Source organism: Chionomys nivalis, chromosome 6 (genome assembly GCF_950005125.1).
Source record: "Chionomys nivalis chromosome 6, mChiNiv1.1, whole genome shotgun sequence".
Taxonomy (NCBI): domain Eukaryota; kingdom Metazoa; phylum Chordata; class Mammalia; order Rodentia; family Cricetidae; genus Chionomys; species Chionomys nivalis.
In genome coordinates, this window is record NC_080091.1 from 90773555 (window position 1) to 91061912 (window position 288358).

At 43.4% G+C, this 288358-nt stretch overlaps 2 protein-coding genes across 5 annotated transcripts; one reads left to right on the forward strand and one right to left on the reverse strand.

Moving 5' to 3' along the window:
* Positions 1-9977: 9977 nt before the first annotated feature.
* On the reverse strand, positions 9978-204928 carry Ptpn13 (protein tyrosine phosphatase non-receptor type 13). 4 transcript variants are annotated; one of them, XM_057771407.1, is made up of 48 exons: positions 204812-204928; positions 164299-164418; positions 145386-145564; positions 140865-140930; positions 137671-137856; positions 134911-134998; positions 121722-122285; positions 103550-103645; positions 102605-102695; positions 95535-95754; positions 93613-93687; positions 93320-93494; positions 92228-92381; positions 90388-90526; positions 89497-89649; positions 86821-87003; positions 84364-84526; positions 79268-79682; positions 79035-79129; positions 77011-77067; positions 70876-70965; positions 70335-70442; positions 70038-70169; positions 66822-67267; positions 65774-65905; positions 63766-63859; positions 62023-62108; positions 61169-61331; positions 58389-58603; positions 58167-58265; positions 55092-55441; positions 53658-53844; positions 50305-50463; positions 48302-48473; positions 48010-48220; positions 43695-43765; positions 40686-40747; positions 37310-37388; positions 36537-36674; positions 35789-35877; positions 29700-29746; positions 26544-26647; positions 23114-23262; positions 20646-20736; positions 17837-18174; positions 16359-16574; positions 13946-14008; positions 9978-10608 (listed from the first exon to the last, which is right to left on the reverse strand). In XM_057771407.1, the coding sequence occupies exons 2-48, from the start codon at positions 164411-164413 to the stop codon at positions 10516-10518; spliced, it is 7398 nt and encodes a 2465-aa protein (XP_057627390.1). In that variant the 5' UTR covers positions 164414-164418; positions 204812-204928; the 3' UTR covers positions 9978-10515. The 4 variants fall into 4 exon arrangements, with proteins under 4 accessions (XP_057627390.1, XP_057627389.1, XP_057627393.1 ...); XM_057771406.1 differs by having other exon boundaries at positions 65759-65905; XM_057771410.1 differs by lacking the exons at positions 77011-77067; positions 79035-79129; positions 79268-79682.
* Positions 204929-222251: 17323 nt separating this feature from the next.
* LOC130876304 (sperm-associated antigen 7-like) lies at positions 222252-223067 on the forward strand. The gene has a single exon (XM_057772842.1). The coding sequence runs from the start codon at positions 222252-222254 to the stop codon at positions 222918-222920; it is 669 nt and encodes a 222-aa protein (XP_057628825.1). The 3' UTR covers positions 222921-223067.
* The last annotated feature ends 65291 nt before the right edge of the window (positions 223068-288358 follow it).

Below are 288358 nucleotides of genomic sequence, written 5' to 3' on the forward strand. Positions count from 1 at the left end.
GGCCCCGTTCAGTTGTTTATCTGCTCTCTGCAGCGGGCATTTGCTCACACAGTAGGTGGTGCCTGGCCACAAGGAAAGTCCATACCTCCCTGCCCTGACATTATTGAAAATATTTTCCTATACGCTTTTCTATTGCCTCTGTGGGTGTAATATTTGCCTATTCCTTATTCTCGGTGCAGGGTGTTAAAATTCTGTTTTAAAATCTGTCCTTATTTATTCTTGTTTTGTGCATGTATGTGAGGGGCGACACATGGCCTGGCATGTCACGTGGAGGTCAGAGGACAGCTTCAGGCATTGGTCCTTATCTTCTGCCTGGTAGGAGATGAGGGTCGTGCTGGTCATTACGTGCCCGACTAGCTGTCTGGTGTGCTTCTGGGGACTCTGTCTCTACCCATCTCACCCAGAAGCCTGAGATTATAGAAGCACTCACTCCCGCATCTAGTTGTATGTGGGTTCTGCACACACATTCAAGCTACCAAGGAAAGTGCTTTACCCACTGAGCCATCGGTCCAGCCCAAGAATTTTTTTTTTTTTTTTTTTAACAGAACTTGCCTCAAGTTTATTTGTAAAAACAGCATAAGGTCCTGAACATCTGCAAATACTGTGTAGGTGTTCACACCAGTCCATCTGTTTTCACATTGGCAGACTGAGACCTTTTTTATGGGGCCTTCACAGGGGCCTGAGCACCTTTGGGAGCCTGAGCTGCAGCTGAGGCCTCTGCCTTGGCTTGAACCTTGGGCTTTGTTTTTTGGAGCCTACGACCCCTGGCCATGTAGCTTCTAATCCGCTTCCCAAGCTTGGGGTGAGCAATTAAAGCCAGGCGGGTGAGTTTGCGGGTGGGGCCCTTTGGCACCTTGGGCTTCACCACCTGGGGCTTCACCAGGGCCTTGATGGCCTCCGCAGGTGCACTCATGGCCTTTGCATTATTTGCCTGCATCTTCTTCAGGCCTTTCTTGTTGTGCTTCTTGGCAAAGCGCATGTTCCTCAGGAACTTGGGGTCAACCCCCTTGAGAGATTCATATCTTTGTGACCGGGGTTTCTTGATGCCATTTCTGTGCCATTTCCGGGACTGATTATGTGTGGTGTGGTTCTTGGACTTGGCCATGGCTGGACTGTAATCGGCGGCTCCCGAAGCGCCTGCGACCGGAAGAGAAAGAGCCAGCCCAAGAATTTTATTTAAATATTTGTTTTTAGATTTTATTTATCTTACAAGTATGAGTGTTTTGCCTTGTATGAATGTATGTGCCCCATATGTATGCCTGTGCTTGCAGAGGGCAGAAGAGGGAGTGGAATTCTCTGGAACTGAAGCTGTGGACCATTGTCAACCGCCAGATGAGTGCTGGGAACCAAACCCAGGTCCCTTGCAAGAGCAGCAAGTCAAACGCTCCTAACCACTGAGCCATCTCAACAGTCTTGATTCTGGAAGAGCAACAAATGCTTCTAACCACTGGGCCATACCGCTCCACAATATTATATTGTAAGGGTCTGAGAAATGGTGAGGAAGACCCCAAACATGAAGAGTATGCAAAAACAAGCAGGCAGCAGTTATATCAGTGCAGTTTTGATAGGCTAAGGTTTTGGTTTCTTTGGATGGTTTCTCTACTTGATAAATGTTTAAAGGAAAGCTAGTTTATACCACTTGGCCCCATAGGACAAGCCAATCAGAGTGGAAAGGATTCTTTCCCTTGGGAGTTGATAGTCTAGAGTTGATAGACAGACCACTGAGGGGGACATGAGAGGGAGAGCTGTGAGCTAAGATCCAAAAGGAGCATCACTGAGAGGTTTGGAAGAAGGATGAGAAAGATGTTTCTGGATGTTTCTCTATGTGAGTGCCGATGGAAAAAGTAGAACTCAACACTCTGCTCTGAGTTAGCAATAGGGCCAGAATTAGCCCCTTAGGACATCCTCAGGAAGGGGACACAGTGAAAGGCTGTTTTGTTAAGGACAGAAACACCAGTCACTGCTGACTCTGAGCCACTGCAGTCTGCTTGCGGGGACGGTCACGGTTCCTAGAACAGAGGGCAAAGCCTGGTGGACTGCTCAGCTTTGTTTGACTTTCCAACTTGAAATAAGAGTCATCTGGGAATAGGAAAGATCAGCTGAGAAAATGACTCCCTTAGAATGGCTTGTAGGCAAGTCTGTGTGTGGGAGGGCGTTTTCTTGATTTAGTGATCAATATGGAAGGGCCTAGCTGACTCTGGGGGCCGTGCCAGAGTTGTATTGAAGCAAACTGCGTAGACAACAGGGAGCAGGTAGTAAGCAGTGTTCCTCCATGGTCTCTGCTTTACTTCCTACCCTGGCTTTCCTCAGTGATGGAGTGTGACCTGGGTACATGTAAGCCAAATCAGCCCTTTCCCCAAGTTGCTTTTGGTCTTTTTCACAGCAATAGAAAACAAATGACCCTTCAAAAGTGTGACTAAGCCGGGTGGTGGTGGCTCACACCTTTAATCTCAGCATTTGTGAGGCAGAGGCAGGAGAATCTCTGTGAGTTCAAGGCCAGTCTTGTCTACAAAGTGTGTTTCAGGACAGCCACAGAAAAACTCTGTCTCAAAACAAACAACAAACAAAAAAACCAAAAACCAAAAGAAAAAAGAAAGCTTAACTAAATACATTGCATTATAGTTGATGCAATGAATTAAAAGCTGGCCCTCACACGACTCTCTTCAGAAGTGGGGCCGGTGGGCTAACGCTGCACAGTGTGGATGCGGCACTGCATGGATGCGGCACTGCATGGTCCAGGCAGCGGGTGGGAAGAACATGGCTTTCCCAGCAGTGGTGGTTTCCCATGCAGATGCAGGATACCATGAGCCAGGACTTCCAGACCATGAAAGTGGCTATGGTAATTATGAAGCTGCTGGTATTCCCGAGCTGTAGAGACAATCCTAGAGAGGCCTATGAGAGCCTGTTGGAGATTCTCATTTCCCCATACATGCTTGACCTCTATCAGTGAGGTCATTCTCTTTGACCAACCAAGCAGGCAGCTTCCAAAGGGACATAGATGGAGCAGCAAGGGAGGAAGGGGACATGTGTCTAGTCAGTTAAATCAGCCAAATTCACCCCCATGGCCCATGGGTGACATATCACAGATCACCTGTAGAGTGCAGTTTTCCTGTCCTGACTGCTTGTTCTCCATCTTGGAAGCTGCTTCTAAATGACCACACAGAGACTAAATATTATTTATTAATGCTTGGTCAATAGCTCAGGCTTATTACTAGCTAGTTCTGACACTTAAATTAACCCATATTTATATTTATGCTTTGCCATGTGACTCATTTTCTGCACATCCTGCTTCCTCAGTGACTATCTGGCATCTCCTCTGACCCTGCTCTTCTTCCCATCATTCTCCTAGTTTGGTTGTCCTGTCTGGCTACTGGCCAGCTTTTTATTGAATCAATCCAATGGAAAAATCTTCACAGTGTACAAAAGGATTATTGCATAGCAATCACCTTCACATCTGAGCTTGTTTTCTTAAGGGAAGAAAACAGATGTCCCATATGGGCCAGCACAGTCAGGTGCTTTTTCATTGCCTGGATTCAAATACAAGCTGAAACTGGTACATTAAAACTTAATTGGTCTTCAAATTTTCTGCAGGTTAACAAGTAGTTTGTCAAATATATCTCAATCATAAGAAGGTACCTTAAAGCTGGTCAGTGGTAGCTCATGCATTTAATCCCAGCACTTGGGAGGCAGAGGCAGGCGGATCTCTGAATTTGAGGCCAGCCTAGTCTACAAAGTGAGTTTCAGGATAGCCATGGTCACACAGAGAAACCATTTCTCAAAAAACAAGATCTTGTTGGCTGAGGTTTCTGTCCTGTTCAGTCCCACAGCCATTTAGTCCCAAAGAAATATTCAGAGGTTTACGCTAATTATAAACGGACTGGCCTATTAGCTCAGGCTTCTTATTAACTAATTTTTACATCTTTAATTAGCCCATAATTTCTGTGTTAGCCATGGGCTTGGTATCTTTTATCAGCCAGGCATTCTCATCTTGATTCCTTTGTGTCTGGGTGATGACTACTGACTGAGTCTTCCTTTTCCCAGAATTCTCCTGTTCTCATTGCCTCACCTCCACTTCCTGCCTGGTCACCCCACCTATACTTCCTGCCTGGCTACTAGCCAATCAGTGTTTTATTAAAACAATACAAGACCATTGTCCTATAGCAATTCCCCCTACCCTTTTCTTCAAAGCAAGAACTCTTAATTTAATGTGCTTTGTTTAGCTTTTTTTCCCAGACCATTATCTATAACAACTTGTAACCAACACTCTAAACAAAGATAAATATCCATAATCCATTTTTTTTTGGAATGTGGGCATAGTTTTCCTGGCTACTTCCTGCTGATTGGGGCACTGATAATTTTATGGGGACCTACAACAAGATCTATACAGAATTTGCAACAGAGAAATCTCAAAACAAACAAATCTAAGTAGAATTCTTAAGAGAGAAATATAAAATGTTCACCATCCTTAGCCATCAGGGAAATACAATCAAAACAACTCTGAGATTCCATCTTATACCTGCTAGAATCGTTAAGATCAAAAACACAAGTGACAGCCCACGCTGCAGTGGATGTGAAGCAAAGGGAACACTCCTACATTGCTGCTGGGAATGCAAACTTGTAGCCACTTTGGAAATCAATATGGTGGTTTCTTATAAATTTGAGAATCGATCTACCATAAGACCCAGCTATGCCACTCCTAGGTATATACCTAAAGGACATTCCACCGTAGCGCTAGGACACTTGTTCAATGAGTTCATAGCAGCTTTATTTGTAATAGCCAGAACCTGGAAACTGTTATGGAATAATATTTAGTGCACTGTGAAGATGTGTCTTTGCCAAGGCACCTTCTTATTGGTTTAATAAGAGCGGATTGGCCAGTAGCTGGTCAGAAAGAGACTGGGCAGGAGAGCCAGAGTAGGACTCTGAGAAGGAAAAGGGCAAAGTCTGAGGAGTCTGAGGAGACGCCATGAGATGCAGAGTGAGCAGGATGGGAAATACAGACATGAGGTAAGCGAGGCTTGGGACAGCACAGATGAATAAAAATGGGTTAATTTAAGTTATAAGAGGTAGCTAATATCAAGTCTAAGCTATGTTTGAGCATTTATAATTAATAAGAAGTCTCCATGTGCTTATTTGGGAGCTGGCCAAACTCTGCCTACAGGAAACAACTTAGAATCTGTAGGAAGACAGGCCTACCTTGACTTGAGCAGCTAGGCCGTTGATTCCAGTGATTCCATACACATCTAGAGGTCTTTAGTTTAGATGAAAGGCAGTTTTTCCCAATGGTCAGCTCTTGGCAGTCGAAGTGAACTGCAGAAGGACGTTGTTCTGTGCCCGTCTGTCTTCTGTCTTCTTTGGAGGAAATAAGAGTCTGCTGCTAGGAGCCAACCTGTCTCTTTTGTTATGAAAAGTTTTTTAATAATTAAATATTTAAATATCACATTCCCCAGATCTCTGAGCAGCTGAGGGCTGTTTATTAGGTATAGCTGCAGTATGGAATCTGCCTGGAAGGCTAGGTCTGAGCTTGACCACACTGGCTCTCAACAGGTAAGATTTACGCTTGTAAAAAGGCAGAAAGAAGAAAAAACTGCTTGTAATATAAGGTTAATGACAGAATTGACAATGGTAGAGAACAGTTTAATATTAAATATTAGGCATTTTTGTAAGAGACTTAAAAGTACATATCAGTTTAAAATATGAGACTTATGATTTTGTAATGTGAAATGATATGTAATGAACAATTATTATACACAGAAAGAGTGAACAGAAATTGGGCAATGTGGATGCCTTTGATGGGCCCATATGTAACGCGAGGAGTTTAGTGAAAACCGGGTGAAAAGGTAGGCTCAAACTGGGAGAGCTTGGTCACCTGACCTGGCTCTCAGTCAAGATAGTGACAGCCACGTGTTGTCTTAATGAGAGGGACCCAAAGGCATGGTCTGCTCTGTTGGTGAGCCACCATGCGCCATAACACAAGCCGCGCGGGGTGGGGTGGGGGGTGGGGTGGGGGGTGGAATCGAAAAACTGCACCATGCTATGGCTGGAATTGAAAAAGCCGTCTTAGCGCCTATGGTGGTAGTGTGCCATTAGGCGGCCATTTACAGTTTTACTCTAAGGTATATCACGGCCATTTTTTGAACAGAGACGGATAAGTGTGGAGGTCTGTAAAGCGTGAGGCCGGAGTGATAGGTCTGGACGGCTTGGCTCCCATTGTCAAGGCCGTGAAAACACCCGCAAAAAAACGTGGCACCTCAAGCCTACAACGAGAACGGCTCCCCGTTCAGGCGAGATGCATATGGCGGAGAACACTCAAGACTTGTGAACAGGCGTCCGCGTTTCACGAGTGGAGTGCTAATGGCCTGGCTGAATCACCTCAAGCCTACAATGAGGACAGCTCCCCGTTCAGGCGAGATGCAGCAAGGGCCATGCTGCACCGTAGCAGCGGTCATGAAGAAGGAAGGAAGAAAAGGATGGAAAAGAGAGAAAGCTGAGGGGCTGGCTAAGGCCAAGCCGTCCGAGGCATGGGCTTAACCAAGGAGACAAACCGGGATTGAATGCCAGCGAAGGGAACCACCAAGGCCCTGAAGGCCCGCGGTTGGAGGCCCCCGCCCCTCCCACCTAGAAACCACGAAGGGTTAAAAGAGTCGGTTAGGCTGGCCGACAGGGGACACTCACGATTAGAAGCCGGTGTTGTTCATCCAGGCAGATGGAACGCGTGGGTTGTTGTAGAGGTCTTTGGTCCTGATCGTGCCCCGGGAGGGAGGTTGGAGCCCCGGGTGGCACCTGAAGTGGGAGCTTCGGCCCTGGGTGGAAATCTGGGGCGGGCGAATCTCTCGAGTCCTCGGCATCAATGTTGTTCTAAAATCCCCATGTTCCTATTCTCCGGGCAGTTCCCCAAGCAGCTAGCGGCAGGGAGTGGTGGCAAGGCCCTGGTGGGCTCGCAGAGCAGCGGCCAGCCCTGGCGGATTCCCAGCGGGCGCCCATCCCGGGCGGTGGGGTGGTCCTGCCATGCGGCCCGGAGAGCCAGCCCGTGGTGGGTCCAGGAGAACCAAGCGGGTGGGTGTGGACAGGCAGCGGGTAAAAGACACATAGACACAGAAAATAGGCATAAAGCTAAACATTTATTAAAGGAGAGAGGGAGAGAGAGAGAAAAAGAGAGAGAAAGAAGGAGACAGAGATAGACAAAGATATGTGTGCACACGCCAGAGGCGACAGTAAGAGGGAAGCCAAGATGGCGACGGAAGGTCAGAGGTTGCCAGGAGTGGGCGTGGCTTGTCCCTTAAAAGCACAAGCGACCAAAGAATAACAATGGCCACGCTATTTCTACTCCTCCCACCGGAGTGCATGTCTTTTGTTTTTCTCCATGAGTTCCATCCTCTTTAGCATTTATCTTTAAACATAATCTAGTCCAGTTTAGTAGAAACTTTCATTATCACGGGGCCTCCTCTCTATAGCAGAGTTCTCTCAGGGAGCAGGCTGCCTCGCATGCAAGCTCTCCTCTGTCCTGTTCTTACTGACGGACCACGTGGCAGTGACGTGGACAAATGGCCCACACATGACTGGGTGCCTTTATCTACTACACACGTTGCCATCAGTACTCTTCTGTTTCTGAGGACGACCTGGAGAGCTACCTGTGGCCACAGTGCAGCCATCATCCTGGGTTCTTAGAAGAGGGAATACAGAGAGGGGCAGGGAGACAGAGACTGCTGGGCTGGTGGCCTCCCAGAACTGTTAGTAAAGGAGAATCATTGTTTGAGCCACTGTATGCTCTGACTGATGTACCCAGCACACAGCATATACAGGTCTGTCTTTAGTCACGGATTTGACATCTGGGATCCCCAACACATCTGCTAGCACTGTGGTCTTCTTTACTCAGCACTTCCACCACAGTGGCTCTGTCATTTCATGGGGTGGAACTGAGACCCAGATGAGGGCAGACACAGTTATAACCAGTCTTCCACTCAGACACCAGAAGCCTCAACCACTTTCCAGTTTCCCTTTCTCAGCTACAGTCTTTCCAAAAACTCTCCTCCAGTGCTGTCCTCACCCAGGTATGCTGGCTTCAGACAGCAGCCAATGACCCCCAGCTATGCTGGCTTCAGACGGCAGCCAGTGACCCCCAGCTGGGCTGTCTCCTAGCCCCGTGGCCTGGCACCCTGTGATAACAATAGAACTCCCTTTCCTCTCTCCTTCCCCCAACCACAATGACAGTGTTGGTTATAATTTAACCTGTGAACACGCTTCTGATTAGGGCGGGAAAGTTGAGGTGGAGAGGGAGGGGCCTGCCAATGTGGAGGCAGGATGCATATGCAAACCTGTTACCCGGGAGGAAGTCAGAGGTGCCACCATGGGCCCTATGAGCCTCCTCAACTTTGGTGGGCATCGCAGCAACTGCTGTACTTAGCAAAGGTCAGAAGGCTCAGAAGTGGAGCATGCTGGGAGAAGTGGGGAGATCTGCATGCTAGAATGGGGAAGACAGCCGGGATTTGGTGAGATAATCCAGATGGCACTCAGAGAAGCCCTGGGCAACTTCTTGGAGCATGAGCCCAGTCCTCCCTGCTAGGCAAAACCAAGCGCGAGCCCCCCAGGGAGCCCCGCCCCCGGGAGCTGTGGGTGAGCATTGGTGAGTGTTATTTTCAGGTGTGTGACTTTTGTCTATGCTGCAGTTGTTCAACTCTGCGAAGCTGTGTTACTGTGCCTGTCTAAAACACCTGATGGTTCTAATTAAGAGACGAATGGCCAATAGTGAGGCAGGAGCAAGGATAGGTGGGGCTGGCAGGCAGAGAGGATATAAACAGAAGGAGAGCTGAGGAAGAGGAAGAACAAAAGAGAACAAGGGGAGGAAGACATTTGGGGCCAGCCACCCAGCTATACAGCAAGCCAGGAAGAAGGAAGTAAAGAAAGGTCTGCAGAAATAGAGAGAGATAAAAGTCCAGAGGTAAAATGTAGCTGGGTTAATTTATGTTAAGAAAAACTGGCAAAGCCTACAAGTCACAATCCCAGAGAACCAAGACAACAATGAAGACCCTAAGAGACATACATGGATCTAATCTACATGGGAAGCAGGAAAAGACAAGAACTCCTGAGTAAATTGGGAGCATGGGGATCATGAGAGGATAGAAGGGTGATATGGGACTCCCCTCTGCATGCTGTGAATATCACTGGTTAATAAAGAACTGTCTAGGGCCTGCACAGGGCAGAACAGAGGTAGGCGCGGGCATGGGAGGTAGAACTAAACTGAATGCTGGGAGGAAGAAGCGTCAGGAGAAGCCAGGTAGCCCTGCTGGAACTTTACGGCAGGCCACAGCCTCATGGTGATACACAGATTAATAGAGATGGGTTAGTTTAGGATATGAGTTAGCCAGAAATACGCTTAAGCTATTGGCCAAACAGTATTGCAGATAATATGGTTTCTGTGTGATTATTTAGGTTCTGGACAGCTGGGAACAAACGTGGCCCTCCGGCAATAGAAGGGGAGGGGAGAGGAGAAGGGAAGAGGAGTGGAGAAAAATATACAGCCCAATAAAAATAATTTTTTAAAAAGCTGTTAAGAAACAAGCCAAGCTAAGGCCAGGAATTCATAATGAAGAATAAGCCTCCATGTGAAATTTATTTGGGATAAATCTAGGGTGGGGGGCCCCTCAAAAACATAAAGAGTCACAGAACAGGGAGCTGATTGCTCCTCTCACTACACCTTGGTCAGCTGTGTATTCTGAACATTACTGCAGTGTAGACTTTATAGCTTCCGTCTTAGCACTCAGAGAGGCAGAGAGGCTGGGAGTGTGTGTGGCATGGTGTCACTCAAAGGCAGGGAAAAGCAAGCAAAATCATGGTCCTTATGCCAGCAGGGCTTTTGACATGCCTCATGCCTGGTATGACCGGACCCACGGGGAAAAGGCTGAGTTAGGGTGCAGATGTCCCCAGATCCCAGAATATTGTTAAGAACACGGAAGATGCCTGAATTGGTTGTTCAAGTTTAAGGTGTGATTTTATTTACAAAGTGAAAGGACACATTAGGAACAGATGACACAGGGAAAATGGGTATCCGAGAACCGCATCTTCATGAAAAGTATATAAATATATTACAGGACACTATATATAGTAAACATTAGAAACCGATACAGTAAACATTGCTAGTTTCTTCTCTATGCCAATATTACTGTCATTAAAAGTTTAAATACTGGCTTCAAGTATCCTCTATAAAATAAATCTACTTTATTAAAATACTGGAAAATTTTCCTATAAACAAGATTTGATACATTAAAAATAAACTCATTGTCTTTGTAACAAAGTCCACTATCATCAAATGCTGCCTCCAGCCGGAAGACCTGCCGTGTTAAATGAGTTTTGATAACCATCAGAGGTTAAAGTGGCTGTAAAACACCACATCCTGGCGGGTTTCTGGCAGGAGCACCCTCCTCTAAGGGTGAGGACTGTGATTGCTTGGCCTGGCTGCTCTGGTCTGAGTGGAGCAGGAGTCAGTTGGAGGCGAGGAGGGAGGGAGGCTGCTCTTGGTCACTGTGGGAGCCATGGCTGTGCCTTCTGCTCTTCAGCCTGAAGATGAGTCAGGACGTGGAGGATGACTTGATAGCAGAAAACATACTGACCCTGTAGGGGAAAGGGTGGGAAAGGCGGAGACAGAGAAGCTTCATTTGTACAGGTTTATACACACTAAGGTTTGAGAAGGTTGGAAACAGGAGCTTTGTTTAAACACGGAGTGTAAGAGCCAGGGCACAGAACTGTCTAGTACCATAAAGATTACAAACAACAAGCAAACTGATAAAAAGGAGAAGGGAGGGTACCAACGGGCTATGTGTAGGATGACCCTGCATCGCTAACTATCCTAAAAAGTCCTGCTCTCTGTCATTTTGTCTTATTGCTTGGTGCTGGGGACCAAAACCAGGGCTGGGCTCTCTAGGCAAGTGCTCCTCTATTGAGCTATCTCCCCAGCCTCTAAAACCTAGATTTTCTAGGTCTACTGAACTCATGTTCTTGCTTTAAAATGCCAATAAATTAGTAGCCAAGACTCTATTAAAACAAACTTCTTTAAATATTTCAGAGCAAAAACATAGAAATAAAATTTGTTTTGTTTTTTTGAGACATGGTTTTCTCTGTGTAGCCCCGACCAGGTTGGCCTCAAACTCACAGAGCTCTGCCTCCCAAGTGCTGGGGTTAAAGGTGTGCACCACCACTACTTAGTTTAATTTTTAGAAGTAAAAATTAAAATATAGTATAATTTTAATATATAATAAAACAAATAATAAGTAATAAATATAAATTATTTTTTCTTTCAATATTTTTGGTCAAAAGAGTAAAGAAATCAATGAGCTTTGATAAATGAGTCCTTTTGCTGAAATTAATGTCTGAGCTGATGATACTGAGACCTGAGGTTCTCTTGTTACCTGGCAAAGAATTAATGACTGGAAATAAATGGAAAGGAATCACAATGGACTGGAGGGATGGCCAGCAATTCAGAGCACTTGCTGCTCTGCAGGAGTTTGGTTCCCCACATTCCTGGACAGCTCACAGCTGCCCGCAACTACAGCCCTAACAGAGTCTTAGCAAATGAAACGAAGCCCACGGCATAGTAAATGGAGAGCAATAAAACAGTAACCACAACAGGAGCTCAGCTGTAACTTGCACACATGAGAACCAGAATTCTACGTAGACCGGAGACATCAGAACTCAGAAGAGGGAGCGTTAGCCATCTTCAGCCTCCTGATATTCACCTGTGTTCTAGCTTCTGTGCGCTCCCATGCTCACTGCGACGCCTCTCAACACCCTCTCATCACAGCCATCACGGAGTCCCTGTCACACAAGTCTTTCTGGCCACAGAATACTTTGTAGCCAATCGTCTTGCTCACCTTGTAACTGATTCTCTAGCCCTGTCCCTGCCCAGCACAGCTCATGTTCTAACACTAGAGCCATCACTCACTATAAGTGCAGTCAGTCACTCCAGGCGACAGGCCTGTGGCAGTTTGCCTCTCATGCAAAAGAAACCCTATCCAGTAGGACAGGCACCTTTGTGAACGCACAGACCCATTCCCTCCATGCAGGACACTCTGCCTGAAAACTCACCAGCTCTTGGCTTAAATGTTACTTTTTAAAAAAATAACTTTATTAGGTTTTTTTTTTCATAATTTCAACGTGCATATAACACATTCTAATTCTTTCTCTCTGGAATAACACCACCCCTCTTATTCATTCTCTACCATGGTTACTCCCCTCCTCGCTACAGGTCCCTCTTCCTCATTCATCTCTGTTTTTTAATTTGTGATCAGGGTCATCTACACAATCATGGGCTTGGGGCTGTCTATTGACTTTATATAGTCATGAGTTTGGGGTGTCTATTGACTTTAATCAGGGTCATCTATATTATCACAAGTTTAGGGTGTCTATCCACTGGAACCCACAGGGCTCATGTAGGCAAACAACTGAAGGAGGGGTTACTTTTTAAACAGCAATGGCTGGCTTCCTTTTCCCAGTCTTGGCTAAAGTGCTTGTCACTTTCAGAGCTATGTGATGGCCTGCCACACTCACCACCAGTGTCTGACTCAATGGTGTGCTCTAGGCTCTGGGAGATGCTGCTGGTGCACAGATAAAAACACTCCTCATGCCAATCAATGTGTTCTCCTTAGTCCCCAACAGCAGGGCTGGAAATCAGCTGTTGGGCTTCAATCTGAGTCCAAACTGTCCACGACTAGAAAGACAGGCAAGCTACAGACAGCAGTGCTCATGTTTTTAAGAGGCAGACAAATGTGACTCTGTGGACATGTAAAAACCATTTCTGTGTTTTAAATCTACCACACAGTCACCATATAGGAGAAAGGGAGGGTGGAGGGACCCAGCAATGTTAGGCTCAAGGTTAGAAGAGTGTGCACTCTCTGTACCGGGAGGGATCAGCTGGGAGTCACTGGGTGATTCCATCCATGGTTAGTTTCAGGTAAGAAAAATCAATACAACACTAACAGCCTGAGGGAGCCGCCTGGCCAGCACCCTGCAGAGCCATCTTCACAGTGCTGCTGCGGCAGCTCTGCCTGTCCACTCCCTCTGTGGGCTCCAGCAGAGAGTAGCTCTGCCTGTCCACTCTCTCCGTGGGCTCCAGCAGTCAGGGCAGCAGCTCTGCCTGTCCACTCTCTCCGTGGGCTCCAGCAGAGGGCAGCTCTGCCTGTCTACTCCCTCCGTGGGCTCCAGCAGAGAGCAGCTCTGCCTGTCCACTCCCTCCGTGGGCTCCAGCAGTGAGGGCAACAGCTCTGCCTGTCCACTCCCTCCGGGCTCCAGCAGAGGGCAGCAGCCTTTGTCTTTTAAAGGCTGGGGGTGGGAAGGACGCCCTCAATAAGCCTCCAGCACATCCACCCTCTGTGACCACAGCATTTCTTCTTCCTCCCTCTCCTTCCTTCCTCTCTTACCTGCGTGTGTGTGTGTGTGTGTGTGTGTGTGTGTGCACATGTGTGAGGCCAGAGCTCACAGATCTAGCCAACCTGACTGCCTTTTGAACCCCAGGAAATGTGTCTGACTCCACCTTCCCAGATGTTTTATGGTTTTTGAGGATCAAACCCAGGACCTCACACTTCACTGAAGGGGCTATTGCCCCTGCTCCCTTTCTCCATTTTTTTAAATTAAAAATAGTATCTAAAAAGATAATCTAAAATACTTAATTATTTTCTGAATTAATACTCACGCTGAAAGAAAAAGCTCTTTATGACAAGAGATGTTCGTTTACACTGCAATATGGAAGGAAATCTTAAAAAGATCGCTGGGCAAAGCGGCAGATCTTTCCTGGATCTTCCAGCTGCCTGAGAAGCTGTGGCAGGAAGAGTGAGCCCTACAGTTCCAGGTCAGCCTGGACAACACAGCAAGACCGTCCCCCAAAGAAACTATAACAGAGAACCAACGTTTAAGAGCACTTTTAAAAATGGATCCTCATTAGCATATGGGGACTCACCTCTGTCTGCACCATGCCATGTCTCTGTAGTCTCATGCAGCGCACCAAGTCAGAGATGTCGAACTGTGGGGACACAGAGCAGTGCATCAGACACAGACCCTGGAAGATGCACAGGACACAGAGCAGCGCATCAGACACAGACCCCGGAAGATGCACAGGACACAGAGCGGCGCATCAGACACAGACCCCGGAAGATGCACAGGACACAGAGTAGCGCATCAGACACAGACCCCGGAAGATGCACAGGACACAGAGTAGCGCATCAGACACAGACCCCAGAAGATGCACAGGACACAGACCCTGGAAGATGCTCAGCTGACTCACTATAGAATTCATTTTTTTAAAAATAAATCACCCCAGCAACAGTTTCCTCTTTCTCCTTTCCTTCCAGTCCCTTCCCCCAACAATCCTTCCCCCCTCCCCGTTTTGGTTTAGGAAAGGGCAGGTCTCCCATGATTATCAACAGAACACGGCACATCAAGCTGCAGTAAGACTAAGCACCTCCTCATGTATTAAGGCCAGGCAAGGTGACCCAGTATGAGGAGCAGGGTTCCAAAAGCCAGTCAAAGAGTCAGAGACAGCCCTGCTCCCACCGTTAGCAGTCGCACAAGAGGAACAACTACACAACTGTCACACAAGAAGACCAAGCTACACAATTGTCACACATGTCCAGAGAGCCTAGGTCAGTCCCATGCAGGCTTCCTGGTTGTCGGCTCAGTCTCTGTGAGCCCTGTGAGCCAGATAGGTGATTCTGTGAATTTTCTTGTGGTGTCCTTGACCCCTCTGGCTCCTACAATCCTTTCTCCCCCTCTTCCACAAGATTCCTCAAGCTCAGTGTTATGTTTGGCTGTGGTTCTGCATCTGTTCCCATCAGTTGCTGGATAAAGCCTCTCTGTTGACGACTGGGCTAGGAACCAATCTGGTGCCCTCCTTACCACTGTCTGCATGTAATGACCTAATGAACTGACTTCTTATGGTATCATTTATGGTGTTTCTAAGAATCAGAGTTCACTCTGTTTGAAAACCTTCAACAAAAGTTCCCTTCCTCTGAAACTTAGTTCATTTCTTAAACTATAAGTGCCGGGCGGTGGCGGTGCACGCCTTTAATCCCAGCACTTGGGCGGCAGAGGCAGGCGGATCTCTGTGAGTTTGAAGCTGGCCTGTTCTACAGAGCAAGTTCCAGGACAGACTCCAGAGATACACAGAGAAACCCTGTCTCAAAAAAAAAAAAAAAAAAAAAGAACAAAAATATAAGCAATATTTCTCACATTTTTTGAGTAAAATTCCAAATCTTTTAAATTCAGCTGACACTGAGCAGTCTGAACCAAGGGCAGATGGACTGCTGGGTTTGCCTCAACTTCAGTTATCATAGTTTATAATGGTATCAAGCACAAGACAGAACAGCTCCATCCAGAATCCTTTAGGAGACAGTGGTTTTAATCAGAGTATATATGTGTGTATGTGTATATATATATATATGTATATATATATATATAGTTAAATAGAAGGTAGATTTTAACAAGTAGGTTTTATACTAACTTATGATCCAAAAGTAAGATCATATTGTTATTTGCTATAAAATGTGTGTGTACATTTGGTGTTTTGAGACAAGGTTTCTCTGTGTTGCTCCAGCTGTCCTGGAATGTGCTCTGTAGCCCAGCCTGGCCTCAAACTCAGAGATCTGCCTACCTCTGCCACCCAAGTGCTGGGATTAAAGGCGTACACCGCCACTGCCTAGCTTTTACCCTTTTTTTAATTTTTTTATTGAAAAAAAAATTTCCACCTCCTCCGAACCTCCCATTTCCCTCCTCCTCCTCCCACTCCTCTCCCCCTCCCCCCACTCCTTTCCCCCTCCCTCTCCAGTCCGAAGAGCAGTCAGGGTTCCCTGCACTGTGTAAAGTCCAAGGTCCTCCTCCCTCCATCTAGGTCTAGGAAGGTGAGCATCCAAACTGGCTAGGCTCCCACAAAGCCAGAACATGAAGTAGGATCAAAACCCAGTGCCACTGTCCTTGGCTTCTCATCAGCCCTCATTGTCCGCCGTGTTCAGAGAGTCTGGTTTTATCCCATGCTTTTTCAGTTCCAGTCCAGCTGGCCTTGGTGAGCTCCCAATAGATAGCTTTTACTTTTTAAAATTAGGAATAACTACTTAGAGCAATAGATTAGCATTAATTTTCAGACAAAAACATTCCTTTCTTATCTACAGGGAACAACAATAACAAAACCCAGTATTTTCCTCTTCAAAGCGGACTGTCTTTTGGACTTGGGTATTTCCTGTAAGCATGGCAACACTGACGTTATCTCACAGAGAAACTGAAGGACTGCAAGGGGTAAGGAAGGACAGCACCCATGGAGCTTTATACACTTTTAAATAGCCACAGTATTGAATGTTAGATTCAACAATATCTTTACTCACTTCAAGATCTTGGCTGATTAGTTCAAGGACCACGTCTATGCATATGAGGGTCCCTGAGCGTCCAATGCCAGCGCTGCAGTGTGTGATGACTGGGCCTGACCTGTGGATGTATCTCATGTAGGAGATGAAAGTGAGCAGGTCGTCTGGCTGGGACGGTGTGTCGTGGTCAGGCCAGGCAGTGAAATTCAGATGAGAAATATGGCGCACCTCTCCTGTCTGAAAGTGTGAACAGAGTGAGCAGGTTAGGATGTCACACCGTTTCTACACCAGTGCCTCACTGTTACACTGTCACACCGTTCCTAAGCCAGTGCCTCACTGTTACAACGTCACACTGTTCCTAAGCCAGTGCCTCACTGTTACAATGTCACACCGTTCCTAAGCCAGTGCCTCACTGTTACAATGTCACACTGTTCCTAAGCCAGTGCCTCACTGTTACAATGTCACACTGTTCCTAAGCCAGTGCCTCACTGTTACAACGTCACACTGTTCCTAAGCCAGTGCCTCACTGTTACAATGTCACACTGTTCCTAAGCCAGTATCTCACTGTTACAACGTCACACTGTTCCTAAGCCAGTGCCTCACTGTTACAATGTCACACTGTTCCTAAGCCAGTGCCCCACTATATTGCTCTTTCAAACCTGAAGAGTATATTGATCAGAGCGAAAGGAAAACTGGAAGGAATAAAAAGGCTTCATAAATACACAAAGCTGGGCATGATAAAATATACCTAATTTCCAGGGTTCAGACTAAGAGAGAAGGGCCACATAGCAAGACGTCACCGTGACTCAAAACAGAACCGACTGAAAGGAAATGCACAGAAAACCTTATCAAGAGGGTTTCTAGTTTTACACCACCACATAGTCCTAGAGGCTGGGATGGTATTCAGGCTCTTGTATAGACTAGGCAAAAGCCATACCTAGTTATTGTGGGCTCATTTAAATTAAATACACTGATAATGTTCAACATGAGAACCATTCTTTTCCTCCGTGTTTGTATGAGGGACGGTCACTTAGGTAACCTGCACTAAATTCATCTTCCATGTTTGACAACTGTAGCTGGAGGCATCTAAATGACAGTCATTATGGCACAACTGTCCACAAACTAAATACGGTGGCTGCCTTCACAAGGCATGACTGATAATCAGAGTTTTAAAAACAGTCTGGGTTAGTCTGCTTAGATGACAGACCTTAGGGGGAGAAAAAAAACAAGTTTCTATGTATCTTACAGCTTCTGAATCAATACGCACTATTTATTCCTAAGCACGGAATCCACTGAATTCACATTCCTGTCACCCCAGCAGCCAGGAGGTAGAAACTGGAGGATCAGGACTTCTGTGCTGTCTGTAGCTCTACAGTGATTTTGAGGTCAGCCTAGGCTACGTGAGACTGTCTCAAAAACAAAATCACAGCAGATGACCTGCTTCCATGGCAACAATCCCAGCAAACGTGCAGGGATTAGGAAAAGCAAAGATGACTCACCTGAATATCCTCCAGGGTTATCACCCTGACAACGAACCCCTTCAGCTGCTGCATCCTCAGGAGGGCCAGGCGCAGCCTCTCGTTGGCCATGGTGGTCGTGCCGAGGATGCTCGGCCAGTAGCGCTGGCATTTGACCTTTTCTCCTTCCACCTCTTGGGTCATCATTGCTATCACGGTGGAGTTCTGCTCCCAAACCATCTGCCAGAAATCCCCCACGGTAGTGGGCAAAGGCCCCTGGCAGGCGATGTAGACGAATTCCTGTGTCCCCACTGGGATCCTGATGAAACTGGCGTTGATGTAGCCACCTTCATCTCCAAGAGGAACTCTTGTGGTGTCATCTGTGAATTCCACAGTGAAAGGTCCATGTCATGATCACACACTGGCACACTGAGTTTCACAAATAAGCAGTCCAAGGCCACGATAGCCCCTGGAGCCCTTGATGGACTCACTGCCACATGAGAACACTCAAACGGCAGTGGTCCACATTACATTTATGTTTTTGTTCCATGTATCTAAGATGGTGGCTTGGTGGCGTTCTATGAACTCTGGGATTTGCTAACATACATTTCATATTATATATAAGAGTAAAAATGTATACTTAAGGTGATAACATATGCAACTGAAATTAAACTTAACACATACAAGTAGAATGTCATAGTAAGCAATCAGAGAAGCAAACACAAACATCTTTGTTACTTCCCTGTCAATATATCCATACCAATGATCAAAGACTCAAATGATGGGACACTTTCACAGAATAAAGTTAGCATAGAAATGATAGTATCCAAGTGTTACTGACATATCTGACTCCCACACAGACCTGAGACACACTTTTTATTTTGTATTTTGTATTGTGTGTGTGTGTGTGTGTGTGTGTGTGTGTGTGTGTGTGTGTTGGGGGGAAGCATGTCACAGCACATGTGTGGAGGTCAGAGGACAACACGACAAGGCTATCTCTTTCCTTTCACCATGTGGTCACCAGGGTTGGTATCCTTGCCTGTTGTGCTGGCCTCATTTTTATTTTAAATATTTATAAATTTAGCAAGTAATTTTGGTGGCAATCAAGGTAAAAACCTCTAAAATTAGATTTTAAAATTTATTGATTGACTTTTATCTCTTAGTTCATAATTTATTTCCTAACAATAAATTGATTACTTTTATACTTTTTTTTTTTTTTGGTCACATTCTGACTACAAAATACAAATCTGAATGTATCTTTGTCTCATAGTGACAGCAACCGCTATGTACCTAATGCTCCACTTATTAAACTGTCTTAGAGTCTTCAAAGACAGGGCCTCTCTGTGTAGCCCAGACTGTACTGGAACTCACTACGCAGATCACCTTGAATCTAGAGATTAACCTGCCTCTGCCTCTTGGGTGCCAGGATTAAAGGCATGTGCCACCATGCCAGGCCAGTCTCAGTTTTTACAGAGAGCTTTCAGAATGAATTTTATGTTTTCCATCTTGACTAAAAAACTCAGTTGCATATTATATATGACAAGATTGCCATTTCTGGGCTGCAGAATGACAGGATCGGTGTCACACGCTACAATACAAAGTGCTAATATGGAAGAGGATGTCAAGTTAAAATTTGGGGACACGCACACGCACTGAAAAGAAAATCACATTGCTGGCTAAAACAATGGGTTGAAATCATTCCTTTTATTTTCTTCTAGACTCCAAAACAAATGAAAGGCTCATGCATGGCAGTTCATCAGACACACACATGCACATGGCTGCTCTTTACATGTCTGTCAACTTAAAATAGAATAAGCTAATGGTGTGGGTACACATAGATCCAAGGATGGTCATTAGGAAGCAATTAACATGTACTTAAATATGACTAATATGCACATGTGTGTGCAGAGTCAACCTCGGGTGTCATTCCTCGGGAGCCTTTACCATCTTCCAGAGACAGGGTGGCTGCTGGGACCGAGTCCTGCTGATTAGGTCCAGCAGGCTATTCGTCTCCACTTCTAAACACTCTACCAACTGAGCTCTCTCACGCTTGCCAATTAACTTTGGAATTACTGATAAGGCATCACCAACTGACTTCTAATTAAGAAATGGTTTTGAAAATGTCAGGAGTACCACAACAAATGTCCAAGATGGCCACGCCGAGCTCCAGAGTCTCAGAGCACAGGAAAAAGCATTTGCTCTGTAATCTACAGACCTGTTACTAGAGTCTCAGAGCACGGGAAAGGGCATTTGCTCTGTAATCTACAGACCTGTTACCAGTAAAACACTCTGCCTCCATGTGCATGCATGTACTTACGTGTGAGGTACAACAGGTCAGGCTGGCAGGCTAACAGTTCACACTGCACAAACACTCAAAAAGTCACACAGGAACTCACAGGGAACACACACTCAGTTAGAGCCACACTGGAACTCACAGGGAACACACACTTGATGGGGGAAGAGTCTTCTGTTTTGTGTTAATTTCATTGGTTAAATAAAGAAACTGCCTTGGCTCTTTGATAGGACAGAAAATTAGGTAGGCGGAGTAGACAGAACAGGATGCTGGGAGAAAGAAGCTGAGTCAGGCAGTCGCCATGATTCTCCCACTCCAGACAGATGCAGGTTAAGATCTTTCCTGGTAAGCCAGCTCGTGGTACTACACAGAATATTAGAAATGGGTTAGATCAATATGTAAGAGCTAGCCAATAAGAGGCTGGAACTAATGGGCCAGGCAGTGTTCAAAAGAATACAGTTTCCGTGTAATTATTTCGGTAAAGCTAGCTGGGTGGCGGGAAGCGGCCCGCCACTCCCACTACAACACACACTCAGTTAGAGCCACACTGGAACTCACAGGGAAGGATATTTTTGTATCTGTTCTTCCTTCGGTTTTCCTTGGTCTGTCCAATCAGGCACTGATCCAATGGTTTTAATTCTTGAAGATTCTACAAGTAACAAAATGAACATAAGGTTAAATTTGCTGACTGACACCATAATTTAGCCATACTGATCAGGGCTAACTGTGAGTGCCAGAGACTTCAGAGTGGATTTGGGGAGCTGCTGCTGAGCCTATTAACTGCAGCGCCTTGACTGGACACATAATAACCAGCGTACTTAACAGGCATCATTTCTTATGCTAAGTTTTAACTTCAGTTTAAAAATGGCTGTATATACATTTAAAAAAAAAACCCTACAGAAGCACGTTTCTCTTAAGCCAATATCTGGAGTATCATCTGTCACAGGGTCACAGGACATGGTGCATAGTATTGCTGTGGACAGTGTGATCTGTAGGGTCACAGGTCACAGTGTATGGTATTGCTGCAGACAGTGTTATCTGTAGGGTCACAGGTCACAGGCCAATGTGTGTGGTATTGCTGTAGACAGAGTGATCTATAGGGTCACTGGCCACAGTGTGTGGTATTGCTGTAGACAGTGTGATCTTTAGAGTCACAGGTCACTGGCCACAGTGTATGGTATTGCTGTAGACAGTGTGATCTTTAGAGTCACAGGTCACTGGCCACGGTGTGTGGTATTGCTGTAGATGGTGTGTGGTATTACTGTAGACAGAGGGATCTATAGGGTCACTGGCCACAGTGTGTGGTATTGCTGTAGATGGCGTGTGGTATTACTGTAGAGAGAGGGATCTATAGGGTCACTGGCCACGGTGTGTGGTATTGCTGTAGACAGTGTGATCTTTAGAGTCACAGGTCACTGGCCACGGTGTGTGGTATTGCTGTAGACAGTGTGATCTTTAGAGTCACAGGCCACTGGCCACGGTGTGTGGTGTTGCTGTAGACAGTGTGATCTTTAGAGTCACAGGTCACTGGCCACGGTGTGTGGTATTGCTGTAGACAGTGTGATCTTTAGAGTCACAGGTCACTGGCCACGGTGTGTGGTATTGCTGTAGACAATGTGATCTTTAGAGTCACAGGTCACTGGCCACAGTGTGTGGTATTGCTGCTGTCAAACAGTCCACTGTGCAATGGTCAGTTCTCATTTTCACCCATCTTCTCACTCAAAAAAGACATGCTGACGGCCTCTCCTGTAGACATGCAAGGCACTGTGACAAGTAAAGCGACAGCTATAGCTCTCAGGGAACTTACACCTCCCAAGAGCAAAATGGAAATAATAAGTATGACGATATGTCTTTTAGAAGTTAGTAAGGTGCTGGGGAGGGGAACAAAGCTCTACGTTAGAGAGGACATGCTGGAGCTTCTGTGATAGTGTTCAACCCCAAACCTTAAAGAAGACAATCTCATCTCTACAAGATGAGATTTAGAGAGAAGGAGCATACACCCTAGCTCCCGAGTGGTCCCAGGGGGGTACACTCCAGCTCCCGAGTGGTCTCAGGGGGGTACACCCTAGCTCCCAAGTGGTCCCAGGGGAGTACACCCCAGCTCCCGAGTGGTCCCAGGGGGGTACACCCCAGCTCCCGAGTGGTCCCAGGGGGGTACACCCCAGCTCCCGAGTGGTCCCAGGGGGGTACACCCCAGCTCCCGAGTGGTCCCAGGGGGGTACACCCCAGCTCCCGAGTGGTCCCAGGGGGGTACACTCCAGCTCCCGAGTGGTCCCAGGGGGGTACACTCCAGCTCCCGAGTGGTCCCAGGGGGGCACACCCTAGCTCCCGAGTGGTCCAAGGGGGGTATACCCTAGCTTCGGAGTGGTCTCAGGGGGATACAACCCCAGCTGCCGAGTGGTCCCAGGGGGGTATACCCCAGCTCCCGAGTGGTCCCAGGGAACCTTTAGAGAGCAAGCACATATACAGCAGCAGCTCTCGGTCTGGTGCCTCCTTTCAGGGACAAGAAAGGGTGAGCAATGAAGCCAATGGTTTGAGGGACAGGGACAAGGTTACCACAAACTACAGTGGGGTTGCATTTCTCCTGCCATAAGACTGCAGGAGCAAGGGCTGCAAACTGGCATGCATACCCCAGAGGGGCCATGTCTAGTTGTAGCAACTCCTTGTACTAACACACCCCCTGCAGAAGCCAGGATGACTTTGAACTCCTGAACCTCCTGCCTTCAACTAGCAAGAGCTGGGAATATAGGCATATGTTATCATAACCAGATTATTTTTATTAAAAAGACTTTATATATGAGGAACGGAGGATATCATTAGAAAAATCTATCTAGTTATGAGCAGTTAATATGATCCTGCTTAGTCATAATTAACTATGAAAAGGTGGTGTGTCTAGAGGCGGAAGTCAGTCAGCCGCACAGGGTAGTGCTGCAAAGCGATCAGTATTTCCAAAGACATGGAAGTTTTTCCAACCCTTAGGCTAGCAAGGACACATTTTCCATCAAATAAATGCACATGCCACTTACCTGTAGCTCCTGAGCAGGGATCCCTTGATCAAGCAAGCCTTGAAGCGTGCGGATGGTAGCCTGCAACTGAGTGCCAGTGTACTTGCCGGACGGAGGGACTCTGACCACTGGCAGGGCAGCCAGCTCCTCATTTGTCAGAAAGGGGCGATCTATCAGAGAGGACCAGAGGACTCTTCAGTTCTCCCCAGAGCGGGCTCAAGGAATAGGAGAGCTCCCTGTGCCTGTTCTCATTTGCCATCATCCCATGCAAAGGGCGTCTCTGTAAAGCAGTGTGGCTGACTGGCTGACGACCACAGTCCACCCAGTCTCTGTGACCACACAGCTGCTTTACCCAGCACTGAAGAGCTACGGTGCCACTGCTCATAAGTCTGCAAGGCTTGCGACTCCCAGCTATTCATATTTTTGGATGGAGCACATGTTCATTTCTGCTGGACTTTAATGGCACTATTTATATTAGGAAAACTGTCAGGATCATTTATAATGAGCTATTGAGGGAGCATGACGCAATTATAGCTCATAGCAACTGATAATGCGGATGTCAACCCACCTGAGAAATTATTCTCAGATGGAGGAACCCTGCCCGGCAAAGTACCACTGACTCCGAAAACCGTTGCTTTCATCTGTAATTTCACTTGTGCAACAACAGTTATGGTATATCTCCATTACTGTGTATTTTCATGTAATATGAACATGTAATCTCATGATTACATCTCAGTCTTATGGGCACACATATTGTGGATGGTCAAAAGGATGACTTTCTCTCTATACTATGTTCTCCTCATTAGGGTGAGAAACTTAGAAGCCTGCTCTCTATCATTAGCCTGACTGACGGAGCAAGTGATCCAGATGTGCATCCTTCTGGACGGATCACAAATAGAACTTTCATGGATTTTACTTATGAAATTGCAGGTGTCTGGCCTTGTGGGACCTAAGCCCTTCAGAGGATTTATGATGAATTAGGATGGTGTTGCAGGTGTCTGTCCGTGTTCTATCTTAGCCCTTCAAGAGATCAACAGCACTCAGCTGACTTATCATGTCCAGATACTATTAATCACACTGAAGAAATGTAAAATAATGCATGTATTCTTTGTCTTTTCCTTACATCTCTATGGTTTAGTTTTCTCCCTGTAACCTGTAGTGGCCCTCTTAAAAGATGGCTGGGGGGACCGCCCCCCCCACAGCTGCAGCTGTTGTTGGCTACAAACTAGCAGTCTGTGTATCTTCAAAGAATGCCTATGTCACGGAGAATTTTCCTTGTAGTTTTTATTTTTTTTTATTACTAACAAGTTGCTAATGAATAGATGTATTTATGCTTAGGAATTTGTAACAGCAGAAGTAGAATAAGAATGTAGAGATAGAAATAAGAATGTAGAGATAGAATAAGAATGTAGAGATAGAATAAGAATGTAGAGATAGAGTAAGAATGTAGAGATAGAATAAGAATGTAGAGATAGAATAAGAATGTAGAGATAGAATAAGAATGTAGAAGAAATAGGATGAGAAGAAATAGGATGAGAAGAAATAGGATGGAGAAGTAGAAGAAAAAGAAAAAAAAGTAAAATAATTAGAACAAGAATGAACTGGAACAAAGTATTGCAACAGAGAACTGGAATTAGAATAGAGGCAGAGAATTCTCTGTCTTTGCTCTAATTAGAGCAACGAAATTATAGACAATTAGAACAGAAAAAAATAGGGTGGAGGCAGCAGAATAAAGAGAGAAAAATAAAGAGCACAAGAAGAGAAACAAGGTGTGAGAGAAGTTTTCCTACAGCCACCAGACTTTTTAGTTCCTATGCGTATTTGGCTTCTCTTTTTGAACCGAGTAAAAACCTTTAAGGCAGGCCCTTGAAGGGTTCCGATAGAAACCCCATCTAGTTCCCTGTTACTGCTCATTAGAATCTTGGCTGGGGAAGAAGGAGACACAGACATCAGGCTCTACACATCAGGAGACTGCTTAGAATACAGGCTTCCTTCTCAGCCCACTCTTGGCATTCCGGGCTGAAGTCCTGGCCTGTGACACTGGTCTCCCTGCAGAAGAGTACTTTCTTGGGCTATTCAGGAGTTGAATTAAACAAGGACCCTGGCAGAGCCCGGACCGAGCGAGTGTCTGCTGTATGGACTATTCCTAACAGCAGTCAAACTACCAACCCAGGCAGAGGAAGACTCCACAGCTCACTGACTGTCAGGACGCAGACATGGTGCAGCTACTGTGCAGGTGGCAGGGGTGCTGAGCACCACGGGGAACACAGGCTGGGCAAGACCCCAAAGCTCAGTGTCTGACTGGGCATGGTTAGCGGTGATGCACTCTTTGTAACGGGGTGTGAAGGCAACTGGGGCGGAGCAGCTCGGTGAACGAGCACGGGTGGCCGGAGCCCGTGGGAGCACTGTGCACAACAGCCTACCTAAGCAGAAAAAGGGTTCAAGCCACGAATTCCTTCTAAAACATTAAGAAGTCATTTAATCCAGCATGCAGGAAGCAGAGGCAAGCTGATCTCTGTGAGTTCAAGGTCAGCTTGGTTAATGTTACAAATTCCGGGTTAGCCAGGAAAACTAGTGAGACTGTTTCAAAAATCAAAAGCAAACCAAAACAAATAAATAAAAGTACCAGGACTCCGTGCTTGGTGTTTGTTGTTGTTTGTTTTTTTTCAACTTGACACAAGTTATCTAGGAAGAGGGAAATTCAACTGAGAAAATGCCTCCATCAGATTGACACGAAGGCAAGTCTGCGTGTGTGTAGACTATTTTTTTGATTGACACATGAGGGCTCAGCTTACTGTGGGCAGTGTTGCTGCCGGGCAGGTGCTCCTGGGTTCTCTAAGAAAACAGGGTGAGGAAGCCTTGGGGAGAAGCCTGTAAGCAGCTCCTCTGTGGCCTCTGCTTGGGATCCTTCCTGGAATTCCTGCACTGACCCCAAGTGATGGACCATGACCAGAATGTCTAAGGTGGACAAACCATTCTCAAGTTGCTTTCGGTCAAGGTGTTTTATCACAGTAATAGAAACTCTAAGTAGAACAGACTTCAAATAATCAAACTCCACCCTTCATGACGGCGATATAGCATTAGAAAGCGCAAGAAGAGAGGAGTGAAGCCCTAGTGTCTTTCCACTGGCCCCTGAGAGGCTGTCGCCAAGGGTAACTGGAGCTCCTGCACGTCACATAGTCCACCAGTTTTACTGTAAATAAGATGAGCCCTTTGGTTTCTCAATATACTTTGTGATTTATCCTACGCCACTGAAGCTTTAGGATCCAACCATGCAAACAATTTGGTTCTGATAACCACAGTCGATGTCCATGTGATTTAGCTTCAAGCATAAAACCAAAGAGCACACACATATGACCAAATAACATTCGTACATCGTGGAAAGCATCTTTTACTAAGTTTTCCTACCTACTGTTTTTAATGAAAAAAAAAAAGGCAATAAAATTCTTGCCTTTGCTGGAGTCTCCATGGTCTGCTGCCTCTGTTGGGAATTCCCTGCTTCCTCGTGTTACTCCGTCTTCAGCACACGTTCCTTCCTCTGATGCCTCAGGTACGCTGTGCCAACAAACACATTTGAAATGCTTTGTCTCCAAGACAATTTTAAATATCACGATTCAAGTCACTTATTTTCTTTATAACAACTACAATATTGCGACACTTGCTGAGCTCATGAGACGGCTCAGTGGGTCGTCAAGCCTGATGACCCAGGTTCACCCCGGGACCCACACAGAAGGACAGGAGCTGCCTCAGTTGCTTTGACAGCTACACCTGTGATGTGGGATGTGTGCAGCACATATGCACACACACAATAAATAGATACATATAAAAATTAAAATAAACTTTCTGATTTAAAAAAAAATCCAAACTGGGTATGGTAGTACTCTCTGTGCCGTCAGCTCCTCTGGGGGCTGAGGCAGGAGGATCACTTGAACCTTGTAGTTACAGACCAGCCTAAAAAACAAAGCAAGACCTTGTCTAAAATACAAACAAAAATTAAACATGAGAACCTCTAAACTAAGTAGGTCCTCCAATGCACAATTTTTGAGATACATGGTAGGTATGAACTCAAGTGCACTGTAGTTCTAGTTGCAGACTCCAGAGACCAAGGAGTCCCTTCGGGGATGGTTTCATTTGTGTCAACATGGATGGCATTATTTTTTATCAACATGTGACTCCTTTTTCATACGTGTGCATACATGTACGAGGGTAAGCATGTACTTTGTGTGTAGGAGCAGAGGTCTACCTTGGGCATTGCTTCTCAGGTGTAATACACCTGGCAAGATATTTCAAGTGCTTGGACCTTGCCAACCAGCCAGCCCTAGATCTGCCTGTTCCTACTTCTCCAGGGCTTCACTACAGCAGACAGCACCACACGCAGTGAGATCTAAGGCTCAAACTCAGGCTCTCGAACAAAGCATCTTACTGACTTGGCCATCTCTTCATCCCTCCCTCTCACGACTGCACCTTGTGGGTGTGTCTGAGATTATTTCAAGAATCCCTGTGGAGGAAACATGATCTTTAGCTGCAGCTATGAGTGAAGACGGTCTTGGCTTCACTCAATGTGATGAAACTCAGCACAAGTTCTCATTATTCTGGGGGTACACAGACGATGTTGTCTTCTATGATTCCCATGGGCTAAAGACTTGGTTCACAGCTAACAGTATATGGGGAATCATTCGGCCTTCACGAGACAGCAGGACCTATGCGAGGTTTCCTGAAGGGGCTCTGGGGTAGCAGCTCCTCCTGTCTCTTCCCGCCACCATCAGGTTATCTTTGCTCCCCCACACACTGTGCCATGGTATTCTACCTGGTCACAGATCCAGAGCAACAGGGCCAAGCAGTATCAACTGAACCCTATGAAATGGAGGCTCCAGGGAACCTTTCTTCCTGCAGTGTGATTTACTCCAGGTGTTCCGTTACAGCCATGGAAATCTGGCTCCCAGATCATACTTGGTGAGGTGATCAGAGAAAGGAAACCAGGCAGAAAATTAGTGTTTGGGTGTAGGTAGGGTAAAATCTCAGGATTTTTACTTTCTGATGGTCAGGAGAACTAAGTGGGGTTCTCTGTCTGAGAATACCAGTACACACCATTAAAGCAGGGCACAGACAGAATCTCCCAAAAGATCAAATGGAAGCAGCAATTATCCTGTTGGTTTTTTTTTCTGATTTATTTATGTGTATGAGTGTGTTGTCTGTGTTTGGACGTGCAACAGGCATGCGCCTGCTGCTCCTGGAGGTCAGAGGACGGCAGCAGGTAATTCAGAAAGGGAGTCACTAGCGGTCGTGAGCTGGCGATGCTGCCAGGGGCCAGACCCCAGTCTACAGCTGCACCAAGATTCTGTCTGTCCACCCTGGAGCTGGAGTTACAGGCAGTTGTCAGGTGCCCCATGCTGGTGCTGTGAACTAAACCTGGGCCTTCTGGAAGAACAGTATACAGTCTTAATGCTGAGCCTCCTCTCCAGCAGCCATGAGGGCCTACACCTTGTCTACAAGGACATATTTAAGTCAGCTCCTCACAAGGCATTTCTTTCTTTTCTTATTCTTTAGACCACCTGCGTGGAATCACAGTACCCCTCCCCCAGTTTATCATTTTTTAAATGGTGTTTTCTACATGTCACCATTATTTGTCATCATGAGAATATTCTCTTATAGAAGTTGGAATAAATTCTTTAAAATCAAATTGCTAGCTTACAGTGTACTATATTTCTTCATGGGTTCAGTGACATAAAATAACAAAAAGCACACTTAAGAATCAGTAATGTGAAAAAAACTATATTTTAATGGTATTTTTAATTGTCTTCTCATGAGAACAAACTAATTTGCTATCCTTTCTTCCTTATTGTACAATAAAGAGTACTCTACTTTTTGGATGTCTGCTGATGATTAGGTACAAAGCTGTTTCATTATTTTTTAAGAAGACTGTGTGTGTATCCTAGGAGGCAAGAAGAGAGAGTTACTCCCTGAAGTTGGAGTTACAGCAGTTGAATGCACAGTGGGGGGCATCTTTGGGAGTGGGCTCTCTCCTTCCAACATGTGGGTTCCAGGGATTGAAGTCAGGTCACTAGCTTTGTAGCAAGCACTTTTAGCTGTTGACCCTGGATTCATTTTCTCATTATAAAAACTTAAAAATTTGAAAGTACAGAAAAACAGACAAAAATTTAAAAAATAAATCACCCATAATTTTAGCAGGAGTCAACATTTCTGACATGTTCTTTTTTGAACACTTATTAAAGAAAACAACAAAACACCATGGTTAAGACTATATTATTCTTTTTTCTTTTTTTGAGCAGTAGGTAGACATTTTCTTAAATCAAAAGAATCTACTTGTAACAAATCTTGAAGAACAATATTCATGCTGGATGTGGTGGTGCCCATCTTTAATTCCAACACTAAGATGGATCTCTGTGGGTGTGAGGCCAGCCTGGTCTACAGAGTTCCAGGACAATCAGAACTGTGTTAAAATCTTGTCTCAGAAAAAAAAAAAAAAAGAGAGACATATCTATATTTAAACATGGTTCCATAATTTAATCAATAATTTTATTGGAAAACAAAAAATTCATTTCACTGAAATAAAAGAACAAAGAGCTGCACACACTGAAAACATTACCTTCCACCGCTTGGGTTTCCTGTGTGCGCTTCACAGCCATTCAGCAACTACAGCGGAGAGAGATAAAAGTCAGACTAGTTCCCTGCAACAAAACCAATCTCATAACGCTTGCTGTGGGACATTGATCTGTATCTTGTCAATTATATCTTAAATAAACGCTGACTGGCCAGTAGCCAGGCAGGAAGTATAGGCGGGACAACCAGACAGGAAGTAGAGGCAGGTCAATGAAAACAAGAGAATTCTGGGAAGAAGGAAGTCCATTCCTCTGCAGTCCTGGCCCAGCCACAGAGCAAGCAAGATGTGACTGCCTTGCTGAAAAAGGTACTGAGCCATGTGGCTAACATAGACAAGAATAATTGACTAATATACCTTATAAGAGTTAATAAGAAGCCTGAGCTAATGGGCCAATCAGTTTATAGTTAATGTAGACCTCTGTGTGATTTCTTTGAGACTTAACCGACTGTGGGAACCGGGCAGGACAGAAACCTCAATCGACAAAAGCTTAATAATTTTTCTTTACATTTATTCACTTTATGCTATATGTGAATGAGTGTTTTGCTTGTGTGTGTATGCCTGATGCCCTTGATGTCAGAGAAGAGCACCATATCCCCTGGATCTGGAGTTACAGATGGTCGTGAGCCTCCCAGCTTATGGGTGCTGGGAATCGAACTGAGGCATCTCTCAGTGGTTAACTTTTTTCTGTGAATTACTTTTTATGTTGTTAGTGTTATTCTTCTCCTATCACGAAGACACAGACGACACTTGGCTGAGACACTGCCAGTGCCCATGAAGTTCTGCTGGTTAAAGTGATTACTTTCTTTGCTCAAGAATTCTTTTTAAGACAAGATTTACTTTAATTATGTGTGTGTGCATGCTGAGCGCAGGTACTCCCGGGGACCAGAAGAAGATGTGAGAATCCCTGGAACTAGAGTTTCAGAGGCTGTTAGTTTCCCAAAATAGGTTCTGAGGACGAAGTTTGGGTCTTAACCTCTGAGCCATCTTGTAGCTTAGGCTGAAAATGATTTTAAAGCACACTTACACGGGAAGTGCTAATTTATTACTACAGACAATCTGGCCCCACATATCTGGTTTTAAGCATTATGTATTTGTGTGTGTATATTGCATCTAGGTGTTTGTGTGGGTGTGTGAATGTGTGCAAGTCTGTGGATTGTATGTGGGTATATGTAAGTGGGTGAATGTGTATTGTACATAAGTGTTTGTATGCATGTGTGCACATGTGTACATTGTGTGGTGGTGTATGTGTGGGTGGCTGAATGTCCATTTTATGTGTTTGTATGAATGTGTGCACATGTGTGCATTATATGTGGGTATATGTGTGAGTGGGTGAAGGTGCACTGTGTGTGTGAGCATGCATGTGGAAGCTAGAGGCTCATGCCCAGTGTCTTCCATGGTTGCTTTCTACTTTATGTTTTGAGACAGGGGCTCACGGAATCTGGAGTTCATAAACTCAGCTAGGCTGGCAGTCCACTGAGCTCCAGGGATATGGTGATGAGCTTCCCTCCCCTCTGTATCTGGGCTCTCTCCATCCCCAGCACTGAGCTGCAGGTGTGTGCTGTGCACTCTGGTGTTTATGCAGGTACTGGGGGTCTGAATGCAGGCTCTTACACATGCTTTATAGACACTACATGAACATCTCCCCAGCCCCGAGCATCCTTCTCAGAGTAGAACTTCCAGGATTCACTGGCACTTTGGGAAAATGAATTACAAAACATTTTTGTGATAATTAGTAGAAATATTCTCCTCCTATGAATGTCAATTTTTTGATTCGTCCCTGATAATTTCACATGCCCACTTCCTGGATCATTATAATCATTTTTACCAGATACCTTGTCTCCCACTAAAAACAGTTAAATTATTTTACAGATCCATACTTAATTTATGGACGATTCTGGAGAGAATTTTAATTTTAGAGTTTGCTATTAAAGAACGAGAAATAAACTTTTCATGCCCTTTGTGTAGTTTCAGTGTATATAATATAGTTCCTGGACATGTCTGCCTAGACACCCACCTGGCTGAATCTGCAGGTGGTGCCTTAGAGAGATAATTAATTAGAGTAGGGTCACAGGTGTGGTAAGGTCACAGGTGTAAGGCCACAGGCGTGGTAAGGTCACAGGTGTAAGGCCACAGGTGTGGTAAGGCCACAGGTGTGGTAAGGCCACAGGTATGATAAGGCCACAGGTGTGGTAAGGGCACAGGCCTGAGCCTGCAGATCAATAAACTGGTATTTTACAAGAGGAAGAACAGATGCTAGGCAGGAGCTGAAACAGAGGGAAGGGTGCAGCTAAGAATGTTGTTCATTTGTAAGTCAAAGGGAGGTTGAGTGAGAACCCCTGGTACACTTGTAGGGACATAGCCCCACCCACTGGGGGCGTGTTCGCCTTGGGCTAATGTTTACTGATAAATCTGCCGGGCCCGTGATCCCAGCAGCCCCTTTTCTCTGCTTTTCCTGTTCTCCGCAGGAACCTGTGGTCCTGTAAGTCTATTTCCTTATTAAAGCTGTATATATCTTTATAATCTGTCTGCATTCATTTACGCCGCCACATTTTGGCGCCCAACGTGGGGCTAGGAAGAAGGGGGATTAACTGGTTTTATGGGATGATTGGTTTTTGTGAATTACTGTTTATAGAAAATTGTATTGGTACTGTTTCTTGTGTATTGATATATTAAATATTGAATGTGAGTGTTACTACCTCTATTTTTGTATGAGTATGCTTATAACTTTGTCTATATTGTATTGATACATCTACCATATTACAATGTATATTTCTACCTCTGATACTATGACATTGTTTACAATTGAAGATCATTGTCTTCATATATTGCACAGTTGTTTATTCTTTTAGTTTTCAAGTTAGATAGGTATTGAGAATTATATGTTTGTCATATTTATTTTTAAGTTAATCAGGTCTTTTAGTTACATAGAGATTATATTTAGTATAGATAGTATGATCTTCAGCCTCTTCGAAGAGCTGTAAAAAATGGCCTTTAATCTAACCTAAAATTTCTGTGCCAACAAGACACAATTACTCCTGGCAACGCCACTCTACTCCCGAGAGAACGTTGAGCACCAGAGACACTCCACTGGGAGCTTGTCTTCTTGGCAGAACTGGCCTTTGGGTTAAGAAAAGCCCATACCTCAACTTCTGACAAAGATACAAAATATCCCTAAGTGGATAAAACAGGATTGTCTTATCCTGCCAAGACAGGGTAGGATAGTTCTAAGAATGGTATGCCAGTTATGTTAGGCCTTAGCCAAAGTTGGTTGACTCAACATTACAAACGAGACTTTGGGTGATTGCCCAGGTAGTCAGTTGTCTCTGTCAATTGTTACACATTTTGGATATCTCTCGATTGTTAAGTAATATTTATTCCCTTCTCAGATCTTTGACGGAGTTAAAAATTATATAATTGTAGTTATTCTTTATGTTATTTAGACTCCTTGAGATAAAATGTTTAACAAAACTTTTGTTCTCAATATTGTTTGTTATATTTATTATTTGTTATTATTGTATATAGTTGTATTTGGTTTAGTTCTATCTTATTTAGACAAAAGGGGGAGATGTAGGGATATAGCCCCACCCATTGGGGTCATGTTCGCCTTGGGCTAATGTTTACTGATAAATCTGCCGGGCGTGATCCCAGCAGCCCCTTTTCTCTGCTTTTCCTGTTCTCCGCAGGAACCTGTGGTCCTGTAAGTCTATTTCCTTATTAAAGCTGTATATATCTTTATAATCTGTCTGCATTCATTTACGCCACCACATACACTGGCCTTCAAACTGTGAGAAAACAATTCTCTTGTATAACACACTCCAGAGATACAGACAGGCTGCAACTCAAGCACCTACCTGCTCCTGGGAAATGCTTAGGTAAGACAGAAGGAAAATGATGGGACTTGTGAGGTGGTCACACCAGAAAAACAAACAATTTTAAAAATTGTCTTAGCTGGGCATTGGTGGCACATGCCCTTAATTCAAGCATCTGGAAGGCAGAGGCAGGCAGATCTCTGTGAGTTCAAGACTAGCCTGGTCTACAAGAACTAGTTCCAGGATAGGCTCCAAAGCTACAGAGAAATCCTGTCTTGATTAAAAAAAAATTGCCTTATGAGAGTTATGATTTCACAGTACAGACATGGGAACCTTTGTTACACTGTTATTCAGTAAACACAACTTCCAGGAAGATAGCTGATTTAATCCATATACTAGAACATAGAATATTAGAAAGAATGAGGCAAATGTGCGTGCACTCATGTGGAAAGAGGGCATCAACAACTGTTAGATGAAAATGTGGTTTCTGACAATGTGATGAGACGTATAGTGATAAGATGATGGATGGGCCCTTTCCAGCCAGTGTGTGATCAGTTCTGCTGACCTTGGACTTCACATGCGCGGTGGAAGGGTAGGTAGAAATCCAAGTTTTATTAATAACTGGTAGTTCAAATGAGATGTCCCCACAATCTTGGACGTTTAAATACCTGGTAACCAGTTGGGTTGCTGTTTGGGGAGGTGTAGGAGGGGTGGCCTTGCTGGAGGAAGTGTGTCACTGGAGGTGGCTTTCAGAGTTTAAAGATTGTCATTTTTAGTTTGTTCTGCTTTCTGCTTGAGGCTTAAGATGGGCTCCCTCAAGCTTCGCGCTCCAGCTACCCTGCCTTGTGCCAGCCACCAGGATTCTCCTCCATCTGACCCCTAGCCCAGAGGATTCTCCTCCACGACTGACCCCTAGCCCAGAGGATTCTCCTCCACGACTGACCCCTAGCCCAGAGGATTCTCCTCCACACTGACCCCTAGCCCAGAGGATTCTCCTCCACACTGACCCCTAGCCCAGAGGATTCTCCTCCATCTGACCCCTAGCCCAGAGGATTCTCTTCCACACTGACCCCTAGCCCAGAGGATTCTCCTCCACACTGACCCCTAGCCCAGAGGATTCTCCTCCACACTGACCCCTAGCCCAGAGGATTCTCCTCCACACTGACCCCTAGCCCAGAGGATTCTCCTTCACACTGACCCCTAGCCCTCTGGGACCTAAAGCCCACATAAACCCTCTGTAAGTTGCCTTGGCCATGGTGCTCATTTCACAGCAGTGGAAAAGATGAGCATGGAGAGGAGATTAAAAGGGAATTTTGCACTAATGAACTCTCACATTTAAAGTAATTTTTACAATGAAAATATATCCTAAAAATCTATATAATAAGGTTTTCTAACATAAATATTTGTTATTATAGGTCATTATAATGAAGAATATAAATAATATGCTTTTTCTCCTTTTTAAGAGAAAAGAAATTTTAGATTACAATTTTTAAATGGCAGGAAAAACTTTTTATTTATTCTTTTTTTTGGTTTTTCGAGACAGGGTTTCTCTGTGGTTTTGGAGCCTGTCCTGGAACTAGCTCTTGTAGACCAGGCTGGTCTTGAACTCACAGAGATCCGCCTGCCTCTGCCTCCCGAGAGCTGGGATTAAAGGCGTGCGCCACCACCGCCCGGCTTTTTATTTATTCTTATGTAAAAAAGAAGTCAGTTTAAAAATATTGTAGTAGAAATTTAATTACATTGTTACGACTTACAAAAGTCATGAAACCTTTCAAAGAGCCATGGTATAACTTTATATAATATTACAATAGTATAAAAGACCAACTTAAATAAACCCTCTAGAGAATAGAATATTGAGACAGTCAATGTTTATATGATTTTTATACATTAAGAAATACTCAGAAGCCACAAGCATCTTGGTATCCATACAGATTTGTAAGTAAATGGTGAATATACCCTTGTGTGTCTGAGTGGTGTGTAAGCATAGAGGTGGGTGGTTGACAGCTCTTAGAGGCTAAGCCAGCACAGTTCTGACTCCCTCTCCTCCCCTTTCCTATTCATTCCTTCTTCCAATGGAGAAAAGATTCTGAGTTTGCTGGGTACAGATGACACGGCGATGTAATAAAATAATGCTGCCTTCCTCCACCTCCAAGCAATAACCTGTCAGTAACAGAAGTTAACACTGCCATCGTTTGTCCTCTGGGCTAAAACAGAATTCTAGTGAAGTGCAGTGCCCTCAGCTATCCCTGCAGGTACAGCTCTCACCTCAGGGCCATCCTCAGGTAATGGAGAACCATCACAGTCTGTATCTGTGCCTCCTTCTTCTGGTGCCTCCTCATTTGTCCTCAATGGATCTGGGGGAGAAACATTCAGGCCAAGAGAAACTAAGAGATGTACTAAGGCAGCAGAAAACTTTATTTCCCCAAGAAAGAAGGCAGTAAGCAGACCACACCAATGCCCCAACAGGGAAAGCTAAGAGTAAGGGATATGATACACAGTGTAGAATATTGGTGAAGTTTATCTATGAAATGGCCATGGTTTACACTGGCTTACTGACAACTGGAGGGGAAATGTGTAGACTAATATGTTTATAAATAGAAGCTATGACATACATGATACTTTTTTTTAGATAGTCTCACGTATCCAGGCTGGCCTTGAACTTGCCACGTAGCTGAAGGTGATAATGAACTTCCAACGCCCCTGTCTCCACACCCCAAGTTCTGGGACTGTAGTGTGCATCACCATGCATGGTTTATATGGTGCTGGACACGGAACCTGGGCTTCATACATGCTGGGCAAGCACTCTACCCACAGCTACACGGACTACTGCTAACGATGAATTCTAAGTCTCATTAGTGACTAACTCACCCACAAACCAACATGGGAAAGACAATACATTTTATTTTATTTCGAAAACGATGTCTAAAACCATGATGACGATATTGCTAATATATTTCAGTTTTACTGACTAACTTTCTCGTACTCATGTGCTTGAATTCCTGGGTTCACTGACCTGGAGAATAGGCCCTTCTGGTGGCCTTAGTCTGGTTTAAGAGGTTCTGGGCTTCTTCATCCACAACATCCAGCAAGGACTGGATAACCTCAGCTTCTTGTGGATCATCATAGATGTTGCCATCCTGCGAGTCAGAGTCTTGAAAAACAGCGATTTATTTTTAAACTACTGGGAAAGGGGCAGTCTCAGTGCTAAGATGCCAGATACTCTGCAGTTTTAAGTGTTTCCTGTGAAGGACAGACATGGTGACCTAGTCCTGCCAGCCTACGTGTGCTGGCTGCTGTCACCAACAAGCACACAAATGTAGCATAGAAACAAATAATGAAAATCAGTATTGGATATACCTTTTCATGAAATGTCAACAATCCGATGCTTACTTCATAAAATTAATGTCAGATTATTCACTAACAAAAGAAATAAAGATGTTATCTTCTGAAGCTTAAGGATATAATAGGCCCAATAAAATATCCTCAATCCGAAATTTGGAGCTATAAGGCACCTGGCAGTCTACGCAGGCTGCTTTACACCACACAGGAAACTGTCTTCTGAAGCTCCTAAGTCACGTAAGCCTAGAGATGAGAGCGGACACTGGACATCCGCACAACAAACTTCCGTTTGGAAGCTGTGCTAGCATGGGAGGTAGCAGGAGGAAAAACTGGCCTGCTTTGGAAGCTGTGCTAGCATGGGAGGTAGCAGGAGGAAAACCTGGCCTGCTGAAAGTTACTGAACTTTTAGATCCTTTACAGTAACAGGAGGGCTAATTTGAAAATTACCTTTGGTTTCAGTCTGGTCTGTTGACTCCATCACCTGAGAAGATGAGCATTTTCCTCCAGGGTACACTTCCCCATTAACCTGAAGGCAAGACCACAGCACATACCAGGTTACTATTTAGTGAACTTCTGGGATTGGAGAAGGTCCAGGCGTGGCTCCTCCCCTGTTCCTGTTCTGTACAGACTCATTTACAGCTTTGCCCTGTGTATCTGTGTTAGCAGGGAAACATCACTGGAGGGAGCAAGCAAAGCGCATGGGGTTCCTGTCACCCAACACATCGGGAACCGTGCTACTTCCTAAATTCATTAGATCATACAAGGCTCTTACCTGAGACGTATTTTATGAGATTTGCCCTCTAAAGAACATTTTAGAAAAGTGAAATAGGATTACAATGGCCTAGAAGTTGAGAGAAAGGAATAAAATCCTTTTTGGTCCCTCCCTTCCTCTCTTCCTTTATTCCTCCCTCCCTCCCTCCCTCCCTCCCTCCCTCCCTCCCTCCCTCCCTCCCTCCCTCCCTCCCTCCCTCCTTTCCTCCCTCTCACCCTCCTCTACCTAGGGTCTTCCTATACAGCACAGGAAGGCCTAAAACTCATGTTCCTATTGCTTAAGCCTTTTTAAAGCTGGGATTATATATATGCACCACTATTGGCAGACAAAAGACAATCATCATTTTAATGACTTATGAGTGAGTTACGTGGATGCATTTAGTGACTTGATCATTGGTTAGGTGCTAAGACTTCCGAGTGTAGTTTAACTGTCTTGTGAGTTTAAGGCCTTAACAATGGGTTGTAACTATATATCTACCATGCATCTACCACTCCAGTGCAGCTGACTAGAAGCACAGCCTGGCAGGACAATGTAGCAGTCATGTAGTTCAGTACTGGAGCACTTTTGCTATTTGGGTTCAATCCCCAGCACAATTTAAAAAGGAAAAAAAAAAAAAAAAAAGACATCGCTTCTGGGCTAGGGATGGGGCATGTGTTCACTTCTCCTCTCATGCCGGGACCGTGTGTGTACACGACCACAGTCTCTTTGAGTTTATGTGTGTCAGTCCTGCTGCTGAGGTTTAGAGGACTTGTTTCCTTAGTGACATCCCCCTGGTTTTTTTTTTTGTTTTTTTTGTTTTTTTGGGGGGGGTTTTCGAGACAGGGTTTCTCTGTGGTTTTGGAGCCTGTCCTGGAACTAGCTCTTGTAGACCAGGCTGGTCTCGAACCCCTGGCTCTTAAAATCTTTCTGCCTCCTCTTCCCGGGATCCCCTGAGCCCTGAGGGGAAGGATTTGATAGAGACATTATACTTAGGACTAAGTGTTCTCGTTTTCCTCACACTGTCCAGCTGTGGGTCTCTGTTCTCATCTGCTGCAGGAGAAGGCTTCTCTGAGGATCTAGGAGTACTACAGAATGCTGCCAGGAGTTACTGCATGGTGATATTCCTGTAGCAGAATAGTGTGGTTGTCCCCTAAGCCCCTGGCCTATCTGGGGTTCACTTCGACAGCTTCTCACTCAAGGCCAGGCTCAATGCCTGGCAGTAGATGCCAACACAAAATAAAATCAATGGCATTCCTGGAAAATCCATGTACCATAAGGTTGGGACAGGGCTTTTTAAATCTTTTTTTTTTCTTTTTAATCTTACAGGTCCTTTTTGTAAACATTATGGCTTTTAGCTTTGTGTTTGTAAAGGATTCCCGTGTGTGTGAACAGGTTTCTCTGCATGTTGTGTATTTTATGCTTTTTCTTTGGCTCCATCTTCGGTTTGCTTGTTTTGTCCTAGTTTGGCTTCTTTTTGCTTTATATTATTTTATTATTATTCGTTAGGTGCCTGTTTGTTTTCCAGTGAGAGACAGGGTTAGATTCTGATAGGAGAGAAGGTGGCATTAGTCTCTGGAGTTGGGAGAGGGGAACTATGATCAGAATATATTATACAGAAAATAATCTCTGTTCAATAAAAGGAAGAAAAAAATAAAAATAATTAAAAAAGACAGAAAAGAAAAAAGGTAGGTTTGGATAAACTCTAAAATTAACTGACTAAATCACAGTGTGTGCTGTGGCTCACTCTGGAGGCCTAACTTTTCTTGCAAGGGGTTAGACACCTCAGAACTACATCTCATAAGCTGGTCATGTAGCGCCCTCAACATGGTCTGTCTGGGCATTAATGCCACATCACAGAATGTTGTCAAGGAGATTTCTGGACAATTTGAATTCTGACAGAAATGTTGGCTCCCACAATAATGAAAGCCCTGAGTTTCTAGAATTTGATGTTAATTCAAGAGAATTGCTATACTTCTTTCTTTCAACACACCGATACTTGAAAGAAAGCAAACACTACCCAACATGAGTGAGTAGCAGTAGAAACCCGAGAAAATTCAGCTGCTTCAGCTTTGTGAGTCGAAGATCGGGACCAGCAGGAAAGCAAGCTCTGCTACAGGGCAAGGCATGCAAAGCACGGACAAAGACCACGCTACTTCTGTGTTACAGTTGTTTCTGCCTTATGTGGCTCCTGCTGCTGCCTGGTTCAGCACTCACTATGAAAACGGTGCATGACGTGATGATGTGGTATCGAAAGGTACAGAACAGGCTTCTCTTCATTATGACATTTTCTTCTCTAAAACCCAGATCTTGTCCAGGATTACATTAAGATTGCATTTTTTTTTCAGATTACTAAAGAGAAAAGTGTTTTAAATGGGAAGACATGTCTTTTCTATTGCACAGCAGACACTGAATAGTGAGGTGTGACTAGACTCATGGGGTGTGAGTGTGGTTTAAAACAGTCCAGTCCAGCAGAATAGAAACCCAGCTATGAGCCTTTCAGAAATCACCTACCATGGACTGAAGGACTGTTTTAAGAAAAAATGTTACCCAAACTAACGCGTATACGAGTGCACTCACAGTGAGAGCACGAAGTGGGGCTCACAGCGTTTAAAGTACTGCCAAATGACTCCAGTTTCTCTGGGCTCTCATTTTATGATCTGGAAAACACTGCTCAAGCCTTTTAAAAGAAGCAGTCTACTTCTTTGGCTAATACTGTTGCTCCTTACCAGGGCCACGGGTTTAGCCTTCTCAGGCTACTGGAGGTCAATAATATGGAAAGAACAGGCAACTCTGCTGTTAATGACACACTTCTCTTCCTATAATCCAAGAGACAATGGAAGGACTGTGCACATTATTCACACATCCTGATGCTAATAATTACAGAGTTAAACCATTAGCCATGAAAGCCCATGTACCACAGGGCACAGGTTTGAAGGCGCTGTGTTGTGTGTAGTTCATCACAACAGATGCTTACTGTTAGCATATGAAGAACATTTAATTACAAAATCAATTAGCTATGAAACATAAGCACATTGGTTATTAAAAGTAAATATGACATGAAAGGAGTCTTGCCTTGGAGAATGAGTTCTTAGGTGTGAGGGCAGGCTGACCACAAGGCTCCGTGCTGGTGTGGCCTGGAAGAAACAGCACAGTGAGACAGCTGAAATTACAAGAGAGACATGGACACTGCTCAAGACACATAAAGGATGGAACTCAATTAAAAATGCTGGCGCAGGAGTCAGGGAGATGGACCAAAGGGTTCAGTGCTTGTCACCAAGAAGGATAACATCTGGGCTGACGAGATCCGGCCCCGTTCATGTGCTGTGGCATGGGAGGGTGTGTGAGCAAACACTATATACAATAAATAAATGTGGAAAAACTTAAATCTGATCTGTATTAAAATAAAGAAACCCCATATTTCAAAAGATGTTATTTTTAATTGTATATGGAAAGAGGTCAGAATATAAATTATATAAAGCAAGTAAGTAGAATAAAAGATAGAATGGTTTAACTTAAAATAAAATCAAACAAACAAAACCCGCATTCTTTTTGTTTTGAGACAGGGTCTCACATGGCACAGGCTGGCCTCCAACTTGGCACATACTGGATTGCCCCTGAGTTCTTCATCCTCTTGGCTCCATCTCCCAAGTGCTGGACTTACAGGTGTGTATACCACACCAAGGGAAGGGGAACCAAACCCTTAAGAGAAAATAGTATATATAAAAACTGACTTGGGAGGCAGGTATATTCTTACGTCTGCAATTCTAGAGCTTGGGAAGCAGAGGCAGGAGGATTGCTATAAATTTGAAAGCAGTCTGGGCTACAGAGGGAGACTCTGCGCCAACTCCCACAAAACGAAACAAGCTGTTTGGGGCTAATGATTCAAGTAGAAGACACCGAATGGAAATTATCCCACTGGAATGGGAGAGACGTCGTGGATCACAGTGTGGAAGAGGACACTTGCTTGGTTCATGTTACAAAACGCTTTAGCACAGGCGCCACGTGTGGATAATGTAAAGTGCTTAGGTGGGAGGATGGGGCTGAGGTGGAATTTTTGTGAAAATCCTTCTGTAACTTTGTGATTGGTGCTCTGCAGACCCCAGGAATTGTCTCTCACAACTCCAGGAAAAGTCATTTTAGAAGCATATCAGTAACAAGGTGCTGGATCTAAAAGTCCTGCTGGTATACCCTAAAACACCATAGCTAAGTCATTTACAGCCTCCCCTCTTCTTTTCTAACTGCTTCCTCTCTTGGTACCACAGAAATAAGTTCCACGAGAGCCGAGCCAGAAAGCAGACAGAGGTTCTTTCCACAGGGTACAGGCCTGGTCAGACAGAGAGGCCCTGGAGAGACAAACAGGCCTGGACAGACAGGCAGGCAGGAAGTGTTTTGTGAGCTTGTCTGCTTGAAATAAATTGATGGAGAGCAGGGAACGAACCTTTGACTCTAGGAGACAAATTACAATGTCATGGTTTCAAGTAGCTGCCATTGGCATTCAGATGTTACTCTCTTCGAACATGAAAGGCTCTGTACAAAGTACACACAGTTTGTAGCACTCTAGTTCACTCCCATTCCTCTGTGCCTCATATCTCTCTTAGCACTAGCAATCAAAGCTACATTTGTAGGTTCTGATTATGTAACTAAGTGGTGATGTGGATTGGTTAATAAAGAAGCTACTTTGGGCCTATTGCAGTGCAGAATAGGGCAAGGCAGGAATCCCAAGCAGAGAGAGGAGGAAAGAAAGCAGAATTAGGAGAAGCCATGTAACCACTGGAGGAGACAGATGTGTTGTGGAACCTTGTCGGTAGGCCATGACTTCATGATGATGCACAGATTAACAGAGATAGGCTAATATAAGATGTAAGAGCTAGCTAGAAATATGCATGAGCTAATAAGGCCAAGCAGTGTTTTAATTAATATAGTCTGTGTGATTATTTCAGGTCTGGGTGGCTGGGAATGAACAAGCAGTCTCCCTCAACAAAGTGGGACTCAGATTTTCTGGGTTTAGATTTTGAACTTAGTTTTCATTAACTTTGTGTGTGTGGTGGTTTGAAAGAAAATGGCTCCCAAAGGGAGTCGCACTGTTAGGAGGTGTGGCATTGCTGGAGGAAGTGTGTCATTGTGGAGGCGGGTTTTGAGGTCTTATATATGCTCAAGATACCACCCAATGTCTCAGACCACTTCCTGTTGCCTGCAGATGTAAGGACTCTCAGCTACTGTTCCAGCACCATGTCTGTTTGCACACTGTCATGTTCCACCATAGTTGACAATGGACAGGACATCTGAAATGTAAGCAAGCCACCCTAACCAAATGTCTTCCTTTATAACAGTTGGTCTCTCTTCACAGCAGTAGAAACCCTAAGACAGTGGGCTTGGGCAAAGTTATAAAGCTTCTCAGTGCCTCAGTTTCTCTTTCACTGTGTATTGCTATGAAGAAATGTATAGTCTAAATGAGCATTAAAGACACAGCTCTCCTCGTGTTTCTGTCATTATGCTAGCATGTGAGATAGATATTTGCTTGCACACTGATAAACCCGCAATGCCCCACGGGTCCCTAATCCAGAGGAGACTCTCTGTTGATATCTGCATAAGTCACCCAGTGGTTTACATGCCTCATTAGAACCTCAGTAGGCCGACACTAGTAATGCTTTATTGATAGGAAAGGGAGGCTTATAGAAGCACCAGGGAGTTTTCTGAGGACACACAGGCTTACACCTTCAAGTCCAATGGATATATATTTCTGCTCTGCTATTTTCTTTTTTTTTTTTTTGGTTTTTCGAGACAGGGTTTCTCTGTAGCTTTGGAGCCTTTCCTGGAACTCCCTTTGTAGACCAGGCTGGCCTCGAACTTACAGAGATCCGCCTGCCTCTGCCTCCCGAGTGCTGGAATTAAAGGCGTGCGCCACCACGGCCCGGCTTTGCTCTGCTATTTTCTAATACAGATTGAGTTTCAGAGTTATTGTAACTTAAATAGAATATTTTCACTTAGATCATGCAAAACATTCTAGGAAGTTAAGAAAAAGTTTAGTGACAGGGACAAAGCCACCTCTCTGTAAACTCTGTCAAAGTAAATGTGTCATACCGTTGGTTTTGGAGACTTTGGATGCTGAGATGGCAGATCTTGTTGAACTAGGCACTATCGGACAACCATCTCTGTAGAACACACAAAGAAAGAACAATTACAAAGGTTTTGAACAGCCACTGTTAGTCATTTCAGAAGCTTCACTTTAGGGGCTTAGTCCAGGCACCCCCAAAGTGTGGACAGGATTTAATGGAATTCTTCAAGTGTGTCTGTAACTCCAGTGTTCTCACAGTGGGATAGAAGGCAGATGAAGGACAATCCAACCATCCTGGAAACTCACAGGCCAGCCTAAAGTATAAAATAATGAACAAGAAGCCCTCTTTCAAAGTGAAAAGTGAGATCTACACCACGTGTCTTAGGGTTTCTATTGCTGTGAAGACCCCATGACCTTGACAACTCTTATAAGGGAAAACATCTAATTGGGGCTGGCCGACAGTTTCAGAGGCTCAGTCCATTATCATCACGGTGGGACATGGCAGTGTGGTACTGAAGAGGTACCTGAGAGCTCTACATCTTGCAGGCAACAGGAAATAGCCTGTCTCACTGCGAGTTTCTTGAGCATAGGAAACCTCAAAGCCCACCCCCACAGTGAGACACTTCCTGCAACAAGACCACACTTTCTAATAGTGGCACTCCCTTTGGGGGCCATTTACCTTCAAACCACCACACCATGTACACACACCTCCCTCACCCTGTCCTCCAAAAGGTTAAAAAAGGGGGGGGGGAATGAAGGATGGCCTTTTATTTTTCTTTTCCCTTCTCCATTTTCTTCTTACTTAGTCCAGGCTGGCCTCGAGCTGCTCTATACTGAGGGTATGTGAACTACAGATCGTCTTGCTCTATAATGAGGGTATGTGAACTACAGATCTTCTTGTTCTATAGTGAGGGTATGTGAACTACAGATCGTCTTGTTCTATAGTGAGGTATGTCAACTATAGACCGTCTTGTTCTATAGTGAGGGTATGTGAACTACAGATCTTCCTGCTTCTGGTTCCGAAGTACAGGAATCATAAGCATGTACACAGTACCATGCTCAGCAAGTACTGCTGTCCTTATTTTACTACTGTTATTGACAGAACTGAATAGTAAGTACTGCTGTCATTATTATTACTATTGTTATTGACTAGAGACTGAACTAAAAGCCTCAGCCACTGAACTGTATCTCCACTGAGAATTAACTTTTGTGCATAATCTTTCTGCAGGTTTTAGCTCAGCCATTTATCCTTGTGTTGATCCCACTTAGGAACAGAGATGACTGGATTCTGTGTGCTCATCCCTCTTAGGAACATGGTAACAGAGATGACTGGACTCTGTGTGCTCATCCCTCTTAGGAACATGGTAACAGAGATGACTGGACTCTATGTGCTCACCTCTCTTAGGAACATGGTAACAGAGATGACTGGACTCTGTGTGCTCACCTCTCTTAAGAACATGGTAACAGAGATGACTGGACTCTGTGTGCTCACCTCTCTTAGGAACATGGTAACAGAGATGACTGGACTCTGTGTGCTCACCTCTCTTAGGAACATGGTAACAGAGATGACTGGACTCTGTGTGCTCACCTCTCTTAGGAACATGGTAACAGAGACGACTGGACTCTGTGTGCTCATCCCTCTTAGGAACATGGTAACAGAGATGACTGGACTCTGTGTGCTCACCTCTCTTAGGAACATGGTAACAGAGATGACTGGACTCTGTGTGCTCATCCCTCTTAGGAACAGAGCTGACTGGACTCTGTGTGCTCATCCCTCTTATGAACATGGTAACAGAGATGACTGGATTCTGTGTGCTCACCTCTCTTAGGAACATGGTAACAGAGATGACTGGACTCTGTGTGCTCACCTCTCTTAGGAACAGAGCTGACTGGACTCTGTGTGCTCATTCTTCTTAGGAACATGGTAACAGAGATGACAGGACTCTGTGTGCTCATCCCTCTTAGGAACATGGTAACAGAGATGACTGGACTCTGTGTGCTCACCTCTCTTAGGAACATGGTAACAGAGATGACTGGATTCTGTGTGCTCACCTCTCTTAAGAACATGGTAACAGAGATGACTGGACTCTGTGTGCTCACCTCTCTTAGGAACATGGTAACAGAGATGACTGGACTCTGTGTGCTCACCTCTCTTAGGAACATGGTAACAGAGCTGACTGGACTCTGTGTGCTCACCTCTCTTAGGAACATGGTAACAGAGATGACTGGACTCTGTGTGCTCACCTCTTAGGAACATGGTAACAGAGATGACTGGACTCTGTGTGCTCATCCCTCTTAGGAACATGGTAACAGAGATGACTGGACTCTGTGTGCTCACCTCTCTTAGGAACATGGTAACAGAGATGACTGGACTCTGTGTGCTCACCTCTCTTAGGAACATGGTAACAGAGATGACTGGACTCTGTGTGCTAATCCCTCTTAGGAACATGGTAACAGAGATGACTGGACTCTGTGTGCTCACCTCTCTTAGGAACATGGTAACAGAGATGACTGGACTCTGTGTGCTCACCTCTCTTAGGAACATGGTAACAGAGATGACTGGACTCTGTGTGCTCACCTCTCTTAGGAACATGGTAACAGAGATGACTGGACTGTGTGTGCTCATCCCTCTTAGGAACATGGTAACAGAGATGACTGGACTCTGTGTGCTCACCTCTCTTAGGAACATGGTAACAGAGATGACTGGACTGTGTGTGCTCATCCCTCTTAGGAACATGGTAACAGAGATGACTGGACTCTGTGTGCTCACCTCTCTTAGGAACATGGTAACAGAGATGACTGGACTCTGTGTGCTAATCCCTCTTAGGAACATGGTAACAGAGATGACTGGACTCTGTGTGCTCATCCCTCTTAGGAACATGGTAACAGATGACTGGACAACTTAACTCAGAAGTGCTTGCTGTGCCATTAGCATTAAAAGTCCTTTTACTTCTTGAAATACATCCTTTTCCAAAATCCATGAAGTAGTATCAGGCTAGGGTCACTAGCTTGCAGCTAATTGGGATAAAACTACCCCCGGTATAGCTCCCAACATAACACCGTGTCCTTTCATTGCTGCTTCTGTTATTTATCATGAACTATAGAGAAGGCGAGAGTGGAGAGAATTGACGGAAGAAAATGGAGGACATGACCTCTGTAGAGACAGCAGCTAAGACAGGTGGCGGGGACAGAACGTCACTCCAGGACTGAGTGAAGAGTCCACTCCGGATTTTGAGGTAAAGCCTTCAGCCTATACCTAAGCTTGACAGTGATGTGAAATTCCGCAAAATGCTTTCTTTTTCCTATTAATTCTCTTTCACCAAGGAAAACTGTGTATCAATCCAACATTTAGACACACAGAGAGTCAGGTCAGGGACGATGGAAACGACCACAGTCTAAAAAGAACAAAAAGTCTACTGATGGTTTTCTGTTACACTTATATTTTGGAAGAAATTACTCATAAACACAACTGTCAGTTCTCCCTTCCCATACCTTGGCTTAGTCTACAACCTAGAAAGCCAGATTCATGGGCACTGTGGGTGCTGAATGACGCTTCCCAATAGTGTCTGTACTCATGACTATGCCATGGTAGACACAACTACAGTAGACACAATCATGTCTGTACTCATGACTCTGCCATGGTAGACATAACTACAGTGGACACAATCATGTCTGTACTCATGACTATGCCATGGTAGACATAACTACAGTGGACACAATCATGTCTGTACTCATGACTATGCCATGGTAGACATAACCACAGTGGACACAATCATGTCTGTACTCATGACTATGCCATGGTAGACATAACTACAGTGGACACAATCATGTCTGTACTCATGACTATGCCATGGTAGACATAACCACAGTGGACACAATCATGTCTGTACTCATGACTATGCCATGGTAGACGTAACTACAGTGGACACAATCATGTCTGTACTCATGACTATGCCATGGTAGACATAACTATAGTGGACACAATCATGTCTGTACTCATGACTATGCCATGGTAGACATAACTATAGTGGACACAATCATCCACCCACCACAGAGAACACTGACACAAATGGGATAATAGGGAAGAACAAAGGAGTCCAGTGACGACTTTATTACTTTGGAAATTATGCAAAACAGTAAATTCCCTTTCTTGGTCAAACAGAATTGAGCTATATTTCTGTTACTTGCAATTGAAGACATTCTGATATGTGCTAATTGTCTATTAGCTGGAATCATGCTGCTACACTTATATGTTTGGTTTTTTTTAGACTCTCTCAGGAACTCTGTTCTAATGTTACTCTTTAGATGACTGTGAATTAGGAATTTTGGAAGGCCCAGTACCTTGTTGCTTTTAGTACCACAGAAGGAAGGGACAGGTCCAGTGCTCTGTTCGCTTCCTCCAAGGTCATCCCTTGTGTGCTGACTCCGTTTACATAGTGGATGATATCCAATAGCTGCAGACCTCCTTCAGCAGCAGCAACTGACTGAGGGTTGATGTCACTGATATATACCACTTCATGGGCACTGCCGTGACCTCCAGACAGAGAAAAACCTTCAGAGAACAGAAAACCATTGTTTCTCAGTCACAGGATGCCAAGAAAACCATACTGATCAAAGCTTGCGCTCTTCTTACCTAACTCCTCTCCATGGCATGTTATTGTAATGTCAGGCAGCAGATGGGGAAACACTGGCATCCTGGGTAACTCCAGAATCCGCCCAAGGACTAATCTGACTGTCTTGGGTGCAGCTCGCAGCAGATTCACGGCATCGGTGTGGGTCATGTTTGTGACGTCTGTATCATTAACCTACAAACGAGACAGAGGCAAACCAGTGCTGATTTTCAGAACAGGAAATCTGATGAAAGCCTGTATCAGCCAGTAAGAGATGTAAGGTGACACAGTCTCTACTCTATCGAATCCTCTTCCCTGCAGAAATCAAAGGGACAAAGATCAAGCTATTATAAACAACATAAAGTCGCTAACGAATGAATGCATACCTGTTTTGTTAATATAGGAATCTTATCCTCTAGAATTTAAGAAACTTGCTGTCTCATGGACTTGAGAGACCTGAAGAGATTAAAAAAGGACTTACAGTTGAAGCAATTCCCAAACAGCCATGCATAAAGGCTGTCATGGAGAATGATCTTCCTATCTCCCTGCCTGCACATCGTAAGGGCTAGAATTACAGGTCTGTACCACCGAGCTGGGTTTAGGTAGTGCTGAAGCTTGAACTCAGGGCTTCATGCAAGCTACACCTGCATGCTACCAACTGGGCTACATTCCTTGTGTCTGACCCCCCACCCCACTTTTTTGGAGACAGGGTCTCATGTTAACTTCATTAGGCAGTCAAGAGTGACCTTGAATTATTTCCTGGTTCTAATGCTTTTCCTTCCCATGAGCTGGGATTACAGGCGTGTGGCACTCTGTCTTATGGAAGCCTCTCACGTTTAATGCGGTGGGCAATGAAAACATAAACCAGAGAAACTATCATATTAACTCAGCTTTCTTCCTTCTCCAGTGCAGACTTGCTTTCGGTCACTGATAGGGTCTGTATGTGGCTCAGATTTGTTCCCCAAAGAATTCATGTTAATTAGGACAGTGGTCTTCAGTGGTGGGACCTGTTAGTGGTGAAGTCTGGTCAGAGGGTCAGACGGTGTGCCTGTAGAAAGCAGTGGGACCCCAGACACTCAGGCGTCCTTTTGATATGTGGTCTCTTTTCTCACACAAGTAACTGGCCCCCAAAATCTCACGGGGAGGATTTCTGTTAGGGGGTGTGGCCTTGTTGGAGAAAGCGTGCCATGGTGGGGTCAGGCTTTGAGGTCTCCTTTGCTCAAGCTACGCACATCCTTTGCCTTCGGATCAAAATGCAGAATTCTCAGCTCCTTTTCCACCACCATTTTTGTCTGCATGCCACCATGTCACCTACATGGCGATAATGGACTCAACTTCTAAACTAGAAGTTTTTCTTTCTAAGAGTTGCACAACTCTGGTCAAGGTGGTGTCTCTTCCCAGCAATAGAAACCCTAAATAAGGCAGGTTTGATGCCTTCACTGGGGCTGAGAGGCTGGTGCCATGTCCTTAAAGTTCCCACAGTGTGAGCTAACGAAACTTCTTTTCTTTTAAAAGTGTGCTTGTGTAAGGAATTTCACAGTAGTAACAGAAACGGGATTAGGACAGCCGTATTTGTACAAATATGCCCATTTATGTTAAATGTCTCATTTAAAAGCGTATTTTATTTTATGCATGAGTGTTTTGCTTGCATCTATGTCTGCACCACTTGTGTGCCTGACGCCTGCAGAGGCCACAAGAGGGCACTGAGGTTCCTGGAACTGGAATTACAGAAAGCTGTCAACCCACATGCTGGTGCTGGGAATCAAACCCAGGTCTTCTAGAAGAGCACCCTGTGCTCCTACCCCACCGAGCGGTCCCTCCACACTCAATGTCTCACCTTTATTTTATTTATTAATTTATTTAGATTTTTCAAGACAGGGTTTCTCCGTAGCTTTTTTGGTTCCTGTCCTGGAACGAGCTCTTCTAGACCAGGCAGGCTGGCCTCGAACTCACAGAGATCTGTCTGCCTCTGCCTCCCGAGTGCTGGGATTAAAGGCATGCGCCACCACCACCCAGCTTGTCTCACCTTTATAAGGCGGTCTCCAGGCTTCAGCCTGCCATCACCCTTGGCTGGATCCTGTATGACGTCATGGACATAACAACCAATACTCTGGTTGCCTTTGGTTACTGTAAAACCCAGACTTCCTTTTTCTGATTTAATTAGGGTGATGGGAAGCTCGACTTCCTAGAGAAAGAACAGATTGATTTAAAAAGGGTCTACTTTGTCCTACAGACAAACACACATGAATACTGTTGTCCTTGGTTAAGAGAGGAGAAACCCAAATCTTAAGTTTACTTTACTTGGCCAGGAGAAGTCTTCTCAATTCTAGACAGAATGTTCCTCTTTCCAAGCATGTAACATTTTTAAGTATGAAACTGTGTGTTTGTCTCAAGACTCTTTCCCTCCCTCCTTCCTATTCTTCTTCAGCTTTTATTTTTTTTTCTATCTCGAAGAGCTAGGATCAAATTCAGAGCCTTACACATGCCAGGCAAGGCCTTCCCCAGAGCTGCACCTCAGCCCTGCCTTTGTTCTTGCATGTACAAGATACGCAAGGAGCCAAAGTGAAAGTACTGGTAATCAAAACTACATTTTAGAGTGGATGGTTTCAAAAAATTCTCCACATTTTTAAACAACCAAGACAGAAGGCAGGAGACACAAAAGGAAGCTGTTGTTTGCTGATGTTTTTGTAAAAACATGAAGTGTCTGGATGATCGTGTGCCATAGCCGCTTTTTATTAAGATGCACAGCAAACAGCTGAGAAGGGAGGATGCTTATATGGCCAATGACAGACTTTATTACTAAGAATAAAACCGAAATATTGATGTACACCCACCCATCCTCCCTGTGACACACAGACACACAGACACACACACCCTACCACACGATTATATGAAAATGAAAATTACGGAAAGACTATTTTGATTTAAAATCTTTATGGTTTGGGGATGGTGAGATTATAGGTGCCTTTCCTCCTCTTTTTACTTATTTTATGATGTTTTTACATAAACATCTATTTTTGGACTAATAAACAGTGGAAAAGTCTGACTTTAAATTCATGTGAAAGAATTATCATTCTTGGAAATTTTTTCTAATCTTGATTTGCAGGCTTAGACACTCATGCTTTAAGTAGGGGCGGGGGTAAGAACTGGGGAAAGGGATGGGGGGGCTGAGGCTGCAGAGGGGTTAACCAACACTGAGAATGCTGAAAAAGCCGAACGGAAATCTACAGTTTTATAAGGTTCCTATGTTCATGCTATGCTTTTCCTAAGAAAGTTTAGTTGGAATTTCTGAGGATAATATCTCTTCCAGAAGCCATAAGCTGTCAAATAAAAAGCTCAGTGCCAAGTGTGGGGTACTTCCCCACAAGCTGTTTGCAGGTCACAGACACCCCCAAAACAACGTAATCTATGGCCATGATTTTTGGTTATTCAGCAGAACCTGATGGTAAGATCCAGCTGTTGAACACCACACACCTTAGTCCCGGACACGGAAACCTCCTGCCTGACGGCTAGCTGGGGCTGGAAGGTGCTGTGCCAGCTTCAGGGTGGAAAGTCACCAACAGTCTTACTAGCAGGGAACATGTAAGTTTCGTAACTATTATTGGTGACAAGCAAGGCAAGATAAGTCATGGTACAGCAGTGGTACAAACGGGGTAACCAAATGCTCTCTGACTGGATTTAATGGGAGATACACACTGTGAGATTCAAAAGAAAATGGCCCCCAAAGGGAGTGGCACTATTAGGAGGTGTGACCTTGTTGGGGGAAGTGTGTCACCATATGGGTGGGCTTTGAGGTCTCCTTTGCTCAAGGTTCCCTCAGTGTGACAGTCAGTCAACTTCCTGTTGCAAGATATAACACTCTCAGCTCCAGCATCACATCTGCCTGCATGCTGCCATGCTCCCTGCCATGATGGAAATGGACTGAACCTCTGAACTGTAAGCCAGCCCCCTGAATTAAATGTTTTCCTTATAAGAGTCCACACCCCCAGCTGAGGAGCCATTGACAAGTTGATGGGATAGGGAGAGAGACTGTTTTCTTTAAGAATGTAGCCACTGGTAAGTCAACCGTGCTCCTGTCCATGGCCCCACATCCGGGAGTACATGGGCAGCACAAACTGGACTTGGTGGGTTATTTAAAAAAAATAAAATAAAATAAAAGAGGGGGACCTGAGCTTGGGTGGAGATGACGGATGGGACTGGATCTAGGAGGAGTATGTGGGAAAGAATGGGGGGCGGTGAATGTGATCAACACACATTTTATCCATGTATGGAAATCTCAAAGTGAATCCATATCAATCTCTCTCTCTCTATGTAAAGTTTTAAGGCTACACTACAGTGTAAAGACTCCACTCATACACACAAAAATTTAAAGACAAATTATATTCAAGCACCAGAATCTCACTAACTCACGAAGCAGAGAGTTTAGTCAGTAAAGTGCTGGATACATAGCATGAGGGCCTGAACTGGATTCCACACAAAAGCTGGCTGTGGTGCAAGGACCTGTAGTCTCAGTGCTCGGGGATCCCTGGGGCTGACTGGCCGGCCAGACTAACCCAATCTGTGAGGTCTGGGACAGTGGGGAACCTATTTCAAAGTGAACAGCACTTATGCGTAACAGCACTCAAGGCTGCCCTCTGGTCTTCACATGCACGAACCCTCCGTACGTGAATATGTGTGTGTGTGTGTGCTTGTACAGGCACGCACGTGTGCACCCACATATGTACACACACTCAGTAGGTATAAGCCAGGTATGACGGTGTATGCTTATAATTCCAGCCTTAAAGAAGCAGCGACAAGCAGATCCCTGGAGCTCTCTGGCCAACTAGCTTAGCCCAGTTGCTGAGTTCCAGACAAATGGGAGACTTGGTCTCACAAAAACCAAAATAATGGCTCCAGAGAAACAGTATCTGAGGTTGCCCTCTGGTCTCCACATGCATGAGCACACGCATACACCCATAAACACACACACACAGTCAGTAGGTAATTCAGAGATTCAGGAAAAGAAGCGGTGATGAGCACCTGTCCGTAGCAGGAGTCTTACATGCATTGCTTCATTCCGTCGTTTCCAGCCCTCTGAAGTCAGAAGACTGCAGAACCAAAGCTGCTGGACTCTGAAGAGTTAGGGGACTTGTCTGCAAGTGTCTGCCAAGATGGCAGCAAGGCCGCGAGAAAGCCACGAACAATATACAGCATTTTTCATCCTCCCCTAATTTCTCACCAGGGAAATGTCAGTAAGGGCTGTTATTCATTTGTAAATGTAACGTGAGTTACTTTACAACAGTTTTTTTTTTCTCCAGCTAACAGAAAATGCGTACATCTATACCTTCATTGAGAAAAATGACAATTGTTTTATTGCTTGTAACAGAGAATGATGCTCACCAGCTCAGAGTCCTCAAGGTGGTTTCCCAAGTCATTTTTCCAAGTTGTCCAGTTTTCTGGTTTCTTCAGCTCAGAAGCAAGATGTGTATAGTATTTCCCAACAGAGTCAGAAGCAGAAAATTCTGACTGGGGCTGACAGGTCTGTCCAGGACTGACATCCAGCGGTGGAGGAGGAAGAGAAGGATGGCTGCAGAGATAAAGGAAGCAGTGCTATCTGTGGGCACATTTCAGAACCAACACTCAGTTGGATGTTTCTGCCTGGATTTGAGTGAGAGCCTCACGAGCTTTTAGACTACGGGTTTACTCAATGTCTACTATATGTTGATATTACCATTTACTGATTCTCTGTGCAGGTTCAACTTTGAATAAGCTCTTTAAGCTGCAAAATGACAGTAAGACAAGCTAGATATAAGTATACCTTCTATTCCTCGTTGTTATTCAAGATGGAAGCTAATGTTATCAGGGGTCTAATTTGGATTTCAACTCAATAAGAAAAAGAGAAATAAGAACATCTTACTCTTCTGGTCATTTACCCATTTACTAAAGTATTTATTTTCCAAAAGCAGGGATTCAACCTAGGGTTTTATTCATGCTAAATAAGCATTCTGTTCTTATCTCTTGCCCTTTACAATCCTTTTTTTTTAATTTGAGGAGGGTCTTACAGGTTGTCTGTGCTGGCCTTTAAATCTTTCCTCCCCTAGTCTTCCAAGTAACTGGGATGATACTCCTAGTTCCTGTGGTCACTTTGGATGAAAGAACAGGAACAAAGGAAGTAGGGACAAGACGGGAGGAAGGAGGGGAGGTGGGAGGGGGAAATGTGGGCAAGTGTGGTTGGACATAAACACACAGACACCAACAGCCAAGGTAGCTGCATGTTTGTCCTGCAGGCTCCTATGCTTTCAAACACGTCCTTTCCCCTGTCTCCTGATCTTGTCATCTGCAAATCCTCCTTTGCTTCCCCTTGTAATTCTAACCTCTCTGAGTATCACTACCTAAATATATCTCTTTTCTTTCTGTTTAAACTGTATTGGGGAACCACTTTCTTAATAACTAACAAATATGCTCGAGATGGAAGCAAGGGTCACACTGCGTGTCTGGAGAACTTACATCTGCTAGCTCTTGAGAGCTAACTAAAACTGTGAGACACATCAGCAAGACCTCTAATGAGCCACTGCTTGCTAACCATGCTGAATCCACAAGCATTCCATCCGTTAAAAAAACCTGTGTTTTTCATGTGTACGTATGTACATGGCTATAAGGCTGCCCTATCCCCTGGAGCTGAAATTCTTTGAGGCTATGAGCTGCCCGGAATGGGTGCTGGGAACTAAGCCACGTCTCCAGCCCACCAGATGTCACGTTCTTGGAACAATTCGTATGGCTGCTGCCGTTCCTACACCACCGGGTGCTCTGGACACCACGCATCCCTGGCAATACCTGTTCTCAAATTCCGGTTTGCTCGGTGTTTTCCGAGGGAGGTAAAACATGGCACATGCGGGTTCTTCCTGCTGACTGTGCGCCTGGGACAGCATGTTATTCGGAGCTTGAGTCAACGCTGAAGGCAAGGAGACCTGTGGTCTCCTGGCTGGAGCGCTCGCAGAGTCGTCCTCTCCACTGCTGCTGTCACCAGAGCTCTCTCTCCTGGAGGGACACTTGCGCTGCTCCTTGTTTCTGCCAGACAGCTCGTTCTCATCCGAGCTGGTGCCTGGTTCCATGGAGAAGGGCGACGGCTGAGAAGCCTCTTTACTATTGTTTAGAAACACTTGTGCTGGAGAGTGGAACGGAGTCTGAGAGGGACACATGGAAGGACATCAGATCGTGACAACATACATTAACTTCAGAAATGGTCAATAGCTGACGGAACTGCTAAGTAGCAGTCCTTTATACAAAATCTAAGTATTCTGATAGTGAGCGCAATTCATGCTCGTTAAAGATGAGCACTCTAAGGTGACAACTGCTGACGCTGTACGAGCAGCACTGTTCTACTGGCATCAACTCATTCTTCGTACAACTGTGCAGTGTGGAGATGCCACAGTGCATAGTGAAGGTCAGAGGACAGCTGGGGATCGGTTCTCTCTTTCCACCAAGAGAGATTCTAAAGTCCTTGGGCTTGCCAGCAGGTGCCCTTTCCTGCTGAGCCATCTCACCAGCCTGATTTATATTTTATTTTCAAAATTTAGTTATTTCTTTTGTGTGTGTGTGTGTGGGGGGTATGTGCGTGCCTGCGTGGGTGCCATGACAAGTGTGTGTGTCTATGTGTGTGTACATGTGTGTCCACACTATGGCATGTGTCCTTGTGCATGTGTATATGTGTGTGACCATGCCATGGTATGTGTGTGTGTGCATGTGTGTCCGTGTCATGGTATTTGTATGTGTGCATGTGTCCACCTGTGCCATGGCATGTGTGTGGAGCCGAGAGGACAGTTCTGTAAAGTCAGGTCTCTCTTTCTACCTTCACATGAAATCCAGGGATCCCACTGATGACAGGCTATTACAAGTACCTTTCCTCTCTGAGCCATCTTGCCAACTCTGACTTATATTTTAAAATTAGAATTAAAATTATATGTTGTACTTTGTATCCCATTTTCAAAATTTAGATTCTATCATGAACATTTTCTAAGTTAAAAAAAGTTGGTATGTTCTTTGAAGCTTTACGATTTTATATGTGCCTGAGTACATGCATTGTGCATGCATGGTCCTACAAAGGCCAGAAGATGGCAAAGGGTCTTCTGGAAGTGGAGTTATCGGAAGTTGTGAGCTGCCTGATGTGGGTACTAGGAGTTAAACCTGGGTCTTGGGATCTGAACTGGCGTCCTCTGGACAAACAATGAATGTTTTTAACTACTAAGTCTTCTCTCCTGCCCTGTTCTGAAGTTTTAAAATGTGCTTTGGAAACACACTGAGTTTATCATAGTTTTATGGAGGGCTGCGTTTATTTCAGCCTCCATTCCTGGATACACAGTTGTTTGCACTAACAGAAATCTAGGCGAGGCTCTACGCATGTATGCATGAAAACTTCCCTGTGACTTGCTTTTCTCTGCAACTGTCTAGGCTGTTGTGCATAGGATGTTTTCAAAGGCCTTTTAAAATATTTCTAAATTGGTTTCTAGAAATACTTGATCAATTGATGTACTCAAGTGTGTTACATTCAACCCATCCTATCTGATGCTTCAAATCAATGTAGTCTTTGTTGTGTGTGTCTAAGTGTGTGTGTGCATGTGCACATGTGTGCACCTGTCTGGGGAGAATAGAAGACGGCATGAGGTTCCCTGGCGTTGGGAGTTTCAGGCAGTTGGCGGTGGACTCTGCAAGAGTGGTCTGTGCCCTTTCCAGTCCCTTCAATGTGGTTCCTTCAAATGCTACTTCTAATGAAAGTTTCAGAAACACTTTGCTGTTATGTCCTCTTCGCAGGCCTCATCCCCCTGCCCCCGTATGAGGGTGAGAGTGCCTGGCTCAGTCTCCTCTTCCTCCAGAGCCAGAAGGCACCACTGGGAGCAGAGCCCCCTTTAAGCCGACAGATCAAAGACAGATTCTCTTGTAAAATGCCATCAGAACACATTTTTAGATTCTTAAATTACTCTGTGACATAGAAGAAATAAATATAGCCTTTTTTTCTAGATTCTGATTCTTTTTAAGGGACAAATAATCTCAATGACTTCTTTACTGAGCTTTTCTCAGTTCCATCCGATTCTCATCTCTGACTCCCCCTCCCCTGCTCGAACCCTTTTCACAACAAGTCCTCTTTTATTGGCGCCATCTGTGTGTGTGTCACCCATGGAGTTTGATTCGTTCCTTGCCGAAGTACAAGTGGGAAGTCACTCACTGGGGCACAGACGACTTTTCTGGGGCTGGCTACACCACTGAAGAAACGACACCCACCAAACAACCAGTCCCTCAGGGAGGGCTGGAACCTCTTAAGTCCCTCTATATGATTGACTGTTGGCTGGTCCAGTCTTGTGCACCGTTTCCCAGCCATGGCTTCCCCACTGTTTCCAGAGCTGCAGAGGTGACACAGAGATGGCCGTTCAGCGCCAAATCCTCTACCACTACCTGGTCTACACTGTGATAAGCACGGCTTCTGCACTAAGGGAGGCTCACAGCAGCAAGATTCTTGAGAAAGCTGTGCAGGGCACTAACCTCAGGTACTGCTCAACTCTCATTTTTACCCACATGCAAATGAGAAGGACTGTTCTCTGTTTAGCTCAGTGAACAGACGGACACGACACTTTTGTAACTTACTGTCTGGTCAAGTCTGCTACACTTAGAAAATCCCTGAAAGTCTAGCTCTCTAGAAGTTCAGAATTGAGAGAGTGGAGAGAGAGGAGGATGACATGGCAAAGACGGAGTGTGCGGGAAGAGTCTGACACACGCGGTGGCAGTTCCTTGTTCAGTATCGAGGTGTGATACCCAGTGCACCAACCCACCAGGAAACGACGGCAGAAGCCAGCAGATCTGCTCAGCACACCACTCGACCCATAATGTACAACAGAAGTTAGTATCCCACAGCCTTACCGAAAACGCAGTATCGATTTCTGGTAGCACGCCTGGCGGGGGTCTGCAGAGGAGCAAGGACACTTCAGGAGCTGTTCCCCTCAGAGCAGATATGACCTCCTGGAGGGTGTGAGGAAAGATGGCAAAGGAATGCGGAGATAAACTGGCAGGAAGCAAACAGCTCACCCATTGGCCCATCCTCAGAGCACTGAAATACTGCTCCCGTCCAAGATCACGGCTCACCTGCTGAGACAGTCCCTTCAGCGGGGCTCCATTCACTTTCAATATAACATCTCCAACATCAATTTTTCCACTTTCTGCAGCTGGCTGTCCAGGGAAGAGCTTTTTAACTCTCACTATGCTGGCATTGATTTGTTCTGGTATAAGATTATCTTCTCGAGAAAAACTGAATCCTAGGCCCGAGCTGTTTTTCAATAGTTTGACCTCAAATGTATTATCTAGGGAAGAAAGTTGAAAAGTTAAATATTAATAAGTGTGTGTACATATAGACAGAAAAACGTGTATTTCTGCTTTCATTGGAACTTTCTGCATTGTCACACACTCTTCCTATCGTTAGAAAACCTTTTTTATTTGTTGGTATGTGTGCATGTGTATGCAGTGTGGGTATGAATGGATGCATGTGTGTGACTCATGCATGTGTGCGATCTGTGTGTGTGTGATGTGTGTATGTGTGTGGAGTGTGGGTGCAAATGCATGCATGTGTGAGATCTGTGCATGTGTGTCATGCATGCATGTGTGTGACCTGGTGTGATGTGTGCACGCTTGTGGAGTGTGGGTATGAATGCATGCATGTGTGTGATCTGTGTGTGATGCGTGCATCTATGTGTGATGTGGTGTGATGTGTGCACGCATGTGTGTGATGTGGTGTGATGTGTGCACACGTGTGGAGTGTGGGTGTGAATGCATGTACGAAAGCAAGAGGTGGGCGCCAAGTGCTCTTCTCCGCCGCTCTCTACCTGTTGTTTTATTTCTTGAGACAGGGTCTTTCAGAGGAGTTCACGGGTATGGTACTGGTGCCAGTTAATATTACAGATATATCCACCATGCCCAGTTTTCGTATGTGGTGCTGGTGTGGTTTATGATCTAACAAATAAAGCTTGCCTGAATATCAGAGTGTGGAACGAGGCACTAGTTAGCCATAGAGCCAGGCAGTGGCGGTGCACACCTTTAATCCCAGCACTCGGGAGGCAGAGAGAGACAGATCTCTGTGAGTTCGAGGCTACTCTGGGCTACATGAAATTGATCCAGCCTAAAAGAGAAACAGAGCCAGGCGGTGGTGGCTCACACTTTTCATTCCTGTATTTGGGATCCCATGCCTTTAATCCCAACACTAGGGAGGTGGAGACAGGAAGGAATATGGTTGGGTGGAGAGAGGAATATAAGGTGGGAAAGACAGGAGCTCAAGCATTGAGTCTGAGCATTCATGGAGCCAGGACCTTGCCCTGCCCCCTTCAGTCTAAGGATACAGCAGAGGTAAGAAGTCTCTCCAACAGCTGGCTCCTTTACTTCTCCGATCTTTTAGCATCCACCCCAATATCTGACTCCGGGTTTTTATTATAAAGACCAATTCGAATTCATGCTACAAACTCAGAATTTCATGCTTTTTTTGTAGACAATGACAGACTGAGCAGTTTCCCCAACCCCATTCATAAAACTCGAATTAACTGTTTGAATGGGAAGTGTTTGTAAAGCAAGGTTCTCTAAGTGGAGCGGGGTTTCAATGCCATGTGTTTCAAGAGGGCGCACTAAGTTAAAAATGGGGAGGGGAGGATCACAAGGAATTCAGGTATGAAGAGAGACATTGAGAATACTAAAACAGTTGGGCATGGTGGCACATGCCTTTAATCCTAGGACTTGGGAGGCAGGGGCAGGTGGATCTCTGTGAATATGAGGCCAGCCTGGTCCACAGAGTGAGTTCCAGGACAGCCAAGATACACAGAGAAACCCCATCTTAAAAAACAAACAAACAACAACAACAACAAAAAGAACACCAGAACAAATGCCAGCTTGGGGTGAGGAGAGTAAGATGATGCCAGCATGCTTCTGCAGAGTCTATTTTAATATGGATATGTTATGATGACATTCCAGAAAACCCTCACATGTAAGATACAGGAACAGAGTTCAAAGCAGAAGAAAACGACCCAAAGAGGGAGTGAGTGAGTGTGGTGAAGCAGGGACAGCTCAGGGTCAGACAGATCTGGGTGCCCTAAGCTTTACACTCATCCAGGGAATAAGAGAAGACATTCCTGACCATGACCATCACCAATTCTAGAGTAAGAACACAGGAATTGCTTAAAGGATTTCGGAGCAGAGGGCGCACCAGCCTCAAGAGAACTCATATGGCATCAGCCTTCTTTTCTTGGCATATTACCAATTATTATTATGGCTATAAAGGCTGGCACATTGTTAAGAAGAACAGCATTTGGAAAATCTAAATAGATTTCTGTGCAGGGTAACAAAAAATTTAGAGGTAGGTGTGGTGGCATACGCCTGTAACCCTAGCACTTGGGAAACTGAGGCTGGCATGGGTTATCCATGAACAAGGCCAACTTGAGTTATGAAGTGAGATCCTCTTTCAAAGTCAAAACCCAAAACAAATAAACAAACAAAACCTTAAGGTGCAGTTGGGTTTGAAGCCATTTTCAACAATTATTAATACTTAATTTTTCCTTACTGAATTTCATTTAAAACTTGACAACTATATTCTGTAGCTGCTGTATACCCTGCTCTCTGCAGTGAGAGGGCTGCTCTTTTATGAATGAGACACGAATCATGTCTCAACAAACCAGATGAACATTTCAGGATAAATTACTGCTGTGTGTAGAAATACTGACAGCTATTTAAGGTATTACTAATGACCACATTCAGGCATGATTTCACCTGTGTTTTGGTCAGGCTGGTGCTGCCTGAGTTTTACAAGTTTGACAAGAACAGAGACACTGAAGTATGAACTGGAGTAGACTGAGAACTGTAGTCACATGACCTGAATGGCGAGGCCTGACCTTCAGTCATGAAGCTGTAGTCTTTGCCATGAGCTGTTTTCTGCACTGTCTTTTCTGGGCATTGGCCTGGGGCATCCTGGTCTGGAGAGACGCACTGTGGGTCTGTAGGATCGTGTTCTTTGGATGTCGATGTCTGCCCCTTTTCTAACAATAGATGGACCACCTGAGAAAATGGAACAGGGCACTGTTACCTGAGAAGACCAGTAAGCTAGATTAAGTTCTAGGACTTCGCGTTGTTGGAGGTATAATAAAGGAATCAACTCTACACCAAAATATAGGCACAGAGTCAAAAAAAGCACAGTAACAGAAAAAAGGAACTGAAAGTCTCAAAAATAAAGATTTTATTATTTTCTGCATGAATAAAAGGAAAAGCTATTATAAAACATGTCAAATACACACATGTTATATGCATGTGTATATATAATATAATATAATACCCAAATATATGTGTGTGTATTATAGATAATTTGGGTGGCTAGGGCAAAGACACTCGGCAGTAATTATAAATACCATTATAAATAATTTGCTCAACTCCGATAGAAAATATACTGAACAATGAAATCAGCTTTTAGGTTGAAAGATGATTAGACACTTGTAGATGTTTGTGAAACATCTGAAAATACAGTCAGTCTCCACGCCTTCCCACCAGCTACTGGCTAAAGCAGCGCCAAACACTGCCCAGAATCGGCTCCTTGGTGGAGATGCTCATCGGAATCCGTGCTTCCAACTAGAAGGACACAGCAAGAGCAACACGGTGCCGAGTGACTGTGCTGCCTGCCTTGGCTTCCTGACTAGCAGGTCTCTAACTGCTGTGGGCTAAGCTCTCTTAGCAGGTAGCTACAATGATCTCTTACCTGCCCTGTGTTTCGTAGTGTTTCCACAGCCTGCTTGTGGGTAGCTCCTTCTAGACTGACTCCATTAACGGCAAGCACCCGATCACCTGTAAGTTAGGAAGTTGTTTCAAAAGAAGAGAATCGTTAAGAAAAAAATCTATAGGGTTTTTAATATCCAGTGTTTTTTCGTATTTATTTGGGGAGAGATGTAGTGGCATTTCAATTGTGTTTTAATAAAGCTTGCCTGAAGATCAGAGAGTAAAACAGCCTCACTGGTCAGCCTTACAGACCAGGCAGTGGTGACACACACCTTTAATCCCAGTAGCCACACTAGTCTATGTCATAGAAAAAGGGCAGTGCATGCCTTTAATCCCAGCCCTAGAGAGGATTAGGGAAAGGGAGGAACAGCTCTCACACACAGTCTCATTCTGAGATTCCTGGAGGCAGGACAACCATTTCAGACTGAGGTCGAGGTAGGAACCAGTGGCTGGTTGTTTTGCTTTTTGGATCTTTAGATTGAACCCCAATTTCTGTCTCTGAGTTTTTATGCTTCAGAGAGACTCAGACAAATGTGGAGAGATGATGGAGAAGGGTCATATGTCTATTGGTTAATTAATAAAGAAACTGCCTGGCCTTTGATAGGACAGAAAATTAGGTAGGCGGAGTAGACAGAACAGAATGCTGGGAGAAAGAAGCCGAGTCAGGCAGTCGCCATGATTCTCTCATTCCAGACAGACGCAGGTTAAGATCTTTCCTGGTAAGCCAGCTCGTGGTGCTACACAGACTATTAGAAATGGGTTGATCAAAGATGTGAGAATTAGCCAATAAGAGGCTAGAACTAATGGGCCAAGCAGTGTTTAAAAGAATACAGTTTCCGTGTAATTATTTTAGGGCATAAGCTAGCTGGCGGCCGGGAGCTGGGGCGGCAGGGAAGCGGCCTGCCGCTCCACACTACAGAGAGAACTGAACATTGTTGAAGTACTCCTGATAACTGGAAAGAACGCAGGAAGGAACTGCTAATAACCTCAGTGGTTGTGACAGTGCGGCCTGCCCCGCCCAGGCTGGTCACACTGTGTGACGACCCAAGTGCAGGATTGTAGGTACGCATCACTACCTGGCTAGAGTAATACGGATTTATAGCAGTGCCCTTAAGTCATGAAGAAAGAGAAGCGGATTTAATCCCAGCACTCGGGAGGCAGAGGCAGGCGGATCTCTGTGAGTTCGAGACCAGCCTGGTCTACAAGAGCTAGTTCCAGGACAGGCTCCAAAACCACAGAGAAACCCTGTTTCGAAAAACCAAAAAAAAAAAAAAAAAAAAAAAAAAAAAAAGAGAAGCGGAAGTGTAAACGCACAGACTAGAAGCACGTTTCCAGTCACATACACACCACGCTTGCTGTCGGCCGTCCTCTGTCCGGCACTGTGCTGCTGGCGGGAAAGAAGTCACTTGCTGCGGCTGATGAACAGGCTGGAAGATGACCTGCTGCTGTGGCACCAGGGCGCTTTTTAAAATGTTTGTACATGACCCCAAGGTTCTGATCACTGTAATGTCATCTTTCTTCCTTCCTGGCTGTTTTGGAGACAGGGTCTCTCTATGCAGCCCTGGATGACCTGAAATTCACTATGCAGAGGGCTGAATACTCAGAGATCTCCCTGCTCCTGCCTCCCAAGTGCTGGGATTAAAAGTGTGCAGCACCACACTTGGCCTTAATTTCTATTTATTGTAATATTTGTGCTGCAATTCCTGTTTCCATATAAACAACATACCTTTGTGAATTCTGCCATCTGACTCTGCTGCTCCTTTGGGAATAACGGCTTTCACGTAAATACCACCGTGGCGGACACTGGTATTCACACCTCCCTACACAGAAAAGACAAAGGAGCACTTGTTAACATGAAAACTGTGTGCATGCTTTCACAGGCAAGCCCTAGGAAGGGTTCAAGTCATCAGAGAAAGCTGTGACATTGTATCACTATGTTCAGTTATTCAAATACCCAGCAACACTGTTAGCTAAGTGCTCCAAAAGCAAAGTCTGTTTGTTCCTTTGTTCTTTCTCCTCCCCAATCCCCAATTCTTTACTGAATTCAGAAAGTGTCAAAATGCTACATATTGACTAGATAAGGATCTGTTCCTCCTTTCTAAGTCATGCATTATGAGTAAGCAGAAAGCAAGGTCCATCTATGTATTTGCGAATCTGAGAGCAAATCCCTTTAGTTAAGGAAAAAGCAGTCTTTCTTTTATCTTAAAAGAGGCTGAGAGTGGTGGTGCACACCTTTAATCCCAGCACTCTGGAGCCAGACAGAGGTATATTTCTGTGAGTTCCAGGCCAGCCTAGGCTTTATTGTTGGGTTACAGACCAGGCAGGGCCACATGGATAGACTCTGTCTTAAAAAACAAAACAAAACAAAAAACCTAAAGCAAACAAACAAAAAAGACTTTGGTAGAAAAGACTGTGTGTGTGCGCACACGAGTGTGTGTTCATGTGTGCATGCATACACAAGTGTGTGTGTGTATGTGCATGTTAGGCTAGAGGTCAATATCGGGTGTTTATTGACTGCTTCTCTAATTTTTGAGGTAGAGTCCCTCTCTGGAACCCACTGCCTGAGCTGGATAGATCAGTAAGCCCTGATTGTTACCAGTGCTAGGCTATAGTTGGGAGCCAGTTTTTCCTGTTTTGTTTTTGTTTTGTTTTTTTGAGACAGGGTTTCTCTGTGTAGTTTTGACTGTCCTGGAACTCACTCTGTAGACAAGACCGATAGATGACATCACAGAGATCCGTCTGCCTTTGTCTCCCGAGTGCTGGGATTAAAGGCGTGCACCACCACCACCTGGATAAGTAATTTGTGTTGCTGTTTTGTACTTTATGTGTAGAAGTGTTCTGGCTCATGTACAGTGCCCAAGGAGGCCAGAAGAGGGTGCTAGATCTTCTAGAATTAGAGTTAGAGATGGTTGTGAGCTACTATGTAGGTGCTGGGGATCAGCCTGGGTCCTCTGGAAGAACAGCCAGTAGTCTTGGCCACTGAGCCACATCTCCAGATCCTGAGACGCTTTTAAAAAGACGCTACAAGTAAGGTCTAGTAGATTGTTTTCTACTTTTCATGAAAACATATTATTCTTTCATCATAAAACAATGATGTAATCATAAAGAACGCAGGGGTGAGTGGGAAGCTCTGGAGTCTAGATGCAGGAACTAGGCTTTGCTCTCAGGATGTCACAGTCCTGCTTCAACTGCTTTACATAATGGGCAGTCGCTCTTATAATGTGATTAATGATAAAGCTGCAATTCAGGAATAACATAGAATCCCAAAGTAATTTTATCAAATAGCTTATGTACATATCTCCATTATATTAAAGATATATTCACAGTTCTGAACCTCTCATTTTAAGGTTTTCATTGTGGTGATGAAGGTTTTAAACAAGGCAGTATGTATTTTGGAGAGAATTATCATATAAATATCCTGGTCGTTAGTCATTCATGGGATAAAGAGACAGCAGCTCCTAATTTCACACTCACGCAGCAGCTGTGAGGAGCACAAGAAACATGTGCTCAAGTACGAGACATATGGAGAACAGGCGACTGCCAGGTGTTTTCAACAACGAGGATAAAAAGCAGTGCACAAATTTTATAAAAAGCTTTAAGATAGTCAATTCTTCAATTTTGGAAACATTTGACAAATGTCCCATCTGAAGCAAAATAATTCAACTAGCAAGTTGGGCTACACTAGACTTCTGGAAGTGAAGAAGAGAAAATGTGAAAACCTTGGCAAACAGTACCGTGACACTTATTCCCAAGCTGTTATCATTTTTAGCCAGTTCAACCTCAAAGACTTCTCCAGGCTTAGGAGGTAACGCAGAGCAGGTTTTAAAGCTCATTTTGTTGAATGTATTCATGGAGGAGGTAGGTTCCTTAACAAAGAAACACAAACAAAAGAAGATTTCTAATAAGAGCCAAAATGAACTGTAAGTGGAAACAAATATTTTTTGGGGAAAAATTTTCTCTTAAAGCAAAGCATTAAGGAATAGAATGTATCAGACACAGAGCCCAGGAGCCTTCCTGGACACTATCAGCACAGGGCACTCTTATTCTACTCTTTAGAGAACTCACACCAGAAAGTGAAGCTAGACAAGGCAGAGAGACACTTAGAACCACTGTTCCTGAGTTTGTGATGCACACCCACACTCCTTAAAGTTGGTACTGACCAGTGGACTAAACCGACCTTACTTTGTTGTGTCTGCAGATTCAGTCCAAACAAGGGAGCAATGGCTAAGCTTCATTTCTGAGGGCAGGAGGCTCTTGTGAGGGATACTGTATTTCAATGAAACAAAGCTGACTTCCCCTCTGAGCCTTCCTGTAATGTGAGTTCATATTTCTATCATTTCTAGAACGATCTGTTTCCTCTGCTGTTACTGTTACCTTAGAACTTCAGAAGAATTTAGTCTCCATGGTAACCCCACCTGCCCATCCCATGAACTAGTCACAAGCAGTTCCCTTATTGACGTGTTAAATATGTAAGCGATGACTAATTTATAAGAGTTGAATCCTAATCTGAGCAGAGCTCTTTCAGGGTTAGTGTTCAAAGCCTCTGCTTCTCTTCAGGTTAGCATCAAGGCAGCAGTGCAGCCAAGCTCACACTGGCAGAAATCCACTCATGCGGGTGAAGCCACACGGTTTTAACACCCCATTGTAAACTGCTCCTCCTTTCCAGAGTCACTCAAACATTTAGTAGGTTATATGACTCTCCAATACATTCACCACTTTTCTGCATTGTTAAATGAAAAAGGCGACCCCCCCCTCCCCCCCGGCACTAACGTCAAACCATGCCTTTTTCGGTGTTTGATGATCCTGGTTGCTGGAGTAAGTGGTATCGTCTATGTCAGAATCACCATGGTCAGAGAGTTCAGTTGTGTCAGAAAGGCCTGGCCTTTTAGCTTTGCTCTGGTTACTGTCGGAGAAAATCTCTGCAACCTTGGACAGGAATGGGCTGCTGTGCTGGGACTCCTGCCAGCCTCGGTCACCTAAATGGCTAGCAAAGAAGCCATTGACGTGGCTCTGGGACAAGCTGGCACTTTCGGTCCTGGAGTCCTGGGAGCTGAGGCTTCCTTCCCGCAGGCCCCCGGAGAGCCCGAAAGGACTCTCTGTGATGTGCCTGAGGGTGCCGCGTGGCCAGGGCTGGTCCTCTGCAGGGTCTGCAGCACTGTCCAGAACGTAGGAAGGTTTCTTCATGTAGTTTTTCATCCCATTGGCAAAATGCACAGGAGTAGAAGGCACTAAAGGTTAAGATCCAACAATGAGAAGACACAATAACTCAAGTGATACAATGCTCATACACAAACACACAAGCACACAAATTCACACATATACATACATGCACATACACATGCATACACATACACACATGGCTTACGGGCATACACACATGCATGCACACACACACATACAAATTTCTTTGAGATAGTGTCTCACTATGTTTACCAGGCCTGGTATTTGCTATGTTGGCCAGGCTGGCGCCAAACTCACGAGATTTTTCCTGCTTCTGCCTACTGAGTGTTGAAATTAAAGGCATAAGCCCCAATGCCCAGAAAATAAAATGAATATTTCTTAAAATATAAAATACAATGTCACATTTGAAGATGGATACATTCATGAAGTTCAAAATTGATAAAATTTCTGCAAGGTAAATTGGTAACACCTGTCAAAACCTGAATGCATGAACCAATATGCAAGAGACAGGATCATAGACTAGCGTTAGAACACTTTGTTTCCAGCGAGAATGCTGTTGTGCATCTTCTACATTTATCAGACACATATGAACCACACGAATGCCAACAGCAGAGAAGACGGCATATACATCAGACAGTCTCCTTTAGGAAATGGAGCAGAGTTTTAGTATGTATTCTGTGTTTTACGTAAGTTAAGCTCAGTTTAATATGTCACTGTAAAGAACTTGGCAAACAGACAGAGAACTGCAATAACACAAACGTGCCCATCAGGTGCACATGTTTTACATTAATTAAGCTCATAGTAACAGGGTCACTTTAGAGAACTTGGCAGAGAGGGAGAGAGGACAGCCATAACACGGATGTGTGCTTGTATGCATGTGCTGGAGACTGGGGCCGTTTACGGTAGGGTGATAAGACCATGAGGCTCCACCCCCACGAGTGGGTTGCTACCACTGTAAGCATGTCTTCACTGCAACTCCAACATCTCTGTGCGCAAGCTCTACCATGAGATCGTTTAGCAAGACATCCTGCCCCCATGACAAAACCTCTCTCTTTGGTGACATCATTGAGACAGAAAGCCTGGAGGACATACTGGTGAAACGACTAGCTTGTTTAAGGTTTGTCTTTTTGTAAGTGACACTAGTGTCACTGTGGAACAGTGATACATCATGATAAAATTAGTGTAGCTACCTAAAGAAAAAGGTTACATAGTCACACTTCAATATGGATAAAACAAAACAAACAAACAAACAAACAAACAAACAGGAAAGTCTTTGGTTTCCATACTAGGTAAGGCTCTCCCATCAAGTGCTGTTTTATCAACTTGACTTCCTGTAGCACAGATATATTTAAACAACTGTCTAGCTGGGTACTCATCTGCCTGATAAAAGTTTAATTTCCACGAAGGCTGGGGTTTGTACCTTGGATGCTCTACACACTCAATAAATATCTGAACAAACGACTACCTTTTCTATAATGCATCTGTTATAAGAAAATTAAACTCCTGTGGAGGTGGAGTTAGGGGAGTGAATGTACTGAATTCACACATTCCCTCCGTCTAAAGCGATGGAGAAAGACAGGACTCAACGCTCTGCTTTGGAAAGATTCTTGGCTGCTTTCGCTATCAGTTTCCAGGTGCAGCTGCTCCTTCATGTAAAATACGGTGGCTTAGGAGTAGAAGGTTCTTGCCTATGCTGGAGTGTGCAGTGTTTATAGTATACAAATGCTTATATAATATTTACAAATGTGCATGACATATATATCCACACATATGTAACAGTTACTGAATACAAGCGGAAACCGCTGTCTGAGCTACACTTTTATGCCATGGCTCAGCACATGGTAATTTTGTTTTCCATTTTTTAGCCCAGCATCTAAATTATACCTAGCATTTACCTCAACTATTTTCAGTTCTTTTTTTTCTTTCTTTCTAGTTTGCTGGGATAGGATCTTGCAATGTAACCTAAGCTGGCCTCAAACCTGTGGCAATCCTTCTGCCTCAGCTTCACAAGTGCTGGGTTCACAGGCACGTGCCACAATACCAGGCTAATTTTAAATTCTTTAACATATTTTTAAGGTATCTCAATGATGAAAGTAATTTATTAATTACCTAGCATTTTGCTATTTTTGAAACAGTCAAAACAGACATTTACATTCTTAATATGTACCTGAAATGTATTAATTTTCACCATTTGCTCTCTGTTCAGGGCATTTGGTCAAAGGGGAAATCTGGACAGTAGAGATTGTGGATTGGCTGGCTATTGCTCATGGCATTGTTTACCACACACAGGCTGAGAGCTTCAAGATGCGCTGTCCTCACAACCCTCTTAGCAATTCTGTGTGATGAAGGGAGCATGAGGGGGGCAGGCAGGACAAGTGGAGCAGGATGAGGGACACTACTGTCTATTCTTTAAGCAGCAACAAGAATATGGTGTTTTGTTTTTACTAAATGTCTGGTTTATCATTTTCCTTTTCATACAAGTTGACGTTTGCACAGGACTTTATAGGAAAGTATTAGGTAACTACAACAATCACGTAATGACAGCAAGGCTCATTCTCACGGGACTAAGAAGAGAGGAACACACCAAGATACGGGAATGTAAGTGACATCAATTTTACAAGATTGAATTCAGTTTTGTTCATATTACTGAAGATGAGTGATACAGAAAAAAATCCAAAATGAAAAAATGATATGGGTGCATGCATTACAGCAATTAGACGAGCGCGTGTCAAACTGCCAGGAAGGAAATAAACAGCTTAGATCCAGCTAACTGGGCCAAGGCATGGAGGGACTTAGAACGGACTGCCACGGCATTACCTTTGGTTGGCTTTTCTTTTGGCTGGGAGATGACGAGGGTCACATCTTCAGGTGCATTCTGCAGAATGTCAACTGCAGCATGGTGACTGACGCCTTCTAGGCTCACACTGTTCACAGATATCAAGCGGTCCCCTGGAAAATGCACAGTCATGTATGTTCAACAACAACACAAGACTCATAGCAAACCTTAGAAATTCCATCCTTTCTTATCCTTTTGGTTTTGCCTAAATTTACTTTTACCCTCTGTCCAAATTCATGTATTAGAAAGAGCACAGGAAATATCAAAATATGAAGTACCAGGCTTTAAGCATCCATCCAAGTCAGCTGGTCCTCCGGGGGTAACTGAACTGATGAACACACCTAGGTCCAGCCTTCCCATCTTTTCCCCTCCAATAATTTGAAATCCTGTAAAACAGAACATTAAGAAAAAGTGTTTTTATGATATTGGTTCTTTTAATGACTCATTTGTCCATTTGAAATAAATGTAGATACTTAGATAAAGCGATAAAGTGAAGTATTTGCTGCACATTATCTTTGGCATTTGACGACCAGGGGTGGAGGATGGTGGATGGAAGTGGGCAGGAAGCATCCTGGTGATGCTCAGGAGACAGAGAGAGTCAGGAGAGAGAGAGAGTCTTTGTGTGTGTGTGTGTGTGTGTGTGTGTGTGTGTAGGTTAAGGGCAGGGAAGGGGCAAGAAGGAACACATTATAATGGTCCATGTTTGAAAACATCACAATGAAACCCACTTGTTTGTTGCTAACCAGGAAGTAATAAACAAAAACAAGAAAAGGTGCCAGAGCTGCTCCCTTCTCTCCCCAGATGCTCATGGTAACTCACCTAAGCCATGTTTTGAATCTTTCTTCAGGTTCACCAGTGTGATTTCCCGTTCTGGTGAAGACACGACACTCCATCTTTTGTGCAGTGTATCTATTGTGGGTTTGCAATTTAAAAAGAAAATAAACACAATAAATGCATTAAGATCATCGGCTTGTTCTAATTTAAACAGTAACAAAATATTAATAGATTTCCTTGGTCACTTAAAAATAAAACTTCAGGTCATTGTAGTCTCTAGCATTTTATAGTGATTTATCACTTATAAGCACATTGCCTCACATCTATTCCTTCTAGACCGCTCCTCTTTAAACAGTATGTCCCAGTTACAAGTGAGTCTGTGACTGTCAGGGGATAACAGTCAGCCACCGCTTCACAGGCACAGAACCAGTAAAGTTAGGTTTTTCTGAGTTGTCTTTCTCCTACACCACAGCAGATTGTTTGACAATTATCAAATTAAAATTTTTATCTCAGGGCTTGAAGAGTTAGAACAGCAAAAAGCAAGTGTTGCTCGTCCCGAGGACCTTGGTTTGTCTCCTCCCACCCATGTGGTAGCTGTTGGGGGCACTGCATACATGTGCTGTACTGACATGCATGCAGGTGAAATACTCATATGAATAAAAGAAAAAGGAAATCGTTAAAAAATAAAAAATTCAGGAGGCAGAGGCAGGCCAATTAGTCTCTGTGAGTTCGAGGCCAACCTGCTCTACAGAGTGAGTTCTAGGACAGCCAGGGCTACACAGAGAAACCCTGTCTCAAAAAAAAAAAATTCCCTCCAATATGCTGACATATTATTTATAAATTAGTGAACTACTATTAGTGAGCAGCGGAATAAAACGGTAATAAAAAGGAACTGGATCTAGTTTTAAAAACCCACTTCCTGTGGGGGTTTTATATAAAATAACAACTGGTCGACCATATCTACACGTATCTTCTGACGCCGTTCTCAGATCAGGGATAAACAGCAAACTTTATCTTCTAGCCGTGCCACCACCCAGAATAATGACTTATTATGTACACAAGCTTTCGTAAACTCTATCATCTACATGAATTTCAACATCGGAACTGCAATTTGCCCTTTCTAATTTCTTCTTACTTTTTCTTATCATTCACAAACATCTTAATTAAATCAGTAAATACAACACTTTAATTGCCATATTAGCCAAGTATATTAAAAAATTCAAGCACATAGACAAACACACATACATACACACACGCATGCATGCGAACACATACAAGCATGCACACAAATATGGACTGCAGAGTGGACTGGTCTGTCTATGGAGGTGGTCATGGTGGTAGGTGTTAACACTGACAAAGATAGTTTTATAAGTTGAATTTTCAAATTTAAGTCTATAATGTTCTTAAGCATACTGATGCTTTTTTGTAAAAACCAAAACCAAAACACAGAGATTATGTCTCCACTGAGAGATAAACGAGAGATTCTTACTGCTCTACACACATTTTCCTAATGACTGAAACCACTCACAGTGCGAATCTTCTTTGCTATATGTTCCAACATTTAAGACCAGGAATGGATTTAAATTAGTGTTAATATTATAGGAATTAACATGCAATAGGTATTGATGCCTAAGTAATAAAAAGCGGCACTTCAAAGTCAAGAAATAAATCCTTTACTCCGAGGAAACCTGAACCATCATTTCCTGTCAGCAGGGACTTTAGCCTCGTGTCTTAAGGGCCACCTTAACCCATCTGATCTGTCTGCAGCTCACACGCCCCTTTAGAACGAGGTGATGAGTAATCATGGTAGCAGTGCGGTATTTCTGGTGACTTTCTGATGTAATTACACAGAACGCCCCTGGATGCTACTGCAGGGAGCCATCTCCACTAGACAGTGCTGAGAAAAGCGCACCCGCGGTCTCTCGAACAGCTTTGTAACACCCTCTCATCCGCTCAGCTCTCTTTTCCTGAAGTAGGCAACGAGCTTTAGTTCTTGGTTGTAACACACATAAAATGATATAGAGCAAGACCCAAAACACAAAATAAAGCAAACAAGAGTAAGGCCACAGTGATAACTGAAATAAAAAGTACTTAATTGAAGTATTAAGAAAAAAGAATCCAGACATAATCAAAGTATACTGCAAAGCAACTAGACGGTAACAGTTGCTTTGCATTTTGCACCTCCCTCTCCACGCCCCCCATCCAATTTTCAGATTTAAACTCTTGGTGCATAGGAATTTGGATATTTAGAAACTGGTGAATTAATTATTCTATGGTACTTGGTAAGTTCAAATGCATGTACTTAGTAGAAAAGCAAATTCCCTGGCAGGTATACACAGGATAAAATAAAGATTAGACTAGGGAGAAATGATGGCTTCCAGGTTACTCTCCTGCTACTGTAGCTTAAGATAGAAAGGCACGTGGCCCTGCTTGGTTGTGAAGAAAAGTCCGCCTGGCTTACAAAGAGGATCCCTACCTCGTGTCAGCTTCATGAATGGGCGTAGGGTGAGTCTGTGAGCATCACTAAGTGCTCTTTCAGAGAGGGGCAGTTTCCTCACTTCCACCTCTAACAGGTCGTTACAGGATTAGTTATTCATTATTTATGTGTGTGTGTACATGACTGCACACATGTGTGCGAGCATGTCTGTGTTTGCGCGTGTGTGTGCGCGCACACATGGGCATACCTAATTACAAGCAACAGAGCTTGCTTATTCCAAGATTCTTGACTGTGACTTCAGCACATATTCATTTATTGTGGTTATTCTACTATCCTTCAAATATTTCCTGAGAAACTTTCCTATCAGTATCTATCACTGGGCATCTTGGGGAAATAAAGCAAGGGTATGAAACCTGCGAGTCACAACAGCAAGTGTGACGAGGCCAAGCTTGAGCTTCAGCACGAAACAGACTGCTATTAGTAATGTCAGAAAAAACCACATTTAAAATAAAAGGGAAAATAATGCCAATCAAATGGCTGCGTTTCAGAAGCAGGGGTCAGGCCTACAGAGTGGTCCTGGGAAGCCCTGCAGCAGTGACAGCCTCGACAGCTCCTCCCTGCTGGGTATAAAGGAGGTGACGTCAAGGAAGCAGGGTAGGATGTTCCTGAGTAGCATCCACATGACATCTGCCCCAAGTCAGAGGTTCAGAGACAGGGAGCAGAGTTCAGACTGGTGCAGCAGGAGTCAAAGGAACACCTGAATAGAAACCCTCCCCTTCGCAGACTGTCTGCTCAGCCACGTGGTATTGTAGGGACAGATAAGCAGGATCACCTGTGTAGGTGCGGACACTAGCTGAGTGTGGTTTCCTTTGGTTCTCTGTGCACAGAAGATGCTGACAGTACCTTTTCATTTTGCTTCTCTTTATCCGGGAGGAGTTTCTGAGGGTGTCTACACAAGCAAAGCTATTTGCCTACAGCTCTATGCAAGAGCAGGGCTAGAGTCTCTAGGAGGAAGAGTTCTGGATTTTAACTATATGCAAACAAGCATGGAATGAATGCATGAATATGAGGAGGACCTATTAAGCCTTCAAAATAATTCTCTTTTCCTACTAACATGTATTACAAATACAGCATTTTTCAACTACTTGAAAGTAAAGAATCCTAACTTGAAATTTCCCGTTCTTTAAATGAAACATGCCTGTGTTCTCCCCAGTGACGTCTCCCTGGGAAACAGTGACGGGACTGTGTGTGAGCCCTTACACTAGGGCCTGCCCATCTCTCAGGTCCTGGGAACCTACCTAGTCTTCAGTTGGAACAGCACAGCCACGAGCTCGGTTACTAGGAACAGCATGACTTTCTTCTGACAAGGCTAAAAGCTATGCTGGGATGAAATCCTCAAGGAAACAATAGGATTTAGTAAGGGGAATGGTGTTTCAACTACGTTTTAAGCACAGAAAACAGTGTCTGTGAATTACAGACTAGGCCCTGCCCACATCAGGTGGCCTCAGGCTGACTGATGGAAGAGTCAAGGAGAAGAGGCTTTGAGTAATTCTTCTCCAGAGAAGAGATCTATTTCAAATCGTGGGGCTAATGGGCCAGAGGCACCATATTGGTATAAAAACAGGTTCTTTTCATTGTGCTGTTTTTGTCTGTTTTGAGACAGGGTCTTATTATGTAGCCCTGGGAAACAGTGACGGGAACTAGATCTGCCTGCTTCTGCCTCCCAAGTACTGGGCTTGGTGCGTACCACTACTGCTCAGCTCTCAACACAGTTCCAGTCCCATTTAGTTGGGCATGTTCAAAAGGAATCCTTAAAAAACAAAACCAAAGACTGACTGGGTCCCCCTGCAGGTAGGCGACTGGCCCTTCAGCTCAGGCTAGCTGGTGAGATGAGGCTTCTGAAAATTTAAAGAGAAAAAAAAATTCTTAAGTCTGTATATGCTCATGGAAGTTAGTACAGGTTCATATTCTTGTCTATCAGAATTTAAATCAAAACATGTATGTGCTATCATCACAGAGCAATTGTTAGCAATCACCTTCCTGAAGCTTAGCAGGGAGGTGCCTATTACTAACAGGCGGTGTTGTGCCAAGAGGTCTGCAGAGTGGATTGGACCTTGGTCCCTGGAAACAAACCTTCTGCATTCAGATCAAAACTCACTGTTCTACGGCTCTGCAGAGCTCATCTTTGGCTTCTCATTTGTGGAAAGGAAGCAACATTAGCACCCGCCAGATAGGGAATGGTTACTGCGGGGACTAAATGAGAGGTGAGGTAAGGTCTTAGTAACCGTTAATGCACATTTTACCACCACAGACATGTTAATAGCACAGTATGTGAGCTATGCAGGTCCATGTAAGAAGTCTCTGCCCTGACCCTGATGATGGAGGCCTGTGTACATGGTTACTTAGTTTGACTTCTATGTCATGCTTTCGGCTTTTCTGAGAATTTCTAATGGAGATGAAAAAAAAAATCCCTCACCCTTTCATTTCCCGTGAGTATTTAGGACAGCGTCTAGATTTATAATTTTGAAACAATTTTACCACCAACACAAACTCATTCTCTTGAATAACTGGTATGCCCATTTCTATTAGAGAATGAGAGGTGAGCATGTTGGTTCATGAAGCACCAATTCTATAGGCTTTGACCTTATTTCATAGTTCCCCTTTTTGTCGTTACTATCAAGAAGATTAGAACTAAACTTAGAGGCATCAAATTTAGCTGCTTATTTATTATTTGAAGTTATGTGCATGTGTGCCTATCTGCCTGTGGTATTTGTGTGGGAGTGCAGTTACCCGAGGAGACCAGAAGATGGCTCCTGGGGTTGGAGCTACAGGCCTTTGTGAGCCACCGTGTGGGTGCTGGGCACCAATTCCAGGTCCTCTGCAAGACCAAGTCTAATGGATGAGCTGTCTCTCCAGCTCACCGACATCATTAACATTCATTGCAAACATGCTTGTTTCTCACAGGTTTTTAATAATTCAGCTTTCAGGATTTAAGGGTAAGATTTGGTGCCAAGTAATACATACATACATACACATATATAGTAGATAATAATGGAATATCACGCATAAACCTGTTAGAAGGATCAAATAAGATACAAACATTTTCACAGTAAATTATAAAAAGTTTGAATACAGACTTGAGTCACTGCCCACACTGGTCATACTCCTACAGCTTTCTAAGTGGCTAAGCCGGGAGGGTTCACATTTAAAGTCTTCAGTTCTGCTTCTAATGTTCAGGAAGAGACTCAGAACTGGTCTCACTGTGTGCTCCAACTTCAGCCTGACCTCACGTTTCTTTACCAACACCCCTGCTATTATTTTTGAATGTTTCCATGACTCTAATCAGACTGTGCCCTTGATCTGAAATGCTTATCTCCACTCCTGTGAGGTCTTCAGAACAGTCCAGCCCCTCAGTATTTAAAAAACAACGACAGAACGACCGAGCTCAAGCATTCCCTTCAAGTCACCTCAAAATTATCTCTGCCCTGGGCCACAGTCTTGGCCTCCCAAGCAGTGACCTTTCCTAGTGTCCTTTCCCTCATTCCTTCCCTTTACTGCAACAGTCAAAACCACAGGTCCCACCACTACCCTGATGCTGGGAGCACCACCCTTCTTTAACTGTGACAAGGGGCTAAATTCTTGGCACGGAATAAGGAGTCTCCACACTTGCGCTCAGATCATGATGTAAGGTACAAGAAAGAAAAAGAATACAGTAAAATTAGGGAAAACATTTGCAAACCTACCATTGTCTTTAAAGGGTACTTGGGATGAAGAGTTTCCAGAACTAGGCAAAGTCATTCCTGTGGTATAAATTAAATTATTAGACATTTTAAAAAATGGCCAGAACCTGTAGAAGTAAATTTTTTCCTGAAAATTTCACACACACACGCACACACACACACACACAATCAATGTAATATTAAGGCAGCAATGTTTTCTGTGATTTACACTGAGAGAAATGTCTTATCCACAAAGGGCATACTTACTATTTCTAAATAATAATTAAATATATTTACTTGTTTGGGGCCACATATTTAACTCAAATATGTTGTTTCTGACAATGATAGTTAGATATATCAAATGTGAAATATTTATAATGAAATGAGTTTAAAAAACACTTGTCCAAGGGCCGGGCGGTGGTGGCACAGGCCTTTCATCCCAGCACTCGGGAGGCAGAGGCAGGCGGATCTCTGTGAGTTCGAGGCCAGCCTGGTCTACAAGAGCTAGTTCCAGGACAGGAACCAAAAAGCTACAGAGAAACCCTGTCTCAAAATATTCAAAAAAAAAAAAAAACCCACTTGTCCAAATGTTAAAAGAAAATGTAATATTCAATGAGAATGGATAAAATAAAAAAATTCAGAAAACAAAAAGATCTTAATAGGTTTGTTTTCTTTCTGATCCCATATCGCCTAAGCTAGCCCCACACTTGCTACATGGGTGGAGGTGGCCTTAAGGTCTAAACCCTCTGGCTCTGCCTTACAGGTGCTGGGTCTGTGTGCTGCACCCTACAGCAGCCTAGCCAGGCTTGAAGGTGGGCAGCTATGGCTCTCTTGATATCGGGGATGAACTTACAGCTCGTGAGATCTCATCATATGTAAACATACTTTATATATCATTTCCTAAGGTGCTCACTTGGCCTCTCTTCCCTAATTTTACTACAGGTTCACCCTATGGGATGACATCCTGCCTTTCACTCGCTCCAATTTTTCCACTGGCTCAATTTCAATTGATGGTGGCATGACCTCTCAAAGACGTGATGCCTCCAGACACACAGCCATGCTGCTTGCCAGGAATATCAATCAACTACAACGCAGAGTTCTCCGGTGACTTCATCTATATGTATATCCCCAATCCAACTACAAAATGTCAGGTGATTAGGAATAAACTCAGGGTCCAAGGGAGAAATAAGCAGACTCTGAGGGCTGACAGGGGGGATCCTCCACTTGCTCTCCAGTTGCTCACATTCTGAGCAGCAGCCTTGCTTTCTGTGCTCCAACAGCTGCTCTTCTTCACTGGATTTCCCGTGTAAGATGCACAAGGCAAAGAACTCTTGAACATACAGTCATGTTCAGGTATACACACACACACACATGTTCAGGTAGGTATACACACATGTTCAGGTATATGCACACATATTCAGGTATACACACACATGTTCAGGTGCACACACACACATATGCATGCAGGTACATTTTCAGGCGCCCCTTTAATGGGGACTGGGTCCTGCCATGTTGGGTCCTCAGTCTCTTCCATCTGGGATACAGGCGTACACCACAACATCCAGAGCCACTAAATTTCAAGACCTAGGTAATTAACAGAACCTAAGTAACAAGCTGGTAAAATCTGAAAAAAAAAAAAAATTAACCAATAATTGCCGTCTACCAAGCATAGTGGTCTTCATAAAGTTATCTAAGGCTCTGGAGGCTATTCCAATCCCTTTTAAACTAAAAGAAACCTACGCTGATCCTTCAAAAAGAAAGCACAGCACTGAGAGCCAGCTAGCACAGGCTTGCAGGAAGGCACGGAGGCAATGCAGAGCTGTGTGCCAGGCCCAGGTGCTCTCTGGGATGCCCAGGGCCACGTGACCAAGAGGGAGACAATCAGTGCTGGTGTGAAGCAGTCCCAGGTTCGATCAGGGACTGACTTTTACTTGAGGCATTTTAATCTTCGTAGTATGAGAACTAGAATCCACAGCAACAGGCTGGCAACGAGCAAGGTTCTGTTCACTTCCCTATGGGAGAAAGCAGGAGAGCTTGGTAGTGCTGACCTATGACATACGCTTGGCCAGGGTCTTCACTGGATGATTCTGATTCCTGTTTCCTCCTCTCGGGGCTTCTATTTAAACTGGCAACAGACTTTGAACTAAAGAGGGAAGAGGAAGGCAGGAGGGAAGGTCAGTGTGAAAAGAATACGGTGAAAATGACAAAAGTCTAAACAAGAACAAGGGCGCGAACGTGGGACTCCCAGTCCCGGCTGTGGGTTAGTCAAGCATGCTCTTACTTATTAAGCTTTGTGACTCCTGCCAGGGACTCTGGGTCAGGTCTCCCCATCGGGTACAGTGGTTTTCCCACCAGCTCCGCAAAGGCTGGCGGTAGGGACTCCACGTTAATGGCCTGTTTCCGATGAGGATAGAGGCAGGCCTGACTGAGGTCATGGTAGGATTTACTCATCCCTCTAGGCTTTTCCTCCCATGAAGCTCTGCCATTCTTCTCTTTGGAACTGTTCTGCAGTGGCTGGTAGAGCGACAGCTCTGAGCAGGAGAGCCTCTTCAGAATCTCAGCTTGAACTGACAGGGGTCGGACGGCAAGCTTGTTGAGGGTGCTGCTGGCCAGACTGCCAGTGCTGATTGCGCGGCACATATTAAATCCTCTAACAGATTCTGCTTGCAGGCTCAGGCTCCTAAACGAAGCTCTCTCTACAAGGAAATAGGATTGCTTTACACGATGGAAACACTGCAGTCAGTACCTTTACGAGAAGAGTTGATTTAACAGGCAACAGAGGGCGTGCACGTTTTAATCATCTCGACTGCCAGCACTAGCTGGGCACTTTCAAAGCTGGCGACTGAGGGTTTTACAAAGGAGTGAGAGGTCCTGGCGTCCGTGCAACACTCCATCCTTTTTGCTTTCACCAGTCTTGGACTAGGCATTCCTTATCTCACCTACCAACTCTTTTTCATGCTGTGATCTTTGTGACTTAGGCCGGCACACCCCAGACTCCTTGTGGCTTTCCACACTGACAACAAAATTTCTAACCCTCTTAGAGTTTCTGCTGAAATACCAGCAAACTAAGAATGGGGAGAAGGGCTGATGCAGCAGGATGGGTTGTGAGTCTGACAGAGAAGGAATCCTTGATTATAATTTCATTTTTACAAAGCTGACTGCAGATGGAGAAGATGGCATTCCACTCTGGATACACAAAACCCAGTGAGATGAACACACCACAACTGTATGCTACATGCGCTGTAGCTCAGCAATGCTGTTATAAGCCAAACATCCTCAGGAAGGGTTTTCATGCTATTATACCGCTGTGCCAACCCCTCCTTCTTCCCATCTCCACTTCACGATGAAGGAGGCACCGGAGCCAGGGACAGTCAACAGCCCTGGTCTGTCTAGGCTGAGATTTTGTCTTCTAATAAAGGAAAGCCAAAAGCCTGCTTTTAGAAGCTAAATTTAGAAATCCTTCAGGCCAAGCCCTTGGTTATTCTACATCACTTCGGTGTTCTGACATTTGAAACTATTAGCAAAACCACTGCTTTACATACAGATACGACCTAGGAACAGAGCTTTAAATGATGTTGTTTGTGAGTTAGGCAAACCGTATCACAAACCACGCTCTGGGTTCCACTCTAACTGGCATATCAGGGTATACTCTATCTGTATTAAAGTGTGACAAGCATGTCAAATAGCTGGGAAAATGTTGTGTTTCACTTATTTCAATTTCCAAGATAATATCCATGCATTAGAATGAACCTTGAATTAACACGCCTCATTATCACCAGGAAACAGTGGTTGCTTTCTATGATGGAAGTGGAATTCAAGATCTTTGTGTGTACCGAAGAATTCCAGGAATCATCTTAATCTATGGTTTTGTTTTTTTTTTTTTTTGAAACAGGGTTTCTCTTCTATGGGGTTTTTATTGGAGTGGATAACAGTATTTCTATTCATCTAAAAAGGAAACACCAACTCAATGGTAGCAAACACCTCCACACCCAAAACTGGCACAAAAATGGCCATCAGTTCCATAGGTTCTGTCTGCTGAGCATGACAAGGACTGGTCCTTTCAAATCCACCCGCAGCTCACTGCCTCACAGAGCCATGGGCCATGAGTATAACCATGGCTGACCTCATCGGTCCCACTGCCTTTACTGGAACACACTCCTGCATGCACCAACAGCTACGGAAAGGCAGCAGGAGCTGTAGTCTAACACCACCGCCGTGTTCCCGATGGAAGCTTACGCCTTGCTGGCTTCATACACAGCCTGCAGCAGCGCCTTCTAATCTGCTTCTGCTCCTGCTCATTCTCCCCAGCATCCTGTACTACCTCATGCTGTTGACTTTCCTGTAGGCTTTTTACTGTTCAATGTAAGAGCTAAGTACATGATTTATTTCTTCACTCTATGAAAAAAAGCTATATGTAAACTCTTGCTGGGGCGAGGAGACCAATACTGCACCCCACAGTGGGTTCTCACCATCATCTAATTAGGAAAGACACTTTCTACTCTCCACCTATTTCCTTCTTTGGACAACCAGGACTTAATGACCTCTAGGGATCTCTATAGAACCAGCATTCTCTAGTATGAATGCCCACCAATCTCCTGTGGATTATGCCAGGAATTTCCACTTGTTTAGTCCAGACAGGTAAATAAGAACATGGCTAATTTTAACACAACTCAAAGTGTGACATAATTCCTCTGAAAGTTTTATAAGATATGGGAACGCATATAGACAATACCACCCTGGAGTGTTTTCTCCATGAGTAAAGGATATTTTGCTACTTGAAATCTGGAACTGAGTTTGTGAAATATTGAGAGTGCTCGTTCTTATGGAGAAAGAAAATGAGACTCTGAAAACTCACTTCTTTCCTAAGGTCATTCACACACGACCACGCTACTGCTGCATGGTGCATAGCACGTGGTCCAGAAGCACACAGCAGAGCAGCAGTGTAGCGCCTCCTGCTGGGGATACTGCCAGTCTCACTACGAGGACCAGTGGCATCACTATTGCTGAGTAGTGGGAGGCAGAACTGACAGGGCAGTGGTGAGGACTGAACCCAGGCCTCGTGTATGCTAGGCAAGCACATTCCCTCTCAACTCCATGTCCTCAACCCTGTCCTTCCGGACACCTTAATCCATACAGGAATGGACTCATCTGTACTTTGCAATGAACTTTTGATACATAGATTATCGCTGTGACAATAACATTACAGATGGAGGAACTGAGCCAGCTTTTGTAGTGTGCCTGAGCCTTCCGAGTCTGTAGCAGTCTGGTCTGAGCATCAGCTGTTTTACTCGAGGTGAGAATCATGCATGACTAAGGCTCAACCATTCCCTTAATGTGAAAACTCAAAATCCAAAATGCTCTACGAGCTGAGACTGCATGTGCACGGACATTTCAGTGATGTAGAAGGCTCTTCTGTTTTGTGTTGATTTCACTGGTTAAATAAAACTGCCTTGGCCTTTTGATAGGACAGAAAATTAGGTAGGCGGAGTAGACAGAACAGGATGCTGGGTAGAAGGCAGTGAGGCAGACGCCATGGATCTCCTGTCCAAGAAGGACGTAGGCTAGAATCTTGCCAGTAATCCACAGTCATGTGGTGATACACAGATTTATTAGAAATGGGTTAATCAAGATGTGAGAGTTAGCCAGTAAGAGGCTAGAGCTAATGGGCCAGGTAGTGTTTAAATGAATATAGTTTCTGTGTTATTATTTCTGGGGCTAAGCTAGCCATGGGGGAGCCAGGCGGGATGAAAAGTAGGCCTGCTCGCCTCAACACTACATTTCAGGAAGAGACTCGATGCTCAGCTTCATGTGACGTCTCAGTCAGAACACTGAGAAGAATAAACTCACCTGCGGGTCCACGTGTATGAAAACAAGACATGACAGACCCTGCTTAAAGTTAGGTTCCATCCCTCACATGCATCTCCTTATGTGTTTGCAGATATTCCAAACTCTTAAAAAACTTCGAAATTAGAAACGTTTCTGGTGCCCCAAAAATTTAAATGTTGGATACCCAAGCTGCATTTCACGTGAGACACTGAGGAAAGGACCAGCTTCACACTCTCGTCTTCTGATTCCCCTGCTCTGTCACACATAAAAAGATATGCTCTCTCACTGTTCAGTTCCAGTTTGTATTGAACACTGATCCAAGTAGCAATGCTGATACCTTTAATCAGTGGTACTTTGTCGTACTTTAAAAAAAATATAAAAGCATAGACAAGTTTTAGCAAAGCAAAGTATAAAAGGTAATGTGATAATAGCCATGGTTGTCATATTTTAAAACTTATATATGAGGAAACTAAATGAAAATGCAGATTCAAGGGATCCAACTTCCAAAGACTGTGATTCTGCAGGTTCACATCAGCTCCTAGAACCTTACGTTAGGGGAACACATGGTCTCCCCTTTGATCCTGAGAGGTGAGAAACATCTACTTAGAGTTGGAATACCACTCAATGCTATAGGAAAACTTTGATAAGATTTCAGAATAAAAGCTCCAGAAGAATTCAGAAACATGAGTTACCAGTGTGTGCTATTAACCCTTCACTCAGATACTTCAGAGTGACCCACTTAAGCCTGTAGGGGTTTAGCAGAAAGAAGTGATTTCAAATCACTTTAACTTCAACATGTGGTTATGCAGGGTTAGCGTTCAGTATTTCAGCTCTGATAGATTTCTGTATAGAGCTGGATTGTGTTTGCAGCTGAAAATCCATTGTCCTGGTTGCTATGGTTACTTATCAAAGCCATCAGATAGGGATGATCTCAAATATGACTAGCAGGTGCGGTCACTTCACCTGCCTGTATCCTGCTCCTTGTTCTTTCCCACACGGATCTCCAAACCCAAGCCAGCTATCACCCACCTCTCCAGAGCTCAGAGCTGAGACCTTCCTCTTGTAGATGTGTACCCTAGAGCCCACATGGTATACCCTGTTAAGATCTTAGCGGTGGCTCAGCAGTTAGGAGCATTAGATGCCCTCCCATGAGATCCAGGTTTGATTCCCAGCATACAGTATGGTTTAAAACCATCTGTAACTATAGTTCCAGAGAATCCGATACCCTCTTTGGGCTTTTGTGGGCCTTGAACACAGGAGGTATACAGATATACATTCAGGAAAAACACATACATATGAAGCCAAAAAGTTAAAAAACTCGTGAATAATCATTTCATAGTTATAAACTAAGACATGCTTACATCTTTTATACACTTTTATACACTTTTTAAAGAGTCTATGCTCATCTGCAGCGCTGTCTTCCAAGTGAACAGAGACCTGATTTGATAACAGACTTAATTTAGACATTTAACAAAGAGGAACCCTTACAGTTTCTTTTAGAACTTGTTGCAAAAATCACGACTGTATCATGATGCAGTCCACTCTACTTACCAATGTCTTGGGCATCTTGGTTGCTCTGCCGTGCCCGCATCTGCAGCTGGAACTTGTGCTGGGAAGAGCAGAGGTGCAGCAGGTACTGGCAAGCCTTACCGCTGTCCGTCTGGAACGCATGCTTGATTCCGTCTGATGTGTTCTGAAGGGTGATTTTCTTTTTCTGTAAGATTAATCAGAGGTCTCTGTAACTAGGAAGCTTTCCTGGGACTTTACATGACAAAATATTCTAACCTACAAACAGTAAGTAGAGACATTTATATTTTCAATTATTATGTAAGTGTGCTTTAACTGATACCACATACAAATATAAATATAGGAACTATAATTCTATATCCAAACAAATTTAGTAACCATCACTTTCAGCAATTGTAGCTTCTATGTGTCCCATTCATCATCAAAGGAAATTTAAAAAATTACCTGGGGGTGGGAGCTGGAGAGAAGGCTCAAGGGAGAAGGCTGCTCTCCCAGAGGACCAGGTTTTACCAGCTAGTACTTAGCTATAACCCCACTTCAGAGGATCTGATGCCCTCCTCTGGCCTCCAGGCACTGCACACAGATAGCAGTCATTCATGCAGGCTAACACTCATACACACATAATAGAAATGAACACATCATTTTTTTAAAAAGTATCCAGGGTTACATAAGATGGTATTCAGGGAAGTATATATTTATTTGAACATGTTCCTCCCAGATTAAAATAACTTTTAAAGATAACAATGTTTATATCTGACTTGACAGGAATGTTTACAAATGTCAATAAAAAAGGTAAGAGCTACGCATCCTACTCCATAAAGGAGGGAATAAGACGTTTTACAAATGAACAGTAATGGTGAGAGCTACGACTCAGTTAAGGAGAACCTGGGTGATCTGAAGGCCAGGATGGTGGATATGGGAAGTTAAGGAAAATGGGCAGGGGTGGTACACCCCTGTATGCCCAAGTACAGGGTGTGATGTGGCAAGAGATGGCCCGAGTCTAGGAGCTCAAGAGCAGTCTTGGTGATGTCACCACACGGTATTTCAGACAAAGAGCCAGAAGGGGCGAGCAGAGAGAGACAGATGACAGAACCCGAGACACCAAGTTCTTTAGCACTTAGAGATGCTAATTTTCAAAAGTCAAGAAAAGTAGGAAAATAAAAAAAATCAATTTTATCTGGTTGCTGTTTACTGAAAGATATATCTTACAGAAGAGGGCTTCCCAGAACCCATGGCCTGTGCTGAGGCTTGCAGACGATCCCTGGGGCATCATCAGGCCAGGGGTCATGGCAAATGACAGGACTTACTTATATGCCAATAGATTACACTCTATTACCCATTAAGCAAATTAGCCTCTTTTAGCTTTTCTTCAAAATGTAGAAATAGGTACAGAAAAGTCAAACTTAATAAATAGGAGCCCAAAGTTATAAGAGTGTCACCTTTCCTACATAGATTTATATTAAAGATCTTTCTAATGAAAAGACAATGTATAAATACTGTAAATAGAATGCCAAAATAGAAATAAATTAGAATAAATGCAATAAAACAGAGAAATCTTCTTAAATTTGAGGTAGAAACAGCTGCTAATGAGCCTCTGGGACTGAAGCCGATTTCATTCTGTTAAAAAGGAAACCCATCAAGTTTTAGAATGGGCTAAAAGAACAGTACCATCAAGCCAGGATCTTGACTATGGGCACACCGAGGAACTGTTCGGGGAGTTGGGTGCTTTTCCCCTAACAAACGCACCATGCAACCACTGTCCAGTAGTTCTGAAAGACACTAAGTGCACAGCTGCAAATCTACTGCTCAGAGTCAACACGAGAGGCAGAATCTACTCAGACAATCCTGAAAAGAGCTGCAGGATCAACAGTCAAAGGCAAAGAGGAGAGAGGACACAGAAGCCTGCTCGAGGTGAGTCACAGATCCAGAGAGATTAGGAAAGGGGATATTACAGACAGTGTGCTGGTTTGAGAAATCCTGTCTTGAAAAACAACAACAACAAAAACAGAGCAAAAATTACTTTTCTAATTTCATCACCATGGAGTAGACACTAAAATCTAAAGCTGCAGGAAGCCATGGGCCGAGTTCGTAAAATTCAGAGGTGCCTGAATGTCTGCAACTCGTGTAAGAGGCGCAATGAGAGATCACTCTTGAGTGTGGTATGGTTTATTAGAGGGAAGATCATTAACCTAAAAACATTAGGGGGATGGCTCCAGGTGAAGGATATCGCTTTAGAGTGAGTTTTCATGAGCAGAAAGTTCACCTTGGTTACAATTTAACTCAAGTTAACTGAGCATATAACTAGTTAGGAATGCATCCTATGCTTTGGAAAAAACAGAAACAAATAAAATCTCAGGAAGACCACCTATAACAGAGCTTTAAGTCGTACTAAAGTTTACTAAGAAAAATTAGTAACTATGTCATAACTGAAATTGACTACACCAATTGAAAATATAACAGAGGAAGTTAAAATGGACATACTGAAAAGGAAATCTTCTTTGTTTCTCTCCATGGGAAGCGAAGAACCAAGGTACGCACTCCGTTGTGGACTTCAAACACAAGCACGCCTTTGGAACAGACTCCAAGCAGGATTCCTGTCTGTGACTTCTTCTCAGGGTGCACTCGATGGAGATGAACTCCGTACTCTATCAGCCTTTGGCAGACCTGTTGGAACACACAGACAGTACGTCCATGTCCATATACAGTGCTGTAGGGAGGAGATGGGTGGGGTCAATTGCTCAGCGGGCAGTCAGGCTTCTCAGCAGGATCCGCATTCCAAAAGAATATTCGCAATACTCACTTTCTGTGGTGCGTGAAAACAAACCCACAATACAGCACCGGCTAAATACAGGGGTGCAGTGCCTAACACCTGAAGATCTTTGTGAACTTAGGTCACGCCGAGGGTACTTAGATGAGAAACATCAAAAGAACCAGCAAGCAACAGTAAGTCATGGCAGGAACAGCTGAAAACATGGTCACGACAATGACGAGGTGGAAAGACAAACCCACTGAGAAGTAAGTATATGTAAGGCATGCATTCAACAAAGGATTGGTACCTGTAATACGTAATGAAAACATATTTTGTTGACAGTCAGGTGTGAACGAGGTTGAAAAAGATTTATTAATACACAACAAAAAAGTTGTATGAATGGAAAATAAAACATGGGAAAATGGTCAGTAAAAAACATAATTAGGAAAGAAATATTAAAATTACAATGCTGGGGCTGGAAAGATGTCAGTGGTTAAGACCACACACTGTCTTGCAAAAGACTGGAGTTTGGTCCCCGGCACCCATGGGCGACTCATGATGGCCTTAACTCCAGCTCCAGAGGCTCTGACATCTGCTGTTTCTATGGACAACTGCACTCACACAAGCATGCACACATATGCATGAGTGTACACACATATAATAGCAAAAATAAATAGTCTAAAACCACCTTTAAAGAGCCCAGTGCTACATCATTTTCACCTATCCTAAGGGCTAAGGAGAAAAAGGCAGAAAAGAACAAGGCATGAGGTGGAACAGGATGTGTGCTGCCTGCAGGGAGATGGAAAAGCTACATCTATCTTCCTTTACAGATGCATGCTGCTCTTCAGATTTAGCTCTTGTAAGTACTGAACACAACGGCCACAAAAAATTGAGTTCACGGCTTGACGTTAAATGTGACTCAAACAAAACAACCCATTCTGGCCTTCTTACCAAACATCTGTGTTAAGGATGCTATAAATCAGTGGATCAAGTTTCTTCCTGGGTCTCTGTGGAGTTGAGGAGCGCTGCTCTCTGCACCACGGACCAGCAAACAGGTGCGTTCTTCCTGGGCTGCTGCACTGGAGCATGTTCTCAAAGCTTCTTTCAATAGAGACGTTTCCTACTCTGGAGCTTACTTAGTTTCCTACTCTTTTCTATCACAAATCACTTCACATGCAGACTCGCAAGGAGCTGATAACAAGCTCAAACTGAGAGCCAAGGTTTCTGCACCTCTGTGCCTACATGAGTGAGCTGTCATCTAGAACAAGAACTAATTCACACCTTAAAATCAAGAGCAAGGAGTTCCAGAATGAGCATGAACTCAATCTCACAACTACTCAGTAACCAAACTCACTCTTCCTTCTTTATGATTCTTGAGAGTGTGGACTAAGATAAAGACGTGGAATTAACAGCCAGATAGATACGGGTTCAGGTAAGAGTTCTGTCCCTCACATTGCTACTGACCTTGGAACAGCATGTTTTCTTTGAGCCCCATTTTCTCCCTTGATGGAGGTGGGTCTTGTATTTATCTGTTGCTTTCATTGGTTAATTAATAAAGAAAACTGCTTGGCCCTGACAGGACAGAAAATTAGGTAGGCGGAGTAGACAGAACAGAATGCTGGGAGAAAGAAGCCGAGTCAGGCAGTTGCCATGATTCTCCCACTCCAGACAGGCGCAGGTTAAGATCTTTCCTGGTAAGCCAGCTTGTGGTGCTACACAGAATATTAGAAATGGGTTAGATCAATATGTAAGAGCTAGCTAATAAGAGGCTGGAACTAATGGGCCAGGCAGTGTTTAAAAGAATACAGTTTCCATGTAATTATTTCAGGTAAAGCCATGCGGGTGGTCAGGTGCTGGGGACGCAGCCCCGCCGCTCCATATTACAACACTCCCTCACAGAGGAGAATGACACTGCCGCAGCTTTAGGCAAGAATCAGCCAGAGGCTGCAAAGGGTCAGATAACTTTTAGATGTGTCCTCCAACTCTTGCTCATTTTGACCATGTGGTGATGTGGGATTCCCCTCTGTATGCTGTGAATTGTTTTACTACTATTGGTTAATAAAGGAGCTCCTTCGGCCTACGGTAGGGCAGAACAGAGCTAGGCAACAAAAACTAAACTGAATACTGGGAGAAAGAAGATAGAGTCAAAGAGACATGATGTAGCTGCCAAGGGAGAAGAACGGTAAACCCTTGGCAGCAGGCCACAGCCTCATGGAGATACACAAATTAATAGAAATGGGATGTTTTAATACATAAGAGTTAGCTATAAATATGCCTGACATCAGCTAAACAATGTTGTAATTGATAAGGTTTCTGTGTGATTATTCGGGTCTGGCTGGCCGGGAATGAAAGCACAGTCTCCGTTTACAATGTGGCACTGCTTAGAAATGCTCACCTCGCATACTTACCTTTAAGAACTCTAGCTCTGTCTCCTTCTCGGAGGCTCCTGCATAGGTGTTATGCAGTTTGGGCAACTCTTCTTTGATGTAGGATACATCAAGCTTCTCCATCACTCGGGCAGGCAAATAGTGCTCCAGGCGAAAGTAGGACCTGCCGTGGACCTGGGAGGAAGAACGCCATGGTGAGCAGCTCCTTTTGCCTATCTTGGCGTGAAGCCTCTTCCTCCTGCCTCTGCCAAGAGTCAAGATTCTTCTACTTCTCCCTGCAGACCGCATCCCTCTCTTCCTCGGCGAGGCAGAGCAGCTGCACTGATTGACAAGTTTGAGGAGACGGTCGAGGGTATGCTAAGGTGGCCATCTCTCGTTTCCTGATTTCTCTTAGGTCTCTTTAAGAACGTGAAACTTTGAATAGAGTTTCTCATAGTGACCTCTGCTAGGTTCCCAGCCTGTCACTGTGTGGATCTGTGTGGCAGGCGGAGTCCTCCAGCCTGTTTGGCCAATATCTTCTCTACCAAGTCTCTTTCTTTATTGCTAAGAACACAGGAGGCAGAGGGCTTGAAGCTAGACAGCCCTAAACTCCAACATAAGACAATTTTAAACATAAAAATAAACCTCACACTATGTGATTACACTGAGTCAACGAATGTGATGGGTGTGTGTAGTGAGCCAGGGCGCTTTGAGGAACAAAATGACTTTTAAAAAAATCACGACATCAATCATGATTTGGCAAAAAATAAGAGGAAGAAAACAAAAGCTGCAGACGTAACTTGGTGGGAAATGCTTGTCTAGTGTGCTCTGGCTTTGATTCCCAACAACAAAGCAAAACAAAACAAAAGATATAGAGGAAAGAAACAAATCTACCAACACAACATCTATCTCAGAAGAGAAAACCACTCCCACCTCTGGCTGGTAATCTCCATACTCCGCCTGCAGCGCCAGGGAGGCAAGCAGCAGGGCCGCCTCATCGTCACAGTGCACCCTCTCCTCCAGGAGGTCTCTCCGCAGCTGCAGGTAATACTGATGGCAGGTGAGGTTGTGTCTGCGGAAACATGGGTGCACAGAGACACCTTGTCATGCTGAACCCTGGGATGATCCTGATTACAGACACAGTTTCCAACGGTTCTAATTAATATTGTCATTAAGCTTTTCTAAGGCATTCAAGGAACTATGAGATGGACCTGTGCCTTGCTTGTCTATCATCGGAGAAGCTTCTTCTCAGAGTAGATGGGAACTAACATGGAGACCCACAGGTGGACAACCTGCAGGGAGTGAAAAATTCTGGAGCACTCAGTCCTAAATGGGATGTTTTCAGCAATCCCTCCCCTTGGGGCTCAGGGAGCTATGTGAAAACGGGGTGGAAAGATCCTAAGATGGATGATTCCAAGGAAAGAGTGTCAAACATACACAACAGGACGCGTGTACATATGAGCCCACAGACACTGGAGCATGTACTAGGCCTATACATACACAACAGGACAGGTGTACATATGAACAGACACTGGAGCATGTACTAGGCCTATACACATGAACCCACAGACACTGGAGCATGTACAAGACCTGCACAGGTGCAAACCAGGCAGCATCCAAGAGCTGAGAAGGGGAGGTCCCACCACGACCTAAGGAGCTATCTGCAATTGATCCCAGCTTGCACAGGATAAACTGGCGTTCTCCAATGGAGTTTCTCTGGGTACAGCAGGCATACTGCAGAGTAGGCCCTACCCCAGAGTCGATGGACAACACAAAACCAACTCAATGGTATTTTTGTAGATTTCTGTTCTCATTCTGCTTCGTTTGGGCTTTTTTTCTTACTGATCATTTGCTTGTGTACTTTGTTTTCTGTTTTCATGGATCTGTGTTTCTTCCTTTTCTTTGCTTCCATTTTTAAAGAGAGAAAGGGTGTGGAGTTGAGTTACTGGGGAGGATCTGGGGTGAGCTAGGGGAGGGGAAAAGTGTGACTGAAATTTATCATTATGGTTTTTTTTTTAAACAAAAAATAGAAAATAAAGAAATAATTTAAGGACAATAATGACATCACCTTTCATTTGTAGAGAATACATTCCATAAGCTGTATGGAGGTCAGAAGTCATGAAAAGTACCAGACCCCATACACTGTATTTTCCTAAGTGTACATACATACAGGATAAAGGCTAACTTACAATTAGATGCAGTAAGAGATTAAGCACAGATGACAGAGAATTAAACAGTATGTTTTGTTTCCTTATAAAGTCAAGAACTTTTACCTGCTCATTTAAAAGAAGCACTGTACAGCTCCCTTGGCCTGCCAGGGCTGCATTCCCCACTCTTATGCTTTGAAACCAACAGCAAATAGTGGTTACATGAATACAAGCATGGCTATTCCACCGCAGCTGATCTGGTTACATGATGCCGTTGACCAACTAATAGGCAGAAGGTAGATACGGCATGGGTACACAGGAGGAAGGGACAACTCATGCCCTAGGCAGGTGTAAAGGGTGACTCACGATTTCATCACAACACTCCAAATTGCACATAACGAATAATGAATGGAAACGATGAGATTTTCCACGGAGTGTTTTCTGATCATGAAGGAACACTAGTAACTGAAACAGTGGCAGCAGAATTGTGAATAAAGAGGGGCCAGTACATTTCTTTTAAACGAAGAAGAAACTGTCGTGGATCCGTATCAAGCGGTCCAATGCCAGCAGGTCAAGAGGTCAACAGGGCGGGGGCAGAAAGAATAAAGAAAAGCTTGTGCACTCACTGTATCAAACTAACATCATCCAGGAAAAATTTAATTCGGAAAAACAAAGTAAAATCAACAGCGGCTTTGCCCTTTTTCTTTGGTTCTTCTTTCCATCCCTCCGGGGCCACTTTGGTTAATTTTAAGTCAGGATCAACAAAGTAATATTCATTCTCTGAAACAGAATGAGAAAGGCGTTCAGAAAGCATCAAGTTTTCTGTCCTTTGATGTCTACTTTTCTGTTTAACTTTCTGTCAGAAGTACAGTGGGGCTCTGAGTAATGTGTATGGCTGGATTCAGTGAGCATCAGTCTTTTCAAAACCAGAGCTACATCAGATAGACCTGGACTCCACTCCTGGCCACATCAGTTACTGCCTGTGTGATTAAATCACTTTGCCACCTAGACATCAATTTCCCTGTGTGAAATGGTGGGTCCTGCACTATAGGCCTGCGGTAAAAATCTAATGACAAAATGGATCTGAAACAGACAGGAAGGCAAGAATTAAAGCCCACTGTGTCTATAAATATTAGCTATGGTTTACTAATAGAATGGTTATTCCACAAATCTGATTTGTACAGAATGTTTAAGAAATAAATAGGAATTCTGTCTCAAAAATATCTTTTGGTAGACAATATTACCTGGGTAGTTCAGCGGGAGGGCAAGCAAGTCCCAGGGCTCGGGGCAGCTCTTTCCATCCGCTGGGCCACCCTGCTCAATTATGAGCCAGGATCACAAAGTACTCATGAGTGACTCTACAGAATGAGTTGTCTTATTTATTTATTTGTTTGCTTATTTATTTATTTATTTATTTATTTATTTATTTATGCTTTTCAAGATAGGGATTCTCTGTGTAACAGTCCTGGCTGTCCTGGAAGAACTGTTCATTTTTAAAGCACAAGTATTTAAAAAAAAAAAATTTCCAGACACAGGAGTAGCCTCACAAACACAATGAAGGAACTGGGGGACGTCCCTAACTCCCTTCTGCTTCTCAGCACTGACCTGCCTATTTAATTACTCTTTCCCCAAATGATGGCCAGCACAATAAGTTGCAGGAGGTCATCCTGATGCCAGCTTTCCATTCTGAACTCTGAATTAGACAGGCAGTGTGTTACCTTTGAGGGTAGCCAGAGCAAACAAATGATGCTCTACTAAGCCAATGTGAGCCACCACCATGTCAAAGACATCTTTGCATATGGTCTTCGTGTCACAGGTGAGCTCGAGTCTCTGCCCACTCAGGAGCATTATGTTCACTTTCCTCCGGTGGTCCTCATTCTTCCCCTTCTTGTTCTACCATTGGGAAAAGGACGGTATTTGTTAAAAAGAAGCACCGCAACATTTATACTTGCTTTTAAAGAGAACCAGTCAACTTATTTTCTAAGAGGGAAAGAAGTGGCTTAATACTTACGAGGATAGACCGTGGCAAATCCAAAGAAATAAATGGCTCAACTGTCATCTTCACAAACTCAGGACCAAAGAAATTCTGCAAGTCACGTAAATAGAACGAATTATTTTTGCTATTTATCCTAGGTCTTATTTTAAGAGGAAAGTAGTGCAAGGATAAAGAAAATCGTACATCAAAACAAGGCGCTCCAAGAAAACGTAGAAACGTTCAGCGAAGCACACTGTGCTTTGCTTACAACGAAAAGGGAGCACGCGTCACACAAGGTTTTTCTGTGCACAGCTGTGTGTGTACATGCTCATGTGGGTGTGCGAGACTATAAAGAGAACCACAGGAGGGCTGGAGAGATGGGCCAGCAGTCGGAGTTCAGGCTGCTCCGAGAGGACTGCAGCTCGGCGCCCTGCACCCACACAGCAGCTCATGGCCTTTGTAACTCCAGTTCCAGGGATTCAGTGTGTTATTTTTGTCCTCTACTGGCACCCAGCTGCATGTAGTGAACAGATACACAGGCAAGCAAAACACCCATATATAAGATGATGATGATAATGATAACAGAATTTTACAAAAGAGAGAGAGAGAGAATCAGTGCCAACAGTCTGAGAATGACTGTGCAGAGAGATGGAATGTACTCAGAAACATTCCTGCACTTTTGAACTAACCTTGAACTCTGTAACTCATCTCTTAATTTATGGGCTAATGAATTTCTTACTATTAAAAAGTAACTACCCATTATATTGAATAAGTCAGTTATTCTCAAGGATCATGCATATGTTATTCATGTTTTTGTTTTTAAAAATATTTCTCTTGAGATGGGTTTGCTATGCTGCCCAGACTGGATTTAAACTGCTAGACAATGATCTTCCTTCAACCTCCTAAGTAGCTGAGACTATGAGGACACTACACCATGCATGCAATACAGGTACATTTATATGTCTTGTTATGTAGACCAGGTTGACCATAGAATTGCTATGTCATTCAAGTAAACCTCAAAGTCATGATCCTTCTGCCTCAGTCTCTTGAGTGTAGAGATTACAGGCATGTACCACCACGTGTAGGTATACATATAAGCCATAGAAGTACAGTTAAGATGCTCTAAATCTACTGATGAAATAATGTAGGCAGCTAAATATTGATTCTAATATTAAACAAGATGCTTGATCCCAATAAGAACTAGTGTGGAATCTCAATTTCATCTACAGATATCCTTAGGATATCTATCCCAACTTTCTATTAGCATATACTAATATAAACAACAATGGGTTTCATCATGACATCTCCATATATGCATATAATGTAGTTTGGCCCCAAAGCACACCTTATAACCCTCTTTTGTCCCCCTTCCCCAAACCCTTTCTTCTTCCCAATTAGTGTTCTTTCTACTTTCAGATCTTTTATGAAAATCTGTTCTTTGTGACCTACTGAGTCTAGCTAGTGTTTCACACAGGGGCACCCACTGAGTCTAGCTAGGACTGTACACAGGAGCATCACTGAGTTTAGCTAGGATTATATACAGGAGCACCACTGAGTCTAGCGAGGATTACACACAGGAGCACCACTGAGTCTAGCGAGGATTACACACAGGAGCACCCACTGAGTCTAGCTAGGACTGTACACAGGAGCACCATTGACTCTAGCTAGTTTTGTAAACAGGAGCACCACTGAGTCTAGCTAGGATTGTAAACAGGAGCACCACTGAGTCTAGCTAGGATTGTAAACAGGAGCACCACTGAGTCTAGCTAGGATTGTAAACAGGAGCACCACTGAGTCTAGCTACGGTTTTGCACAGGAGCACACTTGAGAGGTTATTAAGTCACAGACACCTTACCTGCAGCTATACCACTGAAGAAAACCTACTGCCTGTTATCAAGGTGTTCTGGTTAACAGTCCACAAAGAGCAAGTCTGAACACTGGTCCGAGAACAGCCTTACCCTCAGTTTTCTCTGGGTCATGGCTGTCTCCAGGGCAATTTCTCTTAGTGGATCTCTGGAGATGTCAAGCATGGAAGCTTTGATTGTGTCCCCTGGATACAGACTCAACCGAGACTGCCGGAGAGCCATCCTGGTTTGCAGCTGCATCATTTCTTCTTCTTGCCGCTTCAGCATCATCTCTTGATTGATGAGGCTGCCTTCAAGGGATGCTTCGTACTGTCTAATACAGAGAAGAGATGGGCAGTACCGGCTGTCAGGAAAACGTGGTTCAGGCTAATATGGGAAACTCCCATGAAGTAAGGGATCAAGAATGTAGACATTTACTTATTTTTAAAGACTTATCATTAATTAATGTATATATTTGTGTGCCTGTGTGAGTTTATGTACACCACATGTGTGCAAACACCTGTGGGGACCAAGAGTTCTATCTGTCCTGGAACTGGAATTACAGTTACTTATGAACTACCTAATGTGTGTGTGTATATGTGTGTGCATCCAGTTCCTGATAAAATTATAATTTTTGTAATTTCCTGAAAGAGTGATCAGATAATCTTTGTTCTAATGCTTGGTCTTTGAATGTGCTTCCTGTTACATCTCCTTAAAAAGAAAACAAAACAAGTAAGCACTTAAGATTTCTGGGCTAAGTCTCTTGCTCCTGACATAGCACTCTTAAATTCCTTGGTATCTTCTGGAAAACACGGTACTCTACTGTAGCAAAGAAAGATCGGTGGTTTCTTGAGGAGGTAGTATCTAGTGGGGGTAGTTCTAGCGGAGGCTGACCCAGAAAGATAAGCCCACCCCACACTTGACTGGAGACAGTTAGTAATCAGTCACGCTCATGAAACGACGCTTCCACTGAAGCCCTAATCCACTGTAGCACACTGCTCAACTATGTTCATAGCAGCATTGTTTGTCATAGCCAGAACCTGGAAATAACCTAAATGCCCCTCAACCAAAGAATGGATAAGGAAAATGTGGCACATTTACACAATGGAGTACTACACAGCAGAAAAAAAAATGACATCATGAAATTTACAGGCAAATGGATGGATCTAGAAAACATCATATTGAGTGAGGTAACCCAGACACAGAAAGACAATTATCATATGTACTCACTCATAAGTGGCTTTTAGACATACAGCAAAGAAAACCACCTTAATGCACAACCATAGAGAACCTAGACAACCAAGAGAGACATGCATAGATCTAATCTACATGGGAAGTAGAAAAAGACAAGATCTCTTGAATAAATTGGGAGTATAGGGACTATGGGAGAGGGCTGAAGGGGAGGGGAGAGTACAAGAGGGGAGCAGAAGAAAATATATAGTTCAATAAAAACAATTTTAAAGAATAGTGGCATCCCAGTCTACATCCTGTTCTGTTGTATCTTCATGTACTGCTCTAATGCTGTCCCACAGGGTGGACCAGTACCTGACCATTCTAGGGACATTCCAGCATCCTCTCATGATCTGCTTTCCCTGTGGTTCCCTCAGTCGGGGGCTGTGTTATTCCTATGGACCTATACCTTGAAGGTCAGTGGAATTCTGCGTAGTTCTTATGTGAGTACATGTGAAGACCGAAGGTCAACCTCGGGTATGGTTCCTTAGATGCTGCCCATTTGTGGGGATAAAGCTGGCCTGAATATCACAGTGCGGAGCTAACCACTAGTTAGCCATAGAGCCAGGCAGTGGTGACACACACGTTTAATTCTAGCACTAGAGAGGTGGAGACAGGAAGAGATAGGCTGGGAGGAGAGAGGAATCTAAGGCAGGAGACAGGAGCTCAACACATTCAGTCTGAGGACTTGTAGAGACAAGATACCCCACTCGGAAGAACTAGTGGCTGGCTGCTCTGTTCTCTGATCTTTCAGCTTTCACCCCCTAACATCTGACTTGGGGTTTTTATGCTTAAGACCAATTAGATTCGTGCTACACCTATCTTGTTTTTTGAGACAAGGTCTCTCAACGGGACCTAGGCTTGGCTGATCTATCAAGGCTGGCTAACCAGTGAGTACTATGGGTCCACCTGTGTCTGCCTCCCCAGAGCTGAGAGCCAACTATGTACCGCACCAGGCTTTAGTCAGAGGTTCCTGGCATCAAACTTAGGCCCCTGTGTTTGCACCGCGGATGCCTTGCTCACTGATTCATTGCCTGAACCCCTCTGCTTAATTCAGCTTCAGCTTCTAGACCTACTGACTCCTTGGCGAACCCCAGCTCCCTTTCAGTACAGGCCATGGAGTAACACCTGCTAGTGTGCTTTGTTGCAGGCATGTACCGTTCTGTGGGCTGCTCCCCTCCATCAAAGACATAAGCATCTCACTCGGCTTTACCTCGTTTCTTCTTGGAACTGTTCTCGTCACTGTTCATGGTTATGGTCAGTGGACTTGGGAGTCTTCTGATACTCTGAGCCTCTCTTCACTAGCAGGCGGCCATTCAGCCGCCAGAACTCACTGCCTCTATTCTCCTCTTTCTAACCTGATTCTGCTGACCGTGCTCTCATCTCCTTGGTCAGTCAACCCACTGACTCCGCTACCGGCTCCAGCCCTGTCATTTCTGTCATTCTGTCCTCTTGCCCTGCCCGGCTTGGAATCTGAGGTCCATCCATCAGTGTGATTACTCCCTTGCATATGACCTCATCACCCACGAGACTGCAGGGCCAGGCTGCCTGATCCACTGCTGTGGGGACCCTCCTTCCGCACTGCCTCTCTTCTCTCTCCTCCTTCTCTCCATGGGGGACTTCCCCTTACTTCTGTCACTGACACAGAAAGCAACCCAAGTGCCCTCCCTGGATGTTAATCACACCTTTACCTTGGCATTCTAAACCAAAGCCACTTTACTTCCTTCCGTGTCTGATCTTCCGCTTGTTCAGGAGACAGCCTCGGAGTTGGTCTTACTTCTTCTTCCTTACAAACTGCGAATCTAATCACACATCAAGTGCTGAAGGCGCCTGTGAGACAGTCATATCCGACTTTCCTCTGACTTTAGCCTTCAAGCCTGCACGGTCTGCATCATCTACTTTCTCAACAGTATGTTAGGTTTCATCTTGGCTTTTTATGCTTTTACTCATACATGGCTTCCCTTACAGCTAAAGTCCTTACCTTAGCATCTGTGACCTCACCCAGTTGGGGCCCTGGTTACTTGGTCACCACTCCTAGTGCACAACGTCCTTCACTCATTCCTTTGTGGCCATACTGCTTTTTACTATTACAGTAAAGGTGACAATGTCTCCCTGTCATAGTTAGGGTTAGGACTGCTGTGCTGACCCCATGACCAAAGGCAAACCAGGGAACAAAGGGTCTGTTTAACTGACACTTTTACATCATAGTCTATCGTTGAAGAAGTCAGGACGGGAAGTCACACAGGGCAAGAACCTGGAGCTAATGCATGCAGGGGGTACTGGCTTGGCTTGCTCACTCTTTGTTACAGAACCAGAAACACAGGCCCAGGGATGGCACCACCCACAATGGGCTGGGCCCTTCCCTATCAATCACTGATTAAGAAAATGCCTTGCAGGCTTGACTGCAGCCCAATCTAAAGAGGCATTTTTCTTTCCTTTTTCCTTTCCTGAAACAGGGTTTCTCTGTATAACACAGCCATGGTTGTCCTGGAACTTGCTTTGCAGACTAGACTGGCCTTGAACTCACAGAGATCCACCTGCCTCCACCTCCTGAGCAGTGGGATTAAAGGCATGCACCACCATTCCCCAGCTGGAGGCATGAAGTTCCTGCCTCTCAGATGACTTTGACTTGTGCCAAGTTGACATAGAACTACACCTGCTCATATCACTCTGCCCACAAGAGACAGGGCTGAGAAACCACATTCTGACCCGCCTGCTGCATCAGCCTGCTGTAGAGCGCTTCAGAGCATAACTACCTAGAAGTGTGTTGCTTCCCTTCTTTCTTAGTCTGCTGGCAGCTCTCGTCTCTAGGTAATCTCTGTGTGTGCTCATCTAGTTACCTCTCGTATCTAGATAATCTCTGTGTGAGCTTATCTAGCTAGCTCTCATCTCTAGGTAATCTGTGTGTGTGCTCATCGAGTTAGCTCTCATCTCTAGGTAATCTGTGTGTGTGCTCATCGAGTTAGCTCTCATCTCTAGGTAATCTGTGTGTGCTCATCTAGTTAGCTCTCATCTCTAGTTAATCTGTGTGTGAGTTCATCTAGTTAGCTCTCATCTCTAGGTAATCTGTGTGTGAGTTCATCTAGTTAGCTCTCATCTCTAGGTAATCTGTGTGTGCTCATCTAGTTAGCTCTCATCTCTAGTTAATCTGTGTGTGAGTTCATCTAGTTAGCTCTCATCTCTAGGTAATCTGTGTGTGTGCTCATCTAGTTAGCTCTCATCTCTAGGTAATCTGTATGTGCTCATCTAGTTAGCTCTCATCTCTAGGTAATCTGCGTGTGCTCATCTAGTTAGCTCTCATCTCTAGGTAATCTGTGTGTGCTCATCTAGTTAGCTCTCATCTCTAGGTAATCTGTGTGTGCTCATCGAGTTAGCTCTCATCTCTAGGTAATCTGTGTGTGCTCATCGAGTTAGCTCTCATCTCTAGGTAATCTGTGTGTGTGCTCATCTAGTTAGCTCTCATCTCTAGGTAATCTGCGTGTGCTCATCTAGTTAGCTCTCATCTCTAGGTAATCTGCGTGTGCTCATCTAGTTAGCTCTCATCTCTAGGTAATCTGTGTGTGCTCATCGAGTTAGCTCTCATCTCTAGGTAATCTGTGTGTGCTCATCGAGTTAGCTCTCATCTCCAGGTAATCTGTGTGTGCTCTTCACAGTACCTGAAAGAACCTAGTGTGTGGTGAGTGCCCAGCAGGCACTGAGCGAGTAGGATCCTATGGTTTGCCTTCACCTGGAGTCTTAAGTAGTAAGGACTTGAGTCTATGCACTTCAACTCCACAGCGCAGTCTCACTGAGTAGAACTAAGCAGCAAGGAGACATCAGCTTATCTCTTTCAATACAGATGTAAAACATTTCACCAAGAACTGAAGCACATCAGATGTAAAAAGAACAGAGAGGCTCCAAATCTAGAAAAACCCTGTGTTGCTGGAGAGGAGCATATGCACTGTCCGCGAATGTACTCAGGGGAAACTGTCACAGATGCAGAAAGAGAGGCCTGCCAGCGCAGAGAGGCCCAGAAGCAGTGTGTGGACACTGTGTGCATTGTCACTTCAAAAGCGAGCACATGAAAAGGCCAGGGAGTCTCTTCGGCACAGCTCTGAACGTCTCTCTTCGTCACTAAAGGCACTCTGACAGCCCAGAATCCAGAAACTGCTCACTCTGCTACGCTGCCTCACTGTTCCCTGTCAGCGTCTCCCACCCCGAGCAGAAACAGCAGCGTTCTGGTCTGTTTATCCACTTCATTCTCGCCGAAGGGAATGGAAACCTTCTTGTGAGGAAGCATGCAACATGCATAAATGCACTGCTGCCTTAGAACACAGCAGGCGTTCCCGGCCTCGGGCAGACACAGGGAGGGTGTCGGCAGAAACTCTGATGCACACCCAGGAAGCCTGTGAATCAGAGGAATTCTGACAGGGTTTTAGTCAGTGTGTGCTCCTGTGGGCAGGAAATGATGGCAAGAAGTGAAAAGGAAGTTAGAAAAGTGAAGTTCAGTAGTTTCCATGTGACAACATGCACGCACACTGGGCAATCGATGTGCCCTGCACTTGGCTGTCCCATTCTTCTATCAAACTCAGTCGCTGTGAACTCTACAGAGCACCTGTGCTCCAAAAGACACTTTACCCTTGAAGCACGGACTGGCAGGTTCAGGTGGTCTTAATGCTAACCTTTCCTTACTGAACCTAGAGGGTCAGAATTAAGTTTCTTCTAACTCATGCTTTGGAGATTCCTTATTAAGAAAACTGATAAAGTTCCCAAGATGCCTTAGTTCTTTTGAAGAAATGCATCCTTAAGTAACAGACAGAAATCGCTGTTAACAGATAACTCCAATGGTTTTCTACTTATCTCTATTTCTTCTTTCACTGAGGCTAAAAAGGGATATTAACCATTCATAATTTGTCTCACTCAGACACATAGAGGAGGAAACCCTAAAATAAAAATTCTCCCTCAATTCAACACTGATTTCTTACTGTTCAACCCCAAAGCTTTGCCTTCTACTTATTTCAAAATAATCAAAAAGCTTTCATCATAAGAAAGTAGTAATTAAAATGCCATTATGTAAGTAGAAAATTATTTTTATAAAGAAAAAATAAGAAGTGAAAGAAAAAAACTCGGGTCATTAATTAAGGAGTAATTTTTTAGTACATGAGTTTAATTACCTGAAGTCTAAACCATGAATAACTTTTAATCACACGGCTAGAATTACATGGTCTATTAATAGTTTACAGGTGAGCACGTTGTTGGGCATATCCACTAGCTAAGTGCAAATATCTGAAAATTTCCAGATGACCCTCTCAGCACCATCTGAAGTGAGCAGTGAGTCTGTGGAGTCTTCATGCTTTGGAAATACGCTTTCAATGCAACCATGACCCTCAAGTGCCGTGTTACAGCCTTGAAGTCAGCACTCTGTGTCCATGCAAGGCAAGTGTGTACATACGATAGTGATACACACCAACACACTAACTACTTGTCTGAGGAGTCTTTCAGTTTAATCAAAGCAAAAGGTATACACAGCTATAACACAATTACCTCAGACCCGACACACATAAACACTAACAACACATAACAAATTTGCCAAGTATTTCAGTATGAAGCTGACACCACACAGCCTCAAATTGGCCTTAGAAATATGCCAGGGAACCTCTTTAAGCCAAACCAGTGAGTGAATAATTAACTTTTTAAATAATAGCTTACATAGTGGTAATCTACCCATTCAACCAATTCACACTGAATACCTGAGCTGCCCCAGACTTTCAGAGTGCAGATAACTGCTATTTACATTTTACAAATAAAGGTTCACTATGTTTTCAGACTTTTAATGCCATGCCTTAACCTTCGTGACTGTTGTATATATTTGTACTGGCAATGTAAAAGTCAGGTGCCAACGGTAATTAAAGAGAACCAAACCAAACCAAAACCATCCACCTGTGACTGGAAACAAGTGCTTCCCAGTGCCATACCGTGGTCTCTGTGATGAGCCCTGACCGGCTTCTTCTACTCCAGGAAGACCGCCGCTAGATTCAAACCTCTTTGAAGCTTCACTTCTTCTCACTACTCGTAAATAAAAGAGAATGGTGGACGTGATAAAAATAGGAAAGCAATCTTGTCTAAAAGGCAAGCACTTAGTAGAAATAAGGTAATGTGTGTGACTCATGATCATGCAATAGAGGAGGCTATAAATTCTGCTGAGGTTAAGTCATGTCAGTCTTGTTGCATTGTTCATTTCCCTGTTTCTTTTTGAGATAGGGTTTCTCTGTGTAACAGCCCTGGCTGTCCTGGAACTTGTTCTGTTGATCAGACTGGCCTTGAACTCACAGAGAACCACCTGCTTCTGCCTCCCAAGTGTTGAGAATAAAGGTGTATGTCACCATGCCCGGCTAAGTTTTAAAGACAATGACTTCTGATGTGGGATTCCCCTCTGTATACTGTGAATGGCAGGGAAGAATATAGGTAGGTAAGAAAACTAAACTGAATGCAAAGAGAAAGAAGGCCAAATAAGAGAGATGCCATGTAGTTGCCAAAGGAGAAAAATGCCAGAACCTTACTGGTAGGCCATAGCCTGTGGTGATACAGATCGATATAAATGGGTTAATTTAAGATGTAAGAGCTAGCTAGGAATACACCTGAGCTGTTGGCCAAGCAGTGTTGTAACTGATCTAGTTTCTGTGTGATTATTCGGGTCTGGTGGCCAGGAAATGTAAGCACAGTCTCTGGTTACAGACTTCCTTCCTTTTTGACGAAATGATTATGTCACTGCTTTATGAAACTGCTACTATTTGATAAACAATTTTAAAAGTAAACATTTTATAATCTTAACCTTTTGACAAGTTTTGTTTAAAAAATATTAAAAATAGTGACAGTTGCTTCTTAAAAAAGATACTTTGCTTGCTTTAGGTGACACTTACCTTGTCTGAAATCTGACTCCGAGGAGATAATAGATGGGCTTTCACTGGAGGTATTAAAGAGATCACTGTGGTAAGGTTTGTATCTTCGAACTGGTTCTAAAAGAATTTTTAAAATTTAGAAAGTTTATAGCAATGCCACACAAATTAAAAAAAAAAGAACACACTCAATCTTGATTAGAAAATTTTATATATTACTTTAAAATTGAAAAATTAGGCTCTAATGTAGGGATACTTTGCACACAGGCTGAAAGTGTGGATTCTGGAAACAGACTGCTTGGATTTTGTACTGTTGTTGTTTGTCAAAAAAGAGGTTATAGCAACTGCACATCTCATAAGGTTGATGATAGACACGAAAGAACAAACACCCAAACTCTTAGGACAGTATGGATCTTATAGGAGCAACATTCATACCAGTTTTAGGATGCTATGTGTAGTTTTCTGTCAGGTACTTACTGCAAGGGATCAAACCCCCAAGAGCACAATCCAAGAGACTTCACAACATGGAAGGTAAGTACACAAACACACAATGCAAGAGAGGACATTCACTTCTACCAGAATGGGAAGGGCGGAGTCAGGAAGGGCTCCTGTAGAGATCTGTTCGGACAGTGCCTCCTGCAAGGGGCTAAGGCAGGGGCAAGCATGGACTAAAACAAAAATACCATACAAAAAGTCTTTGTATCTTAAAGTTTATTTCATGTGTTGGAGGCACTGTCCATCCAAGTTCTGACCGACCCCCTTCTCTATCCTCACTGTCCCTGTGGGGAGGCACTGTCCATCCATGTTCTGACCCCCCCTTCTTCTCCATCCTCACTGTCCCTGTGGGGCACTGTCCATCCATATCTGGATTCTCTATTCCCTCTAGCTTCCTTTCCGCAGTCTTGCTCTCCATATAACCCAGCATACAGAAAGTGGGCTTGCCAGATGGGAAATCTGGGCACAGCACTGTAGTTCTCAAACGCTTTCAAACTAGAGTCCTTCAGAGGACAATTTATAAACTCCTTAGGTTGCTATTCAAGGGCTGTCATCCTCAGGTTCACACTAAGATTCGTAACATATTTTGAAAGCTACAGATTTGGTGGTGAGAATCTGCTGGACAGCACAAAACTTCGCTCACAGTCGAAGTTTATCATACAAATATTTAAATCAAAATTTAAAAACTAAATCCATGTAGAAGTCTCATCACTATGTTTTTCCTCAAGCAAATTCTTCCCTTGCATCAGCACCCCGCTGGTGACCAGCACAGCAGCTCTTAGTTACCCTGGAAACACGTGCTGAGTACCGCCATCATTTCTCTCGTCTAAACTCTGTAAGCTAAGCACTGAACTGGACATCTCTTCTCATACTTCCCATTCCTTATGCTTCAGTAGCTGCTGCTTCTCCATCCCGACCTGCCTCTCTCACTAAATGATGAGGTCTTTCACAGAAAAATGAGCCGCTTCTTACATCCGGCACATGCCCAGCGTGCAGCAAGCAAATGTTTCCTGTGTCAGTGAATGAAAACAAGGGTTACACTAAGGGGACCTTCAGGTGACCTTGTAGAGAATCACTTTCACAGAACCAGCAGAACAGAAGGGTCAAAGGAGGGCAGGTGGGAAGAACTGGGGAGATGCGCACGCGCTGTTGTTTCCATAAGCTGGTGCTTTGGAGAGGAGAGCTATGGGCCAGGGGACGGACTGCTCGTGTTTTCTGGTGGTTGACAAAAAGCCTGTTTTTGAAGTTGCAGATGATAGTCGGAAAAACTGATGAAAAATGTGCTGACGGAAATGGAGATGGAAAAACACAAGGGAGGCTTCACAAAGAGGAGAAACAGCAGGCAAGGAAGAAGGTAAAAACAAAGATTTGAAATCTCAACATAGCAACAGCAGAATGTCATTTGGCAATAAAGGCTGACACACAGTGAGAGAGCCCTGTGGCTAGAACCCCGACACCAGGAGAGACAGCACCCTGGGAAACTATGAGGAGGGTCAGTGAAACCCACAGGAATCCATCATGTGGGCCTCGGGGTAAGGATGCATGAATTTTAGTGACTTATCCAAACTGTTTTGTGGCTTTTTGTGGATTTTAGAGAGAGCAGCCCATGGGAAATGCCCTGAAGTGAAGCGAGATGGATATGCCAGATGGCAGGTCACTGGAAGAAGTGAAGAATATCTCTTTTCCCCAACAGTCTGCAGATTCAAGGCTAGGAACATCGCACAATGAAGTGTTCGTGCTAGGTTTCAACAGAAATTGCACAAGAGGACGAAGCTAACAAATAATGAAGAGGTTAGTTAAACAGCATCACAAGAGCCAGGTGGGTGAAGCCAGGAACAGTATGCTGGGAGAATCCCGGCAGAGCAGGAGTCTTGCTGAGAAAGACTTTAAACAAACACGAGGGAAGTAAATGCCTGGCCATGAACTCGTGGGAAGGAAGTTTCTATGATAACGCTCATCTGAAGAACAAGGCGTACTGTTGACGAGCAGACCGCCCCGCCTGTGTGCAGCCAACACAAGTATATTCTCACTGATGAAAAAGGGTTCAGAATTGAGAAGCATTGTCTAGTCCTCTTTGAACGACCACATTCTACTACAGAGAAATCTCATGGTAAAATAAGGTTTCAAATCCACTGGGTGAATATGAATGTGATTGAAAGGGCCATGGAAGATGAAGAACAACAACAACAAACAAACCCCAGTAGTGTCAATGAAAACAGTAATGTTACCGAATACTACTTTATTGCTAAGAACATAATAAAGTATGCACACATTAAAGAGTTACTTAGGAAGAACTGTTTCATTTGAAGGCACCAAAACACTTTGGTTTTCTTGTTGCCAACCTCTCCTGCAAATACCATGTGGGATTTTCCAGGGAGCCAGCACCAAGTCACAAATCCAGAGCCACAAGTTTCAGGACAGCAAGACCAGCAAGGCCCAGGAGAGGACCTGGCCATAGACACAGCACGCTCGGCTCTAAGAAGGAAGGCGCAGCAAACCTGCTTGATACACCGACCAGAGAGGTTTCCTGCGCTCGGATGCAGGGCCTCAGAACTTCAGCTTCGCGCTACATAAAGCAGCACATGAATCTACTGTTTCTGAACTATTTCTGTGAACCAAATCTCATCTGCCAGGGCTCATTTTGTCTGTGTTTCCTACATTAGCTTATAGTCTGTGGTTTGCCTTTTCTCTTCAGCCAGGGTTCCATCTGGAAGACAAAGGCAACTGTATTCAACCCCCTAAAGCTTCTTGAGAATGCAGCCCCCTCCCCGAAAAGTCCGCTGTCTCCAGAGGCTGTTCTCAGGGCTACGCCCAGGTTGGGGCACACCACCATGTTATGAACTAGCACTCTCCAAACACACTGCATGACTAGCTCTGTCTTTAAAGGGTAGGAAGACATTTTCCTTCTTTACAGTGGGGAAGGGCCATTTAAACGGAAGGGATCGATCTTGCAGGCCTCTTGTAGTCCAGTGTCATTAAAGTGCTGTTAGCCACGCTCTTTCCATGCAGCGACGTGACAGATATAACTAGATTAAAAGTCCCAAACAGTATTTTCTACTTAGTTATAATTTTAAAAAGGTTTATAATCACATTAAATTATCAGCTAGTCGTGCTTACAGCAATAAAAAGCTTCCACCTTTGTGTGAGCTCCCCTACCCCTCTCTGGTTTTTCAAGACAAGAGTTTCTCTCTGTATAACCCTGACTGTCCTGGAACTCGCTCTGTAGACCAGGCTGGCCTCAAACTCAGAGATCCACCTGCCTCTGCCTGAGTGCTAGAGTTAAAGGCAAGGACAATCACGACTCCATCCATGTCTAAATTAGACAGCAACACCAGCCACTTCAGAAAGTACAACTGCATGTCCTATGTCAAGGCCATCTACGTTGGTGTGGAGAAGCCCATGCACCGTGCTCACAGACCACTTGGGTCACAACATTTCTTGGCTCTGTGATGATCAGAAAGAGGTTTTCTACCTCAGCTCTGGTGTGTAGCAGGCGGATAGAACCTACGTTTCTGTGAAGTGCCCTGGCATTATCAAACACCTTGCTCTTACAAGACTCAGATGACAGTGATATTTATCATTGTTTCTTTTTTGGATTTTTGAGACAGGTATGTAGCCCTGGATGTCTCTGGACTTGCGGTGCAGACCAGGCTGGCCTCAAACTCACAGAGGTCCACCTGCCTCTGCGTCCTGAGTTCTGGAATTAAAAGTGTGTGCCAACACAGCTGGCAGTGTTTTCTGTCCACATCTCAAGGCACAATTCTAGCACTGTAGATTTGGTCCAGATCCGAGGACTGTAATAGTAATTGTGTAATTAAGAAAAAAAGTTTGATACTTATGACAATGTTCAAATATACATAAAAACAAATAATATAGATGTCATATACAACACATTTCTTGGGACTAATTAGAATTTTAACTGGTATCAGACAATGTTGTGTTTGTGTATGTGTACACATGTCTGTGTGTGCTTGTGTGCAACATGTGCCAATGGAGGCGGAAGGACAACCTTGGCTGTCGTTCCTGAGGTTTCGTCTGTTGTTTCTTGAGACAGGGTCTCTCTTTGGTTGGAGCTTTCTAATCTGGCTAGGCTGGGTGGCACTGGGCCTACGGATCTGCCTGTTCCCACTTCCCCAGCAGTGGGGTCGTTGTGCACCACCATGTCCTGCTTCTCTTTGGGGTCTACGGACTGAACTCAAATTGCCATTTAACAACTGCAAGACAAGATGCTCCTAAGAACCTATTTACGGAATATTACAAAGTTTTCTGAATACTAAAAATTATGATCATATGAAATGGACTGAATTGGGCTCCCCTCTGTATGCTGTGAATACCATTGCTTAATTTGAAAAAAAACAAACAAAACTGTCTTAGGCCTGTGCAGGGCAGAATAGAGGTGGGGGGGAGGGGGTACTAAACTGAATGCTGGGGGAAAGAAAGTGGAGTCAGGGAGATGCCATGTAGCCACCAGAGGGAAAAGACGCTAGCTGCCAGTTGGGCCACAAACCTTATAGTAAAATATAAAATAATAGATATGGGTTAATTTAATATGTAAGAGCTTGCTAGGAATATGCTATAGTGATTGGCCAAGCAGTGATTTAACTGATACAGTTTCTGTGTGGTTATTTCGGGGCTGAGAAGCCAGGAACAAACAAACAAGCAGCCTCCTACAACACACATATCTGAATATACACTTTACAAAATGCATTTGTGGCCTCTACCTTCAGTATAATGCCAGTACTGGGGAAAATGGGCTCTCATCAGTATGATGGAAGAATTATGTTCACCTCTGCTGGGCTAAACTATTCTCTATTTGCCAGTTTATAACTTTTTATCATCTATTAAATGTGTAGATAAGACCTACAACAAAGAAACTGATAAACATGGGTCCATTTATGCTAGGTCATGTCTCATTCGTCTGAAAATTTCCTTTACTAAAACCTGCTAGGAGTGTGTGACTTCAGACACAGAAGGAATTCTGGAAATATCAGGGTTAAGAACAGCAAGACTGAAAAACACTAGGGAGATCACATCAGTGAAACCAAAGTCCACCAGACCCGTACTTATGACACACACACACACAAACACCACACACACACCATACACACAGATACACATCACACACACACAACACACACAAGCATCACAATACACACCACAAACATACATAGCACACATACAAAACATACACACAACATATACACACCACAAAGACACATACATAGACACAGCACATGTACACCACACACACACACACACACACACACACATGCAAATACCCTCTCCTGACCATTGGGAAAGACTAGAACGAATAAGACTAAAGAGGCATGACTGAGAATTTAGCTATATTCTGTAATATTACATATTCCACTGTCTCAAAAAGAAGAGGGCACTTAATTAAGTTCTCATACTTCTTCAGCACAGTATAAGTATTTTTCATCCTTTACATACAGCTTCCTCCAGGGAACAGACGTGACGTCAACTCTCCAACCACACTGATTCCACTGATAACAATTAATAAGCAGCATCTCAGGGGTTATAATGTTTTCCAGAAGTTCTTTACAACCAAGAACCACAATTTCTCCTAGTGCAATACACATCAGTGACTTAGCTGCAGGAACTCATGATGTGTGATCATGGCTTACAAGCTGAGGCATCTCTCCCAGTTTTGCATACAATTCTGGGCTCGCACAAAGCTCTCTCATTCAACCATTTTCACATTAAATTAATCTAAGCCAGCACAAACTATGACCTAAAGGCAGCATTACAAGTGACACACAGCCAAGCTCAGGCTACTAATGTACAGCCACCTCCAGTGCCAAGACTCTGTGTTTAGCTTGGTATTTCTGTGCCTTCACTACACGACTCAGATTACAGTGGTCAGTTCTAGAGAGCAATGTCAGCTCTAAGATGACAGCAGTGACTGACTTTCTACTTCACACTAAACATCTTAGACCTCGCTTTTGTTTTTAAATGAAATGGCCCTAATAAATGACACACTTCAAGGAGCAGAGAAACACAGTTGTACTGCTGGTATTTACACACTAGATGAACCTCTCTGGGTGTCCACAGAAGTCACTTTCCTCTGTTCTCCAGGTCCCTCTCTAGTCTGCATCTGTGCTCTGGTCAGCAGAATACAGTCCAAAAGCTCCCAGAGGGGATCGTGTGGAAGGCAGATTTAACCTGGAAGAAGGGTTACATGGAGAACCTCTGTGACTGAGCCATTCCAAACATGTAAAGCTTGTGCCAAGGCAGGTGTGACAGAAAAGTCTCCAGTTCCCCAGGGCCCAGAGCAATGTGGAGCTGTATCTGGGCCCTGCCTTACATGGTGACTGTCAGTGCTCATCGAACACCATCCAGGATTCTCTGCTGTTCTTACCTCACCAGCCCTTCTACAACATTCAAAGGCAGATGAACAAATATAGATCACCACCCTGAGCCACGCAATGCCTGAAACATTTGACAGTCTCGAGGATGGATGGTCACATAAATGGAGGCAGGAAAATGTAAAGCAGCCTTGTATGGGTTAGATGGCAGGTAGATGGGCAGGAATTTCTTTTGTATTTACAAATCTATGTAGAAATACACTGGATGTTCTTTATACATCTTTTATTTACATATAAATGTGTAAGCACATATACATTTATTTCCCTCTGTACATACAGAGATGTGGAAGGGGGTATGGAAAGAGGAAGGAGAAGAAAGGAGAAGTGGAGAGAGCGAGAGCGACAGCCAAGTCTAAACAACGAGGCAGCGACCGACAACCAGGGGCCAGGACGCCAGCCCGTGCGCACAACAGAACGCTACTGAGGGGCGGATGTCCGAAGTGTCTTCAGGTTTGTATGACTGACAACTGCGGAGACAGAAGGGACTGGGAAGAAATGAGATAGTTTGTAAGAACGAAACAGTCAGGTCTCAGCTGAGATCATCTACACTGGACAGCAAGTTAGAGGCCAGCTGTCTCAGAAAACAGAACAAGGCTAACCAAACAACCGAACACATTGCTGGGTTTTAATACCATGATGAAACTTGTTGCTAGTAAGACTCATTTGTATTACATATTTTTAAGATTTATCTGTGAGTCTGCATCTACTTCCTCAGGAGGTTATATCAAAGTCAAACTAAGTTTCTAAGTGGCTAGATTTAATTTAGATCCTTACTTTATAAAATTATAAAATTTTTGTGGATCCAAAATTAACATTTTGTTTTAGAAATATAGATACAATAAAGTTTGCATTACATAGGCCTAATGATGTAGTGCTGTTCTGGCCTGCACTGACTCCTACTGTGGCCACCACCAAAGGCGCCCGTGTCAGTGAAACAGACGAGGCACACAGCAGTTGCGGACTGGCCCCAAGTGGCTCTCAAAGGTAGGGTGTGCAGCCACAGCATCTCCTCATTAAACAGGCTCTACTGCACAATGCCAGCCCTGGAGACACTGTAGACCCTGGGTTCTTTCGAACCCACATGTTGATCCGTCCACAACAGTGCACGTCAAATATACAAAACTCATTGTAATCTCAGGAACATAATAATAAAGTCACTAGTGTCTAAAGGGCTCTTGACTAAGACTGGGACATTCCCTCTTCCTGGTATTTATTTCTGTGGAACTGATATCAGTGCAACAGCAGCTTAAAATACTATTTTAGCTTATGGGATGATTTAATCTTGCCATATTTTTACTTTTCTTTCTTTTTCTACTTGTAAATAAGGTAGAGAAAAAACTGGCACAGCTCATAACTAGCATTTTGATCTAGCAAGAACATGTTAGGGAAACAATCTCTTCCTGAGGACTACAACATTATGAATGTTAAAATCCGAAAACTGAGCCCTCTCAAATGAAATGGTATACCTTTATAACTAAAAATAAGATGCTATGTATGTGTGAGAGTGTTCATGCATTCCAGCCGACTTTCAACCCTATCCACACAGCTATCAAGGACAACAAAACTGGGCCGGGATCAGAGGTCACAGTACTTGAAAGAAGGAAGCAATATCTCATTTTGAGGTGAAGTAGATTGATGGCATAGCTGACTAAATAAATGATATTTAACTGTCGGCTTTGTAGAAAACACTGTATCTGTAAGTTGCAGAGTGGCTCGGACTGCTGGGAGAACATGTTAGAACCCCAGGCAGGTGTGGAGTCCCGCCCACGCAGCTCTCGGAGTGCTGCTCCCACGTCACTCTGTCACAGAGAAGAATTCACTGTGAACCACTGAGAAGGCATGGGGTACGTGGTAATTACAACACCAGAGACTCCTAGTAAGAACCAGACTCCACTGGCTGTGGGACGCGGGTCAGAGGTAGAAATGAGAGCTACCAACCCTCAGGAAGAAAGCAGAAAGAACCAGCGAGGAGCGGTCTTATGTTGAAGTGAAACATGGGACTGGGGGCTGGAGAGACAGCTCAGCAGTGCGGAGCACAGCTCTGGCAGAGACAACGCGTGCAGCTCACAGCCACCTGCAACCTCAGGTGCAGGAGACCCAACGGCCTCCTGGCCTCAGCAGGCACGGTACACACATGGTACACATACATAATGCTGGGAAACACTCAAACATAAAATAAAGATTAATAAATCTTTTAAAAAGTGCTTTATTTCTGTTTCATATGTTCTACCTGCACGTGTGTCTGTGCACCATGTGCGTTCATATCCACCAAGTCTACAAGACAAAGCTGGATCCCCTGGATCTGGAGGTGCATTTGTATGTCACCATGTGGGTGTCTGGAATTGAACCTCAGTCCTCTGGAGGAGCAAGTGCTTGTAACTACTGAACCATCTCTGTAGCGCCCCCCCCCGTTTTAAAAAGAAAATTTAAAAGTAAAGAAAAGAGACATCAAATTTTAAAACTGGTTTTTAACATAGAGAACTCTTGTGCCTTCTGCCTGGCTTTCTAGAGAGAATTATCTCAACACTAAATTGTCAACTACAACAGGTTAGTAATAATTTAGAATTTTTAAGCTTTAACTATCATTTCTTTCATAGGATCTTTGTTGATCCTTTCTCATTCTGTTCCCAGGGAGGTTGGAATACTCACTGCTACTGCTGTGATAGATCTCTTCCTCATTTCTAGCTGCAGGACGAGCCCCAGTGGCCCCCAGTAGGTGGCATCTCGTTGGAATACCATTCCAGCAAAGCTGCTGTCTTAGCCTGGCACAGTCTTTCCCAATGCTAGCCTGCCTCATTAGACCAAAATTATGTAACTTTGGTAAGGAGAAACTGGGGCTTGTTAGGTGGTGAGCTCAATGTTCAAGTTCCCAGGCAGTAACAGCTAAAAGTGTTATCTGGCGTAGCCTGCCGCTCCACACAACAGAGCGGCGCTCAACGTGATTAACTAATGCCACGTAATACCTGAGAGGGCTTAAAAAGGAGAGAGAGAGAGAATTTAAGACAGCTTTTTGCTGTTTCTGGGTTGCGTGCTGCAAAGAAATTGTCCTGACTCAGCAGCAGGAAAAAACTGGCTGTTTTAAAATGCCGGCTTTCTGGGCTGTGCCGCCATCGCTATCTCTGTCTGGCTCCTGCGGGAGACAAGAGTCTTTGAATGGACCATTTGGAGTAAAGTGCTACGATTTGTTTGATGGCAACTAGACTCGCTGTGTGCCTAAAAGGAAGTCATTGTGCGCTGTGGCTCAGAGGCACAAGCAGCTCCGCCATGTTGGACTGGGCGGGGCAAGCCGGCCGGCAGTACCTGTTTTTGACCTAGGAATGTCACAGGTTAGATTCTTTTTTTTTTTTTTTTTTTTGGTTTTTCCGAAACAGGGTTTCTCTGTAGCTTTGGAGCCTGTCCTGGAACTCACTCTGTAGACCAGCCTGGCCTCGAACTCACAGAGATCCGCCTGTCTCTGCCTCCCGAGTGCTGGGATTAAAGGCGTGTGCCAGTACCGCCCGGCCACAGCTTAGATACTTAAGTGCTTAGCGACTTAAAAGTGCAAAACAAAGTGCTCCTGGATAGTAAAAAAATTACAGATTCACAATAAAACAGATGCAGACATAAAAGACCACAGTGTTGGATGAATGTACGTAGGTTTGAGAGAGAGAAGAAAATGAATATAGAGAATAAAGTTAATAGTTTAAAAAAAAGGGTAAAGTTTTTAAAGAGACAGAGTACAGATAGTTATAGATTAAAAGAAATAAAGAAAAATAAGCCACGTAACAATGGAAAATTCAGAGTCTGGATAATTTGCATTGTTATGATTTTAAGGTCAATTTTGTTATATGTATATGCATATTTCTGATCTTTATTAAGGTATTGTGATTGTGTAGTTCATTTAAAAATGTAATATATAATTAGAAAATATAGGTTGTTAATGGATAATCATCTATAATAGTCTGTTTTCTTTAAAATTTTTTACTGTAAAGGAGCAAAGTACAGAGAGACATTTCATTATATGGGCTGCCAAGCAGAACCAGAATGGATATAAGGGTATTATGATTTCAAAATTTGGGACTAAGGATATGATGCTTTGGAAAGGGTCTTCTTTTGTTTTCACAGACCCTGTGGATTGTTTCTATCCCAATATGGTATGATAGACCACGCCCTCCTGAAAGGTTGCTGTGAACACCCTCAAAAAATTGCTTCAGTCAACTGCCCACTGAGATGAACCTGGCACACAGGTTATACCATGAAAGACCTGATTAACAGCGCCCCCATTCAGCAGGAAGCAGTTTGGAGACAAAAAACTGCACCCATGTTCCCAAATATTGTTTATAAATGTTCTTTTACATTTAAAGGGGGATAGGATATAGATATGAATAATTTGCATTGTTATGATTTTAAGGTCAATTTTGTTGTATGTATATGCATATTTCTGATCTTTATTAAGGTATTGTGATTGTGTAGTTCATTTAAAAATGTAATATATAATTAGAAAATATAGGTTGTTAATGGATAATCATCTATAATAGTCAAACTTGTAGTCATGTTAGTTAGATTTTCTGGATATATAGAGATATATTTCAGTTAGACAGACATTCTTCATATCTTTCAAAGACTGCAGAATATGGCATTTAAATGTTTTAATAACTTAGGGCTTTTCATGACAAGGAGACACGTGTGCTCCTGGCAGCACCAATCTACTTCAAGAGGAAGATGGGCATGGAAGAGGCTCCTTATGGAGTTTGATAGCCATTTGGGCAAGAAACTGCTCTTGCCTGGACTATTGCATAAACTGGACACAGAGAAGCCTCAGAGAGAGGACTGCTGAACTTGCCTAAAGGTGAGATGATCTTTCGGGGTTCCTGATTTATGAAAGAGTCTACGAGACATTCTGCAGGACACAGCAGATAGTGACTAAACTGCCTTTGAAATTTCCTGCTTCATGGAAATGTCTGAACACTATGGGCCTGAAGGTAGAAGATGGATGCCCCAACGGTACAAAAGAACTTTGGGTGACTGTCCAGGCAGCGAGATGTCTCTGTCATTTCTAGAGTTTGAAGTTTGACTTCTTGTTTGCTTAGGTAATATTATATCCTTCTGGAGTCTTTGATGGAGTTGCAGAATGGATACATAGTTATAGTTTTCCTTAGTTACGATAAAAGATAAAGTAAATATAAACAGTGTAACTGTAATTCTTGCTTGATAACTGTTTTGCTATATGTAATTTTACTATGTTAAAATGAAAGCCTTCTTTTTTGTTTAAACAGAAAAAGGGGAAATGATGTGGGAGTGATTTCTTTCTAATCTGTTGCTTTCATTGGTTAATTAATAAAGAAACTGCCTAGGCCCATTTGATAGGCCAACCCTTAGGTGGGTGGAGTAAACAGAACAGAATGCTGGGAGAAAGAAGCCGAGTCAGTGAGTCGCCATGATTCTCCCACCGGACACAGACACAGGTTAAGATCTCCCTGGTAAGCCACCTCGTGGGGCTACATAGAATATCAGAAATGGGTTAGATCAATATGTAAGAGCTAGCCAATAAGAGGTTATAACTAATGGGCCAGGCAGTATTTAAAAGAATACAGTTTCCATGTAATTATTTCGGGTAAAGCTATGCGGGCGGCCGGGTGCAGTGGATGCAGCCCCGCCGCTCATATCGCAACAATCTGGTCTCTTCTGAAATCTGGATGGCCAACAGAAAAACCCTATGACAGAGTTCAAAGCACAGGCTGACTGGGAAAAATGGATCACGGACCTCTTTTGACAAATCAGTCTACTTTTCTGAGCCTGAAGCAAAGAGCTGAGAGTCGAATAGACCCAGATTCTTTCCATGCAAACTCCGTGACCTTCAGGTCTAGTCTCCATTGGGCTGGTTAGGTGGCTGATGTCAGCTGAGGTGAGATGGAGGTGACTAAGGGAAAGGCTCTTTTCAAGAGGACAGGTCTGTTCCAGAGAAACGCTGCATTTGAAGGAGACTACTGTGTTCACTATCAGTGCAACGACCCTCTTTGCACATCCAAAAAAACAAATGAAATGTGGCGATTTCATTTTTTAGTTGTTTTAAATACTGAAACAAATTGTTTTTTCTTTTTGGGGTGCTGGGGATCAAACTTAAGGTTGGTGTGGTATGCCACTGAGCTATATCCCAGTCCTGAACATTTTTTAAAAGTAAAGTAGTAACAGGAACTCTCCAGCCGGAACTGTGAAAATCCATGATGGAAATAACCATCCTCTGATTGACAGGAACTCAATCACCACCAATTCAGGGATCGTGAGCGTGCTACTAAAGTCCAAGGCAGGACTTGATAAAGATGTACTCGAAGACGCCATCTAACCCTAAGATTACCGAAACCATTTGCAGTTGTCAGGATCAAGATCGCAAAAGATTGTAGAGCATTTCAAAGTATGAGTATTTGGGAAAAATACATAAATATGAATGGTGTGTGCATTGCGGGTGAACTGTTCTGCTTGGTTTACCCCACATAAAGACCTTGATTTCCATGAGAATTCAAGGAGACAAATAGCATTTATTTTCTATTCTAGTCTTTCTCTGTGTACAAGTTAAGACCTTTGCTGCATTTGTTTGCACAGCTTGTGTAAATTACATGTGCAGAGATACAACACAGTTGAAAACCAGTCTGCCCCAAACTAAAAATCACACTGGGATTGATGTTTTTGAATTCCATACCTCAACTGTGCTACGTAATGATGCTAGTAGGCAAGCCTAAGTTGGGGCTACTGGAAAATATAATAATGGAGGCTTAGTTAAGGTGGTCTAACTATTTGCACAATAAATCTGTATCTTCAGGTTTTGTCTATTACGTTTTAGAACACCTGAAAAAATACAGGCAGGTTTTATTGATAGCAAATGCTTTTGAAATCTTCACAGTAAAGAGATTCAGAACAGAAAATGTCTAGTTATTAAATAGTTCCAAGCACACTGTATTTTTTAAAAGTTTGTTAAAGTGTATATATCCTTTAACAAACGTAAAATTTTAAAATCTGGAAATATTGTGTTATCATAACTACTTAAGTGAACTTAGGACTATTATGTGTTATCTTTACAGAGAAACTTGTGTGGACTCACACTGGGTAGTGAACACACCGACTGCCTCGTGAGATACACGGACTACATGCTAATGTATTTTGTTACAGGCAGTCCAATGAAAAGTTACTTATTTAAACAAAATACATTAAACTGACAATCATAGAACAATTTGAAGATTTTCATTCCACTAATATCTGATTTCCATAACGCAAACCTAGCTAGGCTCCACTATAAAAATTCAGTTTTACTAAGCCATACTAATAACTTTTAAAACACTAAGGCAAAGAGTCTTTTGCAGCCAATACATCGGAATGCCAGACAATACAAATTTCCTTTTCTTCTGTGTGTGTAGTGTGAGCAGAGCAGGCATGGATGTATGCGAGTGTGTGCCTGCGTGTGTCCACATGTGGGTCAGAAGACAACAGGTACTCCGTCCGGCTGGTGATCTCCACCTTATTTAAGGCAGCGTCTCTGACCACACAGGGAACTCAGTGTTTCAGCGACACTAACTGCCCAGCATGCTCCCGGGACCTGCAGGATTCTGCACTCCCACAGTGAGGTTACAGGCACACACGTCCACGCCCAGATCGGGAAAGTGTTCGGGTTCTTATGAGATCTGGTCATTACGTCCACAGAGTAAAGGGTCTTACACAACGAGCCATCTCTTCAGCTCCATGGTTTTATTATTAGTATCATCATCTTTGATAGAGAGTCTCACTAGGTAGCTCTGGCTAGCCTGGAATTTACTAAGTAGACCAGGTTGGCCTCAAACTCACAGAGATCTGCCTGCCTCTGCCTCCCGAGTGCTGGGACTGGAAATGTGAGTCATCATGACCAGTTCCATGGTTTTATTCACATGAAGAAAAAAAAAGATATGGTTCATTCTAAATGTCAGAAATATTTATCTCGTTTATACATATCTCCATTATTCAAAGGTTAACCATGTTTTTTTCTATTTGATCCACAGACATTATTCAGAGGTTAACTATAACACTTTTTTCTATTTGATCCATGGACAGTTAACTATAATAGTTTTTTCTATTTGATCCATGGACATTATTCAGAGGTTAACTATAACAGTTTTTTCTATTTAATCCACAGAGGTCATTCGGAGGTTAACTACAACAGTTTTTTCCATTTGATCCTTGGACAGCTGTCTTTTCCCACAATGGAAATATTTCTTTATGTGTGTCTTCAAGAGCACACAGTCTTAGGTGCAGATAAACTACAGTTTACATGTAAGCTGCCGCTGGGTAACACTGAAGGCGTCCTGACTTCACAAGTGGAATCCTTCCTCTTCAGCTACAGGAAGGGCCTGCTGCTGCCATCACAAAGGCTAAGACTGATACAGAGAATAAACGTGTAATTTTATTTCTCATTTTATTTCAGAAATACATAGTAACAGGGCTGGAGAGATGGCCCAGCAGGTAAGAGCAATTGCTGGTCTCACAGAGGACCTGGATTCAGTTCCATGTAACACTGTATGATGGTTAACAATTATTGGTAACTCCAGGTCCAGGGGATCCATGCCCTCTTCTGGCCTTCACAAACACTAGCCACATACACGGTGCACAAACATACATGAAGCACTCACACAAACATGTAAAGAATATATTGAATTACTTTTATTCCAAAAATCCCCATGTTCCTAAATTCCCGGGCGGTTCCTGAGCAGCTAGGGGCGGGAAATGCTGGCCAGTCTCGAGCGGCTGTAGGCAGGCAGCCAGCAGCAGAGACAGTTGTGGGTCCCTGCAAGATCCCCGGGTGGTTTACGAGCGGTGGCCCATCCCGGGTGGGTGTAAACAGGCAGCGGGTAAAAGGCACATAGACACATAAAATAGGCATAAAGCTAAACATTTATTAAAAGAGAGAAAAAAAAAGAAAGAGAGAGAGACAGAGACACGTCGTGCACATCAAAAGGGACAGTAAGAGAGTTTCAAGATGGGGGGCGGGGTTGGGGGGGGGTCACTGTGAGTGGGCGTGGCTTGTCCCTTAAAGGAACCAGAGACCAAAGAATAACAATTACTTTAAACATCACTAATACTTTATAAGGATGTATATCAGATACAAACCCACAATATCAATTAAATATCCATTATTTCCTCCATATTTCTCGATTCTTTAATAATTTGTAATCCCTGAGTTGAAGGAAACGCTGCAATATGTCTTTTACTAGGACAGTGCATGCTTCAACTTAAGCAAAAGAAGAACAGGCCTCTAGCAGAAGGAAGGAAATCTACAGGCAGACTAAACAACCACCTAAGATGGTTATGGGCTCAGGGCTGGGGGTATGTGAGCAGTTCTTTGCTGCGCGCACGGGAGGACCTGATTTTGATCTAGCCCACATAAAAGCCAGGCTTGGTGAGGAGACTTGTAATTGTAACTGGGTGGTGATTGGGTTTGGGGGAGGGGCAGTGGTGTGAGGTGAGGTGGGGATAAGCAGATTGCTGGGGCTTGCTCTTTAGTCAGAAAGTTTTGGGTTCAATGGAAACCTTGTCTCAGAAAACAAGGTGGTGGTTGGAGAGATGCTTCAGCAGCTAAGGGCACATACTTCTTAAAGGTTAGGTTCTGAACCACTAGGTAATGGCTCCTAACTCTAGGGGATCTGATGTCTTTGTCTGGCATCTAAGAGTACTATATTCCAATTCACAACCTCATACTCCTCATCGATACACACAGTTAAAAATAAAAATAAAAATAAGATCTTTTTTTTTTCTTAAAAAAAAAAAAGGTGGATGCTCCTGAGGAACAACACCCAAGATTGATCTCTGGCTCCAGACACACAGAGGCACATATGTCTGCACACATACGAACAAGCATCCCCTGCACACACATGTAAGCCAATCTCTGGCCTCCAGATAAACACAAAGGCACATGCGTCTTTATACACATGAAAAAGCATTCTCTGCACACACAAAAGACAGCATTTCCTCCATTCTTTTACTCTTTACTCTAAACAGAAAACATTATAAAGTCCTTTTCAAACAGCTACAACAAAGGAGAAAACAATTATAACAAAGAAATGGGAAATTATAAAGCTTTCATCCTAAAATAGTTCAGGATTTGGCTAGTTTGGTCTACACATAAGTTTTGGGGAAGCTGCGTCCATGTCCACATGTGTGAGTTTAGTTGAAAATCCATTTTTTCTCTTGCGTGCATTTATGCTAAAATAGTTACTATCCTTATATTGCAAACATAGCTTTATTCAATCTCAATGTTTTGATTTTTTTTTTCTGTGCGTGACTCAGATATTTTGGAGTCAGCTTAAACACAGAATAAGAATTTACCACATGCTGGGTATAGTTCACACCTTTAATGCCAGCACTGGTGAGATAGTTCAAGGCTAGCCAATACGACACAGTAAGAGCATGCTATATGTAACTTATAAAGTTGATTTTATGCTTTTCAAATTAAAAATGTAATAAATGCTTGTTTAATCACTTCACACTCATCTGATTCATCTATTTTTGCTAGGTCCATTTTATAGACAGCATAACTCAGACTAGGGACAATGCCTCAACTCATAGACACAAAATGGTGACTTTAAATCTGTACACCTACATACCATGTTTTTAGAAATGCAGATCTCAAACTATTTCAAACCAACGATGCCTGTCATGTACTCTTAAACCTGTTTTGGAAGCTGATGGTTTGAGTTCACCTGGTATCAAGCAAGGTCACCTCCCTGAGCTTGGTGTGACCCACTGCTTCTGAGACCCACGAGCCAGCCATTCCCTGAGGCCTCCACTGAGACAGCACACATCACATAACACTGCCTGACACAGAGGGTTAGAGTTAATACATGCACTGTGGAGTGCTTGTGTAGGGGGACTTGAGCATGCTGCAGGTAGGGGGAGTTGGGCATGCTTTAGGGAGGGGGAGTTGGGCATGCTTTAGGGAGGACTTAGGTGTGCTTTAGGGAGGACTTAGGCATGCTATAGGGAGGACATAGGCATGCTGTAGGGAGGACTTAGGCTTGCTGCAGGGAGGACCTAGGCGTGCTGCAGGGAGGATCTAGGCGTGCTGCAGGGAGGACATAGCCGTGCTGTAGTAGGGAGGACTTAGGCGTGCTGCAGGGAGGACTTTACAGCACACTCTGATTGGAGTTTTGATAGAAGACTGAACAGAAACTCACAGAGGAGCTAATGTGGCCTAGATGCAAACGCTTGGCAGTGGAAATCAGACTTGTAGAATGGTTTAATAGCCCTTCTTTATTTTAAGACACAACCTTAGGTATTTTAATTCATTTATTCTCTCAGACACACACAGATTTACTAACCTTCCACGTTCATGGCTTCTCTCAGAACCTGAAGCTTCTTTTGTCTCTCTCGAATTCGGTCCAAGGCACTTGATACTGCGGAGGAGGTTGGTGTGTCTCGAGTGTGATATGCTGGTTCCGCTCTCTGAGGCCCAAAGACATCCAAGGCAATGCTTCCATCAGAGTACCTGGCCTCCTTCTTTCTAGGAGTGCTTGAAGTCCGTCCTGTTACCGCCTCAGGGTCACAGTGCTGGGACCTGCCAGTCTCTCCAGAAAAGTCCCTGTCAGCTGTACAAAGCAAGTCCATGGATGAAGCCCAGACCTTTTTCTTAGAGAATGTGTCGACTCCAGGGAAAGCCCTTTTTTGCGGACTGCTAGTTTTGAACTGGTAAGGGGAACAAACAGTCTCAGAATCTTCATGCCTGGAATTATTATCAGATGGGATATCTTTGAAATAATCTTCCTCATCTTGTGTGTCTCTGATGGACAGAAATCCCATAGATTTACTAAGCCCTTTGTTAAGAAAAGTCTGATGAGAGAATGGAGCCTTGTGTATGTCTAGTACATCAGAAGTGGAGCTTCTTCCTGGAATGATAAGAATCTATCATGTATGCGCAGAATCTTTAGAAAGTCAGCAAGAATGTAACCCACAGCAGTTCCCTAAATTATCCACGTGTAGGATCAGAGACGAAATGATGATGGTAATCGTGAGTGTGGAACACGTGGAAACAGAGCGTATAAATCATTGAGGCCAATGTCTCTTTGCTCTGCTTTGGCAATGATGGGGCCCTTGTGCATGCAAGAACTGCACCACTGAGGGATGCCTGCCTCTCAAGGCCTCTCAGCGAACAACATAAATAGCATACTGAACCTACGCTTCCGAGTAGTACTATTTCCATCAACAGAAGTAAACTATTTGGTTTTCAAACAAAGACAAAAGCTGTTAATAACATCTACTTTTGTAGAACGGTAATTGTCCATGAAATTATAGGGATAATATAATGCATAACATACTCTTTTAACTTGTAAAAATATAACTTAAAATATGTTTCAGGTAAAAAGTCCTGGTATTTCTGATCCTTTAAATAAATGTTTGATTGAAGAATATAGAATTCTTTCTATTCTGCATAGGAAGAAAACTGCAATACATGGAATTATCAAGTTCAAGAAAACTTTGCCATATCTGAAACCGAGATAACTTCCACTTAAACTGTTAAAGAAATTGTCTTGCCAGACTAGAGACTGAAGTTCTTCCCTTAGAATGGAATGTACACCATTTTGTAGCTGCAGCAGTAATGCTATCTTCGTCTCTAAAGGTCAGCAGAGTTAAAACCAGGTATGTATCCGGTGGGTTGTAGAGGTCAATGGAGACACATCAGAAATGTTCATTCAGCTACATCAATTCTATGAATCAACAGACTCAACAACCAAAATGGTATTTGTTCAGTATTGAAAAAAAAGTTGGAAATATTTTGCGGTTACTACCTCAATAGCCCTAAATATTGACAACTTTCTCTGCCATATTCTGTGATTTCTCCTTGAAAGTAAACATGCCGTATAATATGACTAGATCCTTCTTAGTAACAAGGAACTGTTTTCGAATTCATTTGAATCTACCAGTTGTCACTTCAAAGCAATAACTATAAGCTTTAATTCCTTGACAACAAATGTACCTTAAAAATATGAGGAAAAGTATATTTAAATCAGTTGATGCAATAAATAACAATACAAATGCTAAGTGGTTTGTATTTCATATCCCTGTAAAACATGGATCTAATTCAGCATAACTACCGACAGCTTCCATACTTGAGGTACTGGATCTACGGGGCACTAGGAAACATACTCTCCCGCACCCAGGCAGATTATTACAAAATTTAGCTTCTGGCTGAAGGCATGGTTGTGTCACAGTCCTTCAGGGCTAAGTAACATTGTTACACAAACTACATTTTGAAGCTAGCAAATTTAAAACTGTATAGACTTCAAGACAAATATATTCTAGTAAGCTGACCGAATACATAAGCTAAAAAGTAAAAGAACTGAGGATCCTAGGATCACGAGCCACATGCAAATGCAGCCATCCTCAGTGGCCGGAGCTGGAAAACTCAAGCAGGGTATGCTGACACACCACAAGCTCATGCACAGCCAGTCTTCCTTGATATGGTGTGCACTCTCCACTCCCACTTCTCCTCATTCTCCAAATCCCCCACCTTCACTGGCATCCAGCTGACCCCCACCTCTTTCCCACCACGGAGGAGTGCCTTCTCACCTTCCCTGGCTCATGCCACCCACCCCAGGGTCTCTGCTATGGGCCCTTACAGTGCCAGTGTTTCTCCCTTTGCACTGAGCTGTTCCCATTAGGACACAAATGCCATCTTTCTCAAAAGACAGACAAAACCAAGACAAACTCCTCCCATTCCCTCACCCCCTTGCAGCTGCTGTCTCTCCAGTTCCTCACTCTTTATTCACTATGTCCTCTACTGGTCAGACTCCAGCTACTCCACATCTGGGTGGTCCATCACACACCACTAGCGGCCTCCACATTGCCTAGCTCGGCGACTCTGCTCCAGGTGAACGCCTTTCTCTTTCAAGCCTGGCTCCCCTGCTGAGGCTGCTTGCCCCTCTCCAAATCCTTTAATGTGTGTTCAAATGTTGGGTTTCCTCATGTATCAGGTTCAGAACTCCTTTTAATTTAGTCTTTTCCTTATAAAATTTTATTAATATTAATAAAAATAAAAAATATGACCTGGATTTGTAAAACTCCCACGTTTTCTTTCTTAATACCTATCTTTTTGGGGAAGCTCCAGTCTTACACAACTGGAGCTCCTGCTACCGTGCCTGAGGAGCACCTCAAACTGTCCAAGGTTCCAACTCGTCTTGTTTTCTGCTCCCAGTCTTTCCTAATACTGGTTACTCAAAGCGGAAACATGGGGACTCTCCTTAAATGACTCATCCTCCTTAGCTTCCTCAGCAATTCTGTTCAGAATTCTCAAAGACACCTCACTTCATGTGTTAATTTCCAATTCCATCACATCAAACCCAATTAATGACGCTGAGTGGCAAGTTCACTGCTGTGCCCTCAGATTCGCTGCTTCTATGAATTCCATCCAACAACCAGAATTATCTTTTTCCAATGTCAATTCCACCATGTCACTGACCTGCTCAACTAATCAGACAGCCTATCATTCATGGAAACCTCCCAGCCTGCACTTGGTATCTCTTTTCTCACTTTATCCAAGCAGCAGGCTCTCTGTTGACCTCTTATAAATAAAATATACTTTTCTGCCTTTTCTTTTCCAGATCTTTCTCATGTCCAGTTTCTTTGCATTCAATTGTTTTAATCTTTTCAAAAAAACTGATTAGCTTACTTATCTTTATGTGTATGGGTGCTTTGCCTGTATGTATTTAAGTGTATGACATGTGTGCAGTACCTCCAGAGGCCAGAAGAGGGTGTTGGATCACCTGGGACTTGAGTTACAAAAAGCTGTAAGCCACTTTGGGATGCTAGGAATTTAACTCAGGTCCTCTGGAAGAAGCCAGTACTTGTAACTGCTGAGCCATCTCTCCAGGCTCCCCACAGTTTTATTTTAAATGGGACTTCCTAAAACTAGCCAACCCTAATGTCACTGTAATGTAAACAAAACACTTACCAAATAGATTGCAAGTCTCTTCGACTTGTAAGAGCTAAGTACATGTCTGCGTTAGACTGTTAGTGGTTACTAACAACATATTAGTTGGTCATGGTATCTCTAGGAAGCATGTCTTCTCCCTGGCCACACTGGCCTGAAGGAAATGCGACTACACACCTTTCAGCAGTTGCTGATTTATAGACAGGGTCCTATGGTTGTGATGAAAATAAATTAGATACAGAAATATTTCAGTATATATCTATTGAAAGTCCAAAAGGCTAAGGCCAACATATTACATATTAAATTTACATATTAAAACCCTATCTCAAAGAAATCAAAAGTGGTGTTGGGGAGATGGCTTAGTGGTTAAGAGCACTTGCTGCTCTTACGGAGGATCTGGGTTCAGTTTGCAGTCACTACATTGTGGCTCACACTGTCACTCAGTTCCTGGAACCCTCTTCTGGCCTCTGTAGGCACTATAAACATGTGGTATACATATAAGCAAAACATTCACACACATAAGAGGAGGACAGCAGAAGAAATGAGCTATAAGGGCGGCAACGAGGAGGTGGCATTGACTGGGAATGGAGGGGATGACTGACAGGAAAGAGGGAAGGAAAGATAAAAAATATTATGAGGATTTAAAAAGCCACAAAAAACATACTGTATAAGGCTACTTAAAATATGTATGTACATGCATACATTTGTGTATACACATACATACATATATACATACATACATACATTTCTAATCGAGTTATGTCACATGGTGCCCCCAAGAGCTATGTAAATCTAACAAAAATTCCAGCATCAGGCATGGGAACCTCCAAACCTCCTGAATTGCTGTTTGAGGGAATACATGAGTCTCCCAAAACAATACAGGCTATTGACACTGCCCAATGTTACCTTCCCCAGAAACTGAAAAGTAAGTCCCTCCTACTGAGGACACCACACACTTCAGACACAGGACTGGGAGGAATAAAGCTGAAACTGACCCAGGAAGTCCCTCTGACGGCTGGCTTTTTCAGCACGGGAAGGCGCTATGAAGCTTGCCTAGTACGAGGAGCAAAACCTACAAACAAAAGGCTAGTTTGAACTCTATGAGCCACAGTGACTGGCCTGGCAATTATCTCCAAAGGGGCAACAGTGGTTATTTCACTGGGGCCAGCCAACAAGGAGGGATTCATGCCCGGTGCTATGGACACAGCCAACCACAGGTGACTGGAGAGCTCATAAACCCCAGAGGAAAGCTTGCTCCTGCCATCTCCCTTAGCGTATGTAATTGCAAACTGCAGCCTACACACTTATTCTCACGTTCAGAGATAAGCGTAGTAGCCCTCATCCCTCACCAGGGGAGCTTTTTTTTAATCACAAACTGAGACCACTAGAGGGATCCCCAGCTGGTCAAAATGCAGAGATTAAGTGTGTCTTTGAGGTGCCTAACCCTAAGAGGGCTGTTGGCAATGCAACTCTTGAGCCTAAACCTAAGGCTCAGGGAACATCATAAAAGAGGGGGCAGAAATGCTGTAAGAGCTGAGGACCAGGATGTCTACTGCTAGCCTAGATAGTATCCACTAGACATCATAAGAAAATGCACGTGTGAACTTCCAACTATATACTTGCTTGAACAATAATGGCATAATGGCATCACCAGTTGACTCGCCAACACAGACAGTGGAAATTTCACAAATGCTGCCCCTAGATGAACTACAGGTGATCAGTAGCTGATGAGACGGGGGAAATCAGTTTCCTCCAGGGACAGGATCCCAAAGCTGTCCAATCATGAGTGGTTTGTTCTGGACACATATGAAAATGGTCAGTGCTACCGGTACTCAACAGATTGTATGTGAGCACATACACACACAGCTTTATGTATGTAACAATAATTACAAGTGGTCATAAATTTGGGAGGGAAAGGCAGGAGTGAAATAAATGTAATGGTCATGTATAAAGTTCTCAAATTAAAAACACATTCATACAAATAAAACAAAAATAAATCTTCAAAAATAACAAGAAAATACATAGTGAAAATAAAACAATCTACTTAAAAGTTTACCACAACTTTGTTTTGATCCTCCAAATGTGTCAACTATAACTATGGTGGAATTTGTTGTTGAAGTTTTCAAATCATATCTGTTAACATTATAAGCACAAACCTAAGATTTCATGACAATTACTTATAAAAGCTTGAATCATAATTGAAGCCTATTTTGGTGGCCAAAAAGACCACAAAAAAGATGGTGAAGCAGAAAGATCTGAAACAAAAGAGAGATGTAATGAGGAAATGGGCAAAAAATGGCAGCATGAGACAATTTTAAAGCCAGAGGAGTACACACTTGTCGTCAACAATCCAATGGAAAGTATGAGCGTCGTAAAGTTATGAGTTACAAAAAATGTTAAAGAACATTGTGGGTAAAAGAAGAAAAAAAGCTAAGTGGCTTTTTTCCTGTATCTCTTTGCCTACGAATGGCTTTATCTGAATTTTGGAATCAAAAAGAGCCATGCTCTTAGGTAGGTGTGTAGGCACGTGGTAAGAAGGCTAATGTCAGATGGCCCAAACAAGCCATTTTTAAACCAAATCTTCCTGTCTGGCAGTATCACCATATTCTGTCACACTAATGATGCCCTCATTTCTTCAGCTGTACAACCAGACACATAACTGCTGACTTACACATTATAGGATGAAAAGTTGTGCTTTATAAAAGAGGATTATTTATGTACAATAAAAGATACAGTATAAAATAATAGTAAGAATTCTGAAAATCACAAATCTTACTAAATAAAGTAAGGGTACACTATAGGAGTGTAGTTACTTTGTTTCTAAGGCACTAAGGAAAATTCACCAATCCAGTAACTTAAAACACGAGTTCAAATACAGAACCTCTCCATATCGGTGAGAAGAGACTGTCCTAGGCTGGGCCGACTAAGGAGCACGTGCTGATAGCAGCACTGCCTTTGCACTGGATCATTTGTGCTGGAGACGAAGCAAAGTGTACGCCACTCGACTGCTTTCCCCACAGCTCTAAACATGTGTTCAAGCCACATGTGCAGTAAATACCACTGCACTCATCGGTAAAGCATGGCAGCTGTGGCCACTACCAGGCAGTGAGGTCAACGCCTATGGGGCTGCTCGAGCTTTTGAGGAGGAAAAAACAATTAAAGTTCTTCATCCTGACACATTAATGCCTTCCGCTGTATGACCTGTCACACTTACCCCTTCCACTGTACTACTCATCTTAACACACTTACCCCTTCCGCTGTACCACTCACCCTGACACACTCCTTCCGCTGTACCACTCACCCTGACACACTCCTTCCGCTGTACCACTCACCCTGACACACTCCTCCCGCTGTACCACTCACCCTGACACACTTACCCCTCCCGCTGTACCACTCGCCCTGACACACTCCTCCCGCTGTACCACTCGCCCTGACACACTCCTTCCGCTGTACCACTCACCCTGACACACTCCTTCCGCTGTACCACTCACCCTGACACACTCCTTCCGCTGTACCACTCACCCTGACACACTCCTCCCGCTGTACCACTCACCCTGACACACTTACCCCTCCCGCTGTACCACTCGCCCTGACACACTCCTTCCGCTGTACCACTCACCCTGACACACTTACCCCTCCCGCTGTACCACTCACCCTGACACACTCCTTCCGCTGTACCACTCACCCTGACACACTCCTTCCGCTGTACCACTCGCCCTGACACACTCCTTCCGCTGTACCACTCGCCCTGACACACTCCTTCCGCTGTACCACTCGCCCTGACACACTCCTCCCGCTGTACCACTCGCCCTGACACACTTACCCCTCCCGCTGTACCACTCACCCTGACACACTTACCCCTTCCGCTGTACCACTCACCCTGACACACTTACCCCTTCCGCTGTACAATCATGGCTCACTTACCCCTGCCAGTGTACTAATCATCCTGACACACTTACTCCTTCTGCTGCACTAGCATTGCACACTGGACTGACTGATCCACTATGAAATTCATACATGACTTTATTATTTTGTCACTTCCATTAGCTTTCTATACCCTTTCCCCAAGCAGAACAGTAAGAGACTCGGTCTCCTTTGGTTTACAGCTATGATGTCTTACAACACAGCTTCCAAGAGAATGAGGGTTGAGTGACTTGATTATAAAACTTTAAAAAACCAGTTTCGGTGGCATCATTTAGCAGAAAGACTCCTATCAAGAGACTGTGGTTTTAATGTTTTCTTCCTAATCAACCCATAAGCTTGTGCAAGTCGGTCAATCTCCATGTTTCTCATTTCCTCCAGCTATAACGTGGGATGATTTAACGTTCCCTCTTTTTGAGACTACAGGAGAGGAGAGATAACACACCTGAACTATTCTGAGTTCTTTGGAATGAAGGCATAGGTACCAAATTTTGTCTCTTTTCTATCTAAATTGTTTTCCTGGGCATATAATTATCTACCAAGAGGGGATTTAAGAGTTCTTTTGAGAGAAACAAATGAAACCAGAGATCAGAGGTTTCCAGAAAAGTCTTAGATCTGTTGTTGAATAGAGTATGACATGTTCCACAAAGGATAAAGATCTTCAGGAGGATCTAAGCTCAATTTACAGACATAGATTACCACCAATTATAAGCATCCAACTTTAAAATGAAGCCATAAACAATCTCCTGGAGAGTGTACATTTTTCTAAAATCCAAATAGGGAGCAATAAATAGAGCGAACAGCTACAAACAAAATCGGGACAAAGTGGCACACACATTTAATCCACCCCTGACAGCCACAGGCAGGTGGAGCTCTGTTTTTGGAGCCAGCCGGCCAACAGAGTGACTTCCAGGGCAGATAGGGCTATACAGAGAAAACTTGTCTTGGAAAAGAAACAAACAAAAATAGATTTAAATTTTTTTTTTTTTAGGTTTTATTTATTTATTATGTGTACAGCATTCCTTCCATGTGTGCCCGCATGCCAGAAGGGGGCGCCAGGTCTCATTAGAGATGGTTGTGAGCCACCATGTGGTTGCTGGGAATTGAACTCAGGACCTCTGGAAGAGCAGTCAGTGCTCTTAACCACTGAGCCATCTCTCCAGCCCCAAAGATAGATTTAAGACCATAAAAAGTCTTCATGGAGTATATTCCCAACTGTTTCAATTCAACTTGTATCCTATTAGGCCCTCTTCCCTCTCACACACAGACTCAAAAAGTCAGAGCATCTCTGGGAAGGGAACTTCAGTATTAAAGGAGGCTGCTGAGTTCCCCGCTGTCCTTAAAAATGAGCTGAAATTCACAGAAAACAGAAGCCGAATCGTCTACATACTCCTGGGGTTCTGAAGCCATCACCACTTATATGACAGTGGTGTGGGTTTCCGCTAACGCTTGGCAGGAAATGCTTGTGTTTTGCGTGTGTGGCTATTGAAGCCATGCTATCAGGACCGGCAGTGTGAAGTAACAAAGGAGGGGCAGACAGCCCACAAGTTTAGGGCTTGACTTTGCCACAGATTTCAGAAGCAAGATTCAAGGTCATTCACTGACACACAAAGTAGTAAGTGGTATTAAATTAGCAATCAAACAACAGATACAGATTATCCATGAACTAACCTGCTTCTTTCAACCCGATTCTGTATCTCACTGCCCAGCCTACAGCTTTCTTTATGGAACTTTGATCAGGATCCCAGTGCACTGAAGCTACGGCCCACAGACACTTCTAACTGGTGAATACTGAGGAGACTTCACTAGCAACGTAGGCTTACAGGGTACGTGGCTACCGGTGGCCAGGAATTGAACAAGCGTGTCCAGAGGACATCAGCATCCTAGAAGAGGATCTGTTCTTTGACAGCTAATTATTTTCCCAGTTTTAAACCTCTGAAATTAATATATGCTAACGACACCTGACTGCTAATCACCTCTGACTTGTGGGCGTGTAGTCGAGCACGCTTTCATTGCTTCAGTTCTGTTGAGGTGTTGAAGACTGAAAAAGGAACTTAAAATGGCTCCGGTACAATATTCTTACTACTGTGTAAATGCTGGCCAAGAACACCAGAGGTTCCTCCTCCACTATCCCCAACCAAAACAAGGGTGCAATTTCTACTCCAAATGCAACTGAGAGAAATGCTTGATTCTTATTTTTACTCCAAAATGGAAGTAGAAAAACATCTGGTTTACCCTGAGTGACAAACTGTAAATCTTTACAAACTCTCTTCAGTTTGGACAGAGGAGGGATTTGTTCTGACCCTACTCTCACAGAATATAATCAATATTAATGATTTTTGTTAGTCTGTAAAAATTAGCTGCACTGAAACAGCCCATGAATCAGAATCCTAAAGATCTAGTAAACTACACCACTGAGCAATTTTTAGTATAAAATCAGAGTCATAAATAAAACAGATTAAAACTTATTTTCAAACTTGTAATGCTTTGTTACAGTAAGAAAATGGTCAAATGATACAAGCCAAGATGGTGAGATGCTTTCTATTTTGACCTATCGCTCACCCAAGGTATGAGACCAGTGAAATAATAGAAGTCTAACATATTTCCTTATGAAAACACTAAAAAGTCTAACTATGAAAACAGGAAACTACATTTCACTGTCTAACATTTTAATAAAATTCTTTCTCATGCTTGAACAATCAACACATACTCATTGAACATTTACAAAATAAACTGAACATAATATATCAGCAGGTTTTTTCTTTATGTTCTGGAAGCTAAACTTACATAATTTCTTACTTAAAAGCAATAAATAAACCACTAGTTAGGCTATGCTACAGAGTAGATACAAATTCAATTAAGCCTCTGACATGGGACTCCCCACCGTATGCTGTGAATGTGTTTTATTACCATTGGTTAATGAATAAAGCTGTTTCAGCCAATGGCTTAGCAGAACAAAGCTGGGTGGGGAAATCCAAACAGTGATATAGAGAAAGTAGGAAGAGTCAAGGAAACGCCATGCAGCTATCTAAGGACAAAGATGCCAGCCAGAAACTTACCTGGTAAGTCACAGCCTCTTGACAATATACAGGTTAATAGAAATGGGTTAATTCAAGATGTAAGAGCTAGCTAGAAATATGCCTGAGTCATTGGCCAAACAGTGCTGTAATTAATATAGTTTCTGTGTGATTATTAGGGTCTGAGTGGCAGGGAAATGAATGAGCAGTCTCCGCCTACAAGTCTCTAGTTGCTACCCCTGAAACATCATATGACAATTAGTGACTGGAACATTAAACTGTGAAACAGAGATGGTAATAAAACGTGCTGTGTTAACATTTCACAGCCTTTAAAATTTCATAAGCTAAGCACGGCAGGGCAATTTTCCCCCCAGTACACCCTTGATGGACATGGAACAGACAAAAAGCTATCACACCATTTTTGGGAGGTCTTGAAAGACCATGAAACATCTAAAAGAATTAATCATAAATATATAAAATTATACTTACTAAATCAGCAGGTAACATAAACGTTAACTGCACAACACAGCCACGTAACTGGCAGCAGGAGCGGACAGAGGGAAACTCCAGGAAGACTGGAGACTGAACAGGAAAGAAAAGGGCAGGGGTATAGAAGGTAGGAGGCAGCGGAGGAGGGGCACAGATGGAAGAAATGCAGGGAGGAAAGGGGGAAAGAAAGGAAGTGGGGAGGCAGAGTGAAAGGCAAACCTTGCTAGTCTAATGTCTCACTTCCATGTTCAGAATGAGTCCTTAAAAAAAGACTGCTGTAGCTTGCTACTGACTCATAAATAATTCTCTATTATTATTCTGTTCTAAAGAGGAGAGTGACTAAAACTGATGATTCTTTGCACCAACGTCCACATTATATTTTAGTTTAAATCCTAGTACAACAAACAGCCTCTTTCCCATAGAGCATGTGTCCACACAGCCGAGGGAATGAGGACAGCAAAGGAAACCCTGACAAAAAGGACTAAAAATACCTAAACTGCTATCAGGACATTCTAAAAGCTATGTCAGACAAAACTCACTTTGTACTTTTTATCCACACATAAATAATATTAGAAAAGAAACTTGATCTAACTAAAAGTGAATTTACTATCATGAAACAAAAGCTAAGATACTTCAGAAACAGTAACAACCCTCACCACAAAGGAACAATAACAACCCTCACTCACAACAAAGGAACAGTAACAACCCTCACTCACGACAAAGGAAACACTGCTTTGTGTGCTAACCAACTGGAGCCCACACAGAGGCCCTCAGACACACATGGACTGCTCCTCTTGACTTCAGGAGAAGCACAGCCCTGGTTTAGAGTACACTCTTTATGCTTAAGAGGCTTCTCGACTCTGCAAAGAGTCCAGACAATCAAGGGTCTATACCTTAATTTTATAAGAAAGCTTTCTCACAAGGTTGTCTTATTTTTTGTTTTTTAAATATGCTGGTTTTTAAATATGCTGGGCTGGTTGTCTGGTTAAAGTAAAAATCAGGAATGCAAATTTTCTAACTTATTTTATTAAAGTGTATACATTAGAACATGTTTTATTTGAATATACTTGTTATTTTTACTTTTTTCTTTGAAGAAAAATTCTTGCTAATATTTATGTTAGCAAGACTTTCAACAATTTTTCATGAGGACTAAAAAGAAAGTAACAAAATTAATCTACAAAATCAAAATTTATCTTTAAAAAAGCCAAGCCTGGGGGCTGGAGAGATGGCTCAGCGGTTAAGAGCATTGCTTGCTCTTCCAAAGGTCCTGAGTTCAATTCCCAGCAACCACATGGTGGCTCACAACCATCTGTAATGAGGTCTGGTGCCCTCTTCTGGCCTGCAGGCATATACACAGACAGAATATTGTATATATAATAAATAAATAAATATTTTTTTTTAAAAAAAAGTTTTTTAAAAAAAGCCAAGCATGATTCTTAGCACTTAAAAAAAAAAAAATCCCATTTTTGCCAGGAGGTGGTGGTGCATGTCTTTAATCCCAGCCCTCAAGGCTACAGAGAGAAACTTGAAAAAAATAAAAAAGGAATTTTAAAATCCTATTTTTATATCTACTTTTAATCTCAAATATTTAGAATATCCATGCATTTTTAAAAATCCTATTACATAATCATTATAGATCCATTATATATAAGTTACCACCAAATAGCCAACCACTGTTCATTTTTATTCAGCAGGCATCCTATAACTGATGGCAGTGTTTGACAAGTGCAAGCTACGACATACTTACTCGCAAAATAACTTTAGTGACTGGTCCTGAGAGAGAACTAGAAGAGACGACTCTGGCTTCAGGGGTGTCACTGGCCGTTCCTAAGCACACGCCTGTTCTCGGGTCATGCTTTACGGCCTAACTTTAATATTAAATACCTTGATAATGTATGCAGATGATGGTACTGATGGAAAAACACCGGGAAGGGCAAAATATGTGCGGCAGTTCTGAGCGCTAATCTTTTTACGTAACTGTAATGTTTATTTAGTATTGTGCCTGGTGTTTGTCTCTGTTCCCTGGCTTCTACTCTGCATCCTTACATTCATACGGGCCACAGGTACAACTGACTGGATTTCTAAGCCAGAAAGCACATTTTCACAGACAAGAGAGTAGCATTAAGGTCTAGAAAGTTCCTATTACCACACTCTTACCTGTGGGTAATCCTTTTCCTCTCAGTCGGTCTCGAATAGCCTGGCTTCGATCAGGCTTTTGTTCACTGCTACGGGAAAGCTGATCCGTCTGTACACAGGTAATCAAAAATCAAGTTTGATAAAAATAATCTCCCCTCCTGTCAGTGACTGTCCACAGAACAGCATGCTAGCCAATCTTGAGGGTTTAGCGCCAAGCACAGAGACTCCACAGCTGACTGTAATTTACTGGTCTGCTAAGACCTGCATGGACTGGGGACTGGCCAGTCCATCTTTGAAGAGAAGCAACAAACAGAATGCTCCACACCTGGGGACTTGGGCTAAAACTGGCTACTTCTGAAGGCAGGATCTTGAGGTATTCTGTTTTTCTCTTCCTAATAACTATTCTCATCTCTCAAATAAGATTTATAGTTTTAAAGCTACATTAATTTTGTATTGGAGAACTTCTGGTTGCACTTATACATTGAGAATAGCATTTAAATTATTTCAGAAGTAATTTCCTTGATACTGTCTGTCAGAACTACATAGTTTGCTAAATTTTTTAACTGGATATGCTGGCCACTGACATTTAAACTGATGTTCCATGGAATCTTCTCTGTAACAAAATACTTTGGCACTCTGAAATTTCAATGGCAGTAATCATAGATACTTATGTAAAATAAGCACAAATTGAATCAAACTATGTTATATAGAATAAAAAGTTAGAGAATATCGGTTTATTTAGATAATCAAAAGCAGGACAAATACAGATTCAAACTGAAAACAGAATAGTGATGCTATGTTAAATGTCGTGTCCACGCTTGTATCTATGCACACACATTTTATTATTTCTCCATTATAGAAGTTAGCGTGTGGATCACAACTCTGTCTCAGGTAGCACAGTCATGATTCAAATCAGTTTAGTTCCTATCTAAAAGAAGATTTAGATGGAAGTATTTGTGAAATGATGCAGTCCTTGAATTACATAAATGGTATCAGTGCAGACCACCCCGACTGTTGGGGGACAGGAAAATGGTGACTATTATCCATAGCTGTGAGTGCCTGCTTTGAGGGAGTTACTAATAGCAACCGCTGTTAATAAACAGTGTATGCCCGGCATGGCGCAGTGCACTACACATTATACCTGATCTTTATAATGATGGCAGATGCTCCGAAAGATCAGCACCACAGTCACAAGTGCCGGAGCAGCTCGGCTACCTTCACAACTGTCTCAGGTAACAGGGATGATAATCGTACTTTATAGTTAGCCAAAATTAAGGTAAATATATTGGTCTTTTGGGGGAGGTTTTTCAACAACCATCTTTTATTTATGACGAAAAGGTTTTCCAATGGGATTTATGCAAATTCTGATACTGACATTTTTCACATTGTTTTAACAGTTGACAAAAATAAAGGGGACATCAAAAGAAATGTTTGCATGGATTCTGTTGAGCTGGGGAGGCAGACGGACATCGCTCTAGAAAAACGACAGCAGCCTGAAAGCACGTATACCTTAATACCAGAAGAGCCAGGGCGCCGGAGCGCTACCACAACAGCCGCTTGTGGAAGGGAACGGCACGATCTTGGGGTCAGAGCCACGCAGCTTCCAACCGTGTCTCTATCATGTATCACACATGTTTTAGCAGCTTCCAACCGTGTCTCTATCATGTATCACACCATGTTTTAGCAGCTTCCAACCGTGTCCCTATCACGTGTCACACATGTTTTAGCAGCTTTAGTTGTGTTTTTTAAATGAGCATACAGAATTGAAACAAACTAAATAGAACGGGAGCAGCCATAGCAAGAGAACTGCACCCATCAGCCCTTCCCAGCACAGACTCTAAGGTTCAGTGGGGACAGCTGCTCACATCTGTTTAGGAGATCTGAGTTCGTTTCTCAGCAACTGGCAAAGTGTGTGGAATATGTATATATTCCGTTCACCTGATAGTATCCTAGTTAAGATGGAGGAACTAAACCTCCTAAGAACGAGGAATTAAGAGGAAGCCAAATGTGGGGCCCGGCCAGCTTAGAGAGGAGCACCAATGGACACCAGAGAGCAAGAGCAGGTTAGTACATACACCAGTCAGGAAGCCAGACACCGGTGACGGAGGAGCACCGATGGACACCAGAGAGCAAGAGTGGGTTAGTACATACGCCAGTCAGAAAGCCAGACACCAGTGACAGCCCCGACAGAACAGCTTAAGGGACGAAGAGCAGAGATGTGATTATTATACACGGATTTTACTCTTCAGTTCTTTACATCCTGGATGAGAGAAAAGGGAGGCACCCAAGACTCAAGCAGCAAGAGAACCACAGAATCCTTCCCACCTGAGAATGGGGAGAAGGCTGAGGATTACAGAGGGATCCTGACAACTGAGGGGCAAGAAAGAGGTCTAGAAATAGGAAGCACAGTAAGAATTCTGACACGCATTTTGTGTATCAATGTGTTTCCTCAAGGCAATCGATTACAATGATCTGCTAAGAGCTCTGCAGAAGAGACCAGAGGGGAAAACTAGGGAAGGGCAGAGGACTCCCAGGGTGACAACTCCGTAGTCATTCTACAATCTTTCTTCCGGCAAAGTCCTTTAAAAATGGCTTGCTTTCATAAAATGTGGGAAACTGCATAGAATTCTAAATTTTAAAGTACTATTTGGAGTAAACAATGAATATTAAAACTATTATAACTTCCTTTTTCATCCTTAATTTTGAAAAGCTGCTAGTATAAAAAAAAACTTGTGTGTTATTGAATTTCAAAATATGACTATGTTTTCAACTGTAGCTTACCCCAGAAATATTTCCCAGAACCAGCTTTACCAACTGTTTCACGTAGGAAAACGAAGGCGCACAGTTGCTGTTCCTAATGTGGGCGCTGCAGGCATCCAAGACAGTCCGCACGGACACTCGAGCATAGATGACGTCCTCACACATGCCTAGCAGGATGCTGTTGAGATGGTCCCCCAGCCTGATGGGCTGAAAGGAAAGCAAAAGCCTTATAGGAATCTCAGGAATCACACATCATGTTTGTTTTCTATTGGCAATTATGTCTGGCTGAGCCATGTGACCCCAAAACCTTCTATATTAATAGAAGGAAGTTAACATGGCTTCCTAAATAAAAGTGTAATTTTTTTTTAAAAAAAACTTGATTTTGTAATAAAGAAATGGTAGATTCTATTTTTGTTTTTATTTGACAGGGTCTCATTGCACAGCCCTGGCTGACCTGGAACTGTCTCTATATACCAGGCTGATCTAGAACTCACAGAGACTCCTGCCTTATCTTCCAAATACTGGGATTAAAGGTGTGCTCCACTACGCCTGGCAGAAGTGAACTTCTTTGATTAGTTAAATATATTGAGAAATAGAGACAGTGCTTCAATATTCAGTATTCATAAGATATATTTTTCTATATAATTTGGTATTTGTATAAGATGTAAGAGTCTAGATATTAAAATGACTCAAGAGCAGCTAAATGAAATGGGGTTCTCATTTATCTCATGAAACAGAAACCAGAATGTGAAATTATGTTTGTTAATTAGCTTTTAAGTTACTACATCCAAATGGCCAATAAGCACATAAAAAGATGGTTAGCATCACTATTCACCAAGAAGTAAAAAGAGAAAATATGAAAGCATACTGCTGGGCTGGGGGTGTGGCTCACTGTAAAACACCTGCCTGGAAGGTGTGAGGTCCTAGGTTCAATCTCCAGTACCTCCAAAAATGTATTTAACAGACTAAAAGTCTAATAACAGTACACACTGGACAGCCACTGCTGTCCATGTCTAAACTTTAGCAAAGGCTTCTGGGTAAATGGCAACTCATCCACTCAAGTATGACTTTATCCCTTACGTCGCAGCTTAGATGCAATTTCCTTTAAAAACCAATTCTCACCTGGGATCTAACGTGAAGACCCAGCCTTTTTCCACTAATGGAGCATTCATTTTGTTAGGTCCTAATTATCTGTTTAGCTGTCTGTACCTTCCAGTAAATTCCACATCTATGGCCAACAGCAAGCCTCAATTCTAGTGTTTTGTCTGATGATACAAGATATACACATTAAATACTTCCATTTCTAAAGTGGTAATGAATTATGATAATTTCTATATCGTGATATATATATATAAAGTATGACTTTATATTATTTTGTATCACTTATATTGACTTTATTTCCAGTTATTAGAAAATAACACAAAATGCTAACTCTAGACGACTACATTTTATATGACAGTTATATTACATGACAAATAACATCAGTATCTCCAGTAACAACTTTTTCATATGTATTTACAGAATTGAAACTAAAGACAGAAAGAAAATAAACAAAAATTTCCAAAGAGGAAAATTAGATAGAGCTAAGTTGAATTAAGCTTGAGATTCTGGACAATCAACAACAACAAAAATATCTGCTCTTGTATTTCTATATGACCAAATAAAGCCAGCTTTTTCTTCCTCCTCTTTGTCCTCCTCTTCTTCCTTTTACTTGGTATGTGTGTGCCTGTGTGTGCACAGCTATGTGTGTGTGGTCTCTGTGCTATGTGAGTGCTCTCACAAGTGTGTGTGTCTGTGTGTGCACATGTGTATATTAGGTGTCTTGTACTATCCACTTCCACAGTGTCATTTGAGGAAGGCTCTCCCACTAAGATTGTAGCCACCCATCAGTCCCATGGCTGACCAATGAGCGGCAGGAATCTGCCTATTCCTACCCCCAGGAACGAGGGCTACAAATATGCTTGGCCATTCTGCTTTCATGTATGTGACAGAGATCCAAATACAGGCTGCCATGCGTCTGAGGCAAGCAACTTCCTGTCTGAGCCTTTTCCCTAGCCCTAAATGAAATTTTAATTAGAGATTTTAGGAATAAGAAAAAAAATACTAAAACTGGCCCAATGATCTGAATCCAAGACCCGAGAGTTACCCCACATGTGTTTCTGCTACAGTCGAAGCCATGAAGTGGAATTCTGACATGCCAATAGCCCAAAACTAACAAAAGCTGCCCACTACCTCAAAGAGTTGAAATGGATAGAGCCCCTGCCTTCCCTACCACAGGCTGATTGGGCCAGAGGCGCCATCTCTGCTACCACAGGCGACAGGGACAGATCTGCTGATCTGTTATGGTCAGTGCAAGACTGACTCACCAGACAGTTCCACCCTGATCCTAAACCAGTGGCTGGTAAGAAATGAGGGATTCGCCTAATCACTGAGCTATACGGGGAGAGTCAATCTTGGCAGTGACTGCTACAATCCTTAGGATATCTTCAGTGTGTTCATCAGCTCTCACTGTTAGCCCATTCTGACACGCTGACTGTGCACACGTGAATAACCCGGCACTCACTGTTAGTCCATTCTGACACTCTCACTGTGCACACGTGAACAACACGGCACTGTTAGCTCATTCTGACACGCTGACTGTACACACGTGAACAACACGACACTCACTGTTAGTCCATTCTGACACGCTGACTGTGCACACGTGAACAACCCGGCACTCACTGTTAGCTCATTCTGACACGCTGACTGTGCACACGTGAACAACCCGGCACTCACTGTTAGCTCATTCTGACACGCTGACTGTGCACACGTGAACAACCCGGCACTCACTGTTAATCCATTCTGACACGCTGACTGTACACACGTGAACAACCCGGCACTCACTGTTAGCTCATTCTGACACGCTGACTGTGCACACGTGAACAACCCGGCACTCACTGTTAGCTCATTCTGACACGCTGACTGTGCACACGTGAACAACCCGGCACTCACTGTTAGCTCATTCTGACACGCTGACTGTGCACACGTGAACAACCCGGCACTCACTGTTAGCTCATTCTGACACGCTGACTGTGCACACGTGAACAACACACAGTATAAAACACCTGTGTGCCCGGCAGCATGCTGGAGAACACACACAACCACACAAAAGGGCTCTGTAAAAAGTGTAAATATGTATCAATATGAAAATATGACAAATGTTAAGCTTCACTTACTTGACTTTGAGGTACTTCATGATCAGCCCCCCAATACAACGTCATTCCAAGAGAATAAATATGGATCTAGGAATAGAATTTTTACAAAAATTACCTTATGGTAAAATGAAAACATTTAACAAGTAGTATACTTCCTCTGCTCCCAAGAAAGCTTAACACATAATTTGAGAAAAATCATTTTACATCTTACATAAAAGCATAGGAATTTCAAAATAAAAAAAAGAGTAAACACACAATCCCTGTCACCAATTCAGAGTCCACTTTCAATGAATCATCACTTTGTCAGCTTTTACTGAGTCTCTTCATGCAAACTTAATCAAATGTGAGTAGATATTCTTTTTTTTTGTTGTTGTTTTTTTTTTTTGTTTTTTTTTGTTTTGTTTTTCGAGACAGGGTTTCTCTGTGGTTTTGGACCCTGTCCTGGACCTAGCTCTTGAAGACCAGGCTGGTCTCGAACTCACAGAGATCCGCCTGCCTCTGCCTCCCGAGTGCTGGGATTAAAGGCGTGCGCCACCACCGCCCGGCTGTGAGTAGATATTCTTAATCCTCTTTATATAACATTTAAAATGTACTTTACAAAACTTGCTTCCCCCCACCCCCACAACCACCCCACTCCCACCTGAGACAGGATTTCTCTGTGTAGCCCTGACTGTCCTGGAACTCGGCCTCCCTAGCCCTGGGATTACAGGTGTGCACCACCTTGCCAGGCAGCCTCGCCTTTGAATTTACCACAGAGATGTATCTGTTAACTGTTGGAGAGCCTGTCCCTTTCACTGCTACAGGGTTTTGTTGCCTATTGCAGTACTGGTTACTAAGGCTTTTCCAAACTTTGAGACACGTTCCAGGAAACATTATTTTTTAAATGCAGACATTTCTCTTGAATTGGTTTTGCAATCATGTGAAAACTATCCTGTATACAACCCCCAGCATGCACAAGCGTTCGTGTGCATGCATGCGCACACACACACACACACACACACACACACAGTGAGAGAATCATATATCCATATAGAAAAGTTTTATCATTTTCATTCAACTAGTAACACAGAAGAGTTTCCACATAAGACTTAGATATTTGCCAGTCTGAAAAGTAAGGGAGGAATCTAACTGGAGTTTTGATTAGCATATCTATCTGTAGGTTTGGGAGAGGAGGAGCAGGAGGAGCAGGAGGAGGAGGAGGAGCAGGAGGAGCAGGAAGAGGAGGATCAAAGGACTTTTCTGTCATTTGCTAGACAATAACCTACTGTGGTGCTGACAGGTTGCTTCTAGGAAGACTGGAGAGAGGGCTGATAGACAGGACATGGGCGTGTGCGGTCAGCAGGAGGCAGAGACCAGGGGTTTACATCAGTAAAGGATCCTAGAAAAGCCTGCCTGCACATTCTGCAGAGACCAGAGGTTTACATCAGTGCACTAGTAAAGGATCCTAGAAAAGCCTGCCTGCACATTCTGCAGAGACCAGAGGTTTACGTCAGTGCACTAGTAAAGGATCCTAGAAAAGCCTGCCTGCACATTCTGCAGCTGCTGCCCTTGCTGCCACCAGACTCTGCCAGCAGTTCTCAGCCCTCCTATGCTGCGACCCTTTAACACAGTTCCTCATGCTGTAGTGACCTCAACCATAAGTTTATTTCTGTTGCTATTTCGAAACTGTAATTTTGCAACAGTTATGAGTCATGTTGTAAATATCCGATACGCAGGAGATCTGCTGAGAACCCCAAAGGGGTTCAAATCCACAGGTTGAGAAACACTGCTCAAGATGCTTCCAACATACACTACATACCACTGATGTCCAGGAAATTTCCAGGCTTTAACCCTGGACTGAGGACGCTGAGGCAACCAGATCTGCCACTGAGCAACCACGAGGTTCTGGGCATCTCCAGTGTGCAGATGCCCCTTGCTGATTTCCCAGCCCCTATTGCATCTAGACCAGTCTGTAAGTAAGTCCCCTTCCTGATAAGTACACAGCCTACGGGTTCCGCTCTCCAGAGAGCCCTGCCTAACATCATGAGAGGGGTTTTATTTCTATGGAGGAGTGGGGGTGGAGGGGACCTTACTTCAGGTTTTTCTTATTTTACTGTCTTGTATTTTAGGTGGTTCCTATTTTCTAAATTTTGTTTTTAAATTCTGTAACCAGTTTCCAGTTCTCTCTTTAGAAAAAAAACCTGTGTGCAAATCAAATGCTGGCGCTGTTGTCAGTGTGGCCGCCCTGTAATCTCGTTCTCACACTGCCACCTACATCTGCCCCCGTTTACAGAGCGCAACAACTGCTCCACTTCCAAGTAGTTTCAGTACTTCCAGTTTTTCTTCATTCTAAATTCTTCCTAATGACTTTTACGTTCATCCTGACTCGCCTCCCCCTAAACTCTACAGTCAGACTCCTAGGTCTCCTGTCTGCAGGGATGATGTCCACTACAATTAAATTTCAGCACCTGGCCGAGCCTTTTCTCTTTTTCTCTCTCTTTTCCGTGTGTGTGTGAGACCAAAATTTTCTTAAGCATTATTCATTTTACCAAGAATGTGTTATCTTTTTCAATAAAAATGCCCATTAGTGCTATGTCAGAGATGATTTTTAAATGGCATATAGCATATGAATAATGACATACATCATATAAACTCTTTTACATGGGATGACACAGTCTTTCTTAGATGATACAGGTAATTTCATTTGTATCTCAAGTGAAGCAGTTAGTTAATACTTCCTGGTACCACAGAGAGCCTGTCTTACAAGTCAGACTGTACGTCTCAGCAACTAGCAGAAGGTATTTACTGTACGTCTGCTGAGTTCAGGGTAATGGGGATAAGACTCAACGCAGCATAGGGCAGCCTAATCACACAGCATCTCTTAAGCCGCATTTCAGCTGCATTTCAAGAGGCTATGCACAAGGAGCTTTTCAAAAGCTTCACATAAAATATTTGTTCATAGATTCGGTATAAAAGATTAATTGTAAACTCATTGTTTTCTCTGTATAGCCCTGGCTGTCCTGGAACTCCCTTTGTAGACCAAGTTGGCCTCGAACTCATGGATCTGCCTGCCTCTGCCTCCCATGTGCTAGGGTTAAAGGTATGTGCCATCGCTGGCTGGCTATACTTTTTAAATATGTCAAATGACTTGTTTTCTTTTTCATAGTTTTTACCTTTTTTAATTTTTGAGGTTATAATATAATTCCACTTCTCCCTCCCTGTTTGCCCCTCTGAAGTCTCTCTCTCATGTGTTCCTCCTCAGTTTCCTTCACATCCATGGCCTCTGTTGTCACAGCTGATTATTACATACATATTCCTAAACAGAGCCTGCTCGTGCTAGAGAATATTACTGTTCTTAGGGATGACCAGCTGGCACTGGACAGTCAGCTGGTGTGCTCTTCCCCGGGGACGGCCAACCTCTGCCTCTCCCAGCTCTCCTCGATTGCCTGCAGTTCTTTGTGTAGGGTTGAGGCCTATTCTATCCACTTTAGCCTGAGTAAGGCAAAAATGCTCAGGCTGGCCTGAAACTCACCAGGTAGCCTAGGCTGGCCTCAAACTTAGAGCAATTCTCCTGCCTCTGCCTTCTTAATGCTAAGAGTACAGGTGACAATTTTACTAGCAGCAAATTCCCAGGTGGTGGTGATTTGTGTGTCACGGGTGAGGGATCGCTGGGACAGAACACAGGGACTCAGTATCAAATTGGACAAACAGGCTTTTCGTAAATCTTCACTAAGAAAACAAAGCCCATGAAGCAAGTGCATGAGGGTGCACAGCAGATGCTGTGTAAGAAAGGCTTGGGGTGCAGGGATCAGTAATGCCCGCTGGACTGCAAGCAGAGGTGGCCTGCGCGGAAGGCTCACGAGCTGATGAAGGCAATGAGCACAGAGGGGCAGCACGGTGCGGAGAGTCTCTCTACCCCTGCGGTCTTCCTACAGAGAACAGACCACAGGGGGAAAAAAAATCAATGTTGTCCTGGGAAGTTTTCATTCACCTCAGACATTTTCAAAATGCTGTGTGCAGTTAATTCAGTGTTTTATATCTGTCTGCCTTTGCTGGTTTTCACCATGTCTGCTTCCGGTCAGCACATCAGTCTTTAACATTCCTCGTCTTCAGCCTTGTTCCTGGCCAATCCATTCCCTAACCTTTAGTTGGCATTTTGAAAATGTGTATGATCTTGTCCCTTCCCTGTTTAAAGTCATGTGACTGCCCTATTTTCCTTGCATGAACTGCAGACCCTCACACAGCCTTTGGGGACTAACACGTCCACCTTATCTCTGGGCAGTCTACCTCACAGTGCACACTTTAGCCATCAGAATTTATTTATGATTCACCTTTTAAAACATTTTTCCCAAGTCAAAATCTTTTCCTGAATAATATATATACATTTCAATTGTGTATTATACACACACACACACACACACACTAAAGCACACACACTACAGCACACGATTATTTTAAATTCAAAGGATTTTTCCATGGACGAGTAAGGGGAGTCCATTGTTTTGACCTGCCCTACTTCTATCAAAATAACAACAAAACAATAAATGAAGAATTGATATTTACCTTTTCGACATCAGAGAGGGAAGCTAGCGAATGGTTCTGAAGCACTTCTGGAGCAGTGAATGCTCGAAGGTCCTGGTTGGAGATGTTTTCATCTGTAAAGGACACACTGCCAGATGGCAGCAGCAGCAGCGACCATGGGGAGATAATGAAGCCAAGGGCGGCAGGGTCAGCAATGCTCACTGGTTGGTGTAAGCCCCAAATGAAAAGAGAAGAAATGGCAACTGTTTAAAATCAGAATTAGAAGACATTATCTCCACCTCAATAGATGTCCCAGTTTAACTGCACAGACATTAATGTGCAGTTTCATCATGAAATGAATATGGTATGAGAGCAGGTGTCTCCTAGACACAACTACTATCACTGTTCACAGTAATACCTTTAATCTGGCTTCATCACGTAGAGACTGGTCATAAAAGTTAAACCCGGTTCAACTGTCTTATACTGATACACAGAAATGGAGAAGGGTCAGTATTTCTCCATTTTTTGCTTAGGATTCTTTTGAGTCCTCAGTGAAAACTATAATTTCAAGACACTATCTATAAGCAAAAAACCTTGTGAATAAATTATAGAGTTCACTGACCTTCCCATGGCTTATTTGCAGATGTTATATCGGAAAGTTAAGAACACGTGATCCAGAAAAGGGCTTAGGGTTTGCTAGGAGAGGAGCACACACTGCCCTTCAGCATCTTCCCCTATGGCTCTCTCGGAACTTTGGGCTGACTGATGGGCTATATGACAGCTGGCCAGCACTGCCCAGAAACCTCCTGCCTCTGCCAACCAGCGCTGAGCTGACTGACCGGCTATGATGGCTGGCCAGCACTGCCCAGGGACCACCTGCCTCTGCCGACCAGCCCTGGGCTGACTGACCGGCTATGATGGCTGGCCAGCACTGCCCAGGAACCTCCTGCTTCTGCCGACCAGTGCTGGGGTTACAGGTGCATGCTACCAGACTTGTTTTATTTTGTATTTTTCACATGAGTACTGGGAATCCAAATTCATGTTCTTATGCTTCCGGGTTTCTTCATTTTTTTTTTTTTTTGATTTTTGAGACAGGGTTTCTCCATAGCTTTTTGGTTCCTGTCCTGGAACTAGCTCTTGTAGACCAGGCTGGCCTTGAACTCACAGAGATGCCTGCCTCTGCCTCCCGAGTGCTGGGATTAAAGGTGTGTGCCACCACTGCCCAGTGCTTCCGGGTTTCAAAATGCCATCACGAAAGGGAAATTCTGCATTGTAAATTCATAAACATTTACACATAAATAAATAAAAATGTAGGCCAGCTAGATGGCTCGGTGAGTAAAGGCACGTGCTGCCAAGCCTGACACACTGAGGTCAATCCCTGTGTTCCAGGGTGGGAGGAGAGAAGCAACTACTGCCAACTGGTCTCTGACCTCCGCACATGGGAGGCGGCACACAGAAACCCCACACGTACATAGAAACGCACAAATAAATAAGACATGACTTAAAAATAAAAAATAAATTTCAGCCAACGTACATATTTTTTTTTCTACTAAAACTTAGGCAGAGGTATCACTCAGAATCTTAAGATGTTGAGACACAATAAAAGTGTGAAAGGAATTCTTTCCAGATTGCCCACTCAGGGAAAACACTAGTTGACTGAAGCCAATGCATTCCTATCTGTAAGGAGTCGGAGCCGAGCAGCCAGGCTGCACAGCAGGTCAGTGATAACAGAATTTCCTGGAAGAGTAGACAGGATGAGAGGAGGAGCAGAATCCAGATGGTGCGAAGGTTTGATTTAAGTAACTGAAAAATGATGTCACATCAGCCTCAACACAGGAAACTACGGATAGCAGGCTGGACATGGGAGCTGGAAGGCGCTGGCAGAAATGAGAACTCTTCTTTGGGACTTACAAAGACCTCTGAAAATATTCTAAGGGCGATTTCAAGTAAGCAGTTGGATTTGGAGTATGGGGTGATGTCACACTGGACTACATTTTGGGGATTGCTGATGTGATGGATGGCACTGAAAGTCATGAGACTGAAGACCGAGGGCCGAGTCCTGGGGTGTTCCCACCACGGGGACCTACGCTTCTTCCAGCAATCCCTGAAAACAGGGTCTCACCTCCCGCTAACATCATGAACACTGCGAGTCTTCACACTGCTATCAGTTCTTCATACTGGCCTTTGTCCAGCTCCACATTACCAAGGTCTGAACTTGAACTGGGCACCTGGAACTCTAATGTCAACTCCTTTAGAAATAGTATTCTTATTTACTCACTGACGTTTTCATACATGCATCCTCTGTATTTTTAGATCTTATCTATGCTTTCCCCTCACCACCTCCCTTCACCTACCTCTCTCTAGCACCTACCCGCCCGTCTCCTTCCTGACTTCCTAAATTCTTTACCATTATTGCTATTGTGGTCATTATTCTTATATTATTACCCTCAGGTTCAGTTAGAGCTGACCATATGTGAGCAGGTGTAGACCATCCACTGGGGCATGGGTAACCTACCAGTAACACAGGGCCAGTTCTTAACAGCCTTTAGTTTAGAGTCAGTCCTTATAGTTTCTGAAAATCTGTTGCCATTCTGAATGGAGACTGTTAAAAATCAGCGCTAACACAGAGGCATGAACACTACCGAGAAGTCGAAGTGCTCAGAAGAGGGCTGGCTAGCCTCATCCTCCGCCCACAGACTGCTCTACCCTGACTTCAGCACGGGAGACTAAACTAGAAAGTCCCGAGGATGAAATGACCCACTGCCAGTCTGGGGTGGGTATGGAGCAGAAGACTAAACCTAAAAATTACTGAGCAGGTGAGACGCTCAGCAGGTAGAGGCGCTTGGTGCCACGCCTGAGGGTGGAGATGCATGGTGGAGGGAGAGCTCTGACTCCTGAAAGTTGCCCTCTAACCTCACACCTGTGCCTCCGCATCATTAAAGGAATACATAATGTAATCGTTTTAAAAAATTCATTATTGCTTATCACTTTGAAATGAAGAAATGTATTCATTCACCAACACAACCAACGTTAGTCACACCTACTATTATAGGAAAAATATGTATCTAACTTTCACCTTATACAATTGCTGTTTGTGCATGTTTATAAACTATCTAATGTTTATTAATAACCTTAGCCACTACATATTTTAACATAATATGATCAGTATTGTAGGTCATTTACTATGACACCCCCCAATGACTACTGAGGAGACAGAGTATATACATAAATAAGCAGAAGAAAAATGCATAAAACATCTGACAAACAGATAATAATACAAAACATGGTTTGTGGATAAAAAAACATTACCTCAACCACAACACAGACAAAATTCCTTTCTTTTCTTCTTTAACCCTATGTGGCCTTTAAAATGAGAGTGAGCACAGGAGTACTACTGATGGTTGGGCTCCAGAGAGAAAGTCAGCTCAGAGATAGTCAGGAAATTGAGTCTAGAGAGGGAAGAGCGGCAATTTTGGCAGAAGAATGGTAGCAAACATGGAGAAACTGAATTATAAACTGGAGGGGGGTGGCATGATCTCGCTCTCTTAAAAACACACAGAAAAGCCACAAATGTTTCCAAAGTGATTTTACAAGGCCATGTGATAAACCCGGGGCAGGGGGACCACAGAACACATCGCTGTCGGTTTCTACAACATCTACGTGACATTTAAGTGTTAGATTCCTGAGGTAATGTAATCAAACCACAAACTATATTCTTTTTTTAAGTTTTTATGATTTATTTACCTTTATTTTATGTGCATTGGTGTGAAGGTGTCAGATCCCCTGGAACTGGAGTTACAAACAGTTGTGAGCTGCCATGTGGGTGCTGGGAATTGAAGCTGGGTCCTCTGGAAGAGCAGTCAGTGCTCTTAACCATTGAGCCATTTCTCCAGCCCCACAAACTGTATTCTTAAATAATTATAAAAGCTTCTGTGAACCTACATGTGAGGGAGTTTAGGAGCTGTGGCTAGGACCACTCTTTAATTCCTACTTCCGGACAACCAAAAGGAAAGAATCTAAAACAAATGTTTTCAAGATCCTTCAAAGAATGTTTGCAAAATAGTATTTAAAAAGTAGATTCCAGAAGCTCACAGTGTTATGTCCTGTGCTGACTGTACTCCAAGAATGCTATTATTATGAAAGAGTAAGTCTGATATAACATTCCCAGCAGCCAGTGTGGTTCTACTTGGAGACTTTCACTGACATTCCACGGGAGGAGTTGCTGGGACAGAGTTTCAAGCAGCCACAGGTGAAGTTAGAAAAACACAGAAATTTGATATATAAAGAAACAATTTAGAGAATATTTCAGTATTCTGTTTAAAAAAAAAAGACACACATCACTTAACAGTCATGCTTTCTTCTTGGGTGCTTGCATTTCCTTTAGATTTCCACCTTAAACTACGCCTATAATCCTGGCACTCCGGAGGCTGAGGCTGGAGGCAGGGAGGTTGGAGTCTGAGAACAGCCTTTACTAGTTTAAGGACATCTTGGGATCATAGCAAGAGTCTTGTCTCAAAAAGAAAACCAGGCAAATTGTTATAATTAGGTTATAAACATGGTATAAGGGAACAAAGGCAAAAGCACCAGGGACTAATTTTAAGATCAGAATAGCCACTTCCTGTCTGAGCTCCTGTCTGAGCTCTAGTGATTCAAGTGGAGAATTTACAGAACCCCTGTCCTGTGTCCTGGCAGGGTCACTAACACAACTCTATACAGAGGTAACTGTCCAAAACGCTGAAGGATTTGATAGAGTTACTCTATGATATAGCATTCTCTAAAAACTCAGTTCTTTTCTTAGAATTAATGTATTGTTAAATCAATCACCTGATAAAAATTAGGATTAAACAAAGACTGCTTCAAACAGTTACTCTTCATTTTGGCCTTTCCACATCGTCATCGTCCTCCTTCCCCACTGCCTCTCTGCCTCTCCCCTCCACCTGCATTTTAACAGAGACTGTCAGACTGACAAGAGTCTTTATCTGCTGAGCCATGTCACTGGCTCGCCATTTTCTCATCGTAGCATTTTGTGGTAGACTATGATCTACTGAAATTACAGTATATACAATAGAGTGGTTAATTATAAAATGAGAAAACGTATTTATTCCTAAGTTTTCTTACCACTATTAAATGTCACTTCACTATGAAACAGGATAGAACAACAATCACTTTCTGAAAATAAAACTGTCCTCATGCTTTTGAGTGTCCCTGTAACAGGCATTTGATGGCATGGACGTTTTCTGATACGGCCAGCTGCTGAAAAGCATTTCATATAAGCTATCACAAGCCTGTGAGTCTCCAGCACTTAGATTATGCTGTATTGAGTCTCAGATCAGATATCATCCAAAGCCACAAGTTTACGCACGCACGAGGTTAGAGAGTGTCAGAGAATGTTCACTTCACACAGTTAGACAAGAGTAGAAAACAGTTAAGAGTCAGACCAAAGCAGAAGACACCCAAGTCCAAGCCCTCGGTTTGATGTTCAGAACTCAGAACTGTGATCTTAAGAACAACTTAGTCCCTGCCCTCACCTCCCACATCTATAAGGCAGTCTGTCCCCTGCCCTCACCTCCCACATCTGTAAGGCAACTCTGAGCCCACAAAGCTGCTGTGAGGACTGTTGGGGAAATCATGTAGAACAGCTCCATAATTACCAAGTTATAAAACTTCTCAAAGACAGTGCGCACATCACTCCCAGAGGATGACAGCGAGCACACCACAGACAAGTCCTGGAGTTTCCAAAGCTGGATCACACCACTGTGTTCTCCATGTCTCAGAAGAGTTCTGAGTTTCTTTCTTTTATCTTTGTATCTTTTACCTACAAGTCATATTAGAAATATAAAACATTTGAGGAACAAAGTATTGTGAGACGTGAATTAAATTCCTCAGAGAATGTCCCTTCCCTCGGTAGTCTATTAAAGGTACAACACGCATAGTCAGCAAAGTCCTCAAGTTTAAATACTTGGTTTAAAGGTTGACAATCCAGTCAATTAGTACAAGAGTAGCTAATTATACAACTTGCCAAATTGATGTTTTACTGAAGCTAACAATTACCTTGAACGACAATATGATTTCATTAATAAAAATATTTATTTGAATATAAATCACCACAGTATCAGCATTAGAATTTGTCTTATTTATAATAGAAGTAGAAGTCTGGTAACAAAAATTACAGAAAACTGTCAACCAATCTAATCAATCCACCTTACAGCTAGAATTTCACTAGACTAGAATAAAATATCTTATTTCTTAACAATGACAGTCATACAAATGTCCTTCTCCCCTCCTTTTCCTTTGTTCCCATCACTCAGAGTCAAGATGAATGCCTAAGCACCTACTACTGAGATCTCGGCATGGCTTTTGATAATTATTCATTTCGTAGTTTAAGTATTTACAAGATTCTTTAGAACCTAGAATCATGCAACTCGGTAATACAGAACTATTGAGATCTTAGTTATTACTATTTAAAACTAATAGGGTTTAACTGTCTGGTCATGGGAAGAGGAAGCCGGTCCTAAAATTTACTTTCTTCCTCCACAGACTCATTTGGCCACCTAACACAAACATCTTAAGAAGGAAGCTCCATTTCCTTCTTCCTTTCCCATCACATCCCAGGACTACTTCAGTTTTTTTTTTGTTGTTGTTGTTTTTTAACATAATAAGACATAAGACACAGTCCTATCTAATTTTCCTTTAGTTTCCCGTGTCTTCTGGTTATCCTGGTCAGTTTTTTGTTTTGTTTTTCCACTGGACATCAGCTACAGTCATCTGAGAAGAGGGAAGCACAACTGAAAAAGTGTCTCCATAAATCAGACTGTAGGTAAGCCTGTGGAGCATCTCTTGATTGATATGGGCCATCCTAGGCAGGCGATCTCCATTATATAACAAAGCAGGCTGAGCAAGTGTTAAAGAAAAGCCTGTAGGCAGAGCTCCTCCATAGTGGTGTCTGCTTCAGTGCCTGTCTCCAGGTTCCTGCCCTGCCTGAGTTCCCATCTCCAGATTCCTGCCCTGTCTGAGTTCCTGTCTCTCAGTTCCTGCTCTGCTTCAATTCTTGTCTCTAGGTTCCTGCCTTGACAGTTCAGTAATAGACTGCTACCTGAAAGTATAAGATGAAATAAATGCCTTTCATCCCCAGGTTACTTTTGATCATGGTGTTTTATCAGCAACAGAAATCAAACTAAGACAACAATCTTTACTACCAATAAAATTAAACCTCTAAAAATTATGACAAATTGCTGTGGGACAATGGTCTTGTACCCTGTAAAGATTTGTCACTTGTATTGGTTTAATAAAACACTGATTGGCCAGTGGCCTGGCAGGAAGCACAGACGGGGAAACCAGAACGGGAAAATTCTGGTAAAAGGAAAGGCTCAGTCTACAGTCATCACCCAGACCAAGAGGAAGCACAATGAGAGACTATGGGAAAAAAGGCAGAGAAACCAGTGAGACATGGAGCAAGTTAAACACATACTAAGGAGAGGTAAGAAAGTCACATGGCAAAACATAGATTAACAGGAACAGGGTAATTTAGGTTCCTGTTAATAAGAAAGCTTCAGTTAATAGGCCCACCATTTTATAATTAATGCAGACCTCTGTGTACTTCTTTGGGACTGAACGGGTGGGACAGAAACCTCTGTCAACAAATGGCGCCAATGTGGACAACTACATCCACATAAAACCTGAGAGAGCTTAGGAAGTAATTCTAGGCACAAAACAAGAGCTTCTTGGTAGCAGCATTTTCTCAGGTGGGCTCTGTTTGCTAGAGGCAAGTTTGCTTCCTGATTCAGCTTAAGCTGCAAAAATCTTATAGCCCTTTTAAGAGGCCCTGCTACAAAACACTTAATTGGTGTTTATGAATATCTGCAGCATGCTTCTTGGTGGTGGAAGGGACCCTGAAACTCCATAGAGTTCTGCCAATAAACATGACTCCTGCCAGTACCTCCACCATGAAGCCAGACTCTCAGAAAGCTAATGAATGGGGTGGATCCAGCCTTCAAAGCAATGGCTTTAATTCTAGCCATATTGCGTAGCAAATTAAAGACTCATATGGTCAGAAAAAAAGAGATATAAAGATAGATTCAGATGAAGAAAACCTCTAAACAGTTTACAGTGTGTTTAAAAATATATGTAGGCTTAGGAGAAAAAAAGAAAAAGGTCAAAGTTCTTAAAAAAAAAAAAAGAGACTAGTTGGGTGTTGTGTTGTGACATACACCTTTAATCCCAGCACTTGGGATCCGCAGGCAGGCGGATCTGTGAATTCAAGGACAGTCTGATCTACAGAGTGAGTTTCAGGATATCCAAAGACACACAGAGAAACCCTGTCTCAAAAAAACCAAAAATTAAAAATAAAAATAAAGGAAATAAAGTTTAAAATAAAGCCACATAAAGATGGAAAATACACAGAGAATCTGGATACTGTATGTTATTATTTGCCTTTGAATTGTTTGATGGCTGAGGAAGGAGCAACGGCTACTAAATGACATTTGATTATAAATACTGCTGGATTAATCCAACATATATATTTTGAAAATGCCTTGACTTCAAATTTTAAGTCAAAAGATATGCTACTTAGGAGAAGAGGTTTTGCTTTTTTTTCCACAGGAAATGAAAGGCTGTGGATTCATTCTGGGTTAAGAAAAATCAGGTTTGATCAAGGAAGGACACCCCCCCCCTCCCGAGAAATCTCCAATAGGAGCAGATGGCACAGATGATCCAACATTTCAAAGGACCTCTGTTTGAGTTTCCTCTGAGTTCTACATCCAGAACAGCCTTAAGATTGCTGGCTGAGATAATCAAGCCTCACAGAATATTCCAGTCAGGACTTGACCATAATCCTACATTTTCTTTAGGTCCCCATAAGATTATCAGAGCCCCCAATCAGCAGCAAGTAGCCTAGAAAACTATGTCCACATCCCAAAATATGGATTATGGATGTTTGTCTTTGTTTGGAGTGTTTTGGTTTCAAGTTGTTATAGATAATGGTCAGAAAGAAAGCTAAACAAAGGAGATTAGATTCAGAGATTTTGTTTTGAAAGAAGGGGGAGAAGTCCTGTGGGGCAATGGTCTTGTACCCTGTAAAGATTTGTCACTTGTATTGGTTTAAAAAAAACACTGATTGGCCAGTAGCTGGCAGGAAGCACAGACGGGGAAACCAGAATGGGAAAATTCTGGTAAAAGGAAAGGCTCAGTCTGAAGTCATCACCCAGACCCAGAGGAAGCACGATGAGGATGCCTCACTGATAAAAGGTACCAAGCCACGTGGCTAACACAGACAAGAATTAAGGGTTAATGTAAGATGTAAGATTTAGTTAATAAGAAAGCATCAGCTAATAGGCCCACCAGTTTATAATTAATGTAGACCTCTGTGTATTTCTTTGAGACTGCCTTGGGACTAGGCAGGACAGAAACATCTGTCATCAACAAATTAGGGATACAATGTTTTATAATGCCATTCCACACATTTCTCCTACAATTATATGGTTAAGGATAGAAACTATGAATTCTCTAAAGAGCAGATACGATGTCGTTATATATAATAATGTTGTCTATCTGTATCCCTGGGTGATTGGTTACAGAACCCTCCATGTACACCAAAACCTGGAGATACTCAAAGGCTATACATAAAATGGTATGCCATTCACACATAAGCTATGCAATTTTCCTGTATAATTACTTATACTGCCTAATGCTATGTCAACAGTTGCTGTAGTGCACTGCTCAGGGAGTAATGACAAGATAAAATCCTGCCTGTGTTCAGTACAGACACAGACACATTTTCAACCCACGGCTGAACTCATGGGATAAAATTCACACATATGGAGAGCTGACTTAAAAGAAATAAATCTGCCTACAATTTTGGTTTGTTCCATGATCCCATAGCTTTTAAATGTGCCCTGCAACCCTGTTCTACTGTGACTATAACTCCTCAATTTGAAGATTTCAGGTCACAAAAGGCTGCTTTTGAATTTCATTATAAGAAATACTTCAGCGTCTTTGAATTTCTCAGCCAACAAAACACTCAATTATTCAGGTAGAGAAATGAGCCTGATCCTGCAATTCTGTGTGGCTAGATGTTCAACTATGACCAAACGTACTTATAAAATGCCTGACTCTAGAGTTTGAAGTCATTAAGAAACAATATAGGCCTGTGTTTCTGATCCACAGAGCACTTCTGTGCAATTCTCAAGAAGGGGAATGGGACACTACCCAGTATTTCACATGTCCATACCAACTCACTCTCCAACACAAATGAGAACCACTGTTCCATCTATGCAGGGATCAGTGTTACAGGATGGTACCAGGCTCTCCTAACATGCTGCTTGTTCTGATCCTTATTTCAGTGTTGTGCCAATTGACAAGTCCATCAAAGAATGGGGATATATATGACTTAATATACTTCTGTAATGCTTTGTGTATTCTTTGTTGCATCTTATAAAGCTACAAGGGAAACAAACACAAGAGCAATAGCAAGCCAGAAAGTATAACCAGTCAACTATTTTACCCAAATTATATTTAAGTTATTGTATAAGAAATAATTTTAGGTGAGAAATGAGACCTAAATTGTTCTCCTTTAGGTAGTACAATCAAGAACAATACAATTTACTGTGCATATTATACCAACATTTAAAAAAAATCTTCTAAGTGTATAAATGAAAACAACCCAATAGGTGAAGTTACGTTTCTCACCAAGGATTGGGACTTCTAAGAGAATAGATGCTATGGCAATCTCCCCTATAAGCTCTTTAAGAGATATTAAACTAAGTCGCCATGATTCTCCCATCCAGACAGACGCAGATTAAGATCTTTCCTGGTAAGCCAGCTCGTGGTGCTACACAGAATATTAGAAATGGGTTAGATCAATATGTAAGAGCTAGCCAATAAGAGGCTGGAACTAATGGGCCAGGCAGTGTTTAAAAGAATACAGCTGCCGTGTAATTATTTAGGGTAAAGCTAGCCAGGCGGGGGGGGGGGGGGGGGGGGGGGGACGCAGCCCGCTGCTCCTATTTCAACAGAGTGGCACCCAACGTGATATGAACTCCATGTAAAACCTGAGAGGGCTTAAAAAAGAGAGAGAATTTAAAACAGCTTTTTGCTGTTTGTGGGTTGCGTGCTGCTAAGAAATTTTCCTGACTCAGCAGCAGCTGTTTTAAAATAATGGCTTTCTGGGCTGTGCCGCCATTGCGATCTCTGTCTGGCTCCTGCAGGAGACAAAATCTTTGAATGGAGCATTTGGATTAAAGTGCTATGATTTGTTTGATGGCAACTAGACTCGCTGTGTGCCTAAAAGGAAGTCATTGCGTGCTGTGGCTCAGAGGCACAAGCAGCTCCACCACGCTACTGGTGCAATGTGCAAGCATCAGAGGCACAAGCGGCTACGCCATGTTGGACCGGGCGGGGCAAGCAGGCAGTACCCGTTTTTGACCTAGGAATGTCACAGCTTAGATTCTTAAGCGCTTAAAGATTTAAAATTGCAAAACAAAGTGCTCCTAGATAGTAAAAAAAATTACAGATTCACAATAGCACAGATTTCAGACATAGAAGACCTATAAATGGATCACAGTGTTGGATGAATGTACGTAGGCTTGAGAGAGAGAAGAAAAAAAATAGAGAGAGAATAAAGTTAATGGTTTAAAAAAAGGGTAAAGTCTTTAAAGAGACAGAGTACAGATAGTTATAGATTAAAAGAAATAAAGAAAAATATACCACATAAAAATGGAAAATTCACAGAGAGTTTGGATTATGTACATTGCGTTTTCTTTAAAATTTCTGACTGTAAAGGAGCTAAATACAGAGACACATTTCATTATATGGGCTGCCAAGTATGGATATCATAAGGGTATTATGACTTCAGAATTTGGGTCTAAAGATAAGATGCTTTGGAGAGGGTCTTCTTTTGTTTTCACAGAGGATGAGACCCTGTGGATTGTTTCTATCCCAATAAGGTATGATAGACCATGCCCTCCTGAAAGGTTGCTGTAAACACCCTCAAAAAATTGCTTCAGTCAACTGCCCACTGAGATGAACCTGGCACACAGGTTATACCATGAAAGACCTGATTAACAGCGCCCCCATTCAGCAGGAAGCAGTTTGGAGAGAAAAAACTGTGCCCATGTTCCCAAATATTGTTTATAAATGTTTTTTTACATTTAAAGGAGGAAATGATATAGGTATGAATAATTTGCATTGGTATGGATTTTAAGGTCAGTTTGGTTATATGTATATGCATATTTCTAATCTTGATTAAGGTATTGTGATTGTGTAGTTCATTTAAAAATGTAATGTGTAATTAGGAAATATAGGTTGCTAATGGATAATCATCAATAATAGTCAAGCTTGTAGTCATGTTACTTAGATTTTCTAGATATATAGAGATATATTTCAATTAGATAGACATTCTTCATAACTTTCAAAGACTACATAACATGGCATTTAAATGTTTTAATAACTTAGGACTTTTCATGACAATGAGACAATGGTCTGTTCCTGGCAGCACCAATCTACTTCAAGAGGAAGATGGGCATCGAAGAAGATCCTTATGGAGTTTGATAGCCATTTGGGCAAGAAAACTGCTCTTGCCTGGACTATTGCATAAACTGGACACAGAGAACCCACAGAGAGAGGACTGCTGAACTTGTCTAAATGTGAGATGGTCCTTCGGGGTTCCTGACTCATGAAAGAGTCTGTGAGACATTCTTCAGGACACAGCAGATAGTGACTAAACTGCCTTTGAAATTTCCTGCTTAATGGAAATGTTTGCTGGAAACTATGGGCCTGTAGGCCAAAGATGGATGCCCCAACAGTACAGAGGAACTTTGGGTGACTGTCCAGGCAGCAAGATGTCTTTGTCATTTCTAGAGTTTTGGACTTCTTGTTTGCTTAGGTAATATTATATCCTTCTGGAGTCTTTGATGGAGTTGAAGAATGGTTAGTTATACTTATAGTTTTCCTTAGTTATGATAAAAGATAAAGTAGATATAAATATTGTAACTGTAATTCTTGCTTGATAACTGTTTTGCTATATGTAATTTTACTATGTTAAAATGAAAGCCTTCTTTTTTGTTTAAACAGAAAAAGGGGAGATGGTGTGGGAGTGATTTCTTTCTAATCTGTTGCTTTCATTGGTTAATTAATAAACTGCCTTGGCCCTTTTGATAGGACAGCAGCTTAGGTAGGTGGAGTAAACAGAACAGAATGCTGGGAGAAAGAAGCCAAGTCAGTCAGTTGCCATGATTCTCCCACTCCAGACAGACGCAGGTTAAGATCTGCATAAGCCAGCTCGTAGTGCTACACAGAATATTAGAAATGGGTTAGATCAATATGTAAGAGCTAGCCAATAAGAGGCTGAAACTAATGGGCCAGGCAGTGTTCAAAAGAAAAAAAAAGAGATTAAACTGCCTAACTTAGAAAGCATAAATTAGAAAAAAAAAAAAGTCAATACCAGCAGTTACTACCAGCGTGTTACCAGAGTAGGGCTTGTTCTCTACAGAGGCTTCATACACTTGGCAGACAACCTACACCGTTCATTTTAAGAATGCCAAATGCTAATTTCATGTTTTATAGTTTGTTTCCAGGGAACAAATAGGGTCATTTCATCTAGTTCAAACACATTTAACTTGAAGGACCTGTTAATTCTGGCCTTACAAACATAAGGCAAGACGTGGTATGTCAAAGACAACTGATGCACCCTCTTGATCAACTCAACTATGACGGCAGATAAACAGGAGTGCAGTGAAGAGTGACACACAGGCCCTAGTCTTTTAAAGGGTGAACATGCTAGAGATTTACTTGAAAACTTTCAGTCATAAAAACTTTCTTATATTTTACTATAAAGGCACTAAAAAGTCCCCGGAAGCCAAGTTGCAGTTCATTATCAATGAAGATTTATTTTTGGACTCTATTATGTTTGTTAATTAGTTTGTGTGTTTTGGTTACTATAACTTCATAGTAAATCTTGAAATTAGGTAGTGTGAGTCTTCAGCATTTGCTTTTTTCATTTCAAAGATGTTTTGGCAACTTTTAGTTCCAATAAACTTCTGTTAAATCTTAGGAGGCTCTCTCACTTTGGGCAGAGTGACAGCCCATGGGGACTACATTCTGTCACTTTAGAGAAGACTGCTACCCTTTAGTGAGAAGCCTTCTCACCAGGAACAAACAGAGCTCTCCATTTATTTTGGTCTCTAATTTTATTATATAGGTCTTCACTTATTTTTCCTCAGACTTATTTTCCTCCTATTTATTAATAACTTTTTCATTTTCAATTTTCATATTTTAATTTTTACATTTTGACAGAATGGTTAACTGAAATTTAAATTTTAATTTTAATTTTCCAATTGCTGCTATATAGAGATACTATTGTTTTTTGCATATCAGTGTGCAGGAGATATAGAAGGAATTTTGATTTTTTTAAAAAAAATATTTATATAATCCCCTACCCATATAGTTCTACTTCCCAATAACTGAATAAGATCGAATAAGACACCAGGTATGGTGGTACAGTCCTTTAATCCCAACACTCAGGGGGCAGAGGCAGGTAGATCTCAATGAGGCCAGGGCAGCCAAGGCAACACAGAGAAACCCTGTCTCAACGCCCCCCCCCAAACAAAACAAAACAAAAACCCAAAAAGTCAAATAATTTCAAAATCCTATTTTCACATCTACTTTTATCTCAAATATTTAGAATATCCATGCATTTTTAAAAGTCCATTACATACAAACAATACAATAATAACAATAAAGACAGACCAAGAAGCATACAATGAGGAAGAAAAAATTTGTTGAGACCCCCAGATGAAATTCCTCCAGAAATTTCATTTCAATTATCACATTCAAGTTAAAGAATAACAACTACTCATCCTGGCAAAAATGTAAAACTACGTCCCCTGCTGCTTATTAAAATATATATATACCAAAGTTACAGCGTGAGCAGGTAACAACAGAGGAGGAAACACTGTAGCAACCACAAAGCAAGGGTCACAGGGCTGCAATGGTGAGGGCGCATTAGGGAGGACTGGCAGCAGTGGTGAGGGCGGATTAGGGAGGACGGATGGCAACGGTGAGGGCGCATTAGGGAGGACTGGCAGCAGTGGTGAGGGCGGATTAGGGAGGACGGATGGCAATGGTGAGGGCAGATTAGGGAGGACTGGCGGCAATGGTCAGGGCAGATTAGGGAGGACAGACAGCAACGGTGAGGGCGGATTAGGGAGGACTGGAAGCAACGGTGAGGGCGGATTAGGGAGGACTGGAAGCAACGGTGAGGGTGGATTAGGGAGGACGGGTGGCAATGGTGAGGGCGGATTAGAGAGGACTGGCGGCAATGGTCAGAGCAGATTAGGGAGGACAGACAGCAATGGTGAGGGCGGATTGGGGAGGACTGTCAGCAATGGTGAGGGTGGATTAGGGAGGACTGTCAGCAATGTTGAGGGCAGATTAGGGAGGACGGGCAGCAATGGTCAGGGCAGATTAGGGAGGACTAGCAGCAATGGACAGGGCAGATTAGAGAGGACTGAGTGCAGAGTAGTTAAGAGGAAAGCTCCAGGCCATCAATAGCATCCACTCTCCCTAAAAATTATTAGAGTTCTCCTACTCAAAATAAAAGGATTACAAACCACCTCTAAATCAATTATTAACAGACCTGAGTTACAGCCTGGAGACTGAGCCTTCATGTTCTTTTCAAGTCACCACAGACTCAGTAGTTATACAAAGCCAGACCACATGTGCAACCACAGGTAATCCTCAACTGTGATCAGTAATCATGGGGGCGGGTATACTCAAGACACAGCAAAGGAGAACTACCACCATCGTCACTGCCACGTTAGTGACTGTCAGGGTTCCTAGTTTCCTTTCTCCCGAGGAGGAGAAAACTACTTCAAAGGCCAAGGAGGTACCTTCCAATGAGGCCATGTTTCTGCATCATTATCCTACCAATAATAGGAATCAAGATCTCAGTTTTAAAAACTGCTACAAGCTTTAAATTGCTAGGAATCTGGAAAGGAAGCACTGGGCTATTTTCTTGCCCAGCAATCTCCCAGGAGTGCGGCTTCCACCTCGGATCACAGGAATTTTAGCTGTACGCATGTACATTGACAGGACACAGGGCAACAGAAGCCTCAAGACGACAGTGGGAAAGCCACGAACAAGAACAGAGAAAGTTTTATACAAACGATACAGAAAGATGAAGATGGCCAAGATGGGAATACACATTTCAGAAAAATACAATTAGCTATGCATTCTATCTGCTTTCCCCCAATGTCCCAGGGTTACTCATAAACGTATCTAAAGCATCAAGACAACCACAGTCTGTCCCTGACTAATCAACTAGTGACCATTTCATCTGCTGTATCAGAGTCAGGAGGAAAACTCATAGGAAAACAGCAATGCATTGTCAAATGTAAAGATTTCCTGTAAAACAAACAAACCCTTGCTGAAGGAGGAAGGTCACTGGTTACTAAAGAAACTGCCTTGGTCCATTTGATAGGCCAGCCCTTAGGTGGGTAGAGTAGACAGAACAGAATGCTGGGAGGAAGAGGGAAGTGAGACAATTGCCATGTCTCTCCTCTCTGGGTCAGACACGATGAAGCTCCAGCCCAAAATGGATGTACACTAGAATATTCTTGGTAAGCGACCACCTCGTGGTGCTACACAGATTATTAGATATGGGTTAGTCAAGATGTGAGAGTTAGCCAAGAAGAGGCTAGATATAATGAGCCAAGCAGTGTTTAAAAGAATACAATTTGTGTGTTATTTCGGGGCATAAGCTAGCTAGGCCACAGGGAGCTGGGTGGCAGGAATGCAGCCCGCCGCTCCTTCCACACCTGGCTTTTGCCTAACAAATGGAAATGAACAACTGACAATCATAATGTCTGGTGATTTCCCAACGATCAAAGGAGTCAAATTTAATTTGTTCTTATTACTAATATTATTCTGCTAGCTACTTAGACTGAGGGCCATCCAGCAAGCAACTCCCACTGAACAATGTATAAGACACACACAGCTGCCTCACAGTGAATTTTACAATACAGCTCATGAGCCTTTATCGTAAAGTGCCAATGTATTAGGCAACAACTGCCGCTCAATGATGAGGGCCATAAACACAGCTTGCAGTTCTAGCAGCATGAGATGTAAAGAGGGAGAAGCCCTCAGGGTGCTGAGAGAGGTGAGATGCTTCCCATGCAGTGAGTCATGGCAGTTGGTGCAATGAAGCTGCTCTCACTCCCTTGCTGCATATCCGCAGTGCGCGCTGTCTCTGTCATCCTTCCGGCACACTTTTGGAAGTGGTTTCTTCGCACACACAGTCCTCTGATCCGAATCAATGCCCAAAGGGCAACAATGACACCTTCCATCCATTGGCCCCTCCCACAGCACCTCACAAGGAGATGTTTGTAACATAACTGAATATTGTTAATTGCCAATTGAGTATGACACCTTTGAAGTACAGCAATATGATCTATCCTTCAGCTATATACTGCCACACTTTGGACTGCCTTGTAAGTGAATTTTCTGAGAAAGTTGAGTGCTCATTTAAAATAAACAAGATTTGGTAAATGATTTTAGGTGAAAATTATTCTGTTACCTAGACTAGTCCCAGCTATAAACTGAGGTCTCAGTAACAGTCTTTCAAGTCCGGGTAACAAGAGATCCCCCATGGTAATAAGCAGCCCCATGGGTAACAAGCGGTCCCCTGGGTAACAAGCGGTCCCCTGGGTAATGTGCAGTGGTTCTCAGTACCTGGGCCCTGGTACTTTTTGTTCAAGTTCCTCCTTGGACTCAAAATCAGCAGTATCAAAAACAAAGCTCCAGTCAACTCCAGAGCCCTGGTCTCCCCTTCTTCCCATTTGCTCTAGATTTCATCCTCCTGTGCTCTTCTAACCCTCCTCTGAGGGTTCTCGTGCACGTGGCAGTTGGCAATTCTGTCCTAAGACATTTCTCAAACTGCAGTGTGCATCATAACGTCCTCGAGGACAAGCTCCCGAGATCTGGAGTAGCTCTACCTTCGGGGCTCTGTGCTGTGGGCATGATCATTTGCATTCTGACAAGGTCTTGGTGAGGCTCTGTCATTGGTCCAGAGCCCACACTGGGAAGACTATTTACTTATTCGCTTTTTTTTTTTTTTTTTTTTTTAAAGACAGGGTTTCTCCGTATAACAGCCCTGACTGTCCTGGAACACACTCTGTAGACCAGGCTGAATTTGAACTCACAGAGATCCACCTGCCTCTGCTTCCTGAGTGCTGAGATTAAAGGCATGCGCTACCACACCTAGACACCCAACCAAAGTTTTAAAGACTGGTTCTTCCATTAGATAAAGCCTTTGTCCACACAGGTGGTATCCACGTGACATGAACCACACCACAGCAAATAGTTTTGAACAACCAAAGTCCTATTAACTTCCAGATCCCAGATGCAAGTCAAGCTTCTGGATCAAGCAACCACTTACAAGAGAGATACCAGACTCCTTATTCAGTCCGCACTGCCTCGGTGTGGCAGCAGAAAAGCAGCCCCTGCTCGCCAGCCAGGAGTGTTTTCTCACTCCTTCCTCTCACAAGACCATCTCCCACTTTTCTTTGAGGCGTGAGCTCTGGAGCCCCTCTTCTCTTCCTTTCGCCCCAGGCAAATCTTCCTCCTGGGTGATCTTACAGAGCCACTCAAGGCCCTGGCTTCGTGACCCTTGTCACAGTTATTAATAGTTACATTCGACACTAGAACATGAGCTCCCAGCAAACAGGAAGTGCTTTAGAGAATCACTCTGTTTCCGGTGGCTGTTGCTGTGGCCAGCATATGCAGTGTGTTCAAATGAATACAAGCAAACTGGACTTTTCCAGTCCCGAGACGCCTAAGATGAAGTATTTCTTTCTTTCTACATTCAACCAAAACTAGGATTACTGAAACAGAAACTAATTCACTACTGGCTACCTGTTTTTCAACTATTCAACCTGCAAAATACAATGTTTAAGACATGACTTACCTCTTCTGAATAGTTCTTGGAGACTTTCAGCACTCTGGTTTAACACAGCCCATATCTCCTCCTCCTGCAGTGGTCCACCCCGAACCTCCAGGGCCTCTGCTAGTGACACATGCATATTACCTAGGAAACAGATGAGAAAGCGTCTTTGTGAGCAATGTAAGTGCCCTTCCATCAGTGAAAGCCCTGCACCAGAGGCAAGCTATGTACTCCCATCCACCTAAGCTTCTAGTGTGGCCTTCGATCTAAATACACCTTACAGACTGAAACCTGGGAAAAGTGAAGAGACCAGAAGAAAGACTCTCAAAACAGCTTCTTGGTCTGCCTAACAGTGCTAACAGCAAGGCTCCTGAGAAGAGTGGGGTTGACTACCTCATGAGAGAAGACAGAAAGCACAGGGGACTAGGTAGTCCCCAAACTACAGATGACGAAGCAAGTAGTTCAAAGCTCTTTGGTGTTCAGCTCCAAGCTTCATCTCAAACATAAAAAGGAATAGAGAGAAGGCCCCTCAGTCATCACGAGAGGACATTGGGAGCACGAGGAAACGCATCCCTGTGCTCAGTACAGATTTTTATATTCTTTGATGTATATGTTATTATGAAAACTTTACACTGAAGGAATGAACTATTCCTAAACTCAATGAGGCTGCTAATTCCCCACTTGCTCTAGCACCCGTTTCCTCTCAGCACCTTGGGAAAAATAATAATGGTGAAGCCACTTTGGATAGCTATGATGAGGAAGGAGGTTAAGCTTGCGACAATGTTTTATATGTAATGGAATTAACAAAAGACCAGAAAAGTTTCTCTCAGACAATATTTATAACATGTTCAGTAAGTGATAAACTGATCAGATTTGAGATTTTCTATTGGGCTCAATAATTCTCCTTTACTTTGGGAAGGGGAAGATGCAGGCAGCTTCGTACAAGCCTCCCGTGTGCTTTTCCTGAGCTGATCTATCTCAGAGAAACATCCTTACACAGACTTCTCAGACTTGTGGTTCTCCAAACCTGCTTAACCAAGATGCTAAGGCAGATGAGCAGTGGCTGGAAGACAGAGGCCAGCAGGGTCAGAAGCAGACTAGACAAACCGCACGCGGTAAGCTCTGTAGTTAACTTCTAACTACACTCATTACGTTTATAAAAATTGGCCCTTGTTTTAGTTGTTGGTGAGGGTTGTCCAAGAGATTCCCCAAACACAGGCTACTGTTGTTGCTATTGGTTTTCTAGCAGGGGTGGAAGGCAAGTTCCTGTTGTTGAAGATACTGTACACTTTGAACACAGGGCCCAGAAATCCTGAGATGGATCCGACATGAATGCCTCCTCCCTGGTAAGTAACGTTCACGGTACCAGAAGGTGCAAGCTTCCTGAGGAGGGAAGCAACCCATAGTCCTACCCAGCTATGGTGCCTATGATCCACACAAAGGCTGGCACAGCAGATTAACCTACGGGTGCAGTGGTGACACACACACCTCATAGACAACCAGCAGCTCTCTATTTGAACGTAAGGCCCCATTTAACAAGAGGGCAGCCATGCTGGGACTGGAAACCTAGCCAAATACTACTAGGAAACTTGTCTTTTCAACGAATAGAAATCATTACATAAAACCACAACTGATAAAAATGCAGACTTGTGGAGCCTACTCCCAACTGATGCATCCACAATACAGCTCCTGCCTTAAAGGAGTTGAGAGGTCATTGTGGAAGAGGGGTGAAAGAATTGTAAGAGACAGAGAGAAATGGAGTTTGCTGTGGAACTGTGTCTTATAGATGTCAAGAAGGAACACCCGGAGAGACTCACCAACATAGCTGCTAAAACAGGAGCTGAACAAGGCAACACCCACAGACGTGCTAACACAGAAGAGGAAGGCTCAAGGGGCCTCAGGCCTAGACAAAGAACTACAGCAACGAAGGATGCTAAGGTTAGGAGAAAAAGTCTTCTCCAGAGAAAAGCACACCCTTTGGTTATCCAATACCAACTGGTCAGCCCAGAACAGACACATACAAGTAACACACAGACTGAGCAGGTACTTCTTATATCTTTAGGAATACACAGACACAGACACACACACACACACACATACACAAACAGAAAGAGAGAGAGGGGCAGTTCCAGCAACAAGTGAGGCCAGCCTTATCGTTTAACCTGCTTGTTTTTATGTATAGTGAAAAAAACATGAAACCATTTTATTTGAGAAAGCAGAGTTTCAATTCAGTTTCTATAAGAAATGAGGTTATTCACTCACACCTCTGCCCACACCAAAAGTTTCTAAGTTTCCATGTGCTTCATCATAACAACAGCGTATCATTATAATAGGAGATGCGCTGCTAAGAGATACGTGGGTTATTATCTTCCTCATGAACTGCTTTAATAGACTCAAGTTTCAACAGAGGCATCAAGATAGTGCAGCAATCAGATACTAGCAGGGCCTGTGAGAAGGAGAACCCCATAGCAAGTTTCCAGAGAGTCTGAGAACCGGTTAGATGGCTCCTCAGCCTACACACCCTGCAGAGAGAAATTGCACAAGCAGGACTTCTTTGAAGAGATGTGCTGGTTCTCATGTCTCCCCTAAAACTGAAGGGGTGTGGGAAGGGGCCTTGCTCTCACCTCAAGGGAGTGAGAGAGGCTGTGTTGGGACCACGTGACATGCTTGATGCGTTCTCTGGCATTAGACCAATATCTGTTACCACTCTACAGTCCCACAAGGGTGAGGGGGCACATGGTATCAAAGGAAGCCATGGTTTCATGGGTGGGAAAGGACAGAAGGCAGGCTCTGCAGCGGAAACCCTTCCTGTAGGACAAGAAAGTCCCAAAACATAGGCAGTAATGCCGCTGTGCAATGCTGTACGGACGCTAAAGCCACGGCAGGAATACGTTTAAAACAGGCGACTAGCAGGTGAAAATCTGTTTAAAAAACAGGTTCCTCGGATTACTCTTAAGGATGATGAGGGAGGGGGACTTGAGGGGGGAGGGGGAGGGAAATGGGAGGTGGTGGCGGGGAGAAGGCAGAAATCTTTAACTGTCATTTGTTCCTTGGTAGTTTAATAGAAAAGCTGTCAGGATTACCCTCCTAAAGTGTAACTCAGATCCCGGTCCCACTCCCAATCATTCAACTTTTCATCATGCTTAAGATTCTAAGTTTGCTCTGAGCCATACAGTTCTTAGTGATTGTTTTCTTCCCTGATGGGATGTAGTACTGACTCCAGAGCCTGTATCCATCAAATCATGACTCTTTGCTCCCTGCTGGCCCTTTGTACCCACCATTTTGCTTTTTGTCTCCATTAATTTGAATTGTTCCGTATTTCACATAGAATTGTTTATTTTTATGCTTTATCTATGTTATGACATAAATCAGGTTTTATTCCTTTCTATGACTAATATTCCACTGTGCACGAGTGTTCATGTGTGTGAGTGTGTGCACACGTCGTAACTCTTTCATATCATGTATGTTTGGATTGTTGCCACCTTTTACCCACTGTAAACGGCACTGGTGTGAACATGAATATATAAATATCTGCTCAAAAAAAAAAAAAAAAAAAAAACAGGTTCCTCCTTACCAGGAGAGCATGGGCCCACATAACCAGCTAAACAGGGCTGCTGGGAGCATGCAGATACTAAGGGGAAGCTCTAGGGGAGAGGGAAGTTAGAAGGGAACTAGGAGCAGTGAGATGAGGGAAAGCTAGGGTCGAGATGAGAGAAGAATAAATTAAAAATAAAAATGAAAACAAAACAAGAAACAGATTCCTCACCAGCACTACGGGGTGAGGTGACTAGACCTGAGTGAGGGGTGAGGGGCTAACCCAAAGTACTAACGTAAGTGCACAGAGAACCACCAAACATCTAACAGGAGAAGCAAGAAGAAGAAAGGAGGGGAGAGAGGAGAAAGAGCTTTACTCTAGAGTAGCCTCAGAGAGCAGCAGGCTGAGACCCGGTGTTGCGCTGGCTGGCTGGGGGAATACCTTTCCGGGGCTGTCACAGGAAGCGTGGTTCCAATGAAGACTCTTAAGAGCCAAGGGGAAACAGTCATGCTTTACCACACACTTGGCTCAAGGAGGGGGGTGCGGGGGGGGGGGGTTGCCCAGCTCTCTACTCTCTCTTTGTTCTCAGTTTTAAGTGTGATGTGGACAGATAGTGCAACTTGACGGGGCGGGCACAGACACTCCCCTCCCCCAGACACTACATCCCTCCACTGGCAGATAACTAGGGAGAGACGCTGAAGATTCAGGCTGAAAAGAGGGCCTGTGATATGCAGAGAAGGCGCTTTAATTACGCGCTCCATGGGTGTCTTTTAGCTTAAGTGGCTGTAATCATTTCCACTATCAAAGAGTAGTAAGAGGCCTGGGCATGGTGGAACTCCTTTAATCACGGGATTTGGGAGGCAGAAGCAGGAGGATCTCTGAGTTTAAGGTCAGCCTGGTCATCTACAAATCCCAGGTCAGCCAGGAAAACTCGAAAGGGAGAGAAGGAGGGAGGAACAAAAGAGTAACGAAAGAAAGATGGAGAAACTGCCTTTGAGAAATAAAGACAAAGAGAAGTGACATCATGGAAAGTAACTTGTTTATGATTATGCCTTAAGTATATCATTTTTAAGTTTTTGTTTATGCTTTTAAATAAGCTGGTTTTTAAAACATAATTATTCCTTATATAAGAAGGAATTTAAAAACCCCAAATAAATTTTTATGCAACAAAACTTTTCCACTGCTTGCCTTTTCTACCCACAATGACACTTTTGATGCTGATGCACTGGGTTCTGAATTACAATATATTTTTAATTTGAAGTATTATTATTGGGGAGTATTATACAGTGTGTGAAGATGTATTGCTGTGATTGGTGTACTAAAAAGTTGAATGGCCAATAGCTAGGCAGGAGAATATAGGTGGGACTTCCAGGCAGAGAAGACTGTGGGAAAAAAGGCAGAGAAACCAGTGAGACATGGAGCAAGTTAAACACATACTAAGGAGAGGTAAGAAAGTCACATGGCAAAACGTAGATTAACAGGAACAGGGTAATCTAGGTTATAAAAGCAGGCTGGAAAAAGCCTAAGCTAAGGCCAAACTTTGACAATTAATAGCAAATCTCAGTGTAGTTATTTGTGAGCTGATGGTCCAAAGTAAAGTCTGACCACATGTGGCACCGAAACGTCCACCGTAAATTCACATAGGGCCCGAGAAAGCCAACAACAACAACAACAGTCAGACTGGGCTTCCTGGTGACCACAGCCTCTCAGGTGGACCCACTGCTTGCAGCACACAAAGGCACAGCTCTTTAAGAGGCCCTGCTGGACAGCCAAGCACTACTCAGCACTAGGTACAAGTGCCTGCCTAGCACGGAAATAGCAACTTCCCAGAGCTGGCATGGGAAGCACTGCTGGGACGGTTAGACACAGCTTCTGCACCTGCCTGTGAACCCAAAGGGGACAGAACCAGCCACCACTGCACCATGTGCTAAGTTAGCTGCACAGTAGCTGGCGTGACAATTTAAGATTTGGCTCATGTCGTCAGGGAGGGTGTGGGCACACAGAGAGCCCAGTCCAGGCCAAAAACCCTCTAAATAGGTACAGTATGTTTTAAATGTGCTTAAGTGTACAGAAAAGAAAATGAGTACAGTCATAAAAATATAGGTAAAAAATAAAGTCTTAATGAAAGAGTTAAGTAATTAAAACAGTGGGGCACATAAACTTGGGAAATGCACATGGTATCTAGATCCTATATGATGCTTTGTTGACTTTGAATTTTTAAATGCTTAAGAACAAGAAACAATAGCTCCGAGAGACATTGGATTATGGAAACTGCTAAATTAAACTAACCTATATATTTTAAGGATGTCTTAACTTCAGAATGGAAGTTAGAAAATGTGTCATGTTGTGGAAAAGGATGTGCCTGTTTCCACAGGAAATGAAAAGCTATGGATTCATTTAAAATTAATAAAGACCAGATTTGTTTGGAGGAGACCTTCTGAAAACCATGATTACCGACATAAAGAAAGAAACCAAGACGATAGGACAGGTGATGTATAGGCTAATCCCTATACGATGAGAAAAATTCTGAGACTGAATGAGACATGAAAAATCTTCTTAGCTACTGAGTCCTCATGACTTATTATTACATGGCATCCTTTCATATGAAATGAGTAGAGGTTTGGTAATACTGTCCAAACAGACTTATAAAGTTAAAAGATGCCTTTTGCCTGCTCAAACAAAAAACTAAAAATATTTTTGGCTGACTTATGCACACTGCACATTCCATACTTGTGTTAATGCACATATACATGTTAACTTTAAAAGTTTGTGTGTGTGTTTTTAAAAAAGGACCAATGAAGATAAGCAACCCAGGTGATCCGTATTTTCAGAAAGCCTCTGTTGCAGTTTCCTCAAAATTCTGCATCCAGAACAACTTCAAGGCTGATAGCTGAGATGGTCCAACCTCACAGACGATTACAGCCAAGACTTCAGGTAAGCTCTACACCTTCCAATCACAAACACTGAGGACAACTTATGCTGGAGAGGTTGTGGGGTAAAGGGAACATTTCTGCATTGCTGCTGGGAATGCCAACTGGTATAATCTCTTTGGACATCAGTGTGGCGATTTCTCAGATAATTAGGAAACAACCTTCCCTTCCTCAAGACCCAGTAATACCATTTTTGGGTATATATCCAAAGAATGCTTAATCGTGCCACAAGGACACGTGCTCAACTATGTTCATAGCAGCTTTGTTTGTCATAGCCAGAACCTGGAAGCAACCTAAATGCCCCTCAAGTGAAGAATGGATAAGGAAAATGCGGTACATTTACACAATGGAGTACTACAGCAGAAAAAAATGACGACATCTTGAATTTTGCAGGAAAAATGGATGGAGCTAGAAAACATTATTTTGAGTGAGGTAACCCAGACCCAGAAAGACAATTATCACATGTACTCACTCATAGGTGGTTTTTAAACATAAAGCAAAGAAAGCCAGCCTACAAACCACAATCACAGAGAATTTAGACAACAATGAGGACCCTAAGAGAGACTTACATGATCTAATCTACATGGGAAGTAGAAAAAGACAAGATCTCCTGAGTAAATTGGGAGTAGGGGGACTTCGGGAGAGGGGTGAAGGGGGGAGGCGAGAGGAGGGAGGGGAGCAGAGAAAAATGTAGAGCTCAATTTAAAAAAAAAGAAGAAAAAGACCATTTACCAAGAAAACCCTCATGAAAACTCTGAAGTCTAGTCTAACTCAACAACTGCAGACACCAATACTAGAAACACAAAATACATAAATAATCGAGGCAACAGGACTTCTCCAAAAGTCCTAATTCTTTAAAACCTGAATACAAAGACAAAGCAATGGTAGAAATTCCAAAGAATCCAAAATCTGTCTAGTCTTAAAATTACCAATGACCTCATAGAGGCTCTGTGAAGATCTGTGAGGTCATTCCAAGAATAAACAAACAAATTAATGAATAAATAAATAAATGTGATTCAAAACAATAAGATATTTTTTTCTTGAAGATGCTGACAAGAAAATGAACAAAGAGAGACTCGACAATAACAAAATATCTATAAAAATCTGAAAACAAAAAGTTCAATAAACCAACACAGTGAAAAGCGCTCACCAAGAGGCTAGAGGAGGACGACAGACAGACCGACACACGGACCGCAGGAAGGGAAGACAAAGCTGGAGGACATTAAGATAACAACACGAGCATGACCTCAAGACCCCCGATGGAGCTAGCAGTGTAGCTCAGGTCCTAGAATGCTTTTCTGATATATGTAAAGTCCTGAATTTGATCTGCTTATCACATAAAAGCCAGACCTACTGGCAATTGCCTGTAATCCTGCATTTGGAACACAAAAGCAGAAACATCAGAAATTCAAGTTCACCCTCAGTCATGTAACAAATTAAAGCAAAAATTGATACTAGAAACCTTGTCTCAAAAAAAATTTAAGAAACTAAACATATCAGTTTGTGTTATAACAGAGGGCACTAAGATACAGACTAAAGGCACAGGAAACCTGTTCACAGAAACTGCAGCAGCAAAGTCTCCATATCTAGAAAAAGGAATGGGTCTAAGTACATTAAGAATTTAGCATGTCCAGAAAATCCATGCAATACTATAGATGAAATGTCAAGAGTAAGAAAGTAAATGAAAACTACAGAAGGCAGGAGAGCCCCACCATGGGACTGGAGAACCCAGACTTATATATTTCAAGCACTGAAACAAAATAAGGTTTAATCTTATAACTAAGATCATTATAGGCCAACAAAATTATTGTTTAAAATTAAAGGAGAAGCAGAGATCTCCCATGACAAGCATAACTAAAGCAATGCGTGGCCATTGGCTGAGGACAGCAAAGAATAGAGGAAAAACTACAGAGAGGCTAAAGAAAGACGCGGGATCACAAGTTCATGAAGAGCAAATCTCACTAAAAGAAACAAATGAAAAGCATTAAGAAGGAACTAGACAGATTAACTCAATAAAGCAAAATGAAGAAGAAAGAAATTAGTACAGACCTTCCAGTAACTAAGTGTAAGTAGTATTTAACTTTCCAGTTAAAAGATAGAAACTCAACAGATTAAAGCACAAGATCCAACCATTTGCTATTTGCGAGAAGCTCACCTCCTGGGTAAATGCTCATACAGACAGAAAATGAAAGGATGGAAAATTATTTGTGTGTGTTTGTGTGTGTATTTGCTGTTTTGTTTTTTGAGATGGGCCTTCTCTGTGTAGCCCTGGAACTCACTCTGTAGACCAGGCTGACCTCAAACTCACAGAGATCCACCTACCTCGCCTCTTGAGTGCTGGGGTTAAATGTGTGTGTCACCACTGCACAAGAAAATTTACATTCTAAATAAATGGAATCTTAAAGCAAGGAAGAACAAAAATACTCACACTGGCAAATCAAACTTTAAATCGAAATTAAAGTGATGAAGCTTGCTGCATTATGATGAAGGAAACAAGCAAATAACATAAAATAATGGTGAGTATCTAAGTTTCATATATTGGTATTTACGCAACAAGCATTACTGGAGAGAGAGGTCCAGATATAGTTGTAACAGGAAACTACAACAGCCCGTTCTCATTACGGCTGAACTCTAGACCTTAAGGAACTACCATCAACACTCCTCAAACAACCCTATGTAAGAAAAGGCAGAAACGGTTCAAATTCATTCTCAAGTATACATTACTTTGATTCCCAAACCAGATAAGGATACAATAAACTATAGATCAATGAATACAAACATAAAATTCCCCCAACAAAATACTATAAACTGGGTCTAGAAAGATGGCTCAGTAGTTAGGAGCCTTTGCTGAAAGACTTTCTGAAAAGGATCCAAGCTAAATATTCATACACATAAAATAAAAATAATTTTAATTAAATAAAACAGCAATAAAAAATATATTGTTTTCAAGACAAACACACAAACAAACAAAAAAATCAACTCTAGATCATCATGTTGAGGGCAATAAGTCAGACTCAAAGGACAAAAATGTCTCACACTTGTTTTTAGATATAGAAACTCTATTCAAAAAATGAAAGTAGAGGGGACAATTTGGGAAGAGAAAGTGATGAGGAGGAGGGAGAGGAAATGGATGACTATAATAATGAAACATTTGAACATGTATGAAAATGCCTTCACAAAACCCACTATTTTGTACAATTAAGGTAGGCTAATAAAATACGTTTAAAAATATGCTTGATAAAATAAGGAAAAAGAAAATAGAAGCAGCCTAATATATCTTACATATAATCTCATCCCACCACTTGAGAGAGTCTCTGGACCTTCTGTGCTTCACTCCTGACAGTTTCTCAGGTTACTGAAACAGAACAGTGTTCATACTGTGGACGCTGCAACAAGCCCTCCAAACATTAGCAATTCTGAAAGAAATCTAGGATTGTCCACATTAGGTGGGAAAAATGATTCCCTCCTATCAGATCTTATTATCAAATAGAAAAAAATTCAAGTATTTTAAGAGGGGCTCGAGTGACAAACTGCTCTTACTTCTTAAAGTCATCATGAACACATATTTTGTTGAAGAGGCGCGTTGCCTTGCAGGAAACCCTGCTGTCTTTTAAGACATAAAGCAACGACTTGAGGCTAGAACCAAACTCAAATAAAATTTATGTGGTAAAGGCAGATGACACTGAAAAGCTGTTTTGAGAATGGAGTCACAATTTTGAATTAAGCATTCAATTTCCTATAGTGAACACAAGAGGTTTCGACCCAGAACTGTTGACATGACTACTTCCCCACAAAGGACAACTTCTGCTCCACCCCCAGCCAGCCATGCAACCCAGTCTACACTCTGCTTCCTGAATGCACAGGATTCAATAAGCCAGAGAGAAACTAGAGGGACACATCCAGCTAGAGGTATCACAAACACAACAGGCTGCTATGTTTTGTGGAGAAATAAGGAGGTTTCACAAGAAACACCCAAGTCTTAAAAATAGACAAGAAAAGTATAGAAGATCCTTTACCCAGGATCAATTAGTTGTAAACGTTGGGGTACTTAAAAGAACCGCAGCTGAGGCCATAGAATGCCTCATTTTTATTTGACATTTATTTCTGAGATAATAATCTCCACTGCAGTGACTTTATTTAGGAATATCTCAGACATCTGAAGGTTCTAGATTGTGAAAATGAGACTTAACTATAGGAATTTAACTAATGAGCACTGAGAGATGTGATTCAGTGCAATAACATTCCCAGAAATGACATTATGGTCTAAGCAACAAAACCAAGAGCCTGCATAAATGCAGCACCCTAAGAAACACCTCTCTGTATTCACATCAGCGAAGGACTTCAGTTATCCAGATGTGCGAAACTTTGGGTCACATATTAGCTTTCAGTTTGGAGAACCATGCTAAAGCAGAAGAGGTAATTCCACCACAGGGTTCAAAGGATGTTGATGTCCTTTCAACAATCTCTACTTCCAAATGTTCCACTTAAAACTAAGCTTTAAGAAGGTGAGGCCTGATGCCTGAGACTGTCTCCTAACTTCCACACATATGCTATGGCACAGCGTGCTTGCATTAATAAACAACAATATATATTTATTTACACACATGCATGCACACATCCATACATACACATACACACGACTTAAAAAGAAGAAACTGGGCTTTGGCTAATCTTACTTTGTCAACTGGTTTACCTAGGATCACGTACAGAATTACGAAGATTGTTTTTTGAAAATACATATTGATGTTAACTGTTAAGTCTGGAGCGTAGTCCCCGGCCCCTGGCATCCATCCCAGCTTCACTGGCCTGGGAGTTGCATTGCTCTGGACTCCAAATCCCAGCATGCCAGGTTCTGACCCCTCCCTGCGGGAGAGTCAGGACCACTCCCACAGGGTATTTAAGTGGGCTCCCAGAGGAGGAAACACATGGTTCCAGGTTTGCATATGCTCCCCGCTTTTCTGTCTCCCTGTCATATGCTTGGCCACCTGCGAATGCTGTACTTAATAAAGCGATGGGCATTTTGATTTGGTTTGATTTGACTTAACTGGACTTCTTTGCACCAGCAGAGCTGGCCTTCTTAGGATTTTTTCTTAACATTAATATTATACACTCACAAGAAAACCATCACCGGACTTTCTATCTCTCTACTCATACTTCAGTGGCAGTGGCAGTGGCAGTGGTAGCAAAAAGGAGGATGAGGAGGAAGAGGAAGACAACAACACAACTACAACAACAAGGGCTATGAGGAGTTTGTTTGTTTCCAGTATCTCCAAAAACAGGGAAAGGAAGTAATTCCTCTGTCCTGTCCTAAGAACTTATATTACTTTTTGTTTTTTTCCCTCTCTAATGCCAAACTGCAAGCAAGCCCCCAATTAAGTGCTTTCTCTTATAATAGTTGCCTCGCTCATGGAGTCTCTTCATAAACAGAACAGTGGTGAAAACACCATCAAAGTCAAGCTTGGCAAATCACAAGGGTTCTCTTCTAGGGCTGCTACTTACAAGAATACGGGTGAGAGGTTACATACAGGAGCAGAAATGACTCAAACTGCTGAATCACCATAGCCCACCCAGCATGGGTAACAGTTAACAAAGGCTTGGAACTTGGAGCACACTGCACAGCATGCAGGCAGCTCGGCAGTTGGGGAGTGTCCTTTCCAGGTGGCCTTGGTCTAAACCTCTTCCAGGCAGCTCTTCTGGTTTCTGCTTCTTCAGGCGGTTGGTCTGCTCTTAGGATTTTTACAATTTGACTTGTCTGAGAGGGAGTCAGGGCTTTTACCGCTTATTCTGCAGGGAGGGGCCCGGGAATCCGCTCAGCTTCAGGGACTTCCTGAAGCTATTTTGAGTTGTCTACCTTTCTGCTTAAGGAGCTTCCCTGGAGGAAACTATCACACAACAGAATGGAAAGTACTGAGGAAAGGAGATTTGAAAGAAAACTATCCCCTCTTAGTTAGGTTCTACTGATGTGAAAAGAACCACGACCAGGACAACTCTCACAAAGGAAACATTCAATTGAGGAGGTTTTCTGTCTATCATCAACATGACTGGGAAGCATGGCATGTGCAGGAAGACTTGGTGCTGGGTAAGCAGCTTAAAGTTCTACATCTTGCATGCAATAGGAAGCTGAGATACTGGGCAGTCTTGTTGGAGGAAATGTGTTAATGTGGAGGCAGACTTTGAAGTATCATATGTACACATGCCACACCCAATGAAGCATACCACTTCCTGTTATCTGTGCAAGATGTAGAATTCTCAGCTACCTCTTCAGCACCATGTCTGCCTGCATGCTACCTTGCTTCCTACCCTGATAACAGACTAAACCCCTGAAAATGTAAGCCACCACAATTGTTTTCCTTTTTAAGAATTGCCGTGATCATGGTGTCTCTTCATAGCAATAGAAATTCTAGGACAGAAAAAGGTACCAGGGACTGTGGTATTGTGATAGGCCTGATGATGTTTTCTTTTGTTTTTTAAGGAATTTGGACCTTGCTACTTTGGTTAGGAAAGAAGTAGAATGTATTAAGCATAGCGTAATTGGCCTGACTAGTAGGAGCATGGAAGACACTGATGTTAACAGTGATTTGAAGGGTAGGGGGCTGGCTCAAGAGTTTTCAGAGGAAAATAATTTTAGTGTGTTGCCTAGAGATTGTTCTTGTGATATTTTGGTGAAGAATTTGGCTGATTTTTGCCCTTGTCTAAAAAGTTTGTCTGAGGCTAAAGTGAAGAGTTTTGGATTAATTCCCCTGGCAGAGGAAATCTCAAAACAACCTAGTATAGACTACTGTGTGGTTATAGTGTTAATGAAGATTTATAATGAAAAGAGCAAACTGAGCAAGGAAAAACATTTGAGGAGAAAAGGGGCACAGAAAGTGGAATAAAGCTAAGTCCTGTGATTAAGGAGACAAACAGATTAAGAAATGGAATAAAGGAGCTGGAGAGATGACTCCAAGGTTAAGAACATTGGCAGCTCTTCCAGAGGTTCTGAGTTCAATTCCCAGAAACCACATGATGGCTCACAACCATCTATAATGAGATCTGATATTTTCCTCTTCTGACATATAGGCTCATGTGTAGATAAAGCACCATATACATTAAACAAGTCTTCAAAAAGACAAAAATAAAGAAATGGAGTGGTGATCCCAGGGTAAGATCCCACCCAGTTAAGTTTCCAACTTGTGAAAAGGAGAGCTTAGAGCTGGGTGTGATGGTGCACAACTCTAATCTTAGCACTCAGAAGGCGGAGGCTCATAGATCACTGAGTTTAAGGCCAGTCTGGTCTAAAGAACAAGTTTTAGAAGAGTAAAGGCAGTAAAGAAAACCATCGAAAACAGAAAGCTAGTGAAGATGTAACTTCAAGCACCAGAACTTTGCCGCTATGGCCATATGGTTCTGGTTTAAGAGTAAAAGATTGAAGAAAGGCATTCTGGAATCTCCCTCTGTGATTAAAGAGTCGCTAAGGGAAGGCATGTGTCAGAGGTGTCCCTGACTGGAGGCTTAGAGAGGCCATTGCATGAAGCCGTGATGTTGACGCCTGGATTGCCTTGGAGATCCCAAGATGCTGGAGATGCCAGAGCCGACGGATACCTGAAGAAGAAAGCTGAAAACAGGGAATAGAACCAGCCCAAAAGAAAGAAGTGTGTTGCAGTCAACAAAACTGAATGGAGTTGAAGGTCTGAAAAGGATTTTAGCATCAAACATGGAGATGAAGAGTTTGGAGTTTGCCCAGCTGGTTTTTGGTCTTGCTCTGGTCCAGTATTTCCTCACTATGATCCCTTCCCTATGTTTTGGAATAGCAATATATATCCTACGTCACTGTATGTTGGAAGTATGTCATCTGCTTTTTTTTTTTTTTTTGCGTTTATAGAGTGTTATAGTTAAAATATTGCATGAATCTCAGAAGAGAGACTTTGGACTTTAGTCTATTAAGTAAGTTTGAGACTGTTATAAAGACTATGGGTACTTTTGAAGTTGGACTGACTGTATTTTTACATTAAGATATGGCTACAAGGGCTGGAGAGATGGCTCAGAGGTTAAGAGCACTGCCTGCTCTTCCAAAGGTCCTGAGTTCAATTCCCGGCAACCACATGGTGGCTCACAACCATCTGTAATGAGGTCTGGTGCCCTCTTCTGGCCTGCAGGCATACACACAGTCAGAATATTGTATACATAATAAATAAATATTTTTTTAAAAAAAAAAAAAGATATGGCTACAAGTCTTTGGAGGCCAGGAGGTGGAATGTAGTGGCTTGGAAGAAAATGGACCTCAAAGAAAGTGGTACTATTAGGAGGTGTGGCCTTGTTGGAGTAGATGTGGTCTTGTTGGAGGAAGTGTGTCACTGTAGAGGTGGGCTTTGAAGACTCATGTATTTTCAAGTCATGCCCACACCTGCAAGAGATGTAGAACTCTCAGCTCCTTCTCTAGCACCATGTCTATCTGCACACTACCATGTCCCACCATGATGATGATGGACTGAACCCCTGAACTGTAAGCCAGCCATCAATTGATTGTTTCCTTTATAAGAGTTTCTGTGTTCATTGTGTCTCTTCACAGCAGCAGAAACTCTAAGACACATTCTTATCACCATGCTACATTTCTCTGGCATGTATGATTATCACCTTTGGCTTAAACCACAGCTTTTCCGAGAGTAATGCTAATGATAAGAGATATTATTTCTCAAACTAAATCCCAGAAAAGTTTGCCAACAACAAGCAAACCACTCTTAATTTGGCCCCAGGTCTTCTGATTGGGCAATGGAGGAACTCCCCGTTTGCAGCTGTTGCTGCTAATCTCCCCTTTGGACAAATAGAAACACGTCCCAGATTGGAGTGTGGCTGCACAGGCAGGCCACCCGCCCACTGCTCACATCCAACTACAGAACTATATTTTCATGGACCACACTGCTAATTACTTTGTAATTACTGTCCATTTATAGAACATTTTACCTTTTCTTATTCAAAGTTAATAATATAAAATCTATGACTTCTTTTTATTGAAATAATTTCAAATGTATAAATGACTCATTTCAAAAATACTGAGTAAATGTTATTTGTACATGAAATATAGCTTAAGAAAGCCCTATTCTTAAAACAAAATAAAGGCTGTGACAGGATGGCTCGTCGATACAGTGCACATGCTCATGTAGAGGAATACAGTGAAAACCCAAAACCCTTTTCCCAAGGATCCTGATTCAGAACTAAACAGCCAACACTGCTGACATAATGAACATACACCCCGTACCGCAGCTCTCACTGGACATCCAGCTCCTTTACAATGTCTGCCGGATTCCTCCATGTTTCCTACTCTTTATTTAACAAAACATATAGTATACTCAGATGTGTTTTTCTCTAAGTTCACGCTCAGGTCTCCCTACTTTCTAATGGTCCTAAGGGGTTAAATTTTAGGCTATCCCACTTTACCACTGGGAATTACAGAAAGAATAGAAGAAAAAAAGATATGATGGATTATAATGAATTCATCACATGGCATATAAAAGGTAATTCCTAAAGAAGTAGAAGAGGAAAATCTTGGAAATGACTTTGATATTTAATATTTCATTATAATTCCCTCTACCATAATTCTCTCCAACTTTTGTGTTCTAGTTTGGTTTTCTCTTGCTGTGCTAAACATAAACACTGTGGTCAAAAACCCCTTGGGGAGGAGAGGGTTTCCTTGGCTTACACTTTATCTACTCATAGTCAGTCACTAAGGGAAGCCAGGGCAGTGACTCACAACAGAACCTGGAGGCTGGAAACGAAGCAGAGGCCATGGTGGAGGGCTGCTGACCAGGCACTCCTCGTAGCTTGTGCAATCTGCTTTCTTAGATCTTCCAGGACCCCTGTGCCCAGGGTGGCACCACCCCACTCAATCACTCATCAAGAAAATGACCCCAAACATGACCACAGGACAATCTTACTAAAGCAGTTCTTCAGTTGAGATGCCCTCTTCCCAGACACATAAAGGTCTGGGTCAAGCTGACAAAACTAAGCAACACAGACTGGGTCTCAGTGTGTGACTCTGGCTGGTCTGAGCCTCCCTCCAGGCACCAGGCTGGCCTCAGCCTCAACAGCTGTCCTCCAGCTGGCACACCTCCAAAGCTGAATTGCAGGCATTACTGCCATGCCAGGCTCACATGAAGTCTGTCAGTACACTCTCACCCTCATTTCCAATAACATTACCACTCCTGGAGCCGTCCTGCCTGACACTTCCCATGACACACCTCTCTGGGGTTTGTGGTCAAATGGGTCCGTTCCTCCCCCACCCTCTCACTCCTTATGCATTAAGAATCTCACTCAATGCATTTTCTTCACTTGATTTCCTCCACTTTGCTTCTATTGTTCCCTATGCCCATTTGGAAGCTTTTGAAATTTCTAGGTATAGCAGAGTTACTTCACTTTTTATTTATTGGTTTCTATATGATCATGTAGTTGGACTTAGGCAAATGGGTTCACATACCTGCCCAACCTTAAGTCAGAAGTCTAGGGACTTTTCTGATATATTTACAGAATAGTTGTGTCCTCAGTGACAGAGAAAGTCTGTAATACATAGATCTGGCATGTTATAGCACGATGATTAATGCAAAACTCGTTATAGGAAAAGTTTTCTATCACTAAATTCCATGTAGCTAAACCTAATGATAGGCATGCGATAATGAATCTAACAAATGTCATCTATCAAACCCAAATTGAGTTCTTAGGGTTGGGAACTTATCCTTCTCTTGCACCACAAAAAACCAAACCAAAACAAAACTCAATCTAGTCCCAACTACTAACCTTTTCCTCTACTTTTAATAGAATTTAAGTAATTTACTTTGTGTCCATCAACTGTTAATTTCCCTTGCATTCCATAAGCATTCTGTTAGAAATTTCTTTTGGTCCTACTTTCAAATTATGTCTTCAATATAGCTATCAGCTCAATGCTTCTATTGGTACCTGCAAAGTAAGTTGTTCTCAACGGGCTAGCACAGTGCTACTGACATGTACCTCACAGAGTCACAGAGTCACGGAGCACCTGAGGCTCCCTGCACTGTTCACGGAGTCACTGAGCTACGGAGCACATGAGGCTCAGGAGCTTTTGAAATATGACTATGGCGACTAATGAACTTCAAGAATGTTATTAAATTTGAACTACTTTACATGTCAATAACACGTACGCGTTGAGTAACATACATACAGAGGTCTAGATGTTATGGGACAGGACGCTGCCTCTGCTCTCACCACCTGGAGTCTATCCGCTGCAGGGATCCTTTCTCAGTGCTGGCCTACCATATTCCTTCTCAGCCTCACGACACACTTTCCACACTTAATGAAAGTCTACAGCCCACTTCAGTTCACAGCTCCTTGCACGGTTCTGTGCCAGGCTTCTCTCCACTTCAACTACTGACTCCATTTCGGTCCTGACAGGCTCAGCTCCAGCCACGGAGACTGGCCGGGGCTCGCTGCTTCATTCAGTGATGGGATCAACTGCTAGTTCACAAAGAGGCTTTTCAGTCTAAAGCAGCAGCGCCATCCAGTCCCTGACCTGGGTCTCGTTCACATCGTTATCCAATCATATGGTGCTTTGCAGCATCTTCAAGACCTGACGGTGTGCACAGAACCTTCGCTGAAGGCTTCTCCCACCAAGATGGGGAGCACACGGAGTACAGTTTGTCTCATTAACTGGTGACCCCATGTGCCTAGGACAGTCTGGTACAGAGTCTCAGTAAGTATACATTAAATGGTAATAAACTCAAATATCAGGAATTGCCTACTCTCCCATTCACGCAACACACATTTAGTTGGTGCTAATGATCTACAAGTGCCTGACTTCGACAACGTGTGGGGCTCAGGCTGAAAGTAGCGTAGATCGTATAAAGCAGATCGGCAGTGAAATCAGCCTGAAAGCTCTTTAAGGCCACGAATTCAGCTGAAAACAAAATAGTAGCCTTGGTAATAATTGCCACACTGATCCATAAGCCCAGGCTAGTCTCTTGCTTCAGCCTCTGGAGTTTTATGATCAGGGGTGTGAGGCACCATGGTAAAGCACCCGCCATTTGGAAAGCATTTTCCATGGTACCCCTGACAGACAGACTGCAGAACAGAGCTGAGCTGGTTGTTCTCAGCTCGGTACATCTTAGCATGATAAAGGACAGACAGGCATGATGTCCTGTAGAGAATCTGAGAAGGGAGGAAACGAGCTGCGGGACTGGCAGAGTTCTTCCTGTCCTTCTGGGAGCCTACCAGGATCTCTACCACGATGTTTAAGGCAAGGCTACACTGTCTATAAAATGGTCATTTTCTGGCCAGTTGTTTCCGGCGTGCTGTAAGTAGGAATTCTTAAGATTGTCAGAAAAAGATGAAAATAGGAATCCAAATAGTTAAACGATTAAACACAGGCTGTATCTGTGCTTGTAGAAACATCCATAGAAAACAGACTAATCCTAGGAAACTGCCAATACCGGCCTATATTCATGGTTCAATTTAAAAATATAGCACAGCACTTGTCTTCCTTTCTCTGCACTGTTAAGAGTCAGTCACTCGTAAGTATTTGGCTAAATAAGGTAATATCAAATCAGTAATAAGCCTTCAACAGTTGGACCTGAACAACATGGTGAATGCTTACTCAACCCTGAGTCACTCTTAAATTCTCCAGTAGGTCAATTACACGACATCTGGACATATGAGCTAACATGTACTAAAATCCACAGCAGTACCTTCAGCGGCCTGTTCACACCTGCCAGGGAACAATCAGAGTCCAGGGTGACCGCTAACTTCAAGTCGTCCTGTGTACACAGCACGTGCGGTTGTACTCCTGCCAGTTCTGCTTGGTTTTTAATTCAAACTTCAAACATATCCAGCTTGAGCGTGACTCTGGCCTTGTTCCCAGGGTTGACGGGAGTGAGCACAAATCATCTATGTGCTATTAACGAGGAGTGTTTCATCTGTGCTGTCTACACGTCTGCAGCCAGTATCACAGGTGTCTGCTAACATCACTGTGTCTTACAAGGATTGGCAGTGTGTTTCTTCAGTCCTGACGCTTCTGGGTAAGTAAGTTCTGCACTTCTTACAGAACTGTTCGCTCCAATCCAAATGGATTCTGATCACTTCCATTTCACTGTAAATGCCCATTTTACATGTACCTGACAATCACACCCAGTTTTTAGCTTAATTTAAACTGACTACTTGTTTAATTGACCACAACAAAAGTATCATGTCCCAGAACAGAAAATTCGTAAAAGTTGAAACAAGAAATAATAACTTGGAAACTATGAAGGTCCACATGTTACAAAAGGTGATCACTTTAAAAACAGCACAGACAAAGCCCTCTACATGGAAAATTACAGCACTGTGGCTTTAATAAAAGCGAAGTCTTTAAGGAATTGACTACAAGCAATTCTGAGTGTGGTTCTTGGCTTGGTTTATAAGTGGGACTTTGATTTCCTGTTTGGTTTATTGGTAGAGAGTTTGTCTGCAGTGGACTGGAACTAAGCTCAGCTGGTAGAATGCTTGCCTGGCACGCAGCAGGCCTGAGGCTCAATCCCCAGCACTGCCGTAGGAGGTCCTTCCTTCTGTATGTTGCTTCTGTTGGTTAATGAATAAAGAAACTGTCTTGGCCTGATAGGCGGAGAAGACAGAGCTGAATTCTGGGAGGAAAAAAGCAGAATCAGAGAGAAGCCATGGATCCTCTGCCTGAGAAGGTCACTGGTTAGAATCTTTCCCAGTAAGCCACTGCCACGTGGCAATATAGAGATTAATAGAAATGGGTTAAATCAAGATGTGAGCGTTAGCCAGTAAGAGGCTAGAGATAATGGGCCAAGCAATAATTTAATTTAATACAATTTCTGTGTGATTATTTTGGGGCTAAGCTAGCCGGGTGGCCGGGACAAACAAGTGGGTTCCTCCTTACAACACAGCACCACGTAACCAGGTGTGCCTGCTCAAGCACACACCAGCAACATCAATGTGGTGCAGCTAAGTAGATCAGTAGTTCAAGGTCATTCTCAGCTACGCCCTCCTCTTGCTGGTCATGTTTATCTTCAGAGAGTCAGTCCCAGAGGGAGGTGCTGAACAGATAACAGTCACTTAATGCTCCTCTACAGGACCTGACTTCAGGTCCCAGGACCCTTGGTAACCCTCTGGCCTCATCTGGCACCTGTACTCACATGCATATATCCACACAGACACACACACACAGAATCAGTTCACACCCACATACAAACTAAAAATAATAAAAATAAGCCTGGAACACATGTTTAATCCCAACATTCAGGAGACAGAGGCAGGTGGATCTCTTAGTTTGAGGGCAGCATGGTTACAGAGTGAGTTCCAGGACAGCCAAGACTACAGAGACACCCTGTTTTGAAAAAACAAAAACCAACCAACCAAATAAATAAAAAGAATAAGAATAAATCTAAAAGGGGGATAAAGACCAACATTCTTGGAACCCCTGCAGTTAGAATGCAAACAACCTATATCCATTACCTCTAGCTGACTGTAGGGAGACAGACTCCAGAAAAGGAAAACCTTCCTACCAGTCAGACACGGGAGAGGAAAAGACACTATGCGGAAAGAGATAAAGCAGCAAGCCAACTTCAGGGTTGACTTCTGGCTGACATCTGGGAACTTACACTGCAGGAAGGTTCCCACCACTTCCAGAATGCAATGCCAGATTGCTTCTGAGTGGTTCACTGTGTCTAAACAGTTTGTGCAAACACAGAGGTTTATGATGAATACCTGCATTCCTTCTGGGAAGCTGGAACAAAAACATGTATAGCCCAAGTGCACCCATACAGCCACTACCAGTAAAAACCTCAGGTTCTGGTTCTGTAAAGCTTCCCAGAAGAGCACATTTCACAGGCATTGTGTCCCAACTCACTGCTGAGAATGAAAGGTGTCCGCTGAGACTCCAGTGGGAGAGAATTTTTAGAGGACTGTGACTGTTTTCTCTAGACTTTGCCCACCTTTTCTCTTTGTGATTGTTTTTTTTTTGTTGTTGTTTTTTTTTTGTTTTTTTTCGAGACAGGGTTTCTCTGTGGTTTTGGAGCCTGTCCTGGAACTAGCTCTTGTAGACCAGGCTGGTCTCGAACTCACAGAGATCCGCCTGCCTCTGCCTCCCGAGTGCTGGGATTAAAGGCGTGCGCCACCACCGCCCGGCTTCTCTTTGTGATTGTACTGTGTGGTTTGGCATTTAAACATCTGTACTGAATCCTCTCAGCAAACCATGGAACAACACAAGCTTAACCTTGGGGTCCTTTAAGGTTAGCTACAATGATGTTTACAGGCAACAACTGATAAGCGGCTGCTATATTATTGCAACTACCAGATGATAAAACTTAAATTCAGAATAAATATTTCAGAGCAACAGTAGGGATAGGGAAATAAGCAATATTAGATTTATAATTGTTTTTTACTCTTAAAATGTCGTATCTGTTTCTCCCCTTCTCTTCTTGTTGATTGAGTGTGTGTGTGTGTGTGTGTGTGTAAGTAATCAATGGAGTCATCTCCAGTTCGTTTGTTGTGTAGATCCATTTGGTTTCATTCTTACCCTTCTAGCTGAACAATTTGCTCGTGGTCAATTCTTTTAAGGTATTGTCTCTCCGAAAGCTTTTCTTGTAGCTTTGCTTATGGAAGCTACTTCTCCAGCACTTTACAGGCATGGCTGCACTGTCGTCACCCTTCCCAGATCCTCTAGAAACCAGCCTGTCTCTTCCCTTTGGTGACTTCCTTTTATCACAGACTTAGGACACTGCATTTAAGGATATACCTCAGTGACATGTTCTCTTTTATATATTTGAGGTTTATGAAGTGTGATGGCTGTCTTGCTTGTCAATTTAACTACATCTGGAATTAACTAAAACCCAAATGACTAGGCACACCTGTGAGGGTTTTTTAATTACATCATTTGGAGTGGAAAGGTCCACTCCTAATCCAGACCTTTTGAGGTGGGAAAATCCACCTTCAATCTGAGCCACTCCTTCTGCTGGCAGACGATTACATAAAGGACAAGGAAGAAGGGAGGTTCTACTCTTTGCCTGCTTGCTCTCACCGTGCTAGCAAGTGCATTCTGTCACTGGTATTAAAGCCTACTTCTTCAGGATTCCAGAGTATACTAAAGACCAGCTGAGACACTCAGCCTCATAGACTGAACAACTACTGGATTTTTGTGAACTTCCGGTTGGTAGACAACCATTGTTCATTGTTGGACTAGCTGAACCATAGTCTGTAAGCCATTCCAATAAACCCCTTTCTCAACACCCCCCACCTCTCTCTTTCTCTCCATATATATCCATTCTATAATCTCTCTCTCTCACATACACTCATTCTATAAGTTCTGTTCCTTTAAAGAACATTAGTACATGGAGATTCTGAATCTATAGGTTAACAGCTTTTAATAATACTTAGAAAATTTTAGCCAGTAATTTTTCAAATTTTTATTTTATGCCTCTGTTGTCTTCGAGGATTCAAATTTCACATGAATTACTAGGTCACAACTGACTGATGCTCTGTGCATTTCAACCTCAATAAGTTTATTGTTGTGTTAATTTTTTTTTTGTTGCTATGACAAAAATACCAAAGAAAAAAATCAATTTAGAGGAGAAAATGATAAAGTGTGGCTCATGGTTTCAGCCTATGGCCATATGGTTCCACGAACAGTGAACTATGGTCAAGAACACCATTCCTGCAGAGAGCCTATGCTGCGCAAAGCTAATCTCAGAGCAGGTGGGAAGGGAAGACAGAGAGGGGAAGGGGGATGGAGAGGGTCAGGGGAGATGGAGAGGGGAAGGGGGATGGAGAGGGGAAGGGGGATGGAGAGGGGAAGGGGAGACAAAGGGCAGGGGATAAATGGGAGAGGGGAAGGGGAACTAGGAATGTGGAAGGAATATGGGCAGAGGGAGAAGGGAGAAGTCCATCTATGCTCCCATTTTCCCCAACTAGGCCACAACTTCTAATAGCTCATTCAGCTAAGAATTTTTCCGGGAATTAACTCATCACTGAAGTTAATGTCCTCAAAATCTACTCACTTCATCAGCTGGGGAACCAAGACTTCAGTTGGGGATATTTTATGATTAAACCTTAATTTCCCAGAGGGATCTCTAAACTTTCAAACATAGCTAGTATACAATATAAAAGTTATTTTAATGTATCTACCAATTTTAACTTCTATGTGACTTAGGACTCCATCTTGGTTACTGATTTATCTCTTCATTATTTCTCTGCTTATTTACCTGCCCAGACATTTTTTATTAGATGCAACATATGCTCAATTTTATGTTGCTGAAATCGTCAATTGTTCAAAGTCAGTGAACTTATTTGAGGAATTGAAGTTTGTTTCTCTCAGGTCTTGTTTTAAGGATGTCTTAGGCTTATCCAGGCCAGTGCTCAGTCTGGGCTAACGGCTGCTTCCCACTAGGCAACTTGCTACTTCTTAGGAACAGGTGCTAGCCTTGGTCTAAGTACGTGTAGCAAAAGTTTCTTCTAGTTCTTTTTTTCCGGCTCCTTTTTGACCTTAGGCAGTTTCCTCACACATAAGTGATTCTGGAAACTCAACAACTCAGCACCTCCCAGTGGTCTCCATAACTCTCATCACCCATCTGCACACAGCTGAACTGACAGTCATTTCTCTACCAGCCTCCCCTGTCCAGAGCCATGGCCTGGAAACAGCTGGGAAATCACACAGCCCAAGCCATGCCCACCTGACGTTTGGTGCACTGAACACTCTTCCAATTAGTTTGTCTGTATTCCAGTTGTTGCAGGATGCGGAGTGAATTTCATTCCTGTTCCATCTTTGCTAGAAGCAGAACTCTCACTAGATTATTGTATACTTCTCTACACTAAGCCACAGCAAACGGCAGCTCAGCCCCATCTCCCTGACAGACTGGTGTCAGACCTCACATGGTTAAGAAGTTAGCCCTCCAGATTATTTCTGTGGGTCTTTTCATCAACAGTCTTAAAGCCGGCCATTCTTCTGTTTAAGAAGCACGTTTGAAAGGAAACGTGTTAAGGCAAAGGAATTTTAATGCTGCGAGGAAGAATGTCTGGAAGTTTGCACAGCGAAAGTCAGATAAAACCAGACGTTCCTTCTTCAGTTTCTCTAAGAAGGATTTTTCTTTTACAGTTCTTGCCAATGAAAAGAACATTTATAAAAACAGCACAGAGATACTAAATGTGAAGGCAGGAAAAGAATGGCTGATCCCGAGAAAGACCGACAGTAAAATGTTCCTAAGGAGAACCATGGAGACCAGCTACCTAAGACATCAGAACAGCTTCCTTTCCTGATATATGAACATCGGGACAACATGTACACCGGGACAGCATGTACATTGGGACAGCATGTACATCGGGTCAGCATGTACATAGGGACAGCATGTACACAGGGACAGCATGTACATCGGGATAGCATGTACATAGGGATAGCATGTATACAGGGACAGCACGTACATAGGGATAGCATGTACATAGGACAGCATGTACACAGAGATAGCATATACACAGGGACAGCATGTACACAGGGACAGCATGTACACAGGGGCAGCATGTACACAGGGGCAGCATGTACACAGGGGCAGCATGTACACAGGGGCAGCACACTTAGTCCCCAATATTTTTGTTCATGCTTAAATGAACAAAAGTAGCAAAACAAACATGGTTTTAGAAATTGCAGGGCTGGTATGATGGTTCAGCGTGTGAACATGTGTGCTGTATGAAGCTTCACGGCTTGAGAGTGAGCCCCAGAATACACTGCGGAAGGGGAGAATCAACTTCCCTGGGCTGTCTTCTGACTTCAACATGCACACACACATTTCATATACACACATTCTAAATAGATTTTTAATTTTTAATTAAAAAATGTAAAGGATGGGCATGGAATATACGCCTTAATCCCAGCACACCAGCAGAGATGGGTAGATCTCTGTAAATTTGGGCCAGCCTGGTCTACATTGCAAAACACTGTCTTATAAATCAACAACTGAGAATTGCTGAGAAGTGCCTTCATCCTCTAAGGAAACTGAAATGCTTGGAAGTTCCTCCTCCAACCATAAAATGGCACAGCTGCAGTTTGCCCAGTACTTAGCAACTCCATTAAAAGGAAATTTCCAACTTAAATGTTATTACTGGGGATGGTGGTAATAGTTCAAAAAGTGTCCGAAATTTTGACAAATTAGGTAACGTGAGAAAAAGGAAAAATATGTGATATTCTGTTGGGGAAAAAAGGAAGGCTTCTATGCAGAAATCTTCTCAGCAGCCATGTATTATGCTGGACTAGGGGAGTCTGTGCACCTCCACATTAAGGAAGGCGTGCAGATCAGGGTGGCATCAGCAAGGCTTCCTCCTGGCTTTGGACAACGAGCAAAAGGAAGGATACAATCAGTCACTCGGGAAGGGGACTGGATCTAAAAGAGGAAGGTGACAGATTCTATCTCTCAGGGTGGTACAGTACACAAGGTTTATCTATTCTAAAGACACCAACAGGTTAGACAGTGCAGAAGAAACATCTGTCACAGTTACTAAAGTCTGCACAGCTGCTGCCTTTCTGTGGACAGCAGAATCATTTGCTTTACAAAAGAGCATGGTCGTGGGAACTACCTGCCTGTGGTAGGAGAAGGTGATTCCCAGGAATAAGGAAGAAAAGGTGTGAACAGAGTGGGGGGAGTGGCTAATGCAGATCTAAATTCCTGTCTGCAACAACTCTAGGGTGCAATAAATAAACAAACAAACAAACAACTCTAGGGTGCAAACCCTACCTCTCAATAAAGACCAAAGAAAGAATCTATGCTCTGTGGAAGAACTGACTTAGAGGAAAACTAAGCAGTAGTTTTGAGTTCTATAAAGAACAGCCGTCAAACAAACCGTGCAACAACTGTACAGCAGGGAGCGCACAACAGGGAGCGCACAGCATGGAGCTGGTGGAAGCTGTCTCCCCAGCATGTCGGAGTCCATCGTTTCCAGTCTCTCACGGGCAAGTTGTAGTTAAGTTCATTACTCCCAGTCCCAGCCAAAAGTGAGAAATAGTTCTCACTTGAAATATTTAGTGTTACAGTAACTGTGCAGGCTTGGAACCAGACTGCATAGATGCAAAATGTGGACTTTTCCACTTATTATCTTTGCAAAAATTAATTTATCTGGGTTCAAATCCTTATCAATGAGCAGAGTGACCTCTGGGGCCAATTAAATATTTCTGAGACTCTGTTCTCCTCTATAAAATAGGATTAATGGTAGTATCCTGGTTTGTTTTCTATTGCTGTGATAAAATGTCATGACCAAAGCAACTTGGTTAGGGGGAGGAGGACAGTTTGTAGAATACAGGAGAAGCGAAGTGAGGAACTCTGGGAAGAAACCTAGAGGAGGGAACTGAGACAGAGCCCACAGGGGACCATCCTATGGCTTTCTCAGCCTTTCTTATACAACCAAGGACCACCTGCTCAGGGGTGGCACCCCCCACAGGCTGTGCCCTGCCACATTGATCATTACTCAAGAAAATGTCCAACAGACTTGCTTATAGGCAATCCAACAAAGACATTTTCTAAATTGAGATCTCTATTCCTAGATTACTCTAACTTGTGTCAAGACTGACAAAAGAAAAAAAAAACCTAACCAGGTCAAAGGGTCACTTCACAAGATGGGGGATGAAGCCTGTGCTTTTGGATTTCTGGTTTTTTTAAACAGGGTATATAGCCTAGACTGTCCTCAAAACCCCATGTAACCCGGGTGGGAGATGGCTTCAAAGCTGCTGCAATTCTGTCTTTGGTTCTCAAGTGCTGGGATTACAGCCCTGGGCCAGCATGCTTAGCTCAGAGTCTCAGTGACTACCCAAAGTGATCATAACTTTACTGTAACCTTTTCTGTATCCATTTCAACAGCAGTAATTTGAAAGGCAATGAACATACATACATACATACAAATATTCATACCAGTTTAATATACGTATTATGATGATACCAAATGGTATTTAGAGACTGCTGAATCTTGAGGACAGTTTCAAAGATGGTAAAATAACAACATGCTATCTAGGGACATCATTTAACGGGACAGTTTACAGATGAGGACTAGCTCAAGCATTATATATGTCTATGCTTCACTAGCACGCATAAGGCCTAGGCTTCTATTCCTAGCACTGCAAACACCTTAAAATAGTAAACAAATCATATAGCTAGGTTTTATTCCTCCTAACACATAGCGTGGCACATTTTTTTTCTTGCGAGAGATTAAGAAATCTTGGTTATCTATTCTGAGATGTAAATGCAGCTGCCACATAAGCCAGGTAACTTGAGTGGATCCCCGGAACCCACAAAAAAGTGAAGGCTCAAACTCTACAAAGTTACCTTTTGCCCCTACACACGAGTAGTGGCATAAAAGCCCCCCTCCCCAGTAATAATAAGTGAAACTTTTTCTCAAATATATTCTTGGTCGAATCTTTCTTACATAGTCAAAGTAAACCAGGAGCTGATTTATGTGGTAGACTAACATTATTCCCTCTGGGGACTTTCTTAAAAATACTTCCTTTCTGAAAAATTTCTTGAGTTGGAAAGATGGTTCAGATGGTAGAGGTATGTGCCTCCATGCCTGATGACATGCATTCAATACCTGGGTCCCACGCAAGGCCAGACAAACCCAGCTTCTACAAATGTTAATGGTCTTTGACTTTCACATAAAGAGGAAGCAACAGGGTGCGTGAGCACGCATGCACACACTAAATCAATAAATGTAATTTTTTTAAGTCTTAGAAAAGGAGCAGCAAAGGAAAGCACACTAGAACTCTTGGGTACATTGTACTAACCAAGGCAACGTATATGTGAACCCTTCATGACCTGGCTAGTTAGGGTGACCTTTCAGAATCTTGTACCACATCTCAGAAGTTACAAGAGTGAGTCAACCAGGTGACTATAACAAATCAATAAGTATTTGTAGATAATGAAGAAATTTAGTGTGTTATTTTTGGAAATGGAAAGTGTACATCAGGGGCCTCTGAAAGGACGCAACACAACAGAGTTCAATTCCCAGAACTTGTATAAAGGTGAGGTAAAGAATCAATCCCATAAAGTTGTCCTGACTTCTACACATGTGCTATGTCACACATATACACACACTCATGCACACTCACACTCATACACACACACATTCACATACACAAACAAGAACTTTTAAAGGTTAACATCAAGTGGTCAAATCCTTGCTATGTCTGTTGAGCTGAATCACATTTGATGGTACACCAGATAAAACACTGACCTGGACTGAGATCGAAAGTTAAGATTCATTTCAAAACTTGTATGTAGTCAACACATGCCAAGTTCTACATTAATCTCCAAGAGGACAGAAAGTTCTTTTGTAGTCAAAACAATTTTCAGAAACCATTACCAATTATTTTAAAGATTTGAATCCTAGCACTTACCACCATCAATAAATAAATATAAAGGCTGACAGTAAAATTGCCCTAATGGCAAATTGAACCTAGCTACAACAGCAGAGCGCTGGACAACAGAAAGAATTTGCGTTCATTTAAACCTTCTGAATTTACAGCTTGTCTGGCTCATCTTAAACACAAGCTCCAGGCCTAGATTAAGTGATTAAGCAGCCAATTTCTGACAAGGCATCTTCAATGAAACAAATACCTCACGCCATTTTATCAAGAGCCAAGATCCTCTGCCGGCCTGCTCTAAGGACAGGAAGATAAAGAACACAGTAAATAAATTTAATTCAGCCAACAGCTGGCTTCTCTGTAAGTTCACAAAAAGCTGGCTAAAGCTTTTTCCACTTTGCTCAAAACACCCACGCAACCGTCCCTTCGTTTTACAGAGTAAAGCTTCTCTGATTATAGGCGCACCTCTACGTAAATCTCACTTCTTTCCTTCCAGACAGAGCCTCCCAAAGAGACAGAAGTCTTTCTTACTTTTCCTGCCACGTGGACTCTCAGAGAATCTCTTCCAGAACCTCTGGCACTAAGAAGGAATGCCATTCTGATGCTCTGAAACCTCCCTGACCCTCCAGCTCTCCTCGGTATCAAGACACACTCAGTTTTAATTGTCTTCCTCCCTCTTCCTACATCAGCACAGGGACAGACTCCCCTGCTGCACCTTCAGCAGCTGGCTGTTCTCTGTCCCCTTCTGACCCTCCTACTGGCTGCCCAGGCTTGGCATCACTGTGCCCCGACTGCCATGCACTGGATTACACTTCCCTGGGTCATACTCCACCGTCTGCCCTTCTCTGTCCTCTCCCTTTCCCCGTTTTTCCGAGTCTGTTGCACTCTGGCCTGACACTTCCTTTCTCCGCATTCACTTGTTCCGCGCTAGGACACCACGCTCGTTCCTAGGCAGCTAATAATTTCAAGTTCAGCTCAACAAGCTCTGCTTCTCAAGTGAGTCCTCGCTTCTCATCACTCCACACTTTCTCGGTGAAAACTTCTATTGTGCTTATACAATGGTTTCCTCTTTTTCTTATGCTTAAAAAAAACAAAAAACTATAGACTTTGAGTTTGGAAATAGAAACCAGGCTCCCCCTTCCCCCAGTATTTCTCCAAGCAAAGCAATCCTGAGGACAACGCAGCTAGAGAAGACTTCAGTGTCTAAACTGTTTACAGCGGGAACACAACCATTTGCAGAAACATTTACAACTGTTGCTGTTTTAGCCACAAATAGTACAGTGAACATTCTCCCTATGTCACATTCTCAAAGGCACAAGACTGGTTTCCCCATCTTGTTTCCTGTTTTATCCTGAAGTAGCTCAACCACAGCATTGCTGCATTTAAAACCCTCACATGAAAAGACCAATCTGGTAACCAAAGCACAGGCCTCCCCCAAACAGTGTGAGCCACTGGGGAGCTAAGTCCTGAGTGATAAGGGGACAGATAACTCAGGCTGCAGGCTCAGCACTACCACAGCACTTCTTAGGCGTCTATTTCCTTGAACAGATAGCAGAGTGATAAACTCAAATTGTTTATATATTTACCATTCAAAATAAAGCTTACAAACCCTTATCAAGCAGATATTTTTTTTTCCATTTTACAAAACAAACTCAGAAAAAATTATCCAAAATCACTCTGTTAAGTAAAACTTACACTGAGGACTACCTAAACTCAAAACTCCAAACTTTGTCTGCTGTGCTGTGCGTCCTAACTACCTCCCAAATGCGAGTAAACAAAGCATGTCACTCTGGATTCTGTTTTCACAAAACTTAACATTTATGAATGGCTATGAACAGACACTGATCTGCTTTGTTGAAATGCTAGCATTAACTCATCTGAGTGGGTCAACAGTAGACCAAGTGCTGACTGACCGACTACCAAGAATGAAGTACCAAATAATGCCAACAATAAAGGTACCAAAAGGTCGCACTGCCTTAAGCCAGCCTCTCCAAGGAGCATGTGCAGTGTTCAAGGTCCCCACTGGAAGCCCTATATGGTCACACCAGTGTAATCCTAGCTGTGGGGAGAGTGAGAATGGAGAGCCAAAAGTTCAAGGCCAGCCTGAGCTACACAGCAGGACGCTGTCTCAAAATCAAAACACAGACACACACTCACAGATAGACACACGCACGTGTGCACACATACACATACACACACACACACAGTTGAATTCAGAGAGAACAATAATTGGATCCCCGATGTCTATTATAATTTGTTTTAGGACAACCAAATATCCACCAAAAAATTACAACTTTCAGCTTTTCTAAAGAGTTGGGATTGCCAAAAGAAATGGAAGCCATTGGTGAGAAAAGGCATACAATATAAAATTTCCCACTTCATTTATATCATATCTGCCTGCAAGAATAACATTTCAAATAGAATGCTGGCAGCCATTTTGCAACCATAAAGCCATTTTGAGGATGAAAACTATGCAATACAGAAATGGAGAAGGAAAACAGATGTCTAGGGGATTAATGACATAGTCAGAAGCTGCCGAACGAGCTCCAAAGGAGATTCTGTGATAGAGGAAAGAAAACTCCAGCTTCCACAGCCCATGATTACATTAGGTTTCTTGCATTAGCTACCCACTGCAACTTCTCACCACTACTGAAGGAGCACAAGCAGTTCACTGAAAATAGTCTAGGAAAAAGTGAACACAACCGGGTGGTTCTTTACTGGCGGATCTCCGTTGAGTTCAAGGCCAGCTTGGTCTACAAAGCAAGTTCCAGGACAGGCACCAAAGCTACAGAGAAACCCTGTCTCGGAAAAACACAAAAGGGGGGGGGGGGCGGGGAGGGAGGGAGGGAGAAGCACAGTGAGAACCTGGAGAAGCAAATCCATCCTCCATCCTTGTGTATCTCCAGTGACTAGCAGGAACAGCAGTTCATGAACAAGGGGCCATTTAAAAGCTAAGCAGTGTAAGAATGCTGCCATGGTTTCTTTAGCCCACGTCCAGCTTAAGCAACATCAGGACCGCTCTAGAAAACCTTGAATGGAGTCGCTCATCACAGTGAGATTATCTAGCACCCAAATGGGCAGGAGAACAGTATTCCCTCTCTAATGTAGTCTTCATGAATTACATCTGAACTTTATCATACATCCTAGAATCCCCTTGAAGTAAAAGGCTTGATGTGCTAAAGTAAACATCAAGAAAGATTTAGAGGAAATGCTATTTAAAATAGCTCCATTTGGTTCTCAGGTGTGCACTGAGCGTTAAACATTATGGAACAACATTAAAATACTTTGTCTAAAAGTTTAAGTAGCTGGGTGTGGTGGCACACACGCCTTTAATCCCAGCACTCTGGAGACAGAGTAGTATGATCTCAGTGAGTTCAAGACCAGACTGGTCTTCCTATCTAGTTCCAGGATAGCCAGGTCTATAAAGAGACTAGGTAGATAGGTAGATAGGTAGATAGGTAGATAGATAGGTAGGTAGGTAGGTAGGTAGGTAGGTAGATAGATAGATAGATAGATAGATAGATAGATAGATAGATAGATAGATAGAGGAAAGGCACTGAGAGGAACCTCATGTATTACCCAAAGCTGAAATTCCTCTTGTAAGATACTGATTATTCTCTTCCTTTAAAAGTTGAATTACATTAGATTTTTCAGGTGAATATTTTAAATGCCAAGTATTTACTTCATTTGGATATACTGAAATGTTCACAAGTTGTACTTTTCTCGACAAGAAAATGACAAGGAAAATTAAGTTTATTAAGAGGATTCTTACTTTAAATGATTCTCAGAGCATCTTTCTTCAAAATGCAAAGCAAAAATGCAACTTTAAGTTGCCTTTGTTATCATCCCACGGGCACAACTGTTCTAACCTAGGTATTCTCAGAAGGATTCTGTTTGATTCCAGGATCCATACTCCTTGTGGTAGGACACACAGTAATCTATCACTGAGAAAGGTGGATCCAGGTGGATCGCAGTTCAAGGTCAACACAGGCTATATACTGAATTTGTAGCCATCATGGGCTATGCTATAAACAACAATAAGGCTACCCTGAGGACATAGTAGTCTGTGTGCAACACTGTATCATCTGAGCAGGGAAAGAACCCAGTAGCGGTGGGGAGACCTTTAATCCCAGGCAGAAGCAGGTGGATGTTTGTGAGTTCAAGGCCAGCCTGGTCTACAAGAGTTAGTTCCAGGACAGGCGCCAAAGCTACAGAAAAATCCCTTAAAAAACAAACAAACAAAAACCAAAGAAAGAATTGGCTACCAAGAAAGCAGAGTCTTACTTGAAATTAACATTTCTTTTCATAAGAGCACAATAAAACCTCGACAACAGACATCCTCTTAGGTGTTCTTCATAGGCGTGGGTGAGCAGGAGGGTGAATGATAGTTTCTTTCAAGATGACATCAGCAGGGGGCCTGTGGCAGTCACCAGTAAACTCAATGGTTCAAGGTCAGCTTCCAATTTTCTAAAATTCTTTGGGATTTTTTCTCTACAGGGAAGTCTTTCACCCTGGGAAAAAACAAAGTCACTGTCTGTGCTCAGTTTAACACCAGATAAAAAGTTCCTTTTGAAAATCTGATCATGTCATTTGATAACTAGGGGTCTTCCTAGGCAGAAGAATAAAAATAATATTCCTTCAAAAGTAAAAGCTCTCATATGTTCCCAACACTGGAGGCAGAATGACTACTGCTTCTATTTTTAGTGTTTGGGACATGACATTTCCACATGTGAGGCTAGGCACAGGAGGGGAATTAAGTTGGACTTAGAGCACTCTGAAAACAAAGTTAGACCGGGGTACAACACAAAGAGATAACTCAGGCTTCCATCACACCTGCAGTGAAGAGTTGCCTTCAGGTAAGATGAGGGGAGTGGGGAAATGTTGGAGGCAGAAAGGGTCAAAAGGAGGGACTGGGATGGAGGACACTGGAGGGTGATGATTAGGAGGGTTAATCAAAACAAAGGGGTATGAAAAGCCATTCAGTAACTCGCTGTCTGGAATTCAATTAAAAAAAAAAAAACATAAAAGAGTTTGAAGGCAGAGACCCAGAAAGGACAGTCACCACTGGTCCTGGGTCACTAAAATTACCCCTGTGCCAGATGTGAGTGGGATACCTCAATAGGTCCCAAAGACTCCCAAAGCTATACAGGCTCTTGCCGTTCCTCTTGGTTAGCATGCTGGCTAAATTCTTGTCAACTTAACAGAAGTTGGAGTCACCTGGAAAGAGGGTATCTCTAAGGAGGATGTGACCTGTGGACATGCCTGTGGAGGCATTTCTTCATTAATGACTTCTGCAGGAGGACTCACTGCAGGTGGCACACCCCCGCAGGACCCACTGTAGGTGGCACACCCCTGCACTGTAGGTGGCACATCCCTGCAGGAGGACACACTGTAGGTGGCACACCCCTGCAGGAGGACACACTGTAAGCGGTACACCCCTGGGCAAGTAGCCCTGAGTTGTATAAGAAGGTTGCTAAACAAGCAGATAAGCTGCATTCCTCTGTGTTTCTGCTTTGATCCTGCTTCAACTTCCCCCATGAGCTATAGAGGTATAAGTCAAACACGCCCTTTCCTCCCAATGGCTTTTGGTCAGTGTGTTATACCACAGCTAAAAGCTAAGTAGGAAGTTACTCTCCTGAACTAGTTCATAAGAACGTATTGCTGGAAAGACAACACACCTTGGATCCAAGATACAGACAAAGCAAGCTGGAACTGAGCTGCGGCTTCCTCCCTGCGGCTGGTTCTCATGGTCCGCATAGTGCTTGAGGCTACCAGCAGTAAGGACACCAATGACCTCATCCAGTAGGAACCTTAGGTAGCACAACACCAACCTTCCAGGCAAGATGTACTCGTTTCTGCCACAGTGGCACAGCTGTTACGGGTAATCAACTGCTTGGTGACTGCACTTGAGGCCTGCTACACAAAGAAGGGGTCTAGGCTTAGCACTTTAAACCCAGTCCAAAACCAGTGATGGAGGAGGTCTTAGGCTCTAGCTGGGAACCTAATACTGCTTCTTGGATAAATTAAAACCATCAAATCACATTCTCAATATTAATGTTATACCTACAAACAAGGGCTACTTAGTTTTAATCAGAGAAGCTGCTTGTATTAATGACTTGTCTATTGATGGAGAAAAACACTATGACCACAGCAACTTAAGAAAGTTTATTTTGGCTTAAGGTTTCAAGAGGAGGGGAGTTCCTCACACCAAGGAGGCAGTCAGGAGCCAGGGTGACTGGTACAGCAAGCTGAGGGCTCACATCTTCAACCTTAAGCAAGAAGCAGAGCAAAGAACTGGAAATGGCACATGGCTTTGAACCCTCAAAGCCCACCCAGTGACATACTTCCTCCAGCAAGCCCACATCCCCCAAACCTACCCAAACAGCACCCCCAAACAGATGCATGTATTCAAGCATCTGGGCATCTGGGTACATTCTGATTCAAATGTCCACACGTCTTGTAATGAAAAGAGGGGAATGCAGACACTTCATGGCTGCACAAGATGCTTATAATAAAGGACACTGGAGGACTCAGCCTAAACGGTTATACCGCCTTTTTAAGGCTCAATGAACATTGCATACGAGAGGACGGAAAGAACATAAGGGTTATTGGATAAGGAGAGGAGCTACACAATGTGATTTCTAAGCATAACATGGCAGCTACATCTGCTGGCACCAGGCTTATACAAACTGCATCTACCAACAGTCGGTTGTGGATAAGGAAGGGGTAACACGGCCCTATCATTGTGAAACTATTGGCAACTGTATTAGTCAGGATTCTCTAGAGGACCAGAATTTACAGAACATATACACCTATATTTAGGGGATTTATTAGAATGCTTACATTCTAGTGGTCCAACTGTCTACCAAAATAGGTCTAAAATCCCATAACTATTCAGTTCATGAGGCTGGATGTCTCAGTTGATCTTTTTTGTATGTCAGAATCCATGGAAGTAGGCTCTATGACAGTGAAGGAGAAGACTTGACAGTGAGCGCAGGCAAGCAGGAGCAAAAGCTTCCTTATTCCATGTTCCATGCCAGCAGGAGGTGTGGCCCAGATTAAAGGTAAATCTTCCCACTTCAAATATCTGGATTAGGAGTAGGTCTTCCCACCTCAAATGATTTAATTAATAAACAAAGCAAACACCTCACAGGTGTACCCAACCATTTGAGTTTTTGTTAATTCCAGATGTAGTCACGCCGACAGCCTAGAACACCTACTACAGCAACATCTGGGGATATGGGAAGGCAGAGTATCTAGTTGCATCCCAATGGTGAGCACGCCAGGCTCTAATGGGTAGTTTAAAATCTGTGGTCACACAGGCAACCCTGGTTAAACTCTGTGAGAACAAAACAAAGAGTCATGAATATGGGAAGGAGGTTTGTAAGGAGAGGGGGACCAGCACAGCTGGGAGGGAAACAGGAGAGGACCAGGGAAGCATAACTGGGGCGCACTATCATCACGAATGGAAGTGTCAAAGAACAGAATTTATTACTAAAACAACAACAACAAAAAAAAAACTAAAAAAAAATTCGGCATTTATTTTTTCTTAAAAGAGCAATTTTGGAGGGCTGGAGAGATGGTTCAGCAGTTACAGCACTCGGTGCTCTCGCAGAGGATCCAGATTCAGGTCCCTGAATTCCAGTTCCAGGGTATTCAATGCCTTCTTCTGGACTCCTTGGACCAGACACAAACACAGTGCACATATACACATGCAGGCAAAACTCTCATAAACACAAATAAATCTTAGAATACAGCAACTTTAAGGTTGGGAATGGAGTTGGTGGATATAAGCAAGCCTCCAAGTTGAACCCCAACGTCTGAGAAGACAAATAGACAACACACAGTTTAAATAACAAGCTTGAAGAAAATGACTCAGGAGATACACGCACGTGGGTGTGCAAATGCTCCCGTGCACATGCATATATACACACAGAAAATATAATGACATTAAAGTATTTTCTATACTATGTGAGTCCAGAGCATTGCTTCCCAAGGTACTTCTACGGTGTAATTTCTTGAGTAGCTTCTAGAACTTCATATGCCTGGATCTGAAAATAAGGACTGTTTTATGAGCTGATGTCTGAGCATACAAAGTATTTAAATTTAGCTAAGGTACAATGTGACTGGGTACCACTGAGCTAGAAAGAACATTAGAAATGAAGCACGGATGCTAAATGAGGTAGACATTTCTTTTCTGGCCTTTTGACAACCCAGGTTCAAGCAAAAAACAGCCAAACAAAAGAACTCTAAGGCTAAAAGTGAGCTCCACAGTCTAGACCAATGGTTCTCAGCTTGTGGGCTGCAACCCCAACAGGGGTAACAATCAAATATCCTGCAGATCAGATATTTATATCGTGATTCAGAACAGTGCAAAATTACAGTCATGAGGTAGCATAGACAAATAAATGGTTGGGGGTCACCACAGCACGAGGGGAGTATTAAAGGGTCACAGTGTTAGGAAGGTTGGGAACCACCAGTCTAGACATTCAGACATGACCTGAGGATACAGTCCCAGGCTTCTATAGTTAAGAATGCTACTTCATTCTGTAAAAGGTTAGCAAGGAGGGCGAACAGGCTAAACAAGACTATGTGAACTTGCACTTAACCATGTCTGCACACACTTAATCTCGTCTCAAACTAAACTGAACGAGACACTGTTGAATTATTTACAAAGGACACATGGACTTCAGCAGGTCTCTGGGATTTGGAGACCTCCCAGACAGTTGGGCCCTTGGAACTCTTCAGCTCAGGTTCTGCCCCAGGCAGTTCGTTTGAAAACATTTTCACACTTTTCCTTTGTGGAAATAAACAATAGAAAAGCAAGTTTCTCTGGTCAAATATGAGGTAATCAAACACTTAAGCAAGTATCAGACCAGCCCCTGCTCCAAGTTCCTAGCATCACACAGCAAACCAGGCAGGACAAGAACACAGCAAGTTTAAGGTCCTAGCTGCACCAGCATCTATGTGTGATCTTAGGAGTTACTGCTTTGTTTTGTTGAGCTTTGTAAACAATTAAACAATTGGTTTCCTACTGCTTTACAAGCTATTAATAATGGCCACATGTTTGGGAATGCAGTTTGGTAGGAAGAGGATAGTTCATGACACCAGAAGGGTTTAGTGCACATTTTTAATCCTAGCACTCAGGAGGAAGGGCAGGTAGAGCTCTGTGAATTCCAGGCCAGCCTGGTCTACTTAGTTAATTCCACAACAGCCAGGGCTCTGTAGGGACCCTGTCTCAAAACAAAACAAACAAACGAAAAAAAAACAGAATAGAAGTATCTTTTTAAAATGTTTCCACTTTTCCCTAGACCTCCTCTCCCAACGCAGCTAGCATGCCAGTTCTGATATGGCACCAGATTTGTGAGTTTAACTTTCAGAAAGGGTCCGGAGGGTTAGGGAGAATCCAGAGTTGTAAATGCCCCGCCTTTCCCATCACAGAAGACTTTTCTATCCTGAGCTGCAGTATCTTTTCTCCTGCCAAAGTGATGGGAACGCAAAGGGTCAGCGGACTCCATAGGGCCTGATAACAATAAACACCCTATTCCAACTTCCCCAAACACATGCAATCAGAACAAGCTGACAAATGTACTGGCTTGGAGTGTGGCTGTGTTTCATTTCCATTTTAAACAGCACAAATTATAATTTGATTACACTATAAAAGTGATTCACGCTGGGCGGTGGTGGCGCACGCCTTTAATCCCAGCACTCGGGAGGCAGAGGCAGGCGGATCTCTGTGAGTTCGAGACCAGCCTGGTCTACAAGAGCTAGTTCCAGGACAGGCTCCAAAACCACAGAGAAACCCTGTCTCTAAAAACTAAAAAAAAAAAAAAAAAAAAAAAAAAAAAAAAAAAAAAGATTCACATTTTATTTTTTTTTTTTAAAGGGGAAAAAAAGGAGGAAAAATAAGCTTTAGTTTTCCCAGATACTCTTTTTCTACAATAAATTTGGGCCTGGGCAAGAAGATGAAATAGAAAAGCAGTCAACTGTTAATGGTCCCAATCTGTTAATTGCGAAACACTGCTAGACTCCTGTATCTTAAATAAAAGATAAGATCCGTTAGATAAAAACCTAGGTGTGGGTAAGCAGCTCAGTCATGGAGCACCCACCTAGGCTGTGCAAGGGCCTGGGCGCTACCCCCACCCCACCCTCCCCCACCTGAAGAGTGAACACCTAATATCTACCCTAAAACAAAAGGCTAGCCAATTCTGCTGAAATCCTGCATTTAAGGGGCATCTTAAAAACAAACAAAAAGATAAAACAAGTTTTACAACTTTTGACACCCTATTGTGGTATTCAAATCTGTCCTTTAAACTGACCCTGTGTGTGTGTGTGTGTGTGTGTCTGTGTGTGTACTCACAACATGAAAACTCAAACATATTTTTGGATGTTGATAATCATCCTCAAAAAGAAGACTTGGCACAGGAAAGTGTTGGAACAATGTAAATCCAAAGATAAATCTATTTGATGGCAAAGGAGGTCACAGTTCCCTGATGTTGAAAGTGAAAGACGCTATAGAACGCATCCTTTTTCCTAACTAATCTTGAATGGTTTCTATTTTAAATTCTAATAGCCTCTCCTTTCTCACCACAGGTTCTCCCTGGAAACCTGGAGAACACCGAATTTAGAACATAATGCTATGAAAAACACTGTGAAGCACAGTAGGACTGGATGACATGGTACTTTATCTGTATGAATTTATTGAGTCATTTTCTTCATGAACATGGTAAAAAAAAAAACAACACTTCAAGTGAAGAAATAATTTGCACCTCTTCATCACTACTAGCAGAAAATGAGAATGAAGCTGGTTTTCACCCCGACCCTGCTAACCCAGTTCAAGAATTTGGGAAAATACCAATGCCTGTTTCATAACACAAGTACTTTTTACCCTCTTCCCATCCTTTAATAAACTCTTTAGATAGTCCTACTTAAGTTCGCAGCGTCCTTCAACCCACAGATCAGGTGTCCCACATTCTGTGTAGGACCCGCCTTGAAAACAAACCCGATTGCCCCATTTTCGGAGAGGTAAACTCAGCTCCAGGCAGCTCCCTATGAAGTCACCGCGTTTGTTATTTCAAAGATGCAATTAAGCGAAAATAACAGAAGGTTGTAGAAAAGATTAGTCGCAAATGTGGGGAGGTGTCGGTCTTAACTCCGGTAAGGCCAAAGAAACCTGCACTGTCGTAACACGTTCCTCTGTCTCCCGGTCCTCCCTCCTCTAACACACACAGAAGGAAATTAAATTTCCAAAGTTCCGTGACTTTGGCTTAACTTTTAACTCTGCAGCCCTCCGCGCTCACGTGAAGAGCCAAAAGAAAAACTGGAAGATTGACCTGGAGCAAAGAGGAGCAAACTCATAAAAGGGCTGGGTCAGGGCAGCGTCTCCCTGTCGCCCCCCCCCCGTCCCCACCCCCTTCTCCGATCCCTTACACAGACACATTCTTCTGGGCGGCCTCTCACCACACCATCTCCACAATCATTTACAGAAATTAGAAACAGACTCCGGGAGCCCTTCCCTCCGCGCTCCGCGCAGGGCTGTCGGCACCAGCTCCACCGGGCCGTGTCACTCGCTGTGACCCACTCACGCAGCCCGTCGCGCCCACTCGGGGAGGGTGAGACTGGGTGAGGCTGCAGGTCGTTGCTTCCCACTTCGGCGCACCAGGCACCCCAGCACCCGAACCGACGGGACCGAGAGGACCCGAGGGGACGTCCCGCCGACCCGGCCTGGCCGCGCGGGCTTCTTACCGGCGCGTGGGGATTCGCGGTGCGGCCACCGGAGCGCAGCGCGCGGGCGCCGAGAGCCGCCGCCTCTTCTTCCCGGAGCTGCTTCGGGCGTGCGCGGAGAGGGACGGCGACAGGAGAAGCAGCAGCAGCATCGCCGGGCGGCGACCCCCGCCGAGCTCCCGCCGGCCCGCGGCGACTTCGCAGCGCCTCAACGACGGCCGCCCGCCCGCGGCGCTGCCCAGGCGGCTGAGGAGCACGGAAGAGCCGGGGAGTGCAGCTCGGTGGCGGTGGCGGTGGCGGCAGCGGCGCGGAGACCTCCGGGGACTGGGATCATGGTGTGTCACCCTCGCCGCGGCGAGTTCTTCGCGCCGCGCAGCTCCTCCTCGGCCCGACCGCCGGCCCCGCCCCCGGCCTGTCACTCAACCCCGCCCGCGCCCGGACAGGCCCACGGGACTCAGACCCTGCGCTACGCTCCTCCTCATTGGTCCGCCTGGCGAGCCCCGCCCCCCGCCCCGTCTCTAGGGACTGAATCGCGGGGGGGGGGGGGAGACCGGCGCCCCTGTTGCCATGACAACCGGTGCCTTGGGCCTGGGCGCCCGGCTCATCTTTTAACTGTGCCCCGCGCTCAGGTTGATGGCGCCGTAGCCAAGTTCTGCTGCTGCGGCTGCACGCGCTCCTGCGTTGCCCGGACCGAGGAGAAATCCTCACACTCCTCCAACTTCAGAAACTATGTCTGAGGCGCGCGGTGGGGAAAGTGACCAACGCGCAGCGGCCAGCTCTTTGCCCGAGCGATCTAGGTGACCCCTCCCCCTCCGTGCAGCCTGGCTTCCAAATCCTCTCGGCGCGACCCCGGGCTTTGAAAGGCCGGCCGAGGAGAAAGCGGAGAGTGCCAGCGTCGCCGTGCCAGCTCCCCCAGCTACGCAGCAATCCAGACTTGGGGTGACCGAGCGATGGAAACAGCTCCGCAAGGTTCCCACTGCTGCGGGGAGACTTCATGGGTACGCAGTGGCAAACACAGTCCCTAAATGTGTCCCCCCCTCCCCCCAGAAAACTCAGACGCTCCTGTTGCGGTCAAAACCAAGGCAACTCTTGTCCTGTTATTTTGTGAAGTTGGTAATCCCAACGTTTAAATTTTCCCAGGAAAAGAACGTGATTAATAAACTATTTTCTAGATACACTCCAGCGTGGCGAAGACGTATCCTTATAGTGGTTTCTTTCCTGCAAACGAAAGCATTTTAAATTTTCAACTATTGGCGAGGAAGTCATGAACAGAATAGCACCTTGTGGTCTGGGTTTTCAAAGTTTTTTGTTGTTATTCTGGAAAGTACTGCATAACATTCTATTACACTAACGCATGCGTGGTTAATTTTGTCTAAGACCCCCCCACACACACACACACACACGGGTCTTTATTTACTTCATGGATCTTCTCAAAATGGAGACATGAGGCTCATGTGGCTTCTCCAGGCGAGCTGCAATCCCAGGTTCCCTAGCCCTGAGGGTTTGGTACAAGTGTGATGAATGTGGGAATTAATTAATGATTTACCTTTGGCTACTATTTGAGTTTTCATTATCTCATTTAGCAAATGAATAACTGTGATGGATGTCTTCAAATATGCCTTGCAAGCATGCACTGAATATGATCCCTCTAACTCCATGGACCGCCTGCCTCTAAGGTCTCTGTCCTCAAGGAGCTAAACATAAAATCAGAGGGAGAAAGCTAGCACCCTAGAAACAATTTGAAAGCTAGAGCCAAAAAGTTTAGCCAGCCCTGAGTAAGGCAGCAAAAGAAACGTTATGAAGGAAGGAATTTAATCTGGGCCCTGAAGACGAAGTACCAGGATGAAGGCAGCTCAGGGAAACCACATAAACTAGGAAGCAGCGGGAGGAAAGAGTCTGGTCAGTAAATAACAGAGAGCAAGGCCAGCCTGCGGGAGTGGAGCCCTTCCCCCAGTTTTGAATGTTTCGGTTCATTTATCAGGGAGGTAAGATAGGGAGAGGCTGGTCTGGAGGAACAAAAACAGGACACTTGCCTATGTTTGCCGTTGAAAGAAAATTGATACATTTACTGGAAAGAAAAGAACCATCCATAAAGCCCGAGATAGCTTGTGACCTGTCAGAAAGAAGGGTCAACAGAACAGAGAAAGTAGTGGCTGTAAACGTCCACAAAAATGGACAGACATCAGTGTTGTGGGCATTTTTTTTTCCCTTTTGCATGAAGCCATTTCAGGTGTCTGCCCTCAAGGCTTCTTACTACAGTAATCCCCTCTGTTTGGGAGAAACTGAAAGCCTGGTTTAAAAAATAAAACCAGAAACACAAAAGGGAAAGCTACAGGTTAATCTTTCTGAATACACTATGCTTTTATTAAAAAAAAAAAAAGACAGAAAATACTAAAACAAATAAGACCTAGTGCTATCTAATTTAAGGGGACTTATTTCAGGAATAAAGGAAGGGTTCAGCAATAGAAAAAATGTATACAGTGGACTGTGTTTCTAGAGCAAAGAGAAAAAAACAGTATGCTGCTTCAAGTGATGCTGATAATTTTTGTAAATCCAGCAGTACCAATAATGAAATATTTAATTTAGAAAATAAATTTTAAAATAGATGTTTTACAGCAAAGTCAACCATATGCATTATAATGAAACACGGTATTTATTCCCATTGAGGTTAGGAACGTGGCAGGAACACTTCCTGTCAGACCAAGCCACAAGGAACTGATATGCAGTAACTAAGAAATTAAACGTGAGTGCAAGTTAGTCGGAATGACTTTAATTTCTTTAATGATCATCTTTGTGTGCTTACAAACTATTTTATTTTCTATTACCAAAAATAGCCTCCCAAGTTCTCCTCTAGAACTTCTGTAGGTTTATCGTACTTTATATTTTGCCATTTAAAAGCTTTTATTTATTTTACTTCGTTGGTCATCATGTGTGCATATATAATGTGCACGTGTGCACAGGCACGTGGAAGTCAAAAGACAGCTTTGTGGTGTGAATTCTGTTTCCACCATTCACATACTTGGAATGTATGTTGGAGTCTGCTGTAGGGTGGCCTTACTATTCTGAACTTCCTGTGTCCCAAGGATGGTTTCTGCGTGATCAACAACCCAAGGCCCATAGAACACTTTGCACCTAGTCTAAGGACATCAGCTCTGTGTTCCAATAAAGCCCCAAAGGAGGGCACAGTCTCTCTACAATGTTAAGATTGCGTGGTTTAAATATCAGCCACTTTAAAAACACTCCTTTTTCCTTACAGGCTGGAATTTATTCTGAGTCCATCCACATCTGTAAACAGCACTGTTTTCCCAGCTGCTTTCTGAGGCTCTTCTCAGTGTGAAACATGCATACCCTGGCTTAGACAGGCCATGTTAGTGTTTTTTCTCCTTGTTAAGCCCTGAAACATATTGTTCCTTCTTGCTAAACAGACTGAGAGCTGTGCTGGGAACTCTGCCCAGGTGAGAAGCAGGAGCACGATAAGGAATCTACCCAAACGTGAGCAGGTAATTGGAGCACCAGCTCCAGAGCTCCAGAAAGACTTTGTGAGGCGTGGGCACTCACACTTCCAAGGGAATGAAGAATTGCCTTGGGGGAGGGGGGTTAGCGATTCAAATCAGATAGGAATACAGTTACCCTCAGGGCCACTGAATACAGGGGTTATTTTCTTTTGGGGGAGTAACTGAAGTCTTTAAAACACAAGAATCCCTCTAGGACATAGCTACATGACAACAAGGGCACAGATAAGTCTAAATGTTGAGAGCAGAGGCTTGCCCTGTGCCCAAACACCTAAATTCCTTGGCTGGAAATTCTCACTGCAGGTTGCTAATGAGTTAAGCGGTAAAGATGGTGTCTTTAGAAGATCATGGTTAAAATTTGCTTTACCATCTCGCTTTCTCTCTACACGTGAATGTGGGTTTTCCCTCCACGCATGAATGTGAATGGCATTATCAGATTAGGCAGTTGTCACTTTAAATCCGGAGGGAGACAGAAACTGCAGCAGTAAAAGTTAATTAGTGAGGAGGCAAAGGGGTAGTGAGTTTCAGTGAGGTGAAGGGGAGAGGCCCTAGGTATGCCGGTGACCCCTCGGGGCTAGTGATACCAAGGGAGGAGATCAGGAAGCCGTGTGCAGCGCTGTAGGTGTGGCACTGAAGCCAAACTGCCTAATTCACCATTTTTCCTGGGGTTGCTCCCATCTTGACTCATTCTCCTACTTGTCCTGGCAAGTTATGCAACCGCCTATACGACTTGGTGGAAGGAAGCATGGCGAATGAGCACAGTCCTTCTGCGTTTGTTTTCAACACGGCCAGGCTGGAACAGACACCAAGCAGTGTGTTGTGAACATACTGTCATCGATGTGTGACCCCTAGAGCAAAGCCCTATGGCTCACGGCTGCTAATCTTGAATGTAGGTGCTCCCTCAAGTGGAGACCCAGGCAAAGGGAAGGAAGTTTTTCTAGTTTCTGATCTATTTTAAAGCAGACACTGTGATGGGAGTGAGGCCTGGGTAAGAGTTGATCATTAAAGGCTTTGTTCTATGAAGTTGAATAAACCAAGGCATCTCTTTGTTAAAAAAAAATAAAAAGTTAATTGCCTTGGTTTTTATATTTCCCCTATAATAACGTCTTATGGAAAACTCAAAATGAAACTTGTCTCATACAGAGATGAGTTCTCATTTCAAGGCCAAATCGAGCCTTATGAGATTCACCTAAAAGGAGAAAATGATCTGAGTTCTAGGCCAGTCTGGTCTGCAGACTGAGTGCCACAGCAGTCAGGACAACACAGAGAAACCCTGGGGTGTGGGGGATATGAATGTTGTGTGACAAAATGTTCCTGGGGAGAGGCGACACATGCCTCCTCACCCCAGACAGGAAGTCCAAGACAAACCTAACCCTAACCCAACCTTTCATGCCAGCAAAGTACAAGTTGGTAAACTCTGAGTTTTGGGGGTTACTTACAAGAATATGGGTAAAGGTTACTTACATTCGCAGAAATGACTCAAAAACAACTTGAATGACCAAGGCTCACCCCGGCATTGATGACAGCTCATAAAAGCTGAGCAACCTGGAACACACACGGCGCAGGCCGCTCAACAGGCAGGAGAGTGTCCTCTCCGGGCGACCCTAATCTAAACCTATTGCAGGCAGCTGCTCTGGCCTGAGTCTTTCCTGTTTGGTTTTATCTAGAGTCTTCTTTGCATCCTTGCTCCTCTGAAACGCTCAGTTTTTATTGTTTACACTAGCAGGGAGAACCGAGAGAATCTGATCAGTTTCAAGAACTTCCTGAAGATACTTTGAGTTGTTTACCATCCTTCCTAAGGCGTTTCCCTGGAGGATGGAATGTTTCAATCTCCGAGGAAACTGTTACACAAAAATGTTGCTTATTTGAAAAACAACAGGGAGAGAGGGAATTTGCTTGAAAGAGCTGAAATTGTTACAGAGAGTGGTCTTCCGGAGAGACATGGAAGTAGAGAACAAGAAAACTATCAATTCATAGCTTCAGCATTTTATTTTTGTTAAAAACCTGACATTACATTTGTTAGCTAACCTTTTGATGCTAGACCAAGGCTCTATGTCTATGGCCTTGCGCTGAGACATCCAAGTTGATCTTTTTCCCACTGTACAGTATCTACTATGTTCTGTTTTGGTTTTGTTAAAGGGACTGGAGACCCTTGAGGCACGTGTGAGTTAGAATGCTTCTAGCCTTGTGGATACATCCCACTTTCCTTGTCCACGGTAACTGATGGCAGCCTTTCCACAGTGGTCAACTTGCAGGGAAATATACAGAATATAAACTTACTATTTAATCATTTTTAGATATTGATTTCATTTAAAATAAGGAAGTTATCTTTCCCACCAATGTTTACTGAAATACATTGTAGTGGATTGAATAGGTATGGGCCCCATAGACTAGTGTGTTTGAATGCTTGGTCTATAGGGAATCTGCGGCACACCACGCCTGTCTGCGTTCTATGTGCCACCATACAGTTCTGAACCGGGCAAGGGGCTGGAGATTGAAACACACAAAGACACACACAGAGAGACACAAGTTATCCTTGATGCCAAAATGCCCCAAGAATGCCCCCTTTATTGTGGTCAGGGGCAGCTTTTATAGGGATAGCGACGTCCCAGCCAAACGCACCAGAAACCATTCACCTGACATCAGGAACTCCTGAGGGTCTCGTGCTCAGAGCAGCTGATCAGATCAGGGGAAAACAAGTTGTTTACAAGAAATTCAGGATCTGGGGGTTCACAGCTCCGAACAGGAATCTATTAAGCGGTTTGTTAGGCTTATTAGGAGATACGGCCCTGTTGGAGTAGGTGTAGCCTACTAAAGGAAGTGTGTCACTGTGGGAGTGGATTTTGAGATTTCATATGCTCAAGCTGTGCCCAGTGTGGGACACAGTTCACTTCCTGTCACTTGCTGATGGAGATATAGAACTCTCAGCTACCTCCCCAGCGCTATGTCTGCCTGCATGCTGCCTTGCTTCCTGCCATGATATTAATGGATCAAACTTTTGAACTGTAAGCCAGTTCCAATGATTAAATTAAATTAAGTGTTTCCTTTTGTGAGAGTTGCCATGGTCATGGTTACTCTTCATAGCAATAGAAACCCTAACTAAGACATGCATACAATTGAAATGACCTGGTTGCATTAGCAAGAAACTTTTATTTTGACTATTGAAAACCAGAGAAAAAGTGGGGTGGGAAGGCAGATAAGTAGTAATAAAGATGTTTGAAAAGCCATATATATGGAAAGCTACTGTTTTACAAACTTACCCACATACCTTTACGTGGGGTTAATATATGTAGAGTAATTTTGTAGAAGCTACAGACTGTCAAACCAGCTCAGTGTCAGGTATGAGTTGAGCTGTCAGTCAGGGGAGTTGGCTTTAGAGAGCTCTCCACAAAACAGAGCAGGTACTGCTGCTGCTCCCTGCTGTCTGCCAGAACCTGGCTGAAGACCCTGTTGCTTTTTATTCAAAGGACAGGTATTAAGGGACCTCAAAACCAAGTTGTCAGCATAAAGGAGATTTATTTGCCACAGGGGAACAAAGGAATAAGAGACAAAGACAGAAGGAGCTAGAGGTCCCAGAGAGGAGGGGAAGGAAACAAGGGAGAGGGGAAGGAGTATTTGTCTCAGGGGGACAAAGGACTGCATCTGGATAGAGAGGAGACAGACATGGCCCACAGACAAATGGCAGTTTGTAAAAGTAAAAGGAGAAATCCAATATTAGGATGCATCTGTTTGTTTTGGTTGGACATATTAATTAAGACAGTCAAAATGGGGCTTTTGATTGTATGACTTCAATACCTTGATAGCTGGACTTTAGTAATCAGCCTTGGGGGAAAGAAGTGGTCAAATAAGAAAACACACCTTGGCATCTAGCTTTAGAAATATAAACTAATGATTTTTAGGAAGAGGAAATGGAGGAGAAGGCCAAGACCTGCGAGGGTCACTGCCATGTTCGGGCTGGTGAGAACCCCTGCAGACATCACATATTTTGGTAACAAAATTTGAAGCAATCAAACTGGCACTGACCTGGCAGCTTCCTCCGTGCTCACTAATGTAAATGGAACATCCATGTTATCCTCCTCCCAACAAGGCTCAGGCAACAACAGGGTGGGAAGACTGTAGGAGCAAGAGACTGAGGAAGACTGAGATGAAGCGGTGCCATCTGGACATCCAGGACCATTGTACTTAGGAGCTGGTGGCAGCTGTGATTACCTATACAAGATCAAGTCAGTTGACATTCTGCTATGGATGAGGGAGGGGTGGTGAGTCAGTTTTCCTCAGGAGTGTAGTTCCGGTGGATGATCCACCCCCCTGTGAGTATATGGGCACCTCTAATCGGACCCAGTCGGGTATTTTTAAAAAGAAGGAATAAAATTGGGGGGGGGGTCGTCAGTAGAATCAAAATATATTGTATGAATTTAATTTTTTTTTTTTTTTTGGTTTTTCGAGACAGGGTTTCTCTGTAGCTTTAGAGCCTTTCCTGGAACTAGCTCTGTAGACCAGGCTGGTCTCGAACTCACAGAGATCCGCCTGCCTCTGCCTCCCAAGTGCTGGGATTAAAGGTGTGCGCCACCACCGCCCGGCCAAAATATATTGTATGAATTTATGAAGTTGTCAAAGGAAAAATATGAAATATTATATTAGAAAAGAGTATGGAGGCGGAAGAGATGGCTCAAGAACACTTGCTGCTCTTGGAGAGGACACAGGTTCGGTTCCCAGCACTCGCATGTAGCTTACAACCTTCTGTAACTTCAGTTCCAGGGGGTCCTGAAGCCTCTCTGACCTCCATAGGCAACAGACACACATGCAGTGCTATTACATACATGCAGGCACAACACACAAAACACATACACATAAAATAAAATAACAAAAGTAAATCTTAAAAGAAAAACAGAAATAGGCATGGTGGTGCACACCTTTAACCCCAGCACTTGGGAGGCAGAGGAAGTGATTTAGAGGTTGGCCTGGTCTACAAAGCGAGTTCCAGGACAGCCAGGGTTGTTACACAGAGCAACCCTGTCTGAAAAACAAGCAAACAAAACAACAACAATAAAAGCAAACCCAGAATGTGGGAAACTTTGGCCAGTAAGATGCTTCAACAGATACAGGCACTTGACACCAAGACTGCCAAGCTGAATTTAATACAAGACCCAAACCACTGACCAAGAGAATTGTCCTGAAACTTGTCCTCTAACCTACACACACACACACACACACACACACACACACACACACTACTGGGGGAACATGTTAAAGAATAAAATGTAATTTAAGATTTTTTTATAAGAATGTGTGAAACTTGCTGATTTTTATGCAAGCTTCGTAAGGACAAGGATTCTGTCTTTTCATTGGTTGTTGTATACCCAACTCCCAGGAAGGAGCTTATGGTGGGCACTGAACATCACTAAGGAAATAAATGAAGGGCCCTTGGCAGCGATGACTGAACTGGAGGGAGCATGATGTGCACTGTCCTTCAAGATGGTGATTTGCCGACTTTCCCAGGCCGTAGCAATAGTCTGGATACTTTTTAGAGAGAAGGGGTGCGTGGGCTCAGCTAATCATTTGAGAAGACATCTTTTAATAGAGCTTTCTTTCTGTCTTGGGAAAACTCTGCCTCTACCGCTTGGCACTTGTAAAGACACGGGACACTGAATGCTTAGCTGAATCTATACACTGATGTGGAAGTCATCCAAGATATGAAAACAGAATTCAGTAAAGAGAATTACTGAAGAAAGGCCAAATTGAAATAATACCAGATATAAAGGACTCAATAAACCAAATAAAAACCCCAGTGTTACCTCATCAACAGGAACGATCATGGGAAAAACAGAGCTGGGGACAGAGGACAAAGGTTAATGAGAAAGTTATTTTAAACATATAAATAAAATGCCGTCTTTGGGATACCATATGTATAAGAATAGCACAGTGAAAGGGCAGAGTATCTTCAACAAATTCGTAGAAGAAAATGTCCCAAACCTGGAGTCTTAGTTCCTGTGGTCATGCTAAACACCGTGACCAAAAGCAACAGGGGAAGGAAAGGGTTCATTTTAGGCTACAGTCGATCATGAAGGGAAGTCAGGATAAGAATTTGAGGCGGGAGCTGAAGCAGAGATCATGGAAGAAGGGGCTTACTTCCCATGATTTTCTTAGTTGACTTTCTCATACCACCCACAACCACCTGCGCAGGGGTGGCACCCCCCCCACAGTGGGTTGGTCCTTTCCACATCAGTCATCAGTTAAGACAGAAAGAAATGTTGGCTTGCACCCGTTTCTGATGACGCCGCAACTCAGCTCATGAGAGCCAGGACCTCTGCAGTCCTTGACTCTCACGATGGATCGTGAGGAATACCATGGTTCCGAAGAGCAGATGTGCAGCGTCAGATCTGTCTTTTGAATACAGAAAACTTAAAGCTTTATTCCTGGACTTTTCTCTAGAATGCTCAGCTGTATGTTGTCAGCATTGTGTCCTGTGGCCACATCTGTCTGCAAGGAATTAAAGAAGGAAGCGCTTAACTTTCCCCCAAAGCCGCCAATGAGGACAGGCATAGGGGCGGGGCCTGGAATAGACACTGGCCACCTTAGCATGCGGTACTTCATGTTGAGGTAGTTTTTTAGGGGTGAGAAAACCATGAACAGATTACGTCATTTAGACAATAAGCTTTCCCATCAATGTCTAAATAAACAAGTAAGTAAGTCTTCTGTGTGACTTCAATTTACAACAGATTTTAAAGGAACTATTTGATTCTTTAGTAATACAATAATATTTTCACAAGATAATTGCTAATTTTTATCATGTCACCTCAGTTATATATTCCCATTATAACCCCAGTAATAATGTAAAATACAAATGTAGTTTAAAGTGCGAAAATTTTATTAAATTATTAAATTTTGTGTAAGGTATTTGTTTCCCAATATCTATAGAAAGTTTCCCATCTTATCAAATTACTAATCTCTCAGGGTCTGTCAAGTTTGGTCTCACTGTTGATTGGTCACCAATGTCAGATCCTGGAGTCTTCTTACCATGGCGTCTCCTGATGAGAGCGGGAATTTGACCTTATTTTTAAAGATGGCACAGATGACTATTTTCTTCTTCTTTTAGCTATACAATAAGCTAAGTAAGGCATATTTGTTCTAAGACTCAGGTGGCCTGTTTGGGAAATGAAAATAGAACCCCCGCAAATGTAGCCACGTGGTAGTCATGGCTGAAGTTAAGGTTGTTTTGGCAAAACCAAAATCTAGATTTTTTTTTAAATCTGCATGGCATGTACAAAACCCCTTGCCTTGTTTTATGCTGCTGGTATCATCGTTCCGTGAGACGTGTGTGTTGAAACAGGCAGTGTCTCCCTAGTCCTTGAAGATGGTATTTACTTTATGCTGTGCTTCTGAGAAAGCAGACGCAAGACACGAGCTAATTTGGCTTAAACTTTACACTACTGCTTCTCCAAAGGGACTTTTTTTTTATATTAAAGTACCTAGATGCTATTTTGGCTTAACTTTTCTTTCTTAAGTGGATTATATAATTTTTATTGCTTTCATTTTTATAGATAATGAATGAAATATTACATTTTGAAAAGATATTTAATTTATTTTTTGACAATTCAGTTATTTGTTGAAATATGGCCAACTTAGCAGTGCTATCCTGCTAGAGAAAATGATTCTTTTCCAATACTCATCCTTTGCCGAGAGCTCCTGGGGAGAGGCGGGGACCTTGCCTAATCCCTGGTGGAATGTTGAAGACTGACTGGCCCAGTCCTGTGCAGGTAACCACAGATGCTGAGGGTTCAAGAGTGCAGCGGCCATATTGTGTCCACTGTGTCGTGGACACAGCTTCCTCCCCATCCTCTGATTCTTAAGGGTCTCCTCAGCCTCTCTTCAGCATTATTACCTGAACTCTGGAGAGGGTGACCTAGGCGTCTCATTTAGGTTGCTCTGACCGAGGCTGGCAGCAATATCAACTAGTCTGAGAGTATAAACAAAAGTATTTAGAAAGCTTGTTAGGAACTTGTCCACCTAGCCAAGTAGCAGTAGGTTCTCCACCTCCTAAGGCCAACGGCATCCCTGCTGATGGGCTTTTGACTAGGTTATAGTACCTGATATGAATTATCTGCAGTGGAGAACTCAGATCCCATCAGAAAGCAGTTGGCGTGCGCCACCACCGCCCGGCTGGTAACTTCTTAAAATCCTAGTATGTTTCCATTGTTTCTCAGTGGAGAAATGCAGCCCAGACTGGACATGAACATGCCATGTAAGTGAGCATGACCTTTGCCCCCTGACCCTCTGCCTGGGTGCTGGGATAGCAGACATCTGCTTTATGCCCAGCAATTTGATTTTAAAAGCATTTTCTCTCAGGGCATCTAAAAAAGAAAACAACAAAGACTCTTAAACTGTTAAATAAAACTACATAATTATTGTTTCAATAGAGATATAATCTCTCTGGACATAAACGAAAAGTATTTCTAAAGTGACCAGACTTCAATTAATATTAGAATTCATGCTAAAAATATTATGTGAAAGATGTTGAATAGTTTTATCGAAAATATAAAAAAAAATACATACCTTTATGAATATCTATATTCCTATTTTTTGATTGTTTGTGTTGTGAGACAGGGTTTCTCTGTATAGTTTTGGAGCCTGTCCTGGCACTAGTTCTATAGACCAGGCTGGCCTCGAACTCACAGAGATCCGTCTGCCTTTGCCTCTCGAGTGCTGGGATTAAAGGCGTGTGTGTGCCACCACCACCCGGCTGTATTTCTATTTTTAATATAAAGAAACAGAGGAGTATTCATAGTGTTTTCCTGACCACTGGGGGTGTTGCTGCATTGGTGGAGTACTTGCTTGGTGTGGGGGAGACTGATGTGGGTTGCCCATCTGTAGATGTGTTGCTTTCATTGGTTGATGAGTAAATCTGTTTCGGCCAATGGCTTAGCAGAGTAAAGCCAGGCAGGAAATCCAGAGATATATAGAGAGAGACTAGATAGAATCAGGGAGACACCATGTAGCTGCCCAAGAACAAGAGGTAACAAACCACAAGCCTCATGGTAAAATACAAAATAATAGAAATGAATTAATTTAAAACATGAGCTAGCTAGAAATATGCCTCAACTGTTGGCCAAACAGTGTTGTAATTAGTAGAGATTCTGTGTGATTATTTGGGTTTGGGCAACTGGGAAACGAACATGCACTCTCCGCTTACATGAGAACCTGGGTTTGACCACCCAGAACTGCAGTGAGGGTGATAGCAAAGGCTATCTGTGAGTAACAAAGAGGAAGGCAGAGAATGGGGACTGTCGCAATCATGATTTCCTACTGATGTACGTGGTATCTTCAGAGGCTGTGGAATTATCATGTCTTTAAAAAAAAAGAAAGAAAGAAAGAAAAAGAAGATACATACTGTGCCTTAAACCATAAAAGACACCCGAGGCAAGAACACTGAAGCAGGGAAGGAAATAACAGCAGGAGATTCTAGCAGCTGGCTTTGCCTGTCAGAGGGTGAGGATGAGACACTGGGCTGCGGAGGGCTGTAGGGAGCTGGCATCTGTCTTGCTGCTGGACTTGAAGTTTCCTGTCACATTATGGATACAATTGCAGGTAGGAAATACTGGGTTTGAATAAGAGTCTCTTACCTTTGTGTTTCTCTGTAGACTTTTAGAGGTTATATTTCCATGGCTAAAAGTAGTTATTAAGAATAAAGGTTTAGCTTGTTTGCAGGGTTGTCTTTTTTTAGAAACAATGTCGCTGTCCGGGCAGTGTGGGTGCTCCCAGCCCTGTAATGATAGAGCCTGTAACCTGTCATTACCTCAGAGCCCGGGTTTTCTTTGCTTAGGTTTGAGCAGCTCCCCACAAGGCTGGATCTTCAGGACTTGCTGTCTGAAAAGCTTCATTACGTTTCAAGTTGAAACTTGGTGTGTAGGACGTCAATCAAGACAAGGATTTCCTTTTGGTGTACTCTCTTGTTCATGGACATTTCCCCCTTTTCTTGCATTTATCACAAATGTTTGCAGAGGTAAAATGCTTATAAACTGTACTTTAGTAAGCATTCTTAAGTGTGGGAACCGATAAGCCCAAAATGGTTTGGAACCTGAATGTTCACAGTTCTATTAATGTCTTAAAGTAGCATATTACAATTATGAGGATATTATATAAGACAAATAGTTCCTAGGGTCTTTTAAGAGAATAACTGAAAACAGCAGTAAAGCCCCATAAACACAGCAACAGTGGGGGCCTGGAATTTTCCTCCCCAGCCCAGGCTATCTGTCCATGGAGGCAGCCACTCTGAACTTAGCTCTCTTTCCTGGTATTTTCTTCCCTGTTTCTAACGTCCTTAAATGACCACAGAAGGAGAGGAAGCAAGGCTGCTGACAGTGTTTAAGGCTTAAATGTGCTCACCGATCCACCATTTCTGTCAGTTTTACTCATTTTTAAAAATCATAATTATTCAGTTTTATGAATTACGCTATGTTCCTTACTACTGCGAGATGCTCATCTGATAGCTCCTTGCTTGCAGATATCAGTAAAGCTTTGTTTTCACCCACTTGCCCTGAAGTCCTCCCCATTCCTCTGTTCCCCCCATCTCCTTTCTCAGTCTCTATCTTCCCTAGGTCTGAGAACTGAGCATAGACGTTCACACTCAGACCAGCCACTTTACCGATGAGCTATCCCAAGCCCATGCTTTATATTTTCTTTGAGCTGGGCTTCTAGCTAAGTTCCTTGGGGCTGCTGTGAACTTATTCTGGAGCCCAGGAGGGCCTTGAACTTTGAGTCTTTTTATCACCACCTCAGAGTAACTTTAGTTACAGGCCTGTACTATAGAACAAACAGACTCTCTCTCTCTCTCTCTCTCTCTCTCTCTCTCTCTCTCTCTCTCTCTCTCTCTCTCCCTCTCTCCCTCTCTCCCTCCTTCCCTCCCTCCCTCCTTCACTTCTCCTTCCTTCCTCTTCAAGGTTTTTATCGTATGAGGGTAGATATGAGACTCTGTTTTTTTTCAGACCAGTTCTCAAATGCATCCTGGCTTGCCTGAAACTCTTCATGTGGATGAAACTAGCCTCAAACTCATAGAAGAATTGCCTGCTTCTGCCTCCCTTAAGATTTCTCTTTTAAAGCCTGCCTTGTTTTGCTCTCCAGTTCCATCCATTTACTTATTTTGTGTGTGTACATAACTTCTGTATGTATTCGTCTGTTGATGTCCGCGTCGGCTGATTTAATAACTCAGCTTCTGTGAACAGCACCGCAGTGCACATGGGTGTGCAAGTATTTCTTTCACGGACGATTTCATTTTCTTCGTTATATTTCCAGAAGTGATCCAGCTCCTATTTTAAATTACAGCAGCTCTTCAGGTTCTTTGATTGAGCCTCTGAAAATATATGTCACTCAGTTTTCCAGCATGTGATATCTGTCTTGCCTCTCTGAAAGAAACAGTAACTTTTGTCACTTTTTCGAGACAGGGTTTTTCTGTAGCTTTGGAGCCTGTCCTGCCTGGCATTCCCTCTGTAGACCAGGCTGGCCTTGAACTCACAGAGATCCACCTGCCTCTGCCTCTCGAGTGCTGGGATTAAAGGCGTGCGCCACCACTGCCCAGCATCAGAATTTTTTTCTGCTTGTTATGTTCGCTTTGCTCCGTGTGCCCTTCTTCCTGTTTATTTTGATCTTGTGTCTCATTATACAGGTTTCCCTCCTATTTCTTATGATCCTGTCCGCCTTTCCGTGTTTGAGTGAGTTACACATTACAACCAAGTGAGGTCAATTCCAAGAATGCAAAGTTAGTCACCTGAAAAAAAAACCGCAATTAACATTAGCAGGCAAAATAATAATGCAAGATCATGTACATAAAACAAATTTTAAAAAGTTTAATACCTATTCATGATCTTTCAAAGACTTACTCTTATGCTTTAAATTATATGTGGGTATAGTGTCTGTGTGTGGCTATACACCCCAGAAGAGAGTGTTGGATGCCAGGAAGCTGGAGTTACAGGCTCCTGTGAGCTGCACACTGTGAGAGCTGGGAACCGAACTTGGGTTCTCTGGAAAACTAGCAAGTGCTCTTCACGCTGAGCTGTTTCTCCAGTTTTACACTTTTTAGTGGTTGTAGAATACAACACGGGCACTCGGATCAGAGGCGTTGCTACTGTGTGAATGTTGAGTGCTCTCCACCTCCCCCATGGTTCCATGTGTTGTACTGCTTAATGTAGTCGGGTTGAGAAACCGTGTGTACCCGGAAGAAGTAGGGCATGATCTTTAAGTCAGCCTGGCTCAGGGCCTTGGCTAACTTCCTGTTTTGGAAAGGGATCGTCCTGGCCTTCAGTCTCTCTCTCTCTCTCTCTCTCTCTCTCTCTCTCTCTCTCTCTCTCATGTCTCAGTCTGTCCTGTCTCTGTCTCTCTCTCATGCTTTCTTCTCATGATGCCTCCCGTCCCACCAAAGGCTGAGATACAAGGCCACCCATGTGCTGAGTATGCTCCCTATCAGAAAGCTCCACCCTGAGCTCCACCAAAACTCTTTTCTCATGAGAAGACCCTTCGATTGTCTTGCTACAGTAATGGAAAATGAACTGGTTCTGATAACTAGGAAAATACTACAGTTAAAGTCCTGCCTAATTATGAAAGGTGTCTACTTTCTTCCTTCGATCAAGAACAAAAATAAAACCCTCACCCTGCATACAATCCAGGTTCTGCCTAGAAACAGAGCTAACAGGACAGATGCTTTTCCTGTTGCATTGGTGAGGGAATCATTATTTTGGACACTGAGAAGTGCCGCAGTGTGCATCCCTACACTGGAGAGTTGTTCAAACAGCAAACAACAGTGCTGTCATTCCTGTTCAAATCCAAAGGTCCCTGAACAAGGGAGTCAAGACCATAAGTCATGGTCTGAAGGCAGAGGCCTAACGCCTCACTGAGGCCTAACGCCCCACTGGGAAATGTCCCTGTCATGAGCAGATCCAACATAAATGGGTTCATCCCTTCCTCCCTCAGTGGGCTCTAGGCCTCACAGGATTGGAGTGGTTGTTTTAGAGGGAGACGATGTACCTTGTGTTTTCTCCTTAACGCCTCCTTTCTTACTGTTTTACACGAGGCCTCACTGGAAGACAAGCACATGGTAGCACCTTGCTCTTCCTGTGAGCCAAAATAAGACTCTTTCCTTTGCAGGTCATCCATTCTCATGTATCCTGACATAGCAGCACAAAATAAAATGACACAAATATTTCACTGAACACCCTGCTCAGCAACAAAGCAAGAAAAAGAAATAAAAGGCAAGCAGATTATAGAGGAAGAAAACAGGCTCTCATGTTCTTAGATGTATGCCGTTTTCCTAGTCCTCCCAAATCCATAAAATACCACTAAAATTTAGTTGTAACAGGTTACAAGCTAGAATATTATTGTGTAAAATTCAATTATATCTTTATGTATCTGTAAGAGATAAGTAGAAACTGAAATTTCAAATAGAGAAGAAAAGTATCCGGAATATTAAAGGGCCAATCTAAGCCATGTGGAAGGTGTCTACTGTGAGAACTGCCAGGTGCTGGTGAGAGACATGAGAAATTAAACAGAGATGTACCACACTCATGAATTGAGTTCTTCTTCAGAAGATATCAGTTTAACCCACGTTTATCTGGAGTCGGTGTAGTCCAGTCAAAGACTAACCAGATTTGGTTGTAGCCATTAACAGCATACTTCCAGTTTTATTTGGGAAGGCAAAGAATGCTGTGGGATGCCTTTCTGTATGCTGTGAATATGTGTTGCTCTCATTGGTTGATAAATAAAGCTTATTAACCTATGGCAAGGCAGGATAGAGCTAAGTGGGAAATTCAAGCAGAGATACAGGAGTAAGGCAGAGTTGGGGAGATGCCAACCAACCACTGAGGAAGCAAGATGTGTAGTAAATGAAGTAATGCCACGGCTACATGGTAATACATAGATTAATAGAAATGGGTTAATTAAAACGTAAGAGCTAGATTCCCAAGATGGCGGACCTACTGGGCTCCATCCTGAGCTCCATGGTGAAGCCACCCAGCATCGGTGACCAGGAGAGTCGGCACAAGGCCCGCCTAAAGAAACTACAAGAGCAAGACAAACAACAAAAAGTGGAATCTCGTAAAAGGATGGAGAAAGAGGTGTCTGATTTTATCCAGGACAGTGGACAGATCAAGAAGAAGTTTCAGCCTATGAATAAGATAGAGAGGAGCATACTACATGATGTAGTAGAAGTTGTAGGCCTCACATCCTTCTCCTTTGGAGAAGACGATGACTGTCGCTATGTCATGATCTTCAAAAAGGAGTTTGCACCCTCAGATGAAGAGCTGGACTCCTACCGTCATGGAGAGGAGTGGAACCCCCAGAAGGCCGAGGAGAAACGGAAGCTAAAGGAGCTGGCTCAGAAACAGGAGGAGGAGGCAGCCCAGCAGGGACCTGTGGTGGTGAGCCCTGCTAGCCACTACAAGGACAAGTATAGCCACCTTATTGGCAAAGGAGCAGCCAAAGATGCAGCCCACATGCTACAGGCCAACAAGACCTATGTCTGTGTGGCTGTGTTCAACAAGCGGGACACACGCTCCATGGAAGAGGCCATGGATGAGATCCGAGCCAAGAAACGTCTGCGGCAGAGTGGGGAAGAGTTGCCACCCATCTCCTAGGCATCACACCCAACTCCCTTTGACCTCTAACAAGGCAGGGACATGGAGGAACAAGGCTGCTGCTATCAGGACCCATCCTGGAGCCCCACTTCAAACTATAAGGTTCTACCAGCTGTCACTCAGGCTGGAGGAGAAGCAGGTGTTTATCACTGCTGCAACTTGGATGTATGGATCGTGCGTGCATGCGTGCATGCATGCATGTGTGTGTGTGCATGTGTGTGTGTGTGAAGAGTGCAAATGTGTGGGTGGGTATTTAATCTGTATTATTCTCTATTATCCTTGGAACTTTCTTCCCCATGGGGCTGGGGTTACTTTACATTGAATAAACACTGTTTGGCCCAATTAAAAAAAAAAAAAAACGTAAGCGCTAGCAAATAATAAGCCCGAGTCATCAGCCAAATAGTTATAATTCTTATTACGCCTCAGAATCGTTATTTGGGAACCTGCAGGCAGGAGATAAACCTCCAGTTACAGAAAGATCCGGTATCTGCAAAATCATTTTCAAATAAGAAGAAAGCAGAAGGTCCTCACAGTGCCTGATTTCAAGATTTACAAAGCTGTAGAGTTTAAGGCAGTGTGATACTGGAGGAAGAAGGACATACATATGGAGAGTAAAGAAACGGGGCCACCACATGCCTGTGTGTGTGCCTGTGCGGTGTGACCAGCACCTCCTCCTCAGTCGGAGAGGTGGGACCAGAGAATGCTTCCACTGGCGTCTGCTCAGGTGTTTGCTTGTTGCTTGTGCTGAGATTTTGTCCTGTCTTGGTTCTTCATGGTTCCCTCCAGTACTGCCATCACCCCAATACTACTTATGGCCAGCAACAATCGCTACCAAGTACTTTCTGATTCTAGTTTCCAGGGATAGAAGTAGTAGATCTCATTCTTGACTCAGGCTGGAAGAAGACAGTGGACATCCACAGCCCGGCAAAGAAAGGACAAAGGATGAAAGCCACTAGCAGGGGGCAGCGCAGAAAGCAGAGCTTCCACTGCCTGCCCAGGAAGTGGAGTAAGAGAATACTTTCCTGGGATGGGAACGTGTGCGGATGTTTTGGTAGGGAGATGGCTAACAAGGCCTCCTAGAAGCAGAAGTAGTTATGCTACATATTCAAGAAGGATCCAGTCTAGACAAACACTTGGAAAAAGGTTTGGACTCGACTAGAAAGGTCCAATGAAGTAGAGCTGTGTTTGCCATGGATTGGCCTTTTCACCTGTAGCAGAAATGTATGGAAGGAAGGAATTGAAGATATGTCTGGAGGTTTGTGAGGAGTGTGATAAAGAACAGAGGAAGAGTTTGACTTGGAGGCAGGAGCAATAGGCTTTCAGCTTTACACGGAAGGTGTGATGGGAAGGGGCAGGCAACAGACATCTAGGAGAGCTGAAATGTCTGTCCCCAGTACGAAGCTCTGAAACCCTTAACCATTTTCGAGTGCATGAAACAGCCATACATTTCATTGTCATTTAGTTTCCCTACAGCTGGTTTTCAGAGAGGCACGTGCAAAGTGAGCTCTAGCAATTCTTACAAACCCTCTTCTTACAGCTCAGCCATTTGTTTCCACCCACCTTTTAAAGTCAGTTATCACATGTTCTCTTAGAGAAGAATTTGAGAACATTTTCAAGCTCCACCATTGTTAGGAAACAATATCTTAGACATTTAATATTTGTATAATGTCTATACTTCTAAAATCAATACAGATGGAAGTGGTGGTACAAACCTGAGATTCCAGCATGCCTGAGTCTGAGGCAAGAGGATTGTAAATTTGGAGTCTGACTTAACTATTAAGACTATTTCAAAAACAAATGACAAAATAGTAATAATGTCAGAACTGAAAACTTCTGGTTCATTGAACAGGGATTTATTTTGACTAAAATGAGAAATGTGGGTATGTGTGCTCTGAAAATATTTATTAAACATGTTGCTCTGTGCTATCAAAAGCAAATTCACACACAGAAGTTGGCTTCACTAACATGTCGGTGCCTGAAGGCCGACCTTGTCCCCACCTCTTCATGTCGAGTGAGCACAGGGTGTCCCATACATGTACCAGCTGCACTCAGCAGCCATGGAGGGTGGAAAAGTTCTCAGAGAAGTACATTCTGCATTTAGGCTTCTTCAGATCTTCTGGATGGGATTTCAGGATGGTCACTCTGAAACCAAATTTTCCAGTGTGGGAGACCCTTGGCCCTCCCCCATCAGCGCTGGCATGAATGAATACAGACTGTTCTACAAGCTTAGGCAAATGCTCTATTGTTTGCTCTCCAGAGAGTCGTCTGACCTTGTTCACTGGAAGAATTCTTCCTCAAGACTATCGTGCCCCACCCACATTTTGAAACTTCCAAACAACCTACATAGTATTTGCTTATAATGATGATGGAAGAGGGAAAGGGAACTCTGCATGGCTCTATCCCAGCACAGATCAGACGTATTTCTCTTCACTGTAGAGTAGGGGACTAAAAAAGGGGGTCTATTTGGTAGCCTTTTGCATGGCTTTATTTGCAGGCAAGGCAAACAAATGCTTCACACAACTGCTTCTTATTCTCTGTGCTGGAGTTACATTCCTTTCATCCTCCTGCTGTAGCTTAAAGTGGAAGGGGGAGGAAGATGGCAAAGGAGACACAAAGAGCCCGTAGTCCAGGGCTCCAGGGATCCTTTTGAAGGACCACCAGCAGCTGTCCTTGGCCTCTTCTTCCCTTGTTCTTCTCTTTGAAAACAATGGACATGCAGCGCTGTTCAGTGGACAGGAGATTGCTTGTCTCAACCCTGTGCAAATGAGAAATATGTGGATTCGCTGTATCAAGCAATCAGAGAAGAGACCCCAGTCCTCAGATGGGCCCAGATGTTGTAATGTAAAAGACATAAACTGAACAGTTAGTTCAACACAGAGATCTGGAGGGTTGACTGTCCAGATGCAAAATAAAACTTTTCCTTAAAAACATGTATCACACTTTTATTTATTTGTGTGCTTTTGTGTGTGCATGCCATGCACATTTGTTGAGATCAGAGGATAACATCTACAAATTGCTTCTCTCTTTCCACCCTGTGGGTTCTGGGGATGAAATTCAGGTTGGAAGATTTGTGGCAGGTGCCTTTGAACCATGTTGCTGGTTCAAAAATCTCTTTAAAAAGATACATAAAGGCATAAAGATTGTTCTTTTTCATTTCTTCTGATTTTTGTTTCCTCCCTAGAATTTTTACAATGTTTTACCCATTGACCTCAACATATTTTTGGGATTGCCTCATCTTATAAATGAATTAAATGTTAGTGTGAGACATTGAACGCTTCCTGTAAGGAAGCTATAAATCTAGATATTAGTATTAAAGGAATACAATTTCTTTTTCAACATAAAATATCAGCTCTCTCTGTTTAAGAAGCTTTTCATGTCTTCTGGTGCCACCCACAGTTCCTTTCATTCTCTGTACTCTTGCTGGCTCCTGTCATTCTGTTCACTCAACACCTCGTAAACAGCAACTGGATGCTCAGTATCTATAAAACAAATGCCAAGGGCTATGGAGTGGATGGGGCTATACATCTGTCAGAAAGAAAACCATCAGCATAACAATGTAAGGGAGTATTTGGCATCCTATGAATAACACCAGATGGAACCTAAAGCATTTAGAGGGAGCAGTCTCAGTCAAAGAATTTCTGGGTAGGCATCTGCTTCATGGAAGAAGTGATGTGTGAACTTGTTCTTCTAGGGAAAATTTCAACAGAGGACAATCTGATGCAGAAAGCCATGCTACCCTGAGGGAAGTGTGTGACTGATGTATTGTAGACTCTAACTTAGAGTGTCTGTGTGGCTGTCGAAGCAGGTGAATTGATAAGTAGATGGGCATCTGATTTTAGAACCTTTGAGGCTGAAGTTAATAATTAAAACTTTGTGCCAAGGGTGTTAATTGCTGAACTTTTGAAAAGGTAATTGCGATCAAGATGGAAGAGTCAATCCAGGAAGGATCACATCCAGGGGAGGGAATTTCTCACATTCTGAGACTTTACAGGCAAAGGTTGCAGCAATCCAAATATGAAGTGGTGAATGCCCAAACCAATACAGTAAAGAAGAAGGGCTGAGCCGGGCGGTGGTGGCACACTCCTTTAATCCCAGCACTCGGGAGGCAGAGGCAGGCAGATCTCTGTGAGTTCGAGGCCAACCTGGTCTAGAAGAGCTAGCTCCAGGACAGGAACCAAAAAAGCTACGGAGGAACCCTGTCTCGAAAAATAATAATAATAATAATAATAATAATAATAATAATAATAATAATAATAATAAGGGCTGAGAAAATGAAAGATCTGGCAGAAATTACAAAGGAAGAAATAGCTGTCATTTCTTCCAAGTAAAATTTCAGTTTTCGGAGGACAGCAGCTAAGCGCCTACTCTTGCCAGTAGAGACTACATCACTTGGCATAAGGAAGTGTTTTATGATAAAAACATTTGCTCCTTTATTATGTATATCATCTGCCTTTGAATTGTCTGGTTTAAAATAGTCTTGTCCTTGCATAGACTATTAGTCACTGTAGCATCTTTTCCCATCCTCCCCACTGTCTAGGCAGCCAGCCCAGCTAGTTTTCCATGAAGAAAGCAGATCCCAATAACACCAAGGCATGTTCAGTTCACTGTAAATCAGCAAGCAAAGCAACAAATGTTAGGAGCTGCTAGTGAATAGAGAGAGGAGGTTTTGGTGAATTGCTCTCAGTGACAGAAATGAAAGAGCTTTTGAAGCAGAGTTCAAATGTGCCCAAAGCACACCAGAGCCTGAACTGCTAAGGCATGCTGGAACGGTCATTAGGAAGGTCACCACAACTGCTAACAGGTCTCACGGTATTCACATTGCATCATAAAAACTCACGGCACACAGCAACCCTCCCAGTTATTCAGGAACTCCAACAAGTCTTGTACTTCACATGAACAGACTGCAGGTGCCTTGCTCTTCTGGCATAGGCTCAAGAAGCAGCCAGAAGGCTGCATTCTTTCCACAGCCCACTGTGTCTGCTCTATTCTGTCCTGAGACTGAGTGCACAGGGACGCAGGTCCTAACTGCAGGAAAGTCACTGTAAGGCTCTTCATCTTCAACTGAGACTAAACCTCTAAGATGTCTACCTCAGAGTCAGTCAGGCTCTTTCAGTCCCCCCTGGTTTTGCAACACTGTTTATAGTTTGTGAGATCAGCTAAAAGTAGGGAATGCAAATCTCTTACTGCTCAAGCTGTTCAGATTAGCTGTTAGAGAGATAAGGGTGATGAATGGTGCTTAGCCCCAAATGGTAAAACTGGCCTACTTTTAAGATTCCAGATAGAGCTGGCAGCTTTACCAACTACTCCCTTAAATAAATATTTGGGAGTATGTAACAAATGAATGTATGTAACTATGTAACAGATGAAAGCATGTAACAGATTGTAACAGATGAATGTATGTAACTATGTAACAGATGAGTGGATCGAACTATGTAACAGATTGTAACAGATGAATGTATGTAACTAATGAAAGCATGTAACAGAATGTAACAAATTAATGTACCAGTATGTAACGAATGTATGTAACAGTAAGTAATAAATGAATGTAATAGTATGTAGCAAATGTATGTATGTACTAATATGTGACAGATGAATACATGTAACAATATATAACAAATTGATATATATATATAACAGTATGTAACAAATCAATGCATGTAGCAGTAAGGGATGAACACATGTAATAGAATATAACAAATGAATGCAAGTGATTTGATCCAAATCTTCTAACGGGAATCCCATTGTATAAAGGATGAATATTGAAAGAAGATGGATCTTTCTTTTGCAAACTCTCTGGAGAAAAGCAAAACTCCTTTTTATTGCCGAAGGAAAGGCTTGTTTTGTGACGTGTAAGGTACACAGTGGGGGACTTTAAAAACTGATGCCAATTGAGATTTGACAACAGTACATCTCAGTTCCTCTGACTCTGAAACGTTGGAGTGGGAAGAGGGGGAGGGGAGTGGGGGGGCAATGTGTGGGAGGAGGGGGAGGGAAATGGGAAACGGGGAGGAGGCAGAAATTTTCTTCAACAACTAAAAAAAAAAATAAACAAAAAAAGTCTTGTTATGTTCGTTAAGGTATTCAATGTGCTTTTATATGAAAGGTTTTATGTTCACCATGAGTTGATTTAGCAGAATTAAAAAGCAAAATGTTTTCTCCTGAAGTCATGTATTAATGTTTTTTTATCTAAAAGTCAGATGGCTTTACGTAAAGAAGGGGAATGGCTATAAAGAATAAAAAAATAGCCAGGTGGTGGTGATGCACACTTTTAATTCCAGAACTGGGGAGGCAGAGGCAGACAGATCTCTGTGAGTTTGAGGCCAGCCTGATCTACAAGAGCTAGTTCCAGGATAGCTAGGGCTGTTACAAGAAACCCTGTTTCAAAAAACAAAACAAAACAAAGCAAAACAACAACAACAAAAAACCAAAAGAAAAGAATGAAAAAGTATTTGACTAGTGAAGTTTCAAAACAAAAATGGTGTGTTTTCAAACTTCCCTCTCCAGTGGTTCCTGTGGGTAAACTTTGCTTTATAGTCTATATAATTCATTCAAAGTAGACCTAAGGAACAGAAGGAAGGAGGGAGGGATTTAAATACTTATTGATATTCTAATTGGATATAATTTAAATATATAGGTAAGAAAAATCAAAGAGCCAGTAAGAGGGCTCAGTGGGGAAAGGTTTTTGCTGTGTAAACCTGATGACCTAAATTTAACCCTCCAAACTCAACAAAGGGTGAGAAGGAAAGAACCAAGGGCGCATACATATGTACACTCACACATGTGCACACACATACACTGACACAATATAATATACGATGCGAGAGTGAAAAAAATAAAATTTACAACAAGAAAGTTAAGGCACATAAGGGATTTAAGCTTGATGTAGATCCCCTCACATTGATCTTTTCTAACAGATATTTCTAACTAGACAGGTAAAAGGAAATGGGTTTCCGTTCTGGATACAGAGCCCTGGTGCTGTATGCATTAAGTGTGTGTGGTACCACAGTGCTGCTCCCTTCCCACTGTGTTTTAACTCATTTGACTTTTGATCACTTTGGAAAGATACCATTCACTGTCTTTAAAAAAGATGCTAGATATCTGGGAGATGAAGCAGTGAAGACATTGGATCCGGTGAAGTTTAAGATGAAACTTTTGAGTATATTTCAACAACAGCAACAAAATGGAAAAAGGGGCAGAAAAACCAGCACTGTGAGGCTGAGCGTGTAGCTCTTGTGTGGAGATGCTTGGTATGTGTGTTTCCAGCTCAACTAAAAAGGTAAAAAAGGAGAAGTACAAAAACAATCCCCCATTTCTTCTGTTTTCCTTCAGCAGCAGACACTTCCGACTGCACTGTAGCAGTAAAAGGGTGTGCAGGTTTGTTTTAGACTTGTTCAGTGTGAGGCATCAAGGCAAAAGCAGGGAAACTGGTTGGAACTGGGTTTATGGCAGTTCACAGAGATCGCAGGCCTGAACAAGCCAACATGAGTCACTGCCCAAGGTTGAATCATAACAATATTACCACAGGATTTCTAGGCTGTGTGTAGACTCCAGAGTAGCCCTATAAGTGATTTGAAATTACATGCTGAATCTTATAAGTTTTATTTCCATTCATAAGAATGCATATTCTAATTTTCTCTCAATGCCAACCTGTACATCTAATGTCAGAAATCCGTTCTGGAGCAAAGAACAGCAAAATCTTCAAAGAGGAGATAGAAACTTTTCAGAGTGGCAAAAGCAGTTCAGGAACTAAACTATATAACTAAGTGAGACAGATTTTCTGTTGTGGACTGTAAGACATTGAACAGAGAGAGGAATGAAGAGGCCTATAACCTGTTTAACCATGACCAGTTTGTAGCTCATACCACATTTGGTTTATTTTATGTCTTTGGGTAAAACTCATGTTAAATTTCTTAAATCTATGTCTCTTCATAATACAGAGAGGAGAACATTACTAAATTGTCTCAAAGGAGTGTGCTTAGAAGAATTAAGATCAGCTGGCGATGGTGGCTCTTGCCTTTAATCCCAGCACTCAGCAAGCAGAGACAGGCAGATCTCTGTGTGTTTGAGGCCAGCCTGGTTTACAGAGCAAGTTCTAGGACAGCCAAGGGTACACAGAAAAACCTTGTCTTGGGAGTGGGGAGACAATAATTAAGATCCATAAATGTTTCAAAGGCTACAGCTAGAAGACATCGTCTTACATATAAGGCCTCACCGTTTGCACTCCAAGTGGGCTGTAAGAATTTGCTTCTCCGTGGAGCCTGAAGCACCGAATAGAAATACTCTCTTCATGGATTTGGTGAAAAATATGTAATTGATTCAGAGTGGGCTTCAGCTAAGTGTTCAATAGCTAAAATTTCAACATTGGGTCAGAAAAGAAATGAACACTTGGAAATGAAGGAATCATTTTGAAATATAAATGATAGCCAGTGAGACTGGAGTGTAGCTATGTCGTAGAATGTTTGCCTAGCGTGTGTGAGGAGCTAGGTTTGTTTCTCAGCGCGCGCGCACACACACACATGCACACACACTTATGGCTGGTTAGAATTCAAAATACAGGGAGGCACCGGCAGGCAGGCCCGGGTGGCGGAGGCATCGGCAGGCAGGCCTAGGCGGCGGAAGCATCGGCGCGCAGGCGGGCCCGGGCGGCGGAGGCACCAGCACGCAGGCAAGTCCAGGCGGCAGAGGCACCGGCGTGCAGGCGGGCCCGGGTGGCGGAGGCACCGGCAGTCAGGCCCGGCAGGCAGGCCTGGGCGGCGGAAGCTCCGGTGCACAGGCAGGCCCCGGTGGCGGAGGCACCGGCAGGCAGGCCTAGGCGGCGGAAACACCGGCGCACAGACAGTTCCGGGTGGCGGAGGCACCGGCAGGCAGGCCCGGGCGGCGGAGGCACTGGATGCAGGATAGTGCGGGCAAGAAACAGTGAAGCCTGCACTGAGAGCAGATTGCCCCGCTACAATTAAATCAAACCCAATAGATAGCATCGGTAAGAGGAGATGGGCAGACGCCAAGGCAAGAATTCACCCAACAATCTGAAAAACAACATGAAAACACCAGAACCCAATGATCTTACAACACAAGGACTTGAACACCCTAACACAGGAGAAGAGGAAAAAACTGACTTTTTGAAAGCAATAGAGTCCCTTAAACAACATGTAAAAAACGCCCTCATAGAAATGGATGAGAAGTATAACAAAAAGTTTGAAGAAATGAGTAAATACGTAAATGATACCCTGGGAAGCCAAGAAAAAACGATCAAACAGGTAATGGAAACAGTCCAAGAATTGAAAACTGAAATGGAAGCAAGGAAGAAAACACAAACTGAGGACCAGCTGGATATGGCAAATATAGGTCAACGAGCAGAGACTACAGAAACAAGCATAATCAATAGAATATAAGAGATAGAAGAAAGAATCTCAGATTCTGAAGACAACATAGAGAAAATAAACGGACTGATCAAAGAAAACACCAAAACCAACAAATTCTCATCACAAAACATTCAGGAAATATGGGACACAATAAAAAGGCCAAACCTAAGAATAATAGGGATAGAAGAAGGAGAAGAGGCACAGCTCAAAGGTCCAGAAAACATTTTTAACAAAATTATGGAAGAAAACTTCCCCAACATAAAGAAAGATATTCCTTTGAATATTCAAGAAGCATACAGAACACCAAACAGACTGGATCAAAAAAAAAACGTCCCCTCGCCATATAATAATCAAAACACAAAATATACAGATTAAAGAAAGAATATTAAGAGCTGCAAAGGAAAAAGGCCAAGTAACTTATAAAGGTAAACCTATCAGACTTACACCTGACTTCTCTATGGAAACCATGAAAGCCAGAAGGTCCTGGATAGAGGTACTACAGAAACTAAGAGACCATGGATGCAAACCCAAACTACTATACCCAGCCAAGCTATCGTTCACTATCAATGGAGAAAACAAGACATTCCAGGATAAGAACAAATTTAAACAATACGTTGCCACAAATCCAGCCCTACAGAAAGTAATAGAAGGAAAATCACAACCCAAGGAATCCAACATTGCCAACACTGCCTACAATAACCCAGGCATCTAGCGACCCTTCAACAGCACAACTCAAAGAAGGGAGACACACAAACTCTTCTACCAAAAGCAGTAAGAATAACCGGAGTTAACAACCACTGGTCATTAATATCACTTAATATTAATGGTCTCAATTCACCAATAAAAAGGCACAGGCTAAGAGATTGGATACGAAAACAGGATCCAACAGTCTGCTGTTTGCAAGAAACTCATCTCAACCACAAAGACAGGCATCTACTCAGAGTAAAGGGTTGGGAAAAGGTTTTTCAAGCAAATGGTCCTAAGAAAAAAGCAGGTGTGGCCATACTAATTTCTAACAAAACTGACTTCAAACTAAAATCAATCAGAAGAGATCGACAGGGACACTTTATACTCATAACAGGAACGATTCAGCAGGATGAAGTCTCAATCCTGAATATCTATGCCCCTAATATAAAAGCACCCACTTATGTAAAAGAAATACTGCTAAAACTCAAGGGAGACATCAAATCACACACACTAGTAGTAGGAGACTTCAACACACCTCTCTCACCAATGGACAGGTCAATCAGACAGAAAACTAATAGAGAATTAAGAGAATTGTTGGAGGTAATGAATCAAATGGACTTAACAGACATCTATAGAACACTCCACCCAAATAGGAAAGAATACACCTTCTTCTCTGCAGCTCATGGAACCTTCTCGAAAATTGACCGCATACTTGGAAACAAAGGAAACCTCCACAGATACAAAAAAATATCAGTGTCCACCTGTGTCTTATCAGATCACCACGGATTAAAGTTAGAAGCCACCAACAAAGCTACCCCCCGAAAGCTGACAAACTCATGGAAACTGAACAGTCAACTACTGAACCACACCTGGGTCAAGGAAGAAATTAAGAAAGAAATTAAAGTCTTCCTTGAATTTAATGAAAACAAAGAGACAACATACTCAAACCTATGGGACACGATGAAAGCAGTGCTAAGAGGAAAGTTCATAGCACTAAGTGCCCACTTAAAGAAAACGGAGAAAGCATACATTGGGGACTTAACAGCACACCTGAAAGCTCTAGAAAAAAAAGAAGCAGACGCGCCCAGGAGGAGTAGAAGACTGGAAATAATCAAACTGAGGGCAGAAATCAACAAAATAGAAACACAGAAAACAGTCCAAAGAATCAATGAAACAAAAAGTTGGTTCTTGGAGAAAATCAACAAGATTGACAAACCCCTATCCAAACTAATTAAACGACAGAGAGAGAACACGCAAATAAATAAGATCAGAAATGAAAAGGGGGACATAACCACAGACACAGAGGAAATTCAGAGAATCATTAGATCTTACTACAAAAGCCTGTATGCCACAAAACTGGAAAATGTAAAAGAAATGGACACTTTTTTAGATAAGTACCACATACCAAACCTAAACCAAGACCAGGTGAACGATCTAAATAGACCTGTTAGTCGCGAAGAATTAGAAACAGTTATCAAAAATCTCCCTTCCAAAAAAAGCCCAGGGCCAGATGGTTTCAATGCAGAATTCTACCAGAACTTCCAAGAAGAGCTAATACCTATACTTCTTAATGTATTTCACAATATAGAAACAGAAGAGTCATTGCCAAATTCCTTTTATGAAGCTACAGTTACCCTGATACCAAAACCACACAAAGACCCAACCAAGAAAGAGAATTACAGGCCTATCTCACTCATGAACATCGACGCAAAAATTCTCAATAAAATACTGGCAAACCGAATCCAAGAACACATTAGAAAAGTTATCCATTATGATCAAGTAGGCTTCATTCCAGAGATGCAGGGCTGGTTCAACATACGAAAATCTATCAATGTAATCAACCATATAAATAAACTGAAAGAAAAAAACCATATGATCATTTCATTAGATGCTGAAAAAGCATTCGACAAAATTCAACACTCCTTTATGATAAAGGTCTTGGAGAGATTAGGGATAAAAGGGTCATACCTAAATATAATAAAAGCTATTTACAGCAAGCCGACAGCTAACATTAAATTAAATGGAGAAAAACTCAAAGCCATCCCACTAAAATCAGGAACACGACAAGGATGTCCACTCTCTCCATACCTCTTCAATATAGTGCTTGAAGTTCTAGCAATAGCAATAAGACAACATAAGGGGATCAAGGGGATCCATATTGGAAAGGAAGAAGTTAAGCTTTCATTATTTGCAGATGATATGATAGTATACATAAGCGACCCCAAAAACTCTACCAAAGAACTCCTACAGCTGATAAACACCTTTGGTAATGTGGCAGGATACAAAATCAACTCCAAAAAATCAGTTGCCTTCCTATACACTAAGGATAAGGAAGCAGAGAGGGAAATCAGAGAAGCATCACCTTTCACGATAGCCACAAATAGCATAAAATACCTTGGGGTAACTCTGACCAAGGAAGTGAAAGATCTATTTGGCAAGAACTTTAAGTCTTTGAAGAAAGAAATTGAAGAGGACACCAGAAAATGGAAGGACCTCCCTTGCTCTTGGATTGGGAGGATCAACATAGTAAAAATGGCAATTCTACCAAAAGCAATCTATAGATTCAACGCAATCCCCATCAAAATCCCATCAAAATTCTTCACAGATCTGGAGAAGACAATAATCAACTTTATATGGAAAAACAAAAAAACCCAGGATAGCCAAAACAATCTTATACAATAAAGGATCGTCTGGAGGCATTACCATCCCTGACTTCAAACTCTATTACAGAGCTACAGTACTGAAAACGGCTTGGTACTGGCATAAAAACAGAGAAGTCGACCAATGGAATAGAATAGAAGACCCTGACTTTAGCCCACAAACCTATGAACACCTGATTTTCGATAAAGGAGCTAAAAGTATACAATGGAAAAAAGAGAGCATCTTCAACAAATTGTGCTGGCAAAACTGGAAGTCAATCTGTAGAAGAATGAAAATAGATCCATATCTATCACCATGCACAAAACTCAAGTCCAAATGGATTAAAGACCTCAATATCAGTCCAAACACACTGAACCTGATAGAAGAGAAAGTGGGAAGTACTCTACAACACATGGGCACAGGAGAACACTTCCTACGTATAACCCCAGCAGCACAAACACTAAGGACATCATTGAATAAATGGGACCTCCTGAGACTGAGAAGCTTCTGTAAAGCAAAGGACACTGTCACTAAGACAGAAAGGCAACCCACTGACTGGGAGAAGATCTTCACCAACCCCGCAACTGACAAAGGTCTGATATCCAAAATATACAAAGAACTCAAGAAATTAGACCGTAAAAGGTTAATCAATCCAATTATAAAATGGGGCACTGAGCTGAACAGAGACTTTTCAACAGAAGAAGTTCAAATGGCCAAAAGACACTTAAGATCGTGCTCAACTTCCTTAGCAATCAGGGAAATGCAAATCAAGACAACATTAAGATACCATCTTACACCGGTCAGAATGGCTAAAATCAAAAACACCAATGATAGCCTCTGCTGGAGAGGTTGTGGAGAAAGGGGCACTCTCATCCATTGCTGGTGGGAATGCAAACTTGTGCAACCACTTTGGAAAGCAGTGTGGCGGTTTCTCAGGAAAGTCGGGTTCAACCTACCTCTCGACCCAGCAATACCACTATTGGGAATATACCCAAGAGATGCCCAAACATACAACAAAAGTATATGCTCAACTATGTTCATAGCAGCATTGTTTGTAATAGCCAGAACCTGGAAACAACCTAGATGTCCTTCAATGGAAGAATGGATGAAGAAAGTATGGAATATATACATATTAGAGTACTACTCAGCAGTAAAAAACAATGACTTCTTGAATTTTGCATACAAATGGACGGAAATTGAAAACACTATCCTGAGTGAGGTAAGCCAGACCCAAAAAGAGGAACGTGGGATGTACTCACTCATATTTGGTTTCTAACCATAAATAAAGGACATTGAGACTATAATTCGTGATTCTAGAGAAGCTAAATAAGAAGGTGAACCCAAAGAAAAACATATAAGCATCCCCCTGAATATTAACCTTCATCAGGCGATGAAAGAAGAGAGAGACAGAGACCAACATTGGAGCACTGGACTGAAGTCTCACGATCCAAAGGAGGAACAGAAGGAGAGTGAGCACGAGCAAGGAACTCAGGACTGCGAGGGGTGCACCCACACACTGAGGCAATGGGGATGTTCTATCGGGAACTCACCAAGGCCAGCTGGCCGGGGACTGAAAAAGCATGGGACAAAACCGGTCTCGCTAAACATAATGGACAATGAGGACTACTGAGAACTGAAGAACAATGGCAATGGGTTCTTGATCCTATTGCACGTAATGGCTTTGTGGGAGCCCAGGTAGTTTGGATGCTCACCTTAACAGACCTGGATGGAGGTGGGTGGTCCTTGGACCTCCCACAGGGCAGAGAAACCTGCTTGCTCTTTGGGCTGAGGAGGAAGGAAGACTTGATTGGGGGAGGGGGAGGGAATGGGAGGTGGTGGCGGGGAAGAGGCAGAAATCTTTAATAATTAAATAAATTAATTAATAAAAAAAAAGAAAAAAGAAAAAAAAAAAGAATTCAAAATACACAATTAGCTTACTTGCCTGTCCTCTGTATGTACCAGTAAGATAATCAAGGGTTTAACACAAAGAATGATGGATTGTAGAGTTTCTTGGGAACACATGAGTTGTAGCAACCACTTAGAATTGAGCCACCAATGATCCACCTTGGGTAAAGATGTTCCCAAACTACTGAAGTCAGGACACCGAATCAAGGGACTCATTCTTTTTTAAAGTCTCTGAATTTGCAGTTTGCAAAACCAGACATTTCATTTTCAGAAATATGATTCCTGTTGTCCCACCTGCCCCCTCGTGACACATGGCGTGTCTTGGAGGACGACCGACAAGTGTGAGAAACCTGTTCTGGTGAATCGGTCATTTCCAGGTCAGCACTTGAATCTTGTTAACAAATACAACTGGTGCTCCGTAAATGCAGCTTTGCCTTTGAAATGTCAAGGCCATTAGTAGTTTCTGAATGATTGCAGCGAGAGCCCGTGGCCCTCTTGAGATGTTTCCCATGAAGCAATCGCTCTGTTGAGCAGTCCCAGATGCTGTAACTAGCAGTGAGAGTCTCACATCTCAGCTCTGCCTTCCAATGCTAGCTAGCTCTTTGTGGCAGGTCATGGGAACAATTCATTGCTGGTGTTTATTTTGCATTGGGTTGGGCTATAAAACTAGTCCACAATAACATAACTTGGAAGGCTGTTATTTCAGAATTATTATGTCCTATGTTGGTTGTGGTCAAGAAAAAGGCAGACTGGAAAACAAGCACCAAGGCATCTTTGAAACATTTACTGTTGCCATCAAAAAGGAGAGAAGAATAAGAGAAAGAAGAAAGAGAGAGTTTTTCACTTCAGTTTGCTTCCTTTAATGGTCCATTTCATATTTCTTTTGTTAAAACCCATTTCTCTTTTATTCCAAATTTTGAGGGCAAACATTAACTGATGAGGCTGGTAGCCAGGCAATTAAGCAGCTTGATTTTTGGTCAGGAGCAATGAGTCACATCTTCCTTGTGTCTGATGAGTAGGAGGGGCCGCTGTATTTAAAATGGCTCCGTCCCAGAGGGCAAACCTTACAGGTTTCACTGCCCAGCCTACTCAGAAGAATCAAAGCCAGGGAGGTTACAGCAGAGTTCAGGCGGAGCGTGGCATTTTAAAGACAGCTCATAACCCGACCTTCTTGCCAGGGATACATAAAAGTGGTTCTGATTTTTCCTCATTCCTTTTAAGTTTTAAAGAGTTTTAAGACTCTAGGAGATATTTTCCAAGTTATCTGTTTGTTTAGTTGATCTTTTTCCTTTTTAGACTGGAAAGGGCTCCACGAGTAGATAAACATGTTTTTGCTTTGCTCAGCATCTAGTTCTTTTGGATCATCAGTCTGTGTTCTGTGAAACAAAAACCCCTCTCCTTTCTCTAGCATCTGCTTCACGGATTAGCTTTGCAGTTGACATAAATAAGCCTATTTTCATCCCAGTGATGGAATCAGTGGTTACTCTGCAGGTTTTTCTGTCCCAGGTTGGCCAGGAATTGCTTTGTGTTTATTTTTGATAAATATTGCATAAGAGTAAAAGTAAACATTTTTATTCTTTTAGCTTCCTAGGTGTTATATTTGATCATAGACTGTAAAAGGTAAGTCGATTTTATTAATCATCTAACATTTTGTAAAGGGAAGACAAAGCATTCTGCTAACTGCCATTCTACAAAGGTATATTCAGAACATAGTGGCTCAAGAGAAAGGAGGCTGAATAGAAATCCCTCCATCTCGAAGGAACTTAGGGTACTAGCATAGCTAATGTAAATAATTCGATTTCCTGTAATTTCATGCATTGTTGGTAATGTAACGTTACATTTAATACAAAAATACATTTTGAATCATTTATGAAAGATGTATAGAACAGGAGATCATTGCATTAAAAGGAAAATAAGCGAGACATAAAAAGATAGCTAGAGAGTGATCTCACTCATGTGTGCAATACACAAAGTTGATCTTTGGGGAATTAAGAGTAGAATGGCCATTAGCAGGGGCTGGGGAGAAGATGTGGGGAGAGGCAGAATGTTTGGGCAATGAATGTATTATCATTAGGAGTACAGTGTTCTGGTGTGCGATTCCAAGGTGACTTAGATAGCAATATTGTGTTGTGCATATTTCAAAAGTCCAGAAGAATTTTGATGTTCTCACCATAAAGAAATGAAAAGTGTTTGCGGAGAGAGATATGTTTGCTGTTAATTGGGCAGTCCCTAGTGTGTGCATGTGTCGGCCCATCACATGGCAAGGTTCCACCTCATAAGTACTTACAAGTTTTAGAAACATTGTATCAGTTAGTAAGAAATTTTAATAACCAAGTATGGTGGTGCGTGCCTCTGATCCCAGCACTCAGAAAACGGAGGCAGGTGGATCCCTGGGAGTACAAGGGCAACCTGGTCTACAGAGCAAGTTCCAGGACAGCCAGGGCTACACAGGCAAGCTCTCTTGAAAAATAAATGAACAAACAAAAAAGAAAAAATTTAAATGAAACAACCAAAGTAAAAAGCAGGGTAACAATAATGCCCGCTCCTGTCTCTTTTGTGTCCTTCGTTGCCAATTGTTTCTTGCCCCTCATTCCCCATGGGCTGTCACAGCACAGGAGATATTTTGGCTTGAGAAAATGACCAATAAAATGCAGTGGGCTATAAAAAGATGCGGCTCAAATCGCTGGAACCTACACTTTGCACAGAAGCCAAGCTTGATGGCTGGGCTAACCTCTTGGAATCTTCAAGTTAACATCATTTAGTTTGCCATAATTCCAGCCGACGTTGGAGCAATGCCCAATACTGAAAAACAAAAACAAAACCAAAAAAATCCTCCTTATCCGAGCATCTTTATTGTATTAAGAGTTCTAGATGCAGTAGGGATGATGTTGATGCAATCATGCCCTAGTTAAACAGTTGGAATCTTAATTTCTTATGACTACGAATTATGTAGGGTCAGTCATAGGCGTTCTTCAAGTTTAAGTGAGTTTATAGTTTACTGTTTTCTTTATCAGTTTCTGACCATTTTAACACAGGATAAAATTTAAACTTGATTTCCTTCCCACATGCTCGTTCATTATGCTCAACTATTTAGTGTGTGTGTGTGTGCGCGCACACACACATGTATTTGTGTGTGCTTGTGTGTGGTGTATGTGCATGTGGAGACTCAAAGTTTCTGTCGGGTGTCTTCAATCATTCTCTACTCTTATTTTTGAGACACAGTCACTCACTAATCTGAAGCTCGTGGATTTGGCTAGGCCAACCAATGACTTTTCAGGGGTTAGCCTGTCAAGGTTGAGTTTATAAATGTGTGCTTCTTCCATGTCCAGATTTAAAATCTTTCCAATTACATTGTGTGTGTGTGTATAACAGAGAGAGAGAGAGAGAGAGAGAGAGAGAGAGAGAGAGAGAGAGAGAGAGAATGTATGTATGCTTGTATATAGAGAGCAAAGAACAACTTGCAGGAATAGGTTTTTCTCCTTCCACCATATAGGTCCCGGAGTCACCAGGCTTGGTGGCAGGCACTCCTCTATTCATGGAGCTGTTACTTCAGGGATCCAAACTCAGGCCCCCGTGTTGGTGGCGTAAACACCTTACTTATTGAGCCATCTTCCCAGCTCCTCATTATGAGTGGCGTTTAAATAATCGCAGTGGAAGTACACAAGGAATGAAAGATACAAAGATTAAATTGATATAATATAGAGCATGAAAGTGTATAAAATATTATCATTTAGTTGTTCGAGATTTGGTTTCAGAGTAAAGTATTCATTGATACTTGACTTGGTATAGGAAATGAAGTTATTAAAGTAATCAGCATTTATTCAGCCATACTTAAAATATTTCTGCTTCGACGCCCAGGATAGAAGGATGAAAGCCCCATCACGATGCACACACCCAGTTTAGCCTAGGGGAAGAGGCAGGCACAGGAGCAGACAGACAGAAATAAAAGTAGACTGTAGCAAGGGGGACGGCCGGACTTCGACAAGGCCTGGAACCAGAAGGGAATTTGCCAAGCACAGAGAGGAAGAAAGGGCATTTCAGGCGAGGAGAACAGAATGTGCAGAGGCTGGGAGATTTAGAAAGATATCTGAGAGGTTCCCTGTGGTTTGCGTTTAGGGCTGTGATGGGAAGTGGAAGGGAACGAAATGGGAACAGGCTGCCACCACGAGGGGAACGGCACCCAGACGAAAGAGCTCGGCTTTCTAGGGCAGCTAGAGGGAAACCAGAGACAAAGGGAAGGGTGCAATCATATCTGTTTGGGAAGAAAGGAAACTATAACAGGAATGTTAGAAGATGGGGTGCAGGAGACTGACGGGAAAGAGCCCATATAGGACGCTGTGGCTTCAGTATGGGGTGAACTCATCAAGGTCCATTTGAGTTAGCGGCTGCAGGATGGGGAGGAGATGAGATTTCAGATGTGAGTTGGAAATGAAACTGAGGATTTAGATGTAGATGCATAAGAAGGGGGAAAGTTTCTTTATGACCCCTCCCTCCCTCTTTCCCTCCCTCTCTCCCTTCCTCTACCTCCCTCCCCCCTCTGTTCTGTCCTTCTTGTTATTTCTTCCTTAGAGGATCTTATTACAAAACTCGGGCTGGTCTTGTGATGCCCCAGTTGAAAGTATACTCTCAAGACGAGTTCCCTTCTTGGGAAGATTCGATTCCTTTAACCATGGTGGTACTATTTAGGGAAATAATGATCACATTGATATTTTTGAAAAGCAGATTTCATGAAGATTTGTGTTTTCTACTCGTCAATGATCACATCACACAGGCAGCATGAAATATTGTTAATTTTCTTAATTTTTTATTTCCTCTTGTCCATGAAACAGGCTTCCCACTCTCTCGCAACACCTTGTCATGACAGGTGGAGCCAGCGTTTTATGTTTATCGGTTTAAAAGTAAAAATCTGTCATCAAGGAATATTAATTTATTAAAAACAATGTGAGTGGAGTAAATTATATCTCAGAAAAGGAACAAAGTGTGTGAAAAAAGAGAAATAAAAGGAGTTTCAGAGAGGGAGCAGGAAAGCTTTCCTGAGCCTAGTTCCTGGGAGGCAGTGCTCTGTGGAGCTCACACTGCAGGGCGCAGCTCAGGGGAGGCTGACTCTGCCCTTGGGAGTCTCTTTTCATGGCTGTTTCTATAGAGAACAACCTTGGAAGAGGAGAGTGTCTGTTGCCAGAGCAGAGGCCAGGCTTGTTTGCTCCCTTTCACAGAGATGAGCTTCCTCTCAGAACAAAGGTTCGCAGGTGGCAGTTGCTCTGAGTGGCTGGCATTTGCTGCACTCCGAGTCTCCCAGTGCCAAAGTCCTGCTGCCTGCTGTACACCTCACTCACCAGACCTGTGGGGACACAAATGGCCGGAACGGGAGGCCCACGCTGCTTGCTGTCCTGCGCAGGAGTCTCGTCTTTGGCCAGCGTTTGAAAACTGTAGCAAGCTAGCTTTACAGCTTCGGGATGATGACAGACAAGGGATGTGGAGAAGCTAATGACTCTCCTGGACTCAACCGTGAATGCTCAGGGGTAGTAGTTACCAGCAGGTGGGAAGGGCAATGATCTCCCAGGGACACATTTGTGAATGTCTTGTCTGAGTGCTAAGAGCTAAGATTGGAAAAGGACACACAGATGTGTTGGAATCGCTGTTTAGTCCCTGCTGGGAAGAAGACAGGACTCAGGAGCCTCTGAGTTGGTGAGGATTTGAGTGGCTCGAAAAGACCAGAACTTGGTTTGGGCTGAGCCACGAGTACCTGCAGGGTCACTAATAGGACAGCTGATGTGCTCTGCTCATTGGCACACAGCCAAAGTCTCCCCGAGCACACCAGGGCCCTTCCTCCATCTCCTGTGCCCAGACCTCAGTTGTTTAAAAGGGGAAGGTAATTAGAGGCATGGTCAAGGTCTTCCTGTTGCCATAGGGACATAAAAACCTTGGACTCACCTCTACGCTGGGGAGTTTAAGGTAAGTGATGTGCTCAAGTTCAAGTGCTTGGTTGTTAGATAAAGTTACTTGCTGGGTCTTAAATCCAGAGAAACTCTGTCTTAAAAAACCAAAAAAAAAAAAAAAAAAAAAAAACACCCAAGACACTGGAGTTGTCCGTTCTTCCTGGTTTCTTGCCGTTCAGCCAGGGCTTGCAATAGGGATGCCATCCTAGCATCACCTTGTGTTCTGGAAGCCCCTCACTCTTAATTTCCCTCCTCAGGTCTCACCTTCCATGCTCTATTCTTCTGCAATTTTAGAGATATGATTGCATTCCCATTTGCAGGGTTTGAGTGAGAATGTCATTCATACACTTATAATTTTGCATGCTCGGTCCCCAGGTGATGAAGGGTTGGGAGGTGTGTCCTTGTTGGAAGATGTGTGTCATGTTGGAGAGAGTGTCACTGAGGTGGGCTCTGAGGTTTCAAAAGCCCATGCCAGGCTCAGTCTCCTCTCTCTGTCTCTCTCTCTGTCTCTCTGTCTCTGTCTCTCTCTCCCTCTCTCTCTGCTGTTTGTGGTTCAGCCCTCAGCTACTGCTCCAGCTCAGTACCTGACTGCTTCCCACATGCTGATAATGGACTAATCCTTTAAAACTGTCAGCCAGCCCACAATTCAATGCTTCCTTCTGTACGACTCGTCTTTCTCACGGTTTCTCTTCCCAGTGATGGAGCAGTAACTAAGACACCCTAGAACTTATTTATATGATTCTCAAATTTCTCTCCAGTTCCAGTTTATCATTTCTAGTTCCAGACCCATCTTTTCAAGTGAGTATGGCCTTGGCTATCTTATAGGCATAGGCATGCCAACAAAATTCATTTTTTTCCAAGTTTTCTTTAATTGTGTGTGTGTTTGTGTTTGAGAATTGAACCTGGGGCCTTGTGCATACTAGGTTAGCATCCTGCCATGGCCTGACAACACCAGCCCCTAACATACATAAACGTCTGTGCATGCTAGGTTAGCACCCTGATGTTGCCTGACAGCACCAGCCCTAACATACACAAACTGTGAGCCAAGAGAAACTTCCTGCCTTAAGCTGGTTTGTCATGCATTTTGTCACAGTTGCAAGAACAGTAATGGATACATTTCTTTCGTCTTGATGTGTGTGCTATCACACATATTTGTACAGTTCAGCTGGGGTTAGCCACATTTCAAATGGTCAAGTCTAGATGTTCAGGACTGATTTATGTAGCACTCTAGAATAAGAACCCAGGCTTCTGCTGTGGTCTCAACTTAAAAGTGCACTTCTCATATGGAATAGCTGAGCCAGTTCCATGCATTGCATTTGCAGGCCAGTGACCACGACAAGGCATGGACAGAGAAATGTGTGTCTTGTCCCCCTGGGGCGACGTCCACAAATGTCTACATTCTTCTTGTCAACATCTCATCCCAGGATAGGAAGGTAATGTTCCTAATTCAAAGGCATTTGGGAAAGGTGGCTTTCATCTCAGATGGCCACAATCTAGATAAACATGAAAATTTTCATTGCAAAGACCCTGGGTAGCTAAAACAATCCTGAGAAAAGAGAGCAATGGTGGGGGACTACACTCTAGGTCTTAAATATATTGCAGAGCCATAGTAATAAAAACAATATGGTGTTGACACAAAAACAGATATAGACCAATGGAACAAAATCAGAGACCCAAGTGTGCGTGACACAGCTTTAGTCACTCGATATTTTATAAAGATGCTAAAACATGTGCTTTACAAAGAAAATATTTTCAGTAAGTGGTGCTGGGAATACTCTGTGTCTACACGTGAAGGAGTGAAATCAGATGAGTATCTATCGCCTTGTATAAAAACTGACTCCACATAGATCAAAGACCTAACCCTGAGATGTGAAACACTGAAACTTCCAGAAGAAAATACAGGCAGCACCTCACAAGATAAAGGTGTAGGAAAGGGCTCCATTTGCCCAGGAATTAAGGACAAAAAGTGGGACTTTAGAAATTTTTTTTTAAAAGTTTATGCACAACTAGAGAGTCAGTTGGGTGAAGAGGAAGCCACAGAATGAGAGAGAATCTTTATCAGCTATACATCTGGTGGAGGTTTAATATCTAGATATACAAAGAACTCAAAATACAAAGAGTCAAAAAAAAGAGAAAAAGCCACAAATGACCCATTTGAATAATGGGCCTGGTACCTGATTGGAGAATTCTTAAAAGAAGAAAAAAATTAACTAAGAAATATCTAAAAAGAAAAAAAAATTCATGGTCCCTAAAAATTAGAGAAATGCAAATCAAAACACCTTTGGGATTTCAATTTATCCCAGTCAGAATGGCAAAGATCAGTGAAACAGCAGAAGATGCAGCTGAAAGGGGTGCAGGGAAAAGAGAACCCACATTCGCGGTTGCTGGGATTGCACGGATGCACCACCGTGGAAATTAGTGTGGGGAATTCTCAAAAAGCTAAAAAGAAACCTACATATGACCCAGCTGTACCACTCCTTGGCATGTGTCCAAAGGACTCGGCTTCATGTGGAACAGGTCCTTGCTCAGTCATGTTTGTTGCTGCCCTGCTCACAATAGCTAGGAAAGGGGAACAACCCAAATGTCCTACAACCGACAAATGAACAATGAGAATATGGCACATATACAGCATGGAATATTACTCAGTGGTTAAAAGCATGAAATCGCGAAGTTTGCAGATCCTAAAGCATGAGATAACCCAGACCTAGGAAGACAAATGTTGTGTGTCCTCTGTCATTGGAGGTCCTTGCTCCAAATCTCCAGATGTGAGTATGTGGCTTGTACAAACTCCAGAAACCAGGAAAGTAAAACAGGGCCATTGCCAAGATAGGGAAGTTGGGGAGCAATAGAGAGATTAGCGGGGTACAGAGGATCTGGTCATGGAAATGGAAAAAGGTGGGTCTCCTTAGGAAGAGAAGGAGGAGCAGGTAAATACAGAAGAAGGTGGGAGGACAGTATGGGGACATAGCAGGATACCAGTGATTGATGGGGAAATGGGAAGGGATGCTTCCTAGGGAAGGGAGAAGGGGGCAAATAGGAAGGACGGAGGTGGGTAAAATAACAATATGGTTGGCTGGAAAAGTCACAGCAATCATACTATTAACTATTTGCCTTTCAAAAGGTATAATGTAAGCCGGGTGGTGGGGGTGCACGCTTTTAATCCCAGCACTCGGGAGGCAGAGGCAGACGGATATCTGTGAGTTCAAAGCCAGCCTGGTCTACAAGAGCTAGTTCCAGGACAGGCTCCAAAAGCTACAGAGAAACCCTGTCTCGAAAATTTAAAAAAAAAAAAAAAAAAAAAAGATAATGCACGTAATTCAGGTATAAATGCACAGATATAGTTTTAATGCACCTCTCTCATCTTGGCTGATGGTGCTTGCGTCAAGAGCCAAAGACCACCAAGCAAACACACAAACAACAGCCACATGAGAACACAAACTACCATACGTGAGAAGCCCTCTTTTGAGTTGCTGGCCAGGGCTAAGCGACTCCCAGAACATGTATCCTACTGTTTTTGCCCTTAGTTGCCCACCCCCCCGGGGTGGGGGAGGGAGGTAAATCCCTGTTGCTGAAGACACCATGCATTTCAGACAGAGGGCTCAGAGACTGGTGGGCTGTAACTGATCTGAATGCCCCCTCCGTGAGGGCTAGCTTTCACAGTACAAGGAGATGTTGTGCAAACTTCCAAAGGAGGGAGGCCACCAATAGTCCTACCCGGCTGTGATGCCTATGGACCACCCGGCAGCATGGCACGACAGCCCTTCTGGTGGAGTAGTCGCACACATAGCTTAGTGGTAACCAACAACTCTCTCATGGGACTTACCCACTCAACAAGAGGAAAATCGTGCCTAGTATCAGAAATCTAGCTAACGACTAAATGATCGCAAAGCCATGCTTACTGGAAGAGAACCTACAAGCCCTAATTTGCTAACCCAACACAATCCTTAACAACAACCTAGAAACATTTTCCCTTATACCCACCGAGAACTGCTGTGTTCACGTTTCATCAAGAAACCTTTGGAATAAATGGAGACACCTGCCACTCGTCTTCTGACCTGCAAGTGTGCCATGGTATAACCCGGCTTGTACACCCACACACAAGAAAGATAAAGAAATGTTTTTAAAAAAATTAAGAAGGAAACTGTTAATTCTGATTTTAAAAACTCTGTATTTTCCACTTTGTACTGGTCCCTGAATTGATATCACCACTAAGTTACAGAGGTTTGCCCACAGGAAGATTACAGATACACTCTAATGCACATCTAACGTGGAATGACATTCTCTTGGAATTTATTGAGATTCTAAATGTCCCTGACCAGAATGGAGGGCAAATGGCCCTCTGAAGCTCTGACCCGTCTTTGTTCTATGCTCTTTACTCCCTTGTCCCCCATGTGGCTCCAACAACTTCCCACAGCCCCTCTCTCTGAGGTGCCACATGTGCCCACCATAGAAATGCAGCTGGCGGGACCAATTTACACTGTGCCTTGGTAGAGTCCGACATGATGCAATTTGAGATGCTGTTTTAGTAATTCCTTGAGATCTTAGTATTTGACCTTGTGCTGGATAGTTTTATGTCAATTGGACACAAGCTGAACTCATCTGAGAGGAGGGAACCTCAGTTAAGAATGTGCTGCAGAAGACTGGGCTGTAGCAAGTCTGTAAGGCATTTTTTAAATTAATGATTGATGAGGGAGGGCCCAGTCCATTGTGGGTGGTGACATTCCTGGGCTGGAACCTGGGTTCTAGGAGAAAGTGGACTGAACAAGCCATAGAGAACAAGGCAGTAAGCAACACTGGTCCATGGCCTCTGCATCAGTTCCTGCCTCCAGGATCCTGCCCTGTTTGAGTTCTTACTCTGACTTCCCTCGATGATGAACAGTGGTACAGAAGTGTCAGCCCAGTAAACCCTTTCCTCCCCAGCTTCTGCTCATGCTGTTTCATCACAGTGAGAGTAACCCTAGCTAGGACAGGGCTCACTCACCGTGGAAAATGTGTGCGATTTTAGAGATGGTGCCCAGAAGAAAGCACATCTTCACCATACAGTCCTCCTACAGGCGAGGACAGGGGAGAGAAAGGATTGACAGGGAGGGGAAGTGCCTCATCTTTCCACACACTCTTCCTTGGAACTTGGCCCTTTCAGCTGGTACCGTCCTCTCCTTTCAGTCCAGGTGGGCTGCTGTGCAGTTCAGTGGTAGGCTGCTGGCCCCGCATCCCCTCCCCCCCTCCCCGTTCATTCTTCAGCACTGCAGAAGAAAAGCATTCAGGTAAATGAATTCCTGCACATTGCGTACTCTTATCGGCGTTAGGATGCATCCGTGGGTCTGGTAGCTCTTCCTGGTTCACCTACTGACCAGCGTCTCTGGTGCCAGAACAATAACAACAATGAGAACCAGCTCAGTCCTCCGAATCTTGCTCTTTCTTGGCTTGTTTGCCTTTCCTGGCCTTTTCTCTTCCTTTTCAGCCCCCCACCCCACCCCCAGGAAGCAGGTTTAAAGATCCTGTCTCTTGAAATGGGGGAACTCGTGCCATGACCTCTCCTCCTCCTCACCACTCAGGATTTTTTTTTTCTCTTTCGGAAGGAAGCGGGGTATCTTGGCCTTGTGTCTGTAACTATGAAGCTGCTTTGTCAGGAAAAGGTCTCTCTGTTCACAGGAAGCAATTGGGTCAGAACAACTTCCTCTCAGCAGTTCAAGGGAGCTATTGTCTCCCGAGGTTATCACATAGACCCACAGCCAGAAATCCCCACTGGCATCCGAATATAAACGACCATTTTTAAGAAACAGTCAGCGCAGTACGCCCATCTCAACGTAGTTTTGCTGAGCTTTGTTGGCTTATTAAATGGGCTTGAAGTTTCTACTGATCACGGCAAGATCTGAAAGTTGAGCATGCAAATAGGGGACTCTTGGAGTCCCTGAATTAAAATGGTGTTTATAGCTTGAAGCGACTGGAGGGTGAGACATTTGTGGTGAGAATAGCTGGTGGGCAGCGACCACACGACGGCCTAAGAGCAGAGCCTCGGGCAGCGACCGCACGACGGCCTAAGAGCAGAGCCTCGGGCAGCGACCGCACGACGGCCTAAGAGCAGAGCCTCCCCAGAAAGTTTCCATCCCCTCAGGAGAACCTTGTCTCCCACCCTGCAGGACCACTGAAGCCACCATCTGCTGCTTTGTTTAAAAAATGAGGGACCTTTATTTTTCCTGTTTTACCTCCTGCTTCCCTACTGCATAACTTTTCCCTGCTCAGGGTCAAAATCCTAAGCACCAGAAAGACGGTGCAAATGCTATTGGATCAAGAATCTACTAAAGGACCTATTCCCATGTGGACACACTCTTCTGAGGCATTCTTTGGCAATGTCCTCAATCTCGCCATATCTTCCCTCCTTCAGTATTAAATTGGGCAAGGAGCCATATCTCAGTTTCTCTCTCTCTGCTCAATAGCCTCACCTTCCCTGACATGTCTGCTGAGGTTGGTGGAAGAGAACCCTTCATTTTCTTCTTGAAATGTCCTTGCATCTATTCTCAGGTTTGTTTTTATTTATCTTTCTCTTTTTTTTTTTCAAATTAATTGTCATTTATCTTTGGTGGCATGGCTATTTCTCGGGTTTTTTTCTGTGCTGGCTTCCCCGTCTCCAGTGACTCTCTTGGTCTCTGCAGATCTCCTCCTGCAGCCTGTGTTCCTGTTTTCTTTGGCCCGGACTTGACTCCCACACAGTTGGGTCCCTTCTCTCCCCTTGCTGTGCTTGCCAGGGTTGCCAGTGTGCTTAATTGTATCTTTCTTTGTATGTTCAGATTAATTTTGGTCCTTTCTCTCTATGTCAGCGTTTAAAAAGTGCAGTTTTGTTGGAACCCAGTTACCCAGTTCATTCCCATTCTGTTTCCCCTTTCCTAGAAATCGGGGTAAACAGAATAAACGGCAGTGGATTTTCACAGCACGGACTGAAAGGCCTGAGAGTTTCTGTTTTCTTTAGATGATGAGATGGATGTCTCTACAGAAGTGAGCTCAGGTTTCACACAGCACATCCCTCTGATACATGGGGTGTTTGTATTTAAGAAGCCAGGGGAAACCTTCAGACAGGATTACAGGCAGAGGCCACAGTTCCCAGAGGAAGTGGCGAGGAATGGATACAAGAATAGAAAAGAAAGAGCAGAGCAATGTATCTGGGAAATTACTCTAATGAGATCGTAGATAAACAGATGGAAATGTCGCTTGTTTAGTCATTAGTAGCCCTTCTCTGTGCACCAGTTTCCCCAACCTCCACAGACAGCACTTGTGTGTGTGTGTGTGGGGGGGGTGGATACCAGTGCCTGGGCGCCTTCAGGAGCCTACTCTGTCTGAGGTGCTGGGGACTGAACCCAGAGCCTTATGCATGCTGGGTAAGTTCTTTATCATCAAGCCCCAGCCTCCACTTCACTTCCCACATGTATGGGGAAGGTTTTGTTTTTAAGCCATAAATCCCTGTGAAATAAAGCATGAAGGGTTGAAGGGTCTTTCTCTTTCCTGTTCCCTGCTGCTAGGGCACCATCCCATCATGCCTGAGCTCCTGCTCCAAAGCGCAGGGGTCCATGTTGCCTCTCCTCTTTTCTCTGGTGTCAAGCCATGCTGGATTTTAACGTGTTCCTTTCGACAGAGATGGTTTGAGAGCAAGACGGAAAACATCAAAGTGATGTTAAATATTGCTCAGAAGCAAAACAAGCAGCACCTGTTGTGTTTGCTTGAACATTTTCTGAAGAGTTCTGCTGGGATAATTGGAGCATGTCCAGTCCTGCATGAATCTGAGAGCTGTTGCGAGGTGGAATTTGAGCTGGGGTGTGGCTTCAGTTGGTGATATCATGGGGGAATTTAGCTTTTTATTTCATAGATGAAGAAACAAGGTTTAGAGAGGCTGAGAACCTTATAGAAGGCTGAACAGCCTGACCAGGGTAGAGTTAGAGGTCCTTACGTCCTCTGAGTTGCATCGCTTGCTAGACTCAAAAAACAAAGTCCTATGGCTTATTATTTTAAGGTAATTTGCCCTCAAGTATTATTTTTCTATATGTTCTATTCCAAACAAAAATATAAGCTTCTATGAAGACTAGAACACTTATAAACACAGGCTAGGGTGTGACTCGTGGTATAGTACTTGTCTACCAGTGTGAAGCCCTGGGTTTGATCCTCAACGTCAGGAAGAAATGGGGAGGAGGGAAAAATCTCAGTGTTTTGCAATCTTATTTTCTACATGTGTTTACTGTTAATGACTCTCTCTCTCTCTCTCTCCTCTCTCTCTTTCTCTCTCTGTGTGTGCTGGTATTCTCACATGCTTTTATAAAAGCAGAATTATAGTTTTGTATCAGCTTTGTTGGTTCAAAGCTCAGCAACTTACCCAGTTTCAGACTTAATGGAGGAAGACTCTTTCTTGGCAGACCACAGGATGAAACACCCCAGCCTTGGGATAATGGGACCTCGGAAACTTCAGGGACTGTGCCGGAGCAGGGATCCCAGCCACCTTCTTCAGGAGAAGGCAGTGCTGCATCGGCCTTAGAAGCAAACAGATGTCCTCTTGAAGCTCGATGGGTGTGCTGAGTAACTTCAAATGTTCATTAGCTGAAGCCCGTAGTCCCCAGTGCAGGGCTAACACTGTCCTCCTAGGTTGTGCTCAAAGCCCAAATTCCCTCTTAAGGTCTTTCCCAGCACCCTCCTTCCTGCTATTCCAGTGCCCTGACGTTAGGAAGGGGAATCTGGTTTCCCTAAGATGGGAATGTCTTGCCTTCCGTGGGTTTTGTCTATGGGTTTGTTCTGTGCTTAGCGGAGTGATTAACTACAGGTTTGATGACCTCTCCTTGCTGCTGAGAACTGGTCACATGTGGCTTTAGCCTGTCTTCTGTCTTCTGTTGTCTTCTGTGGCCTTCCTGTCTTCTGTTGCCATCTGTGGCCTTCCCGTCATGTTTTCTGCTGCCTTCTGTGACCTTCCCATGTTCTGTGTTCCTTCCTAGCAAGCTGGCTGCTACTTTAGGTCCCTTTCACACCCACCCATTTCAATGACCCATGAAGACTGTGTGTGTGTGTGTGTGTGTGTATGTGTGTCACTGGTCCCATCTCTCTAGTCCTGGTTCACAGCCTATGGCTAAATTAACCATTGACCATAGGCATTCTGGATTTATACCATTATACCTGGGATTGCTTCTTCCCAATTTTGTGGCAGAATGTTTAAAGGAAAAAACAAAGAAAAGCGAAACAAAAAGGTACCTCAACAAATTCTTTTTTCATACCATGACACTTGGAAAGTGTGCCTGAATCTTTCCAGACAGCAAGGGGGCATAGAAAGACAGTCCCCCAGACTTTCCCTACCTCTGGCTTCTTTTCTTGTTTTCCAGGTGATTTCCTGCACCAAAGAAGGGAGCATTCCTTCTTCCTTCTTTCCAGGCATGAACTGACCTTGTCACATTATTTCACTCTGAAGTTACTTCCCTGCACTCTGCCTATGCCTGTCTTCTTGTTTCAAGCTAAGCATGGTGGGGAAGGTCCTTAATCCCAGCACTGGGAGGCTGCAAGTGGACTCTGAGTTCCAGGCCAGCCTGGTCTACAGAGCGAGTTCCAGGACAGCCAGAGCTGCACAGAGAAACCCCGTCTTAAAAAAACTAACAAACAAAATCTTAAAAGTTTCTTATAAAATTTACACAAAGGAGAAAAGGGTTAAAAACATGCATTAGAAGAAAAGAGCCAAACATGGGCGCCTTGCCAAGCAGATGTTTTGGATTAATGATAAAGTTATAGTAATGGGATGCTGTGGGGTGGCTCTTGGGACGAACTGCCCTGGAGGGGAAGGTGCCCAGTAAGTGCTGCTGGGTCAACTGCTTCTCAGCGTGCAAAGGAGGGGATGTGCCCCTAGTGAGCTCAGAGTGCAAGAAGAAGAAGACACTATGTGAGCACATGTACTTATGTCTTTACTCTGCGTGTGTGTGTGTGTGTGTGTGTGTGTTCCCGCTCACACGTGCATGCACTCGCTGTGTGTGAGACAGTCAGAGGACAGTTTGTGAGCGTAGGTCCTCTCTTTCCACAACATGGGAACTGAGATTAGACTCAGCCCTCCAGACTTGAGAGCAAGCGCTGTCCCCGGCTGAGTCATCTCTCTGGCCTGAGCGCTCACACTTTTAGAAGACGTTCCAGAGCTCTCTCTTTCTGAGTGAGAGAGGAGTAAAGATCAGTTAATAAAACAAGACCATGAAGGGGCCGGAAAGATGGCTCAGCTCCTAAGAGCGCTTACTGTTCAATCAGAGGAGCAGGATTTGAATCCTATTTGGATTCCAGCACCTGTGTGAGGCAGCTTGCAAATGCTTGAAACTCAAGCTCCAAGGGATCAATGTCCCTATCTGGTCTCCATGAGCACTTGCATATACACACGCGCGCACACACACACATATATCTCTAAATGAGGTAAAGTAGATCTTTATTTTTTAAAAATTAAAATATAATTACATCATTTACTTCCCACCCTCTATGCCCATTATATATCTTTTCTTTTATTATTATTGTCACCTTTTATATTTAAATGTATAAAAATGTAAAGACAATTTGCTAAGTCTATTTAGTATTGCTTGCATATGATTTCAGGACTGTCCCCTTGGTACTGAATAAACCATCTAGGGTGCTGATCTCTGGGGAAGACTATGTCTCCCTTTCTGGGACTCCCGAATTGCCTGTAGTTCTTTGCTTAGCCCTCACCCCTTTTAAGAAAGAATTTTTCATTCTTCTTTCTACATTAGCATGTGTAATGGGGTGTTTCGTTATTTAGGTCTTGCTTAGCAGCCTTATTGTTGAGAGGTCATGGGTGTAGCTTCCCTGTCATTTCTAGGAGACACAATCAGGTTTCCCTTTCCTCCTCTGGGTCTCGCAATCTTTTCAACCCCTCCCCTGCAATGTTCCCTGAACGCTGAGAGCAGGACTTGTGTTGTACAAGTGTCCATTGGAACGGAGTGCCCTAAGAATAAATCTTTTCAAAACAGCCATAGACCATAAACTATACAGTAAGAACATCAGTTATAATTCATAATGGCTAAACAATCTCTTTATGTTTGCATATAAATATCTATTGATAATAATGTATGATGTTGAAATAAATGTTAGTTTTAACTTTTGAAACAAACTGTAGAACGCACTGGTAGAAAAAGTAATGCTGGGAAAGTATGGTGGCCAAAGAAGTCATGGTTGTAAGCGATGTTTGCCATTCATCTGACCTAGAGAAGACGGATTCGCCTTCCAGTACAACCTAATGGGAAAATAGATGGGAACTCTAAATGTTTCTGTGGGGTAAGTAATCTGACCTTTGAATCCTATTAGTCAGCTTCTTTGTCATATTACCAATGATTTATGTTGAGAGATTTATTTTCAATTGTGTGTGTGTGTGTGCACGTGTGCACACACATATGCATACGTGCTCATGGGTAGTGTAGGTGTCTCTAGAGTCCAGAAGAAAGCACTGGATCCCCTGAGGTGGAATTATAAGTGATTGTGAGACCTAAGACATGGATGCTGGGAACGGCACTCCAATCCTCTGGAAGTGCTTAACCACTCAGCCATCCTCTGGGCCCACTGATGATTGCCTGTGTATTTATTTAAGACCTTCTTCCATGACTGCCACAATTAGCTGCTGATGTTTTTGAAATAAGATCTGTGTAGCCCTGGCTGGTAGCTCACTATGTAGATCAGACTGACCTCAAACACAGAGATTGCTTGTCACTCCTCCCAAGTTCTGGTATTAAAGACATTCACCACAATAACAGCTTACAATTAGAGGTTTTACGTTCAGCATTTTCTTTTTTTAATTAAAAAAACTTTCAAAAGTTCTTTTTAATAATAAAAAACCTTTCGGAAGCTTGCCTGTGTCTGTGCCTGTGTGCCATGAGTGTGAAATGCCTATGAAGGTCAGGCAAGGACTCTGGATCCCCTGGAAGTTGAGTTTAGTCGCTTGTGAGCTGCCATGTAGGAGCTCCACTGAAAGAGCAACCAGTGCCCTTAACCTCACGACCACCTCTCTAGACCCTGCTCAGCATTTTCTACAGAAGCAGTCATGTCTCCAAGAAACCCTGGTTTCTTTAGGGAAGAATGAAATGTAGAAACCAACATCTGCTTGTTACGGACATTATTGCTATTGGAACATTCTTCTCCTGCCCTTTTTCTTTTCAAACCAGGTTGGCCTCAAATTCACTGTGTGGCCAAGTGTGAATGACCTCCCTCTCCCAAATGCTGGGTTTACAAGTATGTGCCACCAGGTCTGGCGTATATCATTGTTCCTACTTCCTATGTGTGGATAAAGCCTAGGGAATATTTATATACACATATTTGTTTTCATAGATATCAATAATATTGAAGATCATTATGTTCACACACCACCTTCATTTCCAACAATCCAATTATCATACAATCCAATTTTACTTTCTTTCTGGATCTCATTAGTCTTGATACATTAACTTAATTGATCAATTTCCTTATATGAACTAGTCTGTTTACTCCTTTGAGGTCCAGGATCTTTCTCAGGGCTTCTGTTATTAGATGCTCATGTGGACTCCCTTTTCATCCTACCTAGGGTGCAGCATCCTGAGTTTGGCCATCCCTGTACCTTTCTCCTGCTTTCCAGCTAGTGACATTATGCTGTACTTTTCTCTCTGGAGGATGCTCATCTCACCTCCATCTGGTCTACCATGGCACTTCCTCTTCAGATGGAAATGCCTCATCTTCTAATCTCTACCAAAGACTGTTCTAGAAAAGGAGAGAAGAGGAAGGAGGGGAGAAAGGGCTGCTTCTGTTCCTGAACCATTTCCACTTTATTATTATCTGTTTAATCTGTGGACATATATCATGATTCAAAGATACTTTTATTGAGTCTGTTGGGTCTGGGTGTGTTGTTGAGTGTCAGAGTGCCTTGCCTAGCACACAGCGGACTCCAGATTTGATTCTAGAACTTACATTACTTGTATCAAACCATCATTTACTACATAATCTTTTTTTTTTTATTTTTTGAGACAGGGTTTTTCTATGTAGTCCTGGCTGTCCTGGAATTTTCTCTGTAGACCATGCTAACCTCCAACGCACAGAGATCCATCTGCCTCTACCTCTGGGGTTACAGGCATCACTACCAACACCTAGCTATAGTTCTGATGATATTTTTATGTAAATAGTTTCTTGATAATAATATGCAACCTTGAAATAGACATCATGTTCACTTTTGAATAATGGTAGGAAGATAACCCTAAGAAAAAGAAAATAAAATTTGTTGATTTATCTGTAGCTAAGAAAACCTTGATTTTAATTAGGTTGAAATTTTCTTTTAAGAAGCAGTATATAATGTTCAACTTAGGAGTGTCTAAAGTTAAATAAAAATTCTCCTCACTAAGAGGTTTCAGAATGACTCGGTGTAACAGTGTCTGAGCCATGACTGCAGAGTCTAAGCGTAGAGAAGTGATTGTTCTCGTGTGTGCATCTGTTTATATCCAGAAAAATAAACTAAGAAGCTGCTTTCTCACCCTTGGCTCCACTTCTTTGGAGTGTGTCAAGTGAAATTAAACTTTGGATACCAGAAGCTGTCCAAAGAAAGCAGAGTTTTACACAAGCATATTGGCTGTTGTAGGTGTTACATAAGAATCTGACTGCAGAGATTTGAAGTGGTTTCCTAGTGTGTACTCTGTTTCTATGTACAAGTGAGACATTTGGTAGACACTGCTGTTGTTCCCTAATCTTGGGCCCGGGATATCTTCTTATTCCTCTATCGGTTTTCAATATAATAATAATAATAATAATAATAATAATAATAATAATAATACTTAATCCCTTCTCTGGGAACATAAAGAAATATAATATTCTTATATCTCTTCCTTGCTGCATTACGGTTGAGTCTGTGAACTCAGTGGGTACTTCTCAAGATTCTCTTGGGTCCTCCTTTGCACCCTGAGAGGACAGTGAGTGAAGACTCCATGGAAATCTTATGGAACTGTCTCTAGCACATTTAACAAAATGTTCTCAAATATCTTTCACTATGCTGTAACAGACAAGTCAAACACTGAAATTTCAGCATTGATAGTTTGGTAATTGAATGCAGAAAGCTCAGCTTGCTTTTCATTAATTTTCTTGATAATTGCTTTACTACCAAAGTAAAAAAGCATATTGGGTTTCAGAAACCTCCTAACATAAAGAGTACCCTCCTTTCAATGCTGTCTTGGAGTATATATATACATATATTGGAGGCAGGAACTCTCTATATAGATCAGGTTGGCTTTGAACTCAGAGACCTGACTGCCTCTGCCTGCCCAGTGCCACCCCACACGACCAGCATGTTGTGGATAAGAAGGAATTGTTAACTGATTGAATCTTTGTTTGAGTTGCTTATTTTGAATCAATTGCTGAACTATTCAAACACTAATTAACTAGTTAGTCTGTCCTTCCTTCCTTTCTTTTATTTTGTCATTCTTTTATGTGAACCCACATGAGTCTCTAAAAGGGTCTCAAGAATTTATTTAGGTATAAAATGGGGCTAAACACTCACTGATACAGAACAGATTAGATGCTACCATGATCTAGCTGCTGGGACATCCTTCCATTTTCTGGTATCCTCTTCTATTTCTTCTTTCAAAGACTTAAAAGTTCTTGTAAAATAGATCTTTCACTTCCTTGCTTAGTATTATCCCACGATACTTTATGCTATTTGTGGCTACTGTGAAAGGTGATGTTTCTCTGATTTCCCTCTCTGCTTCTTCATCTTTTGTGTACAGGAGGGCTACTGATTTTTTGAGTTGATCTTGTATCCTGCCAAGGATACAAGAAGGTATTTATCAGCTGTAGAAGTTCTCTGGTAGAGTTTTTGGGGTCACTTATGTACACTATCATATCATCTGCAAATAATGAAAGTTTGACTTCTTCCTTTCCAATTCGAATCCCCTTAATCTCCTTATGTTGTCTTATGGCTGTTGCTAGAACTTCAAGCACTATACTGAAGAGATATGAAGAGAGTGAACAGCCTTATCTTGTTCCTGATTTTAGTGGAATTGCTTTGAATTTTTCTTCATTTAATTTGATGTAAGCTGTTGGCTTGCTGTATATTGCTTTTATTATATTTAGATATGATCTTTGTATCCCTAATCTCTCCAAGATCTTTATCATAAAGGGATGTTGAATATTGTCAAATGCTTTTTTGACATCTAATGAAATGATCATATGGTTTTTTTCTTTCAGTTTATTTATATGATGGATTACATTGATAGATTTTCATATGTTGAACCAGCCCTGCATCTCTGGGATGAAGCCTACTTGATCATAATGGATGATTTTTTTTGATGTGTTCTTGAATTCAGTTTGCCAGTATTTTATTGAGAATTTTTGCATTGATGTTCATAAGTGAAACTGGTCTGTAATTCTCTTTCTTGGTTGAGTCTTTGTGTGGTTTTGGTATCAGGGTAACTGTAGCTTCATAAAAAGAGTTTGGCAGTGACTCTTCTGTTTCTATTATGTGGAACGCATTAAGGAGTATAGGTATTAGCTCTTCTTGGAAGTTCTGGTAGAATTCTGCACTAAAACCATCTGGCCCTGGGCTTTTTTTTGGTTGGGAGGTTTTTGATGATAGTTTCTATCTCCTCACGACTTATAGGTCTATTTAAATTGTTTACCTGGTCTTGATTTAACTTTGATATATGGTATTTAACTAAAAAATTGTCCATTCCTTTTACATTTTCCAGTTTTGTGGCATACAGGCTTTTGTGGTAAGACCTAATGATACTCTGAATTTTTTCAGTGTCTGCTGTTATGTCCCCCTTTTCATTTCGATTTTGTTAATTTGAGTGTTCTCTCTCTGCCTTTTGATTAGTTTGGATAGGGGTTTATCAATCTTGTTGATTTTCTCAAAGAACCAACTCTTTGTTTCATTGATTCTTTGGATTGTTTTCTGTGTTTCTATTTTGTTGATTTCAGCCCTCAGTTTGATTATTTCCAGTCTTCTACTCCTCCTGGGTAAGTCTGCTTCTTTTTTTCCCTAGAGCTTTCAGGTGTACTGTTAAGTCTCTAATGTGAGCTTTCTCCGTGTTCTTTATGTGGGCACTTAGAGCTATGAACTTTCCTCTTAGCACTGCTTTTATAATGTCCCATAGTTTTGGGTATGCTGTGTCTTCATTTTCGTTGAATTCAAGGAAGACTTAATTTCTTTCTTTATTTCTTCCTTCCAGGGGTGGTTCCATGGTTGACTGTTCAGTTTCCATGAGTTTGTAGGCTTTCTGGGGGTGGAACTGTTGTTAAATTCTAATTTTACTCCATGGTGATCTGATAAGAAACAGGTGGTTACTCCATTTTTTTTTTTTTTTTTGTATTGTGGATGTTTGCTTTGTTACCGAGTATGTGATCAGTTTTTGAGAAGGTTCCATAAGGTGCTGAAAAGAAGGTATATTCTTTCCTGCTTCAGTGGAATGTTCTATAGATGTCTGTTAAGTCCATTTGATTCATTACATCTGTTAGTTCTCTTATTTCTCTGTTAAGTTTCTGTCTTGTTGACCTGTCCGTTGGTGAGAGAGGAGTGATGAAGTCTCCTACCATTAGTTTGTGGGGTTTGATGTGTGATTTGAGTTCTAGTGTTTCTTTTACCTATGTGGGTGCTTTTATATTAGGGGCATAGATATTCAGGATTGAAACTTCATCTTGATGAATTGTTCCTGTTATGAGTGTAAAGTGTCCTTCTCTATCTCTTCTGATTGATTTTAATTTGAAATCAATTTTGTTAAATATTAGGATAGCCACACTCACTTGTTTCTTAGATTCATTTGATTAGAAAAACTTTCCCCAACCCTTTACTCTGAGGTAGTGTCTGTCTTTGAGGTTGAGGAGTGTTTCTTGTAAACAGCAGAATGTTTTCATATCCATTCTTTTAACCTGTGCCTTTTTATAGGTGAATTGAGTCCATTGATATTAAGCGATATTAATGACCAGTGGTTGTTAACTCCGGTTATTTTTTTGGTGGTAGTGTTTGTGTGTTTCCCTTCTTTGAGTTGTGTTGGTGGAGCATTATCAGATGTCTGTTCTATTGTGGGTGTTGTTGGCTTCCTTGGGTTGAGGTTTTCCTTCTAGTATTTTCTTTTCTTTTTTTTTTTTTTTTTTTTTTTTTTTGGTTTTTCGAGACAGGGTTTCTCTGTGGCTGTGGAGCCTGTCCTGGAACTAGCTCTGTAGACCAGGCTGGTCTCGAACTCACAGAGATCCGCCTGCCTCTGCCTCCCAAGTGCTGGGATTAAAGGCGTGCGCCACCACCGCCCGGCCCCTTCTAGTATTTTCTTTAAGGCTGGGTTTATGGATACATATTGTTTAAATCTGTTTTTGTCATGGAATAGCTTGTTTTCTCCATCGGTGGTGGAAGAAAACTTTGGTGGGTATAGTAGTCTGGGCTTGCATCCATGGTCTCTTAGTGTCTGCAGCACATCTATCCAAGACCTTCTGGCTTTCATGGTTTCCATTGAGAAGCCAGGTGTAATTCTGATAGGTCTACCGTTATATGTTACTTGACCTTTTTCCTTTGCAGCTCTTAATATTCTTTCTTTATTCTGTATGTTTTGTGTTTTGATTATTATATGGCAAGAGGATTTTTTTTTTGATCCAGTCTATTTGGTGTTCTGTAAGCTTCTTCTTGTCCCTTCTATAGGAATATCCTTCTTTAGCTTGGGAAAGTTTTCTTCTATAATTTTGTTGAATATATTTTCTGGACCTTTGAGCTGGAATTCTTCTTCTTCTACCCCTATTATTCTTAGGTTTGGTTTTTTCATGGTGTCCCAGATTTCCTGGATGTTTTATGTTAGGAATTTGTTGAATTTGCTGTTTTCTTTGATCAATGAGTCTATTTCCTTTATAGTATCTTCAGCGCCTGAGATTCTTTCTTCTATCTCTTGTATTCTGTTGGTTATACTTGTCTGTGTAGTTCCTGTTCGTTTACCAAGATTTTCCATATCCAACCTTCCCTCGGTGTGTGTTTTCTTTATTACCTCCATTTTGGTCTTCAAGTCTTGAACTGTTTCCTTTACCTGTTTGATCGTTTTTTTTCTTGGTTTTCTTGGGTATCTTTGAGGGATTTATTAATTTCTTCTAACTTTTTGTTTGTCTTCTTTTCCATTTCTTTAAGGGAGTTTTTCAGTTCCTGTTTAAGGGCCTCCATCATTTCCATAATGTTACGTTTAAAGTCGATTTCTTCTACTTCTGGGTTAGGATGTTCAAGTCTTCCTGTTGTGTGTTCGCTGGATTCTGGTTATGTTGGAGGAATTCTTTCATTGGAGCCTGCCCATCTCTTCCTTCAAATGAGCCCAGCAAAATCTTGGCGTCTTGGTCCAATCTTTGCTGTGGCTGACTGTGTACTTGGGAGTTTTTCTTGGTCTGCCCTCTCTTAGGTCCCCTCAGCACTGGAGCAGGCTCTCAGATCCCCTCCACCCTGAAGCAGGCTGTGTAGGGGGATCCAAGGACCTGGCAAACGAAAAGGCAAGTTTGGAGGGCAGGGTGGAATGGGGTAAAGAAAGCCAGCAGCAGGGAACTCACCCTGCTGGATGGCCAGAAAAGCTTAGGGAATTGGAGGGGGTCTGGATTCAGTCCCCTGGGACTGTCAGATCATGTGGCCACTTACTCACTTTACTCACCTCTTCAGATCCCCTCAGCATGGGAGCAAGGTTTCTTGCTGGGTTCTAAGGACCTCACAGACAAAAAGGCAGGCTTGGAGGGCAGGGTGGGATGGTACAAAGAAGTCCCAGCAGCAGGAACACCCCCCTGCTGGATCTCTGGACCCCTCTGCCCTGAAGCAGGCTGTGTTGGGGGGATCCAAGGACCTTGCAGATCACAGTTTGTAATTAATAAAAGTTTCTGTGTGATTATTTGGGACCACGAGGTTGGGTAATGAAAGTGCTGCCTCAGTTCACATCTGTCTTTTTTGCTAGTCTTATTTTCTAGTAAATTGCTAGTGTTATTTTCTAGTAAATATTAGGATGAAAAGAGAAAAAAATAAACTTTTTTAGTATTTGCTGGCTTTGGCACTAGATTCTATGATGGCCTTCCTCAGAAGTAAATCAGAAGTGTCTTTTTCACCCTGACTCACCCACAAAGCTCTAGTAAATAAGGGCCTAACATTTTCATTGTGAGGGAATGCCACTGGTCTGGACAGAACCAAGTTATACCTCAACCCTGAAGAGCATGGAGCCCCATATCTGGGTGGACATGAGTCTGGTTTGGGTTTATAAATTTCAGGACAGAAAAGTCCCTTTTCTACCAGTAGGGCCCTCTTTGACTCCTAATGTTAGCTAGAGATGGCATGAAACATTTTCTTAAAAAACCATTTTTTAAAAAATTTTGAATTACTTTAGATTCACAGAAAGATCACGATAGTAGTAGAGCACCCGTACTGCCCCACAGAGTTACACTGCAACAGGATGATTCTCTGTGGACAATGGCTTCAGAGGCCAGTGCGTGTCCGTCCAGTCTAAGCAGCTTCCAAGGGTGCAGCTTAGAGCAGATCACTTTCCTCTCGTCAGCCTCTTTAAGTACGCAAACAACACAACATAACTTGAACTGGCCACGAAGACATCACTGTTAACTGAATTTCAGACTCTAGACTTCACTAGTTTTTTTCAGCAATGCCCATTTTCTGTCCCAAGACCCAAGCTGGGACACAGTCTTATGCTAAACTATCACATCCATTTGTCCGTCCTGGTGTAATATTGAGTTGGAAGTGTCATCCCAGCCTGCCAAGCACTTGGACTCCAACTCCCAGCCTGCCAAGCGCTGACCCCTCCCCAGGGAAAATCAGGACCACTCTCACAGGGTATTTAGACTTGCTCTGAGGAAAGGTTTTTGGTTTGTGTGTGTGCTTCCTCAGTCTTCCTCCTGCCATGCTCCCGGCCACCTGGGAGTGTGCTGTTTATTAAACACAGGCATTTAATTTGGTCTAATCTGGTTTAATTGGAGTTCTTTGTGTTGGCGGAGCGGCTCGTATTAAGATTTTTCTTAACACTGGTTTCTACGACTTGGTTGTTGTGCATTGAGCGGGGTAGGTCTTCTTTAGAAATATCCCCTGATTTGGGGATACCTGATCTTCTTCCTGTGATTAGAAAGTTCTAGAAAGAAGCATCTCCTCTCACAGGGTATAGGCACCTGGCATGCTTGTGTGATGATGCGAAATCTCCTCTGTTGTTTGCCAGATTTCTTCCTTGTGAAGTCCCAAGGCTTCTTTTTACAGATTACATTCTTTGGAAACAGGTCACGATCCCTAGTTCCTAGTGGGAGAAGGGGATTAACCTTGACCCTCCTGGAAGAGCAAGTATTTACTAAGTAGAATTCACCTCCTTTCTTTCCTTCCCTATTCATCTACAACAGTATGAGCTCACGGGTAATTATGTAAATGCCGGGTGATCATCAGTGTTTGGTTGTTTCTGTTACTGCTCTAATTAACCCAGCCTTGCCCTCTGGAACCCCTTTTAGACCGACTTCTCTGCTCCTCTCATGTGTTCCCATCCGACTAAACATTTCTTTTTAGATCTATTTATTTTACAGTGTTCTGTTTGCCTGTATCCCTGCAGGCCAGAAGAGAGCACTAGATCTCATTATAGATGGTTGTGAGCCACCATGCGGTTGCTGGGAATTGAACTCAGGACCTCTGGAAGAGCAACCAGTGCTGTTAACCTCCGAGCCATCTCCCCACTCGCCACAGGAAGCACTGGGTTTGAATCACATTCATCCTGCTCCAGCTCAGAGAGTTTCTCTGAGGAAACGTCATCACTTCCTTTACTTGGACAATGGCATTCCGATGAGTTATCAGAATGGATTTCATTTGGGGAGATTTGGGCAGGTGGAGGGCACTCCATTTTCACAACAGGGATCAGCCACATGAGCCAACGTCTAGGGATTTCACAGTGCACTACCTTGGGGAGGAGATTCGTGGAATCTCCGCAGGGGCACGTATGTGAATCATAGCACTGAAGAATGGTACTTGGGAGATATCATTGTGGACGTTTTCATTAGAGTGAGCAGGCATGAAGTCTCTGTGTCACACACATGAAAGGTTCTGCCATGGGACTCTGGATTCTCAAAAAGCATATAAACAGTTTGTTAGAACTCAGGTAAACAGAAAAAAAAGCAAAACATTTGTGTTTAAAGAGGTTTTGTGATTAGTTTAAAAACCAAGCCCCCTCCCCATTGGTAATGATTCCTAAAATTTCTCAGTGACTCTGTATCTAAACAAGTGTGGGGCACAGAGTCAAAGCTACTGGAAAGACTGGAAAGATATAACAGTGCCTATGCCTTAGGGAGGCGAGGTAACCAAGGAAGCCTTATTCCGTGGGAAAGAAGGCCTTGGCAGCTATATGGTAAATAAATCCAGTGGCCATAGCAACAGCATCCCTGGGGAGGCATTAACAGGCTCTACCTTTGTAGGTACGCACCAAGGACCTCTGCTTCCCGGTAGCGCCTCTGCAACACCAGGACGGGATGGAGAAGCTTTTTCCTCTCAAAGGAAAAAGCCAGAGAGAGCATGAGGTTGAGTCTATGGGTGTGAAGTCCACAGAGGTGGGAAAATCAAACAGCAGGACCGTGAGGAGGAAGCAAACTTGGGTGAAAAATGTTTGTTTAGCAACCACTGCTTAAATACTTGATTTTAAAGAAACATTCACAGCCAGGCCACAGAGTAGCTTAGAATAAATGGGAGCCAAGAATGAGAAAAAACAAAGGTACCAGCAGAGCAAATACTCCGGCTTGGGAAGTCACTCATGGGGGGTAGTTAGCCTACTAGAGGGGCTTCTCGGAGAAGATGCTGGCCGCTGGGGATCAGCACGCTAGCTCTGCGCCAGCTCCCTGCACCGTGTCACGGAATCACTCACATTCATTTTTGTGATAAAATGCTCACAACGAAGCTTGGCACTTTAATTATGTTTATGCATACAGTTAGGTAGCATTAGGACGTGTATTGTGTCATCTTTGTTACTGTTTCCAGAACTCTTGTCCTCCTGTGGTGAAACTGTACCCATTAAACAATTCCCCATTCACCTCCCCAGCAGCCTCAGGTGACCCCCGGTGCACTTTCTCTATCCCTGACTAACTATAAATGGAATTATAGCAAATCTTTTCCTTTTTTGTAGAGCTTGTTTCCCTTAGTGAAATCTCTTTCAAGGATCACTAAGGTCAGAGTATCTTGCTTAACTTTTCAAAGTAGTCATAGCCAAATCACACTGATTCCTCCTGGACCCGTACAAGGGAATTCCACAGGCTGAGTTAAAGGGAGGGGTGAGGAGGGACCCTGAGTTCTTCCAGCTGCTCAGTCACTAAAGGTAGGGATGGAGATGGGGGGGGCAAGGAGTGAGGATGTGAGGGAGGCCGTGAGGATGCCAAGCAATTTCATGAGTGCAAGTGCGTAATGGGGGTTATGATAGACTGAGGAAAGAATCTGGGCGCTGAGTGACTCAGCTGGGGAGGGGGATCAACACATTGCTTCATATGGGAGGGTTTTCAAAGAAAAGGCAATAGGTAAGCGAACAGGCATCTGGGCAGGACTCAGGTAATGATTTACTCAAGGTAGTTGGCATTAGGAAGGATAAGGGGGCGGAAACCACAAATGCTTTCGGGGCTGACCAGGTTAATTTGGCAGGGACGGAGGGGAGGGGTTGTTGGAATGCAGAGAGGAAGAGAAGGAGATTGATGTAGCCAGTTTACAAAGCACAGCTGTGGACAGTTGCTCCTGATTTTTCTCAGCAATGGGCATTGACAGAAAACTAACAACTCCATCCTTCATCTCAAACCCTTCAACTGTTCATCTTGACCTTAGTTAGGACAATTAGCATACTGCTATTTAGTGAATTGAGACTGTAGCTGACCTAGGGCAGAGCCGCCTCACTAGTAAGTGGCCCTGCCAACCTGAAACTCACACCTCTGAACTTCCAGGTTCCTTCTGGAGCATCCCGTGAATCGAATGAGAGGAGGTTAAAAGCTTTTGATGGGGGGAGGGGCAAGGAATAAAACGGCCAAGGCTATAATTTAGAAGGTTAATCTGATGAGACTGTGTGGGGAAGTGGAGTCAGGCTGAGCAGGAGGGAAGGCATTTGAGCAACGCACCTCAGGAGTAACTCTGCTGATCTAGTGCGCTTCAGCAGGAAGGGGAGGGTTTGAAGAGAAATCCGATGGGTTTACTCAGTCTTCACTGGCAGCTGAAAGCTGAGGATGAAGTGCTAGATGAAAACCCATCACCGCTGTGCTTTTTCTCCCATGGAATCCTGACCACGTCACTAGACACAGAGCCAAGTCTAACGCCTCCTCACCTAAAATTGCATTTGTGGTCTTCGTCCCTATGAATGTGTCCAGTGCTGTCTTTGAGCATTAGAATATGACATCATAGGGCTGGAGAGATGGCTCAGAGTTTAAGAGCATTGTCTGCTCTTCCAAAGGTCCTGAGTTCAATTCCCAGCAACCACATGGTGGGTCACAACCATCTGTAATGGGGTCTGGTGCCCTCTTCTGGCCTGCAGACAAACACACAGACAAAATATTGTATACATAATAAATAAATAAATAAATAAATAAATAAATAAATAAATAAATAAATATTTTTTTTAAAAAAGAAAATGACATCATAATAGTCAAGATTTTGGTTGGCAGAGGAGAGCATGATGGCTTGTTTCTGAGCTATTCCTATAGAAATAAGGTTACTCGAGGAAATGAAGCCTATCCATCACCCCCAAGTAGCAGATTATCAAGTTGTACTCACAAGTCACGAGAGATTGCCTTAGGTCCGTAACTAAAGAATATGGGCAAAACCGAGGAGGTGTAAAATACCCTGCAATGTTTTGGCACGAGAAAAAATACCGTTTCATTTTTAAAATTGTGTGAACTTTGATTTGAAGCCTTCTCACCAGTGTTGAGTTAAAAAATGTCAATTATTTATTTATTTATCTTGGGATTTTGAAGACAGGGTTTCTCTGTGTAACAGTGGTGGCTACCCTAGAACTCACTTTGTAGAAAATGTCAATTACTATTATTATTACTTTTTTCCCAGACTAAAAAAGAAGTTTATTTAAACAACAAGATGCTTAGCTTGAGAGGGAAATTAAGACTTTTTTTAAAAGAGCAATTTACCTCTACTTAAAGACAAATTCTACATGTAACATCTACATACGAAAACATTGTAGGCTTGTTCTTGATTTTTACAATGAATGATAAATGGAAACATTAAAATTATCCAACTGAACAAGGTATGCAAGGAGTTAGCTTAATGTCATTGGGTTTCTTTGTTGGAACCAGAACGAAATGACTTACTAGAAGAATCTCTAAGTGATCCGGACACTAATGGAAAGGGGGGGGGGTTCATGGAAACAGCTGTCCCCCAGACCACCTGATGTCACCCAAAGCAGAACACTGGTTATCCAGATTAAAAAAGAAAAAGGGGGAAAAAGCTCAATCTGGGGAAATGAAGGAACAGAGAAAACTGCAGTATGGTGGTAGGTGCGGGAGCCAAGCTGCGTCTTCCTAACCGAGAATGTATCCTTGGTTTATATCCACATTCTGGAGGAGAGCAATAGGCTCCTTGTTTAGCAGGTACCTCTGTCCGCTGCTAGCACACATCTGTGAATCTTCAGCCTCCATTTCCAGCTGGGTAGGTGCATCTGGTTCACTGATTGGTTGCCAGTCAGACCAGACTCTGATCTGCCCCACTGACAGATCCTGTCGTTCACAACAGGCTTTCCTTGGCTCCTAAGTGGTGTCTGTCTCTTCATCATAAACTGCAGCACAGGGGCATCCTGTCCACCACCTTCGAACTGATATGATCATTGTTCCAGTCCTGACTCCTTCCTTGGGATTTTGGTGACCAAGGCCAGCCTGGGGTCTTCTCAGCTGCTGATTCGCAGGAGAAGCACCAGGTCCACAGTGGGGCTGTGGTAGGAGCCACGGAAGCGCAAATGTCAATCATTACTAAGGGCTCCACCTTCCTTGGCTTTTGTAACTGCTTCTGCTTTGGCTGAAGCCCGTGGATCAATGGTAGACTAGTAGCTCCTCTTGCGCTTCCCTATTGGCTGGTAGGATTTCCTCCTGGCCTGATGCCCAACCTCCTTCTCATGCTTTGCAGCTGACCACTCCCCTAACGCTGGAAGTTTTATGCCAGGAGCCAGGAGTCCACAACTTGCCATCAGTGATGGCTCTAAATTCTGTTCTCATTCCACACTGGGGATAGTTTCTCTCTCTGTCTCTCTCTGTCTCTCTGTCTCTCTGTCTCTCTGTCTCTCTCTCTCTCTGTGTCTCTCTGTCTCTCTCTGTGTCTCTCTGTCTCTCTCCCCTCTCCCCTCCCCCTGGAGTCTCCACCATCACTCACTTCTCTCTGTCCGGGAACCAATGCTTTAGAGTCTACATCAAACATGAGTGCTGCCCAGCTACCTCCTTTCCATCACTTCCTGTGATGACCAGTGCTTTCTCATCCCCAGTGTCCTGTGGGGTAAAGGATTCTTCATCGGAAGTAACAATGTCAAAAATAGCACAATACCTTATTATATAATGCCTCTACTCCTTTTAGTCAACTCTAATGTACCAGGGAGGTATATTTTAAAAAAGTTAATCTGCTGGGTGGTGGTGGGGCACACCTTTAATCCTGGCACTCCCTGAGTTAAAGGCCAACCTGGTCTACAGAGCAAGTTCCAGGACCGTCAGGGCTACACAGAGAAACCCTAGCTTGAAACAAACAATCAAACAAAAAATCCAACCCCCCCAAAAACTATATCCAATTAAGAGATTCTGAGTGAATTCTCAGAATGAATGATCCTTAACCTTAGGCTTTTATTCTTTTTTTTGATTTTTCGAGACAGGGTTTCTCCGTAGCTTTTGGTTCCTGTCCTGGAACTAGCTCTTGTAGACCAGGCTGGCTTCGAACTCACAGAGATCCGCCTGCCTCTGCCTCCCGAGTGCTGGGATTAAAGGCATGCGCCACCACCGCCCGGCTTATTCTTTATATGTATGTAGGTGCTGTCCATGGGTACCTGTGCAAGTATGTGTATACACATGAGGACATGGAGGTCACTCTGGGTGGTATCCTTCAGAGCAACTCACTTGTTTTCCTGAGACAGGATCTTCCACCGAGACCTGGCCTCCCTGATTTCACTCAGCTCGCTGGCCAGTGAATCCCTTTCTTCTCATCCCTGGGGTCATATGCGCCTGCCACCATGCCTGACTTGTGGTGCCAAGCCTTGAACACAATCCTTCAAGCATGTGAGGCCAGCACTAACACCAGGTGAGCTATCTCCACAGGCTCTAACACAGAGTTTGACAGGCAGCATGATACCATGGCAGAGGTCGCCAGTGAGAACCATGTTTCCGAACTTCCAGCCCTTTCTGCTGTAGACTGCCTGTTGACACAGTCCAGTTTGCCCTTACCATGGACAGGGGCTCACACCCAGAGTGGCTCAGTGGGTGACGGGGTTTGCTGCCGTGACCGATGACCTGAATTCAGCCTCAGAATTCAAGCACTTGATAGAAACAGAACTGACTCCCACACGTTACCCTCAGTCCCTTCCTCACCCCGAAATAAGAAAAGGTAATTTTAGAAAGAGAGACGGCTCAGTGACCGTTCAATCTGTGGACTTGGTGACAACGTCTCTCCTGTCAGTTCCAGACCCCCTGTGCTGGAGACACAGTACCCTTCCCCAGGTGGTGCTTGCCTCTCACCTGATGTTCAGGAAAGACCCGCTCTAGGAGGAGATGCCCTGGTCTCCGTGCTCAGTGCTTCCTGTTCCTCCTCCCGTTCTGAAGTTGAGACTTAATCATCACTGTGATGGTCTTGGGAGGTAATTAGGCCACTGGGAGGGGGTTAATGAGGAGAATTAGTTTCTGTAATAAAGAGGCCACAGAGAAGTGCTTTGCCCCATATGCTCTGGCTCTCGTGAGACTGCGAATCTACTGACACCTTCATCTTCATATTCTTAGCCTCTGGAATGATGAAAATAAGTTTGTATTTTTTAAAGGCACTGATTCTGAGATTTTTCTCCTGTGAACCACAAAGGCTAAGACAGTAAACTCTGGTTTTCATGCTGTATGCTATGGAGCATGCTGGTGAGTGGGGTAGTTAATTTAACCAAGAGCTGGAAGCATTCTAGGCATCCGTCCATCCATGTAATAAACTATTTATTGAATGTCTACTGTATGCTGGGCACAGTCTCAGCGTCAGAACCATGTACATGGGCAGATAAGTGCCCATCTGTTTTGAGCTTAAGAGCAACCCAAGTCATTTCATGAACTTTCATTTAAAAATCTCAATGACCCCCCCACCCCGTGTGTGTGTTTATATGTGTATGTGTGTACATGTGCATATTCTTTCTTTCTGATTTATCTAGTTCTCCTGGAAATACTCCGAAACACCCAGTAGCTCCTATCTCTCTTCCCCAGCTTCGGGGATTAACCTGGTGCCTGTATATTTTAAGTAACAGAACGTGTTCTGCCTCCTAGCCTAACTTCTAACCAAGCTGTTCATGACTGATTGTGGACTCCTTGGGCCTCCTCTTGGAGATTCTAATAATGTGCATTTGGGGTGGACTTTATAGTTTTTTTTAAAAAAATAAAGCATTAAAAAATCTACATGTGGTGATACCTAGTTATAATCCAAATACTTGGAAAGCTGAGGCAGGAGGATTAAGCCTTGGAGGGCAGCCTAGGGCTATATAGCAAAGCCCTGTCTCACTTCTCCCTCAGAAACAAAAACTAAGACTAAACCACCCAACCCAACAAAACCAAACCCTCCTGGGTAGTTTAAAGTTCTTAGGACTGAAAACATCAATCCACCCCAATATTCTGAGGTGTGGGACCTTCGGGGTCCCAAGGGGATGGCAGGGACAATGGGCAGAGACAAGTCTCATAAGGTGTCAAACAGAAACTTTCTCTTTACTGTGCCACTGGTAGGAGGGAAGCTGGGTCAGAGGGCACAGGTTGTTCCGCGGGCTCCATTTTATAGTGTCACCCTTAAAGCTGCAGGGCTCGGTCACAGACCCCGGCCAGGGGGGTAGCTGCGCCATCTCCCAGAGGAGGGTGGGAGAGAGTGGGCATACAGTCTCTTCCTCTCTTAAAATCAAGTATGTAGGCGAGGCAAGCTCGTCAGGCCACTCGAACAGAGAGTAAACAGTGGACGCTGTGTTCCTTGGCCGTGAGTCTCTCAGCAGCAGATTTCTGGAGTGCCTCTTGTGTTCCCGGGGTGTGGGCAGAGAGGAATGTGGCGGCGGCCGGAGTGATGCTGGGGTGGGGAAGGGGTGCGGAGAGGTGGGTCTTCTTCAGGGTGCAGGTGTGTCTACACCTCTAGTTCTCGTCTGTCTACACCCCTGAAATGGTCCCTAGAGCATGGGATTGGTTGTTTTAGTTGGTGATTGTGACAGGCGCAGTGTAGAGGGCTTCACGGGTAGACACAGGTGGACAAATCTCTTGTGGGCAGGGAGCTGTGGAGCCGTGGGTCGTCCACCCCGTCCCGCAGGCAGAGGCTCACTGTAGTTTTGGTCACCGTGAGAGGATACTGCGACTCCCCCACAAAGGATGCTTGAGTTTCTTTTTGCGTTTCTTCCTGTCTAGACCTAGGAGCCAGAGAGCTGGGGCGATGAGGAGGCCGAGTGTGTGTGTGTGTGTGTGTGTGTGTGTGTATGCGCGCACGCGAGTGTGGCCCCCCTCCCCTCAGCTGCTCATCTCTGCCAAACTCCTGCAGCTTCTGGTCTAAACCCTGAGGTCTAACACCTTCTGGATCCTGAGATGAGGAGAGTTTTGATTGGGTAGGAAGCTGTGGTGATCATGGGACCGGGATGGGAGTAACTACCACGCGATGTTCTCGCCCTGCGCACAGCCAGCTTGGTCTGAAGCTAGCTGTGTTTGGGGCGGGTGCTGCTAGCAAGAAGGTGGTGTTCAATCTCTTGTGAGGCGGGGTGGGGGACCCCATCACATGTCTACAGTGACTTGAGATTCCTTAGCATACTTTGCGGTGCTCTGGGTAGAATGAAGGGCCCCACGCACGCCCAGCCAGGCTTAATTCTCTTTTTTCTGTAGTGCTGGTGATCGAACCACGTGCCTCAGGATGCCTTTACAGCTAGGTGAGTCCACCTGTGAGCTGTATCTCTAGTCTTTCATCTCATTTACTTTTATTGTTTTGAGACACAGTTTCACTATGCAGCCTAGGCTGGCCCGATACTCTCAGTTCTGCCTCAGCCTGCCAAGAGCTAGGTCGCATAGGCAGATCACAGAATTCAAAAGACTACAAGATCAAATCCGAAGCATTTCTTTTCCTTCTCCTCTCCCTCAGCCACGTGATTGCGACGGGATCGCTTCTTAACTCAAAGCTTCCAAATGCTCACATGATTCCATGTTAGTTTATGGCATTGATAAACCTGCACAGGAAAAATACGAGTTAGACACATTCCGGGGGCATTTTGTTTCTATTCAGCTACGTGTGCGTGTTGTCTGCGTGTGTGTGTGTGTGTGTGTGTGTGTGTGTGCGTGCGCGCGCGCGCGCGCGCGCAGATGGCTGTGGGGACCGGAAGTGGGAGCCGGATCTCCTGAAGTTGGAGTCACAGGCTGTTGGGAGTGGGAAGGTGAAGAGCAGAGCCACTTCCGCTTCCTGGGGTTAGCCTTTGGAAGCTGAGCCACCTCATCCTCATTTTCTTCCTGGAATTCACAGGGGCCGAGGTGTAGTCATGGCGGAGCGTCCCACTATCAAGTTTAAGGCCAGAGTTTGACCCGTGGGACTATTTCTAAACATATACGTTTGCCCATCCCGTACATTTTGCCTTTATCTTTTGTAGGCCAGGCGTCCATTTGGAGCTGGGTTTTTTCTGAGGAACCGTGGGGTGCCGTCCTCACTCTGAAGCTGCCTGTGGCTCCGTGACAGCCACGCCAGCTCAACACTCCTGCTCCTCACCCGTGAACTTTGGCGCAGGCCAGGGTGGAGAGATGCAGGAGCTGACTCATTTTTGTGACTGCTTTTGGGGACTAGATGGGTTTAAAAACAAAAAGTTTTCCCGGGCCTCAGGCCAAATTCCTGTCTAAGTTCCCACACCTGGGAACCTCTTCACCACAGCGGTCCTTCTGGCCTGTGAGCTTTCTCAGGACACACATTCCACAACCCCAGTCAGAAGGCTCTTGTACAGTGCAGATGACAGACAAGGCCTCCGCCGACTGATGAGGCCAAGGATTATAGGATCGATCCAGTGATGGCTGGGCAACTAAAGTGACACGAAAATAAAAACCTGATCAAGTCTGCAAAGGGAGAGCGAGTGGTGCGGAGCAGATGCTGAGCAACGCGCAGACGCCCTGCCCTTCACTGGCGACTGTGGTGTGGTGGGAATGTGCGCTGTGCCGGAGACTGGGGAGACTGGAGGGAGTAGGAACAGCCAGGGGATTGGCGAGGCTGTCGGAGAACCGGAGAGTTCCTGACAGAGGCAGATGCCGGGACTGGTCTGGGGAACATGGCAGAAGCATTCGGGTAATCCTGCAACTATTCCGTGGGAGGTGAAGTGCGTGAGATGCAAAGGAATTCCTGCCAGGCAGGGAACTCATGTTGCTGAGCCTCCAGACACCTGGAGGGAGAAGGCAGAGACAGTGTGAGGAGACAGAGAAGTAAATTCAGATCAGAAGCTCTTGAGTTCAGCTGTGGAGATACCCAGTAGAGATCAATATTTTTTCAGCAAGGTTTGGAGCGAGTGTGTGTGTGTGTGTGTGTGTGTGTGTGTGTGACTTGGTAGACAGAGGCCTAGTCTCAGCCCTCGAAGAGCAGAGGTTCGTAGCACACTCCTGTAAGCCCCGCACTCTGAGACTGAGGCAGATGAATTAAGATTAAAGACAACAGGGGTCATAAAGTGACCTCCAGGCCAGCCTGGGGTACAGAATGAGGCCCTCTCTCAAAAACGAAACAAATAAAAAAATTAACAAAGTGTGAGCGAGTGAGAGGTGGGGGAGGGGAGCGTGGGAGAGCCTGAGGGGAGAGCAGGAGCCTGAGGGGAGAGCAGGAAGGCTGAGAGTAGTACCTGGTGCATGAGTCCCGTGAAGCCCTGACCTGTTTCTAGATACTGAATCTGGATCAAGAAACCAAATCCGTAAATCCATGTTTTGCACGCGTGTGGCATGGATTTGGAGGTAAGAGCCCAAGCGAGAGAGTGAACTTGCAGTCAGGGGCATGACGTCCCATGGGTGTGTGCCCAGAGCAGTAAATGCTGCACATCTTGAAAAGCTGGGAGACAGGATTTTGAATGCTTTCCATTATTTAAAAAAAAAAACAAAACACTTTTGCTTTTGTGGATGGAGATGAGATCCAGCACTCAAAGTCTTACACCACCTCTGAGCTGTATTCTCAACCCTAGCATGATCTGAAGACACATTTGCGTTTAATCTGATTCGAACATTACACACTATAGTCATGTGTCAACACATTACCCATTAAGTGTGTAATTACTAATGCTGCTATTTTTTGGTTGTAAAGTAGGCTTCATTTTTAAAAAGCCAGCAGACAAAGAAAGAAAGAAATTGTAAAGCAAAAAAAAAAAATCCCTAGTTAGCATTTGCAGCATCAGAGCCCTGTGGGCCCTGCCCTGGAGAGGAGACCAGAGCAGGGAGAGGAAAGGCCCCACAGTCTGCGTGGTCAACCCGGCATCAGGTGGATGTGTGTAGGCGAGAGTGTGTGTCCGCCAAACGCATAACCTTCCTGCATTGGTGAAAAGGTATCCAATAGATAGTTAATGAAAAAAGTGAATAGATAAATTAATATTAAATAATTATTAATAGTAATAACATGAACTTAGCAGCATGGTTTGGAAATTCAGAAAGGTCATTACTCCCTCTGAGTCATTACAAGTAAGAAGAAAAAAATTTAAACTAGGAGCTGACATTGGGAAAATATATAAATTGGAGAGTATAGCACCGAGTCTGTATTCTGGCTTTGTGACATTCTCGTCTCTCAAGGTGTGCTTTTGCTCCTACCAAGACAAAATCTGTGTGTAGTAGGGATGGAATTTTCCTATCTGTGAGGATACACGGGATGTTGGTAGACAAGAAGTATTCATTTGCAACTTATTAATAAAATCATTATATGTCCACAATGAGCTGAGATTCTTTAACATTAACATTAAAACTTTTTAATTAAAAGATTAGGCTCAGAAGTCAAGAGCACTGACAGCTCTTCTGGAGGTCCTGAGTTCAATTCCCAGCTATCACATGGTGGCTCACACCCATCTGTAATGAGATCTGGTGCACAGAGCACTATATACGTAATATGCCTTTAATCCCAGCACTCAGGAGGCAGAGGCTTGTGGACCTCTGTGAGTTCAAGGCCAGCCTGACCTACAGCGCAAGTTCCAGGACAGGCTCCAAAACTACAGAAAGAAGCCCTGCCTTGAAAGAACAACAAACAGAAAGAAAGAAAGAAAGAAAGAAAGAAAGAAAGAGTACTTTTATATGCACATATATAATTTGAAATATATATATAGTTAAAGTTCTTTTCTGTTCATCTTACAAGGGCTCTTTCATTGTGGGAAAGAGCAGAGTGGGGAGACTTGCCTAAAAATCAGTATAAACTAGGGGATATGATAAATCCCTAAGATTCCCTTTTCCTGCCTGCCGGCAACTGAGCTTTGACTGGCTGGGAACTAAATGTGATGGAAGGGTTTAGACTGAGACGGGGACTAATGAACTAAAGAAACAAAGCCACAGCTTCTAAAAATCTCTATGAAAAACAAGCAAGCAAAACAATACACACACAAACACACAACCCAAAACAACAAAACACACACACACACAACAACAACAACAACAAAATTCCAAACCATGCAAAGCAAAGCCGGTTTACGTGTGTAGAGCGCCATCTTCCGGCCATGAGGTAGAATGGCTCCAAACAGTGATAGGACTCTGGCACCGAAATGTCTACCTATCCGCCTCGATAAAGTATTTCTCCTCTTGCTGCCGTGACAGATTACCCGAAAAAAAGAATCCTAAGGGAGAACAGATTCATTTCTGGCTTCAGGACCGGGGACTGTAGTCTATCTGGCAGGGAAGCCTTGGCCGCCGGGATGGTCCTTTCGGCTGGGGTGGGAGCTTGCTGTGGTGTCTTCTCACTGCCTCAATCAGACCTGTTCCAGGGACAGCCTCAGCCAGGCTCTACACCCACAGCCTCCCCAACAGGACTCTTAGCTGGGGACTAAGTGTTCAAAGGTGTGAGCCTACGGGTGTGTGTGGGGAGGTGGTCACCTAAAATCAAAGCCATCTGCATCCGCTCCCTCCCCCCTACCCCCCACACACTCAGAACCTGTACTGTTAACCATTAGGTAGAGGAACCTCTGTCTTCCCAGAGTTTTTCCATGACGGTTCCCCACTCCCAAAGACGGCTTCTCAATACAGAATTTCAGTTCAGAATCCTTTCTCCGGATTGCCAGGAAACTGAAAGATTTCTTGGGGATTTACTAACTTTGCCTTTTGTTTACTCATGGGCCATTTTGGGGCTGCTTAGGGTACTCTAGCCTGAGGCCTACCAGGTGCCTCTGCCTGCCTCTTTCTCCCACTTCCTCTCTGGTCTCCATCTCTCCCTTTGTATTTTTGTGGTGTTGTGCTCTCTCCCAGGGTCGTGCCTGCGTTAGGACGGTAGCAGTGAGCATTCTTAGCCCTGGCTGTTTCGGAAGGGATGATATGCGAGGTCCTCACTGACAAGGATCTAGTCTCATGTTGCTTGGCTCATGCATTACATTGAGGACAAGTTCGTTGAACTCTCAATGAATTCAATTTTAGGAAGAAAAACAGACGATAGAATAGATAGGCTTGAAAAAGGACAGGGAAATGAGTTGAATAAATAATTGTGATGTATCCAAAATAGTAAATAGACTCATGATTTGAAGAGATCTGAAAACCAACGTGTCTGAATAGCTCGACAGATGTGTGAGCAGAACAGTTGGTAATTAGGAAGAACCTCAGGACATTTCTTATTTCTTCTCCAGCTCACCTAGTTCTAAGCATCATTGTAGGGTGGGAAGATGCCTGTGAGACATCTGGACTCTCCTGTCTTCAGCAAGAGTGTGTTTAGAAGAAAGAAAAATAACCAAAGAGTGCTGGAAGAGTATCAAAGAGTGGAGACTCTAAACATTTCTTATTAAATTGTTGAAGGGCTGTAAAGCATGAAGAGCAGCTGGTTATCCAGAGAAAATGGAAATACTGGGTGCTGTTTGTGAGAGGGCAGTGGGCAGAGCATTTTTGATAGTGTGAAAAAATCGTCTGGGGTTAAGCCTTAGCGGCCAGGTCAGAACTGATGGCATACGTACTCCGGTACTTCCGGCATGGGGTCCTGAAGCAGGAGAGTCGAGTTTGAGAATAGCTTGGGCTATGCAGCCAGATTGTTTCTTTAAAAGGAATGCTGTTTTTGGTGTTTGGTGCCTGTGGGGGATTCACAGTGGGTTATCTTGGCAGCTGGGGAGGGCTCTCTCCTGGGAGTTCCACCCACTGCCTTGCAGCCTGTCCTCTCCTCCTTGGCAATTCCCCCCCCCTCCACGTCGTCCCTCACCCCAGGCAGGATCCCGTGTCCCAGTGCCAGCCCTGGCTTAGAGATGTGCTCACTCAAGCGTAGATGATGGCGGTTTTGGATATAGAAAGCCAGAAATCGGAGGAGGGTGGGGTGGAAAGAGGAGGAGACAGAAGGTCTTGCCAGTTAAGACACAAATGTGAGTAAAGGCCAGGTGTGAGTGTATCTAGACACCCTGGTGACAAGATGGTGGCTTCAGCTGGCTGGCATAGCACGGTTTCTAAAGTTTCTGACTGTGTTAATCAAAAAATGATAAGGACTCTTAGCATCCTCTGACTAAAGCGTGCATGCTGATAAAGTATACTTTCAATTAATAAATATTTCTAAGTAATATTTCATGTATGGAAAGTTATAGATTCACTGATCTTTTCAGTTCCCAGGGAGGTTCCTTTTGTATGACTGACTCTTTTGTTGTTCCTTCAGCAAATATTGAGCACCTACTAAGGAAACAGCCAGAAGAGAGACAAATACCTGCCAGGGAGTTTGCGTTCTAGTGGAGGCAACATCTACTAGAAGATGCTCTGAGATACAGTGTCAATACTGAGACAGTCGTGGTGTTTCACACGGTGATGTTCTGTGGAGAACAGGCACTGCCTGTGGGGTGTTACCGACACAGACTGGAGAGACAGCTTTCTAGAACAGTGACATGTGGACATTTGAGTAAGACTAGCCGCTCTCAGAGTCACTGAAACTGTGGTGAAAACCAGGAAGAAGGTGTCTGCTTGCTGTCCCTTGGCTAAAGCAAGATAATTGGGTAGCTAGAGCAGGAATGAGGACAGTAGGAGATGAAGTCAGGGTGGGCAGAGAACCTTCCATGGGGTGTCTTGTCAGCCATTGTGAGATGCTGGGGTCTTGTCGGCCATTGTAAGACACATTTTGCACTCTACCTTAAGTGAGATGGGAAGAAGGCACTGGAAGATTTTAATGAGCTCAGTGACCAATCATGACTGTCTGTGGCAGAAACGACTGGGTAAGGGTCGAAGTAGGAGATTTTTAATGGCAGAAATCCAGGTTGGAGGCCAGTTGTCAAAAGCGGCTGATAAGATGATGGTTGAGACTCGCTTTTGGCTTTCATGATGGAGGAGATACATACGGAGGGGTAATAAAGAGGCATTAAAGACATTGCGAGGAAGTGATGTCATCAGCGGTGTGTTGTAAGGAAACCACCTGTGGGTGGTGGTAGACAGGGAGAGTTAGATTGTATGGAAATGGCCCCCGAGAGTAGTAGGTGCCTAGTCCAATCATCTCATTGGAGGATTCCATGAACTGGAATCAGGGGAACAGAGGTGGAATGGAAAGCTATTTCAGACTTTGAATTGGAGTGGCGAGAGCTGAAGGAACATCAGTCAAGAGATACAGCAGAGTCCAAGCAAGTTTCTGAACCTGTGTGGCAAGGAAAGGTGTGGGTCTGTCAGCAGAGCTGGGACCATCAGGAGTGCAGTGGGTTTGGGGAGGATGAAGCTTTTAGTTTTAGATGTCATGACTTTAAAGAGCAAAAAATTAGACATCTTAAAACTCACCTTCAAGTTCTTAAAACTCACCTTCAGGCCGGGCGGTGGTGGCGCATGCCTTTAATCCCAGCACTTGGGAGGCAGAGGCAGGCGGATCTCTGTGAGTTCGAGACCAGCCTGGTCTACAGAGCTAGTTCCAGGACAGGCTCCAAAACCACAGAGAAACCCTGTCTCGAAAAACCAAAAAAAACAAAAACAAAAACAAAACAAAACAAAAAAACAAACAAACAAAAAACAAAAAACAACAACAACAAAAAACCCCTCACCTTCAGACTGTTAATCCCCGTTCTCTACCAGAGGTCTTGGATTTGAGACTCCCAAGCACCTGGGGACCCATGACCTCTGCTTGTGTCCTCGACACACGTGTTCCCGTCTTCCCAGGATAAACCTGTTTCACTTTACTCTGATACTCCACATGAAACACGAGCCTCACACAAGTCCTATATTGTTGTCACGTTTAATGTGATAAATACTAGTAAAAATATCTTCTAGAATGGACATGTAAAATTCAGAACAGTAGAGACAAAAATCGGAAACGGGAATGTGAGAGTCATTTAATATCAAATTGAGAGGGATGTAGAAAGAGAATATGATCACAAGTTTTGGAAAATTCCACGCAGTAAAGTTAATATAAAGAAGAAACTTGGAGGTAGAAAAGATGGAAGTGGGTGAAATGGGCTGGTGGGGAAGAGGGGCAGGAGGGCCACCAAGTAAGGTGACCCTGCCCAGTTCCTGGCGGTGGGTGTGGCTTGTGGGAGCTTTTTAGAAACCTGTGTGTTGCTAGGGTATAATGGGTAATAGTAGATGCCCCTAGGGAAACTGAGATTTCCTTTTGGGTTCTTAGTCTTGTAAATAAAAGAATTTTAAAAAACTCGGAAGGAAGCTCAAGGATCACTTTATTAGGATTTGAGAGAAACACAGCAGGGTAAGCAAGCGGAGACTCTTGGCGGCTGCCTGGAGGAGGCGGATGTTGAAGACGGAAAGGAAAGACTTGCCTTTGCGATGGAGGCTGGCGATCACACACATGGTAGAAAGCGGGTAGGGGGTGAGGGGAGGGAGGTAGGGGCTCAGAGAACAAATGAGAAAGTCGTGCATGCTTTCAGGCGGGATCTGAAGGAAAAACCGCTAGGAAGTAGGAAAAGGAAGTTATTTAGGATTTTTTGAGTTAGGGGTCACAACGCAGACACCCAGACAGTCCGTCAGCTCTGCAGTGTTGCCTGGCAGCAGCGTGTGAGGTGCCTGCACAGAGGGACGGCTGTGAAAGCTGAGAGATCTAGTCCTCCAAAGTCTTCGGGTGAATGGGACCTTGGACTCCCCGCCTGGTGATTGACAGGCTTGGCTGGATTAGCTCTTAAAAGAGGACAATAGTGTGTAATGTTTGGGATTTCTACCAGGATTAGAGGTGGAATTTGGATTCTCTTCTTTTGACCAGGAAGAAGGAGCCTTCCTGGAGTGGGCCTCCATTATCCCATTACAGCTACCTTTTCATATGATAATCTAAATGCAAGGAAGGAACTTCTTTCTAGTGTAATGACCGCCACAGGGACCTGGGACCCTGTCCCCATGAGGGAGACACCCATCTTCAATGGCCTCCAAGCCTGCAAATATCTGTTTAGCTAACGTTTTACACATTCAGTTTGATGACTTCTCAGGACGATGTGTTAATGTACAGATTGATTGTAGGATATAAACCTTCCAAAAACATTGAATTGGGGAAAATATATTCTCAAATAGCAGAAATATACTTAATTTGTTTCTAAACCACTTATTTTAGACTGGTGTGTGTGTGTGTGTGTTTGTGTGCATGCACGCGCTCGTGTGCCTGTTTATTCTCTCCTTCCATCCTGTTTTGGAGCTGGTCTATAAAGTCCAGGCCAGCTGGTCTGCGAGCTCCCAGTGAATCCTGTGTCTGTCTCCATCTCCCAGCACACTACCATAGGAGACACGTGAGTACAGATTTATGCCAATCTGTTGGGCTTTTTCCATGAGTTCTGGGGATCAAACAGGGATGGCAAAGGCTTTTACCCACTGAGCTGTCTCTTGGCCCTCATTTCTAAGTCTTATGGAATGCTATCGTTGAAACTTCCATAAAGATTAGGACCGCATTTACCCAGTGATTAGACGTTATGAAGCCAGTGTTTGCAAGGAAATGCCTGAGATGTAAAGTCAATATTCAGTAAAGCTAAGGGGACTTGCACAAGAGATGCCATTGGAGAATTGAAAAAAGTCAAAGGATTTGAGGAAGAAAAGACTTGGAGTGTAAGGGGGGTCTCTTTAGAATTCTAAAACAATGGGGGAGGGGTGGGACACACTGGCTTCCCTTACCAGCTGGGGATTCTGCCCATTGTCAGTCACATGACCTAAAAATAAAATGTGATGTCAGAAGGAGGAGGTGACTAGTTCAGGAACACCCCAGTCGTCAGTTCGTGGTCAGCTGATAATCATACCCCAGGGTGTGTTCATCATGGGCGCGAAGAAGCAAGGCCACCTCAGATAAACTGGATCCTTTTTGGTACCAAGCTTACCATTTAGTTGTTTTAATTTCTTATGAAATTCATGTCGCTGTGGTAGTTTCAATAATCAGAGAGTAAAGATTTCTGTGTTTAAGTTGTATAGAGTTTCCTAGGCAAAGAACTCTTCAATGTGTACACTGAAGATACTATGTTTTTGACTATGACCATGATCTTCTAGTTAACTTGTATTTTTAATGTTAAGAGATTTCAAATGCTTATTTCACTAAGAGAGCCTGCTGTCCTGATTAGGAGATTCAAGAACTGGATTGGTAAATATGGCATACTTATTTTATGAGGTCCATGGGTGTGTGTGTGAGCTGGTGTGCATCCCTAGCTGTTCTGGTTGTGGCGGTACGCTTTTCATTTTTGCATAACTAATAAGAGCAGCTGATGAGTCAGAGGGATGGACCACCTTGCTCTCCTTCTGCATCTTTCATCTTCAGCTCATTAAGTTCTTTATAAGCATCAATTAAACAGCTCATCACAACACAGCTTAGAAAAAAATGTTAAATATTAGTTTCCTTGTATGGGTTGAACAAGCACAGAGGGCTTAGGCAAGGCCGATATTAAATATAGAGACCCAAAGATAGATTGAAGTTGCTTAAGGCTTCCTGGGTGACAGAGGAGGAGAACCTGGTTAATTATGGAACATCTGAGTCTGCAGAGGAATTCATCTGGACTTCAGGAACCATGGGGCCTTTTGTGCAATTAGGGATTAGGCCTCGAGCTGGCGATCCTCCTGGCAAGAGCGCGTCAGCCCTCACCTGCGTTCACCTGTGTTCTGAGGAAGTGGAAAATCAGGTCATGCTCACACTCATCCGGCCCGAGTGTTCCGGCACAGCCCTGATTTCAAGTAAGATGTCCTACTTCTCCCCCGAGTGGGTTCAAACTGGTCTTATTATAGTGACCTAATTTTTGGGTTTGTGAAAGTCTTTGGTAGTCATTCTGATACCGCAGAAATACAAAGGATCTTTGGGGTCTACGCCATGGTGAAACACCAAGACCAAGGCAGCCTGGAGAAGAAAGCGTTTATTTGGCTTGTGTTTGCAAGAATCCACGGTGCCAGAAATGATGGCCACGACAGCTGAGAGCGCACATCTTGGATTTCTGCAGCAGCTGAGTGCACACACCTTGAACCTCATGTGGGAAGCAAAAAAAAAAAAAAAAAGCAAAGGGGAAATGGCACATGATTAGAAACCTCGGAGTTCACCTTCAGTGACATTCTTCCTCCAGCAAAACCTTCTAGACCTCTCCAAATACCAATACCAACAGGGACCAAGTAATCAAACATCTGAGCCAAGGCGGGACAACATTCTCATCCAAACCAGCACATAGGCTAAGGCAGGGAGACAGGTTTCAAGACCAGCCTGAGCTACACAGTGACACTTGGTCTCAGAACACTTTTTCTTTTTATTAAATGACTAATATCCCTTCAAACTGTGTCAAGACAATGAAATGGATTGAATGCTGTGTAGAAGTCCAAGTTCTCTAGAGGAACAGTGTTCCTGGTTAATGGAAATCCACCCCCGCTGATGTAATAAGCCAATCTAACCGAATCAATAAATCCAGGTTTATTCTGAGCACAGCATTCCTGGGTGGCCCCAGGAAAGTTGAGGAGACCACATGTTTGTTCTCTGGGGGGTAGTTTAAGTACCCTGTGGGAGTGGTCTTGAGCATCTCTGGGTAAGGGTCATTGGTAGGTTTTCTGAGGGATGGAGTCTGGACTGAGGCAAATGGCGGTGGGAAGGAAACTTGGGATGAACCTTCCACCTAAACATTCCAGACTCTTTGGATATATGGATGCCAGGCTCTGAGGTGGAGCTTCTACCTGAACATTTTAGACTTTTTGGATATATGGATGCCAGGGCCTGAGGTGACGCTTTCACCCAAACAAACAGGATGTAAAAATGTATTAAATCAGCTTAAGTCAAAGCAATAGTAGCAGGCCTCTGCTCTGTCCTTGAGGGTGGCGCCTCAACAACCAGACAAGTCCCACAGTGGTTGTCTCCAACTGCAGAGGCCAAGAGCTCACAGTTGGGTGGCTGCCCGAGCAGTCTCAGCATGCACCAAAGGTCCTGAGTGTTCCTGGAGAGACCCTGGTGCACAGTCAACTTTGGAATCCTGGTAACACGGATTCTGCTTCCTGCGAAGAAATGGGCGGCCACAGCAACAAGGTAAATCAACTCAGCAGCGGGAGGAAAGGCCAAGTGAGTAACTGCTGGACCAGCTTCCTCCCTCCCTCCATGAAGCTCAGCACCCTTCTCACCACGGGACACACTGCTGTGTCACCTCATCCAGTCAGGATGAGTGTTATCAAACCAAACCAAAAGTGAGAGTTTCCTCTAAAAACTGAAGAGGGAATTACGATACGATCCCGCAATTCTGCTTCTGGATATATATCCCAAGGTACAAAGAGATACACGCACATCCGTGTTCACTGCAGCAGCATTCGTGATACGAAGACATGGAAACAGGCAACATATCCATGGATGGAGGAAGGTCTGGAAAACCATGTGGTGCATATAGATAGAAGAATATTATTTGGCTATAAAATAAAGGCGAAGTCCTGTCATTCGTGTCAATGTGGGACAGAAGTGAAGGACATTACGTAAAATGACATACACTAGGCTCAGAAAAAGCATATTGTGTGTTTTTGTTCACTTGTGGGAGCTAAAACCGTGAGTCACATGGAAGTGGAGAGCAGAGAAGAGGTCGGCAGAGGACAAGGAAGAGGGAAGGCGGGTAACGTGTTCATAGGTATCAGGATGCAGTTAGACAGAGAAGTCATTTTAAGATTATAAAGTGCAGGAGAGCAACTGGAAACAATTATGCACCAATGTAAACAGAGAAGGATTTGAACGTTACTGTTATCAAAAAGTGATGTTTCAGAAATGGAAATGCTGGTGAATGGGATTTTTATCATTGTATGTCCTATACACATTGAATTAAAACTCTGTACTCCATAAATAAGTACAAACATGTCACTTAAAATAAAAATAATTTTAAATGAAATGCCAGTTCCAAGCTAAGAAATGCTCTCTGTGTTTCAAGCTTCTCATGTTAAAGTCTTAGGGGTCGAAGAGTAGGAACATGCCAGGAAAACCCACTGACCCAGAGCAAAGGTCCACTGTACCATGGAGAGCAGCTCCCTCCCCCGGGTAATGATGAACACTACAGAGGTTTGTCTAAGCTGGTGCTGAAGTACCAACTGAGGGCAGCACTGGTACAGACACATCAAGAACCTTGACTCAAGACAAGATCCGCGCCTTGTCCAGTCATCACCAGAGAGGCTTTCTCTGACCGCAGATGGGGATGAAGAAGAGACCCACAGTCAGGCATTCGCAAAGATTCTAAATTGGAAGTCTCCCTCAATCTTTCCCCTCTGAGCTCCGGGAACCCCCTGGAAGGGGAGGCAGGAAGGCTGGAAGAGTCGGAGTAGGTGAAGGACAAGGCCCTCTGAGTCCCCTCGAGAGTGAAGCGGCAGCACATGGCTGGCACAGGTCAGCACCGGGTCCTCTGTGTGTATAGCTGTTAGTTTAGTGTTTTCATGGGGCTCCTGACTGTGCAAGCAAGTGGGTCCCTGACTCTTGTACCTGCTCTTGGAACTCTTTTCCTCTTCCTGAATTGCTAGTTTAACTTCGATATGGAAGTTTTTGCTCCACTTTATTCTATTTTACTTTGTCATGTTTGGTTATTATCTCTTACAGGCCTGATCTTTTCTAATGAGAGATAGAAAGGAAGTGGAACTGGAGGGGAAGGGAGGGAAGGAAGAACTGGGAGGATTGGAGGGAGGTGAACCCATAATCAGGGCATATTGTATGAGAAAATAATAATCTATTTTTAATAAAAAATAAATAAATAGAGAGAGAGAGAGAGAGAGAGAGAGAGAGAGAGAGAGAGAGAGAGAGAGAAGGAAGGACAGGAAGAGGAAAGCAAGAAAGCAGGCCTTTGAACAACCGAAAAAGAAAAGAAAAAGAATCTTGACTCAAGTTCATGACCAAAAGGAGGACAAGGTGGAACTTGGCAGAGGCACTGGCAGTGGATTCTGCTGATGTGTTTGTTGGTCTGAGTATTTTCTAGCCAGGGCCACACACACACCCATGGGTGGTGCCTCTGGAACATGAAACACCATGTGAGTGTTGTCAGTTACTCCGTAATATCAGTGGAACCAAAGCCAAACCCTATGCATCATTTTCCAAAGCGGTCGGCTGCTTTTTTAGATTTTTCTTTCTGATTTTGATTGCGTGCTGTAGCCAGAACCAATTAGTTACCTATCCATCATTCATTCTCATCTTTTTCCTGACTAATGCAACTTTGATTTTATTCCAAGTGGTAATGAATGTACCTCTCCTGTAATTTTGGACTGTTGACCTTTAAAGACAGCCCCTTGGGACTGATAGTTGGCATGGACTATTCATGCTTTCTTGCTGGAATCAGACGTACAGATACATACACACATAGATAATGCATGGAACTATAGACATTCCTGGGGATGAAGTTTGCCTATGCTGCGGATAATGTGGAAGGGAAGGGAAAGAGGATGCGCTTGGTTGTCAATTTACAGCTGCCAACCCAGCCTGCTGTGTCACTCCTCAGTCAACTCCTCTGGATTCTGATCTGTGTTCCCATTAGGTGATTTAAGTTTACAGTGGACGTGCTAGCTATCTGAACTGCCAAGCTGTCTGATTATTGCTCAATACTTGCTTCATCTGGGTGTACAAAAACAAGCCTTTAAGAATAACCATGACAGCTTTTCACATCTGATTTTATTTGGATCTTACCTTTTTCTTCTTTGTTAGCCTGGCTAAGTTGTTGTTGCTTATCTTTCGGGCTGGGAGCATGGCTCAGAGGGTAGAATGCTTGCCACTGAAGCATAAGTCTGAGTTCAGATCTTCAGCACCCACATAAACATTTGAGTACAGTAACGTGTGCCTGTAACCTCAGTCCTGAGGTCTTGGGGTAGAGATAGGTGGATCCTTACAGCTTGCTGGAAAGCCATTCTAGTCCATCAATGAGCTCCAAGTTCAGTGAAGAGACCCTGCCTCAAATATTAAGGTGAAGGGGCCTGGAGAGATGGTTCAGCAGTTAAGAGCACTTGTTCTTGCTGAGGACCCACGTTTGATCACAAGTCCCCACAGTGCTCGCAACTATCTATAGCTACAGTTCCAGGGGATCTGGTGCTCACTTCTAGCCTCCACAGGCACCAGGCATGTGCATGGTGTACAGACATACATGCATGCACAACACTTACACACATTCAATATATCAAGAGAATATGTTTTTCTTGATATTCAATATATCAAGAAAAGATGAAGAACAAAAGAGGAAGACTCTCAAAGTTAAACTCTAAGTTTTCACATATGTGTGTGCACATATATGCATGCACACACACACACGTCTGTGCACACATACATGCATGCACACACATGTACTCACACACATGCATATACCCCACGCACACATATACCCATGCACACACATGCACATACATGCATGCATACATACCCACGGGCAAACACATGCATGCACACATGTATGTAATATGCACACACATAAACATTTACACACATGCATGCACATAGTACATTTAAATGATATTTTAGTCTGTTTTATTTACTTTGTTTATTTTTGCTACATTCCTCATTATTTCTCTTACTGTAAATTTGGGTTTGCTGGCTCATTAGGCTGCAAAATTGTGTTATTTACTTGAATTTTTCTCTCTTTTTGACATAGGCCTCAGCTGACTTGCTTGTATTGCTTTTTTTCTTCCTGTGGCTTTTATTGTACCATGTTTCCCCTTTGTGTTTGTTTCCAGACATTTAACAAACTTCCTTTTTCGTTTTTCTCGTTGAACTGATTGTAATCATAGAGTATGTTGTGTGGTTTCCATGTATTTGTAGATAATTTTTTAACTTTCTGTTGTTATTGATTTTTAGTTTTATTCCATATAGTCAGGAAAAACATATGGTATGATTTTGAGTTTTTCTTTTTTTTTATTTTTAAACTTTATTTATTTTTTTTTTGTGACTTAACATGTGGAAAATTCCAGAGAATGTTCTGAGTGAGAAGACTGTGAATTTTGTGGCTGCCAAGTCAGGGTTTCTGCAGATGTCTGTTAGGTCTGGGTGATCTGTATTCTTCTTCCTTGTTCGTCTTCTGTCTGGGTGATTTGTTCATTCATTGATAAAAGTGTGGTGTTGGCGGGGGCTGGAGAGATGGCTCAGCGGTTAAGAGCATTGCCTGCTCTTCCAAAGGTCCTGAGTTCAATTCCCGGCAACCACATGGTGGCTCACAACCATCTGTAATGAGGTCTGGTGTCCTCTTCTGGCCTGCAGACATACACACAGGCAGAATATTGTATGCATAATAAA

What these genes read in the sequence shown, in the direction of transcription:
- Ptpn13 (XM_057771406.1), bottom strand. Translation starts at nt 164,413, where the DNA reads ATGCATGTGTCACTAGCAGAGGCCCTGGAGGTTCGGGGTGGACCACTG. An exon ending in CACTACGAAACACAGGGCAG is followed by an intron (nt 61,332 to 62,022) that starts GTAAGAGATCAT and finishes CCATTTTCTCAG; the next exon opens with GTGGTCCATCTATTGTTAGA. An exon ending in ACCTTGAGGACTCTGAGCTG is followed by an intron (nt 50,464 to 53,657) that starts GTGAGCATCATT and finishes TTCTTTCTCTAG; the next exon opens with GAAGTCGAGCTTCCCATCAC.
- LOC130876304 (XM_057772842.1), top strand. Translation starts at nt 222,252, where the DNA reads ATGGCGGACCTACTGGGCTCCATCCTGAGCTCCATGGTGAAGCCACCC.